We start from the raw sequence: 256,445 nt of genomic DNA on the forward strand, positions 1-256,445 counted from the left end.
TCTGATCCACCTATAGCTCCCAGTTATCTCTTTTAACCCAGTGAACCACAATTGCAGAGAAAAAGGGCAGCTCAACTTAGACTAGTGCTGGCTGTATCCCAGTAAGTCTGTTATTGTTTTGTTCCAACTATGAATTCAAGATGACCAGTGTTATTCATATTTAATGATAAATAGAAAATACAATGCAAAGCCAAAAAAGGGATTTGGGGGACTATTGGGAGCAAGTGCTTCTTTCCCTTAGGAGGTTCCCTTAAGAGAAGGTTGGTTCTCTACAATCTTGAGACCTTAACTAAAAGTTGAATTCAATCTACATTCATTGCTATGAATTTAACAAAAGGGAAAAAAAAATCACTGGAAAGAAACAACTACAGACTGGTAAGTTTGCTGATGGAGAGAACTGGGCAGCTTGTTGAAGGCACATCATAAATAGCTTTTAGTTTGTACAAAGCCTGCACTCCATCCAAAAGCACAATATCTACCCACTTTGTGGGCAACAATTCAGTGCCAAGCTACTGACAATAAAACAATGCCTGTCTCTTCCACCAACAGCCCAAACTATATTTCAAAAATGTCTTTGTTGCAAGGAAGCAGTTATTGCAAACATCAGGGCAAAGGCCATTCTAATGTAGGACTTGGGCTAAACAGAGGTGTGCTGCTAATCACAAGAGGGGGAAAAGTGACTATGTGTGCAGAGAAACATCGTAACCAGACTTAAAATATTTGTAATTTAGGCTAAAGCATGCTTAGCAATGCACCTCAAGGTGTCCTGTAAAGCTGGAAGTGAATGAGGAACTGGACTTGGACAGCTCACTTTACGTTCTCTATGAACATTCCTGCAAGCCTCAATGCTGAGATGATGACAATTTCTCAGATTGGAGGAAATGACAACTAGGCTTTGGGCATTAAGATTCTTGCCAGAACACAGTTCTGACTCTTCTGCATGCCTAATTCTGTCAGTAAGGAGGTGAGATATGGAGCTCTAAAGTATAAGACATTTTTAATCAATAGCCTAGTTACTGGCTCCTTTGTATAGCTACCAAAGGGAAAAAAAAAGGCAAATGTTATTACATATAGATTTGAAAAATCTCATTTTGCATATTTATGTCTGAAAATTGAAAACCTCAAGAAGACGTCCTCCCCATTTTAAACTGTAATCTTTCCTAATGCAGACAACCCTATCTATAGCAGCACAAGTGCCTCTAATCTCAGTCTTTTTAACGACTTGAAGCACAATAAGAAATACTGACCTGGTTTTATACTAAGAAGTTTGAGTCTGGGGGACTTAGGAAAGTGCTGGGGCTGTTTACAATGTAAACACTGGTGTTGGTGCTTGGAATGTCTGGGGAGGGAACCCTGCATTTTGTAAACATGTCTGACTCTACTCTCAACTGCTGGCAGTCAGCCTTTATGGCCAAGTTAAACTGTACATTTTTGCTTTTTATTTTTAATACCTAAGTAGGCAGATCCCAAGTATCTTCTGCCATTTTCTTGGTATTTTTCTGTACAAGCTTCTGAGTTTCTTATACACATATTTGTTGTTTTTCCTGCCTAGTTCAGAACAGATAATTGGGTAGTTTAACACGCATCTTTTATTTCCTTTCAAATACCATAAAAGGCTGGATTAAAGATGCAAGATCCTTTACATTAACCCCAATGCAGCTAAGTGTAAGGACAGGGCCACTTCTGCCTTTCTCCGGAAGATGAGGTTCATAGGGTTGGTCGAGCAGAGGCCAAATGAGGAACTTGCACGTTGCTGAGATCACTAAAGAGCTAAGGGGGGAAAAAACTAATAACACTTACTGTACTCCTGAGGAATCAAGTCTCTTATTACCTTTCCTCTCCCCCCAGCCTGTAAAAGACCTGAAGCCAGTCTTCAGTTTTGAACCTTCGTATTTTAAATACCCTTGCAATAGAAAGGTATTTGGCAAATCTTAAATTCTTATGGGAGACAACACAAGGGGAGTGTCAACTTATAAATTACTCTTAGGCTGAACTGTCATTTGTTTGATCACTTGTTTAATAGACAGTAAGGTTTTTAATGGCTCTGGGTCAAAAACAAAAATCCAGGGAATTCGGTGTTCCAGCAAAAGCCTTTATAAGACTTAGGCATTTATTCTAATTCTTCTCACATGTGCCTCCATAAAGAGAACACACCAGTTAGTTTTTGGCCACTTCTTTCTCACCCGTCAAAAGGAATGCAACTCACATTCCAAGACTCACTCAGAGAGGGAAGTCAGTGAAAGGTACTGCTGGTAAAAGTAAGACAGGGCTGGCTTTGTCAAAACAACAACTAGCTACCCTTTATGCCCAGGGAACACCTAATATCCTCAGAGTTATGTTGTATCCTGCATTTTTAGGTTCTGGGATTAAGTTTCAAACCTGTATTCAGTTCACATCTAAGTTTCAAAAGCTGCACCAAATCTACTAGGCTTTTTTTTTTTAATACTCTGCACTGCATGCTCTGTCTATATGCATGCATTTGGATAATAAATATTAAATATGGGGTGGGGGAACATATGGAATTCATAAAGTTAAAACCGAAACCAAACTGAACATTAAAAAATAGTACATGGTAGCTAGAGAAATGAATAAGGGCTAAAAATAAACTTGAGGTAACAATAGTGGCCCAATACCACTGATCTGAAATATCTGTAAAAATTCAAATAAGTGTTTGGAGATTCAAGTAACAAACCATCTGCTCCAACTTGGTCAGATTTCCCAGCCTTGCTGAGTTTTAGTCCATGAGCCGGCACTCACACAGCTCCTTATAAATCCTCTTCCGTACACGGGGCATGTCTTCTTGGGAAAACTGGAAAGGCTGCTCTAAGGCGAGGCACTTGCAGTACTGAAAAGATCCCAGACATATTTAAATGGCAGGAAGTTATGTACCAGCCCAATGTATTTTACCAGATGCAGACCTAATAAAATAGGGTCTAAGGCAGCATTTTAAAATTTGTTTAAACTTGTTATAAGACATTGTTTTAAATATTTACATCCAAATTATAGTCAACTTTCATGCAAGTATATAGCCTGGGATCTCCCCACCCTCCCCACTTAATACTTAAAGCAGAAACTGATGAAGGGGCTCCAATTCTTCTTAAGGTGCAACCTGCTGAGAATGCAGCTAGACCTACATGGCCTTTAAGTGAGAACTGATTTGTTTACAAACCCCAGACATTCATGAGTCATGAATGAGCCCATCTTCCAAGATCTTTGCAGTTCTCTAAATTTATGGATGATATACTACAATTTCCTTCACATATATAATACATAACAAAATTTTCAACAGCCTTTTGACCACTAAGGGAACCACAGTATGAGAAAGCACAGCTTTTGAATGTGTCTGTTATTTCAAATTGAAATAGTATGTACTCTATGGCAAAAGACCATTTGCCAACGGTTAAAAATATACAATTAATTCTGCAAATGCCAAGGGTCTATGATTCGGACAAATTCAGATCAGGGTCCAGTGTGGCTTACTAATAACCTCTGATAAGACATGGATGATACCAATTATTCATTCTTGGCCTTTAAAGGTGGTTCTTCCTAATCATAACATTAAGAAATACAAACACTACTGCTTCTCAAAAGAAAGGGAGAAAGGAAAAGTACCCTGTTAACTGTAACTAGTACTCTGTACATACACATCACAGGGACTCCCACTTCTCCTCTCCAACCCCAACAAATTTAATTCATACATTGTAAATTCTGAAAAAACAATATTTCTTTACCTGGAGCACAAAGACTCCACAGTCACTGTCATTTTTCTGTTGTGGAATACACTGGGGGAGGGGAGGGAAACAAAATGATTAAAATAAGACCAAGTACTATCTTCAGATAAGATTTTTTTTGTTTTGTTTTGTTAACCCTCAACTGAGGAAATGTTTTCATTGATTTTTAGATACAGTGGAAGGGGGGTAGGGGGAAAGAGGGAGGGAGGGGGAGAGAGGGAGAGGAAGAGAGAGAGGAGGAGGAAGAAAGACATTGACACGTCTATTGGTTCCCTCCTGCATGCCCCAACTGAGCCCTTGGATTGGACCTGCAACCCAGGTACATGCCCTTGACACGGAATCAAACCCAAGACCCTTTGCTCCTTGGGCCAGTGCTCTAACTGCTGAGCCAAACAGGCCAGGGCAAAAAATTGTTTTTATAAAAAAATTAGCAAGAGACAGAAAATTTGTCTCTATCTAGGATAGCTGGTATGTACCTGTGGTATTGAAAGTGCTTGAATTTTAGCCCTGGTTGGTGTGGCTCAATTGGTTGGAGTGCCTTGGGTTTGACTCCTGGTCAGGGTACATACCCAGGTTGCATGTCCAATTACCAGCCGGGGTGCATGCAGGAGGCAACCAATCGATGTTTCTTTCTCACATCAATGTTTCTCTTTCTCTCCTCTCCCTTTTTCTCTCTAAAATCCATAAAGACATATATATTTTTTTATCCTCACCTGAGGACATTTTTCCATTTTTTGTTCAGATAGAATGGGAGGAAGAGAGAGAAACATTGACATGAAAGGGACATATCAAGTGGCTGCCACCCGCACGACCAACCAGGGCTGGAGACAAACTGCAACCGAGGTATGCGCCCTTAGTGGGAACTGAACCCGGGTCTCTCTGGACCACAGGCCAATGCTCTAACCGCTGAGCCAAACTGGCCAGGGCTAAAGACTTATTTTTAAAAAATAAAATAAAAAAGTGTTTGACTTTATCGAGGCATCTGGCCACATGAAAAGAGCTATCAGCCACAATTTATATACCAACATTTTGCCTAAATATGAGAAATGGGAAATAAAATAATATCTAATTTTAAAACTGCCATTTGGATAATTAGTTTTGCTATGAATTCACTGACAATGGAACTGTGGATCAAAGAACATGTGCCTGGGTTCTGAATACTTACACAGTAATAATCTTGCTCAACAGTCTTCACTTTTCATCTCATGTTACACAACTCACCCCTATTCTTTGAAAGAAACTGTAAAGGTAAATGATATGTTTTCAAAAGAACTGGTTACTGTATCCTATCTAAAGTGGGAATATGAAAGATCCTAGGAGAATACGTAGTCTAGTTGGTAAAATTCAGAAAATTTAGAAGTTCAATTCTAGTTTGAACTAATATACTGTGTTATTTAAAACATAAAGCTTAAGCCCTAGCCACTTTGGCTCAGCGGTTGGAGCACTGGCCTGCAGACCAGAGAGTCCTGGGTTCGGTTCCCGCTAGGGACACGTACCCAAATAAATAAATAAATAAAACATAAAGCTTAAGCGTGAATTTAAAATTTAGCTCTTGGTTCGTTCAAGGATAAACAAATCTTGTCTCTCTGGATTTGGGTTAAAGGTTTCAAGATCTTGCCTTTTTAGCATTGTGTCAATGATCTTGACAGACCCGAGTTCAACAACCTGACCCTACCTATAGCTTTGATGACCTTTGGGGAAGGTCACACCTAGGCTTCAGTTTTCTCATCTATAAAATAAAGATGATGCTTATCCCTAAATGACCTACTTACCTCATAGGCTATAAGGATCAAATGAGATCACACAAACAAAAACACTTTGAAAACAAGAAAGTGGCAACCATAAAATGTAAGACACTGGTATTTCTAACAGGATTGAGAGGCTCTACCTAGACACTGTGCCCCACATACAACTTTAAATGTCTATGGGCCAAACATAATGCTTTTTGCAGACTGAGCTCAGACTGAACCACTCAAGTCATGGTCTTCCCCAAAAGCCTGGAAAGTAGCTCAGTGCACTTGCTCCCTTAGTAGATCCAGTCAGTCATTTCAGTATCTTCCTGGGTCTATATGAGTCACCCAGAAATAAGAGCTATGATGCAAGAGGCAGGTGCTACCAAAAATAATTTTTTGTCACCATGTCATATCATTATACAAATTTTATAACCATATGATTAGCAGCTGCCCCATGGGTGAAATGACCAAACATATTTGTTCTAAGCAACCACTGGAAAACAGCAGCCAGATGATGAACACTAAGGTTCTGAGTTGCCTCCCTGCAGCATCCAGGCTTTTCATTGGTATCTTCATCGCCAGTCTAAAAAATGCTTTTATTTTTATTTTTTGTTACAGATGTTTCTCCATTTCCCCCCTAGACACCGCTCCCACTCCACCCCTGACATTGCTGTCTATGTCCACTGGTTACACTTAACATGCATATAAGTTCTTTGGTTCATCTCATCCATCTCCCCCACCCTCCTCCTCTGAGGTTTGTCAGTTTGAACCATACTCGTTTCTATGTCTCTGGGTCTATTTCATTCATCAGCCCACCTTGTTCATTATATTCCACAAATAAGTGAGATCATGTGTTATTTCTCTTTCTCTCATTGGCTTATTTCGCTTAGCAGAATACTCTTGAGGTCCCTCCGTGTCATCTCAAAGGATAAGAGATCTTTCTTTCTTACAGCTGCATAGTATTCCATTATGTATATGTATCACAGCTTTTTTATCCACTCATCTATTGATGGGCAGTTGGGCTGTTTCCAGAACTTAGCAAATGTAAATAGTGCTGCTATGAACATAGGGGTATATATATTCGTTCTGATTGGTGTTTCAGACTTCTTAGGATCTATTCCTAGAAGTGGGATCAATGGGTCAAGTGGCAATTCAATTTTTAATTTTTTGAGGTAACACCATAGTGTTTTCCACAGTGGCTGCACCAGTCTGCATTTCCACCAGCAGTGTACTAGAGTCCTCTTTTCTCCACACCCTCTCCAGCACTTGTTGTTTGATGATTTGTTGATGGCAGCCATTCTGGCAAGTATGAAGTGATACCTCATAATTGTTTTATAAAAATGCTTTCAGCCCTGGCCGGTTTTGCTCAGTGGTTAGAGCGCTGGCCTGCGGTCCAGAGAGACCCGGGTTCATTCCCGCTAAGGGCACGTACCTTGGTTGCAGTTTATCCCCGGCCCGGGTTGGGTCATGGGGGTGGCAACCACTCAATGTGTCCCTTTCATGTCGATGTTTCTCTCTCTCTCTCTCCCTCCCACTTTATCTGAATAATAAATGGAAAAATGTCCTCGGGTGAGGATAAAAAAAAAAAAATGCTTTTAAAGACACCCACTGTTTTGATGATTCCATCCCTTGATATCCCTGGTTTTTCATTTTTATCACACACTTACCTTTGTAACAGCAGTCTGCCAACCCTGAAGAAATTCAGGTCTATTTTTTTCTCTGGCTTCAGTCAGCAAATACTTTCTTATATTCTGGTTAAAAAGAAACCACAACACAGATGCTATGTTCCATCAGGTGGTGAAAAATGGAACCTGCCCACAGCAGATAGAAGCAAAGAAGAGACTGTGGCCGCACCATTGGGCAGAGGATGCATGAACAAGTTTAAAGCAGGAACTTTATTTCAGACCTTTCACTTCATAATGTTAAGAAGAACTCCAACCCCTTGTACTCAAGTATGCACTTAGACTGTGGACACTGATATATGTTGTAATAAGAATTTTTTATGAGATAGCCTTTTTCAGCAGTAAATCAACCTGCTGAATTTGAAACTTAAAAATTACTGCCAATGCCCAGTTGGTGTGGCTCAGTTGATTGAGCATCGTCCCATGGACTGAGAGGTCCCCGTTGGATTCCCGGTCATGGCACATGCCTGCATTTTGGGCTCGATCCCCAGTAGGGGTTGTGCAGAAGGCAGCCGATTGATGGATATTTCTCTTTTACATTGACATTTCTCTCTCTCTCTCCCTTCCTCTCTATCTAAAAAATCAATAAAAACATATTTAAAAAAAATTACTGCCAATACTCAACAGAGGGAAGGAACTCATGGCAGAAATCATTAATAACTGAAACTAAATGAAAAACATTCTTGTTTCCATATTTTTGAGAACTGCAGGTAAAGGTATCATTCAATTTGTAGAGTCATAATTAAACCCATTCTAAATACTAAACAGAGTCAGATCCACTGCTGAAATTTCTACCAAGATAAAGCCTACTGGAGTTTCAAATTTTCCCTCATATCCTCAACCTCTTCATGCATCTCTCTCTGCACATCTCTTCTAAGGGTGAAGTCAGAGGTTACATGAATTAAATAACCCCCTGAAGGTAGAGTAGAAGTATATATGTATGTGTTTATACATAAGTGTACTTTTGTATATACATACACATACATATATGCATGTATGTATTTTATTTCCATAAACATGTTATACTTCATCATTCCTGGAACTTGCTTTTTAAAACTCTATATGTCTTGAGATCTTTCCATGTTGGATGTGGAGATCTACTATGTATATTCTTTTTAACTGCTATGGTCACTTTGACAATATGACTATACTACAGTGTAGGTATTTTTTTGTTTTTGTTGTTAATTCTCACCTAAGGATATTTTTCCACTTATTTTTAGAGAGTGGGAGGGAGGGAGAGAGAAAGAGAGACAGAGAGAAACATCAATGTGTGGGAAACACATCTACTGATCGCTTCCCACACAACCCTGACCAGGGCTGGGGATCAAACCAAGTATGTGCCCTTGACCAGGAATTGAACCTGAAACCCTTAGGTCTGAGGGCCGACGTTCTAACCATTGAGCAAAAGTGGCCAGGGCTACAGAGTACGTATTTAGCCAGTCTGTTGGTAGAGTTAAATTTAGGTTGTTTTAATTTTTTACTATTATCAGTAAAGCTGCAATGAACATCCTGGTGTATGCCCCATCCTTGCATGCAAATATGTATTTTTATGGAGTAAATACCAGGAAATAGAATTGGTATGCAATAATTTACAAGGTACTTAGAATTGATTAGAATTGCAACTTTTCAAGTATACATTCCACCAGCAAATATGAGAATGTCTGTTTCCTTTTACAGTCGTCCCTCGCCACTTTGCGCTTCGTGGCTTCACTCTTATCGCGAAAGTTGAAGCGTGAAGTGGCGAGGGACGACTGTATATAAATAAAGAATCCTACTTCGCGGAAATTCATTTATCACAGTCGAGTCTGGAACTGATTAACCTCGATAAACGAGGGCTGACTATATACCCATATAAACAATGGGATACCATTAAATTTTTCCTAATATAATAGGCAAAAAATGGAACCCTATTTGTATTTCCCATATTTCTGGTTAGGGTGAGCATCTCTCCATGTGTTTAATGGTTATATGCATTTTTCTTAAAAATTACTTATTTTATTATTTGTCCATTTCTAGTGGATCCTTCTTATTCATTTGTAGGAGTTCGTTATATATTCTGGACAATGACTATTATATAGGTCACAAACATTTTCTTCAAGTCTGTCCCTTGTCTTTTAACTTTATGGCATACAGAAGTTTTAAATTATGGCATGTTAAAATTTATCAATCTGTTCCTTTATATCTTTTGCTTTTTGGTTCTGTATAAGAATGCCTTCCCTACTCTAAGAACATAACATTTTCTATATTTTATTCTAACTTTTGTAGTTCTGTGTTTTATATTTAGGTCATTATTCCATCTGAAATTTGTTTTCTAAATAGTATGAATAAGGATCTATATTTTACTTTTCCAAATAGACAGCTAATTTTCCCAATGGTATATACTGAATAGCCTATTCTTTCCCAATTTCATCATACACTAAGTTCCCACATACACATGAGTTGTTTTTAGATTTTCTATGCTGTACCACCAATTTACTTGTCTATTCCTAAATAAATATAAACATAGTTTTAATTATTAAAACTTTATGATATAGCCTTGGCCCAGTAGCTCAGTTGGTTAGAGCATTGTACTGATATGCCAACGCTGCAGGTTCAATCCCTGGTCAGGGCACATAAAAGAATCAACCAATGAGCACACAGATGAGTGAAACAACAAATCGATGTTTTCTCTCTCTCTGTAAAATCAATAAATTTTTTTAAAAATTAAAAAAAATATATAGTTTGACAAGTATTCCTTTCTTCCCTGTTCTACTTCGAAACTATTTTAGCTGTTTAAACATATGAGTTCTGCAATATGAAATCCACAGTGAGCTGATCAGGTTTATTTCAAAATCCTGATAGTAATTGAATTAGAACAGAAATTTGGTATATATTAGTTTAGGGAGAATTGATCTCTTTCCAATACTGAGTGTATCTATCTTTCCAAATATTCAGATTTCATTTAAATACTTTAGTTTTCATCTTTAAAAACTTCCACATTTTTTGCTAGGGTATATTACTGGGTAATTTATGTCTTTATTGCTTTTGCAAATGGAATCTTTCTGCTTTCAGTTATATTTTCTAACCAGTTCTGCTAGTGCAGAAAAATTAAGAAATCTGCTAAAATTTCTTGCTTGTATCCCACCATCTTGTTGAACTCTCATATTTGCCAGCTAATTCTTTTGGTTATAATTCATTCTACATAAGTTATTTTGAAGATACAAGCAAATTTCAGCTCTAAGAGGAACCAAGGAAAACAATTTCTATCCATATTCAAAATAAAGTGTCAAGGGAAAGGCATAATGAAATGTGATGAAATCCAAATAAGGAATGTATCTCAGAGGATCCAGATTATAGACAGTCACCTGTCCCCAGTTAGAGATTCCTCTGGTAGTCCTTTTCTCTGCCAACATTTCAGAGGGGTTTTATGATAGAAATTGATCCTCAATGGTATTGTATATAGAGCTAAGGTAACATTTGGTCAATCACAAGACGAATGAAGAAATAGGCATTATATTAACTTACCTCTACACAAAACTTAAAATGGATGCCTTGCGAATCATAAAATGAAATAATTCGGTTAGAGAGTGTCACAGTAATGAGAGACCAGTGAACTTCCAGGTGAATAGGAATCAACAGAAGGCTCTTTTTAAATAAATCCACCTAATCAAAAAAGAAAAAGAAATGCACCCATCACCACAGGCTATCCATATAAAAAATAATAAACAGCTGCTTCCATTTCCTAACCTTTGATCTGCCCAAAGTCATAAAACTAGGAAGTGGTGAAACCAGAATTTGAATCCAGGTTTTGTCTGAAGCCCATGTTGTAACTACAAAGCCATAATACACAATAAGAAAACTGATGATTGTCCAGCAGGCGTGGCTCAGTGGATTGATTGTTGTCCCATGGACTAAGAGGTCCCAGTTTGATTCCTGGTCAGGGCACATGCCCGGGTTGTGGGCTTGGTCCCCAGTGGGGTGCGTGCAGGGGGCAGCCGATGGATGTTTCTCTCTCACATTGATGTTTCTATCTCTCCCATCCTCTCTCTCTAAAAAAATCAATAAAAACATTTAAAAAAACAGAAAGCTGGCCCTGGCCAGTTTGGCTCAGCAGTTAGAGCGTCAGCCTGTAGTCCAGAGAGACCCGGGTTTGGTTTCTGCTAAGGGCATGTACCTCGGTTGCAGTTTGTCCCCAGCCCTGGTTGGGTCGTGCAGGAGGCAGCCACTCGATGTGTTCCTTTCACGTCGATGCTTCTTTCTCTCTCTCTCTTCCTCTCTCTCCCTCCCACTCTATCTGAACCAAAAAAAAAGGAAAAATGTCCTCAGGTGAGGATATAGAAAGTACTATTTTTCATTTAACCTGCTAAACCTGTGCTTCAACTGCCAAATATGACCCGGGTTCGGTTCCCGCTAAGGGCACATACTTTGGTTGGGGTTCAACCCCGGCCCTGGTTGGGGTTGTGTGGGTGGCAACCAGTCGATGTGTCTCTCTCACATTGATGTTTCTCTCTCTCTCCCTCCCTCCTGCTGTATCTGAAGATAAATGTAAAAATATCCTTGGGTGAGGATAAAAAAATTCTTATTTAGGAAGGAATCATGGTATTAGAAAACAGGGCTATAAGGCTTTTATCTTTCTACAGACTCAATATAGTATAGTTAAGATTGTGGGCTCTGAAGTAAGTCCAATCAAGTTCAAATTGTGGCTCTTCCATGTTCTGGCCATATGACTTTGGCAAATTTCATAGCTTCTTTGTGCTTTGGCTTCCTCAGCGTAAAATATAGATAAAAATAGTACCTACCTTATGAAGTTCTTGAGAATGATAGTTAATGTACAATGCAAAGAATTGTGCTTAGAACATTATATGTAGCCAATAAATCTTGGCTATTATCATTATTACTACCTCAGGTCTCCCAGATGCAAATTTGAGAAAAATATACCTGATAATACTTTACATATCCTTTAGATCCTAATTCATCCTTTATATCCTGATATATCATTTGCAATCTAGAAATATTTGCTATTCCACTCAAAATCCTAGTTGTGGATGATAAAGTAAGAGGTGTTTAATAAACATTTGTAAAAGAGTTAATGAATTTCCTTTTTCCAGGTATTTTAAAAGATTATTTTAGTGATTCCTTAGGTTAAAACAATTACAAGGCTATTTTAAACTACATAAGATGCTTTTTATTTTTTAATTTACTGGGTGACACTGGTTAACAAAATTATACAGGTTTTAGGTGCACAACTCCACAACACATCATCTGTACACTGTATTGTGTGCTTACCACCCCAAGTCTTCCATCACCATTTACCCCCCATACCCTCCTCTCCCTCCCCCCACAACTATATTAGATTCTTAGAAATGTTCTCAAGTCTTCTTTGCTTTCTGATATTCAGATAATGTCTTGCTCTAGATGAATCTTCTGCTAATCTACATGACCTTAGAGCAAAGCACTTTAGCACTTCTATCTTTCAGTTTCCATAAACTTCTGCCATTCAGTTTCAGTAGATATCCATAAACCTGAGAGGTGGACAGAAGGAAATACTAGAAAAGATTGATAATTGGCCCTTTCCAGCTCAAAAATTCTGAGTACCTAAAGCAAGGAATCATATATAAAATACAGTTTGAAATGACACCAAATTTATATTATTCTCAAAAAGAAACTCTTTTGGGAGGAGCATACAGCCATGCTGTGAGCTACCTACAGGGAAGGGTAGCCTTGGGGTCTCAGTTCTACCACTATGAGGAACTGAATTCTACCAACAACCTGAATGAGCTGGAAAGATAAGAATGCAATCTAGCTGAATCCTTGATTGTAGTCTGCTGAGACCCTGAGTAGATGACCTAGTGAAACCATACCTGGATTCCTAAGCATGGAAACTATGATATGCAATGGAAACATCTCAGCATACGAATCTGGAAAATAAGTGAATAAGAGTGGCCCTGCAGCGTTCCCCAGGTGGCCTTTTAAAGGTCAGCTGATTGCAGATTTGGAAATGTATTCCATCCTAGCCAAGGAGATCTGGAGAGTGATATGGCATGTCATCTTAGGTTCCCAAAGCATCCCCAAATACCCTAGGTTGGGTAACCACAACAAACAGAAGAGGAAGGGCCAGACATTAAGACCCTCCAGATCCTCCCAAACACTGAATCATACAACTTAAGAAGCTCCAAACACTGGACCATCAAGGTTCCTGACACCCATAACACTGTGGCTGGACAGACCCTAAGCAGAACCTCTTTAAAAGCTTTTACTGATTAAAAAATGAGGTTTATAGATGACGTTAGTGAATCTAGACCCAGCAGCATCTTACAGGGTCTGCTCTGAACCCCTCAGATGAGCCATAGTGACATGCTGACCCATGCCCTAAACTTTGGAAGGCATCATACTGCATTTCCAAAAATTACAACACCAGGATTCCAAAATGGCAGCAGAGTGAATGGAAGCCACACAGACCATCTCCCAGGACCAGACTAGAATTACAACTAAAATAAAGACAAATCATTGGGAAAAAGCAACAGAAAAGCAGCTGGAGAGGACTCATATAACCACGGGCAGGAAAAGAGACACTGAATCAAGCCTGGTAGGTCTGTGGAGGTATGAGAGGGTGGGCTGGGAGCTCACGGACATCATCTGTTTTAGCTGTGAGCAGCTCCCTTGGGGTTAAAATCCCATGACAGCTCCACAGCACAGAGGGCCAGGACAGAGCACTAACTTAGCTAGAGCCACTCACCTTGGGCTCCGGCAGAGAGAGGACAGACTGGACTGGAACTGTGTGGGGACACTCGGGATTTGGAGGGTGCTCAGAGATTTTGCTCACAGGACAGTGGCCATCTTGTTCCTTCTAGGGAGAAGCAGCAGCCCCTCCCTTGGAGATTTAACCCCACCCAGCTAGGCCAGAGAAATGCAAATTGAGGCTATTAACAACCAGCATCTACCCCACCCTCGGGAAATCCTCTTATGATGAACAACGGAGGGAGTTCTTCATTTAACTGAGAAACCAAGGCTCCTCAAGTAACTGAGACCTATAGCCTCCAGGCAAAAAGCTAGAGGATAACTGAACCATTCCTGGGCTTGCAAATCTAGCCAGGAAAGTAAGACTTGACAGAGGTGTCTAACATAAGTCCTCCCACACTCATCCAAACCCAGTAGAGGGGGCCACAAACAGCAGAACACCAACACCCACAGGGAAAATCTGGCAGGCTCCAAAACCCACTGAGCCAAAATGGTGAAACAAAGAAAAAAATCCCAAATGAAAGAACAAAAGACCTCTACTGAAGATGAGATAAATGAAATGCAGTTAAGCAAGTTATCAGAGGTAGAGTTCAGGCCATGATCTTGAGGAAGCTCAACAGCATGAGTAAGGACATCAACCATCAGTAAGGACATTTACCATGAGTAAAGATATGGAAACATTGAAAATCAACCAATTGGAAATGAAAAAACACCAAGAAGAAATGAAGAATGGCATAGCAGGAATAAAGAACACATTAGAAGGACTAAACAGCAGTGTAGAGGAAGCTGAGGACGGGATCAACAAGTTAGAAGACAGGATAGAAAAAAAATCAACCAATCAGAAAACCAAAAGGAAAAAAACAATTAAAAAACAGAAGAGAGCTTAAGAGAACTGTGGGACAGCTTAAAACATATCAACATTTGCATTATAGGACTTCCAGAAGAAGAAGAAAAGGAGCAAGGGTTAGAGAATTATTTGACAAAATAGTGACCAAAACTTCCCTAACTTGGTGAAGGAAGAAGGCATTCAAGTTCAAGAAGCACAGAGAGCCCCAAGTTAGAAGAACCCAAACAGGCCCACACCAAGGCACATAGTAATTAAAATACCAAAAATTAAAGACAAAGGGAGGATCCTAAAGGCAGCAAGGGAAAAGCAAGAGGTTACCTGCAAAGGAACTCCCATTAGGCTATCAGCTGACTTCTCAAGAGAAACACAACAGGGCAGAAGGGAAGGGCATGAATTAATCAAGGTCATGAAAAACAAGGATCTGAATCCAGGACTACTCTATTCAGCAAGGCTATCATTCAAAATAGAAGGAGAAATAAAGAGCTTCCCAGGCAAAAAAAGGCTAAGGAAATATATTAGCACCAAACCAGCACTGCAAGAAATGTTAAAAGGACTGCTGTAATTAGTAGAAGAAATCGGAAGAAAAAATATAACCACAATAAACAAAAATGTCAAGAAATAAGTATGTATCAATTATCACCATAAATGTAAATGGACTGAACACTCCAATCAAAAGACACAGAGTAGCTGATTGGATAAGAAAGCATGATTCATATATATGTAGTTTATAAGAGACCCACCTCACAACAAAAGACTCACATAGGTTGAAAGTGAAGGGATAAAAAGAAATCTTCCAACCAAATGAAAAGGAAAAAAAAGCTGGCGTAGCAATACTCATATCTGATAAAATAGATTTCAAAATGAAGGCCATAACTGAAGACAAAGAAGGCTACTACATAATATTGAAAGGATCAATCCCAGAGGAAGATATAACCTTGGTAAACATATATTCACCCAATATAGGAGCACCAAAACATATTAAAAATCTTCTGGAGGACTTCAAAGGGGAAATCTACAGCACTACAATCATAGCAGGAGACTTCGACACCCTGCTGACATCACTGGATATATCCTCTAGACAAAAAATTAACAAGGAAACAGATACTCTAAATGAAGCACTACATTAAATGGATTTAATAGATATCTACAGAGAATTACACCTCAAAACTGCAGAATCACATTCTTCTTAAATGCACATGGGACATTCTCAAAGATAAACCACATGTTAGGGCACAAACTAAGTCTCTGCAAGTTCAAGAAGATTGAAATCATATCAAGCATCTCAGATCACAATGGCATGAAACTAGAAATCCATTGCAACAAGAACAAGCGAAGAGCCCTGGCCAGTTTGGCTCAGCGGTTAGAGTGTCGGCCTGCGGTCCGGAGAGACCCGGGTTCGGTTCCCGCTAAGGGCACGTACTTCGGTTGCAGTTTGTCCACAGCCCTGGTTGGTCGTGCGGGTGGCAGCCACTCGATGTGTCCCTTCACGTCAATGTTTCTCTCTCTCTCTCTCCCTTCCTCTCTCTCCCTCCCACTCTATCTGTACAAAAAATGGAAAAATATCCTCGGGTGAGGATAAAAAAAAAAAAAAAAGAACAAGCGAAGACATTTGAACACATGGAGATTAAATAGCATGTTATTAAACAATGAATGACTTACCGAGGAGATCTAGGAAGAAATTAAAAACTTCCTGGAAACCAATGAAAACGAACACACAAAACACAAAATCTATGGGATGCAGTGAAAGGAGTTCTGAGAGGGAAGTTCATAGCATTACAGGCCTACCTCAAGAAACAAGAAAAATTTCTAATAGACTATCTAACCTCACAATTTAAAGAACTAGAAAGCAAACAAAAATAAAACCCCAGAGCAAGTAGAAGGAAAGAAATAGGAAAGATCAGAGCAGAAATAAATGACATAAAGGTGAAAAAAAAAGAAAAAACCAAAACCAAAAAAAAACAATTCAAAGGATTAATGAAACAAAGATCTGGTTCTTTGAAAAGATAAACAAGATTGATGGACCTTTAGCTAGACTCACCAAGAAACACACAGAGAGAACCCAAATACACAAAATCAGAAATGAAAGGAGAAGTAACAATTGACACCCCAGAAATACAAAGGATCATTAACAAATAGTACGAACAATTATACAGCAACAAATTAGACAATCTAAGGAAAATGCACAAATTTCTAGAAAGACATAGTCTCCCAAAACTGAACCGGGGATAGAAAATTTGAACAGACCAATAACAACTAAGGAAATTGAAAATGTAATCAACACTCTCCCAGCAAACAAAAGCCCAGGCCCGGACGGCTTCACGAGGGAGTTTTACCGAGCATTCCAAGAAGAACTAACAACCATTCTCATCAAACTATTTCAAAAAATTCAAGAAGAAGGAAGACTTCCAAATTTGTTTTATGAGGCCAGCATAACTCTAATTCCAAAACCAGAAAAAGACACTACAAAGAAAGAAAACTACAGACCAATATCTCTGATGAACATAGACACCAAAATCCCGAAGAAAATACTAGCAAATTGAATCCAGCGATACACCAAAAAAAATTATTCACCATGACCAAGTGGGATTCATCCCAGGGATGCAAGGTTGGTACAATATTCGCAAATCAATAAATGTGATACACCACATAAACAAAATGAAAGATAAAAATCATATGATCATATCAATAGACACTGAAAAAGCATTCGACAAAATCCAGCACCCATTTCTGATAAAAACGCTCAGCAATGTGGGAATAGAGGGATCATATCTTGACATAATAAAGGCCATATATGAAAGACCTACAGCCAACATCATACTCAATAGGCAAAAACTAAAAACATTTCCCTTAAGAACTGGAACAAGACAAGGATGCCCACTTTTTTTTTATCCTCACCCGAGGACATGTTTTCAGTTTTTTGTTCAGATAGAGCAGCAGGGAGAGAGAGAGAGAGAGAGAGAGAGAGAGAGAGAGAGAGAGAGAGAGAAAGAAAGAGAGAGAGAAACATCGACGTGAAAGGTACACAGCGAGTGGCTGCCACCCGCACGACCCAACCAGGGCCAGGGCCAAACAACCGAGGTACATGCCCTTAGCGGGAACCAAACCTAAGTCTCTCTGGACGGCAGGCCGACACTCTAACCACTGAGCAAAACCAGCCAGCGCTCGCCATTCTTATTTAACATAGTACTGGAAGTCTTAGCCATACCAATCAGACACGAAGCAAAAATAAAAGGTATCCAAATCAGAAAGGAGGAAGTGAAACTGTCATTATTTGCAGATGACATGATATTATACATAGAAAACCCTAAGTACTCCATCAAAAATCTACTAGACTTAATAAATGAATTTGGAAAAGTAGCAGGATACAAAATTAATGTCAAGAAATCAACGGCAAGCGCTGGCCGGTTTGGCTCAGCAGTTAGAGCATCAGCTGCGGTCCAGAGAGACCCAGGTTCGGTTCCTGCTAAGGGCATGTACCTCAGTTGCAGTTTGGCCCTGGCCCTGGTTGGGTTGTGCAGGTGGCAGTCACTCAATGTGTACCTTTCACGTCAATGTTTCTCTCTCTCTCTCTCTCTCTCTCTCTCTCTCTCTGTCTCTCTTTCTTCCTCTCTCTCCCTCCTGTTCTATCTGAACAAAAAATGAAAAACTGTCCTCAGGTGAGGATAAAAAAAAAAAATCGACGACAAAAGGAGAAACATCTGTAACAAAAAATTAATTAATAAAGAATTTAAAAAAATCAATGGCATTTTTATACAGCAATGATGAACTCACAGAAGAGAAACTAAAAAAAAATCCCATTTACCATCGCAGCAAAAAAAATTAAGATACCTAGGAATAAACTTAACCAAAGAAGTAAAGGACCTATTTGCAGAGAACTACAGGACATTGAAAAAAGAAATAGAGGAAGATATAAAAAAGTGGAAGCATATACCTTGTTCATGGATTGGAAGAATTAATTAACATCATTAAAATTTTCATACTACCCAAAGCAATCTATAGATTCAATGCAATCCCCATCAAAATACCAATGACTTATTTCACAGAACTAGAACAAATACTTCAAAAGTTCATATGGAACCAAAAAAGACCCCTAATAGCCACAGCAATCTTTAAAAAGGACAAAGCAGGTGGGATCACAATACCAGATATCAGGTTATACTACAAAGCTACTGTAATCAAAACAGCCTGGTACTGGCCTAAGAACAGGCATATAGGTCAATGGAATAGAACAGAGAACCCGGAAAATTGACCCAAGACATTATGCTCAATTAATATTTGACAAAGATGGCAAGAGCATACAGTGGAGTAAGACAGCCTCTTTAATAAATGATATTAGGAAAATTGGACAGCTACATGCAGAAAAAAATGAAACTAGATCATCAACTTACACCATACACAAAAATAAACTCAAAATAGATAAAAGATTTAAATATGACTCATGAAGCCATAAAAACCCAAGAAGAAAATGTAGGCAACAAAATTTCAGACATCACACACAGCAGAATTTTTACTGACACATCACCTAAGGCAACAGAAACAAAGGAAAAAATGAACACAAGGGACTACATCAAACTAAAAAGCTTCTGCACAGCAAAAGAAACAATCATCAAAATGGATAGGGAACCTACTATATGGGAGAGCATAATTGCCAATGATTTATCAGATAAGGGGTTAATTTCCAAAATATATAGAGTGCTCATACAACTCAACAAAAGAAAGGCAAAAACCCAATTAAAAAATGGGCAGAGGAGCTAAATAGACAGCTTACCAAACAGGACATACAAACGGCCAAGAGACATATGAAGAAATGCTCAATGTCACTAATTATCAGAGAGATGCAAATTAAAACAACTATGAGTACCTCACACCTGCCAGAATGGCTGCTATCAACAAATCACCTAACAAAAAATGTTGGAGAGGGTGTGGAGAAAAGGGGACTCTAGTACACTGCTGGTGCAAATGCAGACTGGTGCAGCCACTATGGAAAACACTATGGTGTTTCCTCAAAATATTAAAAATTGAATTGCCTTTTGACCCAATAATCCCACTTCTAGGAATATATCATAAGAAGCCTAAAACACCAATCAGAACGAATATATTACCCTTATGTTCATAGCAGCACTATTTACAATTGCTAAGATCTGGAAACAGCCCAAGTGTCCATCAGTAGATGAGTGGATAAAAAAGCTGTGGCACAGCCCTGGCCAGTTTGGCTCAGTGGTTGGAGCATTGGCCTGCAGTCCAGAGAGCCCCGGGTTCGGTTCCTGCTAGGGGCATATACCCCCCCCCCCACAAAAAAAAAGCAGTGGTACATATATATAATGGAATGCTATGCAGATGTAAGAAAGTTCTCTTATCCTTTGAGCTGACATGGAGGGACCTCGAGAGTATTCTGCTAAGTGAAATAGGCCAATGAGAGAAAGAGAAATACCACATGATCTCACTTATTTGTGGAATATAATGAACAAGGTGGGCTGATGAAGAAATAGACCCAGAGACACAAAAAGGAGTATGGTTCAAACTGACAAACCTCAGGGTAGGGGGGAGGCAGGAATGGAGGCAATGAACCAAAGAACTTATATACATGTATTTAACCAATGGACATAGAAAACAGGAGGTTGGGCAGCAGGATGGGGAGGAGGGTATCTAGGAGGGAAAAAGGAGAAACATCTGTAACAATAAATTAATAAAAATTGATTTAAAAAAACCTAGAAAACAAAAAATAAATTAAAATTTAAAAAGTTTTAAAAAAACAAACATTTATGGAAAACTGTATGGAGAGCCCTCAAAATATTAAGATGGGAACTACCATATGATCCAGCTATTCCACTTCTGGATATGCACCTCCAGTGTTAATTGCAGCATTATCTGCAATAGCCAAGACTTAGAAGCAACTTAAGTGTCCATCAATGGATGAATTGATAAAGAAGATATGGTGTATATATAAAACGGAATATTATTCAGTCACAGGAAAGAAGAAAATCTTGCCCTTTGCAACAACCTGAATAGACCTAGAGGGTATTATGCTAAGTGAAGCAAGTCACATGGAGAAAGACAAATACCACATGATTTCATTATGTGTGGAATCTAAACGAAAATCCCAAACAAACAAATCCAGCCTCAAAGATACAGAGAACAGATTGGTGATTACCAGATGGCAAGAGGGTTGGGAGTTAGGCAATATGAGTGAAGAAGTTAATTGTGTGGTGATGGACAGTAACTACACTTTTGGTGGTGATTACTTTGTAGTGTATACAGATGTCAAATTATATTGTACACCTGGCACTTATATAATGTCATATACCTATTTTACCTCAAAAAAATAAGAAGAAAAGAAAACTTTATTCTTAACTGTAAGAACAATATTTGAAATAAAAGTTAGCCCTGGCCAGTATGGCTCAGTTGGTTGGAGCGTCATCCTGTGCACTGAAAGGTCATGGGTTGGATTCCCAGTCAGGGCACATACCCAGGTTGCGGATTGGATTCCCAACTGGGGTGTATGCAGAAGGCAACCAGTTGATGTTTCTCTCTCACACTGATGTCTCAAATCAATAAAAATAATATAAAATAAAAACTTAGAAAATACAGTTAAAAAGATACACTTCAGTGTATATCTTTCCAGATCTTTTACTTCTTTTTAATATATTAATTCTCTCTCTATCTGTCTCTCTCTCATACAAACACACACACACACACACACACACACACACACATAACTATATACATATAATTAAGAGTAATGGCCCTGGCCAGGTGGCTTGGTTGGTTGGATCATCATTCCATGCACCAAAAGGTTGCAGGTTCAATTCCTGCTCAGGGCACATACCCAGGTTGTGGGTCCAATACCCAGTTGGGGCACATACAGGAGACAACCAATGTTTCCCTCTCACATCAATGTTTCTCTCTCTCTCTCCCTTCCTCAGCTTCCTCTCTCTAAAATCAATAAAAACATATCCTCCACTGAGCATTAAAAAAACAAAGAGGAACTTCCGGTCAAGATGGCAGTGTAGGCAAACACGGTATTATGTCTTCCTACAACCAAATCAAAATTACAACTAAACTACAGAACAACCATCACTCAAAACCACCTGAAATCGAGCTGAATGGAAGTCCTACAACTACGAAATTAAAGAAGCAGCCACTTTGATACTGCATTCAAGACTCAATTACAACAGAAGGGTGTAAAGTCCACATGAGGGGTGCACCCTGAGGGCCCAGCTGGGAGACCAGGGAGGCTGTGCCACAGGACCCTACAGGTCACCTACAATAGGCCACCCTAGGAAGCCCAAGAGACACAGCAACTCTACCTAATACACAGAAACAAACACAGCGAGGCAGCCAAAATGAGAAGACAAAGAAACAGGTACCAAATGAAAGAAAAGAACAAAACTCCAGGAAAAGAACTAAATGAATCAGGGATAAGCAATCTGACAGATGCAGAGTTCAAAACACTGTTTATAAGGATCCTCAATGAACTTACTGAGAATTTCAATGAACTTAGTGAGGGCCTCAACAGCATAACAAAGGACCAGTCAGAGATGAAGGAGGCACTAATTAAAATAAAGAAAAATTTACAGAGATTCAATAGTAGAGGAGGTAAAGCCAAGAAGCAAACCATTGATTTGGAATATAAGGAAGCAAAAAACACCCAATCAGATCAGCAAAAAGAAAAATGTATCCAAAAAAATGAGGCTAGTGTAAGGAGCCTCTGGGACAACTTCAAGTGTACCAACATTTGCATCATGGGGTTGCCAGAAGGAGAAGAGAGAGAACAAGAAATTGAAAAACTATTTGAAACAATAATGACAGAAAACTTCCCTAAATTGGTGAAGGAAACAGACATACAAGTCCAGGAAGCACAGAGAGTCCCAAACAAGATGAACCCCAAGAGGCCCAGACCAAGACACATCATCATCAAAATGCAAAAGGTTCAAGACAAAGAGAGAATCTTAAAAGCAGCAAAAGAAAAGCAATTAGTTACCTACAAGGGAGTTCCCATAAGACTGTCAGCTGATTTCTCAAAAGAAACTTTGCAGGCCAGAAGGGAGTGGCAAGAAATATTCAGAGTGATGAAAAGCAAGAACCTACAACCAAGATTACTCTATCCTGCAAAGCTATCATTTAGAATCGATCAACATATAAAGAGTTTCCCAGACAGGAAAAAGCTAAAGGAGTTCATCACCACCAAACCATTATTATATGAAATGTTGAAGGGTCTTCTTGAAGAAGAACAACAACAAAAACATGAACAATAAAATGGCCATAAATACATATCTGTCAACAACTGAATCTACAACAAAATGACCAAGCAGAACAGAAACATTCTCATAGACACAGAGAACATTTTGTTGGTTGCCAGATGGGAGGAGGGTAGGGGAAATGGGTGAAAAAGGTGAAGGGATTAAGAAGTACCAATTAGGCCCTAGCCACTTTGGCTCAGCGGTTAGAGTGTCAGCTTGCGGTCCAGAGAGACCCTGGTTCGGTTCCCGCTAAGGGCACGTACCTTGGTGGCAGTTTGTTACTGGCCCTGGTTGGTCGTGCGGGTGGCAGCCACTCGATGTGTCCCTTTCATGTCGATGCTTCTCACTCTCTCTCTCTTCCTCTCTCTCCCTCCCACTCTATCTGAACAAAAAATGGAAAAATGTCCTCAGGCGATGATAAAAAAAAAAAAGTACAAATTGGTTGTTAGACTGACAAACCTCAAAGGGAAGGAGGATGGAGTTAGGAAGAAATAAAACAAAGAACTTCTGTGCATATATGCATAACCAATGGACAGACAACAGTGTGGGGAAAGGTAGGAGGGGGGTGGGAGTGTGGAGGAGTAGGTCAATAGGGGGAAAATGGAGGAACATCTGTAATACATTCAACAATAAAAATATGTTTAAAAATTTTTAAAAATAGCCCTGGCCGGTTTGGCTCAGCGGTTAGAGCGTCGGCCTGCGGTCCTGAGAGACCCGGGTTCGGTTCCTGCTAAGGGCACGTACCTCGGTTGCAGTTTGTCCCCGGCCCTGGTCGGTCGTGCGGGTGGCAGCCACTCGATGTGTTCCTTTCACATCGATGTTTCTCTCTCTCTCTCTCTGTTCCTTTTCTCCCTCCCACTCTATCTAAACAAAAAATGGAAAAATGTCCTCGGGTGAGGATAAAAAAAAAAAAAAAAAAAATTTTTTTTAAATAAATAAAACTATTTCCCATTTGAGGGACATTAAAAAAAGAAATGATATAAGAACCATATATATGCTGCCTACAGGATACGTAATAATTAAAGACACTCACCGTAAACGGATAAAAAAAAATATTTCATGAAAACGGAAATGAAAAGAAAGCTGGGGTAGGAATACTAATATCAGGCAAAATAAACTTTAATAAAAACAGACTGTGAGAAGAGGACAAATAAGGGCATTATATGATGATAAAGGGATCAATCCAACAAAAGGGTAGTGCACTTGTAAACATCAATGCATCCAACACAGGAGCACCTAAATACATAAAGCAAATATTAACTAACATAAAGAGAGAGACTGATTTACAACAATGGATAGAAATTGCAAGGAAACACTGGCCTTAAATGACACAGTATACCACATGGAATTAATAAATATATACAAAACATTACATCCAAAGACAACAAAATATACCTTCTTTTCAAGTGCATAAGGAACTCTCTCCAGGACAGATTGCATGTTAGGCCACAAAAAGTCTCAATAAATTTAAGAAGACTGAAATCATATCAAGCATTGTTTTTGACCATAATGTTATGGGTCTACAAAACAACTACAAGATGAAAATTGGAGAAAACATACACACACACACACACACACACACACACACACACACACACAGAGGCTAAACTACATGCTATTAAACAACCCAATGGGTAAAATAATAAAGAGGAAATAAAAAAATATCTTGAGACAAATGAAAATGGAAACACACATTCCAAAATCTCTGGAACATAGCAAAGGCAATTCTGAGAGGAGAGTTTATACTGAGTGATACAGGTCTACCTCAAGAAACAAGAAAAATCTCAAACAATCTAACTTTACACCTGAAGGAACTAGAAAAAAAAGTGCAAACAAAGCCCAAAGTGGGAGAAAGGAAATAATAAAGAGCAGAGTAGAAATAAATAAAATAAAGACATAAAAAACCATAGAAAAGATGAATGAAACTAAGAGCTGGTTCTTTAAAAAATAAACAAATTGACAAACCTTTAACTAGGCTCATCAAGAAGAAAAGAGAGAGGGCCCAAATAAATGAAATCAGAGATGAAAGAGAAGTGACAACCAACAAAGAAATACAAGGGATTATAAAGCAATACTATGAACAATTATACACCAACCAACTGGACAACCTGAAAGAAATGAATAAATTCCTGAAAACATACAATCTTCTAAGACTGAACTATGAAGAAACAGAAAATTTGAACAGATTGATTACTAGTAATGAAACTGTATCAGTTTCAAACAAACAAAAGTCCAGAACCATATGGATTCATGGGTTAATTTTACCAAACATTCAAAGCAGAATTAGTACCTATCCTTCTCAAACTATGCCAAAAAAAATCTGAAAAGGAGGGAAAGCTTCCAAACCCATTCTATAAGGCCAGCATTACCCTCATAACAAAACCAAAGACACTATAAAAAAAAAAAGAAAGAAAGAAAATTACTGGCCAATATTCCTGATGAACACAGATGTAAAAATTCTCAACAAAATAGTTTCAAATTGAATTCAGCAACTCATTAAAAGGATCATACACCATGACTGAGCAGGATTTTTACAAGAATGGAAAGGTGGTTCAATATCTGCAAATCAATCAACATGATACTCCACATAACCAAAATGAAGGATAAAAATCATATGATCATTTCAATAGATGCAGAAATAGCATCTGACAAAATTCAACATCCAGTTATGTATGATAAAAACTCTCAACAAAGTGATAGGAACATACCTCAAGATAACAAAATACCGTATATGACAAACCCACAGCTAACATCATACTCAACAATGAAAAGCTGAAAGTTTTTTTCTCTAAGATTAGGAAAAAGACAAGGATGCTCACTCTCACCACTTTTATTCAATATAGTATTGGAAATCCTAGCCATAGCAATCAGACATGAAAAAAAAATAAAAGGCATCCAAATTGGAAAGGATAAGAGTAAAAAGGAAAGAGTAAAAGGATAAGAGTAAAAAGGAAAGAGTAAAACTGTCACTATTTGCATATGACATGATACTATACTTAGAAAAACCCTAAAGATTCCACAAAAAAAACTATTAAAACTAATAAATGAATTCATTAAACTCACAGGATAACAATATTAATATCCAAAAATCTGTTGCACTTCTATACGCTAGTATCAGAAAGAAATTAAGAAAACAATCCACTTACAATTGCATCAAAAAGAATAAAATACCTAGGAATAAATTCAACCAAAGACCTGTACTAGGAAAACTATGTAACACATTGATGAAAGAAATTGAAGACACAAATAAATGGAAGGATATACCATGCTCATGGGTTGGAAGAATTAATATTGTTAAAATGTCCATACTACTCAAAGCAATCTACAGGTTCAATGCAATCCCTATCAAAATACCAAAGGCATTTTTCACAGAACTAGAACAAATGACCTTAAAATTTATATTATGAAGACCCTGAATAGCCAAAGCAATCTTGAGAAAGAAAAACAAAGTTGGAGGTATCACCTTCCTTGATTTCAAACTATACTACAAAGCTACAATGATCAAAATAATATGTACTGCCCTGGCCAGTTTGTCTCAGTGGTTAGAGCATTGGCCCACGGACCAGAGAGTCCTGGGTTTGGTTCCCACTGAGGGCACATACCTTGGTTGCAGTTTCCCCCTGGCCCCAGTTGGGGTTGTGTGGGTGGCAACCACTAGATGTGTGTCTCTCTCTCTCTTCTCCCCCTCTCCCTCCTGCTCTATCTGAAGATAAATGCAAAAATGTCCTCGGGTAAGGATAAAAAAAAAAAAAGCATGTACTGGCACAAAAACAGACACATATGTCAATGAAACATAATAGAGAGCCCAGAAGTAAACCCACACCTATATGGCTAATTAATCTATGACGAAGGAAGGAAGAAGAATATACAATGGGGAGAAAACAGTCTCTTAACAATGTTGGAAAACTGAATACATACATGCAAAAATTGAAACCAGACCACTTTCTTACACTATGGATACAAAAAATAAACTCAAAATGGATTAAAGAGTTACATGTAAGACCTGAAATGATAAAACTCTTAGAAAAAACATAAGCAGTAAACTCTTTGACATCAGTCTTAATTAGCAATACTTTTTTGGTATGTCTCCTCAGGCAAACACAACAGCAAAAGTAAACAAATGGGACTACACTAAACTAAAAAGATTTGGTATAGCAAAGGAAACCATCAACAAAACTAAAAGGCAACTTACTGAATGGGAGAAGATATTTTCAAATGATATGTCTAATAAGGGATTAATAACTAAAATATATGAAGAATTCATAAAACTTAATATCAAAAACACAAATAATCCAATTTTTAAATGGGCAGAGGACCCAAACAGACATTTCTCCAAAGATGACATGCAGATGGCCAACAGACACATGGAAAGATGCTCCACATCACTAATCATCAGGGAAATCCAAATCAAAACCATGAAATATCATCTCACACCTGTTAGAATGACTATTATAAAAAAGACAGGAAAGAATAAGTGTTGCTTTTCCCTGGTGTGATTCTGTCCTGCACAGCCATTCTGTGGAACAGTTTTTGTTTATATCCATCTGCCTTCTCTCCCACCTAATTGCATGCTACCACCCCATGGAAGATTTAGTGGGTGTGGACATGAGCCCCCTGAGGCCCCAGGACTATTTTTTTCAGTTTTTAACTAAAAACCAACAAAGATGGATAATGATAAAAATGAGCACCAATTATCTTTAAGAACAGTCAGTTTAGGAGCTGGTGCAAAGGATGAACTACACATTGTTGAAGTAGAAGCAATGAATTATGAAGGCAGTCCAATTACAGTAACACCAGCAACTTTGAAAATGTCTGTACAGCCAATAGTTTCTCTTGTGGCTTTGACATACCACCACTTGTGGTCTTATGGTTGAGGTGTGGTTCAGGGCCTATGCATATTAGTGGACAGCACTTAGAAGCTACTGAAGAAGATGCAGAGTCAGAAGATGAAAAGGAGGAGGATGTGAAACTCCTACGTATGTCTGGAAAGCATTCTGCCCCTAGAAGTGGTAACAAGGTTCCACAAAAAAAAAAGTAAAACTGGCTGCTGATAAAGATGATGAGGATGAGGATGATGATTAAGATGCTGATGATGAGCCCGGCCAGTGTGGCTCACTGGTTGAGCAATGACCCATGCACCAAGAGGTAGCCGGTTCAATTCCCAGTCAGGGCACATGCCTAGGTTGTGGGCCCAATCCCCACTGGGGGTCATGCAGGAGGTGGCCAATCGACATTCTCTTTCATCGATGTTTCCATCTCTCCCTCCCTCTCCCTTCCTCTCTCAAATCAATAAAGAAAAAAACATTTATTAAAAATGCTGCTGCCCTGGCCTGTTTGGCTTAGTGGTTAGAGCATTGGCCTGCGGTCCAGAGAGACCCGGGTTCGGTTCCCGCTAGTGGCACGTACTTCGGTTGCAGTTTGTCCCCTGCCCTGGTTGGTCGTGCAGGTGGCAGCCACTCGATGTGTCCCTTTCACATTGATGTTTCTCTCTCTCTCTCTTCCTCTCTCTCCCTCCCACTCTATCTGAACAAAAAATGGAAAAAATGTCCTCGGGTGAGTGTAAAAAAAAAATTGCTGCTGATGATCTTGAGGATGAGGAAGCTGAAGAAAAAGCTCCGGTAAAGAAATCTATATGAGATACTCCAGCCAAAAATCAAACGAGAATGGAAAAGACTCAAAACCACCAACAGAGGCCCAGCCGGTGTGGCTCAGTGGTTGAGCATTGACTCATGCACCAAGAGGTCACTGCTTTGATTCCTGTTAAGGGCACATGCCCAGGTTGTGGGCCCCAGTGGCGGGGCATGCAGGAGGTGGTGAATCGATGTTCTCTCTAATTAATGTTTCTATCTCTCTCTTCCTCTCTTCTAAAATCAATACAGAAAAAGAAGTTTAATTAAAAAAAACAAAACAAATCCATCAACACAAAGATCAAAAGGTCAAGAATCCTTAAAAAATTAGGAAAAAAACTCCTAAAACACTAAAAGGACCTAGTTCTGTAGATAACATTAAAGTAAAAATGAAAGCAAGTATAGAAAAAGGTGGTTCTCTTCCCAAATTGGAAGCCAAGCATATCAATGATGTGAAGAATTGCTTCCAGATGACTGACCAGGAGGCTATTCAAGCTCTCTGGTAGTGGAGGAAGCTTCTTTTTTTTTTTTTTTATCCTCACCCGAGGATATTTTTCCATTTTTTGTACAGATAGAGTGGGAGGGAGAGAGAGGAAGAGAGAGAGAGAGAAACATCGACGTGAAGGGACACATCGAGTGGCTGCCACCCGCACGACCAACCAGGGCAGGGGACAAACTGCAACCGAAGTACGTGCCCTTAGCAGGAACCGAACCCAGGTCTCTCCAGACCGCAGGCCGACGCTCTAACTGCTGAGCCAAACCGGCCAGGGCTGGAGGAAGCTTCTTTAAGAAAATAGGTTAGCCCTAGCTAGTTTGGCTCAGCGGTTAGAGCATTGGCCTGCGGTCGGGATAGACCCCGGTCCGGTTCCCGCAAAGGGCATGTACCTCGGCTGCAGTTTGTCCCCGTCCCTGGTTGGGTCGTGTGGGTGGTGACCACTCGATGTGTCCCTTTCACATCGATGTTTCTCTCTCTCTCTTCCTCTCTCTCCCTCCGCTCTATCTGAACAAAAAATAGAAAAATGTCCTCAGGTGAGGATAAAAAAAAAATAGTTTAAACAGTTTATTAAAATATTGTCTTATTTCATTTCAGTAACAGTTGATATCTGGCTGTCCTTTTTATAATGCAGAGTGAGAACTTTCCCTACTATGTCTGATAAATGGTGTGCAGGTTCCATTGCCAAGAATGTATTGTCTAAAATGCCTGTTTGGTTTTAAAGTGAAACTCCATAGCCACAGCAATCTTGAAAAAGAAGAACAAAGTAGGAGGGATCACAATACCGGACATCAGGTTATACTACAAAGCCATTGTAATCAAAATAGCCTGGTACTGGCACAAGAACAGGCATATAGATCAATGGAACAGAGAACCTGGAAACTGACCCAAGACATTATGCTCAATTAATATTTGACAAAGATGGCAAGAGCACACAATGGAGTAAAGACAGCCTCTTTAATATAAATGGTATTGGAAAAATTGGACAGCTACATGCAAACAAATGAAGCGAGACCACCAACTTACACCATACACAAGACTAAACTCAAAATGGGTAAAAGACTTAAATGTGACTTGTGAATCCATAAAAATCCTAGAAGAAAATGTAGGCAACAAAATTTCAGACAACACACGGAGCAGAATTTTCACTGATACAATGCCTAAGGCAAGAGAAACAAACAAAAAAATTAATACATGGGACTGACTACATCAAACTAAAAAGCTTCTGCATAGCAAAAGAAACAAGCATCAAAATGGACAGGGAACCCACTATATGGGAGAGTATAATTGCCAATGATATATCATATAAGGGGTTAATTTCTAAAATATACAGAGTACTCATACAACTCAACAAAGTAAGACAAAGAACCCAATTAAAAAATGGGCCAAAATAGACACCTCTCCAAAAAGGACATACAAGTGGCCAAGAGACATATGAAAAAATGTTCAACGTCACTAATCATCAGAGAGATGCAAATTAAAACAACTATGAGGTATCACCTCACACCTGCCAGAATGGCTGCCATCAACAAATCATCAAACAACAAGTGCTGGAGAGGGTGTGGGGTAAAGGGGACTCTAGTTCACTGCTGGTGAGAATGCAGACTGGTGCAGCCACTGTGGAAAACAATATGGTATTACCTCAAAAAATTAAAAATTGAACTGCCATTCGATCCAGTGATTCCACTTCTAGGAATATATCCTAAGAAGCCTGAACCACCAGTCAGAAAGAATATATGTACCCCTATATTCATAGCAGCCCTATTTACAATTGGTAAGATCTAGAAACAGCCCAGGTGTCTATTAGTAGATGAGTGGATAAAAGAGCTGTGGTATATATACATTTTAAAAACACGTACAAGACCTGCACATTAAAAATTACAAAATACCCCAGGCCGATGGCTCCATAAGTTGGAGTGTTGTCCCAAACACCAAAAGTTGCAGCCCGATCCCTGGTCTATGGATTGGAAGACTTGATATTGTTAAGATATCCATTCTTTCCAAATGAACATATAGATTAAATATAATACCAGCCATAATCCAACATTTAAATACACACACATACACAGCCCAGCCAGTGTGGCTCAGTTAGTTGGACATTGTCCTATGCATCAAGATGTCACCAGTTTGATTCCAGGTCAGGGCACACGCCCGAGTTGTGGGCTAGATCCCCAGTAGGGGGTGTGTAGGAGGCAGCCGATGGATGTTTCTATCTCTCTCTCCCTCTCCCTTCCTTTCTCTCTAAAATCAACAAAAATATATTTTTAAAAAAACCACAGAGATTGACAAACTGGTTCTAAAATTTATATGAAAATACAAAAGATCTTGAATTGCCAAAACAATCTGGAAAAAGAAGGATAAAGCTGACCAACTTAAACTGATTTCAAGATATACTATTAACATACAGTGATCAAGACAGTATGGTATAAGCATAAGAACAAATCAAGAGATCAAACAAGAGAACACAAAGTCCAGAAACAGACCTACACATACATGGTCAATTGATTTTCTACAAAGTTGCCAAAGCAATTAAACTAGGAAAGAGAAGTCTTTCAATTATATCATTCACCCATTTATCTATTGAATCTGTGGTGACCTCTTGGTGCATAGGTTGACTCTCAACCACTGAGCCACACCAGCTAGACACAATAAAATATTTTTTAATTAAGGTATGTACATTGTTTTCTTAAACATATACTATTGTACACTTAATAGACTACAGTATAGTGTGAACATACCTTTTACATGCACTGGGAAACCAAAAAATTCTTGTGAATCACTTTATCATGATATTCACTTTATTGCAGTAGTCTGGAACTGAACGGACAATATCTCCAAAGTATGCTGTATTTTTCCATGCTCATTATAACCTTTCTCTATTCTACACTATGATCATTTTTCCTCATTTACATAACTTTTCCTGGTTAAGTAGCATCCTATTAAATAAATGCATCTTTTTAATTTGACCAGTCACCTATTAACTAGTTGTCTTCAATTTTTAAAAATATATCTTTTTTTAAATTTATTTTTTAGAGAGAGAGAAGAAGGGAGAGATAGAAACATTGATATGAGAGAGAAACATTGACTGGCTGCCTCCTGCACACCCCGAACTGGGGATGGAGTCTGAAACCTAGACAGACGTGTGCCTTGACCAGGAATTGAACTGGGATCTCTCAGTCCATGGGACGACCCCCAATCCACTGAACCATACTGGCCAGGCAAGTTGTCCTCAATTTTTCCAATATAAACAGCACCACAGCCCATCCAGCAGTATAAGCCCCATACTCGGAAGTCATCTTTCACACTGCCTTCTCTCTTTCATCCCCATAACCAATCCATCATCAAATCCTGTTCATTTTACTTCCGAGATCACACTCATATTTGTGTATATTTCCTACCTTTCCTGCTACCATTCTACTTCAAAATACCATCAATCTGCAAAAGCCTCCTGTTCTACCCACATCAACTTTGCTCCCACATTCATCCATCTTTTTCATTGCTGCTAAACTATAAACTGGATTTTGTCACCTAAAACCCTTCAATAGATTCCTGTACATTTAGGGTAAAATTCAAAACACAGAACTCAAGGCCCTACATCTCTGGATCAGGTCTACTTTATGCCGCTCTCTATTTTTCTCTCTGCATTCTAGCTATACTAGCCTTCTCCCAGTTTTCCACTATCATACTATAATAATGGTTATCACTTACTGTGTGTTTACCATATACCTAGTGGTTTACATGAGTTATCTCATTTATGCTGGCAACAAGGTAAATACTACTGATACTCCTTTTGTACAGATGAGGAAACTGAAGCTTATAAAAATTAAGTAATTTGCCCTGGCCAGGTGGCCCTCTTGGTTAGAGTAAAGGTTAAAATAACTGCTCTAGACCTTTGACCATGTAATTCAAACTTGGTAATTTTATCAAAACATCAAAAATAGCCTTGGCCAGTGTGGCTCAATTGGTTGGGCGTCATCTCATGTACCGAAAGACTACCGGTTCAATTACTGGTCAAGGTACATGCCCAGGTTGTGGGCTTGATCCCTAGTAGGTGGCGTGCAGGAAGCAGATTGATGTTTTGCTCTCACATTGATGTTTCTCTCTCTGTCTCTCTCTGTCTCTCTCTCTGTCTCTCTCTCTGTCTCTCTCTCTCTCTCTCCCCCATCTCTCGCTAAATATCAATATAAAAAATCTTTGGAAAATAAAAATATATAAATGAACTTTTAAAATGTTTTTGGCAGTTAATGAATAGAGAGATAAACTAAGATAGAAAGGAATTTTGGGGATTACTCATCATTTTGATAAATAAGCAATCTAAAGCCCAAATTGTCTTGTCCAAGTTGCACATTAAGCTAATAGCAATGCAAACCATTAACTTTCTGCCCAGTGCTTGGTTATAGTGTGTTTCAATCAAGTGGATGAACTCAATTTACTAGTGTCTTGTGTTTTGAACAAGGTTTAAAAGAAACAATAAAAACTTTCACATAAAAGAGTCTGTTTCTAATTAATATCATATTGATAATAAAGTCCTTATCCTTCTAATCAAAGTGGCTTATCATCTGCATTTCAAATTTAGAATAAAGAGAATACCTTTTTAGTCCATCTTTTTACTCCATTATAGCCTTTGGTTACCAGCTGTCTGTGAAAAAAGCTGTTGAAGAAGTGAACCTAGAAAAGACATCAAATACAAGCACCCAAATGATATCAGTCTGTGCCCAGATTCAACTTTTAAAAAAAAGGATATTTAAAAATCCTTGAATATAAGACAGGCATTACATGGTTCACAAAAGATTCTGTTCCAAATTTTCATTAGAATGATCTTATAGCTGTGGTCTATAATTAGAACTGGAATGGGCAGTAAATAGATTACCTGAATCCAAATAAGTAGAGAAGCAACCTGACAAATTTCTCCAATTCAGTTTATAAAGTTAAAAGAGGCTATAAAAGAATGAGGAAATGATTACCTTGAACTAAAGGGACACAGATTACAAAACTAACCTCATATGAAGAATGTGAATTTGGAGACTCTTGTGGTCATAACTGCTATTTAAAAAAAGGCCTTAATGTAATCATTTCTAGCATTAAAAGAAATACTCTGGCCCTGGCTGGTTTGGCTCAGTGGTTAGAGCCTGCGGACCAGAGAGTCTGGGTTCAGTTCCTGCTAAGGGCGTGTACCTCGGTTGCAGTTTGTCCCCGGCCGCGGTTGGGGTCGTGTGGGTGGCAGCCAGTCAATGTGTCTCTCTCACATCGATGCTTCTCTCTCTCTCTCTTCCCCCCTCTCTCCCTCCCACTCTATCTGAAGATAAATGCAAAAATGTCCTTGGGTGAGGATTACAAAAAAAAAAAAAGAATTACTCTGGTGGACCAGCTGGTGTGGCTCAGTGGATTGAGCATCAACCCATAGACTGTGAGGTCCCAGTTTGATTCCAGGTCAGGGCACATGCCCGGGATGCAGGCTCAATCCCCAGTAGGGGACGTGCAGGAGGCAGCCGGTCGCTGTTTCTCTCTCACATTGATGTTTCTATCTCTCTCTCCCTTCCTTTCTCTAAAAAAATCAATACAAAAATATTTTTTATTTTTTTATTTTTTTTAAATCCTCATCCGAGGACATTTTTCCATTTTTTGTACAGACAGAGTGGGAGGGAGAAGAGGAAGAGAGAGAGAGGGAAACATCGATGTGAAAGGGACACATCGAGTGGCTGCCACCCGCACGACCAACCAGGGCCGGGGACAAACTGCAACCGAGGTACATGCCCTTAGCGGGAACCGAACCCGGGTCTCTCCGGGTCGCAGGTGGACGCTCTAACCGCTGAGCCAAACCGGCCAGGGCAAAAATATTTTTTAAAAAATAAGAATTACTCTGGTCATATGGAGCATCGTGCTCTGCATCTCTGGCTTCAAATTTCTGGCTGATAAATTAATATCAGCTCACCTGAGATAGTCAACTATTGTGGTCTTAAGTGTTATATCAGTAACTCTGACTCACTTGAGATGATAAAATTGTTCTATTACGGCTAAGGTTCTTGGGATATGGTCACCAGACCTCACGCATTATCAGCATCACCTTGGAACTTGCCAAAAATACAAATTCTAAGGCCCTACCCCAGACCTACTAAAGTAGAAATTCGAGGTTGGAGCTCAGAAATCTGGTTTTATAAACCTTTCAGAGGATTCTGATTACATTTATTTTGAGAACCATGTAGCTCAAGATATAGATTTTAAAAGGAGCTTATAGCCCTGGCCGGTGGTTAGAGCACTGGCCCTTAGACCAAAGGGTCTCTAACTGGATTCCTGGTCAAGGGCACATTCCTGGGTTGCAGATCTGCTCCCCAGCCCTGGTTGGTCCGGGCAGCTAAGGGCACATGTGGGAGGCAACCAATGGATATGTCTCTTTCACATCAATGTTTCTCTCTCTCTCCTCACCCCCTTCCTCCCTTCCACTCTCTGTAAAATAATCAACGGAAAAATATCCTCAGGTAAGGATAAACAAAAAATAAACAAACTATTAAACTTATAAAAGTTTATAAAGTATTTCAAAAGGTTTTGCTTGTTGAAATCAAAGACTGCTCTCCAAGCAATTTGAGTACTCAGAAAGAAATAATATATTAAATTTAAAAATATAGTTTCAATATGTAACTAAGACCTTAAGGGAATTTTATAATTTAAGGGGGTGTTAGTTTGTATTTGAACTGAGTATCAAAGGTTAATCCAAGATAAAGTGAAAATAAATACTTTACCACTTTTTTATTTTTTATTTTATTCTTTTATTCCTCACCCAAGGATATTTTTCTATTTATCTTCAGGTAGAGAGAGAGGGAGAGAAAGGGATAGAGAGAGAAACATCGACATGAGAGGGACACATCGACTGGTTGCCTCCTGCATGATGCCGACCAGGGCCAGGGATGAACCGCAACCTAGGTACGTGCCCTTGGCTGGAACTGAGTCCGGGATTCATTGATCCACGGGCCGACGCTCTACTGCTGAGCCAAACTAGCCAGGGCTGATGTTTCTCTTTCACAGAGATGTTCCTCTTTCTCTCTCTCTTTCTCTCTCTCTAAAAAAAATCAATAAAAACATTAAGAAAAACAGAGAGTAAGACTAAGTTAAATATAGAAGCTTAAAGCAAATAGTCCCTTTTGTGCATCTCCCACTAAGAAAAAACTTTCTCAAGATATCAACAAACACACCCACTTTGAAACAAATAAGTAGGAAAATACTGGCATTATGACTTCCTTATGCAGAAGTGATTTTGTAGAACATATGCCCAACCCTAGCACATGATCAAGACAAAATTAAACATTTTTAAAAATCTACGGAATATCAAATAATTACATAAAGTTAAACAAACAAACAAACAAAAAACCCCGCAAAAAACTTATTTTAATATACAAAGACTCTCGCTCCTAAAGAAGAGTAAGTTTTCACTTACTTTGTCCGGGACTGCATCCATTATCAGCTCACCATACATATTAATGACCTATAAAAAGCCAACATAACACCAGCTTACTAACCCTATACAATTCAGAACATCCCACCCAGAATGATTAACATATTGATACTACTAACAGTAATCAAACTTTTTAGATAGTGGGGTTAGTGAAAGAGTCACTTCAGTAAAGAATAAGTAATCCTTGATTCCAAAAGATAACTGTGAGGCCAACCCAGAAGTTATTAATATTTTATGGTCTAGCATCCTCTGCAACTTTTCCACGATGAGAACCTACAATACACTAACCTGGTCATTCAGCCAATTCTGACCATCCAGTGTCGCCAGATCATCCATATCCAGCATGTGCTTATTGTAAAAGACACGGAAGTTGCATTTTTGATGTCTGGCCCGATAGTTTGTTATTTCCCTATTGATAAATGGTTTTCTGAAACAGAAAGATTTTGAAATAGAAGATTAAAAACATGAGTTCTACTCAATTTATTGCTAAATATATATTTTTTAATTGAGAAAAATGTCATATATGCCAAGAATTTTATTTTCAAGGGCTTAAGTTAAACATCACTGACAAACCTATTAGAAAAGTCTTCATTAAAGACATCTTTTAATCTTCCAAGGACATCTTTTTCACTGAGTGGGACCAAACTGCCATACTTCTTCATAACCTCATCTAGGAATCCTTAAATAAAGAAAGAAAAATTAAAATGGAAAAAACATTTTCAGCAGGCATTTTCCCAGTTCTTACCTATATGTAATACTTAACACACATTTAACCTATATTACTACATATATTATATTACTAAAAAAATCTTTTATTTTATTTTTTTATTTTTTATCCTCACCTGAAGACATTTTTCCATTTTGTTCAGATAGAGCAGGAGGGAGAGAGAGAGAGAGAAACATCGACGTGAAAGGGACACATCGAGTGGTCGCCACCCACACGACCAACCAGGGCCGGAGACAAACTGCAACCGAGGTACATGCCCTTAGCGGGAACCGAACCCGGGTCTCTCTGGACTGCAGGCCAACGCTCTAACCACTGAGCCAAACCAGCCAGGGTTAAAAAAAAAAATCTTTTAAAAGTTACGTTTTGTGCCTGGTTGGTGTGGGTCAGTGGTTGAGTGTCGATCCATGCACTAAGAGGTCGCCGGTCTGATTCCCAGTCAGGGCACATGCCCAGGTTGTGGGCCAAATCCCCAGCGGGGGGCATGCAGGAGGCAGCCAATCTATATTCTCTCTCATCGATGTTTCTATCTCTCTCTCCCTCTCCCTTCCTTTCTCTCTAAAATCAATAAAGGAAAAAAAGTTATGTTTTGTAAAAAAAATAAAATAAAATGAATCTGCCCTCACCATTTCAATATAGAGAAATGCTCTAAGACATCATTTCACATTGGGTTTCTAAGCTGCTAATGCATTGTTAGAGAGAGAATGACTAGCTAAAACTAAAGACTGACTTTATTCAGTAGCTTAACTTTGCAGTAGAATCATATTTCCTAAAGAGTGAAATCTAAAAGGCTTAGTTATCAGATTAAATGTGTCTATCACATTTGATAACTGAAGGAATTCTCTCTCTTTTTTAAAAATATGTTTCCAATGATTTTTTAGAGACAGAGGAAGGGAGAAAGAGAGAAGCATCGATGTGAGGGAGAAAGATCTATTGGCTGCCTCCTGCACACCCCCTACTGGGGATCAAGCCTGGAAGCCGGGCATGTGCCCTTAATGGAAGTCAAACCAGGACCTCTCAGTCCATGGGACAACACTCAATCCACTGGACCACATTGGCTGGGCAGGAATTATCTTTTTTTCTTTATTAACCCTCACCTGAGGATATTTTCCTATCTATCTTCAGATAGAGTGGTAGGGAAAGGGAGAGAGAAACATCGACGTGAGAGGGACACAATCCGGTCAGGGCACATGCCAGGGTTTCAGGCTTGATCCCCAGGAGGGGGGTGTGCAGGAAGCAGCTGATCAGTGTTTCTCTCTCATTGATAATCCTTTCTCTAAAAATCAATAACACATATTTTTTGTTGTCATTGTTAATCCTCACTCGAGGATTTTTTTCTCTCCATTGATTTTTAGAGCAGGTGGAAGGGAGGGACAGGCGGGGGGGGGGGGGGGGAAACAAACATCCGGTGAGACATAGCAATAGTGCCCTGGCTGGTTTGGCTCAGCAGTTAGAGCGTCAGCCCGAGGATCAGAGAGACATATCAATAGTTTGCCTTCCATACTCTCCCTGACCGGGGCTGGGGATTGAACCTGCAATCCAGGCATGTGCCCTTGACCAGGAATCAAATCCAAGATCCTTTGGTGTGTGAGCAGACACTCTAACCACTGAGACACACCAGCCAAGACAATAAAAACACATTTTTTTTTTAAAAAAAATCACAATTAGAGGGAATTAATTGCTGAGATCACTGTCAAAGTATCATTTGGTAAAGGCGTATAATTTCTCATCTCACAGCAAGGGACAAATTCTAAGGCATTACTATATTCTGAATAACACAGAGGTAAGCTTAACTGGATAACAGCCGGTGACGCATATTTTAAGAAAGGAGACAGAATTAAGGATGACTTCTTAGCAAGAATACAGGATAGTCTTCAGGTCAATTTAGGTAATATGTATATGCATTTTAATGGCTTCCAAAATGATGAACTGAATATACCTAAAAAGGCCCTAGGAAATAAAACCAAGATATTATTCTAAGGAAATACAAAGAAGCTGAGAAAGGCTGAGAGGCTCACAAAAGTGCAAATATGACTTGTGCTATTCACTGATGCTGACCGGGGAGAACAGCAGCCTGGCTAATCGTCAATCTGACAGTTAAGTCTACTAGGTTAACATGAGGAAAATAAGGACAATCGCCATTTAATTAGCTCCCTTTCTAACTTCACATCAATACAAAATGAATAGGAAGGACCACAACAAAGTGACTGTCAGGAATGGAGTGTTTTGAATGGGGGAGGGGCAGAAAAGATTGTGAAAAAACTGTTTTTCCTCCTCTTGGTCTCTCATCAGAGTGGCTCCCAATTGGAAAGGCTTAAGACAAGAGCAAAGGTCAAGGTATAGTAAATAACAGAACTATTTGCTTATGCCTGGTTCTGGTTTAGGCTTTAGGTATACAGAAGAGAAATAAGGGGGTCACATGTTCCAGATTAATCAGAGTAAGAGATAGAGATCTGGGGCTTCTAAACTAGGAATAGAGCATATATTTGCCTACAACATTTACTATATCATATCTTACAGTTATCTAAACACAGTCTTGTATGTACAAGGGAGAATGGGCCCAAATAGAAGGAATCCAAACATCAGAGAAACTGCATTTAAGCAACAAATTTTATATAAAAATAATGCCCCTAATAACAAAAGATTAAACTTTAGGCCAGCAACCTAAATCGAGACTTCTCAAATAAGAAAGCAGGCTCGTCTATCATGGGTATATGGACTCCAATTCCAAGTAAGTATCATGGCAAAGAGTTGTCCTTTGTTAACAATGTTATTTCTAGATGGTAGTAGTTGGGGAGATTTTAAGTTGTTATATTTTTCTCCCTTATCTGTATTTTTGTATTCACTTTCGGATGATAAGTATGGATTCCTAATGCATAGAAAAGCCCTACCTGAATTTTCAAGGAGAACTCTAGATGACAATGTCTCACTGATGCACACCATTAACTCACTGGGACCATAAGCCAAGCACTAGCATATCTCACTTCATCCTTGTACACATCCTATGTGTTAGTATCTCTACTTTACAAATGGCAACAGGAAGCTTAGGGAGGTTAAGTAACTTTCCCAAGGACCCTTAACTAGCAAATGTCAGAACTAAGACTCTGACTGCAGGTCAGGTGACCACAGAAACTGAGCAGTTAGCTCTTTTTTTAAAGATTTTTTAAATTGAGCCCTGGCCACTTTGGCTCAGCAGTTAGAGCATCAGTCTTCGGACCAAAGAGTCTCAGGTTTGATTCCTGTCAAGGGCACTACCTCATTTGAGGTTCAGTACCCAGAGTTGTGTGGGAGGGAACCAGTCGATGTATCTCTCTCACATCGATGTTTCTCTTTCTCTCCCTCCCTCCCACTTTATCTGAAGATAAATGTCCTCAGGTGAGGATTTAAAAAATACTTTTTTAAATTGATTTTTTAGAGAGAGAGGAAGAGAGGAGAGAGAGACACATCAATGTGAGACAGAAGCATCCAGTAGCTGCCTCCTGCACGCTCCCTACCGAGAATTAAGCCCGAAACCGAGGCATGTATGTACCCTGACTGGGAATCGAACCAGGAACATTTTGATGAATGTGACGCTCCAACCAAGGGAGCCACACCAGCCTAGGTCCATTATTCTTTACCCACTTGCTATCACCAAACTAATAAACCAAAAAGGAAAAGTGCATTTTGAATACAATATCTTTTACTTCAAAAGTACTAAGATTTCAATGTGACCAAGAAACAAAGGATAAAATGTTAGGGAGAAAACAACAAAGAACTACAGTTCAAATTACAGTCCATCCTGCAAGTACAAAAGGTAATAATATAAAAAAATAAAACCTGAGGTGTTATTTTATAAGTTAAATTACTCATATTGGACAGTTTTTTCTTGAAACAACATCCCATCCTAAAAGTGGTTGTGCACATAAGAAATGCAACCACTTGGTTCTCTAACAAAATACAATACACGTCAGAAATAAAAATTTAAAAAAAGGAAGGAGCCCAGCCAGTGTAGCTCAGTGGTTGAGCGTTGACCCATGCACCAAGAGGTCACCAGTTCGATTCCTGGTCAGGGCACATGCCCAGGTTGTGGGCCAAATCCCCAGTGGGGTGCGTGCAGGAGGTGGCCAATTGATGTTCTCTCTCATCCATGTTTCTATCTCTCTTTCTCCCTCTCCCTTCTTCTCTCTCTAAAGTCAATAAGAGAAAAAAAATTAAGGAAGGAGCTGATGTATTGTAGAACTGTATGCCTGAAACCTATATAATTAACCAATTTCACTCCATTAAATTCAATTAAAGAAATTTTTTTAAGAAATATGAAAAGCACCCGGCCAGTATGGCTCAGTGGATTGAGCATCGTCCCATAGACTGAGAGGCCCGGGTTTGATTCCCGGTCAGGGCACATGCCCAGGTTGCTGGCTGGATCTCCAGTTGGGGGCATGCAGGAGGCAGCCAATCCATGTTTCTCACATCAATGTTTCTATCTCTCTCTCTAAAAATCAATAAACACATTTATAAAAGAAAAGAAAAGAAATACGAAAGGCATGAAATACAAGAATAACCTTAAGGATTGTGCAAACTTAAGTAAAAAGCACTATAAAATTATATTAAATGATATATTGGTCAATAAAGGAGTAATTCTTTGTTTTTAGACAGGAAAACACAAATATTGTAATGAATGCAATTTTCCCTAAAGCTATAAATGTAATACAAGTTAAAACCCATGATTTGTTTTTTAATTTTTTTGTTTTTGTTGTTAATCCTCACCAAACATAGATTAATTTTTAGACAGAGTAGAAGGGAGGGGGAGGGGGAAGGAGAGGGGGAGGGAGAGGGAGAGGGAGAGAATCAATTGGTTACCTCCCGTACAACCCCAACTAGGCTGGGGATCGAACCTGCAACCCAGATATATGCCCTTTACTGGCCATGGACATGTTTTGTTATTTTGAATCCAAAACAATTCAAAATTCATTTTGGGGCAAAAATGTTAGATATTCCTAGAAATTTTTGAAAAGGATTAAAAGGGAGCTATGAATAAGGGGCAAGAGCAGAAAAGAGGGCCTGGTCCCATCAAATTATAAAACTAACTACAGTAATTAAAGCAGAATAGTTCTAGCATAGAAAAAGACCCAGTGGCAGGTGATATCTCATAACCCTGGGAAAAAAGATGAATCAATCAATAAATGGTATTAGAACTAGTGACTGATCTTTTATTCACAGCTGGAATTCATTTTGGTGTAAAGAATGAGGTAAAGATCCATCTTTACTTTTTTTCCAAATGGCTAAATGTAAAAATAACACATTAATAGTCTAAAGAAAAATAGGATTGAACATTTTTATATAATTGCAACAGAGAGAAACTTTAATTTTAAGGTTTTTCTTCCCTAATATATGACCATAAACATTTCAAAATAAAGTAGCAGTTACCCTGTAATTCCTTAGAACTTTTATGCCCTTATAAACATGTATCTCTTAAACATGTAAGTAGCACACTATACTTACTCTTTTTTAAAAAAAATAAATTATTTTTCTTTATTGATTTTAGAGAGGAAGGGAGAGGGAGAGATAGAAACATCTATGAGAGACAGTATCAATTGCCGCCTCCTGCACGCCCCCCAGTGAGGATTTGGCCCACAACCTGGGCATATGCCCTGATCGGGAATAGAACCAGCGAGCTCTTGGTGCATGGGTGGATGCTCAACCACTGAGCCATACCGGCCGGGCTATACTAATTCTTCTTAAAGCTACTTTTCCATTCAATACATGTTATTTTTTTTTACCTAAGTTAATTCAAAACAACCTCGTAGTCCATTAAATGGGTATGAAATATTTTATCCAATTCCCTATTGATAACCATTTAATTTTTAGCTCTCTAAATAATGTCCCAATGAAAACCTTTGACATATCTTTGTTTTACTGTTTCCCCAGAATACTTGCTAAATATAAAATTTCTGGGTCACAGGACATGTATATCTAAAACTTCAAATTTTCACTTATGAGTTATGTTATATACATATATAAGATTTTAATGTTTGTGAAGTAAAATTGGTATATTTTTATTGCTTGAGTTTCCTATCATGTTGATTATTAAAATGGTCTCTTGTATTTGTTTCTTTTAATAGCTTTATTGAATTATGATTCACATACTACACATTTAACTTATTAAAGTGAGTGAACAGTTCAGTGATTCTGTATATTCAGGGTTGTGCAACTATTACCACTACCTAATTCCAGAACATCTGCATTACCCACAAAGAAACTTTGTACTTGCTAGCAGTCACTCCTCATTCCTCTCTCTCCCCAACCCATGGCAACCATGAATCTATTTTATATCTCTACATATCTGCCTACTCTGGACATGTCAAATTAATAGAATCATACAGTATGTGGCCTTTTTGTGTCTGACTTCTTTCACTTAGCATATTTTCAAGGTTCATCTACACTGAAGCATATATCAGTATTCCATTTCTTTTTTTGGCACAACAATCCATTTTATGTATTTATGTAAAATTCTATTTATCCATTCATTAGTTCATAAACATTTATGTTGTTTCCACTTTTTGGCTATTATGAATAATGATGCTATGAACATTTGTATACAGGTTTTTGTGTCTTGTCTTGTTTCTAACTAAATTTTTCTTTCCTTCTTTTTTTTTTTTATCCTCACCCGAGGATATTTTCCATTTTTTTTGTACAGATAGAGTGGGAGGGAGAGAGAGAGGAAAGGAGAGAGAGAGAGAAACATCGATGTGAAGGGACACATCGAGTGGCTGCCACCCGTACGACCAACCAGGGCCGGGGACAAACCGCAACCGAAGTACGTGCCCTTAGCGGGAACCGAACCCGGATCTCTCCGGACCGCAGGCCGACGCTCTAACCGCTGAGCCAAACCGGCCAGGGCTTTCCTTCTTCTTTTTTGTTTTTGTTTAAATCATCAGATAGAAGGAGGAAGAAAAAAAGAGACAAGAGAGAAACATCGATGTGATAGAACTACATTGACCGGTTGCCTCCCGTAGGACCTGACCAGGGCCGGGGACAAACTGCAACCGAGGTACGAGCCCTTGACCGGAAATCCACTCATTGGTCTGCGGGCCTTCGCTCTAACCGTTGAGCCAAACTGGCCAGGGCTCTAATTAAATTTTTAATCCATATAGAATATGTTATGATGTAGGAATCTATTTCTTTCCTTCCCAAACAGTAGCTAATCTGAGGACAGAATCCTAGATTTTCATATCCTCCCTCATGTCTTTTAAAGTTGTCTTGTACAAGCAAAACCCAGCATTAATTCATAACTGTCACTGCAAAGCATCCAACTTGGTTGGAGTAACTTTCTCTTTACAGGCATATTTCATTAGTTTATGAATATTTAATAAAATAATAAAACAATAAGTAAATTGAAATGAGTACAATTGGCCCTTAATATATAAATCCACTGCAATGAGCATAATGTGCAATTATATTAGAAAGGAACTAGCATTCAGAATACCATGGAACTTAGTATTGGCTAATGCTATAGAAGTCAGTGAAGGGAGCATCTACTATACTGACTGTCCTATATCGATCCCTATTCTCATGGTTGTACTAATCCTGATTACTCAAGTCTAGTTCTTTATTTGTTGAACCTGTCTCTTTCATTGTGTTGGCTTTCCTTGGATGTTTGGTGATAGATTCTGGGCTCTTCTCTACTTGGGTAACTTGATGGGTGGAGGAAGGTCTATGAAGGGCAATAGCTGTTATTCTGCCTTGAACTACTTTCAATGGATTGTGGATGCTAAGAATTCCAAAAACTGTTCTGAAAATGCTGCTCCTCATTCTTGCTAGGTGTGTTAAAAGTATTGGAGCAGGGTGGATGGGAAATGTCCTCTCTCCCCATCAATCTCTTGTTTTTAGAATTTCAATGCTGTATGCCAATTATATCTCATAAAACAGAAGGAAAAGAATTTTAGCTTGAGAGTAGAGATCTTCCTTGCTGATATGTGGCACAGGTAGGGAGAGATGCTTTTGTTGAGATTCCCCAACTACTTGGTCTTTTACCGTGGATCTCCCCTTTCCTCTCCACCCCCACCATCTCCAGAAATGGGACTCACTCAGTGTTGCATAATTTTCCTGCACTAATCTTCCTTCTGCCACTGGGGCTACCCTATGGACTTTCCCTCTACTTCCTATCTTTTGGGAGATTCTGTTTCTAATTCACCAAAACTGTCCTAGTTTTGAGTATGGAAATACATATGTGTTTTGTTTTGTTTTTTAAAATCCTCACCCAAGGATATTTTTCCATTTATCTTCAGACAGAGTGGGGGGGGGGGGGGTGGAGAAAACATTAATACAAGAGAGACACATTGTTCCACTGGTTGCCTCCTGCATGACCCTGAACAAGGTTGGGGACGAACCGCAACTGAGGTACATGCTTTTGACCAAAATCGAACCCCCAACTCTGGTCCGTGGGCCGACGCTCTAACCACTAAGCCAAACTGGCCAGGGCTATATATATGTATTTTCAGTATACTTGTCATGTATTATATTACAGACCACTAATGTGAATATGAATTCTGTAAAAATTCCTACTTCTTCATGTCATGCTACAGTTTTACTATATGCCATATTCAATTTAACAGTTTTTTTTTTTTAAGTGCTGTATCTATAAGTTAATTGGTATTTGTGGGTAAATGTTAACTATTTCAGGTTTATGTATCATGGTTCTGTTGAACTCATAGTAGAGAAATTTGTCTTTCTCTCTTCTACGACAGAAATAGGTTTTTCAAAGATTTGCCAGGATTCTGTACTTTGTGGTTTTTCTGCGTGTGTGTGAGGAGTATTTTTTATATATACTTAATGGTTTGGCAAACAAAGTGTTCAGAATTGTTTAAACTATCAAGAAGTGACTCTCCTAACTACTCAGAAAAAGCCATTTATAACAATTTGATTTGTCTATCCAGATATGCCTTATACAAATATATGTGGACACAGATATGTATATACTCTTCCTACATATGTGCATATGTATAATTTAACAAAACTGCAACATTATGTTTTACAACTTGCTTTTTTTACTTTATATAGACAGCTTTCAGTATCAGAATATAGATCAAATTTATTCTTTAACAGTTTCATAGAATACTATTGCCTGGATGTGCCATAATTTATATTTCCATAGACACACTTGTTTTGGTTCTGTCTTAAGTAATGTCCCTGTACAAAATTTGTACTCTTTTATATCTTGGATAAATTGCAAGAAGGGGAATAGGTCAAAAATTGATACTACTATATTGTCTTCCAAAAATGTTGATGCCAACTTACTTCATGGGGTAGATTTTAACAATTAGACTTTTAAAACATAACATAATAACTTGAAGCAATAAAGTAAATAAAGACAGATACATTTTACTATGAAAGACCTGAAAATTTCTGTTAAGCAAAAATATCATAAACAAAGTCAAGGCTTTTATCTTTTGGGAAAGAAAAAAAAAAACTCTGATAGTATTTATAAGTTAAAATGGAATTTAACATCCTTAAAAGTAGAATGATGCTACGTTCTTAGACTAGCACACTGCCTGGTACACAGGAGCTTCTTGTATATTAAATAAATAAAATATAAATAATCCAATAGAATAATAGGCAAAGGAAAATTATATACAAACAAAAAATGTCCAACAAACATAGAAAAAAAATGTTCAAACTTTAAACTCAAAAACACATACTGACTTGGGGTGGTGAACACACAATACAATATATAGATGATGAATTACAGAATTGTACCCTTGAAACCTATATAATTTTATTAACCAATGTCACCCCAATAAATTAATAAAATTCAAAAAAAATTTTAAGTGAAAAATAAAAACTGAAAATAAAAAAACACAAATTAAAATAAAAAACTCTGATGATCTGTAAGACTGGCAAAGTTTTACAAGTATAAACTGGTTCAACTTTTTAGAGGATAATTTAACAATTCTCTTAAAATGTTAAGTGTGACTATTCTTCCACCATCAATTCTACTACTACCAATTTAACTTACAGAAACAATTGCATAAGTATAAAGAAGTAGTTTCACTGCACCATTGTTTATAGAAGAAAACAACTGGAAGCAATACAAGTGTCCATCAATCAAGAATTAAATAAATTATGGGATGTCTATATAATACAGCAATAGAAAAGACTTCAAGAATGTCTAATTACTTAAAGGGAAATCCATGTGTGGAAGGGAAAAATACTCTCCTACAAAGGATAATGGACAGCAAGTATGGGCTGGAGGTTGGGGGAGAATAAAGGAAGAGTGCATACCAGAAAGGCAGATTGACAGCTGTTCATCATCCACTGGAGATGCTTTTTGACTGTTCTTCCCACCTCCCATTTGATTTTCTAGTGTGAGTCCACTGCACATCAGAGGAGCCTCCAGTGGATTTTTACAGTAAGGGTGGTCCAGTAACTTAGAACTAAGAATGTTCTGCTTCAGAGATCCATCCTCATCCATCTGGCATGAGTTCTCATTCTGAACAGTCTCTTCGGACTTAGTCCCATCTACACTACTTACAGATTGATCTGCCCCAGACACTGACAATTTTACCGTGTCATCACTGACAGTACTTGTCCGATTTTCCTGACCCAGAGTCACAGTTTCTCTTTCGGTTTCTGAGATAAACATGTTACTAGAATGATGGTCTGGTAAGGGGATGTCATGAATCAGCTCTGAAAACTCCCACTTAGGAGAGGAAGAGGGTGACTGGTCCCAGGTGTATGTGGCACTGCCATTCTGTTGGTCAGGGAATGCTTCATCTAAACCAAGCTCCTTGCCCAAGAAAGGGCTTCCTTTAGTACAGCCATCAGGCATATGAGAGTTCTTTCCCTTCACCACAGCACTGCTGTCCATATCTGGAAAGTGTGGTTGATGCCGACAAGAAGGGTCTTTAAGTTCTGGGGAAGGGAATGGGCTGCAACTGCCACCTGCACCGTTCTCCCTAAGGGTCTCTTGATGGTCCCCAGTGACCTGCACCCAGCTTTGCTGGGCTTTTTTCAGCCTGCAAAGTTTGCTTTTTGTTTTGAAGTGCTGGGATCTGAAAATCCTGTACCGAAATCTAATCATGGATAATTTCTCATACATCATAAGAGGAGAAACTTTTATTCTTCTATGTTGGTTAAGTTGGAACTTTTTTGGAGTCAGGGATCCCCTATTCCTGTGACGCTCCAGCCCTTGATAGCAGCCATAACAAAAGCGCTTCCTCTTATGGTTGCTCAACGTGACCACAACTGCACCACTCTCACCTGAACTTTGGCTGTCCCCATTGAACCTCATGGGAAAGTCAGAAGCTTGCAGCTCTGTGCTAGGTCTGTGATCAATGGCCTGACCTAAAACACTATTTGCTGGTAAGTCAGCAACTGCCTGCAAAAGACTTTTCTCTTCATGATACTCATGGTCAGAGTTCTTTGCTGGGAGCAACTTCTCTGCTTGAAGTTTCAGGAGGGTCCTTGAGGAGGAAACCAAGTGTTTAGTACTTTTTCTTTTCACTGTAGAGGACAAAGCACTAACATTTTCAGCAGTCACATTCGACTTTGTCTTAGCAAAAAGGTGTTCATCCTGGATCCACGTTTTCTGAATTTGAAAGGCCTTCTTTCTGCACTGGAAATGCCTCAACTGCCTGCTCCAAGTAATTGGCCTTCCCAACTTTGCTTTCAGAATGCAGAAGTGCTGGTGAAGGTAGAACTTTTTAAAGCCTCCAAACCCAGTATTCCATTTCTCAGAAAAGGCTAAGTGGATTCCTTTCCTCCATAGAATTTTCCTCTGTTTTTTCATTTTTCTGATGCATAATGAAATCTGGATGTAGCTGTAAAGAAGAGAAAGAAAAATTACATTTCTACCCTAAAAATTAGGTCATAAAGAGCCCTGGTCGGGAAGCTCAGTTGGTTAGAGCATCATCCAGATACACCAAGGTTGCAGGTTCGATCCCTGCCAGGACACATACAAGAATCAGCCAATGAATGCATCAATGAATGGGACAACAAATCAATGTTTCTCTTGTTCTCTCTTTCCCGTCCTTTCTTTCTCTAAAAAATAAAATGAAATTAAAATAAACTAGCTCATAAAGATATATTCACAGAAATATACATTAGAAAACTGGGAGAGAGAGGAGGGGGGTGGCAGGAAGAGGACACAAATAAATAAAACTAACAAAACAAAAAAAAAGAAAACTGAAAAAAGAGAGCACATGAAGTTCAACTTACATTATCAGACATAATGAAATCCTACCTGATCAAGGAATTCCCCACAATGAAAGTTGAGGAGGAAGGAAGTCATGAGTACTCTAACATGACCGTTTGCTATACCTGCCTATGATAAATCTCAAGAATCATTTTCCAATATGCAGTCAATTTCTGATGGAACAAACAAGGGCAGGGAGTTAGAAGAGTCAGAACAGAATTTATTTCTAAGTGTTGGCCCTGCTTCTCATTTGCTAGTGACTTTAAGAAAGTCACTCAAATTCTGTGTTCTCATTTGTTTTGTTTTTTTTTTATCCTCACCCAAGGACATTTTTTTCCGTTTTTTGCACAGATAGAGTGGGAGGGAGAGAGAGAGAGAGAGAAACATCGACGTGAAAGGGACACATCGAGTGGCTGCCACCCGCACGACCAACCAGGGCCGGGGACAAACTGCAACCGAGGTACATGCCCTTAGCGGGAACTGAACCCGGGTCTCTCCAGACCGCAGACCAACGCTCTAACCGCTGAGCCAAACTGGCCAGGGCTCGTGTTCTCATTTGTAAAATGAAGAATGGGATGGAAGAGGGAACCAGATATCATTTAAGATAGATTCCATATCAAAACAATTTGTTCCATGTAGCAAGTTTTAGAAAGCACATATTCAATAAATGTATGCCATATCAGTATCTAAAGAGGAATACCAGCCTCTTCTTTATCAGTCTATCAATGACTTTCTAAGTGACTATGCAGGGACAGGACTCTATCAGGTGCTTTCACTCAGTTATGCCTTCAAGTAAATATTTTTTAAAAAGCCAATGTAGTGTGTATGTGTGTGTGTTTGTGTGTATATGGACTTCAGGAATACACTTATGGGAAATGGTAGATAAAATTATACTAAAAACTAAAAATGATTCCCCTTAGATTTAAGATCTTACATTACTGAAGGCCCTCTAGCTAGAAAGGCACCAGCCACATGAGATGGAATAGAAGAAATACTAGGCTATGAATCAGAAAACCAATATTTTAATTTCAGCTTGCTAATAATCTACTAAGAAAAGTTGTATTACCATTCTGTGCATCAGTTTTTTCTGGAAATAAAAATGGGGGACTTAACACATTTACCTCAGTTCCTTCTCTAAATCCCATTAAGATGACAAAAATGTGTTTTTAGGCAAAACTACTCAAGGACAAAGATAATAAAAAATGAGGCGAGAACAATAAAATTTTTGAAAGGAGAAAGGAATGTTCTCTCTCTCTCCCATTTTTTTCGTGTGGGAGGCAACCAAATTTTTGGTGGCCTTGCTTCAGCAAGGCAGAAAAAAGAAAAAACAGGGTCAAGATGGCGGGTAGGTAAACGCGGTATCGCGTCCTCCCACAACCACATCCAAGTTACAACAAAACTACAGAACAACCATCATCCCAAACCGCCTGAAATCAAGCTGAATGGAAGTCCTACAACTACGGAATTAAAAAAAAAAAAAAAAAGCAGCTACATCCAGACCGGTAGGAGGGGCGGCGGCGCGAGGGGTGGCGGCAGCGGCGCGGCGGCGCAACTGGCTGGTCCCACACCCAAGTGTGGCGGATAAAAATCAGGAGGCTCCCGCGGCTGGGAAGGTCCTTCCTGAGGACTGAGGGGTCCCCGTCCCACACCAGGTGCCCCGCTCAGGGTTCCAGTGCCAGGAAGAGAATCCCCATAACTTCTGGCTGGAAAAACCAGCGGAAACTGAGGCTCAGGGAAGCTGACCTGGCTGGAGCCACAGGCAGCTCCCTAAAGGGCCCGCGCACGGACTTATCGGACTCTCTCCCTCTAAGCTCGGAGGGGAGGCAGCTCGAGGGGCACCAGAGACATACAGGGAAGAACTGAGCTGTTTGGCACTGGAGCGAGGGCTGGAGAGGGGGCTTTCTCGGGGACAAATGTGCTGTAAGAGGCCTTTGTTCCTTTGGTGAGTCCTTCCCTGGGGCGGCAGACAGTCGCCATATCTGGGACTCCAGCAACCTGGCTCACACTGGTAGCCCCGCCCTGCTGACTCCCTGAGGCCCCGCCCCGCCCCACCCAACTTTCAAGCCCACCCAAGCTGTTGCTACTTGCTTAACCATAGGATTGGCCTGTCTTGGATCCTGCTTCAGGTTTTTCCTAAATTCTTTTAAACGAGCAGCATCGGGTCTCAGCGAGCCCCATACCTCTCATTAAGTAATACACAGAAACAAACACAGGGAGGCAGCCAAAATGAGGAGACAAAGAAACAGGTCCCAAATGAAAGAACAGAACAAAACCCCAAGAAAAGAACTAAGCGAAATGGAGATAAGCAACCTAACAGATGCTGAGTTCAAAATACTGCTTATAAGGATGCTCAATGAACTCAGTGAGGGCCTCAAGAGCATAAAAAAGTATCAGTCAGAAATGATCGCTGCACAGTTAGAAACGAAGGAGGCTTTAACTGAAATAAAGAATAATTTACACAGCTTCAATAATAGAGTACATAAATCCAAGGAGCAAACCATCGATTTGGAATATAAGGAAGCAAAAAACGCCCAACCAGAACAGCAAAAAGAAAAAAGAATCCAAAAAAATGAGGATAGTGTAAGGAGCCTCTGGGACAATTTCAAGCGTGCCAACATTCGCATCTTGGGGGTGCCGGAAGGAGAAGAGAGAGAACAAGAAATCGAAAACCTGTTTGAAACAATAATGGCAGAAAACTTTCCTAACTTGGTGAAGGAAACAGACATACAAGTCCAGGAAGCACAGAGAGTCCCAAACAAGATGAACCCCAAGAGGCCCACACCAAGACACATCATCATCAAAATGCAAAAGGTTCAAGACAAAGAGAGAATCCTAAAAGCAGCAAGAGAAAAGCAGCTAGTTACCTACAAGGGAGTTCCCATTAGGCTGTCAGCTGATTTCTCAAAAGAAACTTTGCAGGCCAGAAGGGAGTGGCAAGAAATATTCAGAGTGATGAAAACCAAGAACCTACAACCAAAATTACTCTATCCTGCAAAGCTGTCATTTAGAATCGATGGACATATAAAAACTTTCCCAGACAAGAAAAAGTTAAAGGAGTTCATCACTACCAAACCGTTATTATATGAAATGATGAAGGGTCTTTTTAAAGAAAAAGATAAAATGTATGAACAAACAAAATGGCAATGAATGCATATCTATCAACAATGGAATCTACAAACAAAATGAACAGGAAGAACAGGAACATTCTCATAGATACAGAGAACATTTTGTTGGTTGCCAGTTGGGAAAGGGGTTGGGGGAATGGATGAAAAAGGTGAAGGGATTAAGAAGCACAAATTCATTGCTAGACTGACAAACCTCAAAGGGAAAGGGGTTGGGGGGTGGGAAGAAATAAACCAAAGAACTTATATGCATAACCAATGGACACGGACAATAGTTTGGGAAAAGGTGGGAGGGGGGCGGGAGGGGGGAGGAGGGGGTCAATGGGGGAAAAATGTGGAACATCTCTAATGCATTTTACATCCAACAATAAAGATGTGGGAAAAAAAAAAAAAAAAAAGAAAAAACAGAAGAAAGGAGGTGAATGAATGTTAATAGACTTAGCAGGCCAAAAGAGCAGAAACTAAGCCAGCAGTAGGGGAAGCCAAGAAACAAGCTACAAGACCTCAGAAAGGCTTAAGAATTGGAAGCAATAATACCTATGAAGGCCAAGGTATGAGAGGAGTGGGAAAAAAATTGGTTCAAAGTCTGAATAAGAAGCAGACCATAGCCCTAGCCAGTTTGGCTCAGCAGTTAGAGTGTCGGCCTGCGGTCCAGAGAGACCCAGGTTCGGTTCCTGCTAAGGGCACGTACCTTGGTTGCAGTTTGTCCCCAGCCCAGGTTGGGTCAGGGCTGTGCGGGAGGAGGCAGCCACTGGATGTGTCCCTTTCACGTGGATGTTTCTCTCTCTCTCTCACTCCCTCTATCTCTCCCCCTCCCACTCTATCTGAACAAAAAATGGAAAAATGTCCTCGGGTAAGGATAAGAAAAAAAGAAACAGACCCTAAGCAGATAACCAAAGTCTCACTTTCTGGGGAGGATGAACCAGGAAAGTTAGGCACATCATGCATAACTTAGGGCAGGGCTAGAACTGGAGGATATTAAATAAGTTTACTAGTGAATTTCCTCCCTAACATCTTTCGCCACTCACTTCCCAGAAAGGTTTACACCCCAACAGTATAAACCTTCTTCCCAGGGGAGAAAGAATCATTCAAATAGAAAAGATGAACAGATATTGGTATTTTGGGATGCCTCAACTAAACAGGCCTGAACAATTTACTCTACAGTGAACCCCAAAGTTTAAGAAGCAATGACACCCCAATTCCCTCCCCAACTCCACACAGCAGGTAATTGCCCTGCATCTGCCCAAGATTAGTTTATCCTTCAGAAAGGATACAATAATGCAGATGGGGATCCCAAGCATAATTTGAAGATGGAATTATAAACTGAATATAAGACCACCCCAATACATTCCCACTTATCTCCCAGAACCCTGGGTAGTCTGTCTTATCCATCCAAGCAGAGATTGGTTCTTCTCTAGAGAATCTGATTATTCCACAAGAAAATACATATATACAGATATCCCCCTCTCCAAAATGGTCCAGGCCACAGTGCACCCCAAAGCTGACTAGCCCCATCACATGCTCAGAATTTCCAAGCAACTTCCTAGTGGTCTTTCTTCAAAATGACAGGATAACTAAGAATCACCAGACTTCTAGGTATCAAAAGTAGACCAAACAGATAAAAGCAAAAACTTTTCTATATACATTATCTTGTTTAAAAATTTTTTTTTCCTTTATTGATTTAAGAGAGAAAGAAAGTGAGAGGGAGAGAGAGATAGAAACATTGATGAGAGAGAGCATCAAGTGGCCACCTCCTGCATGTCCCTATTGAGGATCAGGCCCACAACCTGGACATGTGTCCTGATGGGCAATCAAACTGGCAAACTCTTGGTGCATGGGTTGACACTCAACCACTGAGCCATACCGGCTAGACTCTATATACGTTTTTAAACTTAACCTTAAAAAACTAACAGGGAGCCCTGGCCGGTTTGGCTCAGCAGTTAGAGTGTCGGCCCGCAGCCCAGAGAAACTCGGGTTTGGTTCCCGCTAGGGGCACGTACCTCGGTTGCAGTTTGTCCCCGGCCCTGGTTGGGATCATGTGGGTGGCAGCCAATGTATTTCTCTCAATCGATGTTTCTCTCTCTCTCTTCCTCCCTCTCTCCCTCTTGCATAATCTGCAGATGAATGCAAAAAGTATCCTCAGGTGAGGATAAAAAAACGAAAACAAAAAACACTAACTGGGAGCACCCTGGCCGGTTTATCAGTGGTTAGAGCACTGGCCCGAAGACCAGAGTTGCAGGTTCGATTCCAATCAAGGGCATGAACCTTGGTTGCAGTTTGGTCCCCAGCCCTGGTTGTGCAGGAGGCAACCAGTCGATGTGTCTCTCTCACATCAATATCTGTCTCTGTCTATCTGTCTGTCTGTCTGTCTGTCTGTCTCTCTCTCTCCCCCAATCTGTCTGAAGATAAATAGAAAAATATCCTTGGGTGAAGATTTTTTTAAAAATTAACAGGGAGGGAAGGTGAGCTATTTATTGCTTAATGGCTCTAGAGTTCAGTCTGGGAAGATCAAAAGCTTCTGAAGATGAATGGTGGTGATGGTTGAACAACAATGTACAAATTTAAAGCCACTGAACTATACACATAATAATGATTGAAATGTTAAATTGTGTTGTATATTTTATCACAATTTAAAAACTACAAGAGGGAAGAAAAAAAAACTAACACAGTCCTCAAAGAAGTATAAGAAAATCCAATGGGCCTAGAGGAAGGCTCATGTTCTGTTTACTCCCTTCGCTGTCTGATTGGTGGGGTGTGGCTCACAGGTCGCTAGGGCAAGCAATCTGGTGGCATGGCAGATGGGTTTCAGAAGCAGTCACCATTGTAGGATGGGCTTCCAGTCAGACCATTGGCTAAACTCTTGTACTCATTCTTGTACTGAATCTGCCTCCCTCCCAAAGACGCAATAAAACAGTGACTGTTCAGAAAAAATTAAAATAAAAAAAAATCCACTAGGAAAAAAAGAATAGACTGTTTATTATTTTTTAAATTTTTTTATAGATCCAGAAACTTGTAATTTTTATATGGGTAGAATTGTTTTTTAAGTAATAACCATAAATAAAAGGGCCTTGAAAATTAAAAATAACAGAAATAAATGAGCCCCAGCCAGTGTGTCTCAGTTAGTTGGAGCATTGTCCCATACACCGAAAAGTTGTGGCTTCGATTCCCAGACAGGGCACATATCTAGGTTGCAGGTTCGATCCCTGGTCAGGGCACATACAGAAGACAAACAACTGATGTTCTCTCTCACACTGATGTGTGTGTGTGTGCGTCTCTCTCTTTATCTCCCTTCCCCTCTCTCTAAAAATCAATAAGCATGAGGATTAAAAAAAAAAAAAAAGAAATGAAAAACTCAAAAGAAAGTAAAGGGCTAATATCCCTTATACAATGAACTCTTAAGCTGAGCACTAAAGAACAAAAAGCCCAATGGAAAAAAAGACATATGGAAAAAATTCACATATGAAGATTTTTAAATGATCCTTAACCGTAAGAAAAAATGTTTAACTTCACTCAAAAAAAATTTTAAAAAATGATGAAGTGGGGTTGGGAGTGGGCGAAATGCGAAAAGGTCAAAAGGTACAAACTTCCAATTAAAAATAAATTAGGTCGCCCTGGTCGGTTTGGTTCAGCGGTTAGAGCGTCAGCCTGCAGTCTGGAGAGACCCGGGTTCGATTTCCGCTAAGGGCACGTACCTTGGTTGCAGTTTGTCCCCGGCCCTGGTTGGGTTGTGTGAGTGGCAGCCATTTGATGTGTCCCTTTCACATCAATGTTTTTCTCTCTCTTCCCCCCCCCCACTCTATCTGAACAAAATATCAAAAAATGTCAATGGGTGAGGATAAAAAAATAAAAATAAAATAAATTAGGTCATGGGATATAATGTACAATATGGTAACTATAGTTAATAACACTATATTGCATATTTGAAAGTTGCTTAGAATTAATCTTCAAAGTCCTCATCATAAAACTGTTTGTAACTATGTATGGTGATAGATATTAACTAGACATAACAAATTATTATGTTGTACACTTGAAATTAATTTAACATTATTTGTCAATTAAACTCAATTTTTAAAAATTGGCAAAAATTATGACACCTTCTGTTGGTGGGAGTACAGTCGGCCCTCAGTTATCGCGGTTAATCAGTTCCAGATTCTACCATGATAAATGAATCTCCACGAAGTAGGGTTCTTTATTTATATACAGTCATCCCTCGCCACTTTGTACTTCGACTTTCGCAGCTTCACTCTATCGCAGTTTGAAAAAACCATGATAGAGTGAAACCGCGAAAGAAAGTCGAGGTGCAAAGTGGCGAGGGATGACTGTAATGTAACTTTCACACTTAGCTGTTGGGAATACAAACTGATAAAAATCCTTTTGGAGGGGAATTTGGTAATATCAAACAAAAGTTTTAATCTAGCAATCCCACTTTTAGGAATTTACCCTGAAGATATAACACCAATAATGAAAATACATAGCACAAGGTTACTTACTATACTACAGTTTGTAACTGCAAAATACTAAAAACAACCTGAATGCCCTTACATAGGAGAGTGGCTGAATAACCCTACAATCATCCACACAATGGGAATGAAGATATAAAAGAGTAAGAATGAGCGCTGTGAACTAACAGTAATATCCAGGTTAAGTGAAAGCAGCAAAGTTCAAATGAGTATCAGCAGTATGCCACTGCAATAGTTTAGCTAAGTGCAGTTAGATACAAATGTCCACACAGATCACCCTCACTCTGACACCAAATGCAAGTTCAGGAAGTTCCCCAAACTATCCTCAGGTTTGATTATTTGCCAGATCACACCAAAGGAACCGTCCCAGATTAGAGGACTTAAAACTAAGAAGAAAGGATAACTAATGCAACATGAAATCCTGGATTAGGTCCTAGCTCAGAAAAAGGAAATTGGTGGGACAATTGACAAAATTTGAATAAGGCTTATACATTAGTTAACAGTATTATCTTAACATTAACTTCCCAGTTTTGATAATATACTGTAGTTACACAATACAACATTGGGGGGAAGCTGGGTAAAGTATATATAAATTCTTAAATTTTTTTGTAAACTTTAAGTTTTGTGGGTTTTTTTATCCTCACCCGAGGGTATTTTTCCATTTTTTGTTCAGATAGAGCGGGAGGGAGAGAGAGGAAGAGAGAGAGAAACATCGATGTGAAGGGACACATAGAGTGGCTGCCACCCACACGACCAACCAGGGCCGGGGACAAACTGCAACCGAGGTATGTGCCCTTAGTGGGAACTGAACCCGGGTCTCTCTGTACCACAGGCCGACGACGCTCCAACCGCTGAGCCAAACCAGCCAGGGCTAAACTTTAAGTTTTTTTTAAAAATCCTCACCCGAGGATATTTTTCCATTTATCTTCAGATAGAGTGGGAAGGAGGGAAGAAGAGAGAGAAACATTGATGTGAGAGAGATACATCAATTTGTTGTCTCCCACACTACCCCGACCAGGGCCAAGGACAAACTATAACCGAAACAAGAGACAGGCAAAAGAAATATTAAAGAAAATGGTAAGAAGCCCGGCCAGTGTGGCTCAGTGGTTGAGCATCAACCCATGGCACCAAGAGATCGCCCGTTTGATTCCCAGTCAGGGCACATGCCCAGGTTGTGGGCCCGATCCCCAGTAGGGACACGCAGGAGGTGGCCACTTGATGCTCTCTCTCATCAGTGTGTCTATCTCTCTCTCTCTCCCTCTCCCTTTCTAAAATCAATACAGAAAATAAATTTAAAAAGAACAACTGAGTCCTGACTGGTATGCTCAGTGGTTAGGGTATCAGCCCTCACACCAAAGGGTCTTGGGTTTGATTTCTAGTAAAGAGCATGTACCTGGGTTGTTGGTTCGATCCCTGGCCCCAATCGGGGTGGGTGTGGGAGGCAACCAATAGATGTGTCTCCCTCACATCAATATGTTTCTCCCCCCTCCCCCCTACCTTCCACTTCTCTAAAAAAAAGAAAAAAAAAACAATGGAAAAAGTATCCTCGGGTGAGGATTAACAAAATAAAAAGTTAAACTGATAGAATTCCTAAAGTGTCTGAATGCAAAGACAGGAGCTATAGATTATTGGAAGAGAAAGTGTGAAGATAAATTAGTAATAAGTACAGAGAACACTAAACAAAAAAGACAATAATTTCAAGGACAACAAAAAGTTGTATAAGAAAGGCAAAATAGGCCCTGGCTGGTTTTGCTCAGCGGTTAGAGCATCGTCCCGCAGACCACAGGTCCAGGTTCGGTTCTGCTAATGGCATGTACCTCGGTTGCAGTTTGTCCCCGGCCCTGGTTGGGGTTGTGTGGGTGGCAGCCACTCGATGTGTCTCTCATGTCGATATTTCTCTCTCTCTCTCTTCCTCTCTCCCTCCCTCTCTATCTGAAAATAAATGCAAAAAAAAAGGAAAAATAGCCATTGTAAATCATAGTGTACTAGGTGGCTTAGCTGTGACAACTACCATGTACATAATCGTGATAAGGTAAACACTGATCTAACCCAATGGTTCTCAAGTAGATACCCCATACCACAGGCTAATCCTACATTTGGAAATGTGTGGGAAATACATGGTTGCAATGAATTCAGGTTAATATTGATATTTAACGCTCAGCGTTCAGGAATGCTAAATATCATGTAATGAGCGGGATAATAAAGAACTGTCTCACCCAAAATGACTAGCCAAAATTATGGTATCACTATATGGGGAGGATAGGTTGGAGAGTAGATAAGAAGTGTACACGTATACAGAAGTGAGGAGCAGATGAAAGAGAACTAAATCTTCACTTTCCATAGTCAAAAGATAAAGCCTAAAACCAGGAAATCAAAAGTAACATTATAAAACAAAAAAGTACCATTATAAACAGGTAATTCAGAGACCTGCTGTTTATAGCAAGAGAACAGCTCAGACTTGAAAAAGGCTGCCTTTGGTAAATGGGAAATGGTGGAAAGGGCAGAACTCTGCAAACCAAGCCAGGAAAAGCTAGAGGTTTCTGCCTGTACCCCACCCTCAATTGTGCATGGTATCCCCAATCCAAAGACTGTTTTACCCTCGCCATCTAGATACTAAATCTCTAGTTACCATGTATAAAAAAAGGTCTAGTCTTGAAAGTACTTTTCTTAAAAACAGACTTTCTCACAATTGCTCATATTTTTTGTCCTACTTTCACTCACCTCTACAGCAGGTGACACCTCTAATCCTGAACATTTTAAGGCTCTGAAACACAAATGTGACTACTTATTGGCTTTTTCAAGACTGCTAATCAGTTACCACTAGCCTATTCTGCTTTTCAACTTCCAGAATTCCAGAACTTTGTTATTCTCACTGCTCTTATTGTCATTTGGATTCTAAAAAACAACAAAATGCTTCTCTACTGTTTTAATGGTTTTCAGGCTAGAGTGGAAATAAATGTGTATTGCTGATCTAGTGTTTACAACATATTGTTGAATGAAAAAAAAAAATCAAGTTGCTAAACAATACATATGAGCCCATTTGTTAAAGCAAAAATTTTAAGTATATTTGAATATTTACAGGGGACAAATGTCTAAAAGAATTTACACCAAACTATTAACAGTTTAGACCCACAGTTTTTTTGTTTTTCTTTATTGATTTGTTTTAGAGAGAGAGAAAGGGAGAGGGAAGGAGACAGGAACATCGACTGGCTGCCTCCTGCATGCCCCCACTGGGGATAGGGGCACAACCTGGGCATGTGCCCTGACTGGGAATCAAACTGGCAACCTCTTGGTGCATGGGTCGATGCTCAACTACTGAACTACACTGGCCAGCCTAGACACACAGTTCTTAAACTGTGTGCCAAGGCACCCTGGGGTTCTGTAATAAATTAATAGGGATGTTATAAGCTATTCCAAATTAGAGGGAAAAAGTGATATTCTTTATCTGTCAAACACCTTATAAACTACCTGTTCAAGACAGTTCAGTTTCAACTTAGGTTATGCTATGTTCATTACAAAGGAGAGAGCTGTACATGTTTAAATGCTGATGAAATACTTTACTATGGATTAAGATGGCAGACTGAACAGATAGACACATTTTACTTTCAGTCCCTTCTAGAACCCCATTAAACCCTAGCTGGTGTGGCTCAGGGGGTCTCAGGTTGGATTCCCAGGCAAGTGCACGTACCTGGGTTGCAGGTTCTATCCCCAGCCCGGTCAGGGTGCATGTGGGAGGCAAGTAATTGATGTTTCTCTCTCTCTCTCTCTCTCTCTCTCTCTCTCTCTCTCTCTCTCTCTCTCTCTCCCCATCCCTCCCTCCCTCCCTCCCTTTCATTCTATCTGAAGATAAATGGAAAAAGATGCTTGGGTGAGGATTAAAAAGCCAAAAAACAATGGAAAAAATATGCTCGGGTGAGGATTAACAACAATAAAAAAAAAACCATTAAGATGAGACTAGCCCTGGCCAGTGTTGCTCAGTTGGTTGAACATCACCTTGTGCACCAAAAGGTCGCTGGTTCGATTTCCATTCAGGGCACATACCCTGGTCGGGGTGCATACAGGAAGCAATTAGTTGATGTTTCTCTCTCACATCAATGTCTCTCTCTCTAAAATCAATAAAAACATTTTTTAAAAAAGTTCTGCTCTGGCTGGTTTGGCTCCGTGGTTGGAGCGTGGGCCCAGCGACCAGAGAGTGGCGGGTTCAATTGTGGTCAAGGGCACATATGTACCTCAGTTGTGGTTCTGTCTCCAGCCCTGGTGGGGGTTGTGTGGGAGGTGTCTCTATCACATCAGTGTTCCTCTCTCTCTCTCTCTCTTTCTCTCTGTCTTCCCTTCCCTCCCTCCCTCCCACACTATCTGAAGATAAATAGAAAAAATATCCTCAGGTGAGGATTTAAAAAAAAATTCTTTCTCCTAGAGGTAAAAAGACAGTGATGAGAATAGCTGTTGTGTAGTAAATAAACAGGAGTGGGGTTACCCACCTCAGAAAAATAAGATAGAATGGTTTGTGGTAGGAAACAAGATTAAAAACAAAACTAACAAAAAATTTCCCACTGGCATCAGAGGGCATGAATGAATCATAAAAAAGATCAAGACTGAGAACTGGAGACTTGTACATTTATGGTACCTATTGATGATACTTCCTTCACATTCAGCCACCAGATATAAAAATGATTAAGTATCCAATTTTGGTCTCAAGTCCTTATAGACACAGAAAACTACCTCAAGGATCAGTAAAAGTGGACTTCTAAACTCCACTTTTCACTGGATCTTAAGTTGTTACAACACTACCCCTGCCTTTGTTTCTATGCCAAATCTTTAATACCATTTTTTTATTAAAAAAAATTTTCAGTGTCTTCCATCACCATTTATCCCTGCTATGCCCTCTTCCAACTCCACCCACCCTCCTCTCCCTTTAATACCAGTTTAGATTACAATTGTGACCCTGGGTTCATATTTATTATTTCTAAATATCTCTACTTGAAAAGTATGCTCTAGCAAAATCTAAAATTCAACAATTTTTAGCCCTGGCTGGTTTGGCTCAGTGGTTGGAGCGTCAGCCTGCGGACCACAGAGTCCCGGGTTCAGTTCCCGCTAGGCCCTAGCGGCTAGGGGCAAGTACCACAAAATAAAAAAATAAAATTCAACAATTTTTAAAACTTCAGAATTAAGTATTTCAAACTCACAAAAATACAAAATTTAGAGACTCAGAGACTTGATTTTTCATCTAAGTCATATATCATATGTTTCTCTAGACTCTGAATTCATAGACTACCTGTTAACACAGCTTTTTTAATCAGCAAATTCAGAATGCCCTTTGTCATCTGGTTGTAGGAAGTTAACATGCTATAAATTAGGTCATTTTTAGAAAGGAAATAATTCAGCATCTTCCTGTAGAGAATTTGTGATGTAAAGTTAATTTCTGGCTTCACTACTAATACAGAACAGGAATTACTGGAGCAATGAGAAAGCTATCAAAGAATATTTGAGGGTGAATATATTTCCCTGAAAAAGAATGTTCAACTCTGCCTGATGGTCTATTATCTTAATTCTTAAAATATTACCGGCCTCCTCCTGAAAAAGTCATGAGGTTTTCACTATATGGGTAAGAAAAATATGTAAGGCACTGGTAGCACCTCATTAGCTGATGCATTTTAGGCATCTACCAAATTCTTTAAATCAGTGGCACAGTACAATTTAACCAAGAAGAGAAAAAGTGATTAAAAATTCAAGGATGAGTTTAAAGCAAATACTGAAAGTTAAATCAGGTATTTATAACGCAATATAGAGCTTAGTTCTCAAACTGAGTTCCATAGGAAGCTGGCTAGTAATATAAAGTTGTCATGCATACCAGAATGTAGGAGGAGGGCAAAGTCTGTGTATAGTGTAGTGGGTTACAATAAGCCAATACAAAAGCAAAATATTCTTAAATTGGAATTTTTTTCATGGTTTATGAAGGTTTGGCACAAAAGCCTACTAAAAATTTGATTTATAAAGTGATATAATCTTTATATTATTCTGCCAAAAACAAACCTAAACAACAGTTAGTAGGAAATTTTACTGTAAAATCTAGTTTCATCAAAGAGTATTAAGGCCCTAGCTCAGTTGGCTGGGCACCATCCTGTGCACCAAAAGGTCACCAATTCGATTCATGGTCAGGGCACATGTCCAGAATTCTGGTTCAGTCCCCACTTGGGATAAATGCAGGAGGCAACCAATCAATGTTTCCCTCTCTCCTTTCTTCTCTCTCTAAAAAATCAATTAAAAACTAATTTTTAAAAAAAATCCTCACCTGAGGACATTTTTGCATTTATCTTCAGAGTGGGAGGGAAAGAGGAAGAGAGAGAGAGAGAGAGAAAGAGAGAGAAACATCGATGTGAGAGAGACACATCAATAGGTTGCCATCCACACAACCCCAACCAGGGCGGGGACAAACTGCAACCAAGGTACATGCCCTTAGCAGGAACCGAACCCGGGACTCTCTGTTCCACTGGCCGACGCTCTAACTGCTGAGCCAAACTGGCCAGGGCAATAAAAACTACTTTTTTTTAAAGCAGTATTAAGGAGTCTAATCACAAAGAAAGCTATAAAAACAATGACACATACTGACTTAAATAACTTATTTTTAAGTTTTGAGCTCAAAGCACTATAAAACCTGAAGTAGTACTATTGATTCAAGTGAAGTCATTTGTTAAGAAAAGGAAGAAAAAGAGAAAAATATTAAGAAGGCAACAAATTATTTGGGCATGACACTAATCTTTGAGTCTTTATAAACCAAAGTATGAAACCTGATCTACATCTGTGTTTTCAAACCATGAATCACCTGAGAAGCTTTTTTTTTTTATTTTATTTTTCTTTATTGATTTTAGAGAGAGAGAAAGAGAGAGGGAGAGATAGAAACATCGATGAGAGAGAACATTGATTGGCCGCCTCCTGCATGCCCCCCACTGGGGACTTGGCCCACAACCTGGGTATGTGCCTCAACCAGGAATCGAACTGGTGACCTCTTGGTGCATGGGTCGACACTCAACTACTGAGCCACACCGGCTAGTCTCACTTAAAAAGCTTTTTAAAACCCACAAATATCCAGGTCCCTGGGGTTTGGTTTTAATCCCCCAACTGCTTCTGATGCCCAGCCAGGTTTTGGAACCACTGGATTGATGATCCTCAAGGTCTCCTTCTTACCCATGACTTAAAATTCCAAATTGACAATTCTGTGTCAAAAAAACTAAAGATTGCACTGGCTGGTGTGGCTCAGGTGGTTGAGTGACATCCTGTGCACCAAAAGGTTGTTGGTCCTATTCCTGGCCAGGGTACATGCCTGGGTTGTGAGCTCAATCTTCACTGTCCCCATTAGGGGGCATACAGAAGCGGCCAATAGACATTGATGTTTCTTTCCCTCTCTCTATCTAAAAATCAATCAAAATTTAAAAATTAGCCCTGGCCGGTTTGGCTCAGAGGTTGGAGCGTTGGTCTGCAGACCAGAGAGTCCTGAGTTCAGTTCCTGCTAGGGGCACGTACAAAAAAAAATTAAAAATAAAACAACTGAAGATTGCACTTGGTTACATATTGCACAGCAGCCACCAATCATCACATCCCATCAGAAAAAGAAAGCATATTTAATTTGTGTGAGCAAGCAATTACAAGAACAGGGACTGTCCGGGCCAGTGTGGCTCAGTGGATTGAGCGTTGCCCCTTGCACTAAGAGGTAGCCAGTTTGATTCCTGGTCAGGGCACATACCCAGGTTTTGGGCTTGATCCCCAGTAGGGGGCATGCAGGAGGCGGCTGATCCATGTTTCTCTCTCATCAATGTTTCTTTCTCTCTCTCTAAAATCAGTAAAAACATTAAAAATCAAATAAAATTTTAACTGTCCATCCCTCCTTTCTGCTTTATAAAAAAGAAAAAACAGGAGCTCTCACTCAAGTCACTGACTGGATCTCCCATCCCTCCTCCCCAAACACTTCTCTAACTTAGGCTCTATTATATTTCACAGTGATGAATGTTCTTCTCTTCAATACAGAGAACGGAATCTCCTCAGACTGACTTAGAACTGTAATAATGTCCAAAGGACTCAAGTTCCTGCGTTCTCTGCACATTTTCAATTAACATGAAATGTTCTAGAGGCAAGGTGAGGGGTCCTCAGAAATACATACAAAGAATTCCTCCTAAAGTAGGCCAAGAAATGAAACCCCTTCCAGCTTTTCTCCTAGAAAGGAGCCAATGGACAAAGTTATTTTGAGTAAGAAGCAAACGTGGTTTGGATCATCCTTCATACACTAATAATGTTTTATCAATAATTATGAGACATCTAGGTGACTAGGAGACCCTGATTTCTTCCTAATGCTGGCTAACCCAAAGCAGAGACTGCAGTCAGATTCTAACCACACAAGATCCTAGTATCTCCTCTGGCACCCCTCTCCATACTAAGCTTATTCTGGACAAAAGACAATTCTTAAACTGAATTTAACTAGATTCCCAAAATATCTCATGAATTTAACGTACTTTTGTTTAATTCTCCTTACTAATTTATACAGGTATAAGAAAGCTCCACTTTACATGCAATCAAAATGTCTGTGTCTAGCACGAGATTAAAACCACTACCAAATCCTAGGCTAGGATTTCAACTCAGCTCTCTGACTTCTAAGTCCAAAACGCTTCCCCACATTCTGTTCCGCATCCCTCCTCTCCCAAGAGCGTGGCCATACGGTGGAACTGGGGTTGATTGATACTGCCTAGCTCTATTCAAGTTCCCACCACCCTAATGTTTAATTGTGCCATACCCGTTCACTACAACAGGGTCCCAGGAGCGTGTGTGTGTGGTGATGGGGGTGATGGGGGTGGTGGTGGTGGTGGTGGTGGAGTGGGAGACCAAAGGCAGGAAGGAAGCAAAACTGTCCGAATAAAAACCCTTGACTTCCAGGACGGCAGGACTGGAGGTCCTCAAAGAGCAATTCTTCCTCTCAACGCTTTCCCCAGCTTCAGGAGGAGCTGCCGGGGGAGGGCGCTAGTTTTCTCTGCTTCTGCGTTGAACAGCTCGAACTGGAAAGGAACGGGGGAGGACAGCGGTCCCTAGGGACGAGCTCCCTCCCGCCCCCAGAAAGGTGCAGAAGCGGCCTCGGGAGAAATCTGCTGCCTCCGTGGCGGACGTGGAAGGAGGGCAGCGCTCGAGGCCTCCAGGCCGGGGTGCTGAGCTGGCGCGCGCTGGCGCGGGAATGGCCAGGCGGCTGTCATTCGGCCGAATTGACACCCCGGCTCCCGCTTACCTCCGTCCCTCATAGCCCTCACCTGCCCCGCCGCGGGCCCAGATACTGCGGCAGCTCGGACTGCGGCCCCGCCTTCGCCAGCTCTAGGGAAAGCCCGTCAGCGAGGAAGTGTCCGGCCTGCTCCGAGCGCCCACGGCCGCGGAGCTTCCTTCGGAGCGGCTGCTGGTGCCGGCGCTCACTTTCATCGTCACCTCCTTCGGTGCCCTTCCGCCCCAGCCCCGCCGCGTGCAGGGGAGGGGGCGAGAGCTAGCGACGCCCGGCGCTGAGGGCGTGGCTCCGCCCTCCCTCCGCTTCCGGCGGCGTGTGCGTCCCCGCCCTCCAGACGTTCGGCTGGAGCGCATCGCTTTGCGGGTCAGCACTTGCTCTGCCATCTGGCCCACCCGGCGCCTCCTCCTGGATGCGTGAGGACTTGTAGAAACTGTGATCTAGAAATTGCAGTCTTCACGAAGCATGTTTGAGACTTCTGTTAAGCCGGATCTGAAATTTTTACCTTAAAAGGGTTGGGCCGACCGCCACTACTCTGTGGTCCCTCCCTCCACTAATTCCTTTTGCTAAACGCGAGAAAGATCGCATTCCTGCTTCTGGAAGCTTTGGCCCAAGCTTTTCTTCTCTGGTTCTCTCTTGGTGACCTTATCCATCGATATCGTAATGAGCCTCTTTATCTGTGCCTGGCCTTTCCTCATCTGAGAACACTGTCACTGGAGGACAAAGCCCGGATTTATTCACTGTGGTAGCGGGGCACCAAATAGTGACCGACCTACAAGCGCTAAGTCTGTGCAGTAGATCTGTTACTTCCTTTCTGATGAGAGAGGAAAAGTGACATCAGCCTGATACGTGCATTATTTATTGAACTTTTTTTCAAATGATGAGAAAATTTAGAAAGTCACAGAGGCAGAAGAGCTGTAGAAGAAAGGGGCCCAGAAAACAAGTTACAGAGGCAAAAGGGGCCAAAGGTAAGGCACCTGGGGGAAAGCCTCGAGGAAAAGGAAGGGCCCTGGTTTGCTCCCCTCCGGGAGAGTGCCCATTGAACATTTTTAATCTTCACCGAGGATATGTTTTTTATTGATTTTAGAGAGAGAGTAAGGGAGAGGGAGAGAAAAACATGGATATGAGAGAGAAAACTGATGGGCTGCCTCGGGTGGGTGTCCCACCTGGGAGTGAGGCAGGGAGATCAAAACCCTAACCTGGGTATGTGCCCTGACCTGGAATGGAGTCAGTGTGTGGTTGGTGCTCCAACCAACTGAGCCACACCAGCCAGGGCTGAACATTTTTGGAATATAAACATAGAGTAGTCTTTCTCTTGCAAGGCCTCAGCCTAATTGTGGGGAAAGTGACAAATAATATAATGCAACAGGCCTGGCTGGTGTGGCTCAGAGGTTGAGCGACAACCCGACCCATGCCTCTCTTCCTTCCTCTCTCTAAAAAAATCAATAAAGACATATTTAGCCTGGCTGATGGGTTGAGGTAGCTGGTTTGATTCCTGGTCAGGGCACATGCCCAGGCTGTGGGCCAAATCCCCAGTGGGGGGCATGAAGGAGGTGGCCAATCGATGTTCTCTCTCATTGACATTTCTCTCTCCCTCTCTCTAAAAATCAGTAAAGAAAAAAAAAAAATTTAAAAGAAAACATATTGAAAAAAAGATCAAAACAATAGTAAAATTGACTAAATGTGGTTTGCTTTTTAAAAAAATCTTTGTTGAAAGTATTACAGATGTCCCTCCTTTTTTCTGTGGTTTGCTTTTAATTATCATGTGTTAGCAATTTCTAAATGTCAGTAATAAAGTACTCATAGCCAAACAAAAACTTTCCTTAGTCTTCCTTCTAAACAATTGTTGTAGTTGCTATTGAGGTTTAACATACTGTCATATGCCACTTAACAACAGGGATATGATCTGTGATTTCAACATTGTGCAAACACAGAGTGCACTTATACAAACCTACATGGTATAGCCTACTATACACCTAAGGTACATAGTATAGCTTTTTGCTCTACAGAGGAAGAAAACTAATTTTCCTTCTACCTTTCTAGGTTCTTGGCTAAGACATCCCTGTAATAAAAGGTTAACAGGAGAAAAAGAAACATAAAAGTTTAATAGGGTATGGAAAAGGGGCCACACCCTGGCCAAGTAGCTCAGTTTAGAGTGTCATCTGGATAAAAAGAACAGTGCACGTTCCATACCCTGTAAGGACACATACAAGAATCAATCAATGAACACATGGGTAAGTGGAACAACAAATTAATTTTTCTGTCTCTCTTCTCCCTTCCTCTCCCTCTAAAATCAGTAAATAAAAATTTTTAAAAGAAAAAGGGGCCACTTAATAAACCTGACAAGCTCAGGGGAGGCCTGTGGAGCAGCCTTGCAAACTCACAGACCTAAAGTAACCACATAGGATGGTCTGAAATTAAAACTTCCTAACCAAAAACAAGTCATGGCAGGTAGTCATGGCCTAGGCCTGTATTTCCTTTGACAAAGGTCAGTCTTGAACTTAACTGAGCCTATCTATTGTCTTTTTGCATCTACAACATACCTTTGGAATGTCAGAATAATAATCTCTTTTTGCCAGACCCCTCCGTGTACCATCTCCCATCAGAATACAAGACCACAGAACTCCTCATTGTTACTTTGTTCTCCCACATACAACCAGTTCCCAGGGGAAGTGGGGATCTTGCAATGTCACCAGAAAAGGAATTTTCTGAGACTCCCACAGGGGAATGAGTGATGTTTATTTGCATGGGATTAGACTCCAGAGTTTCCAAGATCTGATTTCCCTCCATCTGACCAAGGAAAAAGTCCCATTTTGCTTTAAGCTGAGTTAGAATGAAAGCCATTGCCCAGAGTTTCTGTTCCATATCTGCACAGTCCAATCCAGCATCAGGCTGTTTAGGTTTATGTTCCCAGATATAGTCCATTGCATGTGGGGTCCACATGGCCATGGGCCATGTATATTCTAGGAACACATGGCTACGGAAGAAACATGGGCAAGAGCAAAACCAGAGGAACAACAGAGCCACAAGAGCCAAGAGAGCAAGAATTCTTTTGTCTTGGGATTATATATATTCCCAAATTTTGATAGGTTTGCAGTGGCTCCACCCACTCTGGCCAATGATCTCTGTTCCAGGTTAGGCTGACAGCAAGCACCTTCCCTACATCACCCTTTGTCCAGTCTCTTCCCCCAGTGATCTGCAGGGCACAGACAGATGGTTTCCCTGGGGAGTGTATAAATGCAACTTCCTGGCGAAGCTGCCCAAATGACCATGTCTATAATGTGTGGCCTTCTCTTTGCTCTTCCCTATTATTAATAACTAGCTAATTACAACAGTAACATATGTGCTATAAAAGTTCATTGTTACCAGGTCGGTGTGGCTCAGTAGATTAAGTGTTGTCCCACAGACTGAGAGGTCCCGATTCCATTGCCAGTCAGGGCATATGCCTGGGTTATGGGCTTGATCCCCAGTAGGGGGCATGCAGGAGGCAGCTGATTGATGTTTCTCTCACATTGATGTTTCTCTCTCTCTCTCCCTTCTTCTCTCTTAAAAAACTCAGTAAAGCCCTGGCCGGTTTGGCTCAGTGGTTAGAGCGTCAGCCTGTGGTCCAGAGAGACCCGGGTTCGGTTCCCGCTAAGGGCATGTACTTCGATTGCGGTTTGTCCCCGGCCCTGGTTGGGTCGTGTGGGTGGCGACTACTCAATGTGTCCCTTTCATGTCGATGTTTCTCTCTCTCTCTCTCCCTCCCACTCTATCTGAACAAAATATCAAAAAATGTCCTCGGGTGAGGATAAAAAACAAAAACAAAAAACTCAGTAAAAACATTTTTAAAAAGTATTTATAGCAGGTACTGTGAGCTCTTCCCACTGATAGATTACTAAGTGTGCAACACTAAAATTATATTTAAATTGTATTTGTTTTCATAAGCTATGTAAACATTCCTTCAAAATCACCTAGAGGGCTGAAAGTTGTTTCCAGTTAGCTCAGAAGACTTGATGAATAATGAAAAGGGCTGAAATTCTAGCTAGGTAATGTTGAGAAAATTATTTAACCCCTCTGGCCCTTTTCCTCCCATCTAAAAATGAGCACATTAATTAATCCCTGTCAGTGATGCTGTACTGGAGAAAACAGATGTGAAAGTGCCCTGTAGAAATATTAGGGGATACCATAGAGGTTTTTGTGTCCTCCAATATTCCTATGTTGAGAGCTAAGCCTCAATGTGATAGTATGAAGAGGAGGGGCCTTTGGGAGATTAGATCAAGAGGGTGCCCTTATAAAAGAGGTACCACAGAGCTTTGCCCCTCCTGCCATGTGAGAACCCAGAAGTATGAGCCAGAAAGCAGGCAATCTTGCCAGTTTCTTGATCTTGGCCTTCACAGCTTCAATACAGTACTGTAAAAAATAAATTTCTGTTGTTTAATAGCCACACAGTATATAGCATCTTATAACAGCCTGAGCAGAGTAAGACACAGGAAAAACTATTAAAAAATGAGATTGTGCAGTTTTCACATACAAGCTATGGTGGTCACTGTAATAGACTGTACACCCAGTGCCCTCTTTACTAACAAGTCTGATTTTGTCTGGGGAGGCACCAAATGACAATTCTGACCAACGGGATAGAAGTTGAGGGTTTCTGGGAAAACCTGTACTTTCTTGATTGTAGGCATTACTGCTTCCTGTTTTTCTCTTTGCTTTTTAATCATCCTCTCTTCTTCCTGCCTGACACTTGGACATGAGGCTGTAGCCATCTTGCATCTGTGTGGCAACAGGCATAAAGATATAGGCTTACATGCTAAGAATGATGGAATGAAAATATGAACAGAGCCCATGACAACCCCAGATCGACTACACTGGACTTCTTTTTTGTGTAACTTAAAAAAATCCCGTTCGGTTACAGTCTCTCTTGGGTACCTGTTACTTATAGTTAAACTTATTTTTAATATACAGGGGTGGGCAAAAGTAGATATTGTTTAAGTATCCACTTTCGTTGGTTAAATTACCAGCCACCATTACCTAAAAGATAAATGATACAAAATAATAACAATAAAAAGACAAATAACACAATAGTCAATAATATAAGAATAAACTTCATTTACAACTAAAACCCACTTTTGCCAACCCCTACAATATATAAACCAATACCCAAAGTATGTTTTTCTTTTTAAATCCCCTTCTGGGAAATGACTATCTAAACTATAATGTTGCTCACTTCAGCAGCACGTATACTGAAGTTGGAACAATAGAGAGAAGATTATCGTGGCCCCTGTACAAGGATGATACACGGGTTCATGAAGTGTTCCACATTAGAAAAAACACACACACACAACTATAATGCAGTGTCTCATATTTCAAGTTATGCATGATATGCAATATTACAAAATAAAATATGCTACTTCATAACACATTATCAAATTAGAATGTATTGGGGCCTTCTTTGTATAGTATTTGCAATATTCTTTTTTAAATAAACTATGCATACATTTTTAAAAAGATGGGCCCTGGCCGGTTTGACTCAACAGTTACAGCACCGGCCTGCAGGTTTGATTCCAGTTAAGGGCACGTATCTCGGTTGCGGTTGGGTCCCCAGCCCTAGTCGGGTTGTGCGGGAGGCAACTAATCAATGTGTCTCTCTCACATCGATGTTTCTCTCTCTGTCCCCCTCCCTCCCACTCTACCTGAAGATAAAATGGAAAAAAAAAAAAAAAAGATGAGAGGTGGGGACAAAAGGCAAATAGCTCTGTGTAGCATTCTCAGTTCTCCCTCTACTAGTACATTATCATAAAGGACTGTCCAATGGATACAGTAAACAAAACAAAAAAAGGTAAGTAATGATAGATCACACTTATCAAATGCTTACTATGTGCTATGCACCATTCTCTGTGACATTAATTCATTTGACCCTAAAAAATAAAAATAAAAAAACAAACCTATGTTGTAGGCTCTTTTATTATCACCCCACCCCAAGAGAAACAAAAAAAAAAAACCAGTTCACAGTAACAAGTTTTAGTACATTCTATTGAATAGTACAGTTACTAAGAGCATAACTGGTCCTCTCACTGGCAGCAAAAATTTCAATTATACACCCTACTATTTAGAAGAAATTCCCAGGTTGAAATTGACTATATGATCGAATTAAGCCAAAAAAAAAAAAAGCTTTAATAAAGCTTTGTCTTGCAGTGCTTACTGGTGAAGAAATGTGCAAGAAGTACTCGAGTACTCAGACTTCTTGAGATAATACCTTAGGTCAGCTGTGCTTTGTCATTAACAAAAACACTAAAGCAGAACACAGCAGGCACACGATGGAGTATATCAGTAGTAAAATAGGCATAGATGAAGGGAGGTGGAAAAGTATTTACTTAGCTGACAATGCAAGTTAAAGTGGCTGATGCATACATCCCAGTATATGGCCTAAACTTATTTTTCAATGACGCCTTAGTCTTGGAACATACCCCAAAAGATCTATAGATAAACAAGAGAAATGATCAAACATTTTAACACTTCTCATATCACCAAGAAAAAGAGTGACATCAAAATAGTGACAGTGTCTTGTAGAAATTCTTATGGTTGAGGTGTTTATAGTTTATTGAAAATGAAAGCTCTTCAAAGTTATTAGCAGAAAAACTTCAAGTATCCTACTAAAGTGTAAGAAATATTAAATGTGATTACAACGGCTTCTAGTTTCAATTACAAAACTCCTTAAAGATTTTAATGACAATAAAGCAATCTGAATCAGATTGGACTGTTATACATTCCTTAACCTTATGGCTCAGATCATATATTTTCTGAAAATGGTGTGTTTCTGTTTTTCAATATAGGAGAAGGCAAGTGAAGTAATTAAGAAATAGAGAAAAACATTTTTGACGATGCTTTCCTGATGCCATGTATATCTACAGATCTAAGAATGAAAGATGGGAATATGTGTCACATTGTTACTCCATTTTGATTGTTTAAAAAAAGGCAACACAACTACAGCGAGACATTTTCACCTGCTACAGGACTCAAACTGGGATTGATTGATATAAAGTAATATGATAGGTATTTCTTAATAAGTAAAACAGAAATTATATATCCACGAGTTGTTCCTTTCAAAATAATCAATCCTTGGGTTACAAATTTATATATAAAGAATATATAAATAGTGATATTTATATATCACTTATTTACTGAATATACTTTTCTAGAAATACAGTATTTTTTTTTATCCTCACCCGAGGACATTTTTTTTTCCATTCATCTTCAGATAAAGTAGGAGGGAGAGAGGGAGGAAAAGAAACAAACATTCATGTGAGAGAGACACAGCGAGTGGCCGCCACCCACACGACCCCAACAAGGGCCGGGACAAACTGCAACCGAGGTACGTACCCTTATCGGGAACCGAACCTGGGATTCTCTGGTCCACGGACTGATGCTCCAACCACCGAGTCAAACCGGCCAGGGCTAGAAATACAGTATTTTTAGTCTGTTTCCCTAAAAGATGTATAGGTAAAAGTTATCAGGATTTTTGAGGTGATAAAAATCTCTTTATAAAGACATATGTACTCATCAACTCTTAATTTCTGACAAAGAATTTAAATCTTTCTCAAGGCTGAACTGGCTTTCTCTGCCACTTAGCACATTCCTAGATAAGCCTTTTTCCTTTGGGTGCCCACATTAACAAGCTCAAGGAATGAAAACACTTTAAGACTGAACGAAATTATCAGGAAGGCAAACCTGCTATTCAACATACACTACAAATTGTGGAGAAATTTTTACGAACTTGCCCCTTTACCCTGGCTGGTTTGGCTTAATCATTAGAGTGTTGTCCTGTGGACCAATGAGTCGTGGGTTCGATTCCAGTCAAGGGCACATACCTCGATTGCGGTTTTCCCCTGGCCCTGGTTGGGGTAGTGTGGGAGGCAACCAGTCGATTGATCCCTCTCACCCACCCCGATCTGAAGATAAAGAGAATATCCTTGAGGATTTAAAAAAAAAAGATAAAAGAAATTGCCCTTTTTGTCATCACTCTCCTCCCCTCCAATTGCTAAGTTCACCAATAGCTGCTTGCATATTGTATATTCAATGGTGAAAACAGAATCCTACTAAAAGCTTACCAAACTGATACATCATATTCTGGACCTTAGCCCAAAATAAATGCCTGGTCATAAGATTTTTTTAAAAGCCAGGAATAAATGTCCTCTATTTCACTAGGAAGTCTCATAACAAGTAGAACCTTAGGAATCCTCAAAAACACCTGTGAGCACACTGGCTAACAGCTGAGGGAGTAATCTCTTTGATGGTTTAAAATCTCCTGGAAATTCAGTAGTCATTGGTGATGATGTTGGTAAGAGTAGTTTCAGTGACATGTTGAGGACAGATAAGATATGCTAATGGAGAAAAACAGTAATTCTGGTTTCCTCTTTCCAGAAGTTCGTTAAGAAGTCAAAGGAAGTTTGTTTTAAAAGGAAGATAGGAAAACATGCTTGTTTTGTTGAGGTTGAGAGAGAGAAGAGGGACAGATGAGCTGGGACAAGTGAGAGTGGCCTGAAACATGGGGGGTGGTGAAAGATGGAGAACAGACCTTTGGTGGGGTTAGCCACTGAGATGAACATTTTCCACCGAGACAGAAAGAAGGTGAAGACAGAAACCCAGAAAATTCTGGCAAAGGGTAGAAGAAAGTGTTAAGATGGTGGAATAAAGAATTTGGGTGGGAGTCATGAGAGAGAGCCTAGAGAAAGAGGGAGAGGGGAAAAAGCCCTAGGAGCAAAGCGAATGACTAGTAGATAGCAACGGGAGTGCAGCTGAGAACAGAAAAATCAATGTGTAAATGAGTTAGTATTTGTTCAGTGCAGTGCCAGACAGTGCTCAACTAGTGTTAGTACAGAAACAGCTTTAATCTGCAGATATTCACCAGACATCTTTAAAAAAAATCTTTGTGAAAGGCAGAGTTAAGAACAAATCAGCGGGTCTGAACGGGCATCCTCCGCGGCGAGGTGCTGTCATGGTGGGCCTGCTGAAGAAGACTACTGGCCTCGTGGGGTTGGCTGTGTGGGAGAGTCCGCACAAGAGGCTAAGAATATTGTACACAAAAATTCTTGATGTTCTTGAGCAAATCCCTAAAAATGCAGCATATAGAAGATATACAGAACAGATTACAAGTGAGAAGCTGGATATGGTTAAAGCAGAACCAGATGTTAAAAAACTAGACAACCAGTTTCAAGGTGGCCAAATAGAAGAGGTGATTCTTCAGGCTGGAAATGAACTAAGTCTGGTGAGAAAAACGATACAATGGAAACCATGGGAGCCTTTAGTGGAAGAGCCTCCTGCCAACCAAAGGAAATGGCCGATATAATCATCATCAAATGTCTTGTGTGTTGAAGGGAAGCTGATGTAATTATATGTTCTGTTATATCAATACATGAAAAAACAAAAAATAAAAACAAATCAAAGAATCCAGAAAAAGTACACAATTCAAGATTGAAAACAAACAAAAGCCTTGAAAAGATGACCTATCATGACTTGAATGTTTGCATCCCCCAAATTTATATGTTGAAGTCGTAATCCCTAGATTGGACTTTGAAGATGGGGCCTTTGGGTGGTAATTAGAGTTAGATGAGGTTACGAGGGTGGTGCCTCACAAGGAGTTAGTGTCCTTCTAAGAGACATTAGAGAAATGGCTCTCTCCCGATGAGCACATATAGAGAAGGGGACCTTAAGCACACAGCAAGATGGTGGCAGCCTACACACCAAGAGGCTTCAGAATGAAACCTACAGTCAGCATCTTGACCTTGGACTTCTGAGCCTCTGGAAGTGTGAGAAATAAATTTCTGTTGATTAAACTACTTGGCCTATGATATCTTGTTACAGCAGCCTGAACTGACCAAGAAAATAACTCTTGCAATTAAAACCACAGGAAAGATATTGAATTTATGAAATAAGAACAGAAGGCTGTAAAAAGGGAGATCAGAAAACAAGAAGGAGCTTTTAGAAATTAAAAATGTGGGCCCTGGCCAGTTTGGCTCAGCGGTTAGAGCGTTGGCCTGCGGTACAGAGAGACCCGGGTTCGGTTCCCGCTAAGGGCATGTACCTCGATTGCAGTTTGTCCCCGGCCCTGGTTGGTCGTGCGGGTGGCAGCCTCAATGTGTCCCTTCACGTCGATGTTTTTCTCTCTCTCTCTCCCTTCCTCTCTCTCCCTCCCACTCTATCTGTACAAAAAATGAAAAAATATCCTCGGGTGAGGATTAAAAAAAAAAAAAAGAAATTAAAAATGTGGTACTTGACATATGTTCAAAAAAGGATCAGAGGTCAAGGAAATTCTCTCAGAAAATTAAAAACAAAAGGCAAAGAGATGGAAAGCCAGAGAAAATGATTAGAAAAACAGAAGACTGCCCTGGCTGGTGTGGCTCAGTTGGTTGAGCACTGTGCCATGCACCCAAAGGCTGCCAGTTCAATTCCTGGTTGGGGCACATGCTCAGGTTATGGGCTCAATCCCCAGCAGGGGGCATGCAGGAAGCAGCTGATTGATGTCTCTCATTGCTGATTGATGTTTCTCTCATTGATCTTTCTCTTTTAAAAACATTTTTAAAAATTAGGGGGGAAAAAGCAGATTGATGTTGCAATTCCAGAAAGAAATAATGGGGGTGTGTGTGATTATTAAATAATATAAGAATTTTCCAGAACTGAAGAAAATGAGTCTGTGACCAAGACTGTCTGCCAAATGCCCAAAGGTAATTAAAACATATACACCTTAACCGAAGCACTTTATGGTAAAGTTCCAGATCAAAATCTCTCAAAGCAGGAAAATGGGTTCCATACAAAGATGTTATCAGAAATGGCAGGTTAAAAGACAGTGAAGCAGTGACTTTAAAACTTTCAAGGAAGATGATTTTCAACCTAAAATCCTATAGTAACTATCAGTTACTACATTTTCAGACATGTAAGTTCTTAAAAATCTTACCTCTATGTATCCCCTTTTAGAAAGCTAGTCAAAGACGCTCTTCTCCAAAAAAAGGGAATGAACCAAGCAATCAGATATGGTGTTCAGGAAACAAAGGATCTAGCTAAGGAGAAAAGTGAAATTGAATTTCAGATGCCGGAGGGGCAGAAGGCCTGGAGAGCAACAGTTCAGACAGTAGACCTGGAAACAGTTCAGACTGCAGTACCCGGAAAGAAGGAGGTTCATTATCTGAGACTGCAAAGAAAATAAATACATTTCAGAAGGCTTTTGTAATTTTGTGGTGATTTTGGGAAAATTTAGTGATAGGAACATAGAAATTTTCAAAGGAAACTAAGAGACAAGAAAACTAACAGGAAACGCAGAGTTGTAAAAGCAATGACATGTAATGGTAACAACTCAAGTTAACAACACTCCTAGTCACAAGGTAACTTGTGCCATCTCTCTCAATTGGGAGACTAAATGGAGTAGAAATAGGAGACTGGGATGATATGATAGCACCCAAATTCTCAACTGTCATAACAAAAGTAAATATTAGAAACATCAAGAAATACCTATGTAAGTATATAATGTAGAAAGGTGAAGGTTAATGCATGCTGAAAACAGGTCAAAGTTAAAAACAGATGCCTCTGTGGAGCAGGACTTGGCAGTAGGGAAGTTTAAAACTGAGAAGTCACTCTGTTTATTACAAGTCCTTTAAGATTAGTATTAATTTTTTTTAAAGATTTTTAATGTTTCGCCCTGGCCAGTTTGGCTCAGCGGTTAGAGCGTCGGCCTGCGGTCTGGAGAGACCCGGGTTCGGTTCCCGCTAAGGGCACGTACCTCGGTTGCAGTTTGTCCCCGGCCCTGGTTGGTCGTGCGGGTGGCAGCCACTCGATGTGTCCCTTCACGTCGATGTTTCTCTCTCTCTCTCCCTTCCTCTCTCTCCCTCCCACTCTATCTGTACAAAAAGTGGAAAAATATCCTCGGGTGAGGATAAAAAAAATAAATAAATAAAAAATAAAGATTTTTAATGTTTCTATTGATTTTTAGGGAGAGGTAGAGGGAAATACCGATGTGAGAGCGAAATATCAATCAGGTGTCTCCTGCATGCCCCTATCGGAGATCGAGCCTGAAACCCAGGCAATATGCCCTGACCAGGAATTGAGCTGGCAACCTTTTGGTGCACTGGGCAGCACCCAACTGAGCCACACCAGCCAGGGCAGATTAATATTATTTTTTAATCTATGTACATTACTTTGTTAAAAACCTAAAATAACTAAGCCTAAAAAGACCTTTCCCTTCCTTGTTCTACTTCTCCTGCTCTTCATAAAATAAAACTTGTTAAATAATTTAGCATAAAAAATAATTTCCTAAATATAAAAAAAAATGCCACAAATATGATAGTAAAGCATGCTTTCAGCTCATATAAATAGTGCTTTTCAAATCAATCATACAGGCAAAGTTTTAAGTATTTGCTATAATTAAAGAAATACAAAGGTAACAGCATTAAACAGCTTGTCAATGTAACAATTATATTTAAGTAGTCATTGCCTATACCTCCTACTTCATTCTAAAAACAATGTATAATATTGGTTTTTGATAGTGAATGGCTCCATATTGCAGCTGTTGTCCATGTCAGGATATCCAATATGCCAACTTAAATGCATATAATGAAGTGATGCCTTTAAGTATTGTACTTTTAAAGTTCTCTTGGTGAATTTAACAAACAAATGCTAGTTTGATTCTTATTACTTCAGCTAGGCAAGCATTAGATTTTCAGGCCAACTTACTGGAGGTAACAAAAAGATCAGAAGAGTTTCCTTGGGTCTGACAGGCAGAACATTTCTAAGAAATATACTCTGAACCTGGTTTAGAAGAGGGAAGGCTTACGTGTACTACTCATTAATTTCTAGAAGCCTTTCTAATTTGGGCTTTGTAATACATTCAAAATAACATCTTTGAAAAAACATTTACCCTTAAAAATACTAGAATGTGCTCTGAAAACCTATTACACTTATTCTTTTAAGGTATTCTAATTTAAAGAAGTTTAGGAAAGGGAAAAATGAACATAAAAAAGTTTATTTCTAGCCCTGAAAGAACAAAATTATTGAACAAAGTCATCAAATACAGCAGTTAATGTCAATGTAACAATTAAATAATCAAATGGGATTAAATTAAAAGTCAATATAGAATTTGAAGACAAAACAGAAAGCTGCTTTCACTTAATTACATTTCTATCTACCAAAAAAAAAAAAAAGGTAACACATTCCTACCAAAAATGTTCAATTCTAAATATATAATTCTCTGCTTTTCTTAAGAGAATAAAAATCTGCTTGACAAATTTTCATACATTTCTTTCTCCCTCTCATTTGGCAACATTCCAGAACGGTGAATGAGAAAGACTTCAGTTCTCTCAAGGCCAGGCCAGGCCGTGCTTGCTTCTTCTCTGTAATTCTCACAACATCTACCACAGTGTCTTCACTGAAGTGGTCAATAAATGTGCTGAGTAAAAAAAAAAAAACAGGCGTATGTGTGTGTGTGTGTGTGTGTGTGTACACTTTTTCCTCTTATGCACATGCATATACATGCACTGTGGAAAAAATGATTTTGTTTAAATATCTGTTGTGGGAGCAATAGACAAGATGATTTTATATTACTATGAAATTCTATTATTAAAAACAAAACAAACAAACAAAAAAAACAACCCAAAATAAGTACTAATCTGGATTTTGGCTATATTATAGAATTGATTTTTTCACATTTCACTAGATATATTGATCTCAGTACATTTTAAAACCTTTAGATTAAAAAACTGATGCAAATTCCTTAAGCACTCATTTTTTTCTAACTATAGTCATTGCTTGATCAGATCTAGAATTATTCTGGCTAGAATACAGTATATTTAAACAAACATGTTTATGTAAGCCCTAAAAGAAATACTCATAGGTAGTTTTAAATTGCTTATTAAAGGCACAGGTTTGTCTAAGAAAGGTGGTAACTAGATAAACAGCTTAAAATTTATATGTGGAAGGGAAGAGAATTTATATTATGTGCCAGGCACTTAACACATGAAGAGAGAGTTGTGTTAGCCTTGGTTTCTGATGCTATCACAATCACTCATCTCGTTTACTATTATAAGTAGAATAAAACACAATATTTTCATGGTTTCCCAGTTTTAACTGTCCCTGAAAGCAGCAAAAGAAGTAAGAGAAAGAAACTTTAAGACTGCTAGAGTCTAAAATATAATAAATAAGTACTATAGTAATACTGCCCTAATAACACAGGAGGACTAAGGTAACTTTTAGATTTCAATAGGAATTTTCATTCTAAAGTGATGACAAAAAGGGTGAATACAAAAGGCAGGTTTTTAGAAAACATGAATCTTGATTCAGATACAATTTTTCTTTCAACAAGATCTAAACATTTTAATTTAAAATTAACTAATAAATCATAATTCCGTATTGCTTTTAAGATTATTTTGTTTAAAAATGACACATTTCAGAATTACCAAAGTATATTTCTCTTACAAGTTAGTTTATCCAAGTAAGTAAAGAATAAACCATAGTGTAGCTCCCTTAATCTAGGAGTCAGGTTTTAATGACAAAGTCCGTTGCCAGCAATGGACGTGTAGGTAACCATCAAAAGTTGTAAATACAAATCCCAAACTGCTTCTTTAAAGGGGAAAGACCTTTGTTGAGTCATAGGAATAAAAATGGGGCATTGGCACTGTATTCAATGAATATGTCTTTATGACATATATGGAAGTGCCGTCTAGAGTGGTCATGATGATTATAGTCTGATCATCTAGTTGGTTTTCACGGGTAGCATCTTCTTCATCATAATCCATTCAGACTATTTACAAAGACTGTTCAAATCTGGAATTCAAAGAGGCAATGTAGCTTTCCACCAGAAGTAACCCGGCTTGTTTCTGTAATTTAGTAATAGCTATAGAAGGCCAATATAATCCAGAGAAACATGAAATCAAGAATCAAATCAAACAGAGACCATTAAGTGCTCTACATAAGTTTCATGAACTATTTTATCATTTTTGTGAAAACCTTTGTGTTATTAATTAAAAAACAGCCATTTCGATCTTTATACCTATATCTTATACACAAATGATAGGAATAATAGGAAATAAAACTATATTAGTTCCCCCTAATTTACTCCAAAACACTGAAATGATTTTTATTCATGACTTGTACTGTTACAGGATGACAAGTAAGTATGAAGTTAAGTAGGAGAATGGTGGGAACATTCACATGTTCCAGAACCAACCCACAGATTTTTCTCTTTTATGTGGCTCTTGGCATGCCAGAAGGGACAATACTGCATCCAAATGCCAAAAAAAAAAAAAAAAAAAAAAAAGACCTAGGAGGCAGGAAGAGACAGGGAGGGGAGAAGAGAAGAGAGAGCGCTCTAATAATTAATGCTACAGGTCACAGACCTTTTAAAATCTTTTTTTAAAAAAAGTATTGCTATCAAGAAGCACATTTCATTTTTTTTCCTTTCTCCAGTTTTTTACATGAATATTATTTACTTATTTGAAAAAAATCTACAGTAACTTAACATCTCAAATGATCCATGAATTTATCAAGAAGTCCTTTGTTACTTAAGTTCTCAGACAGTAAAATGTCGGTAATGGGTTGAGAACAATGTTTATGACAAATCTCTACAGTTTACTGGTCAGTAGCTGCATCTCTATGTAACTGACAATTCTCTTTCATGAATATAATCTCACCTGATTATTTTAGAGCTCACTAAGGTTCAAGTCTCTCACTTTGTCTCTACTGGCTCCAAATATTTTCTCCTTCAAATGGAAAAATAGTTAAGTTTTAAATTCTGAAAATTCAATGGTTATTGTATTATTTACCATGTGGGGGGGCAGTAGGGTGAGAGAGGGTTAATTAAAATACAAACTAAAATTACAACATATACAGAAACTCATTTCCAAAATGAAGGGAAAAGGGGAAGGGGCAAGTAGCGGCTCTAACAAAAGTTGGAACAAGAACAAATCACTGGTTCCTGAAGCCAAATCTGAAAACAGTCAAAAAGGAAACAAAATTGTAAAGATGTATAGTCAATGGATTCTTTTTCTGTTTCAATCAATGATTTAGTTATAAATATAGATTAGTCTTCTCTCTATACATGTAACAAATGCCAAATACTTTACTACCATGAAATTTCTAAAACTGACTTCCACATTTGTTAAAAAAGGTAAAAATCACACATTTACCCCTCCCCCGACTTCAAATTCTGAACTAAAATATTACATGTACAATAGCTGGTTCTAACTTCTATACAAAGTTAAACCACATTAAGCTCCTTTGCCAATATAAGGAGCTACATAATTTTTATCAAACTTGCCTCAAATTTAGGCCTAAGAAAAACTTCTCAAAGCAACTCAAAAGGAGCAAGTCAAGGGAAAAAAAAGCTACAAAGAGAAAGAAGACTAGCAGATGAAACATATACTCTGAAAAACTGAGATCTACTATTCAAGTACTGAAAATACCCCAAAAGGGACAATGAATGGGATCTAATACAATGAAGTCAGCAAAATAAAATGCAAATCTCAAGCATGATAAATGGCCCTGACAGGCAGTCTGCTGAATGAAGTAAGGCTAGTGATTCAGTCCACAATTCCTTTTGGACCCTAAAGAAAGGATTCAATAGAAAGTTGTCATTCTGTTTTGCAATTTTCACTTGGTTGTCTTCAGGAAGTAGTACTTTGCTTTTTTCCTCCATGTTATGCAGGCCATTTCCTTAAACCCCAAAAGAGTAATAATTTTCATATATTAAAAGACTTCTTTTAGAAAATGGAAAAAGAATACGAGGCTGTGGCAATGATATTAACGATTGCTCTTCATTGCTTCTTTAGCTGCCATGATCAGTGGTGTCAAGCTAGATAATGGTTTGGCCAGTTTCAGGAAGGGATGCTGCCAGAGACGGGAGAAAAAAAAGTATGAATGTCACCAGTTTAGAAGCTAAATATTTCCTTTCAATTAAAACCCCAAAGATTTTAATGGACCATAATCTATTTAATAAACACATATTTCAATACCTGCATAAAATCAGCATAACCAATATATCACTTTTATAGTTGAGAGCTGTCTTTTTAGTTTTTCTAATATTATAAAATCTCAGTTAAATGTCCCAGATACTTAAGCCAGCAATGAACTTGTCTGAGAATTAATAATATGCAAACTATATACTTATATACTTATTATAATATAATGGGTACTTTAGTCCCAGCAAATGAAATCCTAAGCTGTGGCAGCTGCCATGCTTCTGGTGATGAATGAGCAGTGAAATGTAATAGCCCTACATAAACTTTGTTTGTCATTCAAAAAAGCCAACTTTTTCCAAAAATAGTATCATTTCCAAATTAACCTGTAACAATTCTTTGGCTGAACCCCTTTTTTCCACATCCATCTCCAAACATCGATTTAAGAAATCCCGAAATATTGGGGAAAGCTTCTCTGGGTTCTGAAGTTCTGGAGTTCCATTAGTTGCTATCAGGTACAAGGCCTAAAAAAAAGAAAACATGTTTCATATTCTTACGGTATTAACTCAACAAAATGAGAAAGCACTTTATAAAGTTACGGATCTTTTACTTCTGTAAAGACAATCACCATAAATACTAAAGTGAGGTTAGTATTATTTCTACCCATTTGAATTAAACATTTTTTCTTTATTTTAGAAATTTCTTTGTCAAAAATCATTTCACTAATTTCTTTTTCAAAAATTAGCTTCATCTTTCTTTTTGGTGTGTGGGTGGGGGGTGAAGGTTATAAATGCAACATATATTAATAAAAGAACTATAATATCTAAGGGTAGAAAGAAAATGACCACAATTCCACCATTAATATATAGTAACCCAGTCTCCTTTTTCAAGTCACACTGCATTTTAAAACAATATAGCTTATTGAAATCCTTAAAAAAAAAAAAAAAACCACCCAAAAACAAGAGCACAGAGGATTTTTAGGACAGTGAAAATACTCTATATACTATAATGATGAACACATGCTATTCATTATACATTTGTCCAAACCCACAGAATGTACACCACCCCAAGCATAAACCCTAATGTCAACTATGGATTCCGGGTGATAACAGTATGTCAGTGTAGGTTCACTGATTGTTAAGAAGTATAAGCTCGCCCTGGCTGGTGTGGCTCAGTTGGCTGGAGCACTGTCCTATAAACAAAAAGGTGGTGGATTCGACTCCCAGTCAGGGAAGATACCCAGGTTGCAGGTTCAATCCCAGGTTGGGGCTCGTGCATAGTAGGGAACCAACTAATTTTTTTTTCCCTCTCTCCCATCCTTTCATTAAAATCAATTAAATAATAATAATAATATGATAAACAAAAAAGAAATGTACGGTCTGGTGCAGGATGTTGATAATGAGGCTATGCACATGTGGGGGAAGAGAGATATGTAGGAAATGTGTACCTTCCTCTCAATTTTGCTGTGAACTGAAAACTGCTTTTATTTTTTTAATCCTCACTTGAAGATATTTTTCTATTTATCTTCAGATAGAGTGGGAGGGAGGGAGGGAGGGAGGAAGGAAGGAAGAGAGAGAGAAATATCGATGTGAGAGGGACACATCGACTGCCTGCCTAACCACAGCAGGGACGAATCACAACCGAGGTATGTGCCCTTGACTGGAACCAACCACGCGACTCATTGGTCTGCGGGTTGATGCTCTAATTGCTGAGCCAAACCGGGCAGGGCTGAAAACGGCTTTTAAAGTCTTAAAAAAAAAAAAAAAACCCAAAACCAAAACTAACTATATCCCTAGCTTCATCATTACTAATAACAGATTAGATCTAGAAAATTATTTTAATGACTGAATTGACTGTTTCATTTAGCCAATCCCCTTTGGAAAATCCTTGTATTAATTTTTTTATCCTCACTTGAGGATATTTTTCCATTGATTTTTTTTAGATTAAGTGGAAGGGAGGGAGGGAGAACAAGTAAGAGAAACATCAATGTAATAGAGATACATTAACTGACTGCCTCCAAAACAACCAGGACCTGGGATTGAACTGTAACCCAGGTATGTGCCCTTGACTGGGAATCAAAACAGTGACCCTTCAGTCTGAGGGCTGACACTCTAATTGCTAAGCCAAACTGGCCAGGGCTATTTATACATTTTCATTAAACAGAAGTCTGTAGTATACATTAGGATTCACTCTTTGCACTGTACAGGCTATAGGTTTTGATAAATGCATATTGTCATGTACCCACCACCATTCAGTATCATACAGAATAATTTCACTACCCTTAAAATCCTGTGTTCCTTATTTGTCATCCCCACACCCTTATGCCCCTGGCAACCACTGACCTTTTTCACTCTCTATAGTTGGAACCATACAGTGTTATGTAGCCTTTTGAAACTGGATTCTTTCACTAAGCTTTTCTGTGGTTTCCATTGTATGGATGGATGTACCACTGTCTATTTATACATTCACTTTTTTTTTCTTTTTTCTTTATCCTCACCTGGGGACATTTTTGCATTTATCTTAAGATAGTGTGGGAGGGAAAGAGGAAGGGAAAAATGAGAGAAAGAAACATCAGTGTGGGAGAGGCACATAGACTGGTTGCCACCCCCATGACCCCAACTGGGGCCGGGGACAAAATGAAATGTAGGTAACATGCCCTTAGCGGGAACTGAACCCAGGTCTCTCTGGTCTGAAGGCCAATGCTCTAACCGCTGAGCCAAACAGGCGAGGGCACTATTTCATTTTAATTAAAAATTCATTTCTGCCCTGGCCAGTTTGGCTCAGCGGTTAGAGCTTCAGCCAGCGGACCGGAGAGGCCTGGATTCAGTTCCCGCTAGGGGCACGTACCTCGATTGCAGTTGTCCCCAGCCCCGGTTGGGGTCATGTGGGTGGCAACCAGTCGATGTGTCTCTCTCATACTGATGTTTCTCTCTCTCTTTCTTCCTCCCTCTCTCCTTCCGGCTCTATCTGAAGATAAATGCAAAAAAAGTCGAGGATAAAAAAAAAAAAAATCATTTCTATCCCTGTTTCCTTTAGATAGTTTCTATTACTATGTCTATGATTATTATTAAATCAATCATTTTCCTGCAATGTATAATCTGTCATTAATCCAATATCAAGCACTGTAGTTTGTATCTGTAAATTTAATTAAAAAAAAAAATGTACCTCCAGCCCAGGCTTGGTAGCTCAGCTGGTTAGAGTGTTGTCCCCATTTGCCAAGGTGGCCAGTTTGATCCCCACTCAAGGAAGATACAAAAACAATGGATGAATGCATAAATATATGTGGACAACAAATTGATCTTTCTCTCTAAAAAAAAAAAAATCAGTAAATTTAAAAAGTACCTTCCAAATGTCTCTACTTAACATCTAGAAAGATGTTAATAAAAATTGTTTTAATGCCCTTGGTATGCTAATTCTTTTATCTGTATCACTTTTGGGTCAGTTCTTCTCCTCATTATGGGCTGCAATTTCCTTGATCTTTTGCCTGACTGATAAACTTTGGATATTTGGGTGCTGGATATATCTGTATTCTTATAAATGTTCTGGAGCTTTTTTCTGGGACACAGCTACTTTGGAACTTTGGATCTTGTTTTTAAGATTTGTTAAGTGGGACATAATACATTTTTTAGATTAAAATTTGTTATGCCCTGGCTGGTTTGGCTTAGCTGTTAAGCATTGGCCTGTGGATTGGAAAGTCTCCGGTTTGATTCTGGGTCAAGGGGACTTACCTGAGTTTCAGGTTCAATCCCCAGTAGTGTGAGAGGCAATCAATTGATGTGTCTCTCTCAAACTGATGTTTCTCTCTCACTTCCCACCTCCCTCCCACTCTATCTAAAGATCAATGGAGCCTGGCCAGTATGGGTAAGTGGATTGAGTGTCATCACATGGACTGAGAGGTCTCGGTTCGATTCCCAGTCATAGCACATGCCAGGTTTCGGGCTCAATCCCTGGTAGAGGGTGTGCAGAAAGTAGCTGATCGATGTTTTTCTCACACATCGATGTTTCTTTGTCTCGCTCTCCAAAAAAATAAAAATCAATGGAAAAACATCCTCGGTGAGGATTAACAGGAAAAAATAAAATAAAAAGGAGCCCTGGCCAGTTTGGTTCAGCGGTTACAGCATCGACCTGCAGTCCAGAGAGACCCGGGTTCGGTTTCTGCTAAGGGCATGTACCTCAGTTGCAGTTTGTCCCCGGCCCTAGTTGGGTCGTGTGGATGGCAGCCACTCGATGTGTCCCTTGCACGTCGGTGTTTCTCTCTTTCTCTCTCTCTCTCTTTTACTCTCTCTCCCTCCCACTCTATCTGAACAAAAAACGAAAAAATGTCCTCGGGTGAGGATTAAAAAAAAAAAGGATTTGTTAGACTGCAGCAGCATGTTCTTCATAGTCTGATCTCTAATGTCTTGAAAACCATTGTTTCATATATTCCAGTAGGAGGGTTAATCTGGTCCCTGTTATTCCATCTGGACAAGAAGCAGAAGTTCCCCTTGGCCAAGTTTTCGCCAATCACATCCACATTATCAATTTCAGTGGTCAAGTCTCAGTTCTCATCTAGGGGTAATTATTTCTTATAGCTGAGGCAAGCCTCTTTGAGTCCTCTACTCAACAGCCTGTGAATTGCAAGGTTTTCTATTGCTGACAGAAATAGACACTATTCCCAGTTCTGCGCGAGGACCAGGCAACATTCTCTCCAAACTTAGCAGATAGTTATATCACTGACCCTAGGCAGTCTTCACACACAGGTGTGCTAATCTCTGTTGAATGCTCAATGAAAAAATCTCCACAAATCTAGAGTCTTATCTTTGTGAAGGTTTCTCCTATCCTATACTCTGCGCCTTGTGAACTACAGCTGCCTTGGTTTCCCCAGACTCTCACCTCCATAACCTCAACTCAAGGAGTCCCTGTACCCCATCTGAATCCTCCCTCCTTGTGCATGGCCTGGGGACACTCTTAAGACATTAAGCTGGGGCAATCATAGGGCTCACCTCATGCCTTCCCTGCCTTTAGACATCACTGTTCTTTTTTTTCTCTTTATTGTTGAATGTATTACAGATGTTCGTAATTTTCCCCCCATTGACCCCCTTCTCCTCACTCCCACCCTCCTCCCGCCTCTCCCCACACAGTTGTCTGTGTCCATTGGTTATGTATGTAAGTTCTTTAGTTTATTTCTTCCCACCCCCCAACCCCCTTCCCTTTGAGGTTTGTCAGTCTAGCAATGAATTTGTACTTCTTAATCTCTTCACCTTTTTCACCCATTTCCCCCACCCCCCCTCCCATCTGGCAACCAACAAAATGTTCTCTGTATCTACGAGAATGTTTCTGTTCTGCCTGTTCATTTTGTTTGTAGATTCCATTGTCGATAGATATGTATTCATTGCCATTTTGTTTATTCATATATTTTATCTTTTTCTTCAAAAAGACCCTTCATCATTTCATATAATAACGGTTTGGTGGTGATGAACTCCTTTAACTTTTTCTTGTCTGGAAAACTCTTTATATGGCCATCGATTCTAAATGACAGCTTTGCAGGATAGGGTAATCTTGGTTGTCGGTTCTTACTTTTCATCACTCTGAGTATTTCTCGCCACTCCCTTCTGGCCTGCAAAGTTTCTTTTGAGAAATCAGTTGACAGCCTTATGGGAACTCCCTTGTAGGTAACTAACTGCTTTTATCTTGCTGCTTTTAAGATTCTCTCTTTGTCTTGAACCTTTTGCATTTTGATGATGATGTGTCTTGGTGTGGGCCTCTTGGGGTTCATCTTGTTTGGGACTCTCTATGCTTCCTGGACTTGTATGTCTGTTTCCTTCACCAAGTTAGGAAAGTTTTCTGCCATTATTGTTTCAAACAGGTTTTCAATTTCTTGTTCTCTTTCTTCTCCTTCTGGCACCCCCAAGATGCGAATGTTGGCACGCTTGAAGTTGTCCCAGAGGCTCCTTACACTCTCCTCATTTTTTGGATTCTTTTCTCTTTTTGCTGTTCTGATTGGGTGTGTTTTGCTTCCTTAGATTCCAAATCGATGGTTTGTTTCTTGGCTTTACCTACTCTACTATTGAATCTGTGTAAATTATTCTTTTTTTTTTATCCTCACCCGAGGACATTTTTCCATTTTTTATTCAGACAGAGCAGGAGGAAGAGAGAGGAAGAGAGAAACGTCGATGTGAAAGGTGCACATCAAGTGGCTGCCACCCACAGGACCCAACCAGGGCCGGGGACAAACTGCAACCAAAGTACAAGCCCTTAGCGGGAACTGAACCCGGGTCTCTCTGGACCGCAGGCCGACATTCTAACCACTGAGCCAAACCGGCCAGGGCATGAATCTGTGTAAATTATTCTTTATTTCAGTTAGTGCCTCCTTCATTTCTGACTGGTCCTTTTTTATGCTCTTGAGGCCCTCACTAAGTTCACTGAGGTTCTCACTAAGTTCACTGAGCATCCTTATAAGCAGTATTTTGAACTCAGCATCTGTGAGGTTGCTTATCTCCATTTCACTTAGTTCTTTTCCTGAGGTTTTGTTCTGTTCTTTCATTTGGGACCTGTTTCTTTGTCTCCCCATTCTGGCTGCCTCCCTGTGTTTGTTTCTGTGTATTACTTAACAAGAGGTATGGGGCTATCTGAGACCAGATGCTGCTTGTTTGAAAGAATTTAGGAAAACCTGAAGCAGGATAGAGGTCACTGTTCTTCATAGTCTGATCTCCAATGTCTTGAAAACCACTGTTTCATATATTCCCGTAGGAGGGTTAATCTGGTTCCTGTTATTCCATGTGGACAGGAAGCAGAAGTTCCCATTTGCCAAGTTTTCACCAATTACATCCACATTGTCAATTTCAGTGGTCAAGTCTCAGTTCTCCTATTACTTGACATAACTGTAGTTTCTGACAAGCTGATTATCTCCATCACTGTTTGGATGTAGATTCTAGGGTATATGTTTATTTGGTTTTATCTTCCTCTCTGGCCATTCCTTCTCAATCTCCTTTGCTAGTCTAACACATCAACTCTTAGCTATGGAATGCCTCAGGGTGCAAGCAGAATCTCTTGTATTGTCTGTCTGTGCCCACTGGACCTGGTGATCCTGTCTATAGTGTCATAGCTTTAAAAAGCCTCAATTTTATCTCTCTAGCCTGGATGCCAACAGACTATTCAACATATCCACTTTAATGTCTTAATAGGCATCTCAACTTAACATGTCTAAAACATGTTAATATGTTATCTCCTAATCTCCCACCTGCCACTCTCCACCCCACCCCCATACTCTACCTGCACCCTTCTCATTTCAGGTAAGGTGAACTTCAACTTCATCATTTCAGTTGCCTAGGCCCACCTCTTGGGGTCATCCTTCCCTCTCACTCATACAAGCTCTCCTTTTAAAATACATCCAGAATCCAACAACCTTTTCCCACCTCTACTAATACATTCCTAGTCTAAACTACCATCATTTCTTGCCTGGATTTTTACAACAGCCTCCTAACTGGCCTTTCTGCTTCTGCCTTTGGCTCCCTTGAAAGTCTCTTTTCAACAAAGTGGCCAGAGTGACGCTGTTTAAATGTAAGTAAAACCATTTCATTTCTCTGCTCAAAACTGTCCCATGGTTTCTTCCTCTTACCTGTGTAGAAGCCAGAATCCTTTCAAAGGCCAAATAATGAATGACACAGCCTGGCCTCATTTCTTCACTACCTACCTTTTTTTTTTTTATCTCCTGCTAAGTGTTCACTGAATAGTAACTATCCTGGAATCCTCAATGATCTTTGAATATATTAGGAGTGCTCCTGCTTTAAGGCCTTTGCATGTGCTGCTCCTTCTGAGTAGAATGTTCTTTCCTTAGGTAACTGAGTATTCATCACTTTCTTACCTCTCCTGTTCAAATGTCAACATAGTAAAGCTCTCCCCAAAGCACTCTTTTGACAATGAACACTCCTGACTCCTTGCCTACTAGTACCAGTATTTAAAGAGTCCACCATCATTTAATATATTACATATTATTCTTATTGTTTTTCTCCTTTTATGAGGTCAGAAAATGTGTTGGTTCTTTTAAACAGTGTTTGAACAGTGCCTAACACAGAACAGATATTTGAATCAATAGTCACTGAAAATCAATAAAACCAGAAGGTTTAAAAATTGTTCTAAAAAATGTTCTAAAATTAATTACCTCTATAAAAGCATTTCAATTGCTCACTTGAACTGGAATCTTTGCAAGAAGATAAAAATTATTCAGGAAAAACAGAATTAAAATCCATGCCATCTACATAGGGTAACTCCTACACATACTCATTACCTTGGCCTCTGGAGCCCATTTTATAACACACATTCAACTTATTTGGGAAAGAAATTTTTATTTGTTATTTCTGGCAATAAGTTTTTAGTCATATATAGCAATTTAATATCACCCTTTTAAAATTCAATATTTTCTTATATTCACAAGGCTGGACAACTATTACCACTGTCTAATTTCAGAGAATTTTTATCCCTCCAAAAATAATATCCATGTAAATTATTAACCACTCCCCATTCCCTCCTCTCCTCAATCTCCAGAAACCACTAATCTCGTGTCTCCACAAAAATCTATGAGACCTATTCAGTCAATCTTCATTATGTGCAGATTCCACACATGCAAATCCACCTACCCACTAACATTTACTTGAACCCCCAAAATCAGTACTCTCAGTGCTTCCGTGATCATCATAGATATGTGCAGAGAGGTGAAAAACACAGTGCTGAAGAGCTATCTAGTGTTCCTATGTGCAAGAAGGTTCTGATGTGCCTTATGGAGAATATACATGTGTTTGATAAGCTTCATTCAGGCATGAGTTATTTGGCCGTGAGTTCAATACTACTCGATCAACAATGTACGTTAAATAGAGCGTCTTTAAACAGAAACACACATAAAGCAAGGTTGTAAATCAGTTGACAAAAATGTTGTGACCAGAGGCTTGCAATAACCCTGTATTCCCCTAGAAGCAATTGTTCAGCATTCATTAATTCACTGTTTTCTACTTTATAGAACCCAACTACCATGAATAGGAATAGAATGTAAATGGAATCATACAAAATGCGATCTTTTGTGTTTGACTTTTTTCACTTAGCATAATGCTTTCAGGGTTCAATGTTATATGTATCTATACCTCATTCCTTTATTATGGTTAAAAAATATTCCACTGTATGAATATACCACTTTTGTTTATTCATTCATCAGGTGATAAGACAATTGGGTGTTTCTACCTTTTGGCTCTTAAGAATGCTGCTATCAACATTTGTGTACAAGTTTTTGCAGGGACTTATGCTTTTAATTCTCTTGGGTATATACCTAGCACGGGAATTGCTAGATTACATGTTAACTCAATGTTAACTTTTAGAGCAGGGGTGGGAACTTTTTTTCTGCCAATGGCCATCTGGATATTTATAACATCATGTGAGGGCCATACAAAATTATCAACTTAAAAACTAGCCTGCTATATTTGGTCAGACTAATTTGGTGAGGTGTATGTTAGCTGGTATTGATTTCGCAGGCTTTATATGGCCAGACATTCCCCAAAGACGTTTTAGAGGAAATGTCAGATTGTTTTTCAAAGCATTACATGTACCATTTTCCCTTTCCACTAGCAAAGTATAAGGGTTCCAATCTCCCCACATTCTAACCAACACTTATTGTTCATCTTTTTTATTATAGTCGTTTTGTAGTTGTGAAGAGGTATGATATCGAGCCATATATGGTAATTTAAAAGCAGAAGAAAAAAGATAAAGGAACAAAGGCAAGAAGGAAGGGGGGAGGAAACAAAGGGAGGAAGGAAGGAAATCCCAAAACTCTCCACCCTCAGCTACTGAATATTTAATCGTTTAAAGTCTACTGACCTCATCTGTATCTCAGGGCCCTCACTCTTTTGTTTGAATATGGTTTTTAACATTGCCATCTATACAGCTTTCTCAAGAGGTGATCTTGCTTTCCTCTTCTCTGAACCTAGGGGTACCAGAGGCCAAGGTTCAAAGTTGATAACCTGAAGGGTATATCTAGGGACTCTTAACTCTGAAGAAAAGTGAGGAAATTCTTACTTACGTGCAAAATTAGAAGCATTCAACTTATTAAAAATCTACAAACTCTTTACCTAATATATTCAACTCAACCCAGAAGCATATGAATTTTAGATGCAGAGTTGGGGAAACAACTAAATTTTATCAACTGTACATCCTAAATTCTTAGGCCAGCGCCTGGCATAAGCAGGGACTACATAAATGTTTTAAAGAAAAGTATTCTAGTTAAAATAAGGCTGGTGCTTGTCTTACCCTCAAGGGATTTTCATTGAGGTATGGCGGTTCTCCTTCTACCATCTCAATAGCCATGATACCCAAAGACCATATGTCCACCTTAGGGCCATAAGCTTTCCGTGTAACCACCTCTGGTGCCATCCAGTATGGTGTGCCAACCATGGTACTTCGCTTGCTCTGCTCAGGAGTGATCTGGGCACAGAAACCAAAGTCAGCTATAAAACAAAACAAAACAAAACAAAACATCTAGAGTTAATGGTGTCCATGAATGGTTTTATCAGAATTCACTTTAGATGACTCAATTACATTTGAATACTCAGCCACTTGATTTTTAAAAAAATAATTTTTCTTTATTGATTTTAGAGAGTGAGGAAGGAAGAGGGAGAGATAAATAGAAACATCAATGAGAGAGAACATCAACTGGCCACCTTCTGCATGCCCCCTCTTAGGATCAGGCCCACAACCTGGGCATATGCTCTGACTGAGAATCGAACCGGTGACCTTTTGGTGCATGGGTTGACGCTCAACCACGGAGCCACACCAGCCGAGCCTCAGCCACTTGATTTTTAAGATTATATTAATAGTCAACCATTTGGGTTTATAAATATTATGATAATGTTACATACTCTTACTTTTACTTCCAAAAAGCAGAGGGCAAATTATCAGGTCTTTTCTTCTAAATTATTAATTCTAACCAGAGGGAAAGGGGGAGGAGGGATGTAGAAGAGGGTAAAGTGGGGATAAATGGTGATGAAAGGAGATTTGATTTGGAGTGGTGAACACACAATACAATATACAGATAATATATTATAGAATTGTACCCCTGAAACCTATATAATTTTATTACCAATGTCACCCCCAGTACATTCAAATAAAAAAGTTAATTGTATCCTGAAGACTTTAATAAAGTTGAAAAAGATCTAGAAGAAAAAGTCACCAAAGGTGAACACCAAAAACAAACACTGTGAATCAGGCAAAGGTCAGAAAATGTTAACTACTTTTGAGGAAAATAAACGGAAGTTAAAGACTAAACATCCGCCCTGGCCAGTTTGGCTCAGCGGTTAGAGTGTCAGCCTGCGGTCCGGAGAGACCCGGGTTCGGTTCACGCTAAGGGCATGTACCTCGGTTGCAGTTTGTCCCCGGACCTGGTTGGTCGTGCGGGTGGCAGCCACTCGATGTGTCCCTTTCACATTGAGATGCTTCTCTCTCTCTCTTCCTCTCCCCCCCTCCCACTCTGTCTGAACAAAAAATGGAAAAATGTCCTCGGGTGAGGATAAAAAAAAAAAAAAAAAAGACTAAACATCCAACAAAAATAAAATAATTTTTAAAAATATTTATACATAATTAAAAAAAAAAAAAAGACTAAACATCTGACTTAGCAGAGTCTAGAAAAAGAGCATATTTACCTACAAGGTGCTCACCAGCATTACTCCAACCACGTCATTTTATAATAACCGAGGAACAGAATGCCTAGTTCAATACTGTTAATTTAGTGACAAAGTCAGGATGAGGATCTAAAATTTTTTCCTTCCATCCTCTGTTAAATCCATTCTGTTCCATATGTAACTACTGTTACCATTTATGTTTGCCAGCTTTAGACTTTTTGTTATGCATTTACATACAAATAGAATCTACAAACCATTTGCTTCATTCTATCTAATTAAGATAGTTTGTAAACTGTTTTTCTAAAACTATTTTTAGAGGTCTTTCCATATTAATACATTGAACTACCTCATTATTATAACTACACAGCATTAAAGAATATAACAAAAAAACAAAAATTTTTTTTTAAATAATGTAATTTATTTAACCATTCCCATACTGCTAGACATTTAATATATTTTGTTTTTTCCTTACAGTGCTGGAGAGAATATCTTTGTACTTGTGCATGTTTAGTAATTCTATAGGAGTGAATCCTAAAAGAACAACTGTTTGGTCAAATAATACTATTTATAGATAAAATGAGAGCTTATAAGAAACCACATACTGTTCCCAGGACTTTATAAGAATCAGCATATCTAATCTTCATGATAACTCTATTAGACAGGTATATTATTATTATTCTCATTTTATAAATGGGGAAATTTAGGCATATATATTTTTAGATAATTTACCCAAGATTATTCATCTAGTAAGTGAAGAGCCAGGATTAAATATTATCCAAAAACGTCCAATTCAGTTTACATGTGTACTCACCAAAAATGTATGAAACTGTCCATTTTTATAACTTGCCCACTAAGATTAAAATGAATAATTTTATATTTTGACTAACTAATAGAACCTAGACCCCTTTTCTTGTGGATGAATAACTTCTGGAGGGCGTATCATAAGGAGATGTTGAAAAAGTAGCAAAATTCTAGCTGAAGAAAAAGTATTTAGTTTCTCAATCCAAGAAATGCCTTGAGTTTTGTATAGTTGTAGAAATCTCAGCAGAAGTTTTTTTTTTGTTTTTTTTTTTAAATAAGTTCTCAAATCCTATAGAGAGTAGGTTGGAACTCAGACATTATAGCTAGTAGGAAAAAGAACCTGTGATCCCCCAGTTCTCCCAATGACTCTAACCATGTCTGATAAAGAAGATAATTATGAAAAGAGGTTTAATAAGGGTTTCTTCCCTTGTCCTTTCTGAGGTCAGGGTTATACAGCCTTCACATGATTAGGCCACACTGTCAAATTCAATGAAAGCTGAACACCATGACAAAAATCTACCCAAAAGATGGCAGAGACAAATCCAAGTTTATCATTGGAAGATAGCACCAACATTATGACAGTTCTAGGCACTGTTCCTCAGTGTTCTAGATTTTTAATCCTCAGAAGAATTCTTTGAGACAGATACTATTATTTCCCATATCATACAAATGAGAAAATAAACAGAAACAGATTAAGTAACTCATCTAAAATTACTCAGCAAGTACAGCAGATCTGCTATTTAAATACAAGCTGTCCAGCCCTGGCCAGTTTGGCTCAGCGATTAGAGCGTCAGCCCGCAGACCAGAGAGGCCTGGGTTCGGTTCTGGCTAAGGGTACGTACCTCGGTTGCAGTTTGTCCCTGGCCCCGGTTGGGGTCGTGTGGGTGGCAACGACTCCATGTGTCTCTCTCACATGGATGTTTCTCTCTCTCTCTCTTCCTCCCCCTCTCCCTCCCTCTATCTGAAGATAAATGCAAAAATGTCCTTGGGGGAGGATACAAAAATAAACAAACATAAGCTGTCCAGTTGAGAGTCCATATTATTTACCACTATTCTTCCTCCCTCTCCACATATTAAGTCATAAAAATATTAATAGCATGAGGTTTTTACTTAAACAAAAGACAGAAAATTATAATAAACAAATAAGTGTTATTTGTTCATTTGTTACTCACTAAGTTTAACTGATCCTTCCATCCCTAAAAGCACATTGTCACTTTTGATGTCTCTGTGGATCACTTGATTAGCATGTAAAAACTCCAATGCCTGTAAACACTGAACAGAAGGAAAAAAAAACAATTAATGAAATAGTCTCTGAAAAGTCTAAGAAAGGTTCACATATGGTACTTATGGCCTGAGCACTGCTTCCAGTATCCAGCAGAAGACACTGCAATGAAAAGACATTCTTTCATGTGCAGTGATAAATATAAGATACTGTAATTAATTAGATTCCCCCATCTCCCACCCACTCAGCCTTACTTAGAGACAATATTAAATGACATCTTATCTAGTCCTATCGTTCTGTGTCCAATATTTTCATTTATAAAAGTATGGGTGGGTCTATATGATTTCCAGGCCTTTTCAAGTTTAAGTGCCTCAAGGTATACAGTACTTACAAACATGCATAAGGCTCTTTAGAAATCATTTCAACAGTAAAGGATCAACTTGTAATTATTCCCACATGAATCTCAGATACTCAAGTCTAATGAATGTGCCATGAAAAGTGGGTAAGATCCTAGGTGGTTGGTTCTATCTAGCTGTTCATGAATGTGATCGAAGATGTTTTCTTCATTTTGTCTATGGTGGACTTTACATAAAGCTTTATCTACAACCTAGACACCAATGATAAAGGAATAACTTTCTTCTGATGCTAATGTTTCAGAAAGCACTGTGTCCAAAGTGAGGAAAAACTCCCCCCCACTTCCTTAAATACAAGAATGAAACTAGATTTTTAAAATCTGCTTGTCCTTATAATTTTAAATATAAACTGCATAAGTTGTAAACTTGGAAAAAGTTGTGTTTTCATTGCTTACCTCCACCAGAGTAGAACAACAAAAGTCTGTGTGTAATTTTTTTTGTACATAAGTTTTTAAAAAGTAAAAATCTCATTGAAAGTATTATACTATTTTTTTTAAGCCTTACCCAAACACATGCTTTTATTGATTTTAGAGAGAGAGAAAGAAAAAGAGCGAAAGAGACATAGATTCGAGAATGAAACATTGATTGCCTGCCTCCCATATGCACCCATGATTGAGGATCAAACCCGCAACCTTCTGGTGTATGGGATGATGGCTCAAACCACACCAGCCAGGGTGAAATATTGTACTATTTATTCAAGGAAAAAAATAGATAAACTAAGTGTATTACTATATTACATTTACCAAGCATTTAAGCAGATTCTTGAAAAGAACAAATTCCCAGAAAAATACTCATACAAACAGAAACATACTTGTCACAGTGAAAGGAACTCCTAAAATAATTTTTATGTGAGTTATGAAAAACTATTAGAAAAACAAATTAAGTATAAACAGATACATTCTGAAGTTTTTTTGTTTTTTTGTTTATCCTCACCCAAGGACATTTTTCCATTTTTCGTTCAGATAGAGTGGAGGGGGAGGGGGCTGGGGAGAGGGAGAGGGAGAGAGAGAGAGAGAGAAAGAGAAACATCAACATGAAAGAGATACATCGAGTGGTCACCACCCGCATGACCCAACCAGGGCCAGGGACAAACTGCAACCAAGGTATGTGACCTCAGCGGGAACTGAACCCGGGTCTTTCTGGACCGCAGGCTGATGCTCTAACTGCTGAGCCAAACCAGCCAGGGCTACATTCTGAAGTTTTTATCAGCTTGTAAGTAACTAACATTTTTGTTAAGAGATATGTTATTAAACTATCATATTCATTAACAAATTCTGATTTCTTTCCCCACTGAAACCACCAAAGAACCTATGCCCCACCCTCCCAGGTGGAGAACAATCAAATCAGAATTAAAATTTTCAAAGAAGCCCTGGCTGGTGTGGCTCCATTGATTGGAGCATCATCCCTACACTGAACAGTTGCAGGTTCGATTCCTGGTCAGGACATATACCTAGGTTGCAGATTTGATCCCCAGCTGGAGTACATGTGTATGAGGCAACTGATCAATCAATGTTTATCTGGCACATCGATGTCTTTCTCTCTCTCTCTCTCTAAATAACCAATTAAACGTATCCTTGTGTGAGGATTAAAAAAAAATCACTTAAAAAATTTCAAAGAATACATTTTTGAACACCTTAATAAAAGTTGAAAAGGAAAACATCATATGTACTATTCTTACATGAACAAACTTTCTAATTCACTTATTTATCACTATAAAAATGCTGAAAGCCAAACCACAGAAAACATAATGGGCTTAAGAACTTTCACAATTTTGTCCTCTGTGACAATGATTCCTATGATATTCAGAAGTATCACAGTTCATGACACCAAGTAAATCATTAACCTAAGTCTCATCTGTAGAAAAAGGTAGATAGATGAAGGAAAGCTTCTTTTTCAACTTAGGCAATTTGGCAGAACTTATGATTTAAAAGCAAACAGTATGTCTAGTAATTCATTAATACATATCAGGAAACAACCAGTTTCTTCACTTTCAATGAGATTAATAAGGCAGAAGCAGATACATTACACTTAATGGTGAACATGTGTCCTGCTTTACCTGAAGGAGTGCTGGTTTCCACTACTGTTGAGTGGTATATTTTTTTTAATTGATTTTTAGAGAGAGGAAGGAAGAGAAATATAGATTTGAGTGAGAAACACTGATCAACCACCTCTCACACGTGCCCAGACCAGTAATTGAAACCACCACCTTTCAGTGCATGGGGTAATACTTCAACCAACTGAGCCACTTGGCCAGGGCGACTGGTGTATTTTTAATGGCTCCTGCTTTTACTCTCAAAGCATCCTGTTTGGATAATTCATTTTAATGATCACCCCACTAAAATTCACCTGTGAGTTGTGCTCTTCAAAGGTCCATGCTTCATTCCAGAATTGTCTTACACATAAAGAGCTAAAACTCTGATATAGGATGAAATGGTATGGAGAAAATTTGCAGAGAATGTGCAGAGAAAGTTTCTCACACAATAAAATATATCTGTGCAAAAATACTTTGTTTTTTCACCTTCTACTCACCACACATCACCATAACTTATCAAAATAGGAGCAAACTCACCTCTCTGCATACAGCAGCAATCTGTGCTTCATCCATGCAGGTTTCTGTTACAACATCAGTAAGTGACCCCCCAGCAAGGTATTCCATTACTACAAACAATTCATCTCCCACTAGGTAACTAAAAAAAAAACACACAAATACACTCATATTTTTTACTTTTTCTAAACACATAGCACTCTTATGTTGAAAAATTCAGTTTAGGCACCCTCATAACAAAACTAGAAAGCTAGTAGCTTTGAGAGCTAGGACGACAACTGAAAAGCTACTATATAAAAGCACAGAAAAATGACTGAGGGTCATTATGATTTTCCTGAATCACTTTAATTTTTTTTTTCTTTATTGATTTTAGAAAGGGAGGACAGGAGAGGGAGAGAGATAGAAACATTGATGAGAGGGAACATCAACTGGTCGCCTCCTGCATGACCCACTGGGAATTTGGCCCACAACCTAGGCATGTCCCCACAGGGAATCAAACCAGCGACCTCTTGGTGTATGGGTCCATGCTCAATTACTGAGCTACATCGGCTGGGCTCTTGAGTCACTTTAAAGTTTGCCCATGATTGTAACTTGACTGCATAGATAGATTTATTCATCCTCTTTTACAGGTGAACAGATAGAAGCTTGGAGAGGTTAAGTAACTCATCTAAGGTTACATAGATAGTAAATGATAGAACCAGAATCTGAAGCCAAGTATAAACTGATTCCAAAGCTTATAACCACACCACACCCCCAGCATCCAAAATCTTTTTAATAATAAGGTAGGATCTGTGGTTAGTTTTTGTAGCCATGGTCGGCCCACTGGCCTCTTGCATGCTCGAACCTCAGGCCCTTGGATTGTACATAGCGTTTGATGTGGCTGTGAGGAGTTCCTGGGGCCTTATCAAAATGCCTGCACACTTCTCAGTGCTTTCAAGGACCAGAAAGCAACATGGTGCCACAGCACTTGGGGGAGTCCAGGGCCATCTGGTCAAAAGTGAGGATCTTGCCCCTGGCCTTGAGGATGCAGCTCAGGGGACGGCTATTTTCACAAAGTGCTCACACCTTCAGTTTGGGTACCTCTTGGATATGCACGTCTTTGGTTATAGTCCCTACAATCACAGCGCTTTTGCCCTCCCTGCCAGGAAGCTTCATCTTCTGGATCATCCAGGAAAGGGACAAAGATGGCCGGTTGGTGTGACTCATGAACAACCTTTCTGCACCACTTGGTTCAAGTTGGTGTTGGTTCTTCTAGCCAGAAACCTCTCTGGCTTGACCAACAGCCTTAGGCAGATGTTCTGGCTGTTGGGCTCCTTGCACCAAACCTCTCGGTCGTTGTTGCGGCGGATGTTGACTCCATGATGGTGCCTTCTGCTTCACCAGGTTCAGAAAACTTATGGTTTTTAACCACCATGACTTAAAATACTATATTAAAATATATCTGGAAAATTTATTTCTATGAATGTGGCTCCCATTACTAGGGCTAAAGTCTAAAAATGGGTCATCAAAACAAATTTAAATATGAAAATAAAAAAATCAGCCCTGGCCAGTTTGGCTGGAGGTTAGAGCGTTGGCCTGTGGTCCTGAGAGACCTGGGTTCGGTTCCCGCTAAGGGCACGTACATCGGTTGCAGTTTGTCCCCGGCCCTGGCTGGGTTGTGTGCGTGGCAACCACTCGATGTGTCCTTTTCACGTCGATGTTTCTCTCTCTCTCTCTCTCCCTCCCACTCTATCTGGACAAAAAAAAAGGAAAAATGTCCTCGAGTAAGGATAAAAAAAAAAAAAAGAAAGAAAATCACCTATATTCCTCTATCTCCGATACAATCATTATTATAATTTTCACTAGTTTTCTATTACTCTTTCATTCACATATATATAACTACTTTTTAAAAACATACAATAGTTGTAAGATTTTTTTAAAACATCAATTCCTGAATTAAATGAGGTTTTGATAGACATACTATTTGCTCATGAAGGCATATGAAATAAAAATTTATCTAAAAACTGTGTGGCCTGTCACCTGTTAGTCAAGATATGAATCACCTTCCCTTATGTTTCTGCTTATGAACATTTGTAATTAATTTGAGCATCAACAGCAATGTCCTTTATTTAACTGCCTCTCTCACTTGCCAAATGACATCTATGTAGAAAAAGGACCTGTTAAACTGCAATGTGCTATTTTTACCTCTCCTTCCTCTTTCAAGCTTACATTTTAGCACTGACATTCTACTGCGGTGTAACTAAAGTGGCTACTACCCCCCAAAACCATGAGATTTAAAATCTCTACATTTTTGTCCCAGTGCTTAAAAATATTCATGTTTACCTGTCCAAGAAGTTAACTATGTTGGGATTCTTTAATTCTTTCATCACCAGAATCTCATTAATGATCAATTCCTTCTTTGGCTGTTTCTGTAAATTAATCTGTTTGATAGCAACCTATGATAAAAACAGAATTAAAAAATAACGAGAACAAGTTTCTTAATTCTCATACAAAATTACAAATACCAATCAATTAATAATTTAATTTATCATATATATTATATAATGAAATGATAATTTACTAATAGGCAGTACTTTTATTTCCACACTGCCTATGCACAATGCTTTGTAATACATAGAGCCCAAATATTCTTAGATTTCTCTGGAAGCTGATTAACCAACCCAAGGTCAGCCCAGTGCCAGGAATGAATTCATTTTTTTACTCCAAGTTGGGAAAATTATTTTTTAAATATTTGCTTACTTATGAAACAAGGCATTATTTTTTTCTTTTTTCCCGTTAATAAGTGCTATAAAATTTTGTAGAATAGAAAATAACATAATTTCTTCCAACATATTCAATTGAAAAAGAGATTCGTATTGATTATTCACAGGTTTATCTACTTTCCTCCTATACTAAAAGTTAATGGTAAAACCCAGAAAATGAAAAGTACCTACCTCCTGTCCCAATGCCACATCAGTAGCAGTAAAAACTGTACCAGAAGCCCTGGGGGGGGAAAGACACAACCAGATTTAAGGTTTCTAAATCACTACCATTTATAACATCCAAAGACTTTCTACTTAGAACACCTAAAAAAGAATTAAACATTTAAGACTTAACATCTTTAACAAGAGTAAAAACAAAATCAACAGGGGAAAAATAAGAAAAGAGGCAATCTCTGTGGCCAAAATTTATGTTAGATATTTGACACAAATGTCATACCTACAAAAATGTAGGAAAAAGATAAAGAAAGGAAAGGATGAAAACAACATATACTCATAGATCTACTTCCCATCTTAAAATCAAAGTACTACAAATAAATCTAAAGGTTCTTTTGTGCCCTTTCCAAAAGCATTCTCCTTCCTCCCAAAAGTAATCTGTACTTGGTGTTCATTTAGTATCTGATGCATCAGTTTCATGGAGTTCTTTTTTGTTTTACTTTTTTTTTGGTATGGGCCCCTAGCGGGAACCGAACCCAGGACTCTCTGGTCTGCAGGCCGATCCAGGCAGTTCTTTATACTTTATCTACAAAGGACTTTGACATGTATCTCTACAGAATATATTTAACATAATTTTTAAACTTCATATAAATACTTTCACTTCATGTATTTTTTCTGCAATTTTCTTTTTTTTTCTTTAAAAAGCATCCATGTGAGAGGTACACATTGATTGGTTGCCTCCCTACAATCCAGGTATGTGCCACTGACCAGGAATCGAACTCAAGACTCTTTAGTGAGCAAACCTATGCTCTATACACTGAGCCACACCAGTCTGGGCTGCAATTTTCTATTCTAATTCACTGGATTTGGGATGGTCATCCATATGCATAGATGTTATTCTTTCTTTTTTTCCCCCCTTGCTTTTTGTTAGATATGATTCTTGATCATTCAGTTATTTTATTACATATATTATTCAATATATTACAATGTATCCATTATCATGCTTAAGAATGTTAAGATAATTCTCAAATTTCTGTTATTAAAATAAGTGCTGAAAAATAAAATAAAATAAAACCAGTGCTGCAATTAAATTTAGTTTTAAAAAAAAAATTCAAGCCTGCACTGGTGAGGCTCAGTGGATTGAGCGTCACCTCGTGGACTGAGAGGTCCGAGGATGATTCCTGGTTGGGGCACATGACTGGGTTGTGGGCTCGATCTTCAGTGGGGCTGTGTGCAGGAGTCAGACCATGGATATTTCTCTCTCACATCGATGTTCCTCTCTCTCTCTCCCTTCCTCTCTCTCTAAAAAAAAAAACAAACCAGTGAAAACATTTTTTTTGGTAAAGAAAGAAATTCATAAGGAAACTTTAAAAAATAACAAGCTCTCTGAATTCACAGAACATTTTCCAGAGATTAATAACATTAATAATTCCAGATGGCCATCTCTTCAACAGAAAATGAGTTTAGTTAATATAGTTTAAAAATACAAACTATTGGACAAAATCAGAAGTTCAGTAGACACAAAAATAAATATTCAATGGATGTAATTAAAATGTATGTTTTTACTGCCTATAATCTTGTAGTAAATGTTCTTATAGTCTTTTAAATATATTTGATGGGCAATTTTACCACCCATCTAATCTCTTACCACCAATGGGAAATACCATTGAAGAAGAAACAATGTATAGTCGTGCCCTGGTCAGGTGGTTCAGTTAGTTAGAACGTTGTCCCAATATGCCAAAATTGTGGATTTGATCCCAGGTCAGGTACCATACAAGAATCAACCAATGCATAAATAAGCGTAACAAAAAATTGATGTTTGTGTTTCTCTCTTCCCCTTTCTCTAAAATTATTTTAAAAAAGAAAAGAAACAATGTCGCCGTTGCTAAGTAGTAGAGTGTTTAAATAGCATCTAGAAATAAATGCATTATTTATACAAATCTAAGGACACCACTCATAGAATACTGTAAGTGCTCAATGTCAGCAGGCAAAAGAGATACCGTGCTGTATACCTAGTAAGTACTGAATATTGTGTTAATGCAGTCACAAATACTTACCCTTGCCCAATTTTTTCATATCTTGTATATTTTTTCTTAGGGTCACCTATGCTCACAATAGTTCCTATTTTAAACAAAAACAACAAAAAGTTATAAGGTCAATAAAGCATTTTTTAAATTGTAAATTAAATCTGTTATCATTAGTCCTTTAATAAACTCAACTGATTATAGAATAGTGATTTTCAAACATAACACTGTCACAAAAACACTGAATGTTTCAAACATAAAACACTAAAGAAACTTAAATATGTAAATAATATCCAAATGAATAACCCTAAGTGGCTTTTCTGACTCTTCCCATATATCTTTGATCTTACAATAATATTTAGAAAACCACTTATTACTGTAAAAACTACTCGAATATGAACGAATCACACATCTGTTTTAGGAACATTCACAATGTCACAACTAAGAAACAGGTTTTTAAAACTAGGCTGTTGGACATAAAACTGTAACTTATATTCTTATTACTAGTAAGTAAAAACATGAGAAAATCACAATTAATTTTTATTTGCTCAAGGTAAAAGGAGACAGAAGCACAGCAAGGAAACTCACACAATACTCCAATTTTATATAGGTACCCAACCTCAAGTCTACAACCACTATAATTATAGTACTTTTTCCTTGATCCCTCCATGTAGATGTTTTTTATAACTATAGTTGCTGCAGACTTGTAGATCAGACATTAATGTTACCTTCTCCCTGGTACTATGCAAATTATTTCCAATGCTTGATCTAGGCCAATTATGGTTGACGGATGAAAAAAAAAACACATTTTATGCCTACAAATACATCCATTCAGGAAGGTTATTGTATTTAATTACTTATAGTCATTTTGTATTCTCGTACTAAGAAGGTATAAGTATGCATACATACAGACAAACCTCCTTTGATAGTTTGATAGATTCCAACTATGACCCTTTGGGAAAAGTGTTGCTCCCCAAGGTACTGACTATTGCAGAGTGGTTGCTCACTAGTCAACACATAATAACAAATAAGCAAAGAAGAGTATTTTAGGAGCTTCACCAGATTGTAATTGAAATTACTGCTCCTAGAAAACAATTTATTCTTTATGCCTGAAGCCAAAATAGTGGGTATAAATTAAAATCCATCTGGGACAAATGTTTCAAGAGCTGTTAACAATTTAAGAATAAAGTAAAATGTGGGAAACATACTTAATTTTTCCATAATCTCTTCATCTGTCATTTTGGTCTTCTTTTTCTGTTTGTCAGAAGTCTTGGCACCACTATCAACATTAGAATCGCCAACTGGTGCAGGAATAGGGTCAATTACAGACCGTGTATAAATCTGTGGAGAAACAGTTAATTACTAAGATTTGAAGAAAAACATTTTTAGGTATTTTTCCTGATACACTATTCAGTTCTTCGAGTTTTTCACCAAAACTAAGTTGTCTCCAGTGTTCTAAAGACTGAGAATAGTATTTTCCGACCTGTCTTATAAAAGACTTGTAACTAAGAATAATAAATGTGAAACATGAGGCTTCCGGTCAAGATGGCGGGTAGGTAAAACGCGGTATCGCGTCCTCCCACAACCACATCAAAGTTACAACTAAACTACAGAATAGCCAACATTCAGAACCGCCTGAAATCAAGCTGAATGGAAGTCCTACAACTACGGAATTAAAGCAGCAGCCACATCAAGACTGGTAGGAGGGGCGGAGGCGCAAGGGGCTGGTCCCACACCCACGTGTGGCAGATAAAAATCAGGACACCTCAGCTGGGAGGGTCCTCCCTGAGGACTGAGGGGTCTCCATCCGACACCAGACGTCCTGCTCAGGGTTCCAGTGCCAGGAAGAGAAGTCCCCATAACTTCTGGCTGGAAAACCAGCGGGAACTGAGGCTCAGGGAAGCTGAAGCGGCTGGAGCCCCAGGCAGCTCCTCTTAAAGGGCCCGCACACGGACTTGTCAAACTCATTCCCTCTCAGCTTGGAGGGGAGGCAGCTCGAGGGGCACCAGAGACATACAGGGAAGAACTGAGCTGTCCAGCAATGGAGGCAGGGCTGGAGAGGGGGCTTTCTGTCAGAGGCCTTTATTCCTTTGGTGAACCCTGCCCTGGGGCGGCAGACAGTCGCCATACCTGGCACTCCAGCAACCTGGCTCACACTGGTAGCCCCGCCCTGGTGATTCCCTGAGGCCCTGCCCCACCCAACTTTTGGGCCCACCCAAGCTGTTGCCAGTTGCTTAACCATAGGATTGGCCTGTCTTGGATCCTACTTCAGGTTTTTCCTAAATTCTTTCAAACAAGCAGCATCTGGTCTCAGATAGCCCCATACCTCTCGTTAAGTAATACATAGAAACAAACACAGGGAGGCAGCCAAAATGAGGAGACAAAGAAACAGGTCCCAAATGAAAGAACAGAACAAAACCCCAAGAAAAGAACTAAGCGAAATGGAGATAAGCAACCTAACAGATGCTGAGTTCAAAATACTGCTTATAAGGATGCTCAATGAACTTAGTGAGAACCTCAGTGAACTTAGTGAGGGTCTCAATAGCATAAAAGAGGACCAGTCAGAAATGATGGATGCACAGTCAGAAATGAAGGAGGCACTAACTGATATAAAGAATAATTTACACAGCTTCAATAGTAGAGTACGTAAATCCAAGAAGCAAACCATCAATTTGGAATAAAAGAAAGCAAAAAATGCCCAATCAGAACAGCAAAAAGAAAAAAGAATCCAAAAAAATGAGGATAGTGTAAGGAGCCTCTGGGACAACTTCAAGCGTGCCAACATTCGCATCTTGGGGGTGCCAGAAGGAGAAGAGAGAGAACAAGAAATCGAAAACCTGTTTGAAACAATAATGACAGAAAACTTTCCTAACTTGGTGAAGGAAACAGACATACAAGTCCAGGAAGCACAGACAGTACCAAACAAGATGAACCCCAAGAGGCCCACACCAAGACACATCATCATCAAAATGCAAAAGGTTCAAGACAAAGAGAGAATCTTAAAAGCAGCAAGAGAAAAGCAGTTAGTTACCTACAAGGGAGTTCCCATAAGGCTGTCAACTGATTTCTCAAAAGAAACTTTGCAGGCCAGAAGGGAGTGGCGAGAAATACTCAGAGTGATGAAAAGTTAAGAACCGACAACCAAGATTACCCTATCCTGCAAAGCTGTCATTTAGAATCGATGGCCATATAAAGAGTTTTCCAGACAAGAAAAAGTTAAAGGAGTTCATCACCACCAAACCGTTATTATATGAAATGATGAAGGGTCTTTTTGAAGAAAAAGATAAAATATATGAACAAACAAAATGGCAATGAATACATATCTATCGACAATGGAATCTACAAACAAAATGAACAGGCAGAACAGAAACATTCTCATAGATACAGAGAACATTTTGTTGATTGCCAGATGGGAGGGTTGGGGGAATGGATGAAAAGGTGAAGGGATTAAGAAGTACAAATTCATTGCTAGTCTGACAAACCTCAAAGGGAAAGGAGTTGGGGGGTGGGAAGAAATAAACCAAAGAACTTAAATCCATAACCAATGGACACAGACAATAGTGTGGGAAAAGGCAGTAGGGGGGCGGGAATGGGGAAGAGGGGGTCAATGAGGGAAAATTGAGGAACATCTGTAATACATTCAACAATAAAGATTTAAAAAATAAATAAATAAATAAAAGTATGTTAAAAGAAAATGTGAGACATTTTTCTCTGGCACATCATGTTTATCTTTTATTTTATTTTTATTTTTTGTTAATTCTCACCCAAGAATATTTTTTCCACTGATTTTTTTGTTTTGTTTTCAAAGAGAGAGTGGAAAGGGCTTTGGCCAATGTTGCTCAGTGGTTGAGCATCAACCCATGTCCCAAGAGTTCGCTGGTTTGATTCTTGATGAGGGCACATGCCCAGGTTGTGGGCCCAATCCCCCGTGTGGGGCATGCAGGAGGTGGCCAATCAATGTTCTCTCTCATCGATGTTTCTCTCTCTCTCTCTAAAATCAATAAAGAGCCCTGGCTGGTTTTCTCAGTGGTTAGAACATGGCCCACGGACCAATGAGACCCCAGTTCAATTCTGACCAAGGGAATGTACCTTGGTTGCAGTTTGTCCCCGGCCCTGGTTGCAACCAGCCGATGTCTCTCTCTCACACCAATGTTTCTCTCTCCCTCCTACTCTATTTAAAGATAAATGGAAAAATATCCTCGGGTGAGGATTAAAAACAAGTAAAGTATATAAAATCAATAAAGTAAAAAAAAGAAAGAGAGTCTCAGATTGAATTCCAGTCAAGGGCACATGCCTCGGTTGAGGTTTGGTCCCCGGCCCCGGTCGAGGTCAAGCAGGAGGCAACCAGTCGATGTGTCTCTCTCACAGGGATGTTTCTCTTTTGCTCTCTTTCCACCTCCCTCTCACCTCCCTGTCTGAAAATAAGTGGAAAAATATTCTTGGGTGAGAATTTAGAAGGAAAAAAGAGAGAGTGGAAAGGAGAGAGGAAGGGAGAGAGAGGAAAATAGCGATGTAGAGACACACTGATTGACTGATTCCTGCACAACACCAACTCAGATAAGCGGCCCCTGACCTGGAATCGAATCTGTGACCCCTTGGTCTGCAGGCCAATGCTCTAACTGCTAGACCAAACCAGCCAGGGCATCATGTCTACCTTTTAAATCTTTCTAGCAAAAGACTAGATCTTTGCATGAAATTTATATGTAACCAGATCTAAAATATGCTAGTAATGAAGTAAAAAGAAGTTTAAAATCATGTTTTAAAAGAGAAATAAAGAGCCCTGGCCAGTTTGGCTCAGCGGTTAGAGCGTCGGCCTGCGGTCCGGAGAGACCCAGGTTCTGTTCCCGCTAAGGGCATGTACTTCGGTTGCAGTTTGTCCCCGGCCCTGGTTGGTCGTGCGGGTGGCAGCCGCTCGATGTGTCCCTTCATGTCGATGTTTTTCTCTCTCTCTCTCTCCTTCCTCTCTCTCCCTCCCACTCTATCTGTACAAAAAATGGAAAAATGTCCTCGGGTGAGGATAAAAAAAAAAAAGAGAGAGAAATAAAGAGTAAAAAAATGTAAACCTTGATGTTAAAATAACTATTAATTTCCCCTAAATTTTTGCACAAATATGACTCCTACCATTTCATTTCCAACAGCCAGTTCTTAGATATAAAGAAAATAGAGCCCTCTATCAATAGATCAAGATGCAATGGAAGGCCTCAGAGCTTTTTACCTGCCGAGCGTATCACTAGTCCCTCAGGCCACTGAACAGCACCATCCCCTACATTACTTGTATTAGTACAGGGAGATGGGCAAGACTCTGTCTATCTCTATCTAAGGTCATAATTGTTAAAATTATCTTACATATGGTCAGAAATTTACTCTTAGCAGCCCCTTGAATGACATCAAGGCTTTGAGACAAATGTAAAAGGGGAGATAAAATACATAATTTGGGTAAGAAGAGTTACCTGCATTGAGATAAAAAGCCAGAGAAACAGACGAATTCTCTGGAACAGCAAGTGTAATATAAAAAAACAGCTCAGCCGATGTGGCTCAGTGGATTGAGTGTCGTCCCAAAAACTGAGGGGTCCCAGTTCGATTCCCAGTCAGGGAAGATGTCCAGGTTTCAATTCTGAGTAGGGAACGTGCAGGAGGCATCCCGTCTATGTTTCTATCTCTCTCTCCCTTCTTCTCTCTCTAAAAAAGTCAATAAAAACATAAAAAAAAGAAAGAAAACAATGAGAAGTGGGGAGGGGGGCTGCAGGGCTGAGTGAAAAAGGTGAAGGGATTAAGCAAAACAAAACAAAAAAATCCTCAAAACACAGACAACAATATGGTGATTACCAGAGGGAAAGGAGAATGGGGGAAGGTAGAAGGTGGTAAAGGGGGAGAAAAATGGTGATGGAAGGAGACTTGACTTGTGGTGGTGAACACACAATACAATATATAGATGATTTATTACAGAATTGTACACCTGAAATTATATCATTTTATTAACTAATGTCACTCCTATAAATGCAATAAAAAAGAAAAAAATGAGAAGTATTTGTAATTTAACTTTTTTTTAAATCCTCACTTTTTCATTTATCTTCAGATAGAGTGGAAGGGAGGAAGGAAGGGGGGAAGAGAGAGAGAGAGAGAGATCGACGTGAGAGAGACACATCAACTGGCTGCCTCCAGCTCGATGCCGACCAGGGCCGGGGGACCCAACCACAACTGAGGTACATGTCCTAGACAGGAACCGAATCAATGACTCTTCGGTATGCAGGCTGACGCTCTAACCGCCGAGCCAAACTGGCCAGGGCTATATTTTAAAAGAAGCCATTTGATTTTTTTTTCTTTATTGATTTTAGGAGAGAGAGAGAAACATCAATTGGCACGGCCTGCATGCCCCTCACTAGCGATTGGGCCCACAACCCCGGTATGTGCCCTGACCAGGAACCAAACCAGTGACCTCTTGGTGCATGGGTCATCGCTCACCCACGGAGGCACACCGGCCCGGCAAGGCCATTTGATTTTAATTTTCAAAAAAACTGTTTTGAAATAGTTTAAGCGTGAGGGCTTTTTAAAACACATATGCACAGATACAAACAGCCCAATTCACTGATAAGACACTCACTGATTTTGTATGATCTGGTCGTGGGGCAATAACAGGAGGAGCAGCCTCTTCATCATCATCATCTTCCTCTGTGACTACTCCTGATGTTTCTGATCCCTTGGTATTCAGCTGTATTTATCAATGAGCAAAGTTAAGAAAGACAAGTCAAATACAATAATACATTAAAATATGATTATCTTGCCCTGGCCCATTTTGCTCCATGGTTAGAGTATCAGCCCGTGGACCAAAGAGTCACGGGTTCGATTCCAGTCAAGGGCATATACCTTGGTTGCAATTTGATCCCCAGCCCTGGATGAGGTCATGCAGGAGGCAACCAATTGATGTGTCTCTCTCACATCATGTTTCTTTCCCTCCCTCCCTCCCCACTGTATCTGAAAATCAATGGGAAAATATCCTTGGGTAAGGATTAAAAAATGACTCTCTCTTTTAACATATTTGAAAAACTATATTTCTTTAATAGCTCATTTCAAAACAGTAAATCCTCACTTACTCTAATCACTTAAAAAGTGAAGACAATTCTGTAAGTAAAGTAAGTTTATTAAATAAATATATATGATAAATATCAAGTATTCTTAAGAGAAAACTTATGCCCTTGAAATAGAGAATTTTATACCCTTTTAAAAAAACCCTAAAAGTAAATAATCACTTTATTTGTTAAGAACAAAAACAAAATCCTCTAGGCTTTGTGTAAGTCAGTCATTTAATACACTGTAAAAAATGGCGGATAATGAAGCAAAAGAGGAAGGTATTAATCTTTATACAGAGATTATTATATTCCAGGTGTGTGCTAGGTAAGTACTTTACATGTTACCCCATTTAATCTTCAAATAATTCCAGGAGACTGTTTCCTTCTAATTTAGCAATTAAAAATAAAACAGTGACTTTGCAAGAGGTAACTGTGCTTACTGATAACTTAGAGTTTCAGTCAACTCTGAAGACTGACAAGCTTCTCTGTTATTAAGTATGCTTCCATACTCTATGTTCAGTAGAACGGTGCCAGAGGAAAAGGCTAGCAAGTTCTTTGTATTCATGTTTATATAAGGGAATATTACCAAAAGTAGCTAAACTGCTGTAGAGCATAGTACGTTTTAGTCACTTTGAGTATATCAAGCATAGTCTATTTGCTTAACATGGCTTCCTCAACAAATCAAGTGGCTAGTTAAAACATATATTAAGTATTTATTTCTGATGACTGTAATTTATTTTAGAAAGCAAAGTAAAAACTGAAATTTGTTTTGGGTAACTTAAATTAGAACAAGAGCTATAAGAAATAACATATTAACTCACTGCTGGTGTTCCAGAAGCGAAGCCATCTTTCTCTAAGTATGAAACAGAAAATGCTAAGTTAATAACTGCAAAAATAAAATGTCTAAAAAAAAAAAAATAATAGAAAGCAAATCAAGTAAAATGCTTACACAGATTTTAAGTTGAATTAAGTCTTGAGAAGAATGACAATATCAATATTCAAACAATTTATATAAAACCGAGTCAACAAAGCTTCAATCTTAATGTAAATTTACTAAAATCATTGAATTGTATACTTCAAATGGGTGAATTTTATAGCATGTAAATTATACCTTAATAAAATTACTAAAAACTATACCTGCCAATCTGTATTTATTAAACAAAACAGAAGTTTATTCACAATAATACTTTCTCCAGAAAGTTGCTTACTGAAAAACTTAAAGCAATCATGCAGACAACGTATGCAAAGGACAATTCCTGACATAAATTGTGATCAGTATGAAAGCAAATCCCTGAAGGCAAAATCAGTTCATAAAGACCAAATGTTAAAATACTCATTCTGGCTCTGGCAGGTGTGGTGTCATTCAAAAAGTTGCTGGTTCAATTTCTGGTCAGGGCACATGCCCTGGTTTCGGGCTCCACCCCCAGTAGGGGGAGTGCAGGAGGCAGCTAATAGATGTTTCTCTCCCCCTCCCCTTTCCTGTGTCTGTAAAATCAATAAAAACATATTTTAAAAAAACTCATTCTGGAGTTTAAAAGAATAAGTTGTGTTTTGTTTTACTTATATGAAATACACCATTTTCTGGTCAAACACTGATTTTAAAAAAAAGATTACTAATTTATACAGATTTACTGGTTGACAGAAAAGTTCTTGGGACAAGTACAACCTTTTGCTAAGAATGTACTAGACTAAGTCAAAATAATTTGCCAAGTGGTCTCTATTTCTCTGATGATACAATCAAATTAAGTAAAATTGTCAGTTTCAGAAGAAAATCTGGAAGATGGAGGCCTAGATAAATACAGTATCCTCCTCCTCCTACAATCACATCAAAATTACAACTAAACTATAGAACAATCAGCATTCAGACCACCTGAAGTCAAACTGAATCAAAGTCCTACAACTATGAAATTAAAGAAGTCACATCGAGACTGGTAAGAGGGGCAGAGGAGCTGATAAGCTGGTACCACACCCACCTGTGGCCGATAAAAATCAGGAGGCTACCTCAACTGTGAAGGTCCTCCCTGAGGAGTGAGGGGTCCCCCATCCCACACCAGGGGGAGGTGGGGGGTGGGAAGAGATAAACCACAGAACTTATATGCATGTATGCATAACCAATGGACATGGAAAACAAAGCTGGGGATGGGGCAGGGGGGGATAGGGAGGAGGGTACCAATGGGGTAAAAAAGGAGAAACATCTGTAACAAAAATAAAATTAAAAAAATAAATTAAAAAAAAAAGAAGTAAAGAGAAAAAAACAAACAAAAGGCCAAAACATCCACTTTTGTGAAAACTAAGAGATTAATATACTCCCCAGACTCTAAATTATGCATAAGAGCTACTCTAATCAGTTTATTAAAGGTAGATCTATGCAAGGGAATAAAACAGAGACAAAAACCATAGCTTATTTCTTTTTTTTTCTCTAGAAGCAATCTATTTATCTAGAATAGCTTTACAACTCTGCAATCTCATTTGAATTACAACTGATCGATGTCTTACCTGGAGGAGTAAAGCTCAGATACTTCTGTTTCACTGTGTTGGAGTCATAGAACTTTAAGACATCCAGCACAGCCTGAGGATTCTTCTTTTGCTCTAGTTTGGTGATATTGGAAGTCTGTAACAATCGAGCCCACTGTTCTGGCATGCCCTGAAAATAAGACAGTCAGAAATCAGTTGTTTTGAGTTGCTCTAATAAAATCAATTTCCACAGGTGAATGATGAAATACATAAATCAATCTACACAACTACAGGTTTGACTAAATTCTAAAAGTTCTAGTTTTCTAAAGATGTGTTTATCTAAATCTATTTTGCAATAACTGTAATTAATAGTCCCAGCTCCCTAGGAACAAAATACATCTATCCACAAACACTTTCAGAAGAAAAGAAAAGCACTAAGGATTCACAGTTAATATGTGGATAGGAAAGTTAACTTCAAACTTACTACTGAATGGAAAAGCTTAAGTGATGATATAAAAATGAGTCCCAACTAGGTAAACTTACAGTGAACTCTCCAGTAACAGCATCAAAGCCAACATGGATGGTGTGCTCAAAATCTGATGGAGGAGAAATTTCTGGCCGTTCCTTCTCTTTCTTCCTACTTCCTAAAGGGCGTTTAAAAAAAAAAAAAAAAATCAGCCTATTTAAACAAAATAAATAAAGGTACTCAAAATCATGTTTATATTTTTCCTAAAACATATTAGGAACAGAATTATTCTAGAAAAGAGATTTCCCCTAAAGAAAATGACAGATAGAAAACTGATAAAGGAAGTACAGTAACTAATCCTGTCATCAATCTGGGGTGAGGAAAACCAGACAGTGTCCAGATTAAAGAGGCCTGATAGCCCGGTCGGTGTGGCTTGGTGGTTGAGCACTGATCCATGCACCAAGAGGTTGCTAGTTCAATTCCTGGTCAGGGCACATGCCCAGGTTGTGGGCCAAATCCCCAGTGGGGGGCGTGCAGGAGGCAGCCAATCCATGTTCTCTCTCATTGATGTTTCTATCTCTCTCTTCCTCTCCCTTCCTCTCTCTCTAAAATCAATAAAGAAAAAAAAAAAATTAAAATAAATAAATAAAAAATAAAGAGGCCTGATTAAAGGGCCCAAGGCACAGGCCTACATCTTGGCCCTGACCAGGTAACTCAGTTGGTTAGAGCATTGTCCTGATACACCAAGGTTTCAGGTTAGATCCCTGGTCAGGGCACATACAAGAAGCAACCAATGAATACATGGATAAGCGAACAACAAAATCGATGTTTCTCTCTCTCTCTCTCTCTCTAAAATCAATCAATCAATAAAAATTTAAAAATAAGTAAAGGCCTACAATCTCATATACTAACCAATGTGAAAAATGTCAATCAAATCTTATTTCCATTTGGCTATACTCATCCAGAAAGAACAATTTACATTACTATGAAGATGATATATGCTGTATAGACAAAGTAGTTTACAAAGTTCACACCACCTTTTTTGTGCAACTCTAAACTTTCCTTTTTACTGAAGTTAATAACTGCCACATTTTAAAGTTTCCCTGTTTTTCTGTGGTTCCATCAATTATTTTTGCAACGTTTCTACTACACAACTATCAATGTTCTCTGTAAATTCAAACATATCAGTCCCTTTTTTATTTTTACTAGCCACCTTGCTCCCCGATACCTGTTCTTTTTTTTTAATCCTCACACTAGGACATTTTTTCATTTTTTGTTCAGATAGAGTGGGAGGGAGAGAGAGAGAAACATCGACATGAAAGGGACACATCGAGTGGCTGCCTCCCGCACGACCAACCCAGGGCCCAGGACAACCTGCAACCGAGGTACATGCCCCTAGCGAAAACCGAACCCGGGTCTCTCTGGACCGCAGACCAATGCTCTAACTGCTGAGCCAAACCTGCCAGGACCCAGATCCCTGTTCTTATCAGTAATAGTTTATGCCTAGGCTTCTGGTACAGCTGTTGTCCTAGCACCCTCCTTCACCTTTGTCCTGTGCTAGAATCTATTTCTGGATGCTGTGTTTTTCCTCCTCTTAGTTTACCCCTTGGTAATTTTATTTTTTAAAATCTTCACCCAAGGATATTTTTCCATTTATCCTCAGATAGTGGGGGGGACAAAGGGAGAAAGAATGAATCATGGATGTGAGAGAGACACATCGACTGACTGCCACCAGTTGCCTCCTGCACCTCGATCAGGGCCGGAGACCAAACCACAACCAAAGCATGTGCCCTTGACCAGAATCGAACCCACAAGTCTCTGGTCCATGGGCCAACATTCTAACCGCTGAGTCAAAGTGGCCAGGATACTCTTTGGTAATTTTATTTTTTTTTTAATCCTTACCTGAGGTATGTGCCCTTAGTGGAAACCAAACTGGGGACTCTCTGGTCCACGGGCTGATGCTCTAACCGCTGAGCCAAACTGGCCAAGGCTCCTTGGTAATTTTTTACTATAAATACATTTAAGTTGAAAATGTTTTTCACCTCAAGATTTCTTCTACTTTCTAGTGTTGCCATTTAGGTCAATGCCACTCTGAACTACTTTTAGGTCTATTTCTGGATGCTCAAATTTATTGCAACGCTCTATCTTTTTGCCAATGCCAGACTGCCTTGATTACTGAAGTTTTAAAATAAGCAAACTACATAATATAAACCTTGTAACTTTTTTTTTCAAAGCTGTTTGGCTAGGTCCTTTGCATTTCCATGTGAATATTAGAATGAGATCGACAATTTTATAAAAAAGTCTGCTAGGATTTTTATTGGGATGACATTGCATCTAACAATTTAGAGATAACTGATCTCTTTAAAATATGGAGTCTTGCCCTGGCCAGTTTGGCTCAGCAGTTAGAGCGTCGGCCTGCGGTTCAGAGACCCGGGTTCGGTTCCCGCTAAGGGCACGTACCTCGGTTGCATTTGTCCCCAGTCCTGGAAGGTCGTGCAGGTGGAGGCCACTCGATGTGTCCCTTTCACATTGATGTTTTTCTCTCTCTCCCTCCCACTCTGTCTGAACAAAAAATGGAAAAATGTCCTCGGGTGAGGATAAAAAAAAAAATATATATATATATATATATATATATATGGAGTTTTCTAATCCATGAAAACAGTAAGTTTTTCCATTTATTTAGTTATTTAATTATTTCTCAGCAATGTTTTATAGGTATCAGTATATAGATATGTCACTGCTTTTGTCAGATTTCTGCTTCAGTATGTCAAAATTTCTACTGCAATGGTACAGCTTTTTAAATTTTGATTTTCAATTGTTCATCGATGGCATATGGAAACACAACTGATTTTTTTTTTTTTTAAAACTAGGTTTTATTTATTTATTTATTTATTTATGTTTTTGGTACGTGCCCCTAGAGGGAACCAAACCCAGGACTCTCTGGTCCGCAGGCCGACGCTCCAACCGCTAAGCCAAACCGGCCAGGGCCACAATTGATTCTTTTTCTTTTTTTTTTTTTTTATCCTCACCCGAGGACATTTTTCCATTTTTTGTTCAAGTAGAGTGGGAGGGAGAGAAAGGAACAGAGGGAGAGGAGAGAAACATCGATGTGTGTGGCTGCCACCCGCACGACCAACCAGGGCCGGGGACAAACTGCAACGGAGGTACATGCCCTTAGCGGGAACCGAACCCGGGTCTCTCCAGACCGCAGGCCGACGCTCTAACCGCTGAGCCAAACCGGCCAGGGCCCACAATTGATTCTTAATATCAATCTTATATCCTAAAACCTTACTACACCTACTTTTTAATTTCAATAGTATTTTGGTAGGTATCACAGGATTTCCTATAAAGTTTGATACTGCTGTTGGTGAGTAAGGGAAGCTTTACTTCTTCCTTCTCATTCTGGATACCTTTTGTTTCTTCTTCTTATCTTACTGCACTGGCTAGAACCTCTAGTACACTGGTGACAAAGGAAATCTTTCTGATCTTAGGGGGAAAAGTCTTTTTATTCACCATTAAGTCTGAAGCCAATGGTAAGTTTTTTTTATAAGATGACTTTTATTGGGTCAAGGGCATTTTCTTCTATTCTAAGTTTGCTGAAAGCTTTTATCAGAAACACATAGGGATTTTCTTTTTTTTTTGAGAGGGAGAGGGAGAGATGAGAGAAACATTGATCCATTCGTTGCCTCATGCATGCATTCACCGGGTCTGGGGATTGAACCTGCACCCTGGGTTATATTCCTGGACTGGAAATCAAACCTTTGACCTTTCGGTGCATGGGTCAATGTTCAACCAATTGAGCCACAGCAGCTTGGGCTGGATATTGAATTTGGTCAAATGCTTTTTCCGTATCTACTGAGGTGAACACATGGCTAATCTTTTTTGTTGTTAATATAGTGAATTGCACTGATTGATTTCCAAGCCTGCATTCCGAAAATGAAATCCACTTGGCCATAAAGTATTACCCTTTTTTTTTTTAATCCTCACCCGAGGACATTTTTCCATTTTTTTGTTAATATAGACTGGGAGGGAGAGAGAAAGAGAGAGGGAAGCATTGACGTGAAAGGGACACATCGAGTGGCTGCCACCCACATGACCCAGCCAGGGCCCAGGACAAACTGCAACGGAGGTACGTGCCCTTAGCGGGAACCGAACCTGGGTCTCTCTGGACCGCAAGTCGATGCTCTAACCGCTGAGCCAAACCGGCCATTACTCTGTTTATATACTGTTGCATTCTAATGGCTAAAATCTTGCTAAGATTTTGCACTGCACCTTTTTTTAAATATTTTTTTTTGTTTATTGATTTTAGAGAGAGAGGGAGAGAGATAGACACACAATGAGAGAGAAATTGATTGGCTGCCTCCTGCATACCCCCGCACTGGGGATCAGGCCCACAACCTGGGCAAGTGCCCTGACCAGGAATTAAAACCAGCGACCTCTTGGTCAATGCTCAATCACTGAGCCACACCAGCTGGGTGGCATCGCATCTATGTTCATAAGGGATATGGGTATGCAGCTTTCTTATCTTTGGTTGGGGTTATCACAGTAAAGCTCGTGTCATAAAATGAGTTGAAAGTATTCCTTCCTATTCAATTTTCTGGAAATTTGCATAGAATTGGTGATGTTTTTTCCTTAAAAGTTTTGTAGATTTCACCAGTGGAGCCACCTGGGTGTAATATTTGTGTGTGGGAAGTTTAGTAACTACAAATGAAATATTCCTAAGAAATGTTACTTATTTCTTCTTGTGTGAGCTTTGAAAGAAAATTTTCCACTTCTATGTGTTGAATTCATAATATTACCTTACCTTTCAATATCTGTAAAATCTGTAGGACTGCCACCTCTCTCATTTTCAATGAGTAATTTGGGTCTTTTTTTCCCATCAGTCTGGCTAGAGGTGTATCCATTTTATTGATATTCTTGACAAATCAGCTCTTGGTTTCATTTATTTTTCTGTTTTTTTTTTTTTTTTTCTTCTCTCTCATCTATTTCATTAATCTCCACTTTGACTTTTATTTACCTTTTTCTATTTTCTTGAATTTCATCTGCTCTTTCTTTCAAGTTTGTTTTTATTGCCTTTTTAGAGAGAAAGACAGAAACATTGATGTAAGAGAGAAACATCAATTAATTGGCTGCCTCCTGCACACTCCCTACTGGAGACTGAGCCTGCAACCTGGACATATGCCCTGATTGGGAATCGAACTGGCACTTCTTAGTCCATGGGACAATGGTCAAGTCACTGAGCCACACCGGCCAAGCTTCATCTGCTCTTTCTTTCTGATTTATTAAGATGGCTTAACCAGAGCCATTGCTTTGAAATCTTTTTTTTCTTTTTTAATATGGATGTTTAATAATATGTAATTTTCCTCTAAGCACTGAGTTAGCACTATCAAACAGAACTGTCCTTTTCATTCAGTTTATTATCTTTTCATTTTGGAAAGAGAAAATAACCAAATTTAACACAGACATGAGAGAGTCCAAGACTCCACATGGAAAAGAGGTTCCCTAATGTCTTTTTTAATATCATTTTGATTTCATTTATTTGGAAATGTTTTTATTTACTTTCCAAATATTTCCAGTGATCTTTCTGCTATTGATTTCTATTTTAATTACATTGTGGCTACAGAATACTTTGTGTGATTTTTAAATCCTTCTAAATTTATTAATATTTTAAAATATGGCCCTATAGCCCTGGCCGGTTTGACTCAGCGGTTGGAGTGTCAGCCTGTGGACTAGAGAGTCCCGGGTTCAGTTCCCGCTAAGAGCATGTACCCCAAAAAACAAAAACAAAAAATAAATAAATAAAATAAAATATGGCCCTATAATATGATCTTGGTAAATGTTCCATGTTTACTTAAAAAGAATGTATATTCACTCAGCCAGTGTGGCTCAGAGGACTGAGCATAGTGCCATGGACTGAGAGGTCCCAGTTCAATTCCCGGTCAGGGCACATGCCTGGGTTGTGGGTTCGATGTCCCTCTCTCTCCTTTCCTCCCTCCCTCTAAAAAGAAGAATAAAAATATATTAAAGCTCTGGCTGGTTTGGCTCGGCAGTTAGAGCATCGGCCCACAGACCAGAGAGTCCCAGGTTCGGTTCCCACTAAGGGCTCTTACCTCGGTTGCAGTTTGTCCCAGGGCTCAGTTGGTGTTGTGTGGGAGGCAACCAGCTGATACGTCTCTCACATCAATGTTTCTCCCTCTCTCTTCCTCTCTCTCTCCCTCCCACTCCAGCTGAAGATAAATGCAAAAATGTCCTCGGGTGAGGATTAAAAAGAACCAAAAAGACCTATTTAAAAAAAAGGATGTAGCCCTGGCCGGTTTTGCTCAGCGGTTAGAGCGTTGGCCTGCGGTCCGGAGAGACCCGGGTTCGGTTCCCGCTAGGGGTGCGTACTTCGGTTGCGGTTTGTCCCCGGCCCTGGTTGGTTGTGCAGGTGGCAGCCACTCGATGTGTCCCTTCACGTCGATGTTTCTCTCTCTCTCTCCCTCCCTTCCTCTCTCTCCCTCCCACTCTATCTGTACAAACAAATGGAGAAATGTCCTCGGGTGAGGATAAAAAAAAAAGGATGTACATTCAGCTCTTGCCTGTGTGGATCAGTTGGTTGAGCGCTGATATTTTTCCCTCTCCCTTCCTCTTACTCTGAAAAATCAATAAAAACTCTTATAAAAGAAAAAAGAATGTCTATTTTGTTGATGCAGTGTTCTATAAATGTCAATTGGTCAAACCGCTTGGCATTTTAGCAATTTTCTGTCTACTTGTCCTAATTATTGAGAACAGTACTAGAAGCTCCAATAACAGGATTAGTCTATTTCTACTTAAAATTCGACTCATTTTTGCTTCATGTATTTTGAAACTCTATTATTAATCACATAAATGTTTAGTTATATTATCTCAATGAAATGATCCTATTATCATAAAATAACCTCTTATTCATCCCTTAAATATTTTTTGCTCTAAAATCTGTTTTGTCTGATTTTAACATAACTAGCCCATGTTTCTTTTCACTGTTAGCATGCTTTTTAAATTATTTTATTTTAACCTACTTATGGCTTGCTATATATATATATATATTTTTTAATGTTTTTATTGACTTTTTTTAGAGAAAGAAACATTGATGTGAGAGCAACAAATCAATCAGCTACTTCCTGCACGCTCCCTACTGAGGATCGAGCCTGCAACCCGGGCATATGCCCTGACTGGGAATTGAACCAGGGCCTCTCAGTTCATGGGATGACACTCAATCCACTGAGCCACACCAGCCAGGCTGGCTTTATAATTTTTAAGTGGATTTCTTGTAGGTAGCATGTGATTATAATAATCTCTGCCTTTTAATTTGGGTGTCTAGATCAGTTACATTTAATGTAATTATTAATATAGTTGGGTTTAAACTCATCATCCTCTTATTTTTCTTTCTAATGGTCTGTACCTAACCTTTGTTTTTATTTTCCTCTTTTTCTTCTTTTGGATTAACTAAGTATTTTTATAATTCCCATTATCTCCTTTGCTTTGTTTTAGGTATAATTCACCTGTTTAAATTGTATAATTAAATAGATTTTTGTATGTTTATAGAGTTGTGCAACCACCACCACAATCTAACTTTGGAACATTTTCATCATCCCTAAAAGAAACCTTATGCCCATGAGCAATCATCCCCCCCCCAACCCATTGCTCCCTCTCCTCTACCCCAAACTCTAGGTAACTACTAATTTACTTTCTGTCTCCATATATTTGTTTATTATGACCATTTTGTATAAATGGGATCATACAACATGTGGTTTTTTGTAAGTGACCTTTTTTCACTTAGTTTAGTCTTTAAGGTTCATCCGTGTAACAGTATGTTTCAGTGCTTCACTTTTTAAAAACTCACCTGTTTTTTAAAAATATGCTTTTATTAATTTTTTGAGAGAGAAAGGGAGCAAGAGATAGAAACACTGAATGGCTGCTTCCTGCATGCCCTCTACTGGGAACTGAACCTGCTGGACATGTGCCCTGGCCAGGAATGGAACCAGGACCTCTCAGTCCATGGGACGATGCTCAATCCACTGAGCCACACTGGCCAGACTCATCTATCTTTTTTTTTTTTCTATTTTTATCCTCACCCGGGGACACTTTGGCATTTATTTTCAGATAGAGCGAGAGGGAGAGAGGGAGGAAGAGAAACACTGATGTGAGAGAGACACATCGACCGGTTGCCTCCCACACAACCCCAACAGGGGCCGAAGACAAACTGCAACAAAGGTAGGTGCCCTTAGTGTTAACAAAACCCGGAACTCTCCCGTCCACAGGCCAACACTCTAACCACTGAGCAAAACCGACCAGGGCTCACCTGACTATCTTTTAAAGATCCCTCTCCTTTCCCCCATTTCTGCTTCCCTCCCTCTTTCTCCAAGGGCACCAGACTGGCACTGCCACCTATCTTTTAAAGAGATTTAAATAAGGAAAAACATTTACCATTCAATGATTTTCATTCCTTTATGCAGAGCCACATTTCCATCTGACACCATTTTCCTTTTGTCTAAAGGATTTGGTTTAACATTTCTTGTAGTGCAAGTTTGCTGGCAGTGAAGCTTTTATACATTTTTAAAAGTCTTTGCCCAGCTGGTTGAGCATCGACCCCTGAACCAAGAGGTCGCCGGTTTGATTCTCGATTGGAGCACATGCCCATGTTGTGGGCCTGATCCCCAGTGGGGGGCACGCAAGAGGCGGCCAATCGATGTTCTCTCTCATCGATTTCTCTCTCTCTCTCTCCCTCTCCCTCTAAAATCAATAAAGGAAAAAATAAAATAAAAAGTCTGTTTCTCTTCATATTTGAAAGATATTTTCACAGGACACAGAATTCTAATTTGACATTTTTTTTTTTTTTAGTACTTTAAAGATGTTCCTTGTCATCCAGCTTGCATTGTTACTTACATAAAGTCTGTTGTCATTTTTATGTTCCTCTATATGTAAGGTCTTTTTTTCCCTGGCAGATTTTTATTTTCTGGCTTACAACAAGAAACTTTTTATTTTTAATTGACTTTATTTTTTAGAGCAGTTTCAGGTTCACAGAAAATTGAGCCAAAAGTTGGAAAGTTTTTAAGGATTTTCTCTTTTTGTTAATCCTCACCGGAGAATATTTTCTCCACTGATTTTTTTTAGAGTGGAAAGGAGGGAGAGGAGAAGGGGGGGGGGCACATTGATGTGAGAAAGACACATTGATGGGCTACCTCTTGCATGTGCCCTGACTGGGGCAGGGATTGAACCTGCAACCCAGGTACATGCCCTTGACTGGGAATCGAGCCTGTGATACTTTGGTTTGTGGGCCGACACTCTAACCACTGAGCCAGCCACACACCAGTCAGGGCAGGTTTTTTCCTTTATCACTGGCTTTAAACAAATTGAGTATGTGCTTTGGTGTAGTCTTTCCATCACGTTTCCTGTGCTCGAAATATTGAAGTCTTGAACTTATGTTTTTAGTTTCCATTAAATTTGGAAAACTTCCAGCAATTTTTTAAGTTTTTGATGTCACTCCTTCCCCTTCTTTGGCGACTTCAATTACACTTATATTAGTCTAACTTAACTTGTCCCACAGCTGTTCATTTTTGTTTCAGTTCTGTTTTTCTTAAGTCTCATTGTGGATCATTTCTAGTCACGGTCTTTAAATTCACTAATCTTTTCTTTTGCAATGTCTAATCTACTGGTAATTCCATCCATTGTATTTTCCAACTGTAGAATTTTGATTTGCTTTTTTATGTCTTCCACTACTGCTTCTTAGTATGCTGAATCTTTCCTTTGGGTTCTTCCTTATATGGGATAGTTATTTAACTGTTTTAATGTCTTTGCCTACTAATTCTATCATTTGTGCCATTTCTGGAGTGATTCCAATTGGTGGTTATTACTAATTATGGGTCTTTGAATGCCTGAAAATTATTGACTGGATGATAGACATTGAAATTTTATCCTTGTTAGATGATAGATGTTCTTGTATTTCTACAAATATTGGTAAGCTTTGTTCTGGGACATAGAAAGATGATTCTTAGCTATTTATTCATATAGAAGAGAAACAAATTTAGAAACAGTCTATCCTTTTAGGTGTTATCTTCAAGGTTTTGTTAGGCAAGATTAAAGCAACATTTAACTCAAGGCTAATTCTGTCCAATTATTAAGGCAAAACCTGTACCATATAATGTTTTCTGTACTCTGAATGGTTGAAACAGGAAAGATTCTGGCCATGAGCTTTGAGGAATGTTCCCTCTATTTCCAGGGGACCCCCTTTTTTTGCTATCTTATCTGTGGTATTATGAAATTTCAGGATGTAATTTGATGTGTTCTTCATTCATTCATTGTGCTGAGTACTCAGTGAGCCCCTTCCAACTGGAAACCACATTCTTCAAAAATTCTGGGAATTTTTTCTATTCTTTATTTCCTTCTATTTTCTTCGTTCATTATTAGTTGTATCAGTCTATCTTGGTCTGATTTTACAACTGATATCTTTTCTCTCATATATATATATATTTTAAATCCTTACCCAAGGATATCTTTCTACTTATCTTCAGATAGAGTGGGAGGGAGGGAGAGAAGGAGAGAGAGAGAGAGAGAGAAACATCGACGTGAGAGGGACAAACTGACTGGCTGCCTCCCACACAACCACGACTAGGGCTGGGGACAAACCACAACCGAGGTACATGTCCTTGACCAGAAGTGAACCCATGATTCTTTGGTCCGCAGACCAACGCTTTAACCGCTGAGCTAACTGACCAGGCTCTCTCATATTTTTTATCTTTGTATCATTGTTTAAGATCTGGAAAAATTTTAACTATCTTTCACTCTTCACCTACTGACATCTTTTGTTTGTTTGGGTTATCTTAAATGTTTATTTTCCAAAAATTATTTCTCATTGTTCTTGATCATTCTTTCTCTGAAATTACTTTTCTTGTTTCATGTATGTAATTTATTTTCTCTATTATATGGTTTATGTGTATGTTAAGGTTGGGTTTTTTCTTCCCTACATTACACTGTCTAATTCTTCTACATTCCTTTTTATCCTGTTGTTTTGGCTTCTCTTATTTAATGTTTTTTCTCAAATGTCTGGCAATCCTTCACTGACTACTCATATATAAAAGCATTAAAAAGTTAGCCCGGCTGGTGTGGCTCAGTGGTTGAGTGTTGACCCATGCACCAACAGGTCGCTGGTTCGATTCCCGATCAGGGCACATGCCCAAGTTGTGGGCCTAATCCCTAGCGGGGGGCATGTAGGAGGTGGCCAGTTGATGTTCTCTCTCATCGATGTTTCTATCTCTCTCTCTCTCTCTTGCTCTCTCCTTTCCCCTCTCTGAAATCAATAAAGATTTAAAAAAAAAAAATGTTAACTGAGAGTCCTGACTGGCTGGCACAGTTGGTTGGAGCTTCATAGCATATACCAAAAGGTTGCCGGTTTGATTCCCCAGATGGGGCAGGAGAATACAGGAGGCAATCAATCTATATTTCTCCCCTCCCCCACTTCCTCTGTCTCTCAAAAAAATCAATAAAAACATATCCTTAAGTGAGGATTAAAAAGAAAAAAAAGTGCCCTGGCCAGTCTGGTTCAGCGGTTAGAGTGTTGGCCTACAGTCCAGAGAGACCTGGGTTCAGTTCCGCTAAGGGCACATACCTCACCTCGGTTGCAGTTTGTCCCTGGCCCTGGTTGGGTCGTGCGGGAGGCAGCCACTCGATGTATAATTTTCATGACAATGTTTCTCCCTCTCTCTCTCTTTTCCTCCCACTCTATCTGAACAAAAAATGGAAAAATGTCATCGGATGAGGATTAAAAAAAAAAAGTTAACTGGGGGATGAGTTAGCCAGTTAGCCTTTTCATTAAAGGTGGGGGTGGGGTGCCTAAAGTATTTTTTCCAGGGTATTCTGTTTATCCAGAGAAAAATCATCCCATCTCTTGTCTGAGGACTTGGAGTCAAGTTACAAGTGTTTTAAAAGCAGGGCAGAGGAAAGAAGTTTAGTTTAACTTCCACTGAACCCACCTTTTTTATTCTGGTGCCACACCTTTTCCTGACTCTCCTGACAAGAACAAGGAGCCTCTCAGGTTTAATTTCTCCTCAAATAAATGTAAACATAAGTTTGTTCTTTTGTTGTTCCAGAGAATGGGAGTTATATCTGCATGCCTATGTGGGGTAGAGGAGGGGTCCGAAGGTCCATTTGACACTCCCTATATAGGTTTTTCAACTAATCTCCTCTTTTCAGCCTGTTTATTATGCCAACTGTGCTCCCCCCCCCACACACACACACACACACTACTGTGTGCCTTCAAATCCTGGGCCTCTGAGGTTTTTACAAGGAAAACTGATTCACTTCTCACAGACATTCCCCTTTGCAAATGCTTAGGATATGTCTTCCTCTGTTTTGCTCAGTCAGTCTCCACTTCTCCACAACTTCGACCTTTCAAATATGTTCTGAAATCTCTTGTGTACTACTCTTTCCTCTCCCAGTCACTTTGCCTTTGTGACATACATTTTTTTACGCATCATTTTAGTTGGGTCTGGGGAGGGAGAGTCAATAGAAACATGTGGTCCACCTGCTATGTTTAACCAGAAGGTTCCCCTAATATAAAAGAGCATTAGTAGGAAACATACTATTTTTTTTTTACTAGTGATGATAAATTTGTGCTCAAATGTCCATCTCCTCTCTTAGTCTCCTAGGCACATATACTATTTATTTACAAGAGACCTAGCTATGGTAAAAGAGAGTAAGTAGGGCACATTGGTCATAAAAAGTAGCAAAGGAAAATGAAACTGTTAAGCCTTGTATAAATGTTGCTATCTTTACTGAAATGCACTATTACGCCTACCATAAACAGCCTCTCATTTTCCACTGGAATTTGAGTAATCTGAGGAGGTCTTCTACTTCTCTTTGTATCTCTTGACGTCTAGCTCAGTATCCTGCATAAGAGAAAATACTTACTAACCAACTACAAACTACTAGTTTACTCTTTAGAGAGTTCTGAACTGCTTACAGAAAAACTATACCATTTTGTATACTATAAAAGTGATTGTTTCTTCTTTTCAAAATAAAAAAGGATCTGCTCAGCATCCCACTTCTAATATGCATATGGTTAGGAAAGAAGGTATTTTCTTATATGACCCCAATTACAGATGTCTTGTCCAAGGTAGGCATCTAATTCAAGCCAGGTTCATTATAGAATATACCCCGCCCCCGCTTTTAGATTAGTTCAGGGGTGAATACCTACACTAAGCCAGAATCAGTCTCTCACAGGTGAATACAGTCATAAGAAATAAAGTCCAGTAACTGTGGCAGGCTATATTTTCTAACACATAGAGAAAAACCAGTCTGAAATAAGAAATATGATCAAGTACACAGAAAAGGGAAAGAAGACAAGACATGTAGCAAAACAATTCTGGTTCCTATTGTGTCTAAGGCCCAGTCTTATTTTTCAAGTTGATAATGTTAGGTTTAGAAACATATATTAAAGAAAGTTTCATGTTAGGAATATAGAATAAAAAGTTAAAGAAGTACAAAATAGAACTTGAAACATATTTACAAACATTAGTCCACTTGAAAGAAAAGGATACAATATCCTAAAAATCTATGTAATTCTATTTCTTTTTATGTATGCCCCCCTATGTTTTAGTAGTCCTAGTAGGAGGTTAAAAGAATGTTTGTAAAAGTATCTAAAATAAAAACATACTAAAGCATGTCTCAAATCAAACAATGTGCTGGAAGGACACTGCTATATAAACAGAATCACGGCTTTGTAATTCTTGAAACCAAGAACTAAAAAGACCACCACCAACAAAAAAGAAACACAATCATTTATCTACAGGATGTCAATCAGGCAACTAGATCATTTAATGGGAAGTAATGGACCAGGGAAAGAAACTTCTTGTAATAAAATGCACAATATGTAAGTGTACTAGGGGGGAAAAGATTCTTAGAATCATTTTCAAACTTCATTAGATGACAAAACAAGCCAAGGGTTGGGGCCTGAGTCATATGTTGCACAATAGGTACTTAAAAGAATATTAAGTATGCCATTGCCACATCCTTTATGGCTACCAACTTTTAGGATACATTTGAGCTAGAGGCTAAGGGTAAAGCAAACAAACAATAAATACCCATCTCTTTAAAGCAGTGGTTCTCAACCTTCCTAATGCCGGGACCCTTTTTTTTTTTTAACCCTCACCCGAGGACATTTTTTTCCATTTTTTGTTCAGATAGAGTGGGAGGGAGGGAGAGAGAGAAACATCGCCGCGAAAGGAACACACTGAGTGGCTGCCACCACACGACCCAACCAGGACCAGGGACAAACTGAAACCGAGGTACCTGCCCTTAGCAGGAACCGAACCCGGGTCTCTCTGGACCGTAGGCCGACGCTCTAACCACTGAGCCAAATCGGCCAGGGCAAGGGACACTTTAATACAGTTCCTCATGTTGTATGTGGGCATATGTGCATTTAGGTGGACCTGCCTGGAGATGGATAGAGGAGCGGTGTCTTGGTTCCTAAGATCATCGGAAATATGTGTTTTCCTATGGTCTTAGGTGACCCGTGTGAAAGGGTCGTTCGACCCCCAAAGGCGTCGCGACCCATAGGTTGAGAACCGCTGCTTTAAAGGAAGACTCTTCTGTCTCTAATCTAAAACAACCAGTGATTACCCCTTTGTTCTTTTGACTCAGAACAGCTTCAAATTGGTGAAACTAAACTTGTCCCATCACACAGAGGGATATTCTCTAGGAAAAAGGCCAGGAGTATGGGTTACTATTAGTCTTAGAATTAGATTTTTAGACCAAAAGGGATATTTACAGTTCTGAGTCTACCAGCTTCATAAAAAAACAGACGTTAAGGTGCTTGCTTATTGGCTGAATAATCAGATGTGAAAATTGCTTTAGTTAATAAATACTATACCACTCAACACTAGCTAACTAAATAGAACTTTTAAAAATAAGCCAGCCCTGGCCGGTTTGGCTCAGCGGTTAGAGCGTCGGCCTGCGGTCCAGAGAGACCCGGGTTCGGTTCCCGCTAAGGGCATGTACCTCGGTTGCAGTTTGTCCCCGGCCCTGGTCGGTTGTGCAGGTGGCAGCCACTCGATGTGTCCCTTTCACATCGATGTTTCTCTCTCTCTCTCTGTTCCTCTCTCCCCCTCCCACTCTACCTGAGCAAAAAATGGAAAAATGTCCTCGGGTGAGGATAAAAAAAATAATAATAATAAGCCAAATAAGCCAAGATAATAGAGCATCACCATTTTCACTAACAAAACCTATCTTCTACACAGCACCCAATCTCCATTTCAAACAGAATTGTGACCAGGTTTTTCCTGTTTAAAATTCTGTAATGGTTCCCCAGGAAACAATAAAATCTGAGCTCTGTAGCTTGGAATACAAGGTCCTTTATGACCTGCTCCCTGCCTACCTCCCCTCTATAGCCCAGCCCCTTCTGCTATCCATAGTTTCCTACATTCATCATGCTATATAATTCTCCCTCCCTCTCTGCTTTCAAACGTCACTGGACTGGACTCATCTCCATGAATATGCTATGATCCCTCCTGTGTCTGGATCACTGAAATTCTTTTCTAGGCATGGAACATACCTTTTAACTATCAATATCCTCCTATTTTCACTTACTCATCCTTTAACCTTCAACATAAATGTCACTTCCCAGACAAGACAGACATTTATTTTAAATACTCTAATGGTTCAGTCTGTAATTATGTGCTGTATTTTTTGATTAGTGGTGCCATGAGGACAGGGACAACTTCCCTTTGTTTATCACTGTATCTCCGATGCCTCATAGGGATGCATGATACATATTAGCAAAGATCTGAAAAAGATTTATTCAATTAAGTTGCTATAAAAGGCATAATTTCTAGTTTTCTTAATTTTCCCAGTAACACTGATTAAAACCAATGAATAACTGAAGATACTCCAAAGTCATTCTCTTTTCTTTTTAAATGCAAATATTAGAGGTCTGTTAGCAAGAAAAACACAAAGGGATGTAAATCTGAGTAGAATAAAATAAACATCTCTAGATCAGCCTTTACATTAGAGATGGCAACAATCTTACAGTCCTTTTGATTTTTTAAATGATACAATTTTCCCCCCTTCCAGACTTCTGTTTCATTATGAAACACATATTGTAGCCCTCCCTTTCTACAACAAATATCTTTATCAAAAAAAAAAAAAAAAATCTGCCCAGTCAGTGTGGCTCAGTGGTTGAGTGTTGATCCATGCACCAAGATGTCGCTACTTCAATTTCCTATCAGGGCACATGCCCAGGTTGTGGGCCAAATCCCCAATGGGGGGCATGCAGGAGGTAGCCAATCGATGTTCCCTCTCATTGATGTTTCTATCTCTCTTTCCCTCCCTCTTCCTTCCTATCTCTCTAAGATCAATAAAGGAAAAAAAAAATCTATGAGGAACATCCCAGAAATAAAAGAAATTAGGACAGAACAAAAGAGAGAAGAAACAGGAGCTCAGAATGTAGGCAGGAGAATGCTACTTGGGAGTGGTTAAGAGCAGGTACATTTATGTGTTCTTATAATCATGAATGTGCATACACAGATAGAGATAGAGTTCCCCATCAGTGCTAAGCCTCAAAGCTTCAGGCCACAGTTTTGTCAGAGGTGTCAGCTTCCAGTAAGTGTGGGAGGGTGGGTTAGAATGGGAGGGAAAAGCCTCAGGGAATAAGAGGAATCAAGGGGCACACTATCCTCCAAACATTCCATCTCTCTCTAACAGAAAAACTACTGTGCTTCCAAATCTCACTCCAAATAGGTCACACATGGAGACTCTGCAGATGCTGTAGTCTCAACTACAAAGCTGAATGCAACTCTCTCCAACTCACCCAACAAATTCAATGCAATTCTAATCAAAAGACCGACAGGTTTAAAAAAAACTATGTTAAGAAAATTCTAAAATATATAAAGAGCAAAGGGCCAAAGATCCTGAAAAAGAACCTGGTAGCAAATTTGCTCTATCAGGTATTAAGAATTATAAGCTACTGTAATTAAGGCAGTACAGTATTATCAGGTACAGATAAACCAATGAAATAAAATGAACAGAGAAACAGACTCTGGCATACATGGAAACCTGACAGACAATGGCTAGAGCTGCAGGTCAGTGGGGAAATGATGAAAGTTTTAATAAATGGTCTGGAACACTGGTTTAAAAAAAGTGAAAATGGATCTATCTCTCTGTACAGATCCACAAAATCCAAATCCAGATAGATCAAAGGTTTACCACTGAAAGGGTGAAAAGGCAAATCAACTTGGAAAACTATATTTAATAACATATAACTGACAAAGGGTTAGTATATAGACTCTTGGAAATGTTTATCGCCCTGGCCCACATGGCTCAGCGGTAAGAGTGTCTCCTGTGCATCATAGAGTCCCGGGTTCAATTCCGACCAAGGGCACATACCTCAGTTGTGGTTTGTCCCTGGCCCCAGTTGGGGTTGTGAGGGTGACAACCAATCAATGTGTCTCTCTCACATCGATGTTTTTCTCTCTCTCTCTCTCTCTCTCTCTCTTCCTCCCTCTCTCCCTCAAGCTCTATCTGAAGATTAATGTAAAAATATCCTCGGGTGAGGATTAAAAAAATAAATAAAGTTAAAAAAAATGTTTATCAATGAAAAAACTATAGAAAAATGAATTAAAGAATGTCATAGAAAACACAAATTATGCTACATTAACATATGAAAAGACAATTTTTTGAGTAATCAGGGAAATGCAAATTAAAACCACAATGAGCCCTGGCCAGTTTGGCTCAGCGGTTAGAGCGTCGGCCTGTGGTCTGGAGAGACCCAGGTTCGGTTCCCGCTAAGGGCACGTACTTCGGTTGCAATTTGTCCCCGGCCCTGGTTGGTCGTGCGGGTGGCAGCCGCTCGATGTGTCCCTTCACGTCGATGTTTCTCACTCTCTCTCCCTTCCTCTCTCTCCCTCCCACTCTGTCTGTGCAAAAAATGGAAAAGTGTCCTCAGGTGAAGATTAAAAAAAAAAAAAAAAAACCACAATGAGATGAGACCATTTCACACCTCCTAACTTGGCAAAAATTAAAGTCCTGCAATACAGGAATTTGCAAGAATATTCAGCAATGGGAACATTTATGTTCTGAAGGTAAGAATGAACATAAAAAAACTTTAGAACACATTTTGACAAATCTAGTCAAATCAAACAGGAATACCCCGTAATCCAGCAATATTACCCCTAAGTATATATACCTCATGGTCAGTTTTATTTATTTTGTTTTTGTAATATCCCTCAGGAACTCTTTTAAAATTTTATGTATTTTATTTATTTATTTTTTTGAATCCTCACCCAAAGATATTTTTTCTTTTTATCAACAGATAGAGTGGGAAGGAGGGAGAGAGAAACATCAATGTGAGAGAGAGACATCAACTGACTGCCTCCGACACCACCCTGACCAGAGCTGGGGATAGAAGGCAATCAAGGTACGTGCGTGCCCTTGACCAGAATCAAACCCTAGACTCTTTGGTCCATGGGCAGACACTCTAACCGCTGAGACAAACCAGCCAGGTTTGTCCAGCCAACTTTAAATCTTGGTCCAGAACCCACACGAATAGATTTTTTTTTTAAATCCTCACTGAGGATATTTTTCTATTTATCTTCAATAGAGTAGGAGGGAGGGAGAGTGAGAGAGGGAGAGAGGGAGGGAGAGGGGCAGAGGGAGGGAGAGGGGGAGACAGAGATAGCGAGCGGGAGAGCGAGAGAGAGAGAAATATCAATGTGAGAGACACATGGATTGGATGCCTCCTGCACAACCCCACCCAGGGCCCGGGACCAAACCGATACCTAGGTACATGCCCTTGACTAAAATCAAACCCAAGACTCTCTGGTCCACAGGCCAACACTCTAACCGCAGAGCCAAACTGGCCAGGGCTCATACCAATAGATTTTACATCCTGACCCAATATAGGTATACCTCAGAGATTTTGTGGGTTTGGTTCTAGACCATTACAATAAAGTGATTATCACAATAAAGGGAGTGAACTTTTATCACAAAAACTTTTTGGTTTTCCAATACATATAAGTTATATTTACATGATATTTTAGTCTATTAAGTGTCTAACAGTATTATGTCTAAAGAACACAAAGTACATATTAAATTTAAAAATACTTTATTGCTAAAAATGTTAACTATCATCTAAGCCTTTATCAAGTCATAATCTTTTTGCTGGTGGAGGGCCCTGCCTCGATGTTGATGGCTGCTGGCTGAGCTGTTCCTGGCTGTGGCAATTTATAAGAATAGGACAATGAAGCCTGTTGCATTAATTGATTCTTCCTTTCACCAAAGATTTATCTGAAGCAAATAATGCTGTCTGGTAGCATTTTACCCACAGAACTTCTTTCAAAATTGAAGTTAATCCTTTTCAACCTTGCTGCTGCTTTATCAACTAAGTTTATGTATATTCTAAATTACTTGTTGTCATTTCAACAATTTTCATAGCATCTTCACCAGGGGTAGATTTCATCTTAAGAAACCACTTTCAGCCTGGTCGGTGTGGCTTACTGATCGAGCGTCGACCCATGTTCCAAGAAGTCATCAATTCAATTCCTGGTCAGGGTGCATGCCCCGGTTGTGGGCCCAATCCCCAATGGGAGCATGCAAGAGGCAGCCAATTGATATTCTCTCTCATCAATGTTTCTATCTCTCTCTCCCTCTCCCTTCCTCTCACTCTAAAATCAATAAAGAAAACATATTTAAAAAAAAAACACACTTTTGCCCTGGCCGGTGTGGCTCAATTGGTTGAGCATCACCCCATGCACTGAGCGGTCCATGGTTGATTCCAGGTCAGAGCATATGCCTGGGTTGTGGCTCAATCCCCAGTAGGGAGCCTACAGGAGGCAGCGATTGATGTTTCTCTTTCGATCTAAAACAAAGAAAGAAAGAAACCACTTTCATTGTTCATCAATAAGCAACTCCTTATATGTTCAAGTTTTATGTTGAGATTGCAGCAATTCAGTCACATCTTCAGGCTCCACTTCTTTTTGTTAATCCTTACCCAAAGATATTTTCCCAGTGATTTTTACACAGAGTAGAAGGGAAGGAGGGAGAGTAGAAGAAGGGTGGGATAGAGAAAAACATCAATGTGAGAGAGACACACAGATTGGCCAGTCAAGGACCAGGCTCCACTTCTAATTCTAGTTCTCTTGCTATTTCCACCACACATGCTCTTACTTCCTTCACTGAAGCCTTGAACCTCTGAAAGTCATCCATGAGGTTTGGAATCAACTTCTTCCAAACTCCTATGAATGTTGACATTCTAACCTCTTCCCGTGAATAATACATGTTCTTAATGGCATCTAGAATGGTTAATCCGTTCGAGAAGGTTTTCAATTTACTTTGCCCAGATCCATCAAAGAACTTAATTATTTGTGGCAGTTAGAGCCTTACAAAATTTATTTCTTAAATCATTAAGACTTCAAAGTCAAAATTACTCCTTGATTTATGGGCTGCAGAATGGATGCTGTGTTAGCAGGCATGAAAACATTAATCTCACTGGACATCTCCATCAGAGCTCTGGAATGACCAGGTGCATTGTCAATAGGTGTATTTTGAAAGGGATATTTTTTCCTTAACAGTAGGTATCAACAGTAGGCTTAAAATATTCAGTAAACCTTGCCCGACCAGTGTAACTCAGTGGTTGAACGTTGGCCCATGCACCAAGAGGTCGTCAGTTCGATTCCTGGTCAGGGCACATGCCCAGATTGTGGGTCCAATCCCCGGTGAGAGGCAGGCAGGAAGCAGCCAATAGATGTTCCCTCTTATCAATGCTTCTATCTCTCTCTCTCTCTCTCTCTCTCTCTCTCTCTCTGTCTCTCTCTCCTTATCCCTCTCCCTTCCTCTTTCTCTAAAATCAATAAAGAAAAAAAAAATTCTGTAAACCACGATGTCATCTAGGCTTTGTTGTTCCATTTATAGAGCACAGGCAGAGTCTATTTAGCACAATTCTCCAGGGCCCTAGGATCTGTGGAATAGTTAAGTGAGCAATGGCTTCTACATAGTCAACCAGCTGCATTAGCCCCTAACAAGAGTTAGCCTGTCTTTTGAAGTTTTCAAGCCAGCACTGACTTCTCTAGCTATGAAAGTTCTAGATGGTATCTTCTTTCAATATAAGGCTGTTTCATTTACATTGAAGATCTGTTGTTTAGTGTAGCCACCTTCATTAATTATCTCAGCTACATCTTTTGAAGAACTTGCTGCAGCTTCTACATCAGTACCTCCTGCTTCACCTTGCACTTTAATGTCATGGAGATGCCTTCTTTCTCATGAACCAACCTCTGCCAGATTCTAACTTTTCTTCCACAGCTTTCTCACCTCTCTCAGCTTCCATAGAAGTGAAGAGAGTTAGAGTCTTGTTCTGACTTTGGCTTAAGGAAATACTGTAGCTGATTTGATCTATCCAGACCACTAAAACTTTCTCCCTATCAGCAATAAGGCTATTTCGCTTTCTTATCATTCATATGTTCACCAGAGTAGCATTTTTAATTTCCTTCAAGAACTTGGCTAGTTGTTCAGTGCAAGAGGCCTAGCTTTATGTCTATCTCAACTTTCAACATGCCTTCCCCCACTAAGCTATATCATTTCTAACTTATGATTTCAAGTAATAGACATGCAACTCTTCCTTTCATTTGAACACTTAGAGGCCATTGTAAAGTAATTAAGTGGCCTGATTTCAAAATTGTTGTCTCAGGAAATAAGGAGGCCCTAGGAGGAGGAGAGAGATAGGGGAATGACCAGTCAGAACACATACAACATTTATCTACTAAGTTTGTTGCCCTGGCTGGTTTGGCTCAGCGGTTAGAGCGTTGGCCCACGGACCAATGAGTCGTGGGTTCGATTCCGGTCAAGGGCACGTACCTCAGCTGCGTTAGTCCTCGGCACTGGTCAGGTCGTGCAGGAGGCAACCAGTTGATGTGGCTCTATCATGTCTATGTTTCTCTCTGTCTTTTTCAGTCTTTCTCTCCCCCGCCGCACTCTATCTGATAAGAAGAAAAATATCCTCAGGTGAGGAATTAAAAAAAAATTTTGCCATCTTACATAGGTGTGGTTTGTAGTGCCCCAAAATAATTACATTAGTAATATCTCATATCACTGACCACAGATTACTATAATAAATATACTATTGAAAAAGTCTGAAATATTGCAAGAATTACCAAAATGTAACACACAGACACTAAATGATTAAATGCTGTTGAGAAAATGGTGCTGATAGCATAGCTTAATAGAGATTTAGAAATCTCTATTGTACCGGGGAAGCACAATGCTGAGTAGCTGCTTCAGATGCTTCTGAGGGCATTATAGAATACATTATAAAAAAACAGTGTTACTACTACTCTCAAAATCAGAAAACTTCTGACTTCCAAAACACAGTTGGCTCCAGGGATTTCAAACAGGGGGCTGTAGACTCTGTATCATTATTCTTATAATAGTAGGTCTTTTAGTATAAAAAAAAAAAATCAACTTATACTTTAATTAAAAAGATAGCAAAATGGGTAGCAAAATAAAAACTGAGACTCTTGAAACCACCATACTAACCTTTCTCTGTGCCTGAGAATATAGAGATGATTTTATTCCTGGGCTTTTTTTCCTCTGGAACAGAAGGCAAAGGTTTCAAACTGTGATTAGCTGACAAAGGATCTTTGCCTCCTGTGCTAAAAATGGTACTGCTCATTCTCACAGGAGGTGCCGGAGGCTTGTCTTCCAGTTCTCCGTTATCAGACATGATTCAGAATTACGATATGGCCTGAAACAGAAAGGCAAAATTTAGTTAATAACAAAGTGAAAAACAGTAGGGACAAGCACAAAACACTAACAACCTCCTCCTCAACTTCGATTTAGAAAATGTTGCCCATTTAGAGTGAAGTTTGCAAGATCTGTAAAACTCAATGATGAAATTTGTCATCTATAAATATAGGCAATCTCCCTTAACAAAGTTAGTAAATGGTTATCTGAGGGAAATGTCTGAAAAGCCATGTCCAGTTTAGAAGACTATGGTAGTTTTGGGAAAGTATGATGATACTAACATATCAAAAGATTCACTTAATTGATTCTAAGAGTAAATGTTCTAATAAAAAGAGAACATAGAGTCTAAAAAAAAAGAATTCCAAAGAGAGAAAGGCTATGTCCTAACCAGCCAAAGAATATGTCTCTGATATATCTCCATTTCTACAGTAGAGACAGGACTCTTGCTATTAAATATACCAATGAACCACCCACCCTGGAATCTGATTCCATGCTCACTAACCTTGTGATTACAACTTATCCTTCATATAAACTTTCCTAAAGGATGAAAATGCGCCACTGATGCAATATTTGCTCTCTGAAAATTTAACATTCTGACCACACACCTTAGACCATTGCAGACAGGGCCACAGAACTTGATCCATCTGGGAACACTGACAAAAGTAAATCCAGAACTTGCCTAAAAACCAGAGTATGGCCACATTCCAAGCTTCTATCACCCTGTGATGTCCTTTCCAGGCAGTCAAGTAACCCCTTTTTCATCCACAAGGCTAATTCAGTGGAAACTTTAACCTTGGTACATATTTTACGTCTTTAAAAACGTGGATCACACACATTTAAAATCAGCTAATTTACAGACAAATCCTTATACAAAATTACATATTCTAGGACACAACAAATTTCTCGACGTTTTGATTGGTGATTAAGATTTAGATTTATTATAAAGTTATTTAATGCCATGTAAATGAACAAAATTTTGTATACTTACAATGAAAAGAATGCCAATTATATTTACATAAAATAAAAAATAAAATTATTTTAGTTTGAATGCTAGTATTTGAAAAAAAGTAGGTATAATTTGGGGAGAGTTGAGGAATGAGAAGATTATTATACCTATTTCTACTCCAGATTGTACAACTTTTGTTTTCCTTGATAGGTGTATGTCACTAGAACTACTGTGTGTATTTTATCTGCCATAACGAGTTATTTTTCAGCCTGCAAAAGGAGGAGAATGAGAAAAGGTAAAGGAGAAAAAAATAAACATTTCTGGGCATAACTACTAGAGAAAGGCTGGGAGAAGGGAATAAAAAAAGATTTATATTGCTCTGGCCGGTTTGGCTCAGCAGTTAGAGCATCAGCCAGTGGACCAGAGAGTCCCAGGTTCGGTTCCCGCTAAGGGCACGTACCTTGGTTGTAGTTTGTCCCCGGCCCCAGTTGGGTCGTGTGGGTGACAGTCAGTCAATGTGTCTCTCTCACATTGATGTTTCTCTCTCTCCCCTTCCCCCTCCACCTGAAGATAAATGCAAAAATGTCCTCAGGTGAGGATAAAAAAAAAAGATTTAGCCCTGGCCTATTTGGCTCAGTGGTTAGAGCATCGGCCTGCGGTCCAGAAAGACCCGGGTTTGGTTCCCGCTAGGGGCACGTACCTCAGTTGCAGTTTGTCCCTGGCCCCGGTTGGGTCGTGCAGGTGGCAACCACTCGAAGTGTCCCTTTCACGTCGACATCTCTCTCTCTCCTTCCCACTCTATCTGAACAAAAAATGGAAAAATGTCCTCAGGTGAGGATAAAAGATTTACATTTATTTGTGAGAAAGAATGCCTGAAGTAAAATTAAACTACTGGTGCTCAAAGGAAGAAAAGGGGGTCAGATATAAGAAGGTAGCACAGGTAACATATAGTCAGATGATTCTTCCAAACCAGCTAATTACATCATGTGGGGTTTGTTTTGTTTTAGGGTAGATATGAGCAGGATGTGACCAGCTGTTTTAAGTGTGTACTGCCAGAGGGGACTTATCTATTGCTAAAAATGGAAGACAGATAAGGCTTAGTAACAATATTTTGAGGATTATTTGATAGACAGATGTTTAACTGTTATGTGACCATAACAGTAAGGCAAAAGCAATGAAGTCTAGAGCAGCTTACAACAGAAACTGCAGGATCAGATTTTAGTTACAATTTGACCAAAGGCATTGTGGCTACACTGTGACCAAATAGCATCTCTATTAATGTATATTAAGTTTAAAAATCAGAATGGGCCCTGGCTGGTTTGGCTCAGTGGTTGGAGTGTTGACCTGCTGACCAAAGAGTCGTGGGTTCGATTCCATTCAAAGGCACGTACCGTGGTTGTGGTTCGATCCCCAGCCCTTTTTGGAGTTGTGCAGGAGGCAACCAGTAGATATACGTCTCTCTCACATTGATGTTTTTCTCTCTTTCTCTCCCTCCCACTCTATCCAAAGATAAATGGTAAAATATCCTTGGGTGAGGATAAAAAAAAAAAAAAATCAAAATGTTATTGGAGAGTCGCCCAAATCTGAGGGGGCTCTTCCCTTCGGCTCTTGTCACACTCAAGAGAAAGATTTCATATGAGTAACAGAAAGCAGTGTTGAAGCCAAGCAAGCAAAATTACCAAGGAAGCAAAGCAAGTGAATTTATTAATAATACATTTGACATAAAGCACAAGTGGGCAACTCAGCTACTCTGAGCATCCTGCCTAGTAGGGGTTCAAGAGTTTTATAACCACCCCCCCATAGGTTTCAAGGTTCCCCTGCCAGACAGACTAGATTTCAAGGTCCCACTTTTACATTGTTGCGGCTTTTCCCAGAATTTATGGGAACATCTGGCGATTTTATCTTGGCAAGTCCTAAGATTGATGACTTCTTTGTTCCATGGGTGAAATAAACTACCCCCTTTTTCTCCCTTTCCCTCCTCCTGCCCTAACAACTATCTTTCCTGCTACTTTGCCCCTTCAAGTGATATCATCCCAAATGCTTTTGAAGTTTTTGTTATTTGTACCCCAGACTTAATCTGTCCTAGGGTTTAGCTGGCAGAAATGGCATTAATTGGGTGTTCTCTATTTTCTCAGGCCAGGGTGATTTAAGCTCTGTATTCTCTGGTTAGGAAGGAGAGGTATAAATCATTTGCCTTCAAGTGTCCTTGGTTGGGGAAGATAAGGTCTTGCAATTTACAAACTGGCTGCAAGCTGTCCAAACTGTTCAGTCTTTTTTAATTTCTTGTCTCAGTTTCCCCATTCCACTTGCCCAAGAATTTTACCAGCTTCTTACTATCCTGCCACAAGAATAATATAATAAAATTTCAAAATACATTTGTATGCATATAAAAAAAATGCAGCAAAATATTAACAGTTATCAGTGGCTACTAACTAATTTTTTAATTGTGGTTAAAAAAATCAGTATCGACTTCCGGTCAAGATGGCGGCGTAGGTAAACGCAGTATCGCGTCCTCCCACAACCACATCAAAGTTACAACTAAACTACAGAACAACCATCATTCAAAACCGCCTGAAATCAAGCTGAATGGAAGTCCTACAACTACGAAATTAAAACAGCAGCCAAATCCAGACTGGTAGGAGAGGCTGCGGTGCGAGTGGCGGGGGGCTGGTCCCACACCCAAGTGTGGCGGATAAAAGTCAGGAGGACACCTCAGCTGGGAAGGTCCTCCCTGAGGACTGAGGGGTCCCCATTCCACACCTGGTGCCCCGCTCAGGGTTCCAGTGCCAGGAAGAGAAGTCCCCATAATTTCTGGCTGGAAAAACCAGCGGGAACTGAGGCTCAGGGAAGCTGAAGCGGCTGGAGCCCCAGGCAGCTCCTTAAAGGGCCGGCGCACGGACTTGTTGGACTCTCTCCCTCTAAGCTTGGCGGGGAGGCAGCTCCAGGGCCGCTAGAGACATACAGGGAAGAACTGAGCTGTTTGGCACTGCAGCGAGGCCTGGAGAGGGGGCTTTCTCAGGGACAAACGTGCTGTCAGAGGCCTTTGTTCCTTTGGTGAGCCCTTCCCAGGGGAGGCAGACAGTCACCATATCTGGGACTCCAGCAACCTGGCTCACACTAGTAGCCCCGCCCTGGTGACTCCCTGAGGCCCCACCCCACCCCATCCAACTTTCAAGCCCACCAAGCTGTTGCCACTTGCTTAACCATAGGATTGGCCTGTCTTGGATCCTGCTTCAGGTTTTTCCTAAATTCTTTCCAACGAGCAGCATCTGGTCTCAGCGAGCCTCATACCTCTCATAAGGTAATACACTGAAACAAACACAGGGAGGCAGCCAAAATGAGGAGACAAAGAAACAGGTCCCAAATGAAAGAACAGAACAAAACCCCAAGAAAAGAACTAAGCGAAATGGAGATAAGCAACCTAACAGATGCTGAGTTCAAAATACTGCTTATAAGGATGCTCAATGAACTTAGTGAGAACCTCAGTGAACTTAGGGAGGGCCTCAAGAGCATAAAAAAGGACCAGTCAGAAATCATGGATACACAGTTAGAATTGAAGGAGGCATTAACTGAAATAAAGAATAATTTACACAGCTTCAATAGTAGAGTACGTAAATCCAAGGAGCAAACCATCGATTTGGAATATAAGGAAGCAAAAAATGCCCAATCAGAACAGCAAAAAGAAAAAGGAATCCAAAAAAATGAGGATAGTGTAAGGAGCCTCTGGGACAACTTCAAGTGTGCCAACATTCACATCTTGGGGGTGCCAGAAAGAGAAGAGCGAGAACAAGAAATCGAAAACCTGTTTGAAACAATAATGGCAGAAAACTTTCCTAACTTGGTGAAGGAAACAGACATACAAGTCCAGGAAGCACAGAGAGTCCCAAACAAGATGAACCCCAAGAGGCCCACACCAAGACACATCATCATCTAAATGCAAAACGTTCAAGACAAAGAGAGACTCTTAAAAGCAGCAAGAGAAAGGCAGCTAGTTACCTACAAGGGAGTTCCCATTAGGCTGTCAGCTGATTTCTCAAAAGAAACTTTGCAGGCCAGAAGGGAGAGGCAAGAAATATTCAGAGTGATGAAAAGCAAGAACCGACAACCAAAATTACTCTATCCTGCAAAGCTGTCATTTAGAATCGATGGACATATAAAAACTTTCCCAGACAAGAAAAAGTTAAAGGAGTTCATCACTACCAAACCGTTATTATATGAAATGATGAAGGGTCTTTTTGAAGAAAAAGATAAAATGTATGAACAAACAAAATGGCAATGAATACATATCAATCAACAATGCAATCTACAAACAAAATGAACAGGTAGAACAGAAACATTCTCATAGATACAGAGAACATTTTGTTGGTTGCCATATGGGAGGGGGGTTGGGGGAATGGATGAAAAAGGTGAAGAGATTAAGAAGTACAATGGGAAAGGGGTTGGGGGGAGGCAAGAAATAAACCAAAGAACTTATATGCATAACCAATGGACACAGACAATAGTGTGGGAAAAGGCGGGAGGGGGGCGGGAGTGGGGAGGAGAGGGTCAATGGGAGAAAAATGAGGAACATCTGTAATACATTCAACAATAAAGATTTTAAAAAAATAAAATAAAAAAACAAAAGTTATATGCCTGGGGTGTGACGACCTACCCTGACTTGCCCAGTTAGGAATTTATGATCAGATCACCCTATGAAATTACTTTCTATAGAACCAAGTTTTTTCCCTATAAGTGCATTAACCTAGTGATCAAGGTTAACGTCTCCAGTTGTAAGTCATGTTGATATCACTCACCTTCAATTCTAATGTGATGAAATGCACACTCCACCTGTGTGGTATTCTTCCCCTAAAACCATAACCCAGTCTAATTATGGGAAAAACATCAGACAAACCCAAACTGAGGGACATTCTACAAAGTTCCTGACCAGTGTCCTCAAAACTGTCAAGGACATGAAAACAGAAAGGCTGAGAAACTGTCATAAAACAGAGGAGTCTTAGGACACAGGACAATGAGAAACTCTTGAAATCCAAATAAAATCTAGAATGTAGTTAATGGTAGTAATGTACCAATGTTGGCTTCTTCGCTTTGATATATTTTTTACGGTTTATGTAATGTTAACATTAGGGGAAGATTGGTGATAGCTATACAGGAAATCTACTACCTTTGCAACTTCTCAGTAAATCTAAAATTATTCCAAAATAAAAAGTCTACTAAAAAGGGAATTAGTAAGTTCTTCTAAGAGTTAAATATGCTACCTATCACATGACTTAGCAATGTCACTCCCAGTAGAAGAGAACTAAAAACTATGCCCACACAAAATCTCATACAAATGTTCACAGCAGCATTATCTTAACAGCCAAAAAATGAAAACAACCAAAATATCCATGAACAAGTGAACAGATAACCTGCCGATGTGGCTCAGTGTTTGAGCGTTGACCCATGCACCAAGAAATCAGGGCACATGCCCAAGTTGTGGGCCAAATACCCAGCAGGGAGCATGCAAGAGGCGGCCAATTGATGTTCTCTCTCATGGATGTTTCTATCTTTCTTTCCCTCTCCTTTCCTCTCTCTCTCAAATCAATAAAGGAAAAAAAAAAGTGAACAGATAGACAAAGCATGGGAATATTATTCAGCCATAAAAAGTAACGAGGTGATGATACATGCTACATGATGAATCTTGAAAACAGAAGTGAAAAAAAAAAAGATACAAAAAGGAACATATATATGATTCCATTTACATGAAGTCCATAGAGAGAGAAAGTAGACTGGTGATTGCTAGGAACTGAGGGGGAATGGGATGTGACTGCTAATGAGTGTGAAGTTTCTTTGGAGGAAGGGAAAATGTTCTGGAATTAGACATTGGTAATGGTTGTACAACCTTGTGAATATATTAAAACTGAGATAGGCTAGTGAGCCAGGCCAAGTGGAATAGGAAAACTGAGACAGAGAGCTGAACAAACTGGCAGAGCGATTTACAGCAGATATAGGTCACCTCCCTAGAAATAACATCTAGGCCTCAATTGTAGTTCAGCTCCAGACCCCAAAAAACAGCAAAACCAGGTGGGTGACGCCAGGAGAGCTACAATGACCCCCCAACCCTGACATTGATCAATCAGTGAAGACCATGACCCTGAAGGAGCACGTCTAGAAAACTGATAAATATTCTGTTGAAACCCTCCCCTGAGAATTTCCTAAGAGTCTCACCTGCAAGAGCAAATAAAAGCCTCAAGAAAAAGGACCCACTCTCGCTTCCCTATCCAGGAGCACATACATGTGCCCTTCTCCTCTGGCCCCACAGGCAAGCATCTCCTAAACTCTAAGGGACCCCATGAGGCTTGCAACCACTGCAGCAATAGGCAGCAGCAACTCGTTCCAGACAAACTCCCTGAACCTGCCCCCAAGGCCCCCTTTTCTCTTATTTCTTAGTGAGCCAAAGCAGACCAGCCTGGACTCATTTCCCTAGCCCTCACTATGCCCAGCTTTAATAAATGTCTAAAATTCACATGGACTCGTGTTGTAAAACTTTTCCTGCACAAAGTCAAGAACCCACACACTACTGGCTGGCCCTAGGCAGACCAGCTCAGGGCAGGTCCCTTTCTGGTAACAAAACCACTCAATTGTACACTTTTATTAAAATGGTAAATTTCAGCTATGTAAATTACAACTAAATTTTCAAAAAAATTAATATTTACTGCATAAAATAAAGATTAAATGAGTTAATAAAGAGTGAATGTTGTTGCTTCTACTATATGATTATTATTATTTGTAAGATCTTATGCTAGAAATCTCAAAGGGAAGGGGAGCAGGTTAACCAAAGAACTTATATGCATATATGCATAACCCATGGACACAGACAATAGCTCAGTGAAGGCAGGGGGGTTGGGGGTCAATAGGGGGATATCTGTAATATTTCAACAATAAAGATTTAAAAAAAAAAAAAAAAAGGCCTGGCCGATGTGGTTCAGTGGGTTTAGCGCCATTCCATGGAATGAGAGGTCCTGGTTTGATTCTCTGTCAGGGAACATGCCTGGGTTTCGGGCTCAATCCCCAGTAAGGGGCATGCAGGAGGCAACTGATCAATGTTTCTCTCTCAAAAATCAATAAAAACATTTTTTAAAAAAATCCATCAGAGAGCTAAAAGCCAGTGGTGCTGATCTCCTAAGATGGCTGGCTCTACAATTATTTAGGGAAAAAAAGATCCTATGCTAGAAATTGGAGAATATAAAAGAAGATCTAGTTCTCTAAGAGTTCATAATCTAAAAGTAGAAAAGACCAACATATACTCATTATCAGTTAGGTCATGCATGCCCTTTATCAGTATCTGAACACAAGTATATTAAAAGCCACTTAGTTTGTTCAAAGCAGCACTTCTCAAAACATTTTGGCCTCAAGACACCTTCAGAACTCTTAAAAATATGAGAATCTCAAATAATTTTTGTTTATGTGGGTTATATCTGTCAATATTTATCATATGAAAATTAAAATAAGTTAAATAGTTATTTCATTAAAAAATAAACCCATGCCCGGCCGGTGTGATTCACTGGTTGAGTGTCGACCCATGCAACAGGAGGTTACTTGTTCGATTCCCAGTCAGGGCACATGCCCAGGTTGTGGGTCAAATCCCCAGTGGGGGGCTTCCAGAAGGCAGCCAATCACTGTTCTCTCTCATCGATGTTACTAATTCTCTCTCCCTCTGCCTTCTTCTCCCTCTAAAATCAATAAAGAAAAAAAGAATTAAATAAACCCATTACATGTTAACATAAATGTTTTTATGAAAAATAAAACAATAAATTTGAGAAGAGTAGAATTATTTTACATTTTTGCAAATCTTTTATATGTCTGGTTTAGTAGAAGAGCTGGATTCTCATTATCTGCTTCTGCAATTTATTGTGTTATGTTTTGGTGGAAGTGTATGAAGAAAATCTAGTCTACGTAGATAGGTAGCTAAAAAAGAAAGTATTTGAATAGCTTTCAGATAATTATAAATATTCCTTTTTGATAATACCCCAAACTCAACCTTCCCAAAAGTTAATTGTGGATTCGGAAACTACAGTAATCACTTTTTTTTGTACTCTGTTACATTTAAACCATTGATTTCTCTTGCAGTTTAAATTCATCTCATGTATGAATCTGATAGTGTGAGAAACTGATTATTCGGAAAATATTGGTTCAATAAATTTTGAAGATATTCCATGTTTACACATTTCATTATAAAATAAAAATAAAATCACATGAATTAATTTAACCAATGATATAATCAGAAAAGTCTAAGTACTGAAAAACTGTCCAACTCAAGCAAGTAGATACAAGTTTTCTAAAACTCTAATTTCCACTTGAGAGCTTAAATCACTTTTATTCATGATTTTGAAAAATGTGTGCCAAATAACGAAGTCAGAAAGACCCAAGTTTGTGGGCCAGTCATTCTTTTAAATAAAAATAGTATTCCATGGCCCTGGCCGGTTTGGCTCAGTGGTTAGAGCATCGGCCTGCGGTCTGGAGAGACCCGGGTTCGGTTCCGCTAAGGGCGCGTACCTCGGTTGCAGTTTGTCTCCAGCCCTGGTTGGTTGTGCGGGTGGCAACCACTCGATGTGTCCTTTTCACATCGATGTTTCTCTCTCTCTGTTCCTCTCTCTCCCTCCCACTCTACCTGAACAAAAAATGGAAAAGTGTCCTCGGGTGAGGATTAAAAAAAAAAAAAATAGTATTCCATGAAAAAAAGGGGTAGTTTAGTTCAATCACATAAGTGGTTTTCTGCAAGACAATCCATCATACTTCGTAGTGTCTTATAAACACATACCAATTTGCTACATAAATACTTTAAAAGTGAACTCAAAAGTAGAGATATTATAAAATTAATAATTTCATTGTTTCATCAAATACATCCTTAAGTGAACCTGGCTTAAAAAAAAACCTAGCCCTGGCCGGTTTTGCTCAGCGGTTAGAGCGTTGTCCTATGGGTCTGGAGAGACCCGGGTTTGGTTCCCACTAAGGGCACGTACCTCGGTTGCAGTTTGTCCCCGGCCCTGGTTGGGTCATGTGGGTGGCAACCACTCAATGTGTCCCTTTCACGTCGATGTTTCTCTGTCTCTTCCTCTCTTTCCCTCCCACTCTATCTGAACAAAAAACAAAAAAATGTATTCGGGTGAGGATAAAAAAAAAACAAACTACAATCCCCCCTGGCCAATGCCTTCATTTGTGTTCAAGTATAGGAAGTTTTACCCACTACTGCTTTCACACCACCAATGCAAATGTCCATGCAAAAACAGGGTCAAAGGCAAAGAATGTGTTAGTATTATTATGAAAATAGGTTTTGACCCCACAGACCCCCAAGCTTACCAGAGACTACACTTCCAGAATTTCTGCTTTAAAGTGTACCCTGAGCTTTATAACTCAGTGTCATATGTCCCGTTCTTTGCTTTTTTGCTGAATTTTTTATTTATTGAAGGTGGAAGGGGGGGTGTGGGGAGACAGATAAATGGACATGCAACATCAATTTGTTATTCCACCAATTTATGCATTCACTGATTGCTACTTAAAAAAAAAAAAAACTTACCCCTCCCATTTGGCAACCAACAAAAAGTTCTCTGTATCTGAGAGTCTGTTTCTGTTCTGCTTGCTCATTTTATTTGTAGATTCAGTGGTTGATGTATATGTATTTATTGCCATTTTATTGCTCATATTTTTAATCTTCTTCAAGAAAACCCACCAACATTTCATATAATATTGGTTTGGTGATGATGAACTCCATTAGCTTTTGTTTGTCTGGGAAACTCTTCATGGCCATTGATTCTAAATGACTGCTTTGCAGGATAGAGTAATCCTGGTGGTAGGTTGTTGCTTTTCATCACTGAATTATCTCTTGCCACTCCTTTCTGGCCTGCAAGGTTTCTTTTGAGAAATCAGCTGCCAGTCTTATGAGAGCTCCTTTGCAGGTAACTAACTGCTTTTCTCTTGCTGCTTTTAAGATTCTGTCTGCCATTAACCTTTGTCATTTTGACTTATAATATGACTTGGTGTGGACCTCTTTAGGTTCATCTTGTTTGGGACTCTCTGCGCTTCCTGGACTTGTATATGTGTTTCCTTCACCAAGTTAGGGAAGTTTTCTGTCATTATTTTTTCAAGCAGGTTTTCAATTTCTTGCTCTCTCTCTCCTCCTTCTGGTACCCCCATGATGTGAATGTTGGTACACTTTAAGTTGTCCCACAGGCTTCTTATATTATCATTTTTTTATTCTTGGTTCTGATTGGGTGTTTATTGCTTCCTTATATTCCAAATCAAAGGTTTGCTTCTTAGCTTCACCTACTCTACTATTGAGTCCCTGTAAATTATTCATTTCAGTTAGTGCATCCTCCTTTTTTGACTGGTTCTTTATGCTATTGAGGTTCTCGTTAAGTTCCTCAACGTTCAAAGTTCCTTGAACTCCTCCCTAAGTTCATTGAGCATACTTATAACCAGTGTTTTGAACTCTGCATCTGTTAGACTACTAATCTCCATTTCTTTTAGTTTTTTTCCTGAAGTCCTCTTCTGTTCTTTCATTTGGGACACGTTTCTTTGTCTTCTCATTTTGGCTGCCTCTCTGTTTGTTTATATGTATTAGGTAAAGTTGCTATGTCTCCTAGGCTTCGTAGGGTGGCCCCTTGTAGTGGGTGTCATGTAGGGTCCAGTAGTACAGCCTCTCTGTTCACCCCTGCTGGGCCCTCGAGGTGCGCCCCTTGTGTGGACTTTACACCCTTCTGCTGTAATTGAGTCTTGATTGCTGTTGGCACGTCAGTAGGAGGGATTTACTCAGGCTGATCAGCTGCAAGGACTGGCTATGCCCACTGACCCCTGACCTCTGACTACCTTGAAGGATCAGCTGTGCAGGGACCCAGCACACAGAGCAAGACTTACTTCGGCAGGGCTCTGGTACCCACTGAATCCACTCCTTGTGTATCCCTTGTGGAAGTGGTTGGGTGGTGGTATTTCTGATGTGGTCTGAAGCTTCCACTGGGTGTGCTGCCTCTAGGGCAAGGTCAGCCACTGCCTCTGTTCTACCCGGGACGACCAGGCATAAGCTACAAAGCAATTTACAGATGGCTGCTTCTTGTGCTGGGCTTGGAGGTGTCCAGGCAAAGCCAAGCTGTGAACCAAGGCTGGCTGCTTCTAGCACCAGGCCTGGGGACATTTAGGTAGAAGTATGGGACTCGTCGAAGTCAGGTGCTGTTTGTTTCAGAAAATTTAGGAAAATCTGAAGCAAGAGCCAAGAAGGGCCAATCCTATGGTAAAGCCATTGGAAACAGCTTGGGTGGGCCTGAAAGATGGGTGGGGCAGAGCCTCAGGGAATCACCAGTGTGGGGCAAACAGTGTGAGCCAGGTTGCTGGAGTCCCAGATAATGGTGACTCTCTGCCGGCCCTCTGGGGAAGGGCTCACCAAAGGAACAATGGCCTCCACCCAGCACATCTGTCTGGGAATAAGCTGCCTCTCCAGCTCTCGCCCCAATACCAAACAACTCAGTTCTTCCCTGTATGTCTCTGGTGCCTTTCAAGCTGCCTCCTCCATGCTGGAGTCTGGAGAGAGTAGGTTAGAGCAAGTCCGTGCATGGGCCCTTTAAGAGGAGCTGCCTGGGACTCCAGAGCCTCAGACTCCCTCAGCCTCAGTTCTCGCTGGTTTTTACGGCCAGAAGTTATGGGGACTTCTCTTCTTGGTACTGAAACCCTGAACTGGGTTGCCTGATGTGGGATGGGGACACCTTGCTCCTCAGGGATGACTTTCCCGGAGAGGCAGCCCTCCTGATTTTTATCCAACACACATGTGGGTGTGAAACCAGCCCTCAGCTCTTCTGCCCCTCCTACCAGTCTCCATGTGGCTTCCTCTTTAATTTTTTGGTTGTAGGACTTCCATTCAGCTTGATTTCAGGTGGTTTTGAATGCGGGTTGTTCTGTAGGTTAGTTGTAATTTTGATGCGGTCATGGGAGGAGGTGAGTACCGTGTCTACCTATGCCACCATCTTGACTGGAAGTACCATTGGTTGCTTTTTGTATGTGCCTTGACTGGGGATTGAACCTGCAACTTTTAGTACATTTGGACGACGCTCTAACCAAGTAGGCTACCCTAAAAAGTTCTTATGCACCCTGGCCAGTTTTGCTCAGTGGTTAGGGCATCGGCCCACGGACCAATGAGTCCTGGGCTCGATTCTGGTCAAGGGCATGTACCTTGATTATGGTTCATCCCCAGCACTGGTCGGGTCGTGCGGGAGGCAACCACTAGATGTGGCTCTATCATGTCAATGTTTCTCTTTCTTTCTTTCTCTCTCTCTCCCTCCCTCCCTCCCACTCTATCTGATGATAAATGGAAAAATATCCTCGGGTGAGGAATTAAAAAAAAAAAAGGAGTTCCTATGTGTTTAGTTTTTGTTTAGAGAAATAAGTCAGAATTGGTTGAACACATAGCTACTTATAAACCAACAGACTAAACTCTGGCATTTAAGGCCTTTTACTAGTGAATCATTCTGATCTCATTTGAATGCAACACGTAAATCCTACACTTGATGTTCCCTAAATATACCAAAGACCTTCCTGGCCTAAATCATCTTTGTGAAGATATTTCCCAATTTTCAAATTTTCTTCATCCTTTTCTTTATCCAACTAAAGCTTTCAATGCTCAGCAAAACATATTTCCTATAAAAGGCCATTCCTGTCTATCCATACCTTCTTAAAATGACCCCTCACATCCTCTGAATGGGAGATATACAGGAAAATAAATTCAGAGTATTAAAGCTGAAAAACTTTAGACTTTGTCTGGTCCATCTTCCTCCTCATTTTATATGTAAAAAACTGATGCACCAAAAGTAAGTGGTTTGCCTAAAGTCACAAAATTAATTACTAACAAAACTAAGAATTCAAGTTTACTAACAACTCTTAATCATATGCTTTTTTCTTAAGTATGTTAATATATTGCACCATTCTTTAGCAATGGATTATAACTGTGCATCATTAATTATAACTTTAGCTATCTTTCCTACCCAAGACTTCAAGGGATTTAAAGGCAGGGATTATACATACCACTACTACTATTATTACTACTATACTGTTTTACTATCTCCTATAATGTTTAACATAGAGCCTTGCATTTACTAGACAATAATCTTTACTGATTTATGGTACATACTCTGTGCCCAGATGAAATATTATTCTTCCTTAATTTATTAGTTTTCTTATCAAAGAGCATTTCACTACGACATTATTATCTACTACACTATATTAACAAAAATATTTTTTGAAATATTTATAGTTTCCTGCCCGGCTGGTATGGCTCAGTGGTTGAGCATCAACCCATGCACCAAGAGGTCGCTGGTTCAATTCCCAGTCAGGGCACATGCCCAGATTGTGGGCCTGATCCCCAGTGGGGGGACATGCAGGAGGTGGTCAATCAATGTTCTCTCTCATCAATATTTCTATCTCTCTTTCCCTCTCCCTTCTTCTCTCTCAAATCAATAAAGAAAAACAATTTTTTAAAAAAGAAATATTTATAGTTTCCCCCTAACAACCAATTCATGGCCTTAGTCTTCAACCCTTATCCATAAAGTAGTGTATTTTTTTGTATATTGCTTCTACTGACATGTCAACTGCCTAAAAGGTTGCAAATAAAGATGTGATAAGGTTCTTTACATATTACATTTAGCCAGAAACAATTCATGCTAAAATACTGATTTACCTATATTTTGCTCCATCATTACTCAAAAATGTTTTATAAAAAAGGGACAAATGATAAGTAGTGCCTCTCTCCAAATTTGTTTAAATACTTTTTACTTTTTCTACTCTTCAGTGAAAAACAAGTAGGCAAAACAAAAAGAATGCCCAAAACATACTGTACTCTTCTAACAGGCCCATTGTTTAATTATGACTTGACTCAAAGAAAAACAATTCCTCAATTGTCTACTGAAGGAGACTAGGGGAAGTTAAATATACAACAGAAATACAAAAAGGAATGAGTGGTGTCTGGAACCAGTCAGTCCAACTAGTAGAAATTACTAAATTTATTATAATCTACTCAGATCAACTATGGTAATCCAAGTACAAACCATGTACTACTAAAAAATAAGACTTAAAAGTACAATTTTACATTATATTTTTACTTACATTTATATAAACAAATGGACCTTAATTTTCAATAGCATATGAATGTGATAACGCAACACTCTTTGATAAGATGTCTAACAATCTCTCAATAAACTACAAGAGCCCCAACACCACTGGCCTTTTATTCTCTCTTCCCTTCCAAAAAAGCTTCACATGCCTTTGAGAGCAAAAACATCAATAAAAATATCCCAAATAAAAAAATAAAAACAAATTTTAAAAAGAAAGAAAAAAATTCCAAATAATCATAAATAGGCAACAAAACTGTGAACTGTGAAAGGAAAGTTCACAAATTAGAATGAAAGGACTGTTTTTATTTGGTGGCAATACTCAGAACATCTGGCCTTAGTAGCAAAGCCAGAAAGGAAAAAGGAAAAGTTTGGGCACTGATAAAGAATAAAGAAGAAAAATGAAAAGAAACTCTGATTCACATTCAGATAAAGGATTGGATAACATATCATATCTTTATAAATACATGGATAAGCTATTTAAGATGAAAGATGTTTCCATAGAGCCCCCAAAGTGAAACCAGGAACAGGAGAGTAAGCAATTTACTAATCCAGTTATTCTTGAGGGATGTTTTACTAAGCTCTGGAGACCATAAACTTCCACTTTGATGACTCTCACAAGGGGCAAGTGAAAATCAACCCAGTCGGCCTAAATTGAAAAATCTTAGGAATCCCTCCCACATAAAGTTAACACCCAAAAGGCTATAATCTATGTAACAGTAAATCAGAAATAAATCCCTCTGAGCAGAAGGGGAAAAAAAATCTCTGAGAAACTTACAAGATGAACATTTATGATCTGACTTCATTCCATCTATGAGGTCCCAAGAAATCCCAAATAGGTTTAATTGAATGTGGTGTAACTCGTTGGTGAATCTCAGAATCAAATATAAACATAAAGCCTTCCTAGGAGAAAACAACTTCAACACAGGCCTCAAATAATACTTAAAGATAAAAGTCTAAGGAAAAGAAGACCTCATAGTGAAAATCCAGAAAACAAAAAAAGGCACCATGATGGAGAAATAGCCAAAACAGTCTGGTGAAATAGATGTGCAATGATCTGACGGAGTATATATAAGAAGCTCAGAGGAAAAGGCAGAAAAACAGCAAATATGAAAAACAATACGGGAGTTCCAGTTAAGAAAAAATATCTCAAAATTAAAACCCAACATTTTTTTTTTTAATTTATTTATTTTTTTTTTATCCTCACCCGAGGATATTTTTTCCATTTTTGGTACAGATAGAATGGGAGGGAGAGAGAGGAAGGGAGAGAGAGTGAGAAACATCGACGTGAAGGGACACTTCGAGTGGCTGCCACCCGCACGACCAACCAGGGCCGGGGACAAACTGCAACCAAGGTACATGCCCTTAGCGGGAACCGAACCCGGGTCTCTCCAGACCGCAGGCCGACGCTCTAACCGCTGAGCCAAACCGGCCAGGGCTAAAACCCAACATTTGATTTCAAAAGCAGCAAGAGCCCTTGCCGGTTTGGCTCAGCAGTTAGAGCATCGGCCTGCAGTCCAGAGAGACCTGGGTTCGGTTCCTGCTAGGGGTGCGTACCTCGGATGCAGTTTGTCCCCGGCCCTAGTTGGGTTGTGTGGGTGGCAGCCACTCGATGTGTCACTTTCACGTCGATGTCTCTCTCTCTTTCCCTCTCCCACTCTAGCTAAACAAAAAATGGGAAAATGTCCTTGGGTGAGGAAATTTAAAAAAAAAAAAAAAAAAAAAAAGCAGCAAAGACTTGGCAGAAAAAAGAATTAGTGAAGTGGGAGATCTAACTGAAGAAAGTACATAGAATGCAGGAGAGAGACAAAAAATAAGAAAGAGAAGCTGAGTATGTTAAATGGTCTAAGAAACACCTATTCGAAGTTCCAGAAGGAGATGATAGAATGAATGAGAAAATGGTTCATCAGATAAATTAATAGCTGGAAAATTTCTAGGACTGATTAAATAAGTTGAAGAAATCTAATGAATAAAAAGGATAAAAAGTAATCTATGCACATTAAAGTGAAAATACATCATAGTGAAATTAAGAACATCAAAAATCAGAGTTCTTAAAATCAGCCAAAGAAGAATAAGGTTGAAATAACAATTTGAGACAAAGAGAGGAAGGGAGAGAGAGAGAGAACATCAATTAGCCGCCTCCTGCATGCCCCTGCCCCCACACTGGGAATCTGGCCCACAACCTGGGCATGTGCCTGACCGGGAATTGAGCCGGCGACCTCTTGATGCATGGGTCGATGCTCAACCACTAATCCACATCGGCCCTTGATTTTTTTTCCTCCTGCACACCCCCTACTGAGGATTGAGATCGCAACCTGGGCATGTGCCCCGACCCGGAATTGAACCAGGACCTCTCAGTCCATGGGAGGATGCTCAATCCACTGAGCCACAGCAGCTAGACCACTCTACATTCTTAAACAAGATCATGTTGAAAATCAGTAACACAAAGATAACGAGGAAAAAAATACCTCTAAAATAACTTATGGCTGCCCTGGACGGTTTGTTCAGTGGTTAGAGCACTGGCCAACAACAGAAGGGTCGTGGATTCAATATACCTGGGTTGCAGGTTTGATCCCTGGCCCAGGTCAGGGTCGTGCAGGAGGCAGCTAATCAATGTGTCTCTCTCACATCTCTCTCTCTCTTTCTCTGTCTCTTTCCCTCCCTCCCTCCTTCTCTTCCACTATCTAAAAAAAAAAAAAAATTAATGAAAAAATATCCTCAGATGAGGATTACTACCCCCTAAATAAATAAATAATAAAATAACATGGTTAAAAGATTATAGATATTAGAAAATACTTAAAATTGAATGAGAATGAAAAACTATCAAAACTTGCAGGACTGAATAAACAAACTGTGATATATAAACACTGTAGTACCATTTAGCTTTAAAAAGAAATGGAACTTGATGCATGTTTTAACAAGGATGAACTTTAAAAACATTAAGAAAAATAAGCCAGACACAAAAGGACAAATATTGTATAATTTCACTTATGTGAGGTATCTAGAGTGGTCAAATTCAGAGACAGAAAGTAGGATACAGGTCACCATGGCCTGGGACTGGGGATGAAATGGGGAGTTATTGCTTAATGGGCACAGTTTCTGTTTGGGATGATGAAAAAGTTTTGGAAATAGATAGTGGTAATGGTTGCTCAACATTGTGAATACACTGAATGCCAATGGTTAAAATGGTATCTTGCTTTGTATATTTGATTTTGGAACTCTGTAAATTACATAAAAGTATCAGCAAAAGTAGAATAAATATACTGCTTACAACAAATAAGATATCATACAGACATAATCTAACAATCCATTGCCCATAAAAATATCCTTGTATTTTTCACTTTGAGACAACACATGAACCTTATTTAGTTTTACAATTAAACTAAATGAAGACCAAAACACTGAACATTACAAGTAATTTGGCAGTGATTAAGAATTCGGACACATTATTCTATGTATTACACATTTAGCAAACACTCATGAACCAGATGATGACCCTGTCTCTATTATTATCTATTATGATGTAGCATTATTTCCTCTACTGACACTACTCTTTGTGAGAAAGTACTAATTTTATATCTTTTTATTCCCTAATAGCATATAGCAAAGTTTTTATATATATTATATAAACTCAAATGTGTTTTGTAAATAAATAAAAAACATTAGTCAGTGTAGGCAAATAAACTACTGCCATTAATAAAGTTGTAAATTAAAAGCCAAAACACTCATCTTTTCAGGCCCTTGATTTGATTGTTTATAAATGGAGGACCTGAGTTATTATTCTCACAGTGAGTGGGGATGGGAAACTACAGGATGTGAAAGGTGCTTGAAAAAGTTTCATCTCAATTTATTATCACTTTTTTCTCCAAGAAGAAACAGGGTCATTAATTGGTAAATTGTTAAGATAAACACAAATATGCAGAAGAGGAATAAATTCAAATATATTTTTGTACACTAAACATAAAATGAAATGGGAGGGGGGAAATATCATTTATAATATCATTAAAAAAAAAAAAAAAAAAAAAGTTCCTAGGACAGAAGTTCCAAACTTAGTGCCCCAACCAACAGAAATTCCTAACAGTTTAATTCATTTAATAGTTACGTCTACTCGCCTTGGCCGGTTTTGCTCAGTGGTTAGAGCATCCTCCCGCAGACCAAAGAGTCACTGGGTTTGATTCCGGTCAAGGGCACATAGCTCAGTTGCGGTTTGTCCCTGGCCCCGGTTGGGGTCATGCGGGAGGCAACCAATCGATGTCTCTCTCTCACGCCTGATGTTTCTCTCTCTCTTCCTCTCTTCTCCTCTCCCTCTCTCCCTCCCTCTCACTCTATCTGAAGATAAATAAAAAAATATCCTTAAGGATAAAGAAAAAAAAAGTTAGGTCTACAACTTCATTAGTATTAATTCTTGTCCTGAAAGCTTAGTAACTATTTAAAAAAGCAATACATGTAAATTGAAAAAAATACTACTTTTATTTCTTCATCACCTATAAATGAGAAATACTCATCAGATGGGCGATATTTTCTAATAATGTATATTCCTAATAATGCAAATATACTGCATACCTCTGAAACCCCAGACCCTGCCGAACAGCTAAGTGGATGATGTACTTTCTGTTTCACATTGATTTTCATACTTTACATCTCAGTGAACTATTTCACAAAGATAGACATTATCAAATATATCACAACCTAATTAAACTGTGGAACTTCCTAGAGTTAGAAGTCCACACTGTGTCCAATAGCTGTTGATCACTGTTTCCCTCTAAAATTTAAAATATCCTATGGTCCTTTGGGCTCAGAGGGGAACACCAGAATGCCTTGGAACAGTTTGAGATCCATGGCCCTAGAACCTTTTTATAAAAAGGAAAATGTATTGAAAGACAGACATTAAGAAGACCTAAATAAATGAAGAGATATTAATGTTCATGAATTTAAAGACTCAAAATTGTCTAGATGCCAAATTCCCCAAACTGACCTGTAGATTAAATGGGATCCTAATCAAAATCCCAAAAGGGTTTTGTGAAAAATTGGACAGCTAATTCTAAAATTATATAAAGAGCAAAGGCCTAGAAGGAGCAAAGATACTCTTGAAGTATAATGTGAAAAGACTCACCCTAACATTAAAAATATTTATTAAAAAATTGAATCCTGTACCAGACACCACACCACTCATGCATCTTTTCTGACCCTCTTAGCTTCATCTGTCTCTTGTTCCAGCTACTACTCCAGCAACTAGCTCTATATTGAGTATGGCCAACTTTTATTACTATTTTTTAATGGTAGCAGTATGGTTTATTAAGCTGTGCCTTAGTACAGGTGCTGGGGCTTGCCCATGATGCTATTGATGTACAAAGCCCAAATGTTCTGCCAGTTCTTTTTTTTTAATCCTCACCCGATGACATTTTTGCATCATTTATCTTCAGATAGAACAGAAGGGAGAGAGGAAGAGAGAGAGAAACATCAACATGAGACACACACACACATCGAGTAGTTGCCAGCCACACGACCCCAACCAGGCCAGGTACAAACTGCAACCAAGGTATGGGCCCTTAGCGAAAACTGAACCCAGGACTCTTGGTCCACGGGCCGAAACTCTAACCGCTGAGCCAAACTGGCCAGGCCCAGTTCTTTTGAAGAACTGTCACTAGAAAACTGACAGCTAAGTGGATGTTGTACACAAGCTCATCATATATTAATTTCACGTGGCCAACAGCCACTGCCAGACAAAGCACCTGGTTCATCTGGAACTTGACTGTGGATTTCACTTGATTGACTTTGGCCATCATGTTCTCACTGTGGGTCAGCAAGGAAGGGAAGGGAACTTGCCAGCCTCATTCAGGCCTGGGCCCAGGATTCGTGGGATCTGCTTGATCAGAGATTCTGAAGCCAAAACAGCATCATACTTTTTGGCCAGCTTCTTGACCAGTTCCTTATTCTTGCTGAGTTTCTTTGGCACTTCAATGTCCATGTGGGGGATGTCCATGGCTCTGGCTTTGTCATAGTGCTGCTGGTCCCCCAGAACATATATGGAGAACTTGGGGCAGGGAGTAGACTTAAGCCTGACGGTGCCCAAGAAGTATTTGTCCTTCTGAGGGTCACAGCTCTTCATGCTAATCTACAGCTCCACAGTCTCCAAAACCTTATGGTGCCTGCACTGCTTTCTGTGTGGGATTTCCTGCATTGCCTTGTAGAGGGTGCTTCAGGACACTCTGCTGCTTATGGTTCCTTTGTGCCGCAAAAACCAGTAAAGAGTGGGTGTGGCCAACTTTTCAATGCAGGCACATCACAACACCTCACTTCATGCCTGTGCTGTACATTGCCGTGGGCTACTGTGGCACCCAGGCCTGCAACCTAATAGTATAGGGTAGTTAACTCTGACCAATGATGATGAGAACACATAGATCTCATCTCATCAGATAGATCCTTTTTCTCATCCTGTGTTGGAGGATCCTGTGACTAACTTTATATAACTTCTGAGGGACAATACAATGGGACTGAGCAAGCAGATACACTTCCATATTGGTTATCACTCATTCTGTGCTTCTTCCCTTTTCTCACACTTCTGCTCCCTGGGAATGTACTTCCTAATACTGTAAAGACACGTAAGCCTTCTGGGTCAAGCTCTACCTTCTGGGGAATCCAGATGAAGAAAATGAATTAAAGATTTTGTGTAAAAGGCAAAATTCTTTTAGATTATATAGGAGAATATCTTTACGATGGAGCACTCTAAAAAAAAAAGATTGATAAATATGATACATTCTACACAATAGACTAGACAAGCCACAAACCAGGAGATCTGCAACAAAAGGTAACTGACAAAATATCCAGAATATATAAAGAATTTCTATAAAGAAATAAGCAGCCTGGCCATTGTGCTTCAGTGGTTGAGCATCGACCCACTGGTCACTGGTTCGATTCCCGGTCAGGGCACATGCTCAGGTTGTGGGCCAAATCCCTGGTTGGGGGGGCATGCAGGATGCAGCCAATCAATGTTCTCTCTCATCAATGTTTCTATCTCTCTCTCTCTCTCTCCCTTCCCCTCTCTCCAAAATTCAATAAAGAAAAAAGAATAAATTATGCCCAAGATGGTCACTGCCTTAATCAATGACTTCATGGGCTTTAAAAAATAAGCAAAAGACGATTCAATAAATGAGCAAATGATACATTCATTTCATAGATTACTAACAGTGAATAAATACATAAAAACATGCCCAATTTCATAAGAAAAAGTACAAATGTAAATCAAGGCCATTAGCAGATACCATTTACACCCTCTTCATTGGCAAAAATTAAGAAGACTGACCAAAATTAAGTGTTGGCAAGGATGTAGAGAAAAGAGATTCTTAAACACTGCTAGCAGGAGAGTAAAATGTTACTACTACTTCAGAAAACAATTTAATATTAGCTTGTAAAGTCGATCATCTGTCTGTATATTCTGCAACTCAGCAATTTTACTCCTGGATATAAATCCAAGAAACTCGCCCTGGCTGGTTTGGCTCAGCGGTTGGAGCATCGGCCTGCGGACCAGAGAGTCCAGGGTTCCATTCCTGCTAGGGGCATGTACCAAAAAATAAAAAAAATAAATAAATCCAAGAAAATCTTGCACATGTGCAAATTATAAGAATATTCAGCCCTGACCTGTTTTGCTCAGCGGTTAGAGCATCAGCCCGCGGACCATAGAGTCCTGGGTTCGGTTCCCGCTAAGAGCACGTACCTTGGTGGGTTTATCCCCGGCCCGGTTGGGGTTCTGTGGGAGGCAACCAGTCGATGTCTCTCTCTCCCCCCCCCCCTCCTTCCCTCCCTCCCTCTCTCCCTCCACTCTATCTGAAGATAGATGCAAAGTGTCCTTGGGTGAGAGTTAAAAAAAAAAAAAAAAGGATAATCATAGTAGTACTTGTCTAACAGCAAATGACCAAAAACAACCCCATATTAGGCTAGGCTGGGCTATGCTTTGGTAACAAACATATCTCCAAACCTCAATGGTTTAACACAACAAAAGTTTTATTTATAGTGGAAAATAGCTCTTCTCCTTAAGGAGATTTAGGGATCTGGGCTGGTGCATCTTCAAGTTCCACTATCTTAACAAGTCACCACCAAAATGGAAGAGACTGATAGAGCATGTGGCTTTTGATTGTCTTAGTCCACAGGTGGCATGCCTCACTTCCCCTCATAGTTCTACAGAGCCTGGCACATAGGAGGCTATCAAAACCTATCTGTTGAATGAATGCATGAGTACAGAGGAGTCAGAGATCACTTCTACCACTTCAAGATGATCTGTGAAAGAGCATGGCTGTGACTTGATAAACAACATAAAGCACCGTTTCCATGGAAAAAATGTAGGGGAGGGATAGTTCAGGTACTATCTGTAGGTCACAAAGAGCAAGCAGGCTTCACCTCATAGAACTACTCCGAACGCTTCAGAGTAGCTGGCTATCACGTCATGCTGTATGCTGTAATGGGAAGAATTCAGAAGCTGCATTCCACTTATGGGAGGGTATGAAATAAAATAATCAGGCAGAGACAGAGGCAAAAACAAACAAAACCCTCTCTTCACTTTAGAGAAAAATGTGTTGTTGTTTTTTAAAGGGAGAAACAGTTTTAGACTATTCCTAAACAGTATCAAATTGCAGATAGGTTTTTAAAAATGGGAACATAAGTTTCCCTTTATAAAGGGAGAAACAGTTTTAGACTATTCCTAAACAGTATCAAATTGCAGATAGGTTTTTAAAAATGGGAACATAAGTTTCCCTTTACCTGCACCCTCCACTCTCTCCCTTAATCCCAACTAGGTTAAACTGCTAATAACAGCAATTATATTTTATTCATCTTTGTACTCCCAACGTATAGTATATATAATAGCATGGTACACATATGTGCTCAACAAATATTTATAAAAATGAACCAAGACTAGAAACAGACATCACCAGGGAATATGTATACTTAAAAGATAACTTATAACAAGAAATAGATCTTCATCAAATTATTGTCATTACATCAGTGATGTGGGGAAAAAAAATCCCAGTATTGCCCTGGCCTGTTTGGCTCAGCAGTTGGAGCATCGGCCTGCGGTCCAGAGAGACCTGGGTTCGGTTCCCACTAAGGGCACATACCTCGGTTGCAGTTTGTCCCCGGCCCTGGTTGGGTCGTGCGGGTGGCAACCACTTGATGTGTACCTTTCATGTCGATGTTGCTCTCTCTTCCTCCCACTCTATCTGAACAAATGAAAAGGTGTCCTCGGGTGAGGATTAAAAAAAAAATCCCAGCATCAAATTAAGATACTGGCCAGTGTGGCTCAGTGGTTGAGTGCCGACCTATGCAACAAGGGGTCGATTCCTGGTCAGGTCACACGCCCAGGTTGTGGGCCGATCCTTAGTGGGAGCATCCAGGAGGCAGCCAATTAATGATCTGTCATCAATGTTTCTATCTCTCTCTCCCTCTCCCTTCCTCTCTCTCTAAAAAAAAAAAAAATAAGCCCTGGCCAGTTTGGCTCAGCGGTTAGAGCGTCAGCCTGTGGACCAGAGAGTCCCGGGTTCAGTTTCCGCTAAGGGCACGTACCTCGGTTGCAGTTTGTCCCCAGTCCCGGTTGGAGTCGTGTGGGTGGCAACCACTCAATGTGTCTCTCTCACATTGATGTTTCTCTCTCTCTCTTCCTCCCTTTCTCCCTCCTGCTCTACCTCAAGATAAATGTAAAAATGTCCTCGGGTGAGGAGTTAAAAAAAAAAAAAATCAATAAAGAAAATTATTTTAAAAACAATAAGATATTTTGGGGAAATGGGAGTGCTATCATGTAGACAGGCCAACCTGCCAACCGTGAATGAAAATTTGTTCTTAATGTTATCTTCAAATTATTTGTCTTCTTTACAATGTTTTGCTTATGAACAAACCATTCTGTAAACTGTGCTATCCAATATGAGTAACCATGCTACCCATACAAGGCTACTTAAATGTAAATTAATTCAAATTAAATAGAAATAAAATTCCATTTCTTAGTTGCACTAGTTACATTTCAATTACTCAGCAGTCGCATGTACTAGTGTGACTACCATACTGGGCAGCACTGTTCTAAACCTTTCTACTCAACTGCTCATACACAGAGGAAGAATGGTTATTTGTAAGGCAAAGATTATAGCTAAAAAGTTTAAAAACTAAACTTATACTAAAGTTTTAAAGTTTTTCCCTTAAATTTGTCAAAAACAGAAGAGCAAACAATTGACTTCTATACCAACTTGGTTGAAAGACCGACAAGTCAACAGGTATTAGTCTGAATTTAGTAGCAGTATAGGGTATTTCTCTGAAAAGGGATATAACATTGTATGTTCTAACCATTTACATAAACCCAGTTGTAAGCTAATACTCAAGGACTTTGTTCTCATCCTCTAGAAATACTGTCCAATTTTTATAGTGTAAATTCCAATAAACAGCGATATGGTATTATAAAGTCTTTCTCTTTCATAAGGATCCTATAGTCTTTGATATCTGAGGAAAGATTAGTCCCTATACATCAACAAGGGCAAGATTCCACTTGCAATTTTTTTTTTTATCCTCAATCGAGGACATTTTGCATTTATCTTCAGATAGAGAAGGAGGGAGAGAGGGAGGAAGAGAGAGAGAGAAACATTGATGTCAGAGAGACACATCAACTGGCTGCCACCCACACAACCCCATGGGACCAGGGACAAATTGCAACCAAGATATGTGCCCCTAGTGGGAACCAAACCTGGGACTCTCTGGTCCACAGGCAGACGCGCTAACCGCTAAGCCAAACCAGCAAGGGCTCCGCTTGCAATTTGTATCCCCAGATAAAGTCTGCTATAACTCTGTTCCTAAGAGGAGCATTTATATGAAAATCTTTGAGTAAAGGAGAGAAAAGCATGATGAACTTCTAAGATATAACATTCTATCAGTAATTACAAAAGAAAATTCTTTCCCTAGTGGTCACTTAAAGGGCCCCAAAATAGCCCAGCTGGTGTGGCTCAGTGGCTGAGTGTCGACCCATGCACCAAGAGTTCGCCAGATCGATTCCCAGTCAGGACACATGCCCAGGTTGTGGGTTAAATCCCCAGTGCGGAATGTGCAGGAGGTAGCCAATTGATGTTCTCTCGCATCAATGTTTCTCTCTCTTTCCCTTCCTCTCTCTCTAAAATCAATAAAGAAAAAAATAAATAAATAAGTAGTCCCAAAATAATGTCTAGTTATTATTTGATAAAATTCTTAAAGAATACATAAATAAATTTCATATAAACACAAAAGATAGAAAGTTTCTCAAAATGTTAATTTATATTCTTTAACATTACATCTTGAAGCCATTTTTTCTGTAAAAAAAAGATACAAAAGCAGCAGCAAACACCATCATAGAAAGCTTTCCCTCTCTCCTATATCTACTACACATAGCAACATTTTGTTAAGCGATTAGCACTAGTTCTCTTTATGAGTAATAAAGCTGGGTGCTTTCCCCTTGTTTCTAGAATATAAACAACAGACAAAAAGATTTATATTCTAATTTTAATACAATAAACATATACTGTTTTTGTAAGGAGGAAAAGCGGTTAGGTCATCTTCAATTTCAAAGAAACCTCATCTTATAAGAGCTCTTTCAAATACTTCTTCCTCCTTAACTGTCATAACCTGATATGATCTCTACTCCTTCTCTGATCTCCTATATTACTATACCATTCCCATGCCAGTTACTGATTCAGTGCCTCTCAATTCCAAATTCATCTTTTCTGCCTACTCTGAGAATGGATCTGGGGCCTTGGAGTCTTTTTCCTTTGCCAGCTGGCACAATGTTAACTTTGATCAGTAGAGGGCGCAGGAGAGACATTGCAGGAGAAGTTTTGCTTCCAGGTTCTAGACTGCTTGCTCAACAGGCTCCTCCAGCACTGGGCTTACAGGACAAGGTGGCCAGTACAGAGGCTCCCCACCCCCCATCCCCTTCGTAGGAGGTTTTATAACAGCTTTGTGAACAGCTTTCCCTGGCACCCTAGAGGGCAGATGTCCAACTCGGGTCCGCCAACACTGCATCACAATGGCTTTTCTGCCATTTAGTGATCCATAGCCATGCTCTCTCCAACAAGGTCTGGATCCCAGCCAGCTCTGGGAGGAAGAATATGTGCTCTATCTCAGCCCTGGGGATAGCAGCACCTTCTATTTCTGCTATTCCTATGTTCTTTAGTGTTTTACTTACTTCTCACTGGCTAATCCCTCATTATTCCATTCTCCTGTTAAGAGTCAGTAATTCCTTCCATGCTCAAATTCCTGTGTGGTTTCTTTCCTGGTTAGACCGACTGATACAGTCCCATCCATTAATATGACACATATTTCCTTGAACTTCAGTCAGCTTGATTCTAACTTTACTTCTCTTTCTATAAGATTATAAACTCCTGGCTGGCAAGAAACACTTTTCATACTTCTCTGTATCTATCTGACATCGACATAATGCTGTTAACACAGAGGCACCAAGAAATGTTTAAACACATACTTCAAATGATTCATAGTCTACATACCTTCATTAGTTTTAGGCTACTACAAACAACACATTTGCTAATAACCCACTTTATTTCAGAATTTTTACCACCAAAAGCATACATAATTATGATAGCTTAGGAATGCATTCCTCGGTGTCACTAGACTGTAAGATTTCAAAGTCAGAAACCAGTAGGCATGCTTAGACCTCCTAGACCTTTTCATACCTTGTAAGACAAGGGTCCTAACAGGGCTGAGCATGAATGATATTTATGTTTGCCTAAATGTGAACAATAAGGTAAGAAATTATGCTCAGAACAAGGATGTTACAGTCAGATGCCAAATGATTTATTTACAAATAAATAAGATAGTTATGTCGGCATTTCAGGGTGAAATGGCTGAAAGTATAACAGGCTTTATGTAAGTCTCTACTCTGTGCGTCTAAAAACCAAGCAGAAAGCCCCCTTCAACAAGTACAATATCATCAACACTCTCCTATGTTTGTCTCCTATGAGGAAAATTGGGAGAGGTTCAAAAGGATACCTTCACTGGCCCCTACCCCAATTTGCAGTGTTACTTTTTGCTCAAATTGTACCCTGTCCAGCTTATCCCAATAAAATGTAACTGCCTTATGTAAGATCAAGTAGTATCAAGTAGTAAGTACTTGTTTTAATGAAAGCTCCAAACCAGCCCTCTGTGGAATTACCTTAATAGCCAATTAGAATTTGGAGTCATACCTGTAAGTGGAGAAAATATAAGAATCAAGCAACTGCCCTGAGTTTTAAAAAAAAGTCACACGATTTTTTCAAATGCCTTTTAGTAGTCTAAATCAGAATCACTCAAAGAGTGGTATGTGAATTATTTATTACCAGTACTAGATGAAATGCAAAAATAGAGAAGAGCATTTAGAAACTTTTAGAACAATCTGACAGAATAATTTGCTGTTGACTCTAATAAGATTGGGGCTTGTGTTCTGTATGTCTGGTTTTTCTTTCATTTCCATTTTATGGTATTTTACAAAAGTTATTAGTCTACAGTTATTAGAAACTATAGAAAGTTTCTGAGAGGCACTGATCTAAAGCACAAAACCCTTTTAAGCCCTGGCTCAGATGGTTGAAGCACTGTCCCATACACCAAGCGGTGATGGGTTCAATTCCCAGTCAGGGCACATGCCTAGGTTGTGGGTTTTATCCCAGGTCAAAGTGCATGTGGGAGGCAAATGATTGATGTTTCTCTCTCTCTCTCTCTCTCTCTCTCTCTCTCAAATTAACTTGTATTATATCTCATTTCTTTAAATTTAAGGAAGTGAAGAAACCATGGTGGGGCAGATGCAGACACAGAAAGCAACAAGGACTGATGGAAGCAGAGGCAGAGGCAAGGATGGAGGGTTTTCCTCTGGTGAAGAGGAAAGACACTCTAAAGAATATGGTGCAATCTCCTAAAGTAATTCAAAGAGAAGGGTTCTAAAAGATGACCTGAAGGATGGAAGCACATTGGTATATCATAGCCTTTCAAATGGGACTACTCTGAAGGAGACAAAACTATAGTTTTTGCTGTGTTCAAAAAAAGAATCACTTGCATGACTTCACAGCCATAGCTCCTACATTCCATGCTGCTGACCTCCATATATGAAAAAGGTTGACAGTCATTATTTTATTTATTTTTTGGTTAATTCTCACATGACGATATTTTGCCATTGATTTTTGGATAGACTGAAAGGGAGGGATGGAGGGGGAAAAAGAGAGACACATTGACTGGTTGCCTCTTGCACAACTTGACTGGGGCCAGGGATCAAACCTGTAATCCAGATATATGCCCTTGAACTGGAATCGATCCCAAGACCCTTTGGTCCACAGGCCAACGCGCTAACTGCTGAGCCAAACCAACCAGGGCCACTTTATTTTATCTTAGTTTTTAAAGAACCGATGTCTCTAGAACACCTTAATTTTTTTTTCTGCCCAGCTGGTGTAGCTCAGTGGATTGAGTGTCATCCCATGTACTGAGAGATCCTGGTTGGATTCCTGGTCAGAGCACATGCCCCGGTTGCAGGCTTGAGTCCCATTGGGGGTAGTGCAGGAGGCAGCCAATAGCTGTTTTTCTCTCTAAAAACAATCAATAAAGCACTGGCCAATTTTGCTCAGTGGTTAGAGCGTTGGCCTATGGTCTGGAAAGACCCGGGTTTGGTTCCCGCTAAGGGTACGTACCTCGGTTGCAGTTTGTCCCCAGCCCTGATTGAGTCGTGTGGGTGGCAACCACTTGATGTGTCCCTTTCATGTCAATGTTTCTCTCTCCCTCCCTCCCACTTTATCTGAACAAAATATCAAAAAATGTCCTCGGGTGAGGATAAAAAAAAAAAAAATCAATAAAAACATAAAATTTTTTTTTCTTTTATCTATTGATTTAAGAAAGAGATATCTATTAATACATTCACTGGTTCATTCTTGTATGCACTCTGACTGGGGATTGAACTTGCAACCTTGGCATTTAGGAACCATGCTCTAACCAACTGAACTACCTGGGGCCAGAGCAACAGTCATCACCAAAAACAACAAACAAACAGCCCTGGACAGTTTGGCTCAGCAGTGAGAACATCGGCTCTCAGACCAAAGAGTCACGGGTTCGATTCTGGTCAAGGGCATGTACCTTGGTTGCGGTTCGTCCCAGGCCCAGGTCGGCGTCCTGTGGAAGGCAGCCTGTCAATGTCACCCACCCTCTCCCATTCTCTCCCTTTCTCCCTCCCTCCTACTCTTTCAGAGGATAAATGGAAAAATATCCTCAGGTGAAGATTAACAAAAACAAATGAACAAAAATCCCTGCTGTCTGGATTATTCATTCTGCTAGTAAAATTTCTATCTGGTAACAGATAGAAAATAAATGTGTCCTTTTGCTGTTTTAAAGAAATTAACATTGTTGGAGTACAGTTGATTTTCAAAAATCACTTGTTCCTGTCTATCATAATGCCCAATTATCAAAACTATTCATGCCCCCTAAAACAGCTTTCTCAAAACTTCTAAGTCACCGCAGCCTACGACTTAATAATTGTTACTTATTATCCCCAAATCCACTCTTAGTCACTTCCAGTCTATTCTTCCCACTGCAGGTAGCAACCTTAAAACACATTAAATTTTATCACTTCAGTTCTCAAGATAAAGCCATTGATAGTACACCTTCACCCATGATCAGGTCCCTAACTTTCCAGATCCATCTCTTTGTACTCTTTCCATCTACAAACTAACTTTTTAAAAAAATAATTTTTATTTAAACTTCAACCACTGAATTTCTTTTAAATGTTTTTATTGATTTTTAGAGAGAGAGGAAGGGAGAGAGAGAGAGATAGAAACACTGATGAGAGAGAAACATCAATCAGTTGCACGCTCCCTACTGGGGATCAAGCCCACAACCCAGGCATGTGCCCTGACTGAGAATCAAACCAGCAACCTCCTGGTGCATGGAATGACACTCATTCCACTGAGCCACACTGGCTGGGCACAAACTTTAAGTTTTTATCCATTCTTTTATTTTCTATAATAGCCATCTCAGGTCTCCACACATGACCTTCCTTGAAGAGTTTCTATTCAGTGACCAATGATTCCATTTGTCTGGGACTGAGGAAGTTTTCCTGGGAAACAGGGATTGATTGAGTCAGTCACTCTTTCTACCATCTTCACCTGTCAACACTTACTTGAAGTATTGGTCTAAATATCACTTTCTCAGAAAACATTCTCTGATACCTCCTCACTCCCATGCACATTAGTTGACTCCTTTCTGCCTTAGCATTCATCACATTGGATTTCTTTTTTTTTATCCTCACCTGAGGACATTTTTTTGTTCAGATAGAGTGGGAGGGAGAGAGAGAGAGAGAGAGAGAGAGAGAGAGAGCGAGAGAGAGAGAGAGAGAGAGAGAGAGCGCGAGAGAGAGAGAGAGAGACATCGATGTGAAAGGGACACATCGAGTGGCTGCCACCCGCAAGACCCAACTAGGGCCGGGGACAAACTGCAAACGAGGTACGTGCCCTTACAGGAACCAAACCCGGGTCTCTCTGGACCGCAGGCTGACGTCTAACCGCTGAGCCAAACTGGCCAGGGCTGGATTTCCTTTTTAAATGTCTTCTACAAGCACGGATCCAGAGAGTATTTTGTTGACATTACATCAATAACATTGTATCACTAACACCTAGCACTATGTGGCTAGGAGATGAGTAATTATTTGAATGAATAAATCAATCAATGAAAAGGTTTATCTATGATGGAATCTTTATGCTAGAGGAGTTGGGGAGACCCAGGAAAACTTGAAGATTCACCCACTATTCTATCTTCTATAAGGTCTCTATTTTAGAAAGCTAAGACAATTAAATGCTCCATTTACCTACTGTATATTCAGGATAAGACCAGCAGGACATTAAATAGTCTAAATTCTCACTAGTCAATCTCTTTTACAAGTATTCCTCAATTTACAACAGATCACATTTCTACCCAGATGATGGGATTCTAGGCAACAGGAAACAGTAAGTACGATCTAGCTCATGAGACAGCAAGGAGACATAAGGTAGCCAAGTAGTGGGAAATATGACTACTGAATGGGGTCAGAAAGACACAGATGCTGGGCCATAGGGAGAGCCTAGAAATTTGAGAGAGATTTGAGAGATCTGGTTTTAAGGTTTTGTGTGTTTTTTTAATTCTCATAATAAAGGTAGTACATGATCATTACCCAAAAACAAACAAAAAGCAAAAACTCAAACCAGAATAAAATCTATACCAAAAAAAAATCTATAATGCCACTTCCCAGAGAAACTTGCTTTTTATATTTTCACACTTGAAGCAGGGAAATGAAGAAAAATAAAACCTCCTAGTAAGTCTCTCCTAATTCAAATATTTATTTAGTATATATAATGTGTCATATACTGGACATCAAAGATACTAAGTAAACTTAGTCTCCATTTTGCGAACACCATACCATGAGACACCATAAGTGGGAAAATAACACGAGACACTCTGAACTGAGATAAGCTAGCTGATAGGGATGAATGGAATGCAATGAAAAAGAGGAAGCAGAGGTCCCACTTATATAAGAGTAATTAGGCAGAGAAATCAGAACTGACTTTTAAAGGATGAGACGTAATCGACCAGGCAAAGAAAGAGAAGAAGGTCTCTGCATACTGAGGATACGGTGTGCATAAAAAAACTTCGTAATCTAAATGCCATCCTTTTTTATCTTCTTCCCTTTGGCCTCCACCAGATCACTACACTAAATTAAAAAAAAAAAAAAAAGAAACAATGACCAGGCACAAGGCTCAGAAAATGCTTCAAAACTGTCTGCAAGGTAGAGAATGGGGAAGCAGAGAACAACAAAAAGTAAGATCAAAGATATTACTGTCCTGGCCAGTGTGGCTCAGTTGATTGGAACATTGTCTCGTGCACTGAAGGACTGCAGGTTCAATTCCCCATCAGGGCACATACTCAGATTGTGAGTTCAGTCACTGATCAGAGGCAACTGATGGATGTTTCTTTCTCTCTCTCTCTCCCACTCCCTCTCCCTTCCCTTCCTTTCCTCTAAAATAAATAAAAAACATATCAGTATTCAACTTCACTAGACATCAGAGATGCAAACTAGAACAAGATACCAACGCTAGGGGTGTGAGCTCGATCCCCGGTAGGAGACGTACAGGAGGCAACCGATTGATATTTCTCACTCACATCAGTGTTTCTATCTTTCTCTCTCGAAATAAACAATAAACACACACACACACACAGAATGGAATATTATTCAGCCTTAAAAAGGAACAAAGTACCCTGGCCGGTGTGGCTCAGTGGTTGAGTGTCAACCCATGCACCAAGAGGTTGCCGGTTCCATTCCCTGTCAGGGCACATACCCAGGTTGTGGGCCCAATCCCCAGTGAGGGGCATGTAGGAGGCGGCCAATCAATATTCTTTCTCATTGATGTTTCTAAATCTCTTTTCCTCTCCCTTCCTCTTTCTCTAAAATCAATAAAGAAAAAATATTTTTTAAAAAAAGGGAACAAAGTACTAATACATGCTACAACATGGACGAACCCTGAAAACATGCTACATGAAATAAGCCAAACACAAAAGGCAATTATTGTATGATTCCACTTACATGGATCATCTAGAAGAGGTAAAATCATAAGACACAGAAGAAAGTAGATTAGATAGGTCGATAGGGGCTGGGGTAGGGAAGAATGGGAAGTCAGTGCTTAATGAGTATAGAGGTTCACTTGTAGAAGATAAAAAAGCCCTGGAGATGGTTGGTGGTGATGGCTGCACCTGTAAATAAATGTACTTAATGCCAAAGAACTGGGTACTTAAAAATGGTTAAGATGGTGATTTTATGTAATATATATTTTACATCAATTAAATGAGTAGTGATGAATGATTAAAAAATAGTAAGTGTGCCCAGCCTGTGTGGCTCAGTGGTTGAGCAATGACCTAAGCACCAGGAGACTGCCAGTTCAATTTCAGGTCAGGACACATGTCCATGTTGCAGGATCAATCCCCAGTAGGTGTCATGCAGAAAGCAGCTGATTTATGTTGGTATTTCTCTCTCTCTCCCCCTCTCCATTCCTCTCTCTCTAAAATTCAATAAAAATATTTAAAAATAAGAAGCCAAGCAGAAAAAGACAAATACCACATGATCTCACTTATATATGGAATATAATGAACATAACAGTCTGAGGAATACAGTAGACCCAGACACATGGAAGTAGGGCACAGACTGACATCCCTCAGAAGAGGGGATGGGGGGTGGGGGGGTGGGAAGAGATAAACCACAGAACTTATATGCATGTATGCATGACCAATGGACATGGACAACTAAGCCGGGGACAGGGTGGAGGGGGGGTGGGGTGGGGGGTGCCAATGGGGTAAAAAGGTAAAATATCTGTAACAAAAAAATAAATAAAAATTCATAAATAAAATAAATAAATAAATAAATAAAATATATTTAAAAATAAAGTAAAATAATCCAGCCGGTGTGGCTCAGTGGTTGAGTGTCGACCCATGCACCAAGAGGTCAGTCACCAGTTCGATTTCCAGTCAGAACACATGCCCAGGTTGTGAGCCTGATCCCCAGTGGGGGGTATACAGGAGGTGGCCAATCGATGTTCTCTCTCATCAATGTTTCTCTCTCTCTCCCTGTCACTTTCTCTCTCTCTAGAATCAATAAAGGAAAAAAAAAATTAAATAAATGGACAGAAACACACCCAATAGAATTCATTATAACAATTCACAAAAATGTTTTAAACATTCATTTTGGATTAAAACAAAAATAAACTACACATAACTTAAAAGAGACACAACTAGTCCTGGCTGGGTAGCTCAGTTGGTTAGAGCACTGTCCCCATACACCAAGGTTGTGGGTTTGATCCCCAGGGATGGGGCACATACAAGAATCAGCTAATGCGTGCATAAATTAGTGGAACAACAAATAGAAGTTTTGTTCTCTCTCTCTTTCTTTCTCCCTCTCCCTTCCTCCCTCCCGAAAATCAATAAATATAACTTTTAAAAAAAAAAAAGAGAAGCTCGCCAGGGTGGCTAAGTCGGTATATGGAGGATTTGGTACACGGAGCACATCATCCCATACACCAAAAAGGTAGTGGGTTCAATTCCCAGACAGGATAGACACATACATAACCTAGAGTTTCATCCTGTTAGGGACGTATATATGGGAGGCAACAACTGATCGCATCAATGTTTCTCTCTCTCTCCCTCTTCCTCTCTCTCTAAAATCAAGAAACATATCCTCGGGTGAGGATTAAAAAAAAAAAGTTTATAAAAGGGACACAAACAAAACGGCATGGATGGACTAAGTTGTATACTAAGTAATTGAACAAAGAAAGACAGTATAGAGAAGAATTTAAGATAAGGTTAGAAAATTAAATATAACAGTAATTTTTATTGATGAGTATAGAACTTACACATGCACCAAAATAATACTATATGAAAGCAGATGATAAACACCATTAGAGCCAAGAGAGCGAGACACAAGCCACAGATAGGGAGAAAATATTCGCAAAAGAAAGATCTGATATAAAGGATGGCTACTCAAAATATACAAAAAATTCTTGCAACTCAACAACAGGAAAATGAACACCACAATTTAAAAATGGGCAAAAGATCTGGAGATACCTCACCAAATATGATTTATATACTACAGACGGCAAAGAAGCATTCAAAAAGAGGTTTAACATCATACATCAGTAGGGAATTACAAATGAAAACAATGAGATTCCACTCCACACTTATTAGCATAACTAAAAACCAAAACATGACTTCCAAATGCTGGTGAAGATGTTGAGCAACTGTTAGTGAGAAAGCCACTTTGAAATACAATTTAGCAGTTTCATATAAAACTAATTATACTCTTACCATACAATCCAGCAATCATGGTCCTTGGTATTTCCCCAAATCAACTGAAAACATATGCCCACACAAAACCTAAACACAAATGTTGACAGCAGCTTTATTCATAATTGCCAAATGTGGAAGTAACCAAGATATCCTTTTGTAGGTGAATGGATAAGCAAACTGGTACATTCAGACAATGGGATATTATTCAGTACTAAAAAGGAATGAGCTACCCTGGCCAGTTTGGCTGGGTGGTTGGAGCGTCGGCCCGAAGATCAGAGAGACCTGGGTTCGGTTCTTGCTAAGGGCATGCACATCAGTTGCAGTTTGTTCCCAGTACCGGTTGGGGTTGCGTGGGTGGCAACCAGTCGATGCATCTCTCTCACGTCGATGTTTCTCTCTCTCTCCCTCCCTGCTCTATCTGAAGATGAATGTAAAAATAAATAAAAAGGAATGAGCCATCAAGCCATGAAATGATAAGGAGGAAACTTAAATGAATATTGCTAAGTGAAAGAAGTTAAGCTGAGAAGGTTACATACTACATGATTCCCACTATATGACATTCTGGAAAATGCAAAACTATTGAGACAGTAAAAGCATCAGTGGTTGTCAGGAGTTCAAGTGAGGGGGAAGAACACATAGGTCGATTTTTAGGGTTCAAAACTATTCTGTATGATACCATTATGGTGGATACACGTCATTATAAATTTATCCACACCCAAAGACTATAAAACACTAAGAATGAACCCTAATGTAACATACTTTGGTTGATAATGATGTATCAATGTTGGATCATCAATTATAACAAATGTTAGCACACATTGCAGGATGCTGATGATAGTAGAGGATGGGGAGAGGGGAGAGCAGGAAGCATCTGAGAATTCTCCACTTTTGCTCAACTTTGCTGTGAACCTAAAATTTCAGTGTAAAATGAAGTCTATTACTTTTTTAAAAAATTAAATCACTGAATAGAAAAAAACTGCCCTGACCAGTTTAGCTCAGCAGTTGGAGCGTCGGCCTGCGGACCAGAGAGTCCCGGGTTCGGTTCCCGCTAGGGGCACGTACCAACAAAAAAAAAGAAAGAAAGAAAAAAACTGACACTCTTACTCAACCAACATACTTACTGTATACCTACTTGTTCTAAGCTCTGAATAGAATAGCAAAAAAATAAACAAATGAAAAAAAAAACTTCAGATGGAAGTGCTATAAAGAGAAATAGAGAGGGCCTGGCCAGTGTGACTCAGTGGATTGAGCACTGCCATGGACTGAGATGTCTCAGTTCGATTCCAGGTCAAGGCACATGCTGGGGTTACAGGCTCGATTCCTAGTAGGGGGCACATGGGAGGTAGCCAATTGATATTTCTCTCTCACATTGATGTTCCTATCTCTCCTTTCCTCTCTCTCTAAAAAAAAATCAATGAAAACATATTTTAAAAATTAAATAAATTAAAAAAAACACATTAAGAAAGAAAAAGAAAAACAGAGAGAAGGGCTAGAAGTTCAATACTAAATGAGGTAGGTTGAGGCTATTTTTTTTTCTTTATTGATTTGAGAGAGAGAAGGTAGAGAGAGTGAGAGAGAGAAACACTGATGAAAGAAAACATTAATAGACCGCCTCCTGCATGCCCCCCCACTGGGGATTTGACCCACAACCAGGGCATGTGCCCTTACCAGGAATTGAACCAGAAACCTCTTGGTGCATGGGTCAATGCTCAACCACTGAGCCACGCCGGCTGGGTGGTCTAGGCTATTTTAGATGGTTGATCAGGGAAGGCCTCTTTAAAACTATTACATATGAAGGGAAGATAGTATTCAGACAGGAGAAACAAAAATTCCTGATGTGACAATAAGCTATCCAGAAATAATGCTACCACTTAGTCTTTGACAGATCAAGATTAAAAACTTAATAAGGATGAAGTCATAATAAGACTATTAATAAGGCCCTGCCAGTTTGGCTCAGTGGTTAGAGCGTCGGCCTGCGGTCCAGAGAGACCCGGGTTCAGTTCCCGCTAAGGGCATGTACCTTGGTTGCAGTTTGTCCCCAGCCCTGGTTGGGGGGTGGCAGCCACTCGATGTGTCCCTTTCATGTTGATGTTTCTTTCTCCCTCTCTCCCTCCCCACTCTATCTGAACAAAAAATGGAAAAATATCCTCGGGTGAGGATAAAAAAAAAAAAGACTATTTAATAAGGAATAAATCAACAAGACAATCTGAATAAAATTTAACAGATATATAACAATGTACCCTGAAAACAGAAAAAAATATTCTTTTTAAGTTTCCAAAGAACACTTGCCAAATTGGATTATGCTTTAAATCACAGCCCTGGCCAGTTTGGCTCAGCGGTTAGAGCGCTGGCCCGAGGACCAAAGAGTCGCAGGTTTGATTCTGGTCAAGGGCACATACCTCGGTTGTAGTTCAGTCCCTGACCAGGATGGAGGCAACCAATCGATGTGTCTCTCTTACATCAATGTTTCTCCCTTCCTCTCTCTGACCCTATCTGAAGATAAATGGAAACATATCCTCAGATGAGGATTAAATAAATAAAAAATAAATAAATCACAAAGAAACCCTCAATAAATTTAAAAGATATTTTTAAAAGACTATAGTCACTAACAAGGAAAAAAACAAAGAGTGAATACCTCTTGAGTCAATGAGGCAATCAACCTAGAACTACCAACTATTTGTTTAGTAAATATAAGAATATCATTCATGCCCTGCCGGTTTGGCTCAGCGGTTAGAGCATCGGCCTGCGGTCCAGAGAGACCCGGGTTTGGGCATGTACCTCGGTTGCAATTTGTCCCTGGCCCGGGTTGGGGTAGTGCAGAAGGCAGCCACTTGATGTGTCCCTTTCACGTCGGTGTTTCTCTTTCTCTCTCTCTCTCTCTCTCTCTCTCTCTCTCTCTCTCTCTCTCTCCTTTCTCCTTCCCACTCTATCAACAAAAAATGGAAAAGTGTCCTTGGATGAGGATAAAAAAAACAATATCATTTATGTAAATTATAGAGCCCAGCCCAGCCAGTGTGCCTCAGTGTTTGAGCGTTGACCCATGCACCAAGAGGTCACCAGTTCCATTCCTGGTAAGGGCACATGACCAGGCTGTGGGCCAAATCCCCAGTGGGGGGCATGTAGGAGGTGGCCAACTGATGTTCTCTCTCATTGATGTTTCTATCTCTCTAACACAAATTAAGAAAAAAAAATGTTTTTTTAATTATAGAATGCAGCCAAAGCTATACTCAGGTAAATTAAGAGCACAAAATATTTTCATTATTTAAAAAAAAAGAAACCAAGGCCCTAGCTGGTGTTGCCCAGTGGTTAGAGCATCAGCTCCTGGACCAAAAGGTCACAGGTTCAATTCCCAGTCAAGGGCACCTACTTGGGTTGCAGGTTTGATCACTGGCCCCAGTCAGGACATGTGCAGGAAGCAACTAATTGTTGTGAGAGAGACACATGGATGTTTCTCTCCCCCTCTCCCTTCCACTCTAAATAAAAAAGTGTAACAAAAATAACGATGAAAAGCAGGGAGAGCAAAATAAAGAGAACAGGAGAAATCAGGAAATCAGAAAACCGAGAGAATAAATTTCAAAGCTGGTTATAAAAAAAACCCACTAAGTACACTAACATTTGGCAAATAAAATCAAGAAAAATAACAATCACAAATAAAAGATGGAAATAGCCCTGGCCAATGTGCCTCAATTGGTTGGAGTGTTGTCCCATACACTGAAAGGCTGTGGGTTTGATTCCTGGTCAGGGCACATATCCAGGTTGCAGATTTGATCCCTGGTTGGGGCACATACAGGACATAACTGGCCAATGTTCCACTCTCACATCAATGTTTCTCTCTTTCTCTCTCTCTCTCTCTTCCTCCCTCTCTCCTACCTTCCCTCCTTTTCTCTCTTTAAAAAGGAAAAAAAAAAAAAGCATGTCCTCGGGTGAGGATGAATAAAAACAGGTGGAGAAATAGATTTTTATTTATTTATTTATTTATTTATTTATTTATTATTTTTGTTGTTATTAATCATCACCCGAGGATATTTTTCCAGGGACTTTTAGACAGAATGGAAGGGAGGGAGGGAGACAAAGAGAGAGAAAAACATAGATGTGAGAGAGACACATTGATTGACTGCCTCCTGCACGACCCCAACCGTGGCTGGGGATCGAAAATGCAATCAAGGTATGTGCCCTTGACTGGGAAATGAATCCATTACCCTTCGGTATGTAGGCCGACACTCTCTGCTGAGCCAAACTGTCCAGGGTGATATCAGATTTTAATAAGAAAATATTATATATATCTATATAATAAATTTGAAAATCTTAAAATAATGTATCATCTACGGAAACATTATCAAAACTAACTCATGAATCAGTACAGATGCCTCAAAAGACTACAGAAGTAACTGCAGAAGTTACCATATGACCTGTATACTCTTATTAAACTAAATTTCTAGGAGATTCTCTACCCTTTCAGTAAATTCTGTACACTTAACTAACATGAATAGGGTTTTGGTTCTTCATATGCCTTTGGTTATCAGCAAATTTATTATTATATACCCTTATCAGTAATTAAAAGAAGAAAACCCTTATCATCTCATAAATAAGTGTTACAAAAACATTTAATAAATTCAGAAGCCATTCCTATTTTTGTAAAGTAGGAACAGAATAAAATAATAAAGAATCTCTCACTAGCCCTAGCCAGGTGGTTCAGTTGGTTGGAGCGTCCTCCTGCACACCAGAAGGTTGCAGGTTTGATTCCGGGTCAGAGCATATTCCCAGGTTACAGGTTTGATCCCCCCTCGGGGCTCGTATGGAAGGCAACTGATCAGTGTTTCTATCTCACACTGTTGTTTCTCTCTCTCTCTCTCTCTAAAAAAACAAAAACAAAAAAACCTAATAGTGATACCTCGGTCTCGAACATAATTCGTTCCAGGAGGACGGTCGAGAACCAAATTGTTCGAGAACCGAAGCAATGAAACCCAATAGGAAATAATGGAAACTGGATTAATTCGTTCCAAGCCCCAGAAAATGCCTATTTACTGGCCTAATTTGTATATAATATGTAGAAAAACATAAGTCTCAACAAGAAATAAAAGTGTACAGTATGTCTAAGGGTTAAATTCAGTGTAAAGCGTGACTCTCTCCACAAAGCGTGACTCTCTCTCTGCACTCACACTGAGGACGCAAGCAAGGCGCGCTGGGCCGAATGAACGCCATTCGGCTCAACTCGGCTCATCTCGGAAGTTCGAGTTCCAAATATTTGTTCGGATTCCAAGACAAAAGTTTCTCGAATCTCCTGGTCGAATACCGATTTGGTCGAAATCCGAGGCGTTCGAGAACCGAGGTATCACTGTATAAAGTACTCATACAACTCAACAAAAGAAAGATAAACAATCCAATTAAAACATGGGCATTGGACCAAAATAGATACCTCTTCAAAGAGGACATATCAAAGGCCAAGAGACACAAGAAAAAAATGCTCACATCCCTAACCATCAGAGATGCAATGTAGACTAGTGCAGTCACTGTGGAAAACAGTGTGGAATTTCCTCCCAAAATTAAAAATAGAACTGCCATTTGACCCAGGAATCCCAATTCTAGGAATATATCCTAAGAATCCCAAAACACCAGTCAGAAAGAATATATGCACCCCTATGTTCATAATAGCATTATTTATAATAACTAAGATCTGAAAACAGCCCAAAAGCCCATCAACAGATGAATAGACAAAAAAGCTGTGATACATTTACACAATGGAATATTATATAGCTGTAAAAAAGAAAGGATCTTTTACCCTTTGAGACAGCATGGAGGGAATTTGGAGATTATTATCTAAGTAAAATAAGCCAGTCAGAGAAACACAAATATCACATGATCTCACTTATATGTGGAATCTAATGCACACAATAAACTGATAAATAGCCCTGGCTGGTTTTGCTCAGTGGTTGAAGCATTGGCCTGTGGTCTGGAGAGACCTGGGTTCGGTTCCCACTAAGGGCACGTACCTCGGTTGCAATTTGTCCCCGACCCTGGTTGGGTCGTGTGGGTGGCAACCACTCGATGTGTCTCTCTCACGTCGATGTTTCTCTCTCTCTCTCCCTCCCACTCTATCTGAACAAAATATATCAAAAAATGTCCTTGAGTGAGGATAAAAAAATAAAAAATAAAATGATAAATAAAACAGACCCAGAGCCATGGAAACATGGAACAGACTGATAAATCTCAGAGGGAAAGGGGGAGGGAAGAGATTAACCAAAGAACTTATATGATATAATGCACTGTCCATGAGACACAGACAATAGGGTGGTGAAGACCTAGGGTGGAGTGGGAACCAGGTGGTGAAGGCAAGGGGGGAAAAGGGAGGGATATCTGTAATAATCTCAACAATAAAGATTAAAGTAATAATAATAATAATAACAAACTAAAAAAGAAAAAAATTAAATTAAAAAAAAAGAAGAAGAAAAAAAGTAAATCCAGAAAACATACCCTCAGGTGAAGATTTAAAATAGATCTCTCGCCCTGGCCGGTTAGAGCGTCGGCCTGCGGACTAGAGAGTCCCAGGTTTGGTTCCCATTAAGGGCATGTACCTTGGTTGCAGTTTGTCCCCAGCTCTGGTTTAGGGTCATGTGGGTGGCAGCCAGTCGATGTCTCTCTCTCACATCAATGTTTCTCTCTCTCTCTTTCTCTCTTCCTCCCTTTCTCCCTCATACTCTATCTGAAGATAAATGCAAAAATGTCCTCGGGTGAGGATAAAAAAATGAATGAATAAATAAATAAATAAGATCTCTCTCTCAAACCAACAGCTGCCATCATCATTAACTGTGAAAACTACCAGAGATGTTCCAAGACAATTATAATCTGTCTTATTTAACCATGTCTTGGAGATTCTGCCCAATGTAATAAAGAGTTAAAACATAAGTAAATATTGTGACTATTGGAAAGGAGGTAAAAGTCACTATTATTTTCACAATGAACTAGGAAAACAAAAGTAAATAAAATTTTATTGATGTTTAGGAAGATAATAACAATGAGCACAAAAATCTAGTTACTTCTATGTACTTCTTTTTTTTTTTTTTTTTATCCTCACCAGAGGACATTTTTCCATTTTTTGTTCAGGTAGAGTGGGAGGGAGAGAGAGGAACAGAGAGAGAGAGAGAAACATCGACGTGAAAGGAACACATCGAGTGGCTGCCACCCACACAACCGACCAGGGCCGGGGACAAACTGCAACCGAGGTACGCGCCCCAGCGGGAACCGAACCGGGGTCTCTCAGGACCGCAGGCCGACGCTCTAACCGCTGAGCCAAACCGGCCAAGGCTCTATGTACTTCTTAGGAGTAAAATGAGATTCACATTTCTAGTGATAGTACACATCAAACCTCTTTGAAGGGTCAACTTACGACTTTTATATGCTATACCTTTTCATTCAGTAGTTCTACAAATATATTCTAAAGTAACAAGCAGGAATAGAAAGATATTCACCACAGCATTATTTGTATAAAATTGGAAATAAGTTATACATTCAGCAATAAGAAAATAATTAAACTAAGACACAGCTCTATAAGGATATGCTAGATAAACATTAAAAAATAATTTTAGCCCTGGCCAGTTTTGCTCAGTGGTTAGAGCGACGGCCTGCAGTCCAGAGAGACCCAGGTTTGGTTCCCACTAAGGGCACATATTTCTGTTGCAGTTTGTCCCCGGCCCTGGTTGGGTCATGCGGGAGGCAGCCACTCGATGCATCCCTTTCATGTCAATGTTTCTCTCTCTCTCTCTTCTCTCTCCTTCCCACTCTATCTGAATAAAAAAATGAAAAAATGTCCTCTGGTGAGGATAAAAAAAAATTTTTTTTTGAAATAATTTTAAGCCCTAGCCAGGAGGTACAGGGGGCTGGACCATCATCCTGTGCAGCAAAAGGTAGCAGATTCAATTCCCGGTCAGGGCACATACCCAGGTTTCGGGATCGACCCCCAGTAGGGGGCATACAAGAGGCAACCAATCAATGTTGTTTACATCAATGTTTCTCTCTCTCCCTTTTCCTCTCTCTCTAAAATCAATAAACATATCCTTGGGTGAGAATTTTTAAAAAGTCATTTTTTAAAAAAATTTCTAAGGAGAACAAAGGAAAACTTTCAACATTTAATGTTAAGTAAAATTAAAAGCAAGATAGCAAATTATACAAAATATGACTCCAATTTTATAAGAGTAAACTATGTACACACACATATATATATATAAAGAAGAAAAAGTACTATCAGGTACTATCAGAGAGAGAGAGAGAAACATCGACGTGAAAGGGACACATTGAGTGGCTGCCACCCGCACGACCAACCAGGGCTGGGGACAAACTGCAACCGAGGCACGCACCCTTAGCGGGAACCTAATCCGGGTCTCTCTGGACCACAGGCCAACACTCCAACCGCTGAGCCAAACCGGCCAGGGCGAGTTTGTTTTTTTTTTAATCCTCACCCAAGGATATTTTTCTATTATCTTCAGATAGAGTGGGAGGAAGGGAGAGAGAGAGAGAAACATCAACTTGAGAGGGACACATCTACTGGTTGCCTCTTACACGACCCCGACCAGGACTGGGGAACGAACCACAACCCAGGTACGTGCACTTGACCAGAATCGAACCTGCAACTCTTTGGTCCGCAGGCCGATGCTCTAACCGCTAAGCCAAAATGACCAGGGCATGAAATGAGTATTTTAAAAACACCAAAACTTTATATTAGGAAGATGAAAAAAAGTTTAGAAAAAAATTTACAACAGAGATACTTTATCAAACATCTGGTTATATTTTCACTATTATATCTGCCAAGGTAACTTCCTATTAATAATTTTGCTCTTTAGAGCACTTGATATTTTGTCTAAATGTTTTACCCTATCTCGTTGCTCATGCGTTTATTATATAACAATTTTGCTTTATTCGCAAGTTTAGAAATTACTAAATAAACTCAAAATTAAAAGGAGTAGAAATTAATTTTTAAGAGCTAAGATTATATCTTAAAATACACCTTGCTCTTAAGAAATAAATGCAAAATAAAACCTTCTATCTCTCCCGACCCTATTAAACATTTACATGAAAAAATACTACCAATGTAATAGCTTGATCAGAAAGATATTAATGCAGGTTAAAAGTGTCTTGTACACATACGTATATATGTTGATGACTTTTAACCAACACTACTGAATTCTTCTTGCACCTCTCTATTAGTTTCCACTGGCAAAAATTGGGAATTAATTCATTTCCAGATGAATAACTCATGTTTTCAGCATTTTGCAAATAATGGTTAGAGATTAACATGTTAAAGAAAATATGTAAGAACAATAAGAATATCCAAATGAAAGTGGAGATCAGGAAAGACTCCCAAAGAAAGCTGCACACAAAGGCTGAGATTTGAAGGGTGAGGATGAGTTAAGTAGGTGACAAGAGACAAGTCAAAAAGGGCATTTTTTTTCCTTTTCAGATGTGATGCTTACAATGAAACCATTACAATACTACTTTCTGAATCCCTATAATAGAATTAATTTTCACACCAACCTCAAACTCCTAAAAAAATTTTATACCAGTATTTTATTTCAGTAGCCAAATTATTTTTTATTTTAAAAACCTTCTTACTTGCCCTTACCACAATCACAAAAAAAGTTCAGAAGGATTAAGATTAAAATACAACCATTATTAAAAGTACAAAACAAGCCCTGGCCAGTTTGGCTTAGCAGTTAGAGTGTAGGCCTATGGACCAAAGAGTTGCATGTTCGAATTCTGGTCAATGGCATGTATCTATTGACCCCCAGCCTGGTCGGGGTCATTCAGGAGTCAACCAATGGATGTGTCTCTCTCACATCAATGTTTCTCTCTTTTTCTCTCCCTCCCTCCCTCCCTCCTACTCTATCTAAAAATCAATGTATGAGGCCCCGGGTTTGATCCCTGGCATCTCCACCAAAAAAACAAACAAACAAACAAATCAATGGCAAGATATCTTTGGGTAAGGATTAAAAAAAGTAATAATAAAAAATAAAAATGTAAGACAATATAGAATTTTTTTATAAAGGTGAAATGGAGATCTTAAACCAAAGGCAAAGGCTTAATATCTATTATGTATAAGGAACATATACAATTCGATAAGTAGATTGGTTCAGCCTTTTAGTAACGTAATGTGGCATCTACCAAAACTTGAAATATACATTTAAGAATTATTTTATGGAAATATTTGCGTACATATGCACGTGCACAATGATAGAAGGAGTTCATTAAGGCTTTAGTTTTAGTTGCTCAAAATTGAAACTAACATAAATGACCATGAGTAACTTAAGTACAACTATATAATGGAATACCTCATGACTGTTGAACAATGAGATACAACTATATGGATTATATGGAAAAGAATATATAATAGTCAACTTTTTTTTTTTATCCTCACCTGAGGACATTTTTGCATTTATCTCCAGACAGAGCTGGAGAGAAGTGGGGAAGAGAAACATCAATGTGAGAGAGAAACATCGATGTGAGAGAGACACATCGATGTGAGAGAGAGACACATCAAGTGGTTGCCACGCACACAACCCCAACCAGGGCCGGGGACAAACTGCAACCAAGGCACATGCACTCAGGGGGAACTGAACCTGGAACCCTCTGCTCCTCAGGATGACACTCTAACCGCTAAGCCAACCCAGCCAGGGCAATAATCAACTTTTTAATATAAAAAAACTAAGGTAGCCCTGGCTGGTTTGGCTCAGGGGTTAGAGCATCAGCCTACAGTTCAGAGAGACCCGGGTTCGGTTCCCGCTAAGGGCATGTACCTCGGTCGCAGTTTGTCCCTGGCCCTGGTTGGTCATGCAGGTGGCAGCCACTCGATGTATCCCTTTCACATCGATGTTTCTCTCTCTCTCTCTGTCTCTCTCTCTCCCTCCCACTCTACCTGAACAAAAAATGGAAAAATGTCCTCAGGTGAGGATAAAAAAAAAAAAAAAAAAAAAACTAAGGTAGCCCTAGCTGGTTTGGCTTATTAGTTAGAGTACTGGCCACGGACAAGGGGTCTCGGGTTTGATTCCCAGACAAGGACATGTATCTGGACTGCAGGTTTGATCTCGGGCCCTGGTCAGGGTTGTGCAGGAAGCAACCAGTTGATGTGTCTCTCTCTCTGTTTTTCTCTCCCTTCCATTCTATCTAAAAATAAAAAACATCAATGGAAAAATATCCTCAGGTAAGAATTAAAAAACAAACAAAAAAAACAAAACTAAGGCCCTGGCCGGTTTGGCTCAGCGGTTAGAGCGTCGGCCTGCGGTCCAGAGAGACCCGGGTTCGGTTCCCGCTAAGGGCACGTCCCTCGGTTGCAGTTTGTCCCCGGCCCTGGTCGGTCGTGCGGGTGGCAGCCACTCGATGTGCTCCTTTCACGTCGATGTTTCTCTCTCTCTCTCTGTTCCTCTCTCTCCCTCCCACTCTACCTGAACAAAAAAATGGAAAAAAAAAAATGTCCTCGGGTGAGGATAAAAAAAACAAAAAACAAAACTAAGGTAAAAACTACACACACAGTCCTTATTTCTAATTGAATAAGCAAAACAAAATTATTAACAGTGGGTACCTCTAAGGAATGTGACCAGAAAGTGAGGAAAAACTAATCTTCACTTTTTCCTCTAAATAACTGACTTGCTTGAACCTTTTATAATAAGTATATTCCTTTTTTCAAATTGAATTTTAAAATAAGGGAAAAAACAGTAGTCTGTTATGATAGTTATCCTTGAAGACTGAGAATAGTGATTTTTGTCCTGTTCCTTAATAATTTTCACTACTTTCCAAATTTTCTATAAGAAATATGCATACGCCCTGGCCGGTCTGGCTCAGCGGTTAGAGCGTCAGCCTGCAAACCAGAGAGTACTGGGTTCGGTTCCCACTAGGGCCAAGTACCAAAAAAAAAAAGTGCATATTTTGAAAATCTGTATTTAAAAAAACCTATATTTTATTTCAGTGGTGAAACTAATATTTTCCTGAAAAATAATTTTTAACTTAACATTTATGGTCTCAGAAACTTGGTCCTGAGATTCCAACCCCTTTCGGAAAGCAGTCCTTTTTTTCTTCTTCTTCTTTATTGGTTTGAGAGAGAGAGAGAGGAAGGGAGAGGGAAAGAGAGAAACATCGATGAAAGAGAACATCGACTGGCTGCCTCCTGCATGCCCCCCACTGGGGTTTGGGCCCACAACCCAAACATATGCCCTGACCGGGAATCGAACCGGTGACCTCTTGGTGCATGGGTCAATGCCCAACCACTGAGCACACTGGTTGGGCAACAGTCTTAAATCTAAGTTTGGGAGAAGGACATCTGCTATAGAAGCAATTAAATGTAAACCTATTTTAGAATGGAATATTAACTAACATTTATTAAGCACTTAAACACTGCATTTGCTAAGTACTTTACCTACATTATCTCATTGCTCTTAATAGCCCTATGACACTTGTATTATATTGTTATTATTATTATTACTCCCATTTTACAGATGAAAAAAAAAAAATCAGGTCTTGAAAAGAATGTACATCTTGGCCAGGATCAAGGAGAACAGCTAGGATTCAAACCCAGGTCTCCAGCTTCTAACAACCTGGGATACATGGAATAAGTTAGTACAAATATACCTCAGAGATAATAAGCTAAAACTCAAATCCTGCATGAGTGTTCAGACTGTCCACTGTTAATCAGGTTAGTGATCCTGAAATTAAGTAGTGAAACTTAATTCTGATCACAGAAGAAAACAATCAGTATTTATTCAAGGCAATAGGAGCTATTTTTTCTTTCTCTTGCTGCTTCTAGCAAGGTACCAGAAGGATACAAGGAACAACTCAGATGTGTAAGTAAATTAACATCTTCCCTCTTATTAGTCTGAAATTATAGTTAGCCCTCTAAATGGAAAGCAGACTTTTTAAAACAAATTGATGGGAACCCTGAAACCTTAAACAAGGCCCAGTTCAGGTTCGCATCAAAAGTATTAAAATTAGAAAGCCAAAAGAAACGTTATACTTGAATATTAGAATAATCAATATTAACAGATTAAACATAGGAAGGATTTAACAGCACCTACTTATTTTATCCTTAGCTATATGAACAAGTTTTCTTTTTTTAAATTGTATTTATTTATCCGCACCTGAGGATAGTTTCCCATTGATCCTCCAGAGAGAAAAAGAAGGAAGGGAGGGAGGGAAAGAGTGAAACATCAACGTAGGAGAGACACATCAACTGGTTGTCTCCTGAAACCCAGACCAGGGCCAGGGATTGAACCTGCAAACTGAGTTATGTGCCCTTGACTGGGTCCTCGGGTGGACACTCCAACCGCTAAGCCAAACAGGCCAGGGCAAGTTCTCTCTTTTTTAAAAGTATAACTGAAAGTTTATCCTCGGCTACCTGAACAAGTTCTAAGTTTTCTCATTAAAAAAGTATAATTGAAAAGGAAATATACACCACTATTAACCATGTCTACTTGGAAACCAGCCTATCGCAAACATCAGAGAAACATAGGAACCCCTATTCATTTGTTTAATAGATACATTCCAACTACAAACTTACTGTAACTTTATGAATTTGGTATTAAATGTCACAAAGTCCAGGAAAATAACTCTGAATGATTGGTAAACCAGGAATCAAGGCCCTAAAGGAAGCGGAATACCTAAGAGCTCTTTCTCAGTAAAAGTATCTGCTTACAGAAAGAACCAGCAGAGAAACTGACATCACAAACCAAGTTTTACAGTCCAACATTCTATACCTTAACCCCTTAGGCCAACAAGACCTTCTAATAGGTTGAAGACAACTGACACGACCAAATGATGGCATTACTGAAGCTCAGTACTAAGTCATTGGTAACAATAGACTATTTAGTGAAAACATAACATTCACTGAATTTAGGTTAATGTCTTTCACCAAAACCTGAAAGTGGGTTTAACATATATTACACATCAAAAACATTCTGAGGTTCACTTTTCACAATGTAAATCAGTGTTCTTTGTAAATCAGATTTAAAAGCCAAGGATGAAAAAACTGCCTTAAATCAATACCCTAAGTAGAACATGAACAAAGCTTTTCATTTATAAATATTCACATATTATGTAAAATATATAGAAGTGAGTATGAGTGTGTTTTACAAATGCCACAGAGCATCTGGCAAAGTTGACAAGTTCTGACCTGTTTTAAGAATTACTATTCATTGACTTCATCCCAATCTAACTTCATTTAATGTTATTCTTTTGGATAACTCTACAAAAACAAAACCCCCAGAGCAAATTCTTGTACATTTCAATATCCTGCCTACTTATAAGAGCGGAAGAGTCTAACAGAACAGGGGAAAAAATGTGACGTGCACAACCTTGATCCAAAACACAGCTCCTGTAGTCTAATTTTAGGCCTAACCATTTTGATGGTCTTTTTACAGAGGTGGAAAAAGAAAACTAGAGATTACTTGTAAAGTAAAATTGAGGTAATCATGTCAATTGGTATTATTTATGAAGGAAACAAATCACGCTCACACCAGAGTATTCTCATTAAAATTAAGATACTAAAAAGAGTACAACCCCACAGCAATTGACAACAGAAATTACTTTTCACACTTCAGTTCTTGGATGAACTTTATTTTTAAAGAACTGGTCGAAAGGTTAAATCCACCGAGGAATTTGTGGGAACGTGTGTCTGTGTCAAAAGGTTAAATCCACCGAGGAGTTTGTGGGAACGAGGTGTGTGTGTGTTATTTTAAAGAAAGCCAAACGTGGTTAAAAGCCCATCTTCACCTAAATTACCTAAAAAAGCAAATATTAACCTCCTGGATGAAGATCAAACAAAAGTCACAAGAAGATCCAAAAGTTCTATTCTTAAGTGGAGGCCCTCAAACCCTCGGAAAACTGTACGTTTTTACAAATGCGAAATATGGAAGAGATTAGATTTTAGTTTAAAAGTACTCGAGACAATATGCCTGAGCAATAAAACGGGGATGAACAGAGGAGTAGCAAGGAGAAGCTGGGACTCAGTAAGACAGAAAAATCCAATAATAAAAGCCGAGACGTCTGGCCGAACACTAGAGTAAACGGAGACGAGGAGGAGGCTGAAAAGCGAGGGAAGGGAGACCGAGAGGGGCAGAGCCCGCGGCGCGGCTCGGGTCAGGGTAGGGCTGGGTCCAGGAAGAGTCAGACCTCACCGGCCCAGCAAGCGTCCCACTTCGGGCTAAAGCGGAGAAGAAAACAGCCCCAGGGAGCAGACAATGAGCCACCGCCCCAGGAGCCGCGGCTCCAGGCGCGCAGGTGGCGGCGGCCCCGGCCCGGAGCAGAGCAGGTCGGCTGCCCCGGGCCGCCAGCGCCTGCCAGGCCGCGGAGAAGGAAGAAGGAAGGAGAGCGACAGCCTCGCGTCCCGGCCCGTCTGCACTTACCCCTGGCGAGGAAAGGTCCCCGCCCAGCGAGGCGCCTCCGTCCGAGCTCCCGGCGGGCTGCGGAGCTGCCCCGGGCAAGCGCGCGGCGCGGGGCAGGGAGGGGCGGAAGGGGGAGCGGGACGGGAAGAGGAGCCGCGCTGTAGCGCAGCCGCCGCTATCGCTAGGCCGAGCGGCAGCGAGCCCCACGGGCGCCGGGAGGGGAGGGCTGACTTCGGCAATGGCGACCGCCCGAGCTGGAGGGGAAGCGGAACAACCGCCGCCGCTGCGCGTGGCCACAACCCTGGGGGAGGGCGACGGCGGGGAGCAGGGAGGGGCGGGGCGGGGCCAGGACACCGCCCCTCCGGGCCCTAAGCCTGGAGCTCCGTGGGGCGCAGACGGGCACCGCCTCCCAGTGGGCGGGCTCGAGTGGGGGCTGCTGGGAGTTGTAGTTGGAGAGGTACACAGCTTCTTTCTTTTTTGGGGTGGAAGTATGCTTTAATGATAGAGACAGCCCGTCCCTCATTTAATTCAACATTGTCTCCAGTCAGTCTGGTGCCAACCAAGATATTGACAAATGTTTTGCTATCATATGAATCTGCTCCAGGACATTTGTTTCTGGAAATTCACTCATTATCCATTTTGCTTTTTACCTACAAACTCTACTATATTTTGCTGCTAAGTCCACCTCCTTACAAATTAAGGCCTCTATGTTTTCTCCTCGGAGGAGTTATCAATGTATTCACTAATACTACAAATATTTGAGTACCAAATATGTACCAGAAACTGTTAAAACATCAGAGATATAAGAATGAACACGATAATGCCCTAATGATGCCCCAGCCAGTTTGGCTCAGCTGTTAGAGCGTCAGCGGGCAGACCAAAGGGTCTGGGGTTCGATTCAGGTCAAGGGCATGTACCTGGGTTGCAGGCTTATCCCGGACCCCAGCTCTGGTCGGGGGTTGAGACAAAGGCAACCAAGATGTGTCTCTCTCATATCAATGATTCTCTCCCTGCCGCCCCCACTTCCATTCTATCTAAAAGTCAATGGAAAAATACCCTCCGGTGAGGATTAACAACAACAAAGAAGGAACATTAGTCACTTTGCCTTTGTGGAGCTTACAAATATAAAAACACAGTAATTAAAATAGTGATTATCTGATATGAGGGAAAACTGGGGAGATTACTTTGGATAGCTTGACCAGAGAAGGCATTTTTAAGGAGGTGATATTTAAACTGAGAGCAGACAGAGCCATGAGAAGCACCCAGGAGAAAGCATTCAAAGCAGAAGGGAGAAGAAAAGGATTTGCTAAGGTCAGTTAAGAAGGCCTGTGTAGCCCGGCTGCTGTGGCTCAGTGGCTGAGCATTGAACCATGCAGCAAGTTGGATTTCCAGTCAGGGCACATGCCCAGGTTGTGGGCCCAATCCCCAGTAGGGAGCATGCAGGAGGCAGCCAATCAGTGTTCTCTCTCATGGATGTTTCTATCTCCCTTCCTCCCCCTCTCTAAAATCCATTTAAAAATATATTTAAAAAGAAAGCCTGTGTAGCTGAATGAAACTTAGGGCAAGAAGGGTAGTAAATGAAAACACTACAAGTAAACAAGATTCAGGTCAGAAAAGATCTTGAATGCCACAGTAAGGACTTTGGACTTTATTACAAACGGCTATTAAATTTAAACAGAAAAGTGATGTTTAAGATCACTAGACTGCTATGTAGAGAATGATGTGGAGAATGGGGTGCAGAGATGCAAGAATAGAAAGGAAATGAAGTAGAGAGGCAGTAATAATGACTGATACCAGAGAGATAGCCTTGGAAATGGAGAAAGGTAGCACAGACTGTGCTTATCTATAGTGTAGAGCCAAAAACTCAACTGATATGGAGAGTACAAGACAAAGGAATCAAACAGCAATATGGCCCACTATTAGATAACCTTAAAAACAATCCCATTATTGGCCCTGCCCAGATACTCAGTTGGTTAGAGAGTTGTCCCTACCTGCCAAGGTTGTGGGTTCAATCCCTGGTTAGGGCATATACAAAGAGCAACCAATGAATGCATGAATGAGTAGAACAACAAATCAATGTTTCTCTCTCCCTTCCTCTCTTTTTCCTTACCAGGATAAGTAAAAGAAATAATCTCAAAACATATCAAAATGAAACTGCAAAACACCAAAGGTAAAGCAACCAGAAAGAACAGATATACCCTATAAAGAAACAACTGCAACAATGGGTTGCCAGTTGACAATAAAAAAATATTTTTTCTTTTTATTTTTTATTTAAATTGATTTTTTAGAGAGAGAGAGAAAGGGAGAGAGAAATAGAAATATTGATGTGAGAAAGAAGCATCGACTGGCTGCCTCCTGGATGCCCTGTACTGGGGACCGAGCCTGCAACCAGGCATGTGCCCTGACCGGGAATCGAATTGGGACCTCTCAGTACATGGGACTGCGCTCAATCCACTGAGCCACACTGGCTGAGCTGAAAAAAATATTTTCAAAGTGCCAAAAGAAAATAACCAAATTTAGAGGTGTATACCCAGCTAAATTATCAGTCATATGAGTGAAGGGAAAATAAATATATCATCAAACAAAAAGATATGTTACCAACAAGAGACCTACTAAAGAAACTCCTTGATTATCAGAGGGAAAGGGGAGTGGGGGGAAGTAGAAGAGGGTATGGGAGGATAAATGGTGATGTAAGGAGACTTGACTTGGGGTGGTGAAAACACAATAAAATATACAGATGATGTTTATAGAATTGTATACCTGAAACCTATATAAATTTATTAACCAATGTCACCCCAATAAATCAATAAAAAAGGGGAAATAAGGAACTCCTTAAAAACATATACTTTAGGAAAAAAACTGATTCCAGAAGGTCTGAGATGCAAAAAAATCAGGTAGATAGCTAAGCCCACCATCCTATCACCAACTAGGACAACCCTGAAAAGCATACCTAGTCCATATTATTTCATTGTCTCAGCCTACCAAACTCTCATACATTAAATAACCTACCAATAGCATATTATGTGTGTTTGGGGAATAGGTATTGGTCACCTCACTCTAATTTCTTTATCTCTATATCATATTAATCATAATCAATTATCAGAATATAGAGTAGTACCTTGAAATAAACAGAATGTCTGACTGGAATCATCCTTAAACTAATTATATCCTGAAATAATTAGAGCTGCAATAGATCTTTCCAGTTCCCAAGTCATGTATGTACCATCCTCCATGAGAAATAGCTAAAATATCTAAGTTCCTGGCATAGTGGCTGAAACACACACACTATCCCCCTTAGTTGAAGTATCCTGTCTCTGTTATTTTCACTCAAAATAACGTAACACAATACTTTAAGAAAAATAATCCATAAAAGTTAAATAAATACTGGATCATAATAACCAAGAGAACAGTATCCATTTTCTTGGCCTTAATATAAAAAAAAGACCATATACAGAATTACAAAAGTGATTAAAAAAAATAAAGTGCTTATTCATTTTTTAAATATCCAAAGTTTTCACTCACATTTACATTTTTCATACTTCTTAATAGCTGTATGAGTAAATGACTAAATCATGTTCCAAGCCACAATCTTAAATATTACCTTGCAAACTTGTTTAAATATTGATAAAATTTGGTTCTGAAATGCGAAAGAAAATACAGACACACACACACACACACACACACAATTTTTTTAATCTGTATCACAGAGTATTTTCTTTCTTTTTTTAAAATCTTACCTTTATTGTTGAATGTATTACAGATGTTCCTCATTTTTTCCCCCATTGACCGCCTCCTTCTCACTCCCGCCCCTCTCCTGGCTTTTCCCACAGTTATCTGTGCCCATTGGTTATGCTTATAAATTCTTTGGTTTATTTCTTCCCACCTCCCAACCCCCTTCCCTTTGAGGTTTGTCAGTCTAGCAACCCATTTGTACTTCTTCCTTCAACTTTTTCACCCATTCCCCCAACCCCCCTCCCATCTGACAACCAATAAAATGTTCTCTGTATCTATGAGAATGTTTCTGTTCCGCCTGTTCATTTTGTTTGTAGATTCCATTGTCGATAGATATGTATTCATTGCCATTTGGTTTGTTCATATATTTTATCTTTTTCTTCAAAAAGACCCTTCAACATTTCATACAATAACGATTTGGTGGTGTGAACTCCTTTAACTTTTTCTTGTCTGGGAAACTCTTTATACGGCCATCCATTCTAAATGACAGCTTTGCAGTACAGAGTAATCCAGGTTGTAGGTTCTTGCTTTTCATCACTCTGAATATTTCTTGCCACTCCCTTCTGGCCTGCAAAGTTTCTTTTGAGAAATCAGGTGACAGTCTTATGGGAACTCCCTTGTAGGTAACTAACTGCTTTTCTCTTGCTGCTTTTAAGATTCTCTCTTTGTCTTGAACCTTTTGGGGTTTTTTTTTTATCCTCACCCGAGGACATTTTTCCATTTTTTGTACAGATAGAGTGGGAGGGAGAGAGAGGAAGAGATAGAGAGAGAGAAACATCGATGTGAAAGGGACACATCGAGTGGCTGCCACCGCACGACCAACCAGGGTCGAGGACAAACTGCAACCGAAGTACGTGCCCTTAGCGGGAACCGAACCTGGGTCTCTCCGGACTGCAGGCCGACGCTCTAACCGCTGAGCCAAACCGGCCAGGGCTGTCTTGAACCTTTTGCATTTTGATGATGATGTGTCTTGTGTGGCCTCTTGGGGTTCATCTTGTTTGGGACTGTCTGTGCTTCCTGGACTTGTATGTCTGTTTCCTTCACCAAGTTAGGAAAGTTTTCTGCCATTATTGTTTCAAACAGGTTTTCGATTTCTTGTTCTCTCTCTTCTGGCATCCCCAAGATGTGAATGTTGGTACACTTGAAGTTGTCCCAGAGGCTCCTTACACTCTCATTTACTTGACTTCTTTTTTCTTTTTGCTGTTCTGATTGGGTGTTTTTTGCTTCTTTAGATTCCAAATCGATGGTTTGCTTCTTGGCTGTACCTACTCTACTATTGAATCTGTATAAATTATTCTTTATTTCAGTTAGTGCCTCCTTCATTTCTGACGATGCATCCTTCATTTCTGATTGGTCCTTTTTTTGCTCTTGAGGCCCTCACTAAGTTTGCTGAGGTTCTCACTAAGTTCATTGAGCATCCTTTAAGCAGTATTTTGAACTCAGCATCTGTTAGGTTGCTTATCTCCATTTTGTTTAGTTCTTTTCCTGGGGTTTTGTTCTGTTCTTTCATTTGGGACCTGTATCTTTGTCTCCTCATTTTGGCTGCCTCCCTGTCTTTGTTTCTATGTATTACTTAACGAGAGGTATGGGGCTAGCTGAGACCAGATGCTGCTCGTTTGAAAGAATTTAGGAAAACCTGAAGCAGGATCCAAGACAGGCCAATCCTATGGTTAAGCAACTGGCAACAGCTTGGGTGGGCCTGAAAGTTGGGTGGGGCAGGGCCTCAAGGAATCACCAGGGCGAGGCAACTAGTGTGAGGCAGGTTGCTGGAGTCCCAGGTATGGCGGCTATCTGCTGCCCCAGGGAAGAACTCACCAAAGGAACAAAGGCCTCTGACAGCACATTTGTCCCGGGGAAAGCCCCCTCTCCAGCCCTTGCTCCAATGCCAAACAACTCAGTTCTTCCCTGTATGTCTCTGGTGCCCCTCAAGCTGCCTCCCCTCCAAGGGGAGTGAGTCTGGTAAGTCCATGCGCGGGCCCTTTAAGGAGCTGCCTGGGGCTCCAGCCGCCTCAGCCTCAGTTCCCGCTGGTTTTTCCAGCCAGAAGTTATGGGGATTCTCTTCCTGGCACTGGAACCCTGAGCGGGGCGCCTGGTGTGGGACAGGGACCCCTCAGTCCTCAGGGAGGACCCTCCCAGCCGAGGTATCCTCCTGATTTTTATCCGCCACATGTGGGTGTGGGACCAGCCCATCTGCCTCTGCCCCTCCTAACAGTCTCGATGTGGCTGCTTCTTTAATTCCATAGTTGTAGGACTTCCATTCAGCTTCATTTCAGGTGGTTTTGAATGATGGCTGTTCTGTAGTTTAGTTGTAACTTTGATGTGGTTGTGGGAGGACGCACTACCGCGTTTACCTACGCTGCCATCTTGACCAGAAGTGCAGAGAGTATCCACACACACTCTTAAGAGGTTAAACAGTACCATGTTAACCCTATCTGTTAAACCATACTCGAAAATGTCTGTTGATATTACTGAATTTTACCTGACACAAAATCCATTTTAATGCCACTATATTAATTCCACTGTGAAAGAAATGCTTGTAAAACATAGAATTCTTAAAAAAAAAAAACTCTAAACAAATATAAAAGTAGATTGGGTTGAAATTTTAGTTATTTTAAACGTTTCTAATATTTCTGTTTTATGGCATTGGGTTGTCTTTTTCAATATTTAAGTGTTTTTTTTAAGTATAGTTTTATTGATTTTTTAGAGAGAGAGGAAGGGAAAGGGAGCAAGAAAGAAACATCAATGTGAGAGAGAACACAGACCAGTTGCCTCCTGTAACCTGGGCAGGTGCCCTGAGCAGGAATCATATTGGTGACCTTTTGGTGCACAGGATGATGCTCAACCAACTGAGCCACACCAGCCAGGGCCAATATTTAAGTTTTTGACCACATCTTCAAGAAGAAATGTTATGATTAGTCAAGCCATACATGTCAAATTATAAGAGATTTATTCCCATAAAAATACCAGAATGGCCCTGGCTGGTTTGGCTCAGCAGTTAGAGCATCGGCCTGCAATCCAGGGAGACCCAGGTTTGGTTACCACCAGGGGTGCGTGCCTCGGTTGCAGTTTGTCCCTGGCCCTGGTTGGTCGTGCAGGTGGCGGCCACTTGATGTGCCCCTTTCACATCGATGTTTCTCTCTCTCTCCCTCCCACTGTCTGAACAAAAAATGGAAAAATGTCCTAGGGTGAGGATAAAAACAAACAAACAAAAAAAACACACCAGAATGTTTTAGGAAATTAAGCAGTTATTGCATATAAAAACATATTATATCCCATTATGCTATTTAAAACAAACAATGCCAACATACCCTGGTTTATTGGCTTCTGTTTCAGAACATGCTTGCCCTAAATAAATAGAAGGGCACACTTGTCCTTTAATTTTTTTAATTACCTATGGCACTTACTTTATTGTCTAATATTTTTCCAAAGAAAAATAATAAATTGAGACCTTTTTTTAAAAAAAAAACATTATTTTTTTTGTTTTTTTAGAGGGAGAACAAAAAAAAAGGAAGACAGAGAAACACTGATAAGAGAGAACCATCCATCAGCTGCCTCCTGCACGACCCCTACTAGGGATCAAGCTGGGAATCTGAGCGTATGCTCTGACCAGGAATCAAACCTGTGACCTCTTGGTGCATGGGTTGATGCTCAACCACTGAGCCACACTGGCCAGGAAGCAATGTTTTTGTGGTTTTTTTATCCTCACCTGAGGACACTTTTTGCATTCATCTTCAGATAGAGTGGGAGAGAGAGAGGGGAGGAAGACAGAGAGAAAAACATTGATGTGAGAGAGACACATCAACTGGCTCCCACCCACATGACCCCAACCAGGGCCAGGGACAAACTGCAACCGTGGTATGTGCCCTTAGCAGGAACCGAACCCGGGTCTCTCTGGTCCTCGGGCTGATGCTCTAACCGCTGAGCCAAACCGGCCAGGGCACAATGTATTTTTTTTATTTATTTATTTATTTTATCCTCACCAGAGGACATTTTTCCATTTTTTTTTTTTGTTCAGGTAGAGTGGGAGGGAGAGAGAGGAACAGAGAGAGAGAGAGAGAGAGAGAGAAACATCGACGTGAAAGGAACACATCGAGTGGCTGCCACCCGCACAACCGACCAGGGCTGGGGACAAACTGCAACCGAGGTACGTGCCCTTAGCGGGAATCGAACCCGGGTCTCTCAGGACTGCAGGCCGACGCTCTAACCGCTGAGCCAAACCGGCCAGGGCGCACAATGTATTTTTAATACAGATATGGTACAGAATGTTTAATTACAGGAGGACAAATATTCTAGTTAAATAAAATTAAAAACTCGTATTTCCCCCAATACAAAATTACTAAATTAGTGTCTCAAAAGAAAATATAACATGGCAAAAGCTTTAAATCACACCATTATTCACCACAGGATTTATGATTTACCAATTATATACTCCACCACTTTGGCAAAAGGATGAACTTTTGAAAAGAGTTTATAAATCTAACATATATAGTCTGTATACAGGTACATATTGCAATTTTTATGTACAAGAATAAAACAGTAAAGTCAAGTGTCCTGCATACACTAAGAACAGCACAAATGTGTCACGATTAAACTTAATGCAGAAGCTGATATGAAGTGTTAAAAATGTAGAAATGTAACACATGTATGTACAGAACGCTACGACTGTATTAACAAACTTTATGTACATAACAATATATTGTATGACTTTAAACTTTTTAGCATAGTTGTGTTTACTAATACAGATTTTTTGTTCTAAATCAAGATTTTTTTGTTGTTGTTAATCCTCACCCAAGGAGATTATATATATATATATATATATATATATATATATATATATTTCTTAATAATTTCTTTTTATTGATTTAATCTTCACCCAAGGATATACATATATATATTTCTTAATAATTTTTTATTGATTTTAGAGAGAGAGGAAGGGAAAGGGAGAAAGATAGAAACATCAATGAGAGAGAATATCAACTGGTGGCCTCCTGCATACCCACCACTGGGGATCGGGCCCACAACTTGGGCGTGTGCCCTGACCGGGAATTGAACTGGTGACCTCTTGGTACATGGGTCAACGCTCAACCACTAAGCGACACCAGCTGGCCACCAGAGATATTTTTCCATTGGTTTTTAGAGAGAGTGGAAGGGAGGGAAGAAAGGAGCGGGTGAGAGAGAGAGAGAGAGAGACATTGATGTGAGAGACACATCAATTGGTTGCCTCCCCAATGAACCCTTTTCCGGGCCAGGGATCAAACCTGCAACCCAGGTACATGCCCTTGACCGGGAATCAATCCCTTGACCCTTCCGTGCACAGGCTGACCCTCTAACTACTGAGCCACATTGGCCAGGGCAAGATCTTTCGTTTAAAAAAAAAAAAATCACCTGAAGATACAAAAAAAATTTTTTTGTAAATGTACAACTTAATAAAATATACTCTTTCTGAACTGTCTTCCTGACAGATTTAGTACTAAATCTTAGTACTTAGTTTCATCAAGCCCTTTGACAATTCATATACTGATAAAATATAAAAGGAGAATAGAAATGTTTTAAGGAATAATCAATTTTGATATTAATATTTTACCTGTTCTACTTTAATGATTTTCTTTGAAACTCTGGATAAATGACTTCAGTGTTCTCATAAAATTAAGATTTAAATAAATTCATTCATCCAAATTATTTTCTTATTTATAATGATTTTTCTCAATTTTTAGCTTAAATTGAAATGTTTCTATTCATAAAATGAGAATAATTTGTCTCTAATAGATAAAGTACTCATTTTTGTAACCCAAATAAAGATAAAGTCACTTCTCACAAAATAAATAGTAATTTAACAGAATTAAGTCTCCTCTACTGGCACTAGATGCTTGAAGATTATCAAAGGTCTACACAACAGAGCACTAAATTTTGGAATTAGCTGAGAATGATCCAAAATTTCCTCCAGTAAACATGTTTATCCAAAAATGAAGACAAAAGACAAAAGTAATGACAATTCTAGAAGAACACTTCTAGTCACAAATGATTAGGTCTTATTTGGGTTTATAGAAAGCATTTAATTGCATAAAACTTATAGGGGAAAATGGCCATATTTGAAAACAGCCAAAAGGATCAAAGTAGAACACAGGATGGTAATAAGCAGAGTCACAGAACATACTAAAGAGGTATGTATAGTCAGTCCCACTGGAACCTGTAGAGTCACATTCTTATATACCTATGAAGAGAGGTGGATATAGAAGTTAGAGACATTTAACATGCAAGTTCTAAGTGAGATCACTATTTCTTTATTTTTAATTTTTTTCTTTTAAATATTCTACACTACATGAAACATTTTTGAATGATTTTTTTTGGATTAAACATTTTATTTAATGTAATAAAATCAGACTCAATTCCCACAATAATTCTTAAATTCTTAGTTTTGACCTTTTCTACTTTTTACATAGAATTGAGTACATTCTTTTTTTTTTTTTAATCCTTACCTGAGGACATTTTTCCATTTTTTATTCGGATAGACTGGGAGGGAGAGAGAGAGAAATATCAACGTGAAAGGGACACATCGAGTGGCTGCCACCCGCACAACCCAACCAGGGCCAGGGACAAACTGCAACTGAGGTACGTGCCCTTAGTGGGAACTGAACCAGGGTCTCTCTGGACCACAGGCCAATGCTCTAACCACTGAGCAAAACCAGCCAGGGCGAATATATTCTTTTTAAAAAACGTAGGCTAAATCCAAATGTCAACTCTGTAACCAATATAAACATTTACTTCCCCTTACTAATTTCATATTAGAATACAGAATTCTCTCCAAGTTGAATCCCTAAAGGAAAAATATTAAAATAACAATAAAACTAAAGTATCCATTCATTTTTGTTTTGCTCTTTCTCTTCCTAGTTTTTAAAAGTTTGTTTTTCACATATCACACAACTAAATGTTTCCTGTTAACACACCAAATTAGTTGTGATAATGACTAGCAATACAAAAGTGCTCCTATGTTCAACTTAGTTTCAATTTTCTATTTGGTTTTGAAAATAAAGGGTTCAATTAGAAACTCTGAGAAATTTTATGGTTTAAAAATAGGCTTTTAATTTTTTTTTTCTTTCTTTCTTTCTTTATTTATTTACTTACTTATTTTATCCTCATCCAAGGACACTTTTCCATATTTTGTTCAGATAGAGTGGGAGGGAGAGGTATGTGCCCTTAGCAGGAACCGAACCCGGGTCTCTCTGGACCACAGGCCAATGCTCTTAACTGCTGAGCCAAACCGGCCAAGGCTCTTTATTGATTTGAGAGAGAGAGGAAGGGAGAGGGAGAGAGAGATAGAAACATCGATGAGAGAGAACATCGACTGGCCTCCTCCTGCATGCCCACCACTGGGGATTGGGCCCACAACCTGGGCATGTGCCCTGGCCAGCGACCTCTTGGTACATGGGTCAACGTTCAACCACTGAGCCACACAGGCCAGACTAAAAATAGATTTTAAAAACATTTAAAATGTGGTAATGTTTTTATTTTTGGCTTCTTTTTATAAATACTTAGATTATAATTTCACCTCCAAAAAAGATTATGTTACCAACACAATCTGTAACAAAGTGCTATCTGAAAATTATCTTTCAAAAACTGGCATCTTAAACAAACAAGCCTTGGTATAGATCATCACCTTGGTAATGGTCACCTATAACACAAAGCAAAGAAAAAAACTCAAACTGCTTAAATAGAACCACTTATTTCAAGTTACATGGTCTTAAAGAGAATTGAATTCCTAATATTTTAACAGGGTAATTACTTATTTTATAGCAATGCACACTACCAAATTTTAAAGCAATAAATCATAAATAAACAGTAATCATACTCTTCATTAACATAAGAAAATTAAATGCAATTCTCCAGATGTATCTTAGAGTTTGAAATAAACTGAGGTAACATGTGTGATATTGTGATTTATATAATAATAATAATAGGAAATACATAATTGTTTTTCATTCCCCTTTCTGGCTCAAAGCTTCCTGAACTGTTGGAATTTCTTAAGTGTTGAGAGTGAGCATGGTGTCTTTTATGTTGATGAAGTAACTTTTGGAAAGCACCTAAAGATGAGGGCTGGTTGCCAATGGAGCCAATCATGTGATAAGAGAGGTGGATCTTTCAGTCCTACCCCTCACCTCCAAGAAGAGGAGAGGGGCTGGAGATGTTGCAAAAAGACTTAACCAATCTGGCCACTGTGGCTCAGTGGATTGAGCATCATCCCATGGACTGAGAGGTCCCAGTTCGATTCCTGGTCAGGGCACATGCCCAGGTTGTAGGCCTGATTCCCAGCAGGAGGCAGCCCATCGATATTCTCTCTCACATCGATGTTTCTATCTCTCCTTTCCTCTCTCTCTAAAAATATCAATAAAAACATATTAATATATATAAAAAAAAGACTTAACCACTCTGAAGAGAGGAAAGAAGTAGAATATGTTATCTAAGGAAGATAAGAAGAAAACTGTAGACTTCTTAGACAAAACCGGTGTTAATGAAGTATTAATACTTACCTAGTTTAATAATTAAAAACAACTTGAGAGGTCAAAATTCTAAAAATGGCCTGAAAACAGCCTAGGTTTAGATATATAACAGCAATACAATTGTCTAAAAACTATTACAGTTGAAATCATACTACTTTGAGTATTATTTTCCTTTTTTTCACTTGTTCTGTGAAATACAATGAAGTTAACTAATTTATTTTGTTGTTCAAAAATTAATAAAACATTCTAGACAAAATTAAGTTTTAACCAGATGGACATACCACTGTCTTTCTTAGCCATTTCATACCTTTAAATAGTCTATCAGCTCTAGTTAAGCTCTGACCAAGAGGCATGGGACTAACATTAAATCTCTACCCCCCAAATTAAATGATTCCATGATTCTATATAAAGGAGGAACCACTGTTGCCATCCATAGAAAAGAAACATTAAAAATAAAAGAAAAAACAGCTTCCTATGGTCAAATATAAAATTCTAAGTTAAAATATTAACTTACTGATTTATATTTCATATTGTTCCACTGGCAAATATCCTTATTCTTCAAAGCACAAGGAGCTGCCACTTTTGACTGAGCCCAGCATTTCAAAATTGGAAACTCTGAGAAAAAGTGGTAGAAGATTATATCACAAAACCTGTATCTGGATTAGAGGCTAGGCCAATCTGTCATGATGGGATATGAGTATTCAAACATTTTAATACACAATGTACATGATTTGGATCTATCACATGTTTTATTTTAACAGCCTGTTCTAAGGGAATGCCTAAGAAATTATGAAATCACAAAGACTGTGCATGACTTCTTAACAAACCCCATTATACTAGGGGCCACTTTTTAAATTTTGTAAATGAAACTTTTTCTTAAAGTATAACACATATTTAGAACAGTGAACAGATCCTAAGCATACAACTCAATAAATTTCAAAGAGTAAACACACCTATATAAAAAACAGACCAAAAATCAAACAATAACAGAACCCCAGATGCTCTCTCAGGAGGGGACACATTTTCAAACTTTAGTTAGGATAAGTCAAAGGTACCATTAATAGAAACAGAAAACTAGGTTGGATGAACAAAACTATCATAGTTGAACACATTTTTATTTTCTCATAATGAAACATATGATGGCAACAAATGTATGGATTAAAAACTTCCTATCTGCTTGTCTTTAGTAATGGTGCTACTGACTTTTGCAAATGTTCTAATCAGCCCAAATTCGGAGACACAAAGAACAAAAATCTGAAAGAGGTTTATTAAATTAAAGAAGTCTTGATTCTAGGAAAACTGAAAATGGTGACAGCATAGTTTTTTTTCTTTATTGATTTTAGAGAGAGAAGAAGGGAGAGAGAAACACCAATGAGAGAGAACATCCATTGGCTGCCTCCTGCATGCCCCCCACTGGGGATTGGGCCCACAACCTGGGCATGTGCCCTGACTAGGAATCGAACTGGTGACCTCTTGGTGCATGGGTTGACACCCAACCACTGAGCCACACCAGCTGGGCAGCAACCAAACACTCACAGACCACGTTTATAGCAAAACAAGGTGATAAAGTACCCCCTCAAATACCAAATACATGCAAGTGGAAACAAAACACCAATAGCTGTAAGTACTGTAATATCAGCATGAATAAATAGAAAACAGCAAAAGGGCAATGAGGATCAATGGCTGAAAACAGAAATACACCAGACATTATACATCTACTTATAAAAGAACACCTATAGTCTTGCCAAAAGAAGCAAATCTGAATCTGATCATACCTCTGGAGCCAACTGCCAATTTCCAGGAAATAAAAGAGTCAGATGAACTGCATGAGTACTATCACCAAAACCCCAACTCTGAGAACATTTTGAAGAGCAAGACTAAGCTATAGTTTCTAAGAATGCCCACTTGGATGATAAAAGTATAAAGAAATATAAGGAAGTGATTAAATGTCAGGATAGTGAGTTCAGTCCTAGGAGAAAGGAGGAGGCTATGCTTGAGACAGGATACATAGAGTCGCTGCTAGGGTGGCTGGCAAAGTTCTATTTCTTGACCTGGGTGGAAGTTACAAGGATATATGCCTCATAAATAATTCATTAAACTATGTATTTGTGAAGTTTTTCTATATCTATGCTTTATTTTACAATAAAAACATTGAAAGAAAGAAAAAAGAAACATGCTTTTGTTATCCTTTGATTTCATATCTGCCACCATACCTTTATTTTTATTTTCAACCCTCAGAAAAGAAGTACAACTCTCACCTTGGTCACAATACATCAGTAAATCAGGGTTATTGACCACAATAAAGGTTTCTCCATCTTCACTATGTGGCCGATGGTAGCGGTAGTGCACAGGCAAAAAAGCTTGGAAACAATCAATGCACTGTGAATCTTGTCTGGCATAAATGAGAACTTCAGATGCCTTGGACAAATAGTTGGGAGCTTCTATATTAAAATCTTCTGAAACCATCACTGCCTGTCAAAAAAAAACCCACCCAAATATTAATCTAAGAAAAACAAATGAATGAAGAAGATTTAAAAAACAAAAATAAAACCAGAAGACGGCTGGCTATACAGGTGAAAAGAAATTTCAAATTCATCCCCTTTATATACACTTTCCATTCCCCTTCCATCCTCAAGTTAAGAAAATATAAGATGTGATCTGTCTTTAATAAAAGTCTATTTACTAAAAGTAAACCAAGGAAATTATACTGAGGTACAAAATTTTCCCATAATAAAAATTATTTCTATGTAATCTCCATATCAACCTTTGTTTACGTGATAAAACAGGTACCAAGAAAAGAGAAATTTTGTGAATAAATGTAGCTTTCCAGTAAGTATGAAAATTGTGACAAAAAAGTTAACCCAGTATTGGATAAAAATGACTGATATCATTCTGGTAATTTCCTGTTCTTCAGAGAAGCAAATAAGTGGTAGTGAGAAAGATCACTGTAGTCAGGAAGTCAAAGCAAAGGTCAGCACTCTTTCTATACTGGGTATAAAAAGGTAATGGAAAAAATGGTAAATGATTCCTTAAGAAAATAATATGGTGAAAACCATTTTAAAATAAGTATTCTACACCAAAAGTATATTCGTGGCAGAAATTAGTTCTAAATTATAATATGCACATGTACATGTATTATGTATCCATATATGGATACATATTGATATATAAAAACACACACACATATATATATAGGCATTATATATATAATAACTGTGTGTGTGTGTGTGTGTGTGTGTGTGTATGGATGTAGTCACACACACAACTTCTCTCTAGATTCTCTATTCAAAGCCCTAATATATATCTGAGAGGAAAAAAACAGCATTAACTTCTTCCTGTCAAAGCAAGAATCCTAATTCTCCTATTTGACAATAACACCAAGTGCCATCTTTTTTCACATGATGTTGAACTCACTGGTAAAGGTCAAGGAATTATATAATCTGTGAGTTATAAGGAAACTCAGAGGTGGTCAAACTAAACCACCATCCCAGTGAGGGTATTTTTCAAGTATCCAGCCACTGCTTGATTACTTTCAATGACTGAGTTGTTTCATTTTATCTACTGTTAAAAGGTTATCCCTTTTCTATGAGTAGAAACTTGATACTCTGGCCTATAACCCCAATTATCCTTGCTTACAATATCTGCAATAAATCTGTTTCTTATTTCTCTAAGCGTCCTCAAACATCAGAGGTCCTTAATCAAGCTGCCTCCACTACGTTTTCTCCTCCCCAGAGAAATATTCACAGTTCTCTCCATTTCTCATGACATGATTTCCAAACCATTCATATTAGTTGCCTCTGGAAATACTCAGGCAATATTACCTTCCTCAGCCAAAACTTGCATTAGCTTTTAAGCAGCTTTATTTCAGTGATATAGCTATTGATAATTTTTTTTTTATCCTCACCCGAGGACATTTCCCCATATTTTGTTCAGGTAGAGTAGGAGGGAGAGAGAGAGAAAAAAAACCATCAATGTGAAAGGTACACATCGAGTGGCTGCCACCCGCACGACCCAACCAGGGCCGAGGATAAACTGCAACTGAGGCACATGCCCTTAGCGGGAACCGAACCTGGGTCTCTCCGGACCGCAGGCCAACACTCTAACAACTGAGCCAAACTGGCCAGGGCTAGATAAATTATTATTTTTTAATTAATAGACTTTACTTTTTAGAACAGATTTAAGCTTACAGAAAAAAAAAAGCAGAAAATATAGCATCCCCATATACCTTCCTTACCCTCCACACACACTCACACAATTTTCTCTGTTAGTAACGTAAGTGTGGTACAGTGATTTTCAACTACTGCACCACAAGAATTTTTAAAACATGCAATACTTGACTATTTATCCAGGGCCACTGACCTCTTTTCACCTAGACTGTCATATTAAAAAATGACAAAAGTCAACACAACAATTGTCATTCGGTATGAACAAATCAAATCATACCTATATATTTTGGCAAGATCAGCAAAAAACTAAATATATTTTTTGGTGTGCTGCAGAATTTTGGTATTTAGTTTATGTGTGCCATGAGATAAAAAGGTTGAAAATCACTGGTGCAGTATATTTATCACAATTGATAAACCAATACTGAGACATTATTAACTAGAGTCCATAGTTTTAAAGTTGGGGTTCACTCTTTATTTGTACATTCTGTGGATTTTGACAAATGTAAAATGACATGTATCCACCATTATAGTATCAAAGAGAATAGTTCCATTGACCCTATGCTCCACCTACTCATCCGTATATTTTTCTTTCTTTCTTTTTTTTTTTATCCTCACCCGAGGACACTTTCCCATTTTTTGTTCAGGTAGAGTGGGAGGGAGAGAGAGGAACAGAGAGAGAGAGAGAAACATCGACATGAAAGGAACACATCAAGTGGCTGCCACCCGCACAACCGACCAGGGCCGGGGACAAACTGCAACCGAGGTACGCGCCCTTAGCGGGAACCGAACCCGGGTCTCCCAGGACCGCAGGTCGACGCTCTAACCGCTGAGCCAAACCGGCCAGGGCTCATCCGTAAATTTTTAATTTGAACTTTTTTCAGGAAGCGTTAAGTAACTCCCATCCTACTTTTTCAAGTAATGAGCTTTTAGTCAATTAAACTCAGGGCTTTAGATTTATATCTATTAAATTTTATCTTTCAGTCCACTTTTTCTAGACTGTTGAGATTTAACTGAAATCCCAACCTGTCAATCAATATTTATCTAACATTGAAATGTAAGTCTTCTGTATTTTTATCTAAGGATAAAAATGCTGACCAGGAAGATCAAGAGCAAAGTCCTAAGGAAAATTACTAGAGATCTTTTGCTAGAAATTTTTTAGACTTCAAGTCAATATGGCGGCATAGGTAAACATGGTACTCACCTCCCACACCCACATCAAAATTACAACTAAACTACAGAACGACCATCATTCAGAAATGTCTGAAATCGAGCAGAATGGAAGTCCTACAACTACGAAATTAAAGAAGCCACACCAAGACTGGTAGGACTGGGGGGAGGAGCTGATGGGCTGTCCCACACCCACATGTGTGTTTGATAAAAATTAGGAGAGATACTTTGGCTGTGAAGGTCCTCCCTGAGGAGTGAGAGGTCCCTGTCCCACACCAGGACCCCAGCTCAGGGTTCCAGTGTCAGGAAGAGAAGTCCCCATAACTTCTGGCTAGAAAAACCAGCAAGAATTGAGGCTGAGGGAGGCTGAGGCTAATAGAGTCCCAGGCAGTTCCTCCTAAAGGGCCTGCACAGACTTACTTGGACTTGCTCCCTCCAGGCTCCAGCATGGGGGAGGCAGTTTAAAAGGCATCAGAGACATATGGGGGAGAACTGAGTTGTTTGGCATCAGGGCTGACAGCTGGAGTGGCAGCTTTCTCCTTTGGTAAACCCTTCAGAGAGGGCTGGCAGAGGGTCACCATATCTGGGACTCTAGCAACCTGGCTCATACTGTTCGCCTCACCCTGGTGATTCCTGAGGACCTGCCCCACCCAACTTTCAGGCCCACCCAAGCTGTTTCCAGTGGTTTTACCATAGGCTTGACTTGTCTTGGATCCTGCTTCAGATTCTCCTAAATTCTCTCAAACAGCATCTGGCCTCAGTGAGCCCCATACCTATCGCTAACTGGCCCCAGGCCTGGCACTAGAAGCAGCCAGCCTTGGTTCACAGCTTGGCTTTGTCTAGGTACCTCCAAGCCCCACCATCTGCAGATCTCTTGGTAGCTTATGCCTGGTCGCCCCAGGTAGAACAGAGGCAGTGGCTGACCTTGCTCCAGGGCCAGTACACCCAGTGGACAGCTTCAGATCACCCAACCACCTCCACAAGTGACACACTCAAGGAGTGGACTCAGTGGGTACCAGAGCCCTCCTGAAGTAAGTCTTGCTCTGTGTGGTGGGCCCCTGCACAGCTGATCCTCCAAAGGAGTCAGAAGTCAGCGCCAAGGTAGACACAGCCAGTCCTTGCAGCTGATTAGCCTGACCAAATCCCTCCCACTGATATGCCAACAGCAATCAAGACTCAATTACAATAGAAGGGTGTACAGTCAACGCTAGGGGTGTACCTTGAGGGCCCAGTTGGGGTGACCAGGGAGGCTGTGCCACTGGACCCTATAGGACACCTACTACAATAGGCCACCCTATGAAGCCTAGGAGACATAGCAACTCTACCTAATACATAGAAACAAACATTGAGAGGCAGCCAAAATGAGGAGACAAAAAAACATGTCCCCATTGCAAGAAAACAAAACTCCAGGAAAAGAACTAAATGAACAGGAGATAAACAATCAATCAGATGCAGAGTTCAAAACACTGGTTATAAGGATGCTTAAGGAACTTAGTGAGAAGTTCAAGGAAGTTAGTGAGAAGTTCAAGGAAGTTAATGAAAATTTCAAGGAACTTAGTGAGAACATCAACAACATAAAAAAGGACCAGTCAGAAATGAAGAATGCACTGACTAAAAGAATAATTTGCAGGGAATCAGTAGTAGAGTAGGTGAAGCCAAGAAGCAAACCTGGACTGGAACATAAGGAAGTAAAAAACACCCAATCAGAACAGCAAAAAGAAAAAAGAATCCAAAAAACTGAGGATAGTTTAAGGAGCCTCTGGGATAACTTTAAGTGTACCAACATTTGCAACATGGGGTGCCAGAAGTAGAAGAGAGACAGCAAGAAATTCAAAACCTATTTGAAAAAATGATGACAGAAAAGTTCCCTAACTTGGTGAAGGAAACAGACATACAGGTCCAGGAAGCACAGAGAGTTCCAAACAAGATAAACCCAAAGAGGTCCACACCAAGACATATTATAAATCAAAATGTAAAAGGTTAAAGACAGAGAGAATCTTAAAAACAGCAAGAGAAAATCAGTTAGTTACCTGCAAGGGAGCTCCCATAAGTCTGTCAGCTGATTTATCAAAAGAAACCTTGCAGGCCAGAAAGGAGTGGCAAAAAATATTCAAAGTGATGAAAAGTAAGGACCAACAACCAAGATTACACTATCCTGCAAAGCTGTCATTTAGAATCGATGGACATATACAGAGTTTCCCAGACAAGAAAAAGCTAAAGAAGTAATTATATTAAAGCCAAACCAGTATTATATGAAATGTTGAAGGGTCTTCTTGAAGATTATCAAAAATATAGATGAAATGGCAATAAATACACATCTATCAACAATGGAAACTACAAACCAAATGAACAAGCAGAACAGAAACAGACTCATAGATACAAAGAATTTTTTGTTGGCTGCCAGATGGAAGGTGGTTTGGGAGGATGGGTGAAAAGATGAAGGAATTAAGAACTACAAATTGGCCCTGGCCGGTTTGGCTCAGCGGTTAGAGCGTCGGCCTGCGGTACAGAGAGACCTGGGTTCGGTTCCCGCTAAGGGCATGTACCTCGGTTGCAGTTTGTCCCCGGCCCTGGTTGGTCGTGCGGGTGGCAGCCACTCGATGTGTCCCTTCACATTGATGTTTCTCTCTCTCTCTCTTCCTCTCTCTCCCTCCCGCTCTATCTGAACAAAAAATGGAAAAATGTCCTCGGGTGGGGATAAAAAAAAAAAAAAAAAAACTACAAATTGGTTTTTAAACTGACAAACCTCAAAGGGAAGGGGGGAGGGGCACAGGACTAGATAAACCAAAGAACTTATATGCATATATGTATAACCAGTGGACACAGACAATAGTGTGGGGAAGGCGAGATGGGTGGGAGCCAGGAAGAGGGGGTCAATGAGGGAAAAACTGGGGAACATCTGTAATACATTCAACAATAAAGATAAGTTTTTAAAAAAAGAAGAAATTTTTTAATGAATTCTTTTTTTTTAATCCTCATCCAAAAATACTTTGCCATTTATCTTCAGCTAGAGTAGGAGAGGGAGGGGCAGAAAGAGAGAAACATCAATGTGAGAGAGACATATCGACTGGCTGCCTCCCGCTGGACCCTGACCAGGGCTGGGGACAAACCGCAACTGAGGTACGTGCCCTTGACTGAAATCGAACCCGCAACTCTTTGGTCCTTCGGCCAACACTCTAACTGCTGAGCCAAACCAGCCAGGGCTAATGAACTCTTTTTGGGTACAACTAGATACACATAAAAATAACACAGCCCAAATTTTTCCATCTTGTCAACAAGGACGAATATATGACCTGATATCAATAAAGATATCTTTCTTTGAGTACTTACTATTGCCAGGTATTTCACACAGTGATTTATATACATTATCTCTTTTAACTTTCACAAGAATCTTATCAGGTAGGAACTATTAGCACCATTTTGTGTGTGTTACATTCTGCTGAATTGGCTACAACTCCTGGTGACCCTCTGAATGATATCCACAATGGCCTTTCTTTTTTGTTGTTGTTGTTAATCCTCACCCAAGGATATTTTTTCCACTGATTTTTAGAGAGAGTGGAAAGGGGGGAGAGAGAGAGAGAGAGAGACAGAGAGAGAGACAGAGAGAGAGAGACAGAGAGAGAAACATGAATGTGAGACAGACACATCAATCAGGTGCCTCCCAAATACGCTGAGTCCGGGGCAGGGATCAAATCTGCAACCCAAGTATGTGCCCTTGACCGGCAATTGAACCTGAGACCCTTTGGTGTGCAGGCTAACACTCTAACCACTGAGCAACACCAGCCAGGGCAACAATGTCTTATCTTTAACAGCCCTGCTCTGCTCCTATAAAGTCATGCCTATGGCTTCTTTTGTGGAGTCAATCCATCTCATATTTGCCCTTTCTCTTTTCCTGCTACCTATTTTTCCCAGCCTTATTGTCTTTTCCAAAGAACTCTGCCTTCTCAGAATGTGCCCAAAGTAGGGCAGCTTCAGTTCTGTCATTTTTGGCACCAGCGACGTTTCAGGCTTCATTTGCTCTAGGAAGTGCTTGTTTATCTTTCAGGCAGTCCAGGGTATATGTAGAGCTGTCCTCCAGCACCATATTTCAAATTAATCAATTTTTTTCATATCAGCCTTCGTCATTATCCAACATTCGCATCCATACATAGTAATTGGGAATATGAGGGTGTGGATGCTTGGCCTTGGCCTCTAATGATACATCTTTGCTCTTGGTGATCGTTCCTAATTCTTCCATTGCTGCTGAGTCTCAGCCTTCTCTTGATTTCTTGTTTTCCCCTTTGTTAATCCTCACCCGAGGATAGTTTTCCATTGATTTTTATTTATTTATTTACTTATTATTATTTTTTATTTATTTTTTATTTTTGAATCCTCACCCGAGGACATTTTTCCATATTTTGTTCAGATAGAGTGGGAGGGAGAGAGAGAAAGAGAAAGAAACATCGATGTGAAAGGGACACATCGAGTGGTTGCTACCCGCACGACCCAACCAGGGCCGGGGACAAACTGCAACCAAGGTATGTGCCGTTAGCGGGAACCAAACCTGGGTCTCTATGGATCGCAGGCCGACGCTCTAACCGCTGAGCCAAACCTGCCAGGGCTCCATTGATTTTTAGAATGGAAGGGAGGGAGGGAGGGAGAGACAAAGAGAGAAACATCAATGTGAGAGAGACACATCGTTTAGTTGCCTCCCACACAACCCTGACTGGGGCCAGGGATCAAATCTGCAACCCAGGTACGTGCTCTTGACCTTTGGTCCTCAGGCTGACGCTCTAACCACTGAACCAAACTGGCCAGGGCTCTCTTGATTTTTTTTCTTCTTAATCCTTACCCAAGGATATTTTTCTATTTATCTTCAGATAGAGAGGGAAGGAGGGAGGGAAGGAGAGAGAGAAAAAAACATTGATGTGAGAGGGACACATAGACTGGTTGCCTCCCACACAACCCCAACCAGGGCCAGGGACGAACCAAAACTGAGGTACGTGCCCTTGACCAGAATTGAACCCGCAACTCATTGGTCTGGGGGCCAATGCTCTAACCACTAAGCAAAACAGGCCAGGGCTTAAAAAAAAAAAAATGTGTATATATATGTTGTTGTTTTTTTATCCTCACCTGAGGACATTTTTGCATTTATCTGCAGATAGAGGAGGAGGGAGAGAGGGGAGAAGAGAGAGAGAGAGAAACATTGATGTGAAAGAGACACATCAAATGGTTGCCACCCACATGACCCCAACAGGAGCAGGGACAAACTGCAACCGAGGTTAAGTGCCCTTAGCGGGAACCAAACCCAGGACTCTCTGGTCCGCAGGCTAATGCTCTAACCGCTGAGCCAAACTGGCCAGGGCAAAAATATATTTTTTAAAAAACCTAATTAAAACATAGTAATTGGTGGCTTTGAACAACTTATAACAGAAATATGTAAAACTTTATAAAAATGAAATATATAATATTTTTCTGACACTGGGATGTTAATTCTTGTATGTTAATTTCAAGTGGGAGAATATATCTGGTCCCTGGTCTATAGATGGCATGGCAGAAATCCTATCGATTTTGTTTTGTTTTGTTTTACATATGTTTTTATTGATTTTCTTTTAGAGATAGAGTAAGGGAGAGAAAGATAGAAACATCGATGTGAGATAGAAATATCGATCGGCTGTCTCCTGCACACCCCCTACTGGGGATCGAGCCTGCAACCCAGGCATATGCCTTGACCAGGAATCGAACTGGGACGTCTCAGTCCATGGGACAATGCTCCATTCACTAAGCCACACCAGCCAGGCTAATATGATCTATTTTGATTGAGTAAAACTTAAGGTTTCAAAAACATGGCATATTCATTTTGACCTACAAAACAGCAATTTCATGTTTCAATCTAATATAATGCTGTTTTCAAAGAATATGAGAGATTTGATTAAATGTATCTAGTAGACCTACCTAAAAATGATATGAGGTTGCTTACAAACTATCACAAGCTCACCCGAGGATATAGGGTTAGGTCTCTCTAATTTAACAAAGTTGCTGTTGAAGCAGTATTTATTCATGGTTAATCTTCTTAAATACATATATTATTTTCTTAATCACTAGACTAGGAACCATCCTGCCAAAAAGCATTTAACTAGCTCAGTTTAGTTGGCTTACTACTGACAAGTATCACTCACTTGTTAAAGAATACTCCTATACTATCTAAAAAATTATATTTTATACACTTTTACAAAATGAATAACAAATACTACAATGTTTTCTTGCATACTATTTTGTCTTAATCCAAATTATAGCATCCCTAAAAAATTTTCTCTCAAAAAAATCCTCTAATAATTGTAAAAATCCTCTAATAGTTTACCTCCGTTATATTTCTCTCTCGTAATGAAGCCAATTCATATGGATCCACAAAAAGTCCTGTTGGAATGTACTGTTTAATTAGGAGTCGGCAGGTCTGTAAGTCCTCAATGCTTTCTCCAAATTTCACTTTTATTAAAAGGTCTCTGTAAGACAAATATGTTTAAAGTAAATCTCTTCATTCAATTGTTAACAAGATAGCATAACATTACATTAAAATTAGGAGAAACACTGTATTTCAAAGATTATAAAGAAGACTACAAAGTCAAGTGAAATATTTATATCATGTCAGACCACCCATTAGATCTTTCATAAATTCATGTCATAAGCCACAGTATTATGTAAATGCAGTGATTTTCAACCAGTGAGCCACAGAATTTTTTAAACATGCAATACTTGACTATTTAGCCAGGGGCACTGACCTCTTTTCCCTTAGATTGTCAAGCAAAAAAATGACAACAGCCAACACAATAGCCGTCCAGTGTGAATGAATCAAAATATATCTAAATAGCCCTGGCAGGTTTGGCTCAGCGGTTAGAGCGTCAACTTGTGGTCCTGGGAGACCGGGGTTCGGTTCCCGCTAAGGGCGCATACCTCGGTTGCAGTTTGTCCCCGGCCCTGGTCGGTCGTGCGGATGGCAGCCACTCGATGTGTTCCTTTCACATCGATGTTTCTCTCTCTCTCTCTGTTCCTCTCTCGTGCTCCCACTCTATCTGAACAAAAAAATGGGAAAATGTCCTCGGGTGAGGATAAAAAAATAAAAATAAAATAAATAAATAAATAAAAATAAAATATATCTAAATATTCTGTCAGATTGGCAAAAAATATACATTTTGATGTGCCACACAATTTTAGTAATTAGTTCATCTCATGGCACACCATGAAAAAGGTTGAAAATAGCTATATTAGTGTGAAAACAGACAAAGATCTATGGAAAGGAATAGACTCCAAAAATAGACACACACATATTTTCAATAAAGGTGCCAATATAATTTGAAGGGGACTATAAACCTAAATGTATAATTGTCCCAGCTTTCTGTCTGGAGACACATTTTTGACCAAGTGTTGGAAATGAGATCCAAAGCACAGCACAATAGCTTTGCTTAGGTGAGAAAACAGAAACAAGTTAAGGAAAGCGGAAGTGGCTGGAAGTTACAGCACTAAGTTCCAGAGACGAGGAAACTATGTAGAAAGAGCTCTAGAAATCTGAATTGGGGAGTCTCCTGGAGTTTTTGTTGAATACTGAGATAAGCCTGAGGAAGGTGTAACTCCACAAGATGTGCAAAGAATGACCAGGGAACTAAAAGATGAGAAATGCTAAAATTCACACAAGGTAGGGAGACATTTGCATTCCAACCAACCAAAACATAGAAATCCCAATGGGGATACCAACCAAAACTTTCCGTTGAAATCCCAATAAGGTGCCCTGGTCGGTTTGGCTCAGCAGTAGAGCATCAGCCCAGGGACCAATGAGTGCCAGGTTCGATTCCAGCCAAGGGCACGTACCTTGGTTGCGGTTTGACCCCAGCCTTGGTCAGGGTCGTGTGGGAGGCAACCAGTCGATGTGTCTCTCTCACATCGATGTTTCTCTCTCTCACCCTGTCTCTCCTTCTCTCTCTCTACCTTAAGACAAATAGAAAAATTTCCTCAGGTGAGGATTAAAAAAGAGAGAGAGAGAAATCTCAATAGGGTAAAGCCTTAGGAGCTATATGAGCCTTGCGGTAATGGCCACTTCATATATATATATATATATATATATATATATATATATATTTTATATATATGTATTTTTAAAATATATATATATATTTTTGACATTTTAGAGAGAGAGAGGAAGGGAGAGATAGAAACATCAATGTGAGAGAGAAACATCAATTGGCTGCTTCCTGCATGACCCCTACTAGGGATCAAACCTGCAACCCAGGTATATGCCCTGACTGGGAACCGAACCCGGATCTCTCAGTCCAAGGGACGATCCTCAATCCACAGAGCCACACCAGCTGGGCATGCAGGAGGCAGCTAATCGATGTTCTCTCTCATTGATGTTTCTATCTCTCTCTCTCTCTCCCCCTCTTCCTTCCTCTCTTCCTCTCTCTCTAAAATCAATAAAGAAAACTATTTTTAAAGAAAAGAGGTAAAAGTGGACATCCCTGTCTTGTTCCTGCTCTTAAGGGAAATGCTTTCAGTTTTTTTCCATTGGGTATGATGCTGGCTGTAGGTTTGTCATAAATGGCCTTTATTATGTTGAGATATGACCCTTCTATTCCTACTTTGTTGAGAATTATTATCAAAAATGGATGCTGGATTTTGTCAACTGCTTTTTCAGCATCTATTGATATGATCACATGATTTTTATCTTTCATTTTGTTTATGTGGTATATCACATTTATCGGTTTTCAAATATTGTACCAGCCTTGCATCCCTGGGATGAATCTCACTTGGTTGTGGTGTATGATTTTTTTAGTATATTGCTAGATTCTATTTTGCTGAGGATTTTGGCATCTATGTTCATCAGCAATATTGCCCTGTAATCTGATTCTTTGTAGTGTTTTGTTTTTTTTCTTTGTAGTGTCTTTATTTGGTTTTGGAATTAGGATTATGCTCGCCTCATAAAGAAAGCTTGGAAGTCTTCCTTCCTCTTGAATGTTTTTTAATAGTTTGAGGAGAATAGGTGATAGTTCTTCGAATGATCAGTAAAACTCCCCTGTGTAGCCATTCAGACCAGGGCTTAAAAAGCCTTACTTAAAACAATGATTACTGGCATATTCTGAAGGTCTCAAATAACAGATTTCGAGTTTCTGAAGCTATATGTGTGGGTTCTGTCCCTCTTCATATTTGGTTTTATGTCCTGCTTTTAATCTGCAGTACTTATCATTGGACAGCTACTTTTGCCTTCACAATAGCCTCTCTAGGAACTTCTTTCTTCCTTATTGGAATCATTTATGATTACACCATCATTTTTACATTATTTATTATCTCCCAATCCTCTTGAGAATACATCCCAATTACTTTAAAGAGAGAAGCTACACACTTGGCATAATTACGCTGATATTGCTTAAAACGTGTCAGGAACTTTGTCAAAAACTCCTTTCAGAGGTGACTTCCTTCCCAAAGTCAGTTTTATTACTTTATAGTCATATCTCCTCTTTGACTAAAACTGTATTGCCCAGCTTGATCACCTATCTCACTATTAATAATAATAACTAACATTTCCTGGGTATGTACTATGTGACAAGCACTACATTAAAGGGCTTTCCATATATTCTCTGATTTAGTTCTCACAACTCTAATGAGGAAATACTATCATTATCCAATTTTACTAACAATGTAGTAGACTTAACTAACTTGATTAAAGCCATATAGGTACTAAATAACAGAGCTACATTTTGATCCCAAATCTGTCTGAGTTTAAGAACAAAACAAAAAAAAAACACCCAAGTTCTTTCTACTCTACCTCCTAGTCATTCACAAGCAGGCTAACTTTGAAGAGTGAGGAGAGTGAGATATTTTAGCTTAAGGTGATTATACAATAAAATGATTTTTAAAATAAATGTATCAGAATTTTTGTTTTGTTAATCCTCACCCGAGAACATTCTATTGATTTTTTAAATTTATTATTATTTTTTATTAATCCTCACCCAAAGATTTCCATTGATTTTCAAAGATAGTGGAAGGGAGGGAGGAGGAGAAGAGAGAGAGAGAGACAGAGAGAGAAACATCGATGTGAGAGAGACACATCAATTGGTTGCCTCCTGAACAACCCTGATCAGGACCAGGGATCAAACCAAAACTATGAAGTATGTGCCCTTGACTGGAATCGAAACCACGACTCTTTGGTCCAACAGGTCCACACTCTAACCACTGACACAAACTGGCCAGGGCTAGGAAATTTTCTTATGGTACAGTTTCCACAACTATTTACCAGTCTTTTAAATATCTCCAATACTGGGCCCTGGCCAGTTTGGCTCAGCGGTTAGAGTGTCGGCCTGCGGTCCTGAGAGACCCGGGTTCGGTTCCCGCTAAGGGCATGTACCTCGGTTGCAGTTGTGCGGGTGGCAGCCACTCGATGTGTCCCTTTCACATCGATGTTTCTCTCTCTCTGTTCCTCTCTCTCCCCACCCCACTCTACCTGAACAAAAAATGGAAAAATGTCCTCGGGTGAGGATAAAAAAATAAAAAAATAAATATCTTCAATACTGGTAAATATTCATTTTTTACAATAATTTCTAATTTGGAAACAGCTTTGTCCTTTGGAACCAAGTAAATCAAAAATAGTGATTCAGGGTGGTATACTCTCTTACTACTTAAGAACATGGCTTTGGAGTATGATAGTCCTAAACTGGAACCAGAACTCTACTGCCCTACCCACTACCAACTTGTTTCAATTCTCAGCCCTAGTTACCTTACCTGAAAAACAAGAAATGTATCATCCATCTCACAACCATTATGGAGATTAAATGGGATATTATATATATAACTTCTAAATATATGGTAAATTGTAAACAAATTTGTTTTCTCCTTCTCTCCAGTTATTTTAATCATCATTTCAAACTGTAACCATATTATAATAAATCTGTCACGATTGGAAAAAAGCAACTGATTTTTTTTTCAGTATATGTATTTTTCAACTACTGATTTTTTTTGTTTTATGTTATATAAAACAATACTTTGATGTAAGCATAAGTCAATAGGCAACTTACCTGTGGAAACCATCTTTCAAAACTTCTTGCCGCAAAATAATTTCAGAACAAGTGGCCCTTGTGCCTATAAGAACCAAAAGTTTTTTTTTAAAAAATAAAACAAGCACTCAATAAAAAATACTTAAATAAATAGAAAATAATTGTTTTAATAGGCTTTACTTGTCTGGAAAATCTAACTAACCTAAAAACAAAATGTCTTATTTTATTAAAAAAATTTTTTTTCTTTATCAATTTTAGAGAGAAAGGGAGAGGGAGAGATTGAAACATCGATGAGAGAGAACACTGATTGGCCGCCTCCTGCATGCCCCCCACTGGGGATCTGGCCCACAACCTGGGCAGATACCCTGATTGGGAATCAAACTGGTGACCTCTTGGTGCATGGGTCGACCCTCAATCACTGAGCCACACCGGCTGGACCAAAAACTTTTAGAACTTAAGCAGGTTGCTCTTGCCAGTTTGACTCAGCGGTTAGAGCGTGGTCCCTCAGACCAAAGAGTCACGGGTTCGATTCCAGCCAAAGAGTTGCGGGTTCGATTCTGGTCAGGGTCATGCTAGAGGCAGCCAATCAATGTGTCTCTCTCACATCAATGTGTTTCACTCCCCTCCCCCCCCCCAAGATATTTGAAAAAACAACTTTGGGTGAGGATTAAAAATAAAAACTGAAGCAAGTTGAGCTACATATAAATCTACTTCTAGTATAGCATGGGGGTTAAGAACATTGACTTTGGAGTTAGATTGCCTATCTTCAAAACGCTGTCTGTGTGACTGCACAAAACAGTTTATTGTTCTGCTAGTTATCATGAGAACTTGATTTTTGTAGAAGTAATCAGAACAGGTCCTACCACACAGTGCTATATGTGTTTGTTATCAATATTACTTTATTCAGGTAATTCCAGAACATCAAAAAGAACAGAATGGCTAAAAAAGAGCCAGAAAATCTCAAGGTTTTTTTTTTTTTAGAGAGAAGAAGAGGGTAGAGGGTGGGGAATGGTGAGAGGGGAGAGAAACATCAGTTGCCTCCCAATTATGCCCTGACTGGGAATCAAACCTGAAACCTGGGTATGTGCCCTTACTAGAATATGGAAACCGCCACCTTTTGGTGTATGGGACAACATTCCAACCAACTAAGCCACATCAGCCAGGGCAGAAAAATCTCAGTTTTTATTCCAGCTCACTGAAACTGTGTTTAGATACACACTGGCAACTTCTGTATTCTACCATCTACACCTATAAAACTGAGAAGACAGCCCAGCCAGTGTGGCTCAGTTGGTTGACCGTCGTCCCATACACTAGGTCACCATTTTGATTCCTAGCCAGGGCACATGCCTGGGTTTCGAGCTCAATCCCCAGCAGGGGATGTGCAGGAGGTAGCCAATTGATGTTTATATCTCAACAATGTTTCTATCTTTCTCACCCTCTCCCTTCCTCTTTCTGAAATTAAGATAAACATATTAAATAAAACAACTGAGAAGATAATACACTATGACTTGTGGAGATGTTGAGAGGGTTTAAAGAAACAAAAACAAAAACTGGAGTATTTTCGGTGTTCTTTTATAAACTTAGAATAATCATAAATCGCCCTGGCCAGTTTGGCTCAGCGGTTAGAGCATCGGCCTGCGGTCCGGAGAGACCTGGGTTCCGTTCCCGCTAAGGGCACGTACCTCGGTTGCAGTTTGTCCCTGGCCCTGGTTGGTCGTGCGGGTGGCAGCCACTTAATGTGTCCCTTTCACATCAATGTTTCTCTCTCTCCCTCCCACTCTACCTGAACAAAAAATAGAAAAATGTCCCTGGGTGAGGATAAAAAAAAAAAAAGCTGGCAGTATGAAGGAAGAACATCAAAACAAACACATTGAAACCATATTGTATTCTATGTTGCTAGGTACATTAGATATATTCCCTTCCATCTGCATGCTGATGCTCTAACCACTGAGCAAACCTGCAAGAGCCATCATGTTTAATTTTAATGGAGTGGGGAGGGGAATAAGAGTTTTAAAATACCAAAACAGTAAATTAGAGAAAAAAATCAGATAAATAGGGTTAAATTCTACTGGGATATACACTAGAGAGGAGTATATCCACATTCATCTTGGGATGGTAGAAAGGCTGATTTACAAACAGTATATAGCAAATACTAAACAATTTATGATTTTTTTAAAGGCAAAAGTACCATTTTCAAAACAAATTTGTTGCATTTGAATTCATCTTCAATAGTTTTTCTCTTAAGTATTACTTTATTCGGTTATTGTGGTCTGTAATGGCTCTGTAAATTGACCCCTTTTTAATCATAAATTGCCAGTGCGGGAAGAGTCTTTAGAAACCACCAAGTCCAGTTGTTTAAGAAATCTTTTTAGCCTACCTGGTGTGGCTCGGTGGTTGAGCAAAGACCCATACACCAAAAGGCCATTGGTTCAATTCCCAGTCAGGACACATGCCCAGGTTGTGGGCCAAATCCCCAGTGGGGGGCCTGCAGGAGGCAGTTAATCAATGTTCTCTCTCACTGATGTTTCCTATCTCTCTCCCTCTCCCTGCCTCTCTAAAATCAATAAAGAAAAAAATTTAAACAAAAAAAGAAATCTCTTTAGCCTCATAATCTTTTCTTCATATAAATTTGGAGATGTAATATGTAAACACACAAAAGTAGAACTGCATTGACTGGCAGATATTAGTTTAATGTCCTCATTTTCCAGAGGAAGAAACTCACGTGATTTGTTCTGACTTTTCTTTCCCTATCAATGGTTACCGCTTTCTCTAATTATCACTACAGGAATCCGTCTACCCCACCACACTGAAAGATCCACGCGGGTTGGGCAGCGTTTTTAGCTTAGGGCTGGATCCGTGACACATAGATAGCATAGCACTGCAGCCCACGGACTGGGGTCCAAAGAAATGAATCAACTCGCTTGCCTACACCGGAGTCATAAAGAAACCCCAGGCCAAACCAGTCTTCTATCAAAAATGTTAGTGAGACAAACTAGGCGTCCTCCTCTTCCCACGCCCCCAGGTGGAGTCACACCTCACAGGCAGACGCTTCAAGGCTGTACTTGTTCACACGTGGTAACAGCCCGGCCAGTCCTGCCACGGAACAACAAAGCCCGACTCTCCAGAGTCCACAGAGCTACGCCGGGGGGCGGGCGCAGAGAGAGAAGAGGAGGCAGGTGGCCTTTAACCTCCTCCAGCTCACCCCACAGTTCTAGGCACCAGGAAACAGTCGAGCACTTTGCAAACCGCGTAAGGGACAAGACACCTCCTTCGCCCTCAAATCCCCCCTTCACTCCCGCAGCCACGCCCCTCCCTTTACCCGCGTCGGTGAGGGCTGCGGCGGACGTGCAGGTGCGCCCAGCCGCCTCCCAGAGGAGCAGCCAGGCCACCACCCGGACCGCCAGGACCACGGCCGGGGCAGCCAGGGCGCTGGAGAATGTGCACCGTAGAGGAGCGCGCCTGGATGAAATGAGGGTGGACAGCCTGCATACGCTTCCCGCCGCTCCCAGAGCGCGCAGCCACGGAGTTAGCGACGGGGACGGGGTCTCGGTGCGCGCACGCCTTCGGCCCCGCGGCTCCCCCAGCTCTCCGCGGCCCCGGCCCCCGAAAGTTCCGGCGTCTCAGGAGGCGGCCGCCCCGGTTCGCTCCCTCGCTGCCCCGCCCCTTGCCTTCCCGGTCGGGGGCGGGGCGACGAGAGGCGCAAGCGCCGTGAGTGCACCAGGGCTGTTTCTGCGCGAACGGCTCCGTGGCCTTCTAACCTGAACCTGATCTCCGCGCGCTGGCTTCGGAGCCGGCATCCCCCGCTGTCGGCCTCCACCTCCATATCCAGGTATTTGTGGATTCGGGCCTCCCTGTGGAGAGTTCACCCCGTAGTCACGTCCGCGAGACTGCGGCGGTCGCCTCTTTCTGCAGCGCCAGGCTCCGCCCGGCCGCAAAGTCGAGTCAAGTGCTTTGTGCATTGCAGTTGGGTGGAAACCACCCCCTCGTGGAGGTTTTAGACGATGGCCTGCAGAAGATGTACTTTCTGTACTTCTCTAAGGGTAGAAAAGTCAGTCTTTCACTAGTGGAGAAGTGAGTAGGGAGAGGATTGTCTGCCTGTTGTCAAAATCCGTACACTTTTAGGTGCTGTGGAGGATGCTTGGCTAGTCCATGGCAGTCCCTATGGGGAAGGGGGGGTGGGGGGTGGAGTGTTACTGTCTAGGAAGAAGAGTTGGGTAAATGTGTTTGTCTTCATGGATTAAGTTGAATCTGTAAATAGGCCGAGAGTATCCATTGCAGATTGGGGCAGAACAGAGGATTGTAGGACGGATGTCTCAAAGAGGAAAGATGTCAAAAGATAATAAAACTGAAAATAGTAGTATACGCACGCTATTAAGAACTATGGAAATAAATTTTGGGAAAAACACTTGAAAGAAATGAAACTGGTTGCCTATGGAGGAGGAAGGGAAAGGGACGGTAGTTATTTATTATAAGCCTCGTAGAACTATTTTACATTTTAAACAAAATACAAACATTATTTTAGTAAAAATAAAAGCTACATTTTAAAAATAAAATGTAGTCTGTAGTAAAAAAACTACATTATTGAGTATCAGTTGCATACGTCCTTCATGAATACAGCCTTTTGCTTGAGTGTGTGGAATTTATACTGTGCTTAGTAGGATCTGCCAGATTCTACTAAGTTTATTAATACACCAAATTTTAGTGAAGTGAACTGGGATTATTGTTTGTTTAAAAAATAGGAAGAGCCCAGCCAGTGTGGCTCAGTGGATTGAGCTCAGTCCCATGGACTGAGAGGTCCGGGGTTTGGGGCTCAATCCCCAGTAGGGAGCGTGTAAGAGGCAGCAGATGAATGTTTCTCTCACACATGGATGTGTGTCTCTCTCTCTCCCTCCCCCTCTCTCTTTAAAAAATCAATAAAACATATTTTTAAAAAAATAAGAAAAAGAAAGAGTGGGTGGGGTGGGATCATTGCATTAGGTCAGGGGCAGAGCACAGAAATTTGAAAAAGCAGTTATTTATATATTATTAATTTTCTAAGAGTAAAAATTCTTACATCCAACAATAAGGGGTAAGTGGTATATCTTTAAAACAAACATTTGGCAGTCAATAAAAATTGACATTTTGTTGAAACTTTGTTGTTGTTAATCCTCACCCAAGGATATTTTTTCCATTGATTTTTTTAGACAGAATGGAAGGGAGAGAGGGAGAGACAGAAACATCCTAGACATCATTGCACACACCCCATGGGCTGGGACCAACAGAAACCCAGGTATGTGCCCTTGACTGGGAATTGAACTGATGACCCTTGGGTTCAAGGGCCGAAACTCTAACCACTGAGCAACACTGGCCAGGGCAACATTTAGTGGAACTTTTAAGAACAAAATCACTTAAGTTGTTAAATATAAAAGGCAGGAAATTGTATAATATAAAAAACATACTACAGTTAAAAAAAATAAAACTGTATGTCTAGAAAAAAGACAGGAAGGAATCAAGGGTGATTATTTTGTTTTCTCCTCCCCCTGTTCCACCTTCACCTCTAGTTTTCTACAGTGAACATGTATTAAATAAATATGTTCCTATAGTGAGTCGCTGACAGAACTGAGTTTATGAAGATATCATTACCCTATGCTGCTTGGTACTTCTACTTGGTATTTGCAAATTTTCCCAGGAATAATATAGTCACATCTAAAGCAGTCCCTATACTTTTTTTTTTTTTAATAGTGTGAAGGGTTGAAGGTGAGACAGGTGATGTTCCAAGTGGCTGGCTCCAGAAAAGGGGTGGAGGTGGGGGGTAGGGAGTAGATGGGGCAGGGGAGGGGAGAGTGCAAAGGAAGATACACAAAGCAAGTTGAGACTACCAGGGGGCCAGATTGGGAAGGCTCCTGTGTCCCACTGCAACAAATTAGACTTTTACCTCTCATGCAGTATGATTTCTAGTGATTTTATTTTTTGCAGTTGATAAGCAATACATCATCTTTGTGCTCTAAGAAAACAATTTACAAAAGCAAAAATGACCCACTACTCTATTTACTGTTCAATGCTATATCCAAAGTAAGTTACAATAATCAGGGATTAACTGGGAAAGGCCAGAAAGCAGAACACCTTCCTAGAGGGCAAACAATAATGAACAGCAAGCAAAGAACAGGCACAATATGGAGGATAAGGAGGTAAAAAAGTACAGCCCCTATAATTAAGTGTACTTTGGCATTGGGGGCAGAGGAAGGAAGAGGAAATAGAAAGTATGAACCTACAGAACAGCTGTGTTTCTTGTAACTGAAAAAAATATATAATGAGACAAATAAGTTTAATTTAAAAGTCATGTAAACTTTATTGCCTTGTATATGCTGATTCTGCATTATGTCTGCCATTTTTATCAGACTTCTAGACTAAAAACTTTTGGGATGTACAGGGGCTGTCTTATTTTATTTTATTTTTTTATTTGGTATGTACCCCTAGCGGGAACCGAACCCGGGATTCTCTGGTCCGCAGGCCAGTGCTCCAACCGCTGAGCCAAATCGGCCTGGGCAAGGCTGTCTTATTTTAATACACTGAATTAAACAAGTATGTACAGAATGCCTAGTACATTCCAGGTATTGTGCTGGGATATTAATATTGTGGTAATCAGTGGATATGTTCCCTGCCCTCATGGAGCATAGAGAATAGAAGGGAAGATAAATTATTAAATAAGTAATTACAAAAAACTCAATGAGTAAAATGATTGGGAAAGTACAAGGGAAACATCTGGTCTGGTGAACCTCTCAGGACATACAATGTTTAAGGTTTAAAAGACTTTTAGTACCTTGACATAGAGGGTGCTTGTACATACTTGTTTAACTGGTAAATAAAAAAGATCCTGTAGCCCAGCCAGTGTGGCTCTGTGGAGTCAGCATTGTCCCATGGACTGAGAGGTCCCGGTTCAATTCCTGGGCAAGGCATGTGCCCAGGTTGCGGGCTAGATCCCCAGTGGAGGTACGTGTCAGGAGGCGGCTGATCGATGTTTCTCTCTTACATCGATGTTTTTATCTCTCTCTCCCTTCCTCTCTCTCTAAAAAATCAAATCAATAAAAACACTAAAAAAAAAAAAAAAGATCCTGTAAGTCAGTTATTGGGCTGACTCATGGGTTCATATGCAGTCTTTGATTAAGAATACAGTACACTAAGAGATTCAAGCTGAACTGCATTTCTAGGCTCATGTATAAACATACCTACACACTTCACTGAATCAGGGATCCAACAGACTAAGGCTAACCCAGGGCCAAACTAAACTTTCAGGGTAACTCTAGAAATATTGAGATTGATAGGTTGAACATGCATCTCTAGAACTGATCTAGATCTGAACTAGAGCCAAATCTTTTGGGGAGGAGGGATAAGAAGGAATGTGATTTATCCAACATTAATTCCCCACTCCCTTTTTCAGGAAGTCATTATGTGACTAACACATTTTCATCAGATTTCCTCTGATTTACCCTGAAGTGTATGTGAGAATGATGTGTACTGCCAAGAAATGTGGCATTAGGTTCCAGCCTCCCGCTATTATCTTAATCTATGAGAATGAAATGAAGGGGAAAAGTCGCCAGCGCATCATGCCTGTCCGAAACTTTTCAAAGTTTTCAGGTACCTCATGTTTTATCTTAAATATTCTCTAAATCACTTAATAAGAATGATTTGAGTCTTATGCAATGGCATTCAGAGTTAAACATACCTAGGTTCAAATCATGTCTTTACTGGGACAGATGTGTGACCCTGGCTAAATTACTTAACTCTCAGTGAGCTTCAGTTTTCTAATCTGTAAGAGGAAATTGATAATCCCCTCCCTTTCAGAATTTCCATGTGAGTTAAATGAGAAACCATAATTCAATAATACTAATTTCCTTTTCTCCCTTCAAATGTGTTTTTTATTTGTAGTCTCGACATTTTCTTACTACCAGTATTAATACCTAATTCTGTAATACTACTTTTTCTTCTCAGACATTTTCTTCAGTTGAAAGTGTTTAACATCTCTTGAAGTGATTTTAAGTTAAGAAAATAAAAAAAATACATCCCTTCTTCCTCTACCACACTCAAAGCTCAATGTAAAGAAATAGTTCTGCAGAATAATTCATTCCCAAAAAACTACTTAGCTACTTGGCTATAATGGCAGATAATGCTGTCAGTAGTTTGTGGTGCACCAATAGCTTGTGGTGTACAGGTTCTGTGTAGTATATCGTTTTGTTTCTTCCCTCCTAGATTGCAACAGAGCTGCTGAACAATTAAAGAATAATCCACGACACAAGAATTACTTGGAACAAGTGTCCCTGAGACAGCTAGAGAAATTATTCAGTTTTTTACGAGGTTACTTATGGGGGCAGAGTTTGGCAGAAACAATGGAACAAATTCGACGGGAAACAACCATTGATCCTGAGGAAGACCTGAACAAACTAGATGATAAGGAACTTGCCAAAAGGAAGAGCATCATGGATGAACTTTTTGAGAAAAATCAGAAGAAGAAAGATGATCCAAATTTTGTTTATGACATAGAAGTTGAATTCCCACAGGATGAACAACTGCAGTCCTGTGGCTGGGACACAGAGTCAGCTGATGAGTTCTGATACTAAAAACAAAAATGTGTTGAGCTAACAGAAGCTCCATGTTTATACAGAGAATGTAGATTAGTTCTAGAAAAATCTGTAAATAACACTAAATGTATATGTTGGGTCACATTTGTATTGACCATGTTACTTTTTAAAACCAGGACATGTAGCCCTGGCCGGTTTTACTTAGTGGTTAGAGCGTTGGCCTGCGGTCCGGAGAGACCGGGTTCGGTTCCCACTGGGGGCACGTACCTTGGTTGCAGTTTGTCCCTTACCCTGGTTGGGTCATGCGGGTGGCAGCCACTCGATGTGTCTCTTTCACGTCGATGTTTCTCTCTCTCTCTCTTTCACTCCCTCCCACTCTGTCTGAACAAAAAATGGAAAAATGTCCTCGGGTGAGGATTAAAAAAAAAAAAAAAATTTAAAACCAGGACGTGGAGAGCATCTACTATGTAGGTGCATGAGGAATATAGGAAAAACAGAATATGGGAATCTGACTTTAAGGAGCTGACAACCTAATTGGAAGATATGTCAAAAACTTGTGAAAAGCTAATTAACAGTAAAAAGATTGAAGCCACATGCTTGATAAAGTGAAAATGGGTCAGAGCCTAGATTACTGTAGAGTATAATAGTCAGGGAAGACTTCACCGTTTAGTGGTAAGATGGGACGTTGCCTGGCCCTTGAAGTGGTGGTATTTGAATAGACGCTTATATAGGATTCCAGATGAGATAAATGGGGTGAGGGTGGGGGGCATTGACTGGGGAGAAGGGAAGGGTAGTAAAGTGACAGGACTTAGAAAATTTTAATTGAGAGACCACAAGTAAATTATAGTTTGATAAGATTGGAGGGCGTATATGGCTACTAGGCAATTATCCTGTATGTATTATGTCTTTACATATACTCTGTTTTGTGAGTTAGCTGTTTTAATTCTGGAGTAGAAGAGTGCCCCCACACAATGCCCTGCAGCTGCAAGTGCATGTCACTTGGTGGACAGCAGGGGAATTCTGCCCCTCCGGTGTCAGGAAATATACACCAAAGACATTCTGAAACCGTGAACCTCTTCCCATAAATAAGAGGTTTGTTTGTAAAATGGGAAATCTACCCATAATAAATGAACAATAAGTACTGCCAGTTTAGGCCTATTCATGAATTTGGATCTACAAAGAATATTTTTGTTGAACAAGGTTATATTTGTACAGATACAGCTTCTTATTATATTATTTAATTGGTAGAAATCCTGTGTTTTCTGCAAGGAAATTAATACTCATTAAATAAAACTGTAAAAGTTATTCATTCTTTCTACCTGTCCATTTCTACTCTTTTTACCATTAAAAGCCCAATTAAAGGAATCATTCTTATGATGACATTACCAGGGACTTAAGATGGTCATGACTCGTATGTATATTTACTATAGGTAGCAAAAGAATTTTCAGAGTTGGAGATTCTTTCATATCTATATAGCGTTCTATTGTATAGATGTAGATGATATATTTTAAAAGTTGACCTTAGGTTGTTTTCCCCTTTCACTGTTACAAACAATGCCACAGCAAATAACCTTGTAAATTCTCTATTTGCACGTGTGCATGACTATAAATAATGGACAGTGGGGAATTGCTGGGTATGTGCATTCTAAATTTCAGCAGATACTGCTAAGTTTTTCTCCAAAGTGGTTCGGTCATTCATCCATTCATTCAGTAAACACTTTTTGAGTATGTACTCTATGGAAGCTCCCCAGGACGCCTCAAAAGGGACAGTGTTAAAGAAGAGAGAACGAAAGAGAAGACTGACAGAGACTAGTTATGCCAGGGACAGGTCCAGGTTCATGGTTTCAGTCTCCTTAATGAACCAGGTGGAGCCATCTGATTATAGTGAGACTAGGGGAGAGAGAGGAGTTAGGGTGAAAATGAGAAGTGAGCAGAAAGAGCTTTGTTCAGACAGAATGGTGAGGTTGGATGTGTTCAACATTATAAAGAAAGGAGACTGTGGGGGTCAAGTGAAAATCTACAAACTAGGAGTTACAAACTAAAAAGGATCTCCCCAATCCTTACCTCCTCTCCCCTAAAATAATAATAAAAGAACTTCCATGGTTAAATATACAGGAATGTTAATGGCTGAATTAACAATCAAATTTAAACTATTAAATTTTAGCATTTAGTCCTGGCTGGGTAGTTCAGTTTGTTAGAACATCATTTCAATATGTCAAGGTTGCAGGTTCAATCCCTGGTCAGAGTACATACAAAAATCAACAAATGAATGCATAAATGGAACAAAAAAATTGATGTTTCTCTGTCTCTCCCTTTCTCTCTCAAAAAAATAAAAAGTTTTAGTTTTTATGACTAGAAAGTCCTTCTCTTAATGGTATATCATATCACACTATAGCAGATACTGTTGATTACCTACCCAACATCTTTTTTCCCTTCTTTATTGTCTGCTCAATATTGTTTGTTTGGATATAACCTCTTCCACATAAGTCCCAGATCCAGAGGCAAATCCTGATTGGTCTCAATAAATCCCAGTGGTCCCATTTCATGGTCTATAATTGATTTGGAGATCACGTTACCCAGTTCTAGCCAATGAGATATGAAGGGGGATCTGCAAGGACTTGTGAAAAAAAGGTGTTCTCTATGTGTTAGAGAAAAGAAAAGTACCCTCTGTTTCTCTGGACATGGTTGTATCTTAATGTGACACCTGGAAATACTACAGTCATTTTGTGGTCATCCTGAGAATATGCTAATCATTAATGAGGACAGAACAAAGAGAAACAGAAAGAATAAGCCAAAGTCCTGGGATACTACACCTGGAACCTGCCCTACCTTTGAACATTTTGTTATGTGAAATAACAAATTTCTCCATTTTTGAGCCAATTTAAATAGATGGGTTTTTGTTTGTTTGTACAGGAAAAACAAAAACAAAATCTGTTAACAAAGGAGCAAGCCTCTTCCATTGGCCTCCTCCATTTCTGGACCAAATATGACCCATCTGTGTTTCAAGGATAGGCCCGGAGACCTCTGGAAGAGATTAATACCACAGACAGAGCAAAGCATAAGGGTTTGAGGAAGGCCAGGTAACTGGCAAGGGCAGCACAAAGCAGTGGACCTTGGAATCTAAGGCTGGATAGAGCCCTGTGGACCCAGGAGGAAGCTGAGTCAAATGGGAGGGGCTTAGCAATGAAAAGCACTAGAAGGCAGGTCTGGCAAGTTGTGATGTGTGAGCTTAAGAGAAAGCAATGAAAGCAATTGGGTCAGAGAAGAGAAATGGCCGACAAGAGATCTCATAAGTTTAACAAGTTCTGGTAGTGATGACATCCAGCATCTGAACTTTCCAGTCCAAGACCGATAGAGAAGGAAGTCCATAAAACCAAAAAGGGTATGGAGTCTTGAGATTAAGGAGTCTGGAAGAGCAATAGCTCAGATATTGAAAGATCCTGGAAACACTAATAAGGGACAAAGAGGAGAAGAAAATAAATCAGATTCTAAAGTCATTTGGGTAGGTATAAAATGCTTACTATGATTTTGGGCAATTGCATCAATAATTTGAAGAAAATGTAGAAGTCAATGGAATTAATCAGATGTTTAACCCTGGCTGGGTGGTTCAGTTGGTTGGAGTGTCATCACATGCAAATGGGAGGCAACCAGTCAGTGTTTCAATGTTTCTCTCTCACATCAATATTTTTCTCTTTCTCTCTCTCCCCCTTTCTTTCTCTATAAAAATGAATAAAAACATATCCTCAGGTGATGATTTAAAAAATAAAATAAAAGTAGCCCTAGCCGATTTGTCTCAGCAGTAAGAGCATCTGCCTGCAGACCAAAGGGTTGCAGGTTGATTCCCAATCCAGGACATGTACCTGAGTTGCAGTTTCAATCCCCAGCCCCAGTTGAAGCGTATGCAGGAGGCAACCTATTGATGTGTCTCTTTCACGTCAATGGTTCTCTCTCTCTCTCCCTCCTTCCCACTGTCTCTAAAAATCAGTGAAGAAAATATCCTCAGGTAAGGATGAACAAGAACAAAGTAGGTATTTAAAAATAGAGGAGGTGCCCTGGCCAGTTTGGCTCAGTGGTTAGAGCATCAGCCTGCAGTCCAGAGAGACCCGGGTTTGGTTCCCACTAAGGGCGCATGCCTTGGTTGCAGTTTGTCCCTGACCCTGGTTGGTCATGTGGGTGGCAGCCACTCGATGTGTCCCTTTCACGTCGATGTTTCTCTCTCTCTCTCTCCCTCCCACTCTATCTGAATAATAAAATGGAAAAATGTCCTCAGGTGAGGATAAAAAAAAAAAGTACAGAGGAGAAAAATGGTAAAAGATTAGAGGGTTTGTTTTTTAAGTCAGAAAAAAGTCCTTATATGTGTTCTATTAGAAGAAAAAACAAAACAAAACAAAAAATTCTAACTAAATTGGTAGTACATGATCAAGACAGACAGGATATATTTTACATTGAATGAATGTTTTTTGTTCCCAACTTAAATATGACCACCCTAATGTAGGAACTTTTCAGTTTCTGGTAGGAACTACTGGGCTAGCAAATTCCATTAGTGTTGCCTGCATGACCTTGACCTTCTTAATAGTAGCCTTATGTAGTTGGGGACAGCAAAATTACCACATTCCTCAAAACTTATAAGGAAATTTTAACCAGAGCCAAGCCTCTGTCATTACTACTATTAAATATTTGTTCATTTCATTGTTCGTCTTTCCTGTTATTAGACCAGCTACTACATAATTTTCACATTTTTGGTGAGATGCATCCTCCACTGACAAGAAACTTAGAAGTATCCATTATTTCTGATAATGAACCACAAAAATAGAATGGATAAATTAAAATTCTAATGTAACCCTCAAAGTTTATTGTATCTAAAACTTTTCATCTTTTCCCTCACTTTATCTCTTTTCCCTACCTTTGAGCATTTTGTTATATGAAATAACACACTCACCCTGAAATTAGAGTTATCAGCTAGTAACAAAAGAAGATTGTTACTAACAAAAGGATTTATATTTTTGCTCTCATATCCACCATTAACTATTTGAGAAGTACTAATGCACTCCAAAACACATAAGAGACTGACAACATAAATATACATACATTTTATATAAAACATATATAATATATATAAACCTGTGTTAAGAAAAATTATCCAAAACTTACTAATAAGGCAAAAGATGAGGGCCACATGTCTTCTCAATATTATACTGAAGCATTATTTAAAATATTTCCCAAGGATTATTTAATTTTCTAGGACAATATATTTGTGTTTGACTTTGCTATTTACTATTTTATTAGGGCCCAGACACTGTGTAGTTAGTTTCATGTTAATTTGAAAATTTTTGTTCAATAGAGAAGATAAACCTATAGGTTTATTTGCCTATGAGACATTAATCACTTTTGTATCTAACCTAGCAATCTTGTTCTAACGTTCCTTTGTGAAAGCCTCTAGATGCTCAGCTCTTCAAATACTTTTTGAACCAGTGTTATTATCTTATTGGTCCCTTCATCAATGAGTTAGTAAGTCTTAGGCATGTATCCATTTTGCATTGGTATGAAAATTATGTTTTTAAAATTTTGAAAATTGTATTTTGATACCTGACAGCCCATATGATAAAAGGATTAATGTCTTTTTAGTCTTTGGGGCATGCTTTTGATATAATGGACTGACATATTTTAAACTTTTAACTTTTGACATTTCCACCTGTGAGAGGAGCTGGGAACAGGAAGCCAGAAAGAGTGGAAAGCTTGATGCAAAAGAGAAAGAGGCCAAGTTGAGAAGTTAGGCAAATAAAGGACAATTGCCATCTGAGGGGTCACTCTCCCCATCTGGGTCACAGCTGACCCAAGCAAGCAAGCTATGTCACTATCTTCTGATAAGCCTTTGAGAAGGTCCACCCTGGCACTGCCAAGTTAACTACTGGCACTCCAGAAGAAGAGGGCTGTGGGCAGCAGACTGGTTGAGAGGGTCGGGGCTAGGGACAGCAGCTGGGAGAACTGTCAGGAATATATAGATGCAAGTGTACTGTGCATCGTAAAGTCCCTCCCAGGCCACTCCATTACCTGCAGCCATAGTTTAATCTCAAGGGAACAAGGATGTACAAGTATTGCTGCTAAAATTAAAAAAGAAAAAACCCTACTACCATCAGAGGGCAGTATTTGTTTTTTTAATGTATCAAAAGGTAGCTCTGGCTCAGCACTAAAAGGATAATATTTTCTTAGAAATTTTTTTTTTTTAATCCTCACCCGAGGACATTTTTGTATTTATCTTCAGATAGAGCGGGAGGGAGAGAGGGATGAAGAGAGAGAGAGTGACATCAACTGGTTACCACCTGCACAACCCCAATTCCCGGCTGGGGAGGAACTGCAATCAAGGTACATGTCCTTTGCGGGAACCGAACCCAGGACTCTCTGGTCTGCATGCCGACGCTCTAACCGCTGAGCTAAACCGGCCAGGGCATATTTTCTTAAAATTTTAACTATGTGCCTGCGTCCACACTCAGGTGAGTACTGGGGTAAACCTGACCCAGCCTTTATATTGTTTTGTTTTTGTTTTACATTGTTTTGAAATAATCTTTTTTAAATGCTAGGTCTTTTGTGTCATATTTAGATTCATTATTTTAAGCACTTAATATGTGCCAAGCACTATTCTAGGTAATAGGGATACAGAGGCGAACAAGACAGGACCCCACTTTCATGGAGCTCACATTTCAGTGTGGAGAAATAAGTAAATAAGCAAAATATCACATGATTGTATATGCTGTGCAGATAAATTACGTAGAGTGATATGGGATAAGTCCTTCATTTAATTATCAATCTCTCCTGTAGAATCTAAAAAGGAAGACAAGAAAAACAGTCTATCAGCCTGATAAAACCATGAATGTAAATTCCAAGATCATGTAACTAAAACACCTGTATGACCAACTCACATTTTATAGTATTATATGCCCAATAAGGTTTATCCTTAAAATTTTTTTTCATTTATTGATTGATTTAAAGAGGAAGAGAGAGAGAGAGAGAGAGAGAGAGAGAGAGAGAGAAACATGGATTTGTTGTTCCATTTAATTAATGCAGTCATTGGTTGCTTTTTGTATGTGCCCTGACTGGGGATCTAACCCACAACCTGGGTGTATTGGGATGACATTCTAAACGAATGAGCTACCCAGCCGGGGCTAAGATTTATTCTTAAAATCAAAAACTTCACCTTTCTCTAGCTGTTTTTTAATTTTTGTCCACTGCTATGCTTGGCTTCACTTTCTTCAAAAGGCTGATGAGATGTCACCCAAGGAGAAGGAGCCAGGAGTTGTTCTGTTCTCCCTCCCTTTTCGTCCAAGCTTTTAAGACACAGCTGAGCCTAAACCTTCCTTTAGAACCGTGGGAGCATCTGTATGCTCAGTTGTCACTGAGACTGATGGCTGAGAAAGACCCATCAGAGAACAGGATACCTTCATCTTCATCCCCTCCCCTCAGTTTCCTCATTTTTAAAAGGAGATATTCTTAACCTGTTTTTATTGGGCCAGTGTAATGATGAAATAAGATAGCATATTCGTAACATAGTATCTGGCAAGGAGTATTCAGTAAATGCAAATTTTTAAAAGAAGTCTCTTGCCTCTACCTCTCTCCTAAGCTCCAGATATGTGTTATCAGTCTTTCAGATTTACAGAAGTAACACTAACAATCAAGGCAGCTAAGGCTGGGAGGTTATACCTCATTGAAGAACTGAATAAAGAATCCATAATATATCTTATTTATTTTTATTATAATATATGTAAATTTTATTTTAATTAGTTAATTTTGTTTTTTTTTCCTTTATTGATTTTAGAGAGAAAAGAAGGGAGAGAGAGAGAGAGATCGAAACATCAATGAGAGAGAACATTGACTAGCTGCCCCCTACATGCCTCCCCCTGGGGATCAGGCCCACAACCTGGGCATGTGCCTTGACTGGGAATTGAACCAGTGACTTCTTGGTGCATGGGTTGACTGACGCGCGACCAGTGAGCCGCACCAGCCGGGCAAATTTTTTTATTTTTGAATTACAGTTTACATTCAATATTATGTGTTAAGTTCAGGTGTACAGCATAATGGTTAGACAATTTATAATATTTTGAGTGACTGGACTAAAATCAACAGGATGAAATAAATATTATGTGGATAAAAGTAAAGTCCAGCACTTACAGTAAGAAATGTCAACCACAGGAACACAGGATGCGAAAGAATTCACTCATAGCGGCTCTGGCCAGGTAGCTCAGTTAATTAGAGCATTTCGTCCCGATATACCAAGGTTGCAGGTTTGATCCCAGGGCACATATAAGCATCAGCCAATGAATGCATATATACGTGGAACAACAAATTGATCTCTCTCTCTCTTTCTCTCTCTTCCTCAAATCAATCAATCAATAAAAAAGAATTCACTTCATAGCAATTAACGTGAAATGGGGTGGGGCGCGGTTAATGGACAGCAGATTCACTACAAACAGACTGTAGAGTGGCTGCCAAGGAAGCTAATGTAATTCTACGCTGCACTAATTGAGGTTTAATGTCCAGGTCAAGAGAAGGAATGGCCCGCTGTGCGCTGCCCTGGCCTGTCTGGAGCCATGCCCTCTTTCAGGAGCCTCATTTTAAAAGGAACATTGACAAACTGGAGTATGTCCAGCAGAGAGTGACCGTGTCACATGAGAATCTACTGGAAGACATGAAGAAGCTTTTGCCTGGAAAAGCGAAGGTTGCTTTGAATATTTAAAGACTTTTCATGTAGAACAATGTAGCAGTAGGTTTAGAGGGAAAAACTAGGCACAGTGGGAGCAGCTCTCACTGCAGTAAAAGGAAGAAGTTTCTGAGGATCAAAGCTTTCAGCAATAGGAAGGATGACTTTGTGAAGTAGTGATTCGGCTGACCCTGAAAGCAATCTAACAAGGCACTGGATGGGAGGTTAATCAGATCTGTGCTTTTCAAACTGCTTTCTATGGAGAGACATCCCAGGGAGCCAGGGTGGGTGGGGGTGGGGAATGGTCATTGTTCCAGAGGAATAGAAAGGAAGGAGCCTAAGGAGGAACTGGGCCCCTAATTTAACAATAGCAGCTCAGTTCTTATGTTTTTAAATTTTCTCCTTCTTGGAGTTCCACTTGCGATATTTAAGAACTCTACTACTAAAATCAAATGTTTGTTTGTTTTTATTTTCACCCGAGGACATTTTTCCATTTTTTGTTCAGATAGAGTGGGAGGGAGAGAGAGAGAGAAACATCAGCATGAAAGGGGACACATCGAGTGGTTGTCACCCGCACGACCCAACCAGGGCCGGGGACAAACTGCAACCAAGATACGTGCCCTTAGCGGGAACCAAACCCAGGTCTCTCTGGACCGCAGCCGGAGGCTGTAACCGCTGAGCCAAACCAGCCAGGGCCTAAAATCAAATATTTAAAACCATTAGAGATGATGACTTTCTCGCTAACTCAGGTGGTGACACAACACCTCCTCACTCTAGAGCACAGACTAGATAATTCTTAGCTTTGTCTGAGCTCAATCACTTTTGGAGCTTTCTAAATGGTTCTCTCCTTTCCCTTAAAGACAGACAAACAAACAAACAAACAAAAAACAGTCTCAGTCTTTTGGTTAGTAGCCCTTGAGTCTGTAAGGCCTGACAAGTACTGGATACATAGCACTAACTTTTAAGCCTCTCCTCACATGTACCCTTCCTCCTGTTCTGCCTCCTCCATCAGTCCCCACCTCTGGCAGACAAGGTTTGCTTCTCAATCCAAGGGGAAGAGAAATCCTCCAGTAAATTTCAGTCAGAACTTAGCCCTCCAGGGGACACTTGATTGACATAGGCCATTGGAGGGGAGCTCACCATGTAGGAAGATCCCTTCCTGCTCGCTGGGGTTTCCCAGCTACCCCATGCTTGAGTTCTCTCCTCCCTAGTCAGAATCTCATTACTACTATTTATTTTTGCCTGGTTTCTCAAACCAGGTTTATAGTTGTCATAAACAGGCGAGCAGCTTTTTTAAAGTATAGACTACGTTACTCCTCTGATCTACTGAGGCAGAATCTCCAAGGGTGGGATCTAGGAATCTGTGTTTGTGACAAGCTTCTTCAAGGGACCCCATTTGGGAACTTCTGGTCTGTACCACTCACTCTGACACCGAGCCCGCCTTACCTTGCATAACTACTACTGTCTTACTGATGTACCCATCGTTCCTCAAAGCCAAGGACCTTTGTTACTTGGATCTGTGCCTCCATTTCCCTCCGGGTCCAGACTGTAGCTGCTGGCAATGGAATGAAGCATGAGTAACACCTGGAGTTCTCTTTATTTCCTTTATGTCTCCTGAGACTTTCGGTTGCCAAAGTTTCTTCTTTGCTACCAGTGGTTCTCACGCTACCAAGTGCGCCTGACTCACCTGGAGGACTTGTTGAAGTACAGATGGATGGGCCCCACCCTCAGAGTTTCTGATTCAGTAGGTCTAGAGTGGGGCCTAGGGCTTGGCATTTGTAGCAAATCCCCCAAACTGTACATTCAGAAACACTAGGCTAGACTCTTGCTTTCCTTCTTTTTCGTTGCTGGGTGTTCCCTTTTAAATCTACAATTCCCTTTTGTTCATATTAACTCCAAAATATTCCATAGTATCTCTCTGCTTATAGGCCCCTCTTCTTATTATGACATGATATGTGGGATTCAGGTATGTGACCTTCCATTTCAAACCTCTCACAAGCCCTGGTTCTGTGGCCATTAGTGTGTGGCCCAGGGGTTTACCCTCACAAGGTGCTGTGCATTCTTGCTGAAGAAATTCAGAGAAGGGAGGGATTGCTATAGGCTGGAGCAACTGGGAAAGCTTAAAAAAAAAAAAAGCGGCCAGATTTTAGTTCACCCTCAAAGGCAGATTTGTCCACTTAGAAGGGAGAGGAAAGAACATTTCTGAAAGGGAACCATATTGCCAGTGACCCCTGAAAACAGGAGCATATATTGGAATGACATTGAGGAAACAGACTCACCCTGGAACACACACCTCTTCAGTGAGGTGGTGAAATATGTTGAGGGAAAGCATCCCATCTGTTGCCAGAACTAGTATAACTTAGTGAATCAACGGCACTGGAGCAAATGGTGCTGATTTGTCACATCAGGTGAGTCACGCAGCGGCTCCGGGGCCAGGTGCAGCAGTGCTGTGTGGGCCAGGCAGCGTGGGCTAAAGACCCAGGATAGTCCTGGCCAGTTTGGCTCAGCAGTTAGAGCGTTGGCCTGCACTCCAGAGAGACCCGGGTTCTGTTCCCGCTAAGGGCATGTACCTCGGTTGCAGTTTGTCCCCAGCCCTGGTTGGGTCGTGCGGGTGACAGACACTCAGTGTGTCCCTTTCACATTGATGTTTCTCTCTCTCTCTTCCTCTCTCTCCCTCCCCCTCTATCTGAACAAAAAATGGAAAAAATGTCCTTGGGTGAGGATTACAAAAAAACAAAAACTGCCTGGTTTGGCTCAGTGGTTAGAGAATCGGTCTGAGGTCCAAAGAGACCCAGGTTCAGTTCCCACTAAGGGCACCTACCTTGGTTGCAGTTTGCCCCCGACCCTGGTTGGGTCGTGTGGGTGGCAACCACTCCACGTGTCCCTTTCACATCGATGTTTCTTTCTCTCTCTTTCTTTCTCTCTCTCTCCCTCCCACTCTATCTGAACAAAAATGTCCTCGGGTGAGGATAAAAAAAAAACAAAAAACCTCAGGATAGATAATTCTACTTCTTCTTTCTGTGGAAAAAGCCCACACCCCTGCATGGTGTGGCAAGAGCTAACCTGAGGAAGAAGCTTTGCTCAATAGGAAATGAGCGATAATGGTGAAATGAGGAAGCCCTGCTAGGCTTCAGCTTTATGGTTTTGAATTATAAAATGAAAAGAATGTGTAAAAAGTGAACATAATAGTGGAAAATTGGAAACAACCCAAATATTGTCTATGTAAGAAACGTCCAGACCTGTAGAGAATTTTTTAGTTTATCTGAGCCAAATTGACAATTTATGCCAGGAGCAAGATCTGAATGCTCCAGAGAACAACAGTTTTGCAGCTTATTTTTTGCTTTTGAAATTAAGGAAGAAACATGCAGGTGGTAGAAAGCAAGGCAGTGATTGGATTACAGGATAGTTAACAAGATTATGCGCTTTCTTGAGGGTGGTTAGTTTATTTCAAAGGTGAATTAACCTAGATGCACAAAAACAATGGACAGGGCTTGCTTAAGGCAAAGATAAACCTTTTACTAAAGAAGTTATAGACAGCTCTGATGGTGGGGCGGAGGTGGGGGTGGAAAGATTGAGCAAAAAAGAAGTCATGGACATGGACAACAAAGTGGTGATTGCTGGGTGGGGAAGGAGTGGAGGTGGAAGAGGGCATAGAGGGAGTAAATGGTGATGGAAAATATAAAAGAAAAGAAAAATTAAAAAAAAAAAAAATTAGCCTTGGCCGGTTTGGCTCAGCGGACCAGAGAGTCCCAGGTTCAGTTCCTGCTAAGGGCATGTACCTCGTTGCAGTTTGTCTGTGGCCCTGATTGGGGTCGTGTGGGTGGCAAACACTCGATGTGTCTCTCTCACATCAATGTTTCTCTCTCTCTCTCTCTCTCTTTCTGTCTCTCTCTCTCTTCCTCTCTCCTTCCCACTCTATCTGAAGATAAATGCAAAAAAAAAAAAAAAGTCCCCAGGTGAGGATAAAATAATAAAAAAGAAATTATATGCCTGGTTCATGACTAACCACCATGACCTTCCCAGTTAGGAAGTTATGATCAGATTACTCTATGAGGTTACTTTCTATCAATAAGACATTTGTTAAATAAACTGTCGAGTGTTCGTGCTGTAGCATATTGTGACATCCATAAGAAAAAGGAGATAGATGTAGTAACCTGAAAATACCTCATAGATCCCTGGTTACATGAGGAAAACAAGATGCCAAATAGTAAATCTATTATAATCCACGATTTTAAAAAGATAGTAAAAACTCTTGAAGGATGATCACAAAGTAACTTGCCTGTAGAAAGGGGAATGAGGTTAAAGTGAAAGGGGAGGAACTTAAGTGGGATTTTTTTTTTTAATCCTCACCTGAGGATATTTTTCCATTTATCTTCAGATAGAGTGGGAGGGAGGGGGAGAGAGAGAGAGAGGGAGAGAGAGAGAAAGAGAGAGAGAGAAACATCACTGTGAGAGAGACACATTGACTGGCTGTCTCCTGCACAACCCTGACCAGGTCAGGGAGAACCGCAACTGAGGTACATGCCCTTGACCGGAATCAAACCCATGACTTCAGTCCATGGGCCGATGCTCTACCTGCTGAACCAAACCAACCAGGGCTTGGACTTCTTTAATTTTAAAAATAAAGTTCTGAATAGTTTAAAAATTTTACATGCAATTCTAATAAGTACTAGCTAGTCCTTACTGCCAGTCACTGCTCTAAGTGTTTCAGACCTATTAACATAATTAATACGCCCAACAAACATATGGAGGTAGGCATTAATTTCTCTTATTTTATAGATAAGGAAACTGAAGCACAGAGGACACACAGGTAATAAATGAAAGAGCTAGGATTTGAACCGAGGTCATCTGGCTCCAAAATTTGTGCACTAAACCTCCTCCCTATTATATACGTCTCTCAATGGACTATGCTGGTCCATTGGATGTTAACTGTACATGTAAATGATCCCAACTGAAAAACACACAATACAGGGGAAAAATGGAATTCAGGTCTCTAAAGTTATCTCTTTAAAACACTGGTCCAAAGATTCACTCTGAATTCCAGCTCATATGAGATAATTCAGGCATGAAAAATGTTGTTCCAGAGCACAAGCAAAGCCTTGCTTCTCTCTTCCCACTGCAAACTTCTAGTTAACATTTCTTGAGCAAGGGCTAAATGGTTTTACCATGGAAATGGAGATAGGTTTAGTATGCAAATATCTCTCTGATTTAATAGTACTAAGGTGTAAATAGCAATTATATACAAAGAGCAAGTTATGACACGAGAAGGGAAGAGACAGGCAGGAAGGTGAGAGACTGGGAGCACGAGAGAGTTCGCATGGGGAAGGCTGGAGGCAGCAGATTAGCATATACTAGCTTTAGTAATTCAAGTCTTACCTTCTATAAACTCTTTCCCATGTATTTTACACAGTTAATCCCTTCTTTGAGCTTGAGAAGATAGATACTTTACAGATAAGGAGGCCAAGGCTCCAAGAGATTGTGGGTGGTAAATTACCAAATTGGAGCTGGACTCTTAAATTGCTAATTCCCTTTCCTGGACCCTTGAATCACACCCAGATACCATGGCCACATCACAACCTTACCCAGGGATAGGCCCTGAGTCAGCATCAGTGGAAGAAAGTGGAGCAGATTAAAGACCCAGATCTTTTTTTTTCCTTTTTTTATTTTTATTTTTATTTTTGGTACGTGCCCCTAGCGGGAACCAAACTCGGGACTCTCTGGTCCACAGGCCAATGCTCCAACCGCTAAGCCAAACCGGCCAGGGCTTTTCCCTTTAAAATATGTTTTTATTGATTTTTTTTAGAGAGAGAGGAAGGGAGAAAGAGATAGAAACATTGATGTGAGAGATATATATATCAGCTGTCTCCTGCATGACCCCTATTGGGGATTGAGCCCGCAACCCAGGCATGTGCCCTGACCTGGAATCAAACCAGGACCTCTTAGTCCAATGCTCAATCCACTGAGCCACACCGCCTGAGCAAAAGACCCAGATCTTAAAGGTAGTGATGGGGCCCTGGCCAAAACCCACTGAGGGGTGTCCAGGTGCAATGACAGCAGGAACCCAACAGATAACACAGTGCCAAGGTCGCAAGTTGGGGAAAAGGCCCACCAAGTCAGTCAAGGAGCAGGGGAAGAGTTAATTTGGCATCTATATGCCAGGATGTTGCTTCCACTCCACCCCCATTTCTAGGACCTTCCTCCTACTCCGTTCTCTCTTTGCTTCCCTCTCCCACTCCAACTCCAAACTCCTATCTACAGTCATAACAAGCAGGAACTACATGACTATTCCCTTGAGTGCAATCAAAAGCCCTACAAATTCTTTGAACTTCTTTCTGCTTTATCATCTGATTAGAACAGGTGAAGTTCCATAACTCAATTGCTTCACTCCTTAATTAAATCCAATTAATTTGTGCATTGCTTCATTCAATCTTAAATTCCTTTCATATTCTCTCTACCTGCTAGTGCTGCAGCAGCTTTAGAAAGTGAATGACCGCCAGCTGGATTCTGTGTCTCCCACAGCTTTGCCTGACTTTGTGTCACATCTCCTAAAAAGGCATCATGCTAATGACACAAAGACATGGATGTGCTCCACCAATCATGTGACCTGGAGGAGAAGGAACAAATGAGAACAAATATATTGTAATTCCTCTGGGTTAATTGAATGACTCTTGACATTTCCTGCACTGTGTTTGTACTGATGATAGTAGTGGGAGGGAAAAAGCACTAAGTAGGCAAAAATATGAACAATTAAAAAGCTAGTGTGCATTACAAGGAAGGTATCTCATGATTTTCTTTGGATAGTGTCCACATTTTATTTTTGCCCTAACCACTGCCCACATAATTCTAAAAATCACCACCAGGGGGCAGGAGTATGCCAACTTCGGATGTTTGAACCAGCTGGCTTTAGGTTTCCTTTGGGAGAATTTTCTTACAGAGCAATTACTGTTCCTATTACACAGATGAAGAAACTAAGGCAGAGTGAAGTAAATAGTAGGCTGCTTAGCATGGTGTGAGTGACAGAAGTAGGATTGAAACACTGGTTTTAGTAATCCATCTGGCAGGCTCTTTTAGAACTCACCTGAGTTTGTAGCTGTGATTTCCACATTTTTTTCTGTTAATAGCCCTCCTTTTTAAAGGCAATAAATTAAGAACACTTTGAACAATGTTACTGTAACTGCTTCCTTTTTCCTATTTTCTCCCACTTATTCTTAATTTCTGTCATTAATAATCCTTCTTTCATCCCTATGCCCAATGTCAAAGAGAGAGCCTGTTTCGTTCCCTTCCGCTAACCTTGACTTATGTCCCTCAGTTACAAAATTATTTCTGTGATAGCTCTGTTCTGTTGTCTATAATTTTTTTGGAGAATTTTAATAAGAATTTATTTGAGCCAAACTAATAACACATGCCAGAGAGCAAGATCTCAAATGCTCTTTGTTGTCTATAACTTACTTTAAAGACTGCAGCAGAATCACAGTGATATAAATGTGTGTGTTAGTTGTATTTGACCTACAAGCTAGATGTCCTAATTAGGAACGCACACACTGTGGGTAGCAAACAAAGCCTGTCACCAAATGCTTTCAGTATTTCTCCTTCTTCTCCTTCTCCTTCTCCTTCTCCTTCTCCTTCTCCTTCTCCTTCTCCTTCTCCTTCTCCTTCTTTTTCTTCTTTAGTGATTTTTACTGATTTGAGAGAGAGAGAAAGGGAGAGAGAGAGAGAGAAACATCCATGTGAGAGAGAAACATTGAGCTGTACACACCCTGACCAGAGATTGAATCCCGAGGCCTCAGTATATGCTCTGACTGGGAATCACACCGACGACCTTTCAGTGCGTGGGACGACACTCAACAAACTGAACCACACCAGCCAGGCTGCTTTCCATATTTCTGTATCCAGTTCATACCAGAGGCTTTGTTAACTAGAATAATGGATGTTAGAACTGTTTCAATGATGTTAGCAGTGTCTCAAGATGTATGAATTCTCTGGAAATATTGAAGAGCATCCTTACCATTGACCCCATCTGTTATCTACCCAATAGACCCCAATACTTATAAGCAGCCAAACTGCCAACTGCCTTAGGTTGGTTCACAATATTTTGTTTGCACCGTTTTTCAGAAAATCCCTACAGCAATCATATCTGCATCTCTTTCCTTCTTCCATGAGGAAAAAGTAGTGTGTGTGTGCTGGGGGTGGGGTGGGGATAGTCACCTACATCCTTAACTACTGGTTGGAGGAAACATCTTTCCCTCCTTTCTGTTATTCAGATGACTGACTGTTTCCCACTGTTCCTTTTTTTTTTTTTTTTTTTTTTGTCTTTCTGGGAAAAATATGTGTTAGGTAATTAATAAGCCTCTTGGCAAGTTTTCCTAAGCTAGGCTGTAACATTTTGGCAATTCCCTTTTTGAGAAAACATTTATATCAAATGTTTAAAGCAACAGTATCCCTTTAAATACAAGATAAAATTGAAAATTGTATTTAGTCATTATGGGGTGGCTATGTTTACACTTTTTTTTCTAGGAGCTGTCTGCTGATTGTACTAAGCCCGAAAGAGTCAACTCAGAAATCACCACACCCCGCCCCTGCCACACAACATCCATCTCCACAGTCTAAACTTTCATCATCTGGTGTCCATATTGCTATTGTTGTCTAAACTGGTTACTGTTGTTTCATAGTTCTTTTTTTTTGAAGAGTTTTAAAATTGGTTTTTATATAGAGAGGAAGGGAGAAGGGGGAGAAGGAGAGAGAAACATTGATGTGAGAATAAAATATTGATCAGCTGCCTCCTGCATGCCCCCTACCACAGGTAGAACCCACAACCTGGCTATGTTCCCTGACTGGAAATCGAACTGGCAACCTTTTGGTGCACGGGTTAACACCCACCAAGCCACACTGGCCAGGGCTTATAGTTCTTTTTATTTTATCAAAGTGTAGCAAAGTACATCAATTTAACATGTACAGTTCAATAAATATATATGTATACACCGATGAAATGCCATCAGATGGATGTATAATACATTACTAGCACCCCTGAAGGCTCCCTTATGCCCCTTCCTTGTCAATACCCGATCCTCCAAAGGTTACAACTACTCTGACTTCTACTGCTGTAAAGTGTTTCTATCTTCTCTTGAACACAATTAAATAAAATAGTATGTACTCTTTGGCATTTGGTTAATTTGCTCAATTTAGGGTGGTGAGATTAATTCACTGTGGCATGTAACAACAATTCACTTTTTTATACTGCTGTGTGGTATTCCACTATATGAATATGCCACAAATTGGTTATCCAGCCCTCTGTGGATGTACTGTTAGGTTGTTGCCCGTGTTTGACTATTATGAATAAAAGCTAGAAGTGTTTTTGTACATGTCTTTTGGTGGGCTCGTTTTCCCTGAATGTATACTAGGAATGAAATTTCTGCGTTGTAGGATAGGCATACAATCAGCTTTAGTACATAGCAGCCTACAATTTCCAAAAGTTATATAAATATACATTCCCACCAACAATAGATAGTGTTCAGTTGTTCCATATAGTGTTCAGTTGTTCCATATACAATCATTGATACACTCATCAACAGTTGATATTGTCAGTCTTTTCAATTTGAGTCATTGGATATTATAACTTTAAATTATTTTATTTTTTATTGATTTTAGAGAGAGAAATGAAGAGAGAGAAAAGAAATCAACAACAATACTGATTTATTGTTCCACTTATTTATGCATTCATTGGTTGATTCCCATATGTGCCCTGACAGGGGATCAAACCCACAATCTTGGCATATCTGAATAATACACTACCCAACTGAGCTGCCCAGCCAGGGCATGAATAGGTATTATGAATTATTGTGAACTTAATTGCATTTTATTTATTTGAACATCTTTTCTTAATAAGACTTTTAATTAATTAATTAATTTTAATCCTCACCCAAGGATATTTTTCCATTTATCTTCAGAGAGGAAGAGAGAAAGAGAGAGACATGGATGTGAGAGAGACACATTGATTGGTTGCCTCCCACACAACTCTGACCAGGGCCAGGGACCAAACTGCAACCAAGGTACGTGCCCTTGAGTGGAATCAAACCAGATACTCTTTGGTCTTTGGGCCAACGCTCTAATCACTGAGCCAAACCAGCCAGGGAATATTTGAGCATCTTTTTATGTGCTTATTTGTCCATTTGGGTATCCTCTTTTATAAAATCTTCTTTGTGTCTTGCTCAATTAAAAAATTATGTTGTCTTTTTCTTATTAATTTGTAGAAGTTCTTTATATATTCTAATAATGAGTTATTTGTGGGCTATACTTATTGTGAAAATCTTCTCCCAGTACAAGGCTTAATTTTTTTTTTTTTAATCTTCAGATAGAGCAGGAGAGAGAGAGAGGGAGAAAGAGAGAGAAACATCGACGTGAGAGAGACACATCGACTGGTTGCCACCCACACAACCCCAACCAGGGCCAGGGACAAACTGCAACCGAGGTAAGTGCCCTTAGCGGGAACTGAACCTGGGACTCTCTGGTCTGCAGGCTGATGCTCTAACCACTGAGCCAAAGCATCCAGGGCACAAGGCTTAATTTTTACTCTCTTAATATTGTCTTTGATACATAATTTTTTTTAAACAATAATTTTACTTTATTACTTAACATGAATTACACCATGGGAAAAGAAATGCTATGAACAAAAAAAAAAGGAAAAGAAAATGATAAAAGAAACCCCCACATAATAAAAATCAAAATATCTGAATCCCTCCGAGGAGAAAATGAAAACAAAAGAAAGAAGGAAAATAAAAAAAAGGTCAGTGAGTGAAGATAAAGCAAATTCTTCTGAGGCGTCAGGTTGAGCCCCTTCAACAAGCAGCTCTGGAGCTGGCCCTGGTGGATGGTCCTGAGGAGCTCCTCCTCTGAGGGAGGAACCAGGGCAGGTCCGGGGGCGGATGGTCAGCCAGGGGTGGTGGGGCCTCAGCCAGGTCAGGAGAGGCTGCCCAGGCCGGCCCTGGCTCCAGCGCTGCAGCGGAGTAGCTCCAGCGCTGCAGCGGAGTGGCTGCTGGAGGTGGCAGGGCCTCTGGAACTGGACACCCCTCCGGGTCCCCCTGTATCAGGCTCCCTGGGATGGACCACAGCTGGCTCTGCCTCCTGGGCTGGTGCCCTGGGCTCTGCCTCCTTGGGCTCCAGGTCATCCGGCCGTGTACATTTAACATCAGCACCGTGGTCCAAGTTGTAGTTGAATATTTTGAGCTGCCTGTCCATCCTGGGCTGCTTCGGGGTTGGGGGCCTGTGGCGCCTGGGCGGCTTCGGGATTGGTTGGGGCCTGTGGAGCCTGGGTTGCTCTGGGGTTGGGGGCCTGTGGAGCCTGGGTTGCTCTGGGGTTGGGGGCCTGTGGAGCCTGGGTTGCTTCGGGATTGGTTGGGGCCTGTGGAGCTTGGGTAGCTTGGGGGAAGGAATCCTCCTTCCCCGGCCATCCACAAGCCCTGGATTCCCAGACCCCCAGGTGGCCACACTCACTTTGGGCCTGCTCTCGCCCTCCATGGTGTGGCTCTCCTGCCCCACACTGGTGGACATGGGGTGAGGGTCTTCATCGGTCAGCTGCTTATCCTCCTTGTTCTGGGTTGAGCTCTGCTGAGCAAAACCCGCCAGGGCGAAGTAGCTTCTTCTTTAATTTTGTAGTTGTAGGACTTGCATTCAGCTTGATACAGGCAGTTCTGAATGATGGTTGTGTTGTAGTTTAGTTGTAATTTTGATGTGGTTGTGGGAGGAATACCTGTCACCATCTTGACAGGAAGTCCACTTTGATACACAATTTTAATTTTAATTAATCTAAAGCATCTGTTTTGTGTTGTTGTTGTTGTTTCCTTTTGTGTATGGCCTTATGTGTCCTGCCTAAAATTTTTGTCCTGCCTCAAAGTCTTGATGATATGCTCTTATTTTCTTATAGAAAATGCATTGTTTTAGTTTTAGCTTTAGCATTCAGGTTTATGATCCATTTTAAATGACATGTATATGGTGTGAAATGGGGGACAGTACTCTTTTTCTCTCTCTGTAAGAATATTCAGTTGCTCTAGTCCTATTTATTTATTTATTTTTTTTATCCTCACTAGAGGACGTTTTTAAATTTTTGTTCAGATAGAGTGGGAGGGAGAGAGAGATAGAGAGAGGGAGAAACATTGATGTGAAAGGGACATCACATCAGATAGAGTGGCTGCCTCCCGCACGACTCCAACCAGGGCCGAGGACAAATCCCAACTGAGGTATGTGCCCTTGACTGGGATTGAACCTGCGACTCATTGGTCCGCGGGCCAACGCTCTAGCGGCTGAGCCACACCAGCCAGGGCTCTAGTCCGATTTACTGATAAGATCATCCTTTCCCCCATTGAATTTCAGTGCTGATTTTGTCATACATCAAGTGACTATATATGTATTGACTTTATTTCTGAACTTTCTATTTTCTTCTGTGGTTGTATTTGTTTATCTTTATTTACCTCCATACAATGTTGTCTTGATTAACTGTAGCTTTATACTAAGCCTTGAAATCTGGTAGGATAATTCCTCCAATTTTGTTCTTGAATATGTCTTGACTCTTCTATGTCCTTTGCATTTCCATATAAATTTTAGAATCTTCCCATAAATTAAAAATATATATATTTCTGGGATTTTTATTTTATTAGGATTGTATTAAATATATAGATCAATTTGGTGAGAGTTGGCATCTTAGCAACGCTGACTCTTCCATTCCATGAACATTAGACATTTCTTTCTTTTTAACTCATCTTTATTGTTGAAAGTATTACAGATGTCTCCCCCTTTTCCCCCATTAACACCCTCCTCCCCAATCCCACCCCCCTCCAGCCTTCTCCACACTACTGTTGGTGTCCATAGATGTTCTTTGGTTTATCTCATCCCGTTCTCCCCCACTTCTCTTTGAAGTTCATCAATCTAACAACCAATTTGTACTTCCTAATTTCTTCATCTTTTTCACCCATTCCCCCAACCCCCACCAATCTGGCAAAAATTACTCGTATCTATGGGTCTGTTTCTGTTCTGCTTGCTCCTTTTGTTTGTAGATTCAACTTTTGATAGATATGTTGATATTTAGTGTTTTTATGTTATTATACATTATTTTCAAGTTTTCCATTGTCTAATTGATTATAGAAGCATATATAGAAATACAATTGGTTTTTGTATACTGATTTTTATGCCTACTAACCTTACTTAATTCATTTATGAGTTCTAATAGTTTATTTGCAGATTCATTTAGACTTTTTATGTATGCCATCATGTCATCTGTGAATAGCAACAGTTTTATTTATTCATTTCCAAATTTTATGCCTTTCTCACCTTACTTTATATATAGTGGTTTCCCCCAGCCCCCCTTACTTTAGTTATTGCTAGAACCTCTGGTACAATAGTGAATATTGATGGTGACAGCACCACTAATCATTCGTGTTTTTGATGTTGAGGAAAATGTTTAATATTTAAGCACTGTGTGATGATGCTTATAGGCTTGTATAGATGGGTACCATTTATTAGATTAAAAGAGTTTCTCTCAATTATTGGTTTAATGAGTGTTTTTATCATTAACGGGTATTGAGTTCTATCAAATGTTTTTTTGCGTATTGAGATAATTACATGGTTATTTTTCCTTAGTCTGTTCATGTAAAATCTACATTGATTGATTTTCAAATGTTATAATAATCTTACATTACTGAAATAAACCTGGCATTACTGATCAAGGTATGATATATTTTCTGTATATTGTTGGATTTGATTTGCTAATATTTTGGTTAGGATATATATCTATATTTATGTTCATGAAATATATTGTCTAATAATTCTCTTTTTTGGTAATGTATTTTTCAGGTTAAAAAAAAATTTTTTTTTTCTTTATTAAGAGAGGAAGGGAGAGGGAGAGAGATAGAAACATCGATGGGAATCGAACCAGCAACCTCTTGGTACATGGGTCAACACTCAACCACTGAGCCACACCAGCCAGGCTCTTTTGAGGTTCTGATATCAAGATTATCTTAGCATCAAACAACAAGTTAGGCCTGGTCAGTGTGGGTCAGTTGGTTAAGTCTCGTCCCATGCACCAGGAGGTCACCAGTTTGATTCCTGGTCAGAACACGTGCCTGGTTGTAGGCTCAACCCCCAGTAGGGGGTATGCAAGAGGCAGCAGATCGATGTTTGTATCTCTCTCTCCCTTCCTCTCTCTGAAATCAATATTTTTTTTAAATTGAAAAGTATTCTCTTTTCCCCTTTTCTTTGAACAATATTGATATTATTTTTTCCTAAATATTTTTAAATAATTTATTGATTTTTTAGAGAGAGAGGAAGGGAGAAAAGGGAAACATAGATGAGAGAGAGCTAAACATTGATTGGCTGCCTCTGACACACCCCACACTGGGGATCTATGCAACCTTTCAGTGCATGGGAGGACATCCACAACAGCCTGGGCATCTGTCCTAAACATCTGAGGAACTCACTAGTGAAACCATCCAGACATGGACTATTCTTTGTGGGAAGATTTTAATTATAGATTCAATTTATAGGACTTCAGACTTTTTCTCTAATTGCATCAGTTTTATTGACTTGCATGTAATTGCTAATTTCATCTAAATTGTTAAATGTATTGCACAAAAATAGTTATTTCATTTTATTTTATTTTTTAATGTTGTAGGCTCTACAGAGATATTCTTGTTTTCATTCCTAATATTGATAATATGTGTTTTTTTCATCTTGACCAGTCTTGCTACAAAGTTTTAAAATAAACTTTTTATTTTATTTTAAAAATATTTTTTATTTTAGAATAATTGTAGTTTTACAGAAAAGTTGCAAAAATAGTACAGAAAGTTCCCATACCCCTCTTACCCAATTTGTTTCCCCTAATACATCTGTTAAAATTAAGAAACCAACATTACTGCATTGCTATTACTAGACTCCAGACTTGACTCATACTTCATCAGATTCTTTCCATTAATGACCTTTGTCTGTTCCAGGATCCAGCCCAGGATACTACATTGTGTTTAAGTATTAGTCTTTCCTAGTCTTTCATGACAGTTTTAAAAAGTACTGGTCAGGTATTTGTAGAATGTTCCTTAAATTGGGTTTGTCTTACGTTTTTCTGATGATTAGACTGGGATTATGGGTTTTTGGAAAAAATACAACAGAGGTGATATGCCCATCTCATCACACCATATTAGGGTGTATAATATCTACCCCCTGGTGATGTTAACCTTGATCACTTGGTTAAAGTAATATCTACCAGTTCTCTCCACTATAAAGTTGCTATTTTCTCTCTTCATACTCTATTCTTTGGAAGTAAGGTACTAAGTCTAGCCCACACTCAAAAAGCAAGGTGGGGGAGATAAATATCACATGATCTCACATATATATGGAATCTAATGAACATAATAAACTGACAAACAAAATAGATCCAGAGGCATGGATGCATGAAACAGACTGACAGACCTCAGAGGGGAGGTCGGAGGGGGCCACGGGAAGAGATTAACCAAAGAACTTATATGCCTATATGCATAGCCCATGGGCACAGACAATAGTGTGGTGAAGGTCTGGGGTTGGGTGGGGGCTGGGTGGAGGGGGACAAGGACATGTGTAATACTATCAATTAAAAAAAATAACAATTAAAAAAATAAGCAATGGAGATAAGAGGAGGCTAAACTTCACCTCCTAGAGTAGGAAGTATCTACATGCATTATTTGGAATTCTTCTGTAAGGAATATTTTCTCTTCCTTCCCTTCTATTTGTTTATTCAGTCATTTTTTTATATCAGTATGGATGGATACAGAGCAAAGCAGGGAAATGTGAAAAACGGCTATGAAAGTCAACAGGCAGTTGACTGGCACCAGGACTCAAGCCAATATTACTTCGCTTGTTTTCTAGTTTCTTTGAGATTCTAAGGCTGAGAGCCAGGACTTTAAGTGTCTTTTGGATGACTGGATCTGTGATGGATTGTGTCACCCAGCTTTGGAACCAAGAGAAGGGGCCATTGTGTAGATTGCTGACAAATGCATGGTTGACACAGGAACAGAAACCAATCCCTCTCTTGGGAGCACATTAAATTAAGAAAACTGAAGACACAGAAAAGAGCTTAGAGTACACAGAAAAGAGCTTAGAGTACACCCTTTCTGTAATGGCTCAAATACAGCAGGAGCACCGCAACCCTGCGCTAACCAGAATAGTCCTGTACTCAGCTCCCAGGGATACCGAGGAGCGGCAAGAACAGTGGAGGGTCCGAGTAATAGAAGTGAAGAAAAGTAGTTTACAAGTGACAACCTATGAGAAGAAATATCTTCATATGTATCCCCAAGCTAAGTAGCATCTGGCATAGAGCAGGGTTTCAATAAATATTTGCTGAATGAATGCTTGTCTCAGGGATCTGTGCCCATTCCCTCAGTGGAACACTGAAGGGCATGGAACAAGAAGTAAGCCATTTCCGTGCACTTGGACTTGAAATAAGCCCCAAGCAAATGCATACACATTCTTAAAAGTCAAACCTAAAAGGTCTATGATGTTGAAATCATAGGGAAGACACTGAGCTGATTAGGACATCAGTTTGAGGATGTGGGGTGAGATGATGAAGCTGTGTTTTTTTTTAAAGCTCCAGTTGACTGATACCAAGAAACCCGTGGGCAGTTCTCCAGCAGAGCACCCTTGTCATGCTTGGTAATTCTAACTTTCCTCTTGCCCCATCCTCCTCAGTTGCTGTCAATTGGTTTGTGGCAGAGGGGAATTCCAGCCCATTTTAGGGAAATTAATAGGGAGGTCCCTGGTCAGTATCCCTGAGGTGGATCCTGGGACACCGTTCTCAGAGATAATAGGGCCAAGAATGGATATGAATGAACTAAAAACCTCACAGACATCAAACAAAAAAAATCCATATAAGTGTTCTCTGAAAGCTCAAAGTTTTGCACAATCAGAAAAAAGAGGGTAACAGGTGAGGCTGCTTCACCATTGTCGTTGGGCCATCAGCAAACCAGGCATCCCCACGTCATTCCATTTTTTAACTAAGCTGACCTCCCACTCTTCCTACTTTCATTTTTAATGTCTTATTTATAAATATTTACAACATTTGCCTACTTCACACAGATAATTGAATAGAAACTCCTTCAAATCATGGGATGTGAGGTTTGCAAGGTGCTGAAGAGATTATCCAGTTCAACCTCTGCATTTTGTAGGTGGGGAAGGGAAATGTCTGCTTTGGGATACACACAGAGTTGGAAGCCAGGTGGGATTGCGACCTCAGCTTAACTTCCAGTCTAAGGCTCTTCTGTTACTCTAGGGCTGCTTCTCCACTGTCCACAACCTCTGAGTAGATTCGGCAGCCAGACCTAAGACTGTCCTATTTTCCCTACTATTAAAGCTCAGGAACAGACAGTGGAAAAACTTATTAAATGGTTGGTTTAAAAAACAACCCTGGTCGGTTTGGCTCAGCAGTTGGTGCATCAGCCTTCGGACCACAGAGTCCCGGGTTCGGTTCCCGCTAGGGGCACGTACCAAAAAAAAAAAGCAAAACCAAACAGCCCTGGCCAGTTTGGCTCAGTGATTAAAGCATCGGCCTGCAAACCAGAGAGTCCCAGGTTCAGTTCCCACTAAGGGCACGTACCTCTGTTGCAGTTTGTCCCCAGCCCCGGTTGGGGTCGTGTGGGTGGCAACCATTCCATGTGTCTCTCTCACATCGATGTTTCTCTCTCTCTCCTCCTTCCCACTTTATCTGAAGATAAATGCAAAAATGTCCTCAGGTGAGGATAAAAACAAACACGTGTATGTAAAAAAGAGCAGCTTGGAATTGGGAAGAAGAATATGTCCCATGAAAGACAGAAATTGTAAGCCGTTGAGGACTCAAAGGAGTAGGACCATTTAACCAGCAACCATCCCTCATTTGATACAAGGTCCCAAAAAGGTGACACTCGATCATCTCAAAGGAGGTGATGAGCACTGTCACCCCTACCAGAAATTAAGCAGGAGCTACAATTTAATATTGAAACCCAGTAATATGAAAACCTAGTAGTTTCGGCTAGCCACTCAAACTTAAATTGTCCTCTGAAAATGAACAAACCTCACAGACATGAAAGTTCAGGAACTAGTTCACTCTTAACCAACAAGCCATGGCAGTCACCATCTTGGTTACCATGCAACAGGAATACAGCTCTCTACATGGTTAAGTAATTATAACTACAAACAAAATACAAAAATAAACAGTAAGTTCCAACATTTTGCAAGGGTACAGAGACTTACATTCATGGGACAGAGAGATCAACCTTAGGAAAGGAAGTTCCCCCAAAGAAGTAAAATTTGGTCATGAACTCACAAAAACACATCCAAGACAGTAACTGAAAAATGAAAAAACGGGTGAGAGTTGAGGGTAGGGTGCAAACTGTGGAGAAAAAATGTTAAATAATTTGAAGAGGAAAAGATGATAAATTCAATGATGACCCAAGAGAATTCTATGCCAATAGAGGCTGAGCTTCTCAATTAAAGAACTATCAGCAGTATTCTTCCTTTGAAACCTGAAAAACGTTGTACCTATTTACAAGATCTTAATAGCTATCAAAAAGAAAATCCAATTGTTAAAAGATTTCACCATTGGTCTGAATAAACTTAAAAAGTACAAATAAAGATGTTCTGCCTCCTGGGGTGACAGAGAGTGGGAAGTGGGAGACCTAAAACCCACAAAAAGCCAAATAGTTGCTGGAACACTTTCTCATTTTGAAAACCTCAGTACAAGTACCATCAGCTAAAGGTAAATAAAGCACATTTAAAAAAGACTGTACTTTCATTTCTTTCTTTTTTTTTTTTAATCCTCACCCGAGGACATTTTTCCATTTTTTGTTCAGATAGAATGGGAGAGACAGAAAGAGGGAGAGAGAGAGAGAAACATCAATGTGAAAGGGACACATCGAGTGGCTGCCACCCAACCAGGGCTAGGGACAAACTGCAACTGAGGTACATGCCCTTAGCAGGAACCAAACCCGGGTCTCTCTTGGACCACAGGCCAACACTCTAACCACTGAGCCAAACCGGCCACGGCTGTACTTTTATTTCTTTCACATACAGCATTATATTCCAGCGTTCATAAATATCATTTTCTTTTTGGTGAACACACTCTTTATGCAAACGGTTCTCTCATTTTGAAATGCAACTGTCTTTACAAATTCAAGTATTTTACTTTCTTCCCCTTTTTATCTTTTTTTGTAATTAATTTGCCCTATGGACAATGTCTCCACTGAACTAGTCCATACTTTTGTACATTTAAAATTTCTCCTGTTCTACTAAGCTTTTATTCTTTTAATATCTACAAATACCAATACCTCATTCTCTTTCCATTTTTGGACCCTCTTTTTATTTTATGAGCAATTTCTTCATTCGTCTATCCTCACACACACATGTCCAAATGGCATTGAAGTCCATGTGAAACTGGAATTTAGGTAAAGAACTATGTCTCTTTTCCTTATCTTGGGCAATTAAGTTTCTCTACAGCCATTGAACAGATCCATTCTTTGGATCCATTAAATGGATTGATCTCACAACAATTTGTCATGCCTCACATACTGCATTCTCTTTTCTTTTCTTTTCTTTTTTTTTTATCCTCACCCGAGAATATTTTTCCATTTTTTGTACAGATAGAGTGGGAGGGAGAGAGAGGAAGGGAGAGAGAGAGAGAAACATCGATGTGAAGGGACACATCGAGTGGCTGCCAACCGCACGACCAACCAGGGCCGGGGACAAACTGCAACCGAAGTACGTGCCCTTAGCGGGAACCGAACCCGGGTCTCTCCAGACCGCAGGCCGACGCTCTAACCGCTGAGCCAAACTGGCTAGGGCTACTGCATTCTCTTTTCATTTCCACCCAATTCACATAATATTAAATCTCTTTTCACATCTTGATAATTTAAGCTTTCAATTCCAAGGTCATATTTATACAGTCTCCCCTCCTCCACTCTTTTTGTTTGTTTGTTTTGAGGATGTTTTTCCATTGATTTTTATTTAATTAATTTATTTTTTATATTTATTGTTGAATGTATTACAGATGTTCCTCACTGTCCCCCCATTGAGCCCCTGCTCTCCACTCCTGCCCCCGTCCTGCCTTTTCCCACACTGTTGTCTGTGTCCATTGGTTATGCATATAAGTTCTTTAGTTTATTTCTTCCCACCCTCCAACCCCCTTTTCTTTGAGGTTTGTCAGTCTAGCAACCCATTTGTACTTCTTAATCCCTTCACCTTTTTCACCCATTCCCTCCCATCTGGCAACCAACAAAATGTTCTCTGTATCTATGAGAATGTTTCTGTTCTGCCTGTTCATTTTGTTTGTAGATTCCATTGTCCATAGATATGTATTCATTGCCATTTGGTTTGTTCATATATTTTACCTTTTTCTTCAAAAAGACCCTTCAACATTTCATATAATAACAGTTTGGTGGTGACGAACTCCTTTAACTTTTTCTTGTCTGGGAAACTCTTTATATGTCCATCAATTCTAAATGACAGCTTTGCAGGATAGAGTATTCTTGGTTGTAGGTTCTTGCTTTTCATCACTCTGAGTATTTCTCGCCACTCCCTTCTGGCCTGCAAAGTTTCTTTTGAGAAATCAGCTGACAGTCTTGTGGGAACTCCCTTGTAGGTAACTAACTGCTTTTCTCTTGCTGCTTTTAAGATTCTCTCTTTGTCTTGAACCTTTTGCATTTTGATGATGATGTGTCTTTGTGTGGGCCTCTTGGGGTTCATTTTGTTTGGGACTGTCTGTGCTTCCTGGGCTTGTATGTCTGTTTCCTTCACCACGTTAGGAAAGTTTTCTGTCATTATTGTTTCAAATAGGTTTTCAATTTCTTGCTCACTCTCTTCACCTTCTGGCACCCCTATGATGTGAATGTTGGCACGCCTGAAGTTGTCTCAGAGGCTCCTTACACTCTACTCATTTTTTTGGATTCTTTTTTCTTTTTGCTTTTTTTTATTGGGTGTTTTTTGCTTCCTTAGATTCCAAATCGATGGTTTGCTTCTTGGCTTTACCTACTCTACTATTGAATCTGTATAAATTATTCTTTATTTCAGTTAGTGCCTCCTTCATTTCTGACGATGCATCCTTCATTTCTGACTCGACCTTTTTTATGCTCTTGAGGGCCTCACTAAGTTCGCTGAGGTTCTCACTAAGTTCATTGAGCATCCTTATAAGCAGTATTTTGAACTCAGCATCTGTTAGGTTGCTTATCTCCATTTCGTTTAGTTCTTTTCCTGGCGTTTTCTTCTGTTCTCTCATTTGGGACCTGTTTCTTTGTCTCCTCATTTTGGCTGCCTCTCTGTGTTTGTTTCTGTGTATTACTTAAGGAGAGGTATGGGGCTATCTGAGACCAGATACTGCTTGTTTGAAAGAATTTAGGAAAACCTGAAGCAGGATCCAATCCTATGGTAAAGCAACTGGCAACAGCTTGGGTGGGCCTGAAAGTTGGGTGGGGCGGGGCCTCAGGGAGTCACCAGGGCGGGGCAACCAGTGTGAGCCAGGTTGCTAGAGTTCCACATATGACGGCTGTCTGCTGCCCAAGGGAAGAGCTCACCAAAGGAACAAAGGCCTCTGACAGCACGTTTGTCCCGGAGAAAGCCCCTTCTCCAGCCCTCGCTCCAGTGCCAAACAGCTCAGTTCTTCCCTGTATGTCTCTGGTGCCCCTCGAGCTGCCTCCCCTCCAAGCTTAGAGGGAGTGACTCCAGTAAGTCCATGCGTGGGCCCTTTAAGAGGAGCTGCCTGGGGCTCCAGCTGCCTCAGTCTCCCTGAGCCTCAGTTCCCACTGGTTTTTCCAGCCAGAAGTTATGGGGACTTCTCTTCCTGGCACTGGAACCCTGAGTGGGGCACCTGGTGTAGGAGGGGGACCCCTCAGTCCTCTAGGAGGACCTTTCCAGCCGAGGTAGCCTCCTGATTTTTTTTTATTCTCACTCGAGGACAGTT

General features: G+C 39.7%; 5 protein-coding genes, 1 non-coding gene and 3 pseudogenes across 11 annotated transcripts; 4 read left to right on the forward strand and 5 right to left on the reverse strand.

The window, feature by feature from the left end:
• Window positions 1-357: 357 nt before the first annotated feature.
• On the reverse strand, window positions 358-66,407 carry SENP5 (SUMO specific peptidase 5). Of its 4 annotated transcripts, XM_036242831.1 has the most exons (10): window positions 66,280-66,407; window positions 47,499-49,036; window positions 37,091-37,196; window positions 36,806-36,944; window positions 36,500-36,547; window positions 33,661-33,738; window positions 10,651-10,788; window positions 7,132-7,215; window positions 3,732-3,782; window positions 2,425-2,845 (listed from the first exon to the last, which is right to left on the reverse strand). In XM_036242831.1, the coding sequence occupies exons 2-10, from the start codon at window positions 49,003-49,005 to the stop codon at window positions 2,735-2,737; spliced, it is 2,262 nt and encodes a 753-aa protein (XP_036098724.1). In that variant the 5' UTR covers window positions 49,006-49,036; window positions 66,280-66,407; the 3' UTR covers window positions 2,425-2,734. The 4 variants fall into 4 exon arrangements, with proteins under 4 accessions (XP_036098727.1, XP_036098725.1, XP_036098724.1 ...); XM_036242834.1 differs by lacking the exon at window positions 66,280-66,407 and having other exon boundaries at window positions 358-2,845; window positions 48,477-49,042; XM_036242832.1 differs by lacking the exons at window positions 3,732-3,782; window positions 66,280-66,407 and having other exon boundaries at window positions 358-2,845; window positions 47,499-49,042.
• On the forward strand, window positions 27,532-29,092 carry LOC118617158 (annotated as a pseudogene).
• A 5,036-nt stretch (window positions 66,408-71,443) lies between the features above and the next one.
• On the forward strand, window positions 71,444-71,550 carry LOC118617954. Its single transcript, XR_004956910.1, has one exon. It is a non-coding gene; the product is annotated as a U6 spliceosomal RNA (small nuclear RNA).
• A 3,669-nt stretch (window positions 71,551-75,219) lies between these two features.
• On the forward strand, window positions 75,220-75,570 carry LOC118617404 (NADH dehydrogenase [ubiquinone] 1 alpha subcomplex subunit 5-like). Its single transcript, XM_036243322.1, has one exon. It carries the CDS (start codon window positions 75,220-75,222, stop codon window positions 75,568-75,570), a length of 351 nt encoding a protein of 116 aa, XP_036099215.1.
• Window positions 75,571-81,522: 5,952 nt separating this feature from the next.
• PAK2 (p21 (RAC1) activated kinase 2) lies at window positions 81,523-188,750 on the reverse strand. 2 transcript variants are annotated; one of them, XM_036243932.1, is made up of 15 exons: window positions 188,714-188,750; window positions 137,235-137,442; window positions 114,779-114,879; window positions 114,278-114,425; window positions 112,603-112,634; window positions 111,316-111,423; window positions 105,923-106,055; window positions 104,748-104,811; window positions 102,709-102,757; window positions 102,098-102,210; window positions 99,800-99,917; window positions 96,768-96,867; window positions 93,428-93,624; window positions 83,545-83,682; window positions 81,523-83,090 (listed from the first exon to the last, which is right to left on the reverse strand). In XM_036243932.1, the coding sequence occupies exons 2-15, from the start codon at window positions 137,419-137,421 to the stop codon at window positions 83,004-83,006; spliced, it is 1,575 nt and encodes a 524-aa protein (XP_036099825.1). In that variant the 5' UTR covers window positions 137,422-137,442; window positions 188,714-188,750; the 3' UTR covers window positions 81,523-83,003. The 2 variants fall into 2 exon arrangements, with proteins under 2 accessions (XP_036099825.1, XP_036099824.1); XM_036243931.1 differs by lacking the exon at window positions 188,714-188,750 and adding an exon at window positions 138,555-138,670.
• On the reverse strand, window positions 100,230-101,151 carry LOC118617556 (annotated as a pseudogene).
• On the reverse strand, window positions 158,075-159,423 carry LOC118617883 (annotated as a pseudogene).
• A 9,355-nt stretch (window positions 188,751-198,105) lies between the features above and the next one.
• PIGX (phosphatidylinositol glycan anchor biosynthesis class X) lies at window positions 198,106-221,226 on the reverse strand. Its single transcript, XM_036242503.1, has 7 exons — window positions 220,936-221,226; window positions 220,587-220,851; window positions 217,289-217,352; window positions 212,593-212,734; window positions 203,178-203,391; window positions 201,434-201,534; window positions 198,106-198,635 (listed from the first exon to the last, which is right to left on the reverse strand). The coding sequence occupies exons 1-7, from the start codon at window positions 221,224-221,226 to the stop codon at window positions 198,492-198,494; spliced, it is 1,221 nt and encodes a 406-aa protein (XP_036098396.1). The 3' UTR covers window positions 198,106-198,491.
• Window positions 221,005-226,057, forward strand: CEP19 (centrosomal protein 19). 2 transcript variants are annotated; one of them, XM_036242950.1, is made up of 4 exons: window positions 221,005-221,096; window positions 222,451-222,536; window positions 224,685-224,881; window positions 225,494-226,057. In XM_036242950.1, exons 3-4 carry the CDS (start codon window positions 224,752-224,754, stop codon window positions 225,853-225,855), a joined length of 492 nt encoding a protein of 163 aa, XP_036098843.1. In that variant the 5' UTR covers window positions 221,005-221,096; window positions 222,451-222,536; window positions 224,685-224,751; the 3' UTR covers window positions 225,856-226,057. The 2 variants fall into 2 exon arrangements, with proteins under 2 accessions (XP_036098843.1, XP_036098844.1); XM_036242951.1 differs by lacking the exon at window positions 222,451-222,536 and having other exon boundaries at window positions 221,007-221,096.
• Window positions 226,058-256,445: the final 30,388 nt, after the last annotated feature.

Source organism: Molossus molossus, unplaced genomic scaffold (genome assembly GCF_014108415.1).
Source record: "Molossus molossus isolate mMolMol1 unplaced genomic scaffold, mMolMol1.p scaffold_m16_p_5, whole genome shotgun sequence".
Taxonomy (NCBI): domain Eukaryota; kingdom Metazoa; phylum Chordata; class Mammalia; order Chiroptera; family Molossidae; genus Molossus; species Molossus molossus.

What these genes read in the sequence shown, in the direction of transcription:
- SENP5 (XM_036242831.1), bottom strand. Translation starts at nt 49,005, where the DNA reads ATGAAAAAACAGAGGAAAATTCTATGGAGGAAAGGAATCCACTTAGCC. An exon ending in AGAATTGGCTGAATGACCAG is followed by an intron (nt 36,548 to 36,805) that starts GTTAGTGTATTG and finishes GGCTTTTTATAG; the next exon opens with GTCATTAATATGTATGGTGA. An exon ending in GTGGAGTCTTTGTGCTCCAG is followed by an intron (nt 2,846 to 3,731) that starts GTAAAGAAATAT and finishes GGATCTTTTCAG; the next exon opens with TACTGCAAGTGCCTCGCCTT.
- LOC118617404 (XM_036243322.1), top strand. Translation starts at nt 75,220, where the DNA reads ATGGTGGGCCTGCTGAAGAAGACTACTGGCCTCGTGGGGTTGGCTGTG.
- PAK2 (XM_036243932.1), bottom strand. Translation starts at nt 137,421, where the DNA reads ATGTCTGATAACGGAGAACTGGAAGACAAGCCTCCGGCACCTCCTGTG. An exon ending in CTGTTACTGGAGAGTTCACT is followed by an intron (nt 114,426 to 114,778) that starts GTAAGTTTACCT and finishes TCTTATTTTCAG; the next exon opens with GGCATGCCAGAACAGTGGGC. An exon ending in CAGCCAAAGAATTGTTACAG is followed by an intron (nt 83,091 to 83,544) that starts GTTAATTTGGAA and finishes CGTCTCTGGCAG; the next exon opens with CATCCCTTCCTGAAACTGGC.
- PIGX (XM_036242503.1), bottom strand. Translation starts at nt 221,226, where the DNA reads ATGCACAAAGCACTTGACTCGACTTTGCGGCCGGGCGGAGCCTGGCGC. An exon ending in CGCAGCCCTCACCGACGCGG is followed by an intron (nt 217,353 to 220,586) that starts GTAAAGGGAGGG and finishes TGGTTCTTATAG; the next exon opens with GCACAAGGGCCACTTGTTCT. An exon ending in ACAATATGAAATATAAATCA is followed by an intron (nt 198,636 to 201,433) that starts GTAAGTTAATAT and finishes CTCTCTTCATAG; the next exon opens with GTATATAAGAATGTGACTCT.
- CEP19 (XM_036242950.1), top strand. Translation starts at nt 224,752, where the DNA reads ATGATGTGTACTGCCAAGAAATGTGGCATTAGGTTCCAGCCTCCCGCT. An exon ending in AAACTTTTCAAAGTTTTCAG is followed by an intron (nt 224,882 to 225,493) that starts GTACCTCATGTT and finishes CTTCCCTCCTAG; the next exon opens with ATTGCAACAGAGCTGCTGAA.